General features: G+C 41.1%; 12 protein-coding genes, 1 long non-coding RNA gene and 1 pseudogene across 15 annotated transcripts; 7 read left to right on the top strand and 7 right to left on the bottom strand.

Moving 5' to 3' along the window:
- The first annotated feature begins 6,197 nt into the window (after positions 1–6,197).
- On the top strand, positions 6,198–9,666 carry LOC119736564 (lactadherin-like). Its single transcript, XM_038210578.1, has 5 exons — positions 6,198–6,207; positions 6,751–6,981; positions 8,089–8,214; positions 8,583–8,806; positions 9,461–9,666. The coding sequence occupies exons 1-5, from the start codon at positions 6,198–6,200 to the stop codon at positions 9,626–9,628; spliced, it is 759 nt and encodes a 252-aa protein (XP_038066506.1). The 3' UTR covers positions 9,629–9,666.
- Positions 9,667–17,360: 7,694 nt separating this feature from the next.
- Positions 17,361–21,515, top strand: LOC119736563 (lactadherin-like). The gene is made up of 5 exons (XM_038210577.1): positions 17,361–17,370; positions 18,754–18,984; positions 19,965–20,090; positions 20,465–20,694; positions 21,357–21,515. The coding sequence occupies exons 1-5, from the start codon at positions 17,361–17,363 to the stop codon at positions 21,513–21,515; spliced, it is 756 nt and encodes a 251-aa protein (XP_038066505.1).
- A 3,104-nt stretch (positions 21,516–24,619) lies between these two features.
- On the top strand, positions 24,620–48,201 carry LOC119738858 (RNA cytosine-C(5)-methyltransferase NSUN2-like). Its single transcript, XM_038213827.1, has 19 exons — positions 24,620–24,892; positions 27,264–27,329; positions 28,070–28,164; positions 28,934–29,041; positions 30,166–30,271; positions 31,093–31,249; positions 32,283–32,481; positions 33,509–33,583; positions 34,368–34,498; positions 35,313–35,386; positions 36,406–36,533; positions 37,724–37,839; positions 38,054–38,276; positions 38,661–38,762; positions 41,145–41,280; positions 42,935–43,012; positions 44,481–44,625; positions 45,322–45,361; positions 47,773–48,201. Exons 1-19 carry the CDS (start codon positions 24,746–24,748, stop codon positions 48,092–48,094), a joined length of 2,448 nt encoding a protein of 815 aa, XP_038069755.1. The 5' UTR covers positions 24,620–24,745; the 3' UTR covers positions 48,095–48,201.
- Positions 48,202–52,551: 4,350 nt separating this feature from the next.
- On the top strand, positions 52,552–57,097 carry LOC119738857 (ADP/ATP translocase 3-like). Its single transcript, XM_038213826.1, has 2 exons — positions 52,552–52,766; positions 54,897–57,097. The coding sequence occupies exons 1-2, from the start codon at positions 52,647–52,649 to the stop codon at positions 55,674–55,676; spliced, it is 900 nt and encodes a 299-aa protein (XP_038069754.1). The 5' UTR covers positions 52,552–52,646; the 3' UTR covers positions 55,677–57,097.
- Positions 57,098–59,162: 2,065 nt separating this feature from the next.
- LOC119737778 (ATP-dependent RNA helicase DDX1-like) lies at positions 59,163–88,203 on the bottom strand. Its single transcript, XM_038212374.1, has 31 exons — positions 88,038–88,203; positions 85,311–85,362; positions 83,854–83,947; positions 83,206–83,296; positions 82,402–82,449; positions 81,907–81,990; positions 81,096–81,179; positions 79,032–79,108; positions 76,083–76,155; positions 74,971–75,047; positions 74,663–74,716; positions 73,554–73,614; positions 71,993–72,054; positions 71,016–71,039; positions 70,757–70,809; positions 69,649–69,709; positions 68,988–69,059; positions 68,404–68,430; positions 67,829–67,918; positions 67,041–67,091; positions 66,415–66,489; positions 65,942–66,001; positions 65,161–65,212; positions 64,778–64,924; positions 64,284–64,378; positions 63,954–64,026; positions 63,185–63,257; positions 63,032–63,074; positions 62,708–62,803; positions 61,370–61,490; positions 59,163–60,173 (listed from the first exon to the last, which is right to left on the bottom strand). Exons 1-31 carry the CDS (start codon positions 88,051–88,053, stop codon positions 60,046–60,048), a joined length of 2,214 nt encoding a protein of 737 aa, XP_038068302.1. The 5' UTR covers positions 88,054–88,203; the 3' UTR covers positions 59,163–60,045.
- A 179-nt stretch (positions 88,204–88,382) lies between these two features.
- On the top strand, positions 88,383–99,193 carry LOC119737779 (dihydroorotate dehydrogenase (quinone), mitochondrial-like). Its single transcript, XM_038212375.1, has 9 exons — positions 88,383–88,512; positions 92,946–93,155; positions 94,138–94,337; positions 94,725–94,807; positions 95,548–95,738; positions 96,831–96,950; positions 97,644–97,797; positions 98,183–98,342; positions 98,801–99,193. The coding sequence occupies exons 1-9, from the start codon at positions 88,480–88,482 to the stop codon at positions 98,856–98,858; spliced, it is 1,209 nt and encodes a 402-aa protein (XP_038068303.1). The 5' UTR covers positions 88,383–88,479; the 3' UTR covers positions 98,859–99,193.
- Positions 99,194–102,502: 3,309 nt separating this feature from the next.
- LOC119738364 (proteasome subunit alpha type-7) lies at positions 102,503–109,642 on the bottom strand. The gene is made up of 6 exons (XM_038213234.1): positions 109,422–109,642; positions 106,994–107,120; positions 105,902–106,026; positions 104,548–104,670; positions 103,226–103,408; positions 102,503–102,967 (listed from the first exon to the last, which is right to left on the bottom strand). The coding sequence occupies exons 1-6, from the start codon at positions 109,518–109,520 to the stop codon at positions 102,860–102,862; spliced, it is 765 nt and encodes a 254-aa protein (XP_038069162.1). The 5' UTR covers positions 109,521–109,642; the 3' UTR covers positions 102,503–102,859.
- Positions 109,643–113,968: 4,326 nt separating this feature from the next.
- Positions 113,969–120,086, bottom strand: LOC119738649 (annotated as a pseudogene).
- A 2,759-nt stretch (positions 120,087–122,845) lies between these two features.
- Positions 122,846–127,214, bottom strand: LOC119737644 (UDP-glucuronosyltransferase 2C1-like). Its single transcript, XM_038212129.1, has 5 exons — positions 125,469–127,214; positions 124,558–125,122; positions 123,982–124,204; positions 123,581–123,809; positions 122,846–123,191 (listed from the first exon to the last, which is right to left on the bottom strand). The coding sequence occupies exons 1-5, from the start codon at positions 125,987–125,989 to the stop codon at positions 122,915–122,917; spliced, it is 1,815 nt and encodes a 604-aa protein (XP_038068057.1). The 5' UTR covers positions 125,990–127,214; the 3' UTR covers positions 122,846–122,914.
- Positions 127,215–129,052: 1,838 nt separating this feature from the next.
- Positions 129,053–133,809, bottom strand: LOC119737643 (UDP-glucuronosyltransferase 2C1-like). The gene is made up of 5 exons (XM_038212128.1): positions 133,094–133,809; positions 131,767–132,331; positions 130,486–130,708; positions 130,093–130,321; positions 129,053–129,700 (listed from the first exon to the last, which is right to left on the bottom strand). Exons 1-5 carry the CDS (start codon positions 133,612–133,614, stop codon positions 129,424–129,426), a joined length of 1,815 nt encoding a protein of 604 aa, XP_038068056.1. The 5' UTR covers positions 133,615–133,809; the 3' UTR covers positions 129,053–129,423.
- Positions 133,810–142,511: 8,702 nt separating this feature from the next.
- LOC119737845 lies at positions 142,512–195,484 on the bottom strand. 2 transcript variants are annotated; one of them, XM_038212470.1, is made up of 8 exons: positions 195,191–195,484; positions 161,761–161,900; positions 157,791–157,871; positions 148,069–149,120; positions 147,314–147,425; positions 145,085–145,147; positions 143,990–144,123; positions 142,512–142,921 (listed from the first exon to the last, which is right to left on the bottom strand). In XM_038212470.1, the coding sequence occupies exons 1-8, from the start codon at positions 195,444–195,446 to the stop codon at positions 142,819–142,821; spliced, it is 1,941 nt and encodes a 646-aa protein (XP_038068398.1). In that variant the 5' UTR covers positions 195,447–195,484; the 3' UTR covers positions 142,512–142,818. The 2 variants fall into 2 exon arrangements, with proteins under 2 accessions (XP_038068398.1, XP_038068399.1); XM_038212471.1 differs by lacking the exon at positions 195,191–195,484 and adding an exon at positions 162,486–162,957.
- On the bottom strand, positions 164,433–164,811 carry LOC119737846. The gene is made up of 2 exons (XR_005272411.1): positions 164,621–164,811; positions 164,433–164,483 (listed from the first exon to the last, which is right to left on the bottom strand). It is a non-coding gene; the product is annotated as an uncharacterized LOC119737846 (long non-coding RNA).
- A 4,350-nt stretch (positions 195,485–199,834) lies between the features above and the next one.
- On the top strand, positions 199,835–209,997 carry LOC119738255 (UDP-glucuronosyltransferase 2A1-like). Of its 2 annotated transcripts, none has more exons than XM_038213058.1 (6): positions 199,835–199,992; positions 200,911–201,072; positions 204,398–205,167; positions 206,580–206,802; positions 208,085–208,310; positions 208,999–209,997. In XM_038213058.1, the coding sequence occupies exons 2-6, from the start codon at positions 200,937–200,939 to the stop codon at positions 209,252–209,254; spliced, it is 1,611 nt and encodes a 536-aa protein (XP_038068986.1). In that variant the 5' UTR covers positions 199,835–199,992; positions 200,911–200,936; the 3' UTR covers positions 209,255–209,997. The 2 variants fall into 2 exon arrangements, with proteins under 2 accessions (XP_038068986.1, XP_038068988.1); XM_038213060.1 differs by lacking the exon at positions 199,835–199,992 and adding an exon at positions 200,012–200,121.
- Positions 209,998–231,291: 21,294 nt separating this feature from the next.
- Positions 231,292–233,791, top strand: LOC119736991. The gene is made up of 2 exons (XM_038211037.1): positions 231,292–231,981; positions 232,788–233,791. Exon 2 carries the CDS (start codon positions 232,920–232,922, stop codon positions 233,736–233,738), a length of 819 nt encoding a protein of 272 aa, XP_038066965.1. The 5' UTR covers positions 231,292–231,981; positions 232,788–232,919; the 3' UTR covers positions 233,739–233,791.
- Positions 233,792–249,029: the final 15,238 nt, after the last annotated feature.

The following is a 249,029-nucleotide window of genomic DNA, read 5'->3' as shown; positions in this document are numbered from 1 at the left end:
TGCAAATAAAGCTAACAAAGCAGCCTATTCAATTAGAAAAGAAATTGGCAATTAAATATTTTTTTAAAATTGTTGATACCTTATCAACACCCGTTTTAAGCTATGGCTCTGAAATCACGTGGAAGAAAGGTGATAATCAATCCAACGTTTTTCAAATGAACTGGTATAAATTTATTTTGAATGTAACTAGTTACTACAAATGACGCTGTTTTGGGTGAACTGGGACGCTTTCCTCCATACATAAAACAATGCCGAAATAAAATACTGGCTTAAGTTGTCTAAAAACCAACTCATTCTATATTGTATAATGCCTTTACAAAAGACATGGAGTTAGGAATTAGGAGGAGGTCATTAAGTTAAAAAAAAAACACCTTTGACTTGGTTAAATGGAATGCTCCTTTGAGTTTGTCTGGACATAATCAGCGTGTTCTTGGTGATAAATTTGTAGAAGAGTTATGTAATGAGTTTATTTGTAGCTGGTTTGGTATAGGGTAAATAACGATACTAAAGGGAGTGTACTGAGAACCTACGTTTAAAATAGAGCATGAAAATAAAATTGAAATACAACTTTTATGTTTTAAATAATCCTCAATTCAGACATTATTTGGCTAGATTTAGATGCTCAGCTCATAAACTGCTTGTAGAAATTGGAAGATATACTGGTTTAGAATTTAACCAACGTAATTGTCCACACTGTCTGGGAGAGGTAGAAACGGAAAAGCATTGTTTATGTTCCTGTCCCATGTGTAATTCTTTGAGAAAAAAACATGTATGATACTGTTTGTAAAAGTAATGCAGAGTTCACTATTTTATCTAAAAAAAGACAAATTTATTTTTCTCATGAAATCTAAGGATAGAACTTGTATGCATTGTTTAGCTAAGTTCATTTTTTGTAGGCTAAGTTAAAACGTGGCGTGTGTAGGCTAAGTTAAAATGAAAAAGCTCTTAGCTAACTCCTATATTTGAACTTTAATTGTATTATTGAAACCTTTTGATGTAACCCTCCCCAGGGTAACGGGGTACGTTCCTTTGTGGAATAAAACAAAAACAAAACAAAAATTATTTCCAGGCCGCTTAGAGGGACTGATATTTACATAGAACGCACTTGACCATAAAATTCATCTATTTCATTTTGGCATTCAACTACGAGGCGTGCGTTTGTCAGCGTAATACAAAGGGTCTAATCAAGCACACCAGTGCGGGCGGAAAAGCACTCGCCTGAAAGACGCCTGCCGCGCGAAGGATATAATTTGAGAAGGAGTAGTCTCAAAATGATGAAGGGGTATAATGCCATTAATTTTGTGACTCCATGTTTCAATTTTAATTGTAATGTCATTTATTATTGTGATAAGTACCCCTGTCTCTGATTAAGGGGTTTTCATCTGCAATGGAAACTTTCCACGATTAAGACCATTCTGTGCACGCTTGTGCCTGTACATTCAAGGAGGCCCCCTTTAATGAAGAGACAGCATTGTGCAAGCTATTGTTCAGATAATCCAACGTAGTTGCCTTGTATAGCCGGCACAGTTCTTTCGCCATTGAAGGGGGGCACCGTGAATGTACAGCGAAAGCTGGTTAATGTTATGGTTTGTAGATTGTTTGCACTGCAGCTGCATATCTCTTAGGTGTGTGCTTTTGTTCATCAATGATACGTACGAGTACACCTCTTGTGTATTCATTTTAAAAGAATAAACATATAAAACAGACCTCCAAGATGGCCGCTGAATGCAATCGATCTATAAAGACGAATTTCACATCTACGTAGACATCGAGGGCATGGGCGTAGCGAGGAGGGGGCAAGGGGGGCACTTGCCCCCCCCCCCCCCCCGGAAAAGCAAAAAAAAAAAAAAAAGGAGAAGAAGAAGAAAAAAAAAGAGAAAAAAAGAAAAGAAAAAGAGGCGCGAAGACAAAGTGATGTAAATTTAATGAGTTGGGGGGGGGGGGGCAACATGTCCCTGCCCCCCTCTAAAACTGATAAATCGAGAATATGTTGAGAAATGCAAGCATTTTTGGAAAAAAAAATGTTTTGCCCCCCTCTAGAAAAAATCCTGGCGACGCCCATGATCGCGGGCTAAGTGTTCCTTTTTTTACAGCATGACTTTAAAACACCATTTTTTTTAACCCACAGGCGTGATCTAAACACCGCCCTGAATTCAATCAATTTGACTTTGTTGAAATTGACACGGCGATAGCACTGCGTTTAGAACAATTCGGCTCGGCAAATTGAACTGGGCATGGCACCGCGCTGCCGCTCGACAGGGTCTGCCGTGGTATCGTCGCTCTGAACGGTAGTGGCAGGAGTAAGAATCTCGCCTTCGATGCTCATATTAGTTTCGTTCAAAAAAAAGCAATTAAAAGCTAAGGGTCCATTACAATGGATCATTCACGATTGATTGAAAGTTGCTCACGTCTCATTATACATTCTGCGCTGTATTTCTATGGTTTAAAGATTTCCATGGCAACCAAAGGCCTTCAGGCAATTTGCCGTCACAACAACAAAATGCCATCCGATATTAATATTGCGAGTCATCCGAAACTGCCTTGCGAAAATTCCTTGCTCTGTCTTACTGCGCTCTCATTCGATTGTTTTCGCCATGAATGTATGTTTTAGGGAACAAACTTGTGTGACAGTAAAGACTGCTTTGTTGCCATGGTAACTACTTAGTATCCATCAGTGTTTACTAGATGATTCAAAGTCTGCATTACATGCAGCAGTCTGTTGTGATAGCAAAACTAGTACTGAGGAGCTCAGTACTGTTTACGGTAAAAAAAATCCGAATATACGGCCCCATCTCAATTCAAACGCTTTGATGGAAATCATCGGACCTTGACACCGAGGGACGTCACTTTAGTTCATTTTACCAGCGAGGACTAGGCGGCGATATAGCGTCTACGGTCCTCTGTGTAGTCGGAAAAATGTGGCATGTGTTGGTCTTAGTCGGGCTTCATATAATCGGTAAGTCGTTGAAATTATACATAGCTTTCTGAAAATCATGTTTCTTTCATGTGTTTGTGACTTGCGAAGTCTTAAAAATGAGCATACCTAAAATTTAAAACAAAAATGGCCTTTTTGTTTTTAGTTTTTTTTTAAAGTGGGCACTCGTTCTCAAAATTTGTAGGGCTAATTTTTACAGCCGTATTGTTTGTTGATTTGTATTTTGGTTGTTTTGTATTTGCATTTGTTTTCTTCTCGAACAAAGAGGCCGTGCAATTATGGTTCTTTTTGGATTTAGCTTTCATGTTTAGACATCCATGTATATACTCATAGTATATAGTAAGGGAATAAAATGCTTGGGAGGGTTTAAACACTCGCAGTCTGTTTAAGACCGGTTAAAGTCTGGATGCTGATAAATACCCGAGCCTATTCATAAATACCTCTTTGGTCAAAAAATCTAAACTTCTCGGTCCAACAGTCAAAACAAGTCAAAAATTAAAAATTTCTAACGATTTTGTTCAACAATTTCGCTGTGTGTGGTACAGATTTTCTGCTGACTGACAAACTATCTATTCATAATCTATCCGAAACATCGGAGAATTGTATTTCATAAGGACTTAAGTAAGAAGGTCTTTTTCGAGGCAAGGTTTCCCTCAATGTGCGACGTTTTCATCAGATTATGAGATCATCACTGCGAAAACTGCACTAAAAACAACTTATCGTCTGAACTATTCATGTTATCGACGTCAAGGGGCCACCAACCGTGTTGATACACAAAACACACTCCTCATGGAAACACATTATAGACTGCAAATTTCTTTTTCATGAGCAATTTAAAGAATTCATGATTTCTCATCTTAGGCCCTAATGATATTTCATCTTAGCTCAACTTAAACAGTTACGAAACAAAGCTTTTCGTTTTCTTATTATTACATCTGAGCTTGATTACGTAAGATCCTTGCAGTTGCCTTGTATATGTAAATTTATAACCATCGTCAACGATATCACGACGTAACACCGGAGCGCCGACTTGAGTACGCGCTACGCATGCGTCTTTTACAGAATCGAGTGGTTTTCGTGTTCACGAAGCCTACACCCACCACTTTGCGCTCGCTCGCTACAATTTACACCCATCTCTATTTCACCGGTTTAAAGGCTTTTATTTAATTTTTCTGCAATCCCACGATAACACGGATTAATTTTATTCCTTTCAAACCTTTTTAAAACGTTTTTCAAAATAGTAGGCTATTTTCGTAACTTTGTGGAAACGAAAATCGTTCGCGCCAATGTCCGATTTGCGCGCACACAGTGACCCAAATGTGTCGTGTGGAGCGGTTTTCAGGGAGTAACATGTTAAAGTGGACCTGGGTGTTATTACTTCGGTGACGCCGTGCTATGCATCATGCCTTTTCATTTCTACTCAACTCGATAGTTCTTGGAAATAGTCTTTATACGCAATGGTTTAAAGGGAAGATGCAACATTTGCAAACATCAAAACCCGAAATGATCAAATTATAACGAAATATCGTACTGCATTGTTAGGGAATAACATTCCAAAGCACCCTGTAAAAACATGGATCCTGGTGTGCTGACATTTTCAAGAAAACGTTTGTTTTTTCAAAAACTGCTCCAAGTTTTTCCTAATTAGTTATTCCGCATTTTCTTTCTAATTGATTACTCACCTGTGAAGGGGTACAAGACTACTAGACTGATTCTCTGACCTTACAATTCCCCCAATCTATAAATTGCTCCAATTCATCCTAAGTGGGGTCAGGGAACCAGACTACAAGAACATGATTGGTTTTCTTGGTTTTTCCAGCATTTACAAACCCAAAACGTGAAACAAGTCATTTTAACAATATTTGATCCTATAACATACTGATCCTCCAAATTCATTTATTTCAGAAAATAGCAGCAAAAGCAAATGTTGTACATTCCCTTTAAGTCAGAGAAGAATACACTCGTATACGTAATCAAGCATGTAATCTGATACACTGTGCCCTCTGGAGACATGCACACAACTTGTAGGGAACAAAAGATGGTATACGTCTCCACAGGGCAATTTCTATAGATGAATACGTCTCCACAAGGTTATCAAGAAATAGACATTATGAACTTTACTGAAAAACTAGGAATTTCCAAGGTATGTTGATCCGTCACAAATGGAAGAGTTTTAGAAAAGGGATAGTAAGTCCGAATTTCAGCCAAGAAAATTAATTCTGGTTAAAATAAGAGCATTTTAAAACTAAACTTTCAAACTCGAAAAACTTTAGTACACGAAAACAAAGAAATGTCTCCACAAGGATACCAATTTCAGTATGTGTGGCGTGTTAAGCATGTATCGCCACACCCGTACAACCACGGTTCCTATAGACACCAGGATAATATAAATGACTGTTCTGAGCTCTAGTACAAAATGCACTGAGCGGACTTGCCTTAATTGGTTAGACGCGTGATAACGGGCATTAATACCCGTTGGCGCGTAATCGCGAATTTTCCAGATGTGCCATTGTGTTGGGTATTTGCATGACATCTAAAACGAAAATATTCATAAAACTGTAAGCAAAACTACTTCTAATTTAAGATATAATTGTTCCAAATTATTTAAGAAATAAATACTTCAGGATATAACAGATGGTATTGTGCAGTTTTTTGTCGTCATAGATGAAGTATTTACCCGGGAAATAAACGTCAAATTTCGAGGAGAACACCGTTTACCCAAATTTCGTTTTTAATGAGGCTTTTATTAAAAAGTTTTTAGAGAGATGTGATGCCGAACCAATGAAACAAAAGCGACATTTCATTGTTCATCTTAAAGCTAAAGATATTGTGCTCGGCATTCCCATGGTTATGTAGTTATCACTTATCAGAATTCAATAATAAAGACCAAAACCGTAGACTCATGAATATTCAAAATATATTTCGCTGGCTTGACAGACTTCGAGGCCAGATCGGGCGAAGAGCCTTGCAAATCTGAAAGCCACCGCGCGCAGTGGTCTTCGTTGAAAAGTTTCATGGTATTTGGTTCACCAGTACAGGCCGTTATCACGCGTCTAACCAGGAGTTGGTCCGAGTCGTTTATCCTGGTGTCTAGGATCCGTGGTACAACCAAGTCATTTTGTTGTCCGACATGTTCAAAGTGCTGGATTCGTAATTCCGAATCCGCACCTTACTAAAGATTCGTCGTTTCGAATCCACACTTTGTGACCAGTGTAACTGATTCGTAGTTCCGAATCCACACTTTTAACAATAGTGTGACGTCATGGCAATGGGTAATAATTTACGATCGAATTTACTCGGTGCTTAAATCACGAATCCACGAACACTAGTTCGATTTTTAAAATTATTCTTCTGGTTTATTAAAGCCACTATCGCAGCCCAAAGCTGAATTGAAATGGCATTACTGTACAATGAACAACTTTAAAACTAGTAAACATTCAATATAAAAAGCATTTTACAATTAGGAAGAAATAAAACATTTAAAAATCTTTAGATAAAATGTAAATCTTCTGAACGAAATTTAAACTAATGTAATGTCCTGCAATAAATAAATTTGCTTGTTTATTTTTTGGAGGCGCCCTGTAAAAGTGGTTTTAAATGGGTTCTCCAGTTCAGAAATTGCGCACGCTATTCAGAACGAATAAGGAGCGTCCCGCTCTTAATATGAAATTAATTAATTGATTACTTCTTGTCGTGGGCCCATTTTTTTCGTGAGATGTTCCGTTGGGAGCTCATAACTAATATAGGCCTAATGAAAGGCAATTATTACTTTAATTTAAATGACTCATTTTTGGTTCTTTTATCCGTCCAATAAGGTTTCATGTTCTGGACTGCCGCTGCGTGCCCGTGTTTCATTGGCCAAGAGTGGGATCCAGCGACCAATCGTCTGCGATGGGCGTTACCCTTCAAAGATCCCTGTCAGTGCACCACTGTTGAACTGGGCGGAGTCAACGTGATTCGTCCCCAAGGACCGTTTCGTACGTCGTACTTCGACGCACCACTTCAACTGCCTGAGATCAGGATGCGACTCAATTGCAGCGTTTACGGTACAGATTTAGTACTATAGACCCATGTCGAAATGTAGAGACCCTAGATATATCAAAAATAGATGGACACATTTGGATTTAAAACAATGTCCGTAAATTTACGGACTCCGTAAAGTGAAATATTCTGTATTTTCGCCGTAATTTTACGGAATTTCCGTAAATGCAAATATTAATTATGCAAATTAGCGTGATTACAATCAACCACATCGGCCCAAACACCTCCACATAATATAGTACATCCAAGTACATATTGTTATTTCACCCACAACCGTGTACACATGTCCAAACTCATGTTAAGGGTCTGTTTATTTTACGGAATGAAAAAACTTTTCCGGAAATTTTGCTGCCAGCCAAAAAATTCGCGTTCCGTATTCCTGCAGCAAAATTTCCGGAAAAGTGTTTTCATTCCGCAAAATAAACAAACCCTTAAACTGAGTTTGGACATGTGTACACGGTTGTGGGTGAAATAGCAATATGTACTTAGATGTACTATATTACGTGTAGGTGTTTGGGCAAATGTGGTTGATTGTAATCACGCTAATTAGCATAATTAATATTTGCATTTACAGATGTCCGTGAAAATACGTAATATTTCACTTTACGGAGTCCGTAAATTTACGGACATTTTTAACAGTGTAGCAAATACTGATATGCCCTCTCACTGTTGTCCTTATAAAGAGGTGCACATTAAAGACCCTCTTTCCAATGGTTCACCCATCTTTTCAGGAAAAGGGAAACATCGAAAGGAGCTTTTTCCCTTTTCTGTCAGTAAAACAAACCTTGAAATAATAATCTCTTTTTTATCCTCGTACTTTCCACATACATGTTGCATTTATGGCGCTTGGAAAGTGCGGAACACAAGATATTTCTGGTAAACTATGTTTTACTAAGAAAACATCCTACTTGCCTGGTTTTGCTTCAATTTGGATTAAAGATCGGAAGGTGGAAAAAAGGCACCTGTTGTACACTTTAAAAAAATCTGCATGAGAAAAACTCACTCAGCCATCTACATCTTATGCTTGTTAAACTCATATTAAACAAAGTCAATTGCCTGTATTCACCGCTATTTATAACTTGATCAAACTTCCTGGATCCTTCGCTTCATAGTTTGCTCTGATGAGGAACCTCTCGGCATGCAGGATGGGCGCATCAAAGACGAACAGATTACTGCTTCGTCTTATTATCAGAATCGGCTGAACTATGGACCTGCCAAGGCGCGCCTCAATACCAAGGGTACTATTGAATTTCCTGTGTCAAAAATAAAATGCACCAATACTCGTAAAGATCAAATAAGAGCACCGTTATGGAGTTATTTCTGTTCGTTCCTGGTGCGATTCTCTGAAGTCCAAGTATAATGCATAATGACAACAGTCATCATCACGGGCAGGGCAGGGGTGGGTTGGCAAAATGGACAGGGGCGTCACAAAACCAATTTGAAAGGGGCACAAATTTGGCGGCAGACCCACCGTGCTGTAAGGTGGTCCCTCCATCGTTTCCATTGCTTTCAAAATAATGTACAAACTGATTGGGAAAAAAAGACATTCGTTTTCAGGTGAATTAGCAGCCCAAACGACATTTCCTTTTATATTATTGTTGAACAGCCTATGCATCTGCGTGGTGCAACGACGAAAAAACTGACCCAGATCATCCCTGGATTCAGGTCAAGTTCGACTCCGAGGTCTACGTCACAGGCCTGGTCACCCAAGCCCGAGGTGATGACGGTCATAACAATTGTCAACAGCGAGTCACGCATTACAGAGTGACACACAGCTGTGACGGTCAGTCCTGGGATCACGTGACTGGTGCTGATTGCATGCCCGAGGAGGTATGGCTTTTTTTGGGGGGGGGAGCAAAACCAAGCATAAAATCCACTCGCGAAAAGAAAGGGTTTAGGAGAAAAATAACGACACGGTCGCGCAAAAACGGACTTTATGTTCTTCCAGTTAATCATGGTAACTCATATGGGGCTGTACGTTTCTTCGGATGGCACACCGCTGCCAGTGACAAAGTCTATACGAGGCCTGCTGGGTTTCAATTTGGCTAGGTTGCTGCTGAATTATTCGTACAATGCATTGACATGGATTATACCTATTATTATTTCTACCGGAAGAATTAGGTATGTGCATCCATGTGTGCTCAAACCAACTTGGTTGGCACTATTATGCCAAATACAGTCAGTGCGGTGCACAAGAAACAAACGCATTTCCAGTTCAATAAAGCATCAGGCAGCTATGAAAAATGAAGACATTAACACTGTGTGCGAGGTTTAAAGGTGATTCGTGACTCGAATTCGTGACTCGAATTCGTAGCTCGGACTCAACCTGCATGACTCGGGACTCGGGACTCGGACTCGAGAGAGTTGACTCAGACTCGGACTCGGGCTCGATGTTGGGTGATTCGTATACAGTCTGCCAATGTGGCGATTTCATTCAAATCGGAATTGGTGTTAAAATGAAAAGTCTGTTTGTTTCTTTTACAGTTCACTGGTAATAACGTCGACCAAAGCTACGATCATCATGTGACAGCTCGATTTGGAACGGTCCTGCGCACTCGATTCCTGCGCATCCTGCCAACCAACTGGAAGTGCCACTGCAGTATGCGCTTTGAAGTGTTGGGATGCTATGAAAATAAACCTCTCACTGCCTGAGATATTTCTGTGTCTTGTATTCAAAAGAGTGAAAGTTTAAGTCTCGAAACAAAAACTGCGTTGATGGCCAACAATTTAGTGACAGGTCAGAGAAGAATTCAGAGCACATAATTACTTGTTTGAGCACTGGAACTGTTATCCCTTGGAATTAAAATGAGCACGCTTTATGTTTGTCTTTACTGTAAAATAATTAAACACAAGACTTAAAAAAAAACAATTCGTCATAATGTCCGTTAAACAAACTGTACGGCGAGATGGTTTTTTTTTTGGTGCATATTTTTCGTTTGAAGCAACAGAATTGCCAAAGGGTGTGTTGGGGAATAGGTAGTCAGCACACAAATAGTTGATGAAAGTGTTGAAACCGCGACTTTATTTCACAACAATTTTTCAATTTGCACCAGTGTTAACAGGAAAAGATAACTGGAACGAATATTGAACTCTGCTGAGGAATTACTGAATATTGACTGCATGACTTTTCTGAATGAATGAATGAATGAATGAATGAATGACAGGCCTAGGAGGGAAAACTTTAGTTCTGAGGTGGGGGGGGGGGGGGCATTGATATGCGCATAACACCTTAAAACAATGATCTAGTAACTTCTGCTGTAATGAGAAACTTTCAATTATGTCAAATGACCAGTGAGTCTTGGGATGGGTTAACAATATGTGTGCCGGAAGGTCATATAATGCTCTGTAGAAAACAATTATTAATACAACACTATATTATATGTACAAGAAAAAGCTATGACCAATGGATTATTAGCGTGAAGCACGAATTGAATTATACAGGAACGACACATGTTAAAAACTTCAAAAATGACGTTGATAATTAAAGAGTTATAACTAACTAAATTTTATGACAAATTTAGAATTAACTGGTTATCTAAAAACGCTACAGGTGCATAACAAGTTCACCTGTTGACCTTTTGGCTCGGTGGCTACTGTACATTTTGAGAAAGTATTTCCATAAATGGTTAGAGAGTTGCGACATAAACACAAAAAAGAAAGCCAATCTCCAAAACCATTACAATGCGCCGTGAAAATCGGCATATATTTTCCAGTATGCATAGTAATGGTCAGTTTTGAAAAGCGCCCCCATTGGAAAGATGACTTTTTTATATACTTGGATTATTTTCATCATAAAATGTGATAAATAATATAAGAGTAGAAGGGATAATGTAATCGGTTTACAAATCGTTTAATTGGAAACTCAGTGAAAACTACAAGACCGAAAGCATTTGACTCCTTAAGGTGTGGCCCCTATATATAGTTTCAGTAGACGTTGGGACTGAATTATTAGTCAAATAGAGGGAATTTTCCCTCTTTAGAAATGAGCGATTCTTTGGAAACGAGCAAATTTGCATATTCATGAGCAAAAACAGTGATGTTTAAAGGTTGAAGTCCAGTAAATGGGCTCAAAATTGTCTACACCGGCCAAATCACGTTTTGCATGCCCTCATTTTTATTTGCTATTCGAGCATTTTGTGGGCCATGAACTTAGGGAGTTTGTAAAAAAAAAAAGGGCGAAAGCCATAATCAGGACTGCAAGCTCATATTTATGTGAAATTCGGATGAAATTGGGCCCTAACATTGCAATGGAGCGTAGGCATAATCTTTCCAAATGGCGATGGGCTCCAGGACCACTTTTAGGGGTGATCATTATTTTGTTTGGAATTTCCTCCCAATAGTTATTGATTAACCCCAAAAAATTTGAACAGAAAATAACAGATGATGAAATAAGTTTTAATTTGATGTGTGTCTTAAACATCTCGGAGAGTTGTGAGTATTTTTCACTGTGTGCGTATTTAACACTGGGGTCTATAGCAGTTGATTTACTAGCCTGCAACCATTGTCGCGGACTGTTTGAGCTGTTTCAGCATAACAAATTGACAGAATTTGTATAGGGGCTTTACTGTGTTCAATTCTCTCTCTTTTTTTTTTAGCATGCGACAGCAAGTCACCGAGTCTCCTGTGTACATGAAAGTTATAAATTCAATGAACTAATTTGCATAGAAAGAACCTAAACAGTTGAGCGTGTGAGAGTAAAGTTACAAAATAGTTTGCACTGTGTATTATTGGGGGAGATGCTGTTCCAAAATATTTAAATAAACAAGTATTTTCATTATTTCAATGCAGTTCCGAGCCATTAGGCCAAAAAAAGGCCATTATGTCTCAAAACCGCCAAACTCACTGGTTTGACTGGAATCGTGCTGCTGCACAATTTTAACGTGTTTTTAGATGGGATTATGATCGAGAATAAGCTTTATGTGACCTCTCTGGACTCCCATATATTTGCACTAAGTTTAGTCGGGCACCATTTGCAGTCATCAGCCGACATTTGAAGCAAAAAAGTCAGGTAAAGAAAAAAAAGCCGCGTCGCCGCACCACTTTTTGGGCAAGCTCCATACCAGAAACCGGAGACTTTTTTTGGCCTAATGGACCGTTAATTTTATTAAGCAATTTCATCAACGAGGCGTGCTTTTGTCAGTGTAATTCAAAAGGTCTATTAATATACACATCTCTGTAGGGCGAAAAGTACGCTCCTATAATAGAAGCCTGCCACGCGAAGGATAATTTGAGGAGAATCAGTCTCAAATAACGAAGGCGCGTTATATGTCATTCATTTTTGTGTCTCCATGTTTCAAACATTAATTGTAACGCCATAATTGTGTTATTGTGATAATTACCCATGTGACTCCGTGCTTAAAATGCAATATTGGTCATATCATTTATTATTACAATGTCATCAATCTCTGAAGGTGTTGTTAACTTATCTGCAGTGGAAACTGTCTGTGGTTAAGACCATTCAGAAGCAGCTAGTATCTGTACAGTCTCACGGAGGCACCCCTCATCAATGGCGAAAGCATTGTTCCAGCTATTGTTCAGAAAATCAGCCATGCTGCAGTTGCTTTGCAAAATAGCCGGCACAGTTCTTTCGCTATTGAAGGGGGGCACCGTGAATGCACAGTGAAAGCTTGCTTCGAATGGTTTGTAGATTGTTTGCACTGCAGCTGTGCATATCTCTGAGGTGTGTGCTTTTGTTCATCAATGATACGTACGAGTACACCTCTTGTGTATTCATTTTAAAAAGAATAAACATATAAAACAGACCTCCAAGATGGCCGCTGAATGCAATCGATCTACTCGAATTTCACATCTCCATAGACATCGAGGGCTAGGTGTTCCCTTTTTACAGCATGACTTTAAAACACCATTTTTTAACACACAAGGCGTGATCTAAACGCCCTGCTATGTTTTCGCCCTGAATTCAATCTATTTGACTTAGTTTTGAATTCGACATAGTACCAGTACTGCCTTTGGAACAATATTCGCCTCGGCAAATTGAATTGGGCACGTCACCGCGCTCCCGCTCGATAGAGTCTGCCGTGGTATCGTCGTTCCGAGAGGTGGTGGCACGAGTAATATTCTCGGCTTCGATGCTTATTTTAATTTCGTTTAAAAAAAAACCCATTGAAATCCAAACGGGGCCAATTACAATGGACCGTTGGAGTTGGAAGACACAATGTTCCATATTGAAAGCTGCTCACGCCTCATTGGACACTCTGCGCTGAATTTCCATGATAATTGAAGATTTCCATGGCAACTATAAAATGTAATACATGCCTTCCGAGACCGGGTCTAGCAATTAACCGTTTTTAATTTATCGCCACAAAAAACTGCCTTTCCATGCGACCCACTCTGGCCTTCATGTCCGTACAATTCCAATAGCGGCAGTTGCACATAGAACCCAGTTCGTGCAATTTGGACGAGAGGGCCGGGACTACATAGAGAATTATTGTCGAAATACATTTCGAGAATACCTTGCAAAAATTCCTTGCTCTGACTTACTGCACTCTCATTCGATTTTTCGCCATGAAGGTATAGTTTAGGGAAACAAACCCATGTTAATCTTGTGTGACATTAAAGACTGCTCTGTTACCAAGCTAACTACTTAGTATCCATGAGTGATGACTCCTAGTCTGCATTACATTCAACAGTCTGTAGAGATAGCGAAACTAGATGGACTAAATTAAGCTGAGGAACTCAGTGCTGTGTTAATTAATTCACACGTTCACGGTCAAAACATCCGAATACTGTACGGTCCCTTATCAATTCAAAGGCTTTGAAGGAAATCATCGGACCTTGGCGCTGAGGGACGTCACTAATTGAGTTCATTTAACCGGCGAGGACCAGGCGGCGATGTAAGGGCTACGCTCCCCTGTGTATTCGGGAAAATGTCTCATGTATTGGTCTTAGTCGGGCTTCAAGTAATCGGTAAGTCGTTGAAATTATACATAACATTCCGAAAACCATGTTTCTTCCATTTTTTTGTGACTTGCGAAGTCTTAAAAAAGGAAAATGGGCATACCAAAAATTTAAAGCAAAAATAGCCTTTTTGTTTTTAGTTTTTTTTTAAAGTGGGCACTCGTTCTCAAAATTTGTAGGGCTAATTTTTACAGCCGTATTGTTTGTTGATTTGTATTTTGGTTGTTTCTGTATTTGCATTTGTTTTCTTCTCGAACAAAGAGGCCGTGCAATTATGATTCTTTTTGGATTTAGCTTTCTTGTTTAGACATCCATGTATACTCATAGTATATAGTAAGGGAATAAAATGCTTGGGAGGGTTTAAACACTCGCAGTCTGTTTAAGACCGGTTAGAGTCTGGATGCTGATAATTACCCGAGCCCATTCATAAATATCTCTTTGGTCAAAAAATCAAAACTTCTCGGTCCAAAAGTCAAAACAAGTCAAAAATTAAAACTTTCCAACGATTTTGTTCAACAATTTCGCTGTGTGTGGTAAAGATTTTCTGCTGATTGGCAAACTATCTATTCATAACTATCCGAAACATCAGAGAATTGTATTTCATAAGTACTTTAGTAAGAAGGTCTTCTTCAAGTCAAGGTTTCCCTCAATAATATGCGACGTTTTCATCAGATTATGAGATCATCACTGCGAAAACTGCACTACGTAAAAACAACTGATCGTCCGAACTATTCATTGTTATCGACGTCAAGGGGCCACCAACCGTGTTGATACACAAAACACATTCCTCATGGAAACACCCCATAGACTGCAAATGATATTTCATCTTAGCTCAACTTAAACAATTACGAAACAAAGCTTTTCGTTTTCTTATTATTACTTCTGAGCTTGATTACGTAAGATCCTTGCAGTTGCCTTGTATATGTAAATTTATAACCATCGTCAACGATATCACGACGTAACACCGGAGCGGACTTGAGTACGCGCTACGCGTGCGTCTTTTACTGAACCGAGTGGTTTTCGTCTTCACGAAGCCTACACCCACCACTGCGCGCTCGCTCAGTACAAGTTACACCCATCTCTATTTCACCGGTTTAAAGGCTTTTATTAAACTTTTCTGCAATCCCACAATAACACGGATTAATTTTATTCCTTTCAAACCTTTTAAAAACGTTTTTAAAATAGTATTTTCGTAACTTTGTGGAAACGAAAATCGTTCGCGCCAATGTCCGATTTGCGCGCACACACAGTGACCCAAATGTGTCGTGTGGAGCGGGGTTTTCACGGGGTAACATGTTAAAGTGGACCTGGGTGTTACTTCGGTGACGCTGTGCTATGCATCATGCCTTTGCATTTCTTCTAAACTTTATAGTTCTTGGAAATAGTCTTTATACGTAATCAGTGGCGTACTAGCCAGGAATTTTTCAGTGGGGGGGGGGGGGGGGGGGGGGGGGCTGGGGGGGCGCTGGGGGGGGGGGGCGCTGGGGGGCGCTGGGGGGGGGGCTGGAACATTTCATGGGGGGGGGGCGTCATGTAGGGGCGTCAATCGCTTCTCAAAAGTGGGGGGGGGGGGACATACCTTGATCAGAACTGATGCGAGCGCGAAGCGCGAAGCGCGAAGCCCTTACGGCGTGGGGGTTCGGGGTTCTAGATGTTCTGTGGTGTGATCTGAAGCAATTTCTTACCACTTTCCTCCATGCTTTAACTAATATTTTCTTAGCAAAAGATAGTTATTTGAACATTGTTTTCGATGTTGGAGTCATTGAATCAGCTATCGGTATTCTGAGCTATAGGCGTGTGGTTCGGGGCCCGCTTAAGGGCCCCCAAAATTTTTGGATTCTAAAAGCTCTGTGGTGCAATCTGAGGCAATTTCTGACCACTTTAACCAATATTTTCTTCTTCTTTTTTTTTTTTTTGGGGGGGGACATTTGATATTATACGTAATCAGTGGCGTACTAGCCAGGAATTTTTCAGTGGGGGGGGGGGGGGGGGGTGGGGGGGCTGGGGGGGGGGCGCTTGGGGGGCGCTGGAACATTTCATGGGGGGGGGCGTCATGTAGGGGCGTCAATCGCTTCTCAAAAGTGGGGGGGGGGGACATACCTTGATCAGAACTGATGCGAGCGCGAAGCGCGAAGCGCGAAGCCCTTACGGCGTGGGGGTTCGGGGTTCTAGATGTTCTGTGGTGTGATCTGAAGCAATTTCTTACCACTTTCCTCCATGCTTTAACTAATATTTTCTTAGCAAAAGATAGTTATTTGAACATTGTTTTCGATGTTGGAGTCATTGAATCAGCTATCGGTATTCTGAGCTATAGGCGTGTGGTTCGGGGCCCGCTTAAGGGCCCCCAAAATTTTTGGATTCTAAAAGCTCTGTGGTGCAATCTGAGGCAATTTCTGACCACTTTAACCAATATTTTCTTCTTCTTTTTTTTGGGTGGGGGGGGACATTTGATATTATACGTAATCAGTGGCGTACTAGCCAGGAATTTTTCAGTGGGGGGGGGGGGGGGCTGGGGGGGGGCGCTTGGGGGGCGCTGGAACATTTCATGGGGGGGGGCGTCATGTAGGGGCGTCAATCGCTTCTCAAAAGTGGGGGGGGACCTACCTTGATCAGAACTGATGCGAGCGCGAAGCGCGAAGCGCGAAGCCCTTACGGCGTGGGGGTTCGGGGTTCTAGATGTTCTGTGGTGTAATCTGAAGCAATTTCTTACCACTTTCCTCCATGCTTTAACTAATATTTTCTTAGCAAAAGATAGTTATTTGAACATTGTTTTCGATGTTGGAGTCATTGAATCAGCTATCGGTATTCTGAGCTATAGGCGTGTGGTTCGGGGCCCGCTTAAGGGCCCCCAAAATTTTTGGATTCTAAAAGCTCTGTGGTGCAATCTGAGGCAATTTCTGACCACTTTAACCAATATTTTCTTCTTCTTTTTTTTTTGGGGGGGGGGACATTTGATATTGTGTCCCCCACCCTTCAAAAAGTGGGGGGGGGGGGGGGGACGACCAGTAGGGAATGCACACAATAGGGAACAAAAGATTGTATTCGTCTCCACAGGGCAATTTCAAAAGATGAATACGTCTCCATAAGGTTATCACGAAAAAGATATATGAACTTAACTCACAAACTAGGAATTTCCAAGGTATGTTGATCCGTCGCAAATGGAAGAGTTTTAGAAAAGGGATATTAAGTCCGAATTTCAGCCAAGAAAATAAATTCTGGTTAAAATAAGAGCATTTTAAAACTAAACTTTCAAACTCGAAAACTGTATTCCACGCGAACAAAGAAATGTCTCCGCAAGGATACACATTTCAGTATGTGTGGCGTGTTTAGCATGTATCGCCACACCCGTACAACCAAGTCATTTTGTTGTCCGACATGTTCAAATTGCCGGATTCGTAATTCCGAATCCACACCTTACTAAAGATTCGTCGTTTCGAATCCACACTTTTAACAATAGTGTGACGTCATGGCAATGGGTAATAATTTACGATCGAATTTACTCGGCGCTTAAATCACGAATCCACGAACATTTCGATTTTTTAAAATCATTCTTCTGGTTTATTAAAGCCACTATCGCAGCCCAAAAGCTGAATTGAAATGGCATTACTGTACAATGAACAACTTTTAAACTAGTAAACATTCAATACAAAAAAGCACTTTACAATTAGTAAGAAATAAAACATTTAAAAATCTTTAAATAAAATTTAAATCTTCTGAACGAAATTAAAAGGAATGTAATGTCCTGCAATAAATAAATTTGCTTGTTTATTTTTTGGAGGCGCCCTTTAAAAGTGGTTTTAAATGGCGCGCTCCAGTTCAGAAATTGCGCACGCTATTCAGAACGAATAAGGAGCGTCCCGTTCTTATAGGTTACTTCTTGTCGTGGGCCCATTTTTTTCGTGCGATGTTCCGTTGGAGAGCTCATAACTAATATAGGCCTAATGAAAGGCAATTATCAATTCAGTTTGAAAAACTATTTTGAACGTTGCCACACCCAAAAAGCACGTATACATCAACTTTAACTTAAATGACTCATTGTTTTGTTACTCTCTTCACCCGTTTTCACCCATTTACTATTGATTTGTAAATAAGGTTATTATCTTCAAACTGGTATAGAATTTGAGAGATTCTATACCAGTTCATTACCTCCACCAATTCACAGCTTGTGATTTTTGTCCGTGGACGTATAGTGGTTTATTATTCATTCATAAATACCTCAGACAGTTTAGCTATTCCTATTGGTCGAGAGCCCGTCACGTGGCCGGTATTAAACGGATGATAAAGACATGGCTAGCTGGTCTTAAACACTTTTCCAGTGTCACAATAAAATGTGGACTCCTAAAAATCCAGTGCCTCTTACCATTTCATTGGTTAAACGTTCACAATCCTCACGTAGGCATGCGCAACACTACAAGCGAGTCAGAATTTAATAGTTCTAAATTCAAAACGCAACGCCCCAGGTGCGTTCTGCGTGACATCGCGCAGAACATGTTACGCGCGCGTCAATCTCCATAAAAGGGTTGTTTACATCTTACTCGCCAGCTGAACACTCCATTATTTTGCTAGAGGGATGTTTCAAAAAGCATGAAGTGAACTTGTTGAACAAAATCGGGATTTTTTGAACGAATTATTTGGAATTTTTTTACGGATAAGGTATTTATGAATGGGAATAAATATGTGCTCGTTCGGTATTTATCACTCGTTTAATACCGCTTAGAGTCTGGGTGCTGATAATTACCCTCGCCTCCGGCTCGGGTAATTATCAGCACCCAGACTCTAAGCGGTATTAAACGAGTGATAAAAACCTCCGGAGCACACATTTATTCCCTTATTTTTGATTCTATTATCTGTCCAATAAGGTTTCATGTTCTGGACTGCCGCTGCGTGCCCGTGTTTCATTGGCCAAGAGTGGGATCCAGCGACCAATCGTCTGCGAGGGGCGTTACCCTTCAACGATCCCTGCCAGTGCACCTCTGTTGAACTGGGTGGAGTCAACGTGATTCGTCCCCAACGACCGTTTCGTGCGTCGTACTTCGACGCACCACTTCAACTGCCTGAGATCAGGATGCGACTCAATTGCAGCGTTTACGGTACAGATTTAGAACTATAGACCCATGTCGAAATGTAGAGACCCTAAATATATCAAAAATAGATGGACACATTTGGATTAAAAACAATGTCCGTAAATTTACGGACTCCGTAAAGTGAAATATTCCGTATTTTCGCCGTAATTTTACGGACTTTCCGTAAATGCAAATATTAATTATGCTAATTAGCGTGATTACAATCAACCACATCGGCCCAAACACCTACACATAATTCCGTATTCCTGCAGCAAAATTTCCGGAAAAGTTTTTTCATTCTGTAAAATAAACAGACCCTTAAACTGAGTTTGGACATGTGCACACGGTTTTGGTTGAAATAACAATATGTAGTATATTATGTGTAGGTGTTTGGGCAAATGTGGTTGATTGTAATCACGCTAATTAGCATAATTAATATTTGCATTTACGGATGTCCGTAAAATTACGGCGAAAATACGGAATATTTCACTTTACGGTGTCCGTAAATTTACGGACTTTTTAACAGTGTAGCAAATACTGATATGCCCTCTCACTGTTGTCCTTATAAGAGGTGCACATTAAGGACCCTCCTTCCAAAGGTTCACCCATCTTTTCAGAAAAAGGGCAACATCCAAAGGAGCTTTTTCCCTTTTCTGTCAGTAAAAGAAACCTTGAAATAATAACCTCTTTTTATCCTCGTTCCTTCCACATACATGTAGCATTTATGGCGCTTGGAAAGTGCGGAACACAAGATATTTCTGGTAAACTATGTTTTACTAAGAAAACATCTTACTTGCCTGGTGTTCCTTCAATTTGGATTAAAGATAGGAGGTGAAAAAAGGCACCTGTTGTACACTTTAAAACAAATCTGCATGAGAAAAACTCACTCAGCCATCAACATCTTATGCTTGTTAAACTCATATTTTACAAAGTCAATTGCCTGTATTCATGGCTATTCATAACTTGATCAAACCATGTATAAACTTCCTGAATCCTTCGCTTCATAGTTTGCTCTGATGAGGAACCTCTCGGCATGCAGGATGGGCGCATCAAAGACGAACAGATTACTGCTTCGTCTTATTATCAGAATAAGCTGAACCATGGACCTGCCAAGGCGCGCCTCGATACCCAGGGTACTATTGAATTTCCTGTGTCAAAAATAAAATGCACCAATATTCGTAAAGATCAAATAAAAGCACCGTCATGGAGTTATTTCTGTTCGTTCCTGGTGCGATTCTCTGAAGTCCAAGTATAATGCATAATGGCAACAGTCATCATCACGGGCAGGGCAGGGGTGGGTTGGCAAAATGGACAGGGGCGTCACAAAACCAATTTGAAAGGGAAGGGGGCACAAATTTGGCGGCAGACCCACCGTGCTGGGAGGTCGTCCCTCCATCGTTTCCATTGCTTTCAAAATAATGTACAAACTGATTGGGGAAAAAAGACATTCGTTTTCAGGTGAATTAGCAGCCCAAACGACATTTCATTTTATATTATTGTTGAACAGCCTATGCATCTGCGTGGTGCTATGACAGACACAGAGAAACTGACCCAGATCATCCCTGGATTCAGGTGGAGTTCAACTCAGAGGTCTACGTCACAGGACTGGTCACCCAAGCCCGAGGTGGTGACATTCATAACACTAATCACCAGCGAGTCACGCGTTACAGAGTGACACACAGCCGTGACGGTCAGTCATGGGATCACGTGACTGGTGCTGATAGCATGTCCGAGGAGGTATGGCTTTTTTTGGGGGGGGGGAGCAAAACCAAGCGTAAACGCCACTCGCGAAAAGAAAAGGGTTTAGGAGAAAAATAACCACACAGTCGCACAAAAACGGACTTTATGTTCTTCCAGCTAATCATGGTACACTCATAGGGCTGTGCTTTTCTCCGGATGGCATACCAGTGCCAGTGACAAAGTCTATACGAGGCCTGTTGGGTTTCAGTTTGGCTAGGTTGCTGCTGAATTATTCGTACAATGCATTGACATGGATTATACCTATTATTATTTCTACCGGCAGAATTAGGTATGTGCATCCATGTGTGCTCAAACCAACTTGGTTGGCACTATTATGCCAAATACTGTCAGTGCGGTGCACAAGAAACAAACGCATTTCCAGTTCAATAAAGCATCAGGCAGCTATGAAAAAATGAAGACATTAACACTGTGTGCGAGGTTTAAAGGTGATTCGTGACTCGAATTCGGACTTGGACTCACCTTTGTGACTCGTACCTCGGACTCGACCTGCATGACTCGGGACTCGGGACTCGGACTCGGGAGAGTTGACTAGGACTCGGGCTCGATGTTTGGTGATTCGTATACAAGTCTGCCAATGTGGCGATTTCATTCAAATCGGAATTGGTGTTGAAATGAAATTCTTTTTTTTTTTTTTACAGTTCACTGGTAATAGCATCGACCAAAGCTACGATCATCAGGTGACAGCTCGATTTGGAACGGTCCTGCGCACTCGATTCCTGCGCATCCTGCCAACCGACTGGAAGGGCCACTGCAGTATGCGCTTTGAAGTGTTGGGGTGCCAAAATCTCACTGTCTGAGATATTTCTGTGTCTTGTATTCAAGAGAGTGAAAGTTTAAATCTCGAAACAAAAACTGCGCTGATGGCCAACAATTTAGTGACAGGTCTGAGAAGAGTTCAGAGCACAAAATTACGTTTGTAAATGAAAATAAATCTTAAAATCAAAACTGTTTTTGTGAGCACCAGGAATGTTATCCCTTGCAATTAAAATTTGCACGATTTATGTTTCTCTTTAATCAAACTATCCGCCAAACTGTACATCGAGATGCTTTATATGCATTTCTTTCTTTTGAAGCAACGAAATTACCCAAAGGGTGCATAACAACCCAGGTGGACTGTTGAACGATTGGCTCAGTTGCCAACATGGGCGTCGCGAGGGGGAGGGGGCAAGGGGGGCACTTGCCCCCCCCCTGGAAAAGCCAAAAAAAAAAGGAAGAAAAAGAAAAAAAAAAAAAAAAGAGACGCGAAGACAAAGTGGTCTAAATTTAATGAGTGGGGGGGGGGCAAAATGTCCCTGCCCCCCTCTAAAACTGATAAATCGAGAATGTGTTGAGAAATACAAGCATTTTTTGGCCAACAAAAATTTGCCCCCCTCTAGAAAAAATCCTGGCGACGCCCATGGTTGCCAATACAGTTTGAGAAAACAGTGCAGCCTGCACGATTGTGGGGATGGGCAATACTCTTCACTATAGCCATTGGACTTGAAGCAAGGCATTTCTCGATAAATCAGTGGATATTGCAACATCTATCATACTATAATATGTTTTGGAACATTGAATTCATGTTTTTCATAAATTATTATCATTAAGCATAATTCCATTTTAAACGTCATGTTACTATACCCTCTTGAATTTATTTCTCATAAATTGACACAAATTTGTGCACGTGGAATTTTGTGGAATATGGTTCAACAGTATAGCATTAGATTTGTTTTGAATTAGAGTTGTTTTTATTCTTATCCGACTGTGTCTTGTTGATTTCTTGTCTGGCTATTCCGTAATTAATATTTTTATCATTGCTAAATATTAAACTTAGCTGTATGGTTTAAATATTTTGGTTTTTTTTTTCAATTGCTATAGGTATTCCCAGCTATTTTAAAAATCATATCAATTCACCAAATCTAAGGTTCAAATTCGTCCGAGAAGAGTTTCACACGCTTTTAGCAAAATCAATGTAGTCATCATCATTCAATATTAAAGCTTGGTTAACCTTTTCAAGTACTTGGTCAAGAATACTCGTCAATGCAGATTAAATTCGTCTCATCTATTGCCGAACAACAGCATTCGGAGAAATTCGTCTTAATTCAAACAATTTAATACTTGTATTTATGTCATATGGTATTAATTTGGAGCCGGATCGGGAATTTCCCCGTGTTTTTTTTTCCAAAAAGGGTTTTTGTGGTGTTTTCGCCCATCCCGTGATCAGTATTTCATTATACAGTTGAAATTTAAAGTGTGTACAATGTACAATGTGTATAGCTTTATTTCTTTAATAATTCTGAGACATATGAACTTGTCTTTGTAAATATTAATGTTCGTCGTATGTTTCATCAAACTACTTTTCCTTATGAGTTTAACTTTACATAACATTATTTAATAATTTGTAATGTATGCAGGGCCCCAATGGAAACTAGTTTTTAACCGTTTAGGCATACACTGGTTAAAGAAATGGAATAAATACATAATAAATAGATTAGTCTGGTGTGTGCTTAAGCATTTTCCGGCACAATCCGGCACATTAATCGTCGGCATGATGTCAGATGTCAGACCAAAAAGGTGTATTGAACTCGGAAAACAATTACCCAAAGAAAAATGTAAAGATCACCAAGAACAACAAATTAAACATATAAATTTCAATTAACAAGCGAAAAGAATAAGACAAAGTGTTAAAAAAATCTCAAAAACTACGATAACCCTTAATTTCCCCGTGTAATACTAATTTTATGTGTGCCCAAAACTGAGTCTAAGAAACAAGGGCATTATATATTTTCAAAAAGAGGAAAATTATTCCTATACTGACTTATAGGCCTATGCCTCTATCCTCAACTTTTCCCGCGATACACTTGCAAAAAAGGAAATTCCCGACCCGAGCTTTTCTGACTTTTTAGCCTCGAGTCTTGCGCATCTGTGGATACCAAAAACATAAAATTCCGACCATGGTTTGCCGCGCAGCGATTTTTTTCTTATTTCCCCCACTATGTACGCAAAGCAGAATTACCCTTGCTGCATATGAATAATTAAATCGCCATCCAGAAACCCTTTAACCTATAAAGTCATGAAATGTCTTGGGTATGTTTATAGTAAGTTGTTCTATGCATGCACCGAGTAATTTTTCGTCACCTTTTATGATGGCCGATATCGGGGGGGGGGGGGGGGGAGGCGGAATTCGCCCTATCCCCGGCTGTGAGATGGTCAAAAGTCCTAAGCTAACAATATAGCATTTAGAAAAAACTGTAGCGTAACTGTGGTCCCATTTTTTTAGGTGTTTTTTTTCTTTATTTTTTCTTATTTAGGTACTTCATTTCTTGAAACTATGGGCCTATATTTTCTGGGGTAGGCCTATAGTGTCGTTTTCAAACCATACAAAGCTATATTTTTATAAAAGGCCAAGCAGATTCCCCAGTCTTTTTGTGTTCTTTGTAAATCAATGTTTTCGGACGTTTTTTACACTACTTGAATTTCACAAAACACAAAGTATAGCCCTACTGCACAAAATGTCAAATTGTCCACACTATGGTAGCAATCTATATATATATATTTTTCTTTTACCGTGTTTAGGTAAACATATTCATTCAAGGGCGAAAACCTTGATTGTTAATGATATTGATTGCAAAGAGCTTAAACATTAATTATGGCACTCATTAGCCTTCCACTAATTAAGGTATTTCACAGCGTACCGAATTTGATGTATTTTAATTGCATTTCCCGGAGCAGTACTACAAGATGGCTCCATAAGCTCGCCATTTTGGGGTTAAAGATTGTTTTTTTTTGTTAAATAAAAAAAAGTCGGTGGTACAAGAAAGGTCATTGCATTATTAGTCAAAACAATAATTTGTTTTAAGGATAAAAAATGCCGTAAAATCCTTCAAATGTAGTAGCGCCCTCTTGCGATAATAATTGTCAAGTTAATATGGCCGCCTCCTTGTGCACGTGAAACCGTACACAACACAAGTGACACACTTTGAAGCTCGATCGAGCAGCTGATTTGACGGTTTGTTGCCTGCCAAAGAATCCAATTTAAACTGATTTCATGGCAAGACGTTTTCGCCGGAAAGGGAAGAACCCAAAGGGCCAGCATGGCCAGGGCCAAGGACAACATGGGCAAGAACGGCGAAAGAAATCGGGAGGCGAACAAGGAGACACGTCTCAAGGACAGCAGCATGGAGAAGAAAATGATGTAGGCCCCCTACCCTAGCCAGGCCAGGCCTAGTGTTCGGCGATTGTGTATTGTGGGCACCTCTTTAGTTTTGTTCAAATGAGATCGAGAGTCAAGGGTGTTTTTTTATAATTCCACTAGTATGACTTTTTCAACCTAAACTAAGCAGACTTCTCTTTAATTAGGGAGGCTAATTAGGTATATGTTTTTCGAATAGGCCTATATCATGTATATAGGCCCCTAGTCTAGTATTAATTACTCCCTACTGACCCTAGGCCTATTTTCTACATTTGTTTTTGATTGTGGTTTTGTAGAAAAAAAACTGAAAGAAACATTTTTGATATAAGAATAGATAGTGGATATTTTGCCGGAGGTAATGACGGCAAACTAACGATTACTAAAGGTTTGCCGGCGGCAATCCATATCAACAGAGGGCGCTGTACTCTTTAAAATAGGGCTGAATTATAAGATGTATTAAATTCCCACCAAAAGTTGTGAAGCACGTTTGGTGTAATGGTTAAGCAAAGGCTCTAGTAAGCGGGATGACTCGCGTTCGATTCCGACCGCACCACATTTTGAAGTTTTTTTTCTCATCCCCAAATAAATAAGAATATTCTTCTTTTATTATTTTAATATGTCTCAAACATTTTATTGCAGAGTAGGCCTTATTACTTTTTCTTTTTCAGATTTGTGGCTCTGGAGGATTTTGTTTAAAGGGAAATAAAGTCCGAAATTATAAAATGGTCTGATTCCCATCTTGTTAATACAAAAATACAACGATAATATTGGCATGGAGCCAGACTAAAATTTGTCACCGGAAAATGTTGAAGTACAAAAAAACAGTAACTGCGCATGTTCAGTGCATATCCGGCAAACTAACGTTTACTGAAGGTTTGCCGTCTCCGGCAAAATATCCACTGCCATAAGAATAATATAAGATAATGAGAATGAAGGTTTTATTTTTAGATTTGTGCCTCTGCTCTTACCTCCCCGTGCGCGCAGCAGCCTGCAGCTGCACAAAAATTTCATTATTTTGCAAAACTTTCATTTAAAAAATACTTACTATTTTCCTAATTACAAATGACACCCCAAACAATTAGTTAAGTCGCATAAAATTAAATACTGAGGCATATTATGGTCACCGTTATGGTGTATTTTCTCTTTTTAAAACTAAGAATTTTTTGAGACACTGAAATGTGTACGTTTAATACAGAGTAAAGTGTGATTATTTAACATACACAAAAGGAGTGCAGAAATATTGATTGAAATGCCAAAAACTTCCATTTTTTCAAAATATTTGTCTTAATTCATGTTTAGGTCAATAAATATATGGCAGACGGCAATCACGATTTCAAAAATTCTGATGTTTCAATTTAAATAGAACAGTATGAATGTGCAAAAAGAAAATCACAATTTTAATCACAATTGTCTATTCAGAAAATGAACAGCGCCCTCACACATACGGTTATCTTAATTCTAATGATATCATTTTTTGTAATTTTGAACAGTTTCTTGTGTTATTTTCACTCGGGAGGTAACACACTGAGTATACAGTGTTAAAAAAACGTCGGGCAAGGCATGGTGGGAGCCATAGTCATGGTGACTGACTCACTTGAAGTTATTGACACATTTAACCCTAACCGAGCTCAACCCATCACAGTTCAACAGTAGGTTTTGTTTTAATCTGTTGGGATAGGTACAGCACCCCTAAACTGATGGTCTTTTACATCAATGGTTTGGCATACCTCCAGAAACTAAGTCCAACAGTGTGTGTGTACGATTTCCCATGTGGGTGTTGGAATTTGCCTGAATGGGTACGGTTCCTAGTAAATTAGGCTGGGGAATTGGGGTTAAAAAGGCAAAACCAATTTTGTGTGCAGACTGGGAAATGAGCCACTTCAATGAAAATGGCATAACTCCTCACCACAGCCACTAATTTCAAAAATTCAAAATTTCTGTGGAAGACAATGTAATTGTAATAACCATTCATATGAAACACTCAGTTTTTTTTCTCAATTTCACCAATTTGCCACAAAATAAAATGGTGAACTTGGGTTTAGAAACTCCAGATCACTCTGACTCACCCTGTAAAGTGTAATCAGTTTGTCTACATGTAGCACTACCTAATGCTACTACTACTAGTAAACTGTTGTATAAAATACTTCAGCATATAACTTGTGCACAACACTAATAGTATTCTGTAGTGCTCAGTTCTTTATCCCAAAGTAATGGCTAGGATGTTGGGGCAGTCCTCACTCCAACAGAATCAAACAAAATGTACAGTTGGAATTTGAAGGGTTGGCAGATGGCTTGGGTTATTGTGAGGAGTGGGCCTTGCATGTATGATACTCCAACGTGAGATTCAATTCATTCTTATAATTTTTTTTAACAGGTGTATCACAGGTACTCCTATGGGCCCATAGAGAAGAAAAATGAAGCCTTTGAGAAGTACTACAAGGTATGTACATGTGCATGAAAATTATGAGTGTCTCAACCTTAGAAACAGTCCCAAGACTACAAGATTGGATATTGCTGATGTACCCTAACGTGGTGCAGCCCCTAACGTGTCACAATTTGATTTTTTGCCTGTAGTGCCTAGATAGAGCAAAATGTTTAACTTCATCAAGTTCTAAACACTCCCGTTCATGAATCCCAAGTTTATCTACATAAATCCCGAATTTATTTTGGCGTGATTTTCCGATTTTATTTTGAAGTGCAAAGTGAACCTTTGAAATTTCCCGAAAAATAAGAAAATAATTTTCTGACAAACTTTTGGTTGGGTATGTAAGTAGAGAAATAATGGTTTATCAGAATGTATTAACGGCACAGAAATTCTTTATTGTTAATTTGGAATTTTCCGAGATTTATTTAAGTGCGCCACGTTAGGAAACACTCGGCCAATTTTCTGCCCAATTTCCGGATGCGACCGTTTTGAATTTTGGATGAAATTAAATGACACCGAAATTGTTCACAGAGGTTAAATAGCGAGCATTAATAAGGCAAAAGTACCAGTATTTCACTGCATGAATTTGAGGTTTGTCAACACAGAGGTTTGGCAACACTACACGAGGAAAGTTGGGTAAACATCGAAGTGCGCCACTATACTCTCTTTCATTTCCTTTTCAGACAAAACACAGTTTATAGTAGTATTTAGAATGTATTACCACTTTTCTTTTCTGTAATCTAATTTTTTTTCAGAATCAGGGTATTGTACCAGCAGAGGACTGGGACAAGTTCATGACTGCTCTACAAGATGATCTGCCTTTGACGTTTCGCATTACAGGTTACAGAAGGTAAAGTCGCGTACATTATTTCATTTTCTGTACAACGCCCGAGAAAGAAAGGAGGGATCTTGATGTGATATTGACCCTTAAAGGGAATGTACATCATTGGCTTTTGCTGTTTTTTTTTTCAGAAATGAACTATTTGAGGGGTTAGTATAATAGTTCAAATATTGTTACACTGACATGTTTGAAGTTTTGTGTTCGAAAATGCTGGAAAACCAAGAAAAACTAAAATGTTCAAGCAGTCTGGTTCCCTGACTCCACTAAAGATGAAATAGATCAATATTTATAGATGCCGGAAAATTGTAAAGTGAGGGAACCAGTCTAGCCTGCCCGCACCCGTTCATGAACATAAAACCAGTTAGCAAACAAAATTGGACTGAAAAAAAATTGTAAATTTGGAGCAGTAGTTGAAAAATACTTAGGTTTTTCCAACGGTGGTCAGCCGACCACCGTTGGCAATGTATACAAAAATACAATTTTCTTGAAAATGACTTGACACCAGGTGCCATAATTTTAAAGGATGCTTTAGGCTGGCATTTACCAACATCCTAGTAAAGTATTTTGTAAAAACTTGGTCGTTTTATTTTTCGATGTTTGCAAATGTTGTACATGTATATTCCCTTTAACAGTACAGTTGTGTTCTGGCTTGAGTATCTGTGGACGATTGTGACACCTTGGCCGTATCTGTACGGTCCGTTTAGTGACGTTCAATACTGAAAGTCCATAGTTTGGAGACAATTTTAAAGACTTGACTTTAAATTGTTCTGTTATTCAGTCATGCCCAGCACATGTTGAGCTACTTAAAGGGGCACTACATTAATGCGTTGCTGGCTGACAAGACTGCAGATGGTGAGGCACTGGAACGTCCCAAACCAATGTCTTGGTAAGTCATGAATTTCCTAGGTTTGCAATAATTATTGCTAGCATCCTGACGTAAGCATGATCAAGGGCGAATCCAGAACACAATTTTTTGGGGGGCCCAAAAAAGTTTGGTCTCCCAAAAAAGTGGGTCCAAAAAAATTACGGCGAGGGGTTTGGGGCCCACTTAAGGGCACCGAAAAATGTTTGGTTTCTAGATGCTCTGTAGTGCGATCTGATGCAATATCTGACCTCTCTAACCAAATTGTTTTGAGGAAAAGATGGTGGTGTATGCAGTGCCTGCCTTTATTGCGACGTCACTTTGAAAAAAATAGAAAATGGTTTCGGTTTTTTTAGGGGGGGGGGGGCAATGCCCCCGTTGCCACACCCCCCCCCCCCCCCCCAATCTGTCTTTGAGACATGATCCCTGGCTACATGGCACATACAGGTTTATGGTTTCTGACTAGCGCCCCTTGAACAAAGACATTGGCAAAACTGGGGAACTGCCAACATAGGGCTGGATAGCTCAGTTGGTAGAGAATCGGAACGGCAATCCGGAGGTTGCAGGATCACACCCTGTCCAGTGAATGTCTTTGTTCAAGTTTCATTTGTTTTTAATTTAACCCTAACCCTGCCAGGGTGGAAAAGTCTGTGGGACCTTGCTGCATTGAGCCATCAGCGCGCCGCGCCAGTGCATGAACGGCCAATTCTGAAACAATGAGAGCTAGTCCCATTGAACAATGCCACAGTTGTAGCCTGCTGCATTCGGTGACCACAGACTCTGAGGCAGTTTGGCCTTGAGACTTTTGGCCTGATGGATCTCGCAACACTTAGCAGGCTTGCCATTTTGACAAGTGCTGCATGTTGCTGTGTTCAGCAGGGTTTCTAGCCAAACTACCCAGGTTAGTGTTTGTGTGATGAACAACAGTAGTTGTGCTACAGGTGATGGTGGTTGAAAAAGTGGTGAATTTGAAGGTCGTGGTGGTGAGGGTGGAGATGACGACGGTGGTGATTTTGACAATGTTTTGATTGTGGTGGTGCAGGAAATGATTACGGTGATTTAGTCATTGCCGTTTCCTGTTTTCTTATGGCCCAATGTCATCTTTGTGATTTGGAGCATTTGTTGAAATCCAACCATTCACCCGTCAGGTATCCGGATGAACTAGCTTGGCAGTTTGGTGTGACTAGGAAGAGTATTCGCAAGATGCCCGTGTACAAGAAACTCCACGACTTCCTGGTCACTGAAACAGAGAGCGTAAGTTCTAAACTTTTCTTAGCCCTACTCTTGTACATTTAGAGAGTGGAGACTATGCATTTAAGCTTTAGTTTGCGAAATCATATGCAAGATATAGCTCATAATTTTTAAGTTCTTCAACTGTTTGTAAAGGTAGGTGTAGGGCCAAGGATACGGTGGTACTCCACTAAATTGACTTAGCTGGTTACTGAGAATAATTAATCCACTAAAGCACGACTGGTGAGTTTAAGAACTGCAGCACAGGGTTATGGTTTCCTTGTATTGACAGTACATGTAGCTGACGCTTTGTAACTATTCACAGGGTTAGACCAACAAAAATAATATTTCAGCTTCTGGTTACCCTACCTACCCTATTTTGACGGCCCCTTCCAACATTTTTGGAGTTTTGGGGGGAAATGAGGGAAAAGCCCTGAAAATCATGACTTACTACCTTTTACCCTTGACTACACACAGACACCTCCATGTGATCGTACACAAATAAAAAATGCCCACAAAAAAGTTTCCCCTACCTACCTACCCTATTATCATATGCCATGCAAGCGGAAGTAGAAGTATTTTTTTGGGCCTTACCAGTGAGAGGGACGTACCATGTTTGTCTACTTGATCGCGCCTGTGTGGTGTGAAGTACGCACAATTTGTCTTATTCTGAATATGCAAAAATGCATAGCGTCTTTTCATTCAAGAGTCAGTTCCGGTGGTTTCTTCCAACGGGGATACTTGTGCCCAGAGTCCATATTCATCGCAACATGAAATCAGCCATACATACTTCCCATTCAAGGACTTTTTTTTTTCATTTGTTTTTCCTGATTTTGCATCAACAGGGTAACATCAGTCGGCAAGAGGCTGTAAGCATGATCCCACCGCTGCTACTAGATGTGAAACCACACCACAGAGTGCTGGACATGTGTGCAGCCCCAGGCTCCAAGACAGCACAACTCATTGAACTGGTTCACGCTGAGCAAGTCTATGGATGGCCTGGTTAGCCAACAATTTGACTTCTTGTTCTTGTCGAAACCATTGAGGCTTATGAAATTATCAGAGCACTATTCATTGTGCAGAGTAGATTCCATGTTCTGATGTTAGTGCAAAATCTATGGAAAAAGCGCAACTTGGTTATGATTATTTGCATATACCTGCATTTGTATTCCATAGTGGTGCCTTTTTAAAGCTAATGGGTCAAGAACTCATTACTATCTGGTAAATTCTGATAATTTGATTTTTTATTTGTTATGTCTCAAACACATTTCTGTTTCAGTACATTTATTGCATGTGGTTCTTGTCTTGGACAAGCACAACTTGTTCCTGACCGATTGTCTCACTGACTTACTGACTGACACGTGTGAATTAGAATGGTAACCTATCTCACGGACTGGCTGTCACTTTTGACTTACATTGGACCAGCTTGAACAGGCTTGCCTATTCATGTATGTAATGAAGCATCTAAACCACATATGCAATATTCTGGAACCAGACTTATGTTCTTTCATAAGAACATAAGGGTGGCATGGGTGGCTTGTGCGTAAAGCGCTCGCCTCTCACCAAGGTGACCACGGTTCGAATCCTGGCCTTGGATCACATGTGAGTAGAGTTGTGCGTTGGTTCTCTCCTGTGCCACGAGGGTTTTTCTCCGGGCCCTCCGGTTTTCCTCCCTCCGGAAATATCAAACACTTTCGATCTCAGGCTGTGCTCCGTGGTCACATATGGGCGATGTGGCCGGCAGCCATAGGCGCCTTTACGTGCCAGCGGCCCGACCACGTTGTAGCCGCGTCCTTCCCAAGTCAGCATACCAGCTGCGAGTAAGGATGATTAGCCTCCCAAATTATTATTATTATATAATGCAGTAAGTTCAGTCTCCATACAAACGGTTAAAGTGGATTTTTCATTTCCATTACTATAGCTTATTCTACGAACTTTTCAGCTATTCCGAATCAATGGAATAGAAATTTGTGTGCTCTGGGGCGAGCTTCACTAGGCCTGCCGTGACTTGTTATTGCTTTGTTTTACTCGCCAGAGGGTTTTGTGGTAGCGAACGACGCCGACAACAAGCGTTGCTACATCATGGTGCATCAAGCCAAGCGGCTCAACAGCCCCTGCTGTATGATCGTCAATCACGATGCTACTGTCTTCCCGACGATCCGAGTGCCGCAGAAAGAAGGCACGAAGATGACCAGTATGAAATATGACCGGATTCTGTGCGATGTGCCTTGCAGGTGAGAGATGCTATACAGGTAGTCTGGTTCCCAGACTAAATTATTCTGACATACACAGGGTGGTCAAAAAAATTACACTTTTTCAGAGGCAGATTCCCTAGAATTGAAGAGACATGTTGAAGTTCTAAGATATTCCTAAACTACAAGAGCTGGGTCGTATATGGTGAAAACGGCATTGAAAATGAAGCTCGTGTTAAGAAATAATGACCATTTACAGAAGAATGGTCAAAAACTAGTTTGTCTATGTCTATGGCAGTCATGTAGACTTAATTGTAATGATTGCACTTCTTTGTACGTGCAGTGCTATTGTGGTGACCATATCTTACAGAGTTGCATGTGGACAAACTAGTTTTGACCATCTTTCTTTAAACCATCGCCAATTCTTAATTTTGGCTTTATTTTCATCGCCGTTTTCACCATATATCACGAAGATGCTGTAATTAAGGAATATCTTAAAACAATTTTGACAAGTGTCCCCAATTCCAAGAAATCTACCATATATCACGAAGATGCTGTAGTTAAGGAATATCTTAAAACAATTTTGACAAGTGTCCCCAATTCCAAGAAATCTCCGTCTAAAAAAAATGTAAACGTTACCAGGAACAAAGGGTAACAATAGGGACAATGGTGCCTCATAAGTCGATCTTGAGAAATCTCAGAACCCCAGAAGTGCAACGCTGTGTAATTTGAGATTTCAATAGAAACAAAGAACAATAGTAGGGAAGTAAAGGTGGACAGTAGTGGTACCCCATATCTACCCATATGTATGGGTGCGTGGGGGTGTTCACAAGCTTATTATTCACTAGTTGATCACCACGAAGTGGGCGATCGTCCACATAGTGGGCGATCGTCCACAAAGTGGGCGATCGTCCACAAAGTGGGCGACCCACCCGTGAAGGCGAAGCTGCCTCCCTGTGAAGCAGATGAGGCAAAGCGAAGTAGCAAAACGGACCCACCTATTGTAAATTCAAAACATGTTTCCTTCAATGTTTCATCAACTCAGAATAGTTTGTGGTATTTTTTGCAGTGGTGACGGGACTTTGAGGAAGAATTTCTTGATATGGAAGAAGTGGACGCCTAATAGTGGTTTGAATCTTCACATGTGAGTCGACTGTCCCCAAAACGTTGTTGTTTAAAGGAGTCTGTGGTTCTAATTCAATTAGAATTGTGTTATATTCTGTCAAAAACGGACTCTTCTAGGAAACTAGAAAATACGAATTGTTGTGAGGGTTATGCATTTCTGGAACTGATGCACCTCTGCAAAATGAATAATGTTTGTAAGCAAAAGAATTGTCTAAAACTGTTATAGCATTTTAAGGGACATTCTAGATTACAGACTTGAAAAAAAAACCTGAAGTCTAGAAAAAAGAAAAATTTTAAGTGGTCTGGTTCCCTGACTCCACTAAAGATGAAATGGATCAATTTACAGATGCCAGAAAATTCTAAGGTAAGGGAACCAGTCTAGCTGGTCTGCACCCGTTCATGAACATGTAACAAATAGCAAACCAAATTTGGACTGAAAAAAGGGTAAATTTGGAGCAGCAGTTGAAAATAATTAGGTTTTTCCAACGGTGGTCAGCCGACCACCATTGGAAATTTATACAAAAATACCACTTTTCTTGAAAATGACTTCACACCAGGTGCCATAATTTTACAGGATGCTTTAGACTGTCATTTACCAACATCCTAGTAAGGAATCTCGTAAAAATTTGTAGTTTTGTTTTTCCATGTTTGCAAATGTTGTTTATTCCCTTTAACAGGTTTTGACTAATCGAGATTTCACTGTATGTCCATATATGGGAATTCTTTTTGGTTTTTTTCCAAATGGATAATTATTATGATGAAGGAAGTTTTTGTCAAACTAGTATAGTTTCGTCTCTGTTCAGTGTGCAGTACCGGGTCTTGCTGCGCGGTGCTGAGCTGCTGGAGGTCGGAGGTCGTATGGTTTACTCCACCTGCTCGTTCAACCCGATTGAGAACGAAGCCGTGGTCGCTAGCGTCTTGCAAAAAGCCCAAGGTCAGTCAGAACAGTGCACATTACCTTTGCAACATTTTATGCAAATTGTTCCAACTGAAATTGTTTAGATTTCGTGGAGCACCTAAGGGGGGATTGCTCAACAATTTTTTTTGGTGCTTAAGCAAAATAAACCAAGACGCAGTCACAAGTCAATAAAGCGTACACAAATTTGTTCAAGTTTTGGAGAACCAAGAACATTTACAGTGCATGATTAATATGTAATCACCATTGATTTCCATTATTTGAGATAACATGATTATTTCATCTTTGCTTTTTACAGAGAGGTTTATCTAAATGGCTCATTTCAATTCATTCATGTCCTTTCAAAATTTGTTAAAGTTGAACGAAGGAATTGACTGGAGCGGGGTGTGAACCTTCGACCTCCAGATTACACTTCTGGCATTGTAACAACTGAGCTATCCAGCCCTACGTTGGCCCCATTTTGTCAGCGACATTGACACAAAATGAGGATCTGCCAACATAGTGCCGGAGAGCTCGGTTGGTAGAGTGCCGGAACGACAATCCAGAGGTCGTAGGTTCAAACCCGGCGGAAGTTTTATCATGGCAATTTGATTTCAGCCTGAGGAACTTGGTTTATTCAGCCATGTTATGAGCGTTCAAAGCTGAGTTGCTACATTACTCATTTGGTGTTCATGCACCAACATAGTTCCCTAATTACATATTGCAACACCGGCTCCAGTCAATTTCTTTGTTCAACTAAACAATTATGATACACCTAGTCATTTACTTTTTCGGTTTATTTTAAAAAAAATTTAAAGAAGTATCTATAATATTTGTAATTATTTTTGTTTAGGTGCCCTTGAACTGGTTGATGTATCTAATGAGCTGCCTGGCTTGCAAAGGTCGCCTGGATTGACCTCATGGAAGGTAAAAACCTCAACTTGTACAGATAACCAAAAGATTTGTAATACCTCTCTTAGGATCCACAGAATCTCTGCACAATCCCTACTTCGCTGCAGTTTTGCTCTGGCAAAGTTACTTTTTGAAAACCCTTTTATATTGAACAGTAAATGCTGCTTTTTGACTGCTTACGAGAGTGACACGCTGTATGCACAATTCAAGTGCAGTGGTTCACGCTCGTGAATAAAATCGTTATTCAATGTACACAAATCTGTAACGTCTTCACATGAGCGGTAGACTGATGGCGCCAATGCGTACACATTTCTCTGCCATTGTGATGCCAGAGGTCCCTCCCAACTGTCTTTTGGCAACCGTTGAGGGGGAACTTTCGCTTGTACAAGCTTTATTTTAAGCTTCTTGTGTTTGTTCTACGTATTGCCATACTTTAGAACTCCATTCTTGATAGCCCTAAGACATAACAAAGTCATATTTCATTTGCATGTGCACATTCTTATGGGAGCTAGGTGGGAGCGAGAGCCATCAAGCTCTCTTAGAAAAGCACACATGCAAACAATGGTTGACGGCTTTGTGTCTCAGGTCTATTCAAGGCAGTCAGTTTCAGGGCAATACTTAACCCTAACTCCCTAGGAACTGGACCAAGTCTATCAAAATCCATCAATCACTGTGCTTCCAGTACAACACTGTACACGATACATGGACTTGCTACACATGGCTTTTATCACAATAGCAGTACAGGAAGCTAGGCAAAATCAATCGGATACCCCTAGCACTGCTTCAGGCCATTAGGCCCAAGTCCATCGTACTCCATCAATATTTAGTCACGCCAGGCCTTCTGGACCAAGTCCCCAGAAATCCACCAAAATGGGGGATGGATTTTGATGGAGTAGGGGTGGTTAATACACCTTTCCTGCACCGCTGTGGCTCAGGTTTAAATCCCACCAGGGCAATATGCCTTTGTTTCAGTCTATCAAATTTTTGTTGTGGTTACATGGTATCATCTTAATATGCATGATTTTGTGCTGCAGGTGATCAGCGAAACTGGGGAAGTGTTTGCAAGCCCGGAAGACATTCCAGAGGACAAGAAACAAAAATACAAAGCAACTGTCTGGCCGCCTTCAGAAGAAGAAGCAGAGAGTTTACATCTGACCAGATGGTAGGAACTCAGTTTGATATGTATAGTGTGTGTACTGGGACATATCTGCATTTTAGGTCCCTAAAATAATAAATAATATTATGTAGACTACATTGCTGTTGGTTATCGTCGCTTCTGTTTGTTTTGTTTTTTCCTCTGCTCTGCTGTGTGAGGTCTAGGTGGGATATCACTATTGTTGATGTACCCTAACGTGGCGCGGCCCCTAACGTGGCGCACTTTAATTTTTCGCCTGTAGCGCCTAGCTAGAGCAAAAGTTTTAACTGAAATTTCACAGAAAGTGAAATTTCATCAAGTTCTTAACACTCCCGTTCATAAATCGCGAGTTCATTTACCCGCTACAAAGTTAAAAGAAAAAGTTATTTTTGCGTGATTTTCCGATTTTATTTTCAAGTGCAAAGTGAACCCTTTGAAAATGCCCCGAAAAATAAGAAAATAATTTTCTGACAAACATCTGGCTGGGTATGTGAGTAGAGATAATAATGATTTATCAGAATTGATCAAGTTTACAGAAATTCTTAAATGATAATTTGGAATTTTCCGAGATTTATTTAAGTGCGCCACGTTAGGGAACACTCCGCCAATTTGTGCCCACCGTTTTTTTTATTTTCGGCTTAAATTTTATGAAACCGACATTGTTCACAGAGGTTAAATAGCAAGCATTAATAAGGTAAAAGTACCAGTATTTCACTGCATGAATTTGAGGTTTGTCAACAAAGAGGTTTGGCAACACTACACGAGGAAAGTTGGGTAAGCTTCGAAGTGCGCCACGTTAGGGAACACGACTATATGCCACTGACTCTAATTCTCCTGGCGCTTTTGCCAAGCACCTAGCTGCCTGAATCCCTCCCAAATCCACCGCTCTTCAGAAGCCCTATTGCCCACTTTCTATGCTTGGCAATTTTCATCAGGCAACAAAATCTTTCAAAATGTCCCGGTGGATTGTGAAGGAACTGGGTGGTTGCGAATGCAGCTGGAAAGCAAATTTGACATTGTGAAACATTTGGTGGGTGAAATTCAGCAGAGTTGAAATTTGTTCTGCTATTGCGAATCTGCTGTGCAAATTCTTCCCATGACACGAGAAATTTCATAGTGGTGTTCACTTTTGCGCCAACCTGCCTGTAATGTTCCAGTATAGTGTCTATTTGAAGTGTGATACAGTTTCATCTGTAATAATTGTAACTGTCTTACAGCGTGCGAATCTTGCCCCAATACCAAAACACCGGAGGTTTCTTTGTAGCTGTCTTGAGGAAAGTGGCGCATCTTCCTTGGATGAAGCAAAGTCGTGCCGGAGAGGAACACGTCCAAGGTATGTGAATGGAGTATTTGTAATATTAAAACTCATCAATGTCCAGAGCGTATGAAAAATTTCTGAGTGGACACCGTTCAGAGTATTAGAACCAAATCAGTCGGTCCATTGGAGGATCATGGGACTTTGTATCAATCAAAAAACTACTTTAAAAAGCCCCTTCACATCATCCCTTGCCCTCACAATTGAATGGGCTGTACTCATTTGCATACAGCCAACATTGGAGCAGAGGCTAGTGCGGATGCCTCCATTGCAGTCACGGGGGAGCCTTCTGAGACCAGGGAGGAACTCGTGGATGAGGAACCGGGAAAAGAGGAACCTTTAGATGCAGACTCCACGAATGCAGAATTTTCCGAGGAACCTTCAGAGACACCAGAAAATGAGAAATCGTCCGAGAATAAACCAGACGAGAATGATGCAAATGCGGATAATGAGGAGTAAGTAATGGGTATTCCATGGCATGATGGAGATTTTTATTTTCCCTGGACAATGCTGGATGGGATGCCAGTCCATCATAGGTTATTCCCAGGCACACCTTTTATACCTCTGAGTGGATAGAGGCAAAGTGGGTAAAAAGCCGTGCCCATGGCCATAAGACCAGCAGCTGGATTCAAATGTCTAAGTTAGTATCCCTATAACATCTATTGTCACAACCCCCTACACCGAAAAGGAAATCAATAAGATTTGTTTCTGCCTTTGAAGAAGATTTTGTTAAGATCGCAACGTCAGGCCGTCTGAAATGTTTTGACTCGTATGTTTCAGGTCAGAAAGCAGATTGCAGCAGTTTTGGTCATTTTCATGTTTTTGGTTGTCATCTTTAGGGGACCGTCGCCCCCAAAGAAGAGGAAGATGTACCAGGGTTACAAAGAGGATCCTTATGTTTTCTTCAAGGAGGATGACGAGCAGATTTGGCCTCAGATTAAGTAAGTGGTCAGAGTCTGATTTCATGGAGCTATTAAGCACAAAATATAGCTTAACAAAGTATTTTGCTCAGCTAAAAATCAGCTGGTGAACCAGTCTCAAGTAGCACACTTGGCATGGCATTTTGGCTGGTACCCTGTTGTTGCTAAGCAAGAAATGTTCTGTGCTTAGCAGCTCCCTGTAGTTGGCTCCTGCTGTAAAGGAAAAATATCGGCAAATCCTGAGCCTTGACTTTGACAGTTTTGTGCAACCCCTGTCTTTTTGCCCGCTTTAGGTGCCTGTCAATTGATATTCATTTTTTATTCAACACATTTTTCAGTCATCATTTGTGACAAATGTTTGGAGATGTTTAACAATTCAATCCACCAACTTATCAATTGCGTACAATTTCCACTTGCATACTCTTTATTTTGGCAACTTTTCAAACTGCATCATTTTTCATGAACCGTTGTCAATCTTGGATGGTTTATAGTCTGTGGTAGCAAACGAGGTATCAAAATGTAGCTAACAAACTTCTCCAAAGGTCTATGTACATTGTAAATGACTTCATCATGAGACAATCAGATTCAATAGTATGACCCCTCCAATGAGAATGGACTTTCTTTTTTGTGGCGTTTCTGATTGCTGCTAAAGATTTAAACTCCAGTCTTTCATGTCAAAAGTGAAGACAGTGAAACGTGGGCAATTTAACTTGAGATCGCTGTTGGGCACGATCTGTGGATCTACGCTGGATTGGGTGATTGGTGCTGCATGCGATCCACATTTCGGGTTGCAGATTGGTTCCCTTCGGAAGCTTAGAAAAACGTAGACTCCTAAATGGCGGATTATGCATCAGTGCACATATATAATTCGCACACAATAGTCGCACGTTGCACTGTACACGTAATGAACGGCCATTATGGTTCAACAGTCTGAAGTTGTCGCAACTCTCTCTATATACGGCTCTGGGAAAAACAGCATGCATTGCCAACGCCCAGGGATTCACTGGCGATCACTAGCGTCCAGTGTTTATTTATTTATTTATTTATTAGATAATTTCTCAGGCACGAGACAATTAAAATATTAAAATATAAGACAGTTCTAGTCGACTCCATCACAAAACTCTGCAAGTTCTCGCAAGTCCATCACAAGTCGCTCAGTTCCATCTCCTGTCACAAGTTACTCAAAGGACCTGCGACAAAGGCATTCCTTTGTTACTGTTTCATCCCCTGTTGCTTGTGACTCGACTTGTGAATGGCTTGAGATTGGACTTGTGATGGACATGTGAATGGACTTGTGATGGACTTGTGATGGACTTGTGATTTACTTGTGATGGACTTGAGATTGGACTTGTGATTGGACTTGTGATGGACTTGAGATTGGACTTGTGATGGACTTGTGATGGTCTTGTGATTTACGTGTGAATGAACAATGAGGGCAGCATAAAGGTAGCATTTGTTTTGTTTTCTGCTCAAGCTATTGATTGTCGGGGAAAATGGATCTTTTTGTGAAAGGATTGGGAATAAAGCTGTCAACTTCTGATGCATCGAGTGTGGTTTAGGGTGGAAGACTGTGTCTAATTCGGGCGATTCAAAATGCAGGGTGCCACCAAGAGTTTGCCCGGAGAGTTCGTTTTTCAAGGTCACGGTCGACAAAACATGGCCCATTTGAACGAGTGTCAGTAGAAAACTTGAGCTAATTTGTTGTAGATTGGGGCAAAGCGTTCTGCCGCCTTACAAAAAACTCTCTATATACGGCTCTGGGAAAAACAGCACGCATTGCCAATGCGCAGGGATTCACTGGCGATCACTAGCGTCCAGTGTTTATTTATTTATTTATTTATTAGATAATTTCTCAGGCACAAGACAATTAAAATATAAAAATATAAGACAGTTCTAGTCGACTCCATCACAAAAACTCTGCAAGTTCTCACAATTCCATCACAAGTCGCTCAGTTCCATCTCCTGTCACAAGTTACTCAAAGGACCTGCGACAAAGGCATTCCTTTGTTACTGTTTCATCCCCTGTTGCTTGTGACTCGACTTGTGAATGGCTTGTGATTTACTTGAGACTGGACTTGTGAATAGACTTGTGATTTACTTGTGACTGGACTTGAGATTGGACTTGTGATGGACTTGAGATTGGACTTGTGATGGACTTGTGATGGACTTGTGATGGACTTGTGATGGACTTGTGATGGACTTGTGACTGGACTTGTGATGGACTTGTGATTTACGTGTGAATGGACTTGTGAATGGACTTGTGATGGACTTAAGATTGGACTCGTGATGAACTTGTGTTGGACTCAAACTACAAGACTTTTAGTAGCTTAAGCCAATACTGTTCACAAACAAGCGTCAAGAAATCTGTGTGTGTGACATAAACTTCTTCATTTGTCCATGTAGTGAATTCTATGAAGTGGACGACAAGTTCCCGCTCACCCAGCTGCTGACGCGCTGTCACGGCGGAAAGAAACGCAACCTCTACCTCGTCAATAACGGCATCAAGTCAATGCTTGAGAACAATGAGGGCAGCATAAAGGTAGCGGGTTTCTGCTCAAGCTATTGATTGTCGGGGGGGGGGGGGAATGGATGTTTTTGTGAGAGGGTTGGGAATAAAGGTGTAAACTTCTGATGCATCGAGTGTAGTAATAGAAACATTTATTCCAATGTTGCCATTTCCACATAATAAAATGTTACAATGCCGTGTAAACATATTATACAGAGCAAAATGCAATGAATTATGTAATTGTGTATAATAATGTACATGGATCAATACTAAAACAATTTACGACAACATTTAGGTATAAGGTGAAGCGTCATGCTTTTGTACCCTAACCTATCAACAGACAAGTGGACATGACCGAGAAAAACAGAGACAGTGAGAAAGGACAAAATGGACAACAGTGAGACACACAAAGACACAACCTAGAAAAATAGTAACTGGTATGAGACGAGGGCATAATCATCTAGATTCATAAATTATAACTAGTTATTCGAACAAACGTAGAAAAAAAACCCACAAACTGGTATGATACGAGAGCATAATCATCTAGATTCATAAATTATAACTAGTTGTTCGAGTAAGAATTGAGTAGATGTGATCTTAGGTTTTTAACAGAGAAGGAGGGTAATGATTTTAAGAAGTCATCTAGACTATTCCAGTGTGGTTTGGGGTGGAAGGCTGTGTCTAATTGGTTAAGAAATGAAGTAGCTCAGTTTTACAGCTTCAGTACCATTGTCAGTCCTCCCAAAAGAAGCGGAATAAAACCCAAATCTTGTGACTCATAACTTACCACCAATCTTATAAATCCTTTCACGTTGGGCAACATATAAAGCTTTGACCAAATCTGTCATATTTGTCCATGATTACAGAGAAACAAACAGAGCGTAGAAAAAGAAGCATTCAGATATGGTTTAAGTCTTGCAGATAAAAGTCCCTACCCCTAATCTCCAACCCCACCCTGACCTCTATCCCAAACCCCTATCCCCAAACCTCCACCACACCCCACCCCACCCTCCTCCCCCCCCCCAGAAAAAAAGGAAAGTTGTTCAAACCCCTCAATGAGACATTTTCTCTAGTCTTATTTAGACTCCTAAAAACCCAAAGAAAGTGAAGGTGTTTATGCTCCTAAGTTCAGCAAAATCTGAGTATACAGTGTTTATAAAAATACGCCGATGAAGGGCAAAACTCAATATTGAATCAATCAATCAGGTGCCGTCTTCTCTGAAGGTTGGCTGCAATGGATTTCCATCTGTCTCTGTCCTGAGATGCCCTCGCACATTCCATGTAGCTAAGGCCAGTCCAGTCTCTCACATCATCAAACCACGATGTTCTTCTTCTTCCTCTTGGTCTTTTCCCCTCTATTTTGCCTTCCAAAAGAGTCTTCTGCAGCATTTGGTTTCTCATCATGTGTCCAAAGTAGTTTGTCTTCCTGTATTTTACTGTTTTTATGAGGGATTTCTTTGTCAGTGCTATTTGAAGGACTTGTTTGAATGTTTTCTCAAAATGTACCTAGCTATAAGTTCATCAGATTAGGTGTTATGCACCCTACACTGTGCTTCAGATTTTGAGCAATTTTGTTGCTTCGATTGAAATCAACATGCCCAAAGAGCAAATGATCATTGTACCTTGAATGACGTGCTTATGTTATCTGTTCATTGCAAACTTGGTTGTTTGGTTGTGTTTTTCTTAGGTTATCAACTGCGGAGTGAAAGTATGGAGCCGTAGTGATGCCAAGGACGTGCCATGTGACTTCAGATTAGCCCAGGAAGTAAGATATAGGAATGATTAAAATACAAACATAAATGGTAATAATTTAATCATCACAGATAACAGTTTGGAAGGTGTGCGGTAACACCCATGTGAATATATCAGGAGACTCTGATGACGAAAACAGAGCACATTGTTCGAAACGTCGAGTTAAAACAACTGGTTCTTCTCAGAACCACACAACTCAAAAGAGACAATATTCACATGGTGCCACTGCAAACCTTCCATGCTTTGTTCATGTCCACCATGCAAACCTACAAGTCTCAGATAACAGTTGACTGTACGTCGGGTTTCTAGGTTCTGTTTGTCATCCTGAAAATGCATTCATCCTAGCTATTCAGAAGGGCCAGTGATTTTTAGAAAATGGACCGAATATTTTTAATTTTATTTTTGATCTGTGTCTAGTCACGAGTAACAAGGAAATAACAATGACAAAGGAATGCCTGTGTCGTACTTCATTTAAATACTGCTGTACTTCACTTGGAACTGGAGGACTTGTGATGGACTTGTGATGGACTTGTGAGGACTTTTGGAGACTTGTGAGGGCACATACAGACTTGTGAGGACTTTTGGAGACTTCTGAGGGCGCATACAGACTTGCCAGGACTTTTGGAGACTTGTGCGGGCACATACAGACTTGTGAGGACTTTTGGAGACTTGTGAGGGCACATACGGACTTGTGAGGACTTTTAGAAACTTGTGAGGGCACATACAGACTTGTGAGGACTTTTGGAGACTTGTGAGGGCACATACAGACTTGTGAGGACTGTTGGAGACTTGTGAGGGCACATACAGACTTGTGAGGACTTTTGGAGACTTGTGAGGGCACATACGGACTTGCCAGGACTTTTGGAGACTTGTGAGGGCACATACAGACTTGCCAGGACTTTTGGAGACTTGTGAGGGCACATACAGACTTGTGAGGACTTTTGGAGACTTGTGAGGGCACAAACAGACTTGTGAGGACTTTTGGAGACTTGTGAGGGCACATACGGACTTGTGAGGACTTTTGGAGACTTGTGAGGGCACATACAAACTTGTGAGGATTTTTGGAGACTTGTGAAGGCACATACAGACTTGTGAGGACTTTTGGAGACCTGTGAGGGCACATACAGACTTGTGAGGACTTTTGGAGACTTGTGAGGGCACAAACAGACTTGTGAGGACTTTTGGAGACTTGTGAAGGCACATACAGACTTGCGAGGACTTTGGAGACTTGTGAGGGCACATACAGACTTGCCAGGACTTTGGGAGACTTGTGAGGGCACATACAGACTTGGGAGGACTTTTGGAGACTTGTGAGGGCACATACAGACTTGGGAGGACTTTTGGAGACTTGTGAGGGCACATACAGACTTGCCAGGACTTTTGGAGACTTGTGAGGGCACATACAGACTTGCCAGGACCTCTGAGGGACTCCATGACAACAATGATTTTTGACTATTGTAATGTTTTGCTTTATTCTACAGGGCATCCACAGTATATTCCCCTATCTATCTGCGGCTCGTAAGATCAACAACCTTACCAAGGATGACGTCCGAACACTACTCTCCCAGGAGAATCCTTTCTGCTCTAAGCTAGATCAAGAAGCGAGAGATGCAGCTAACAAGGCTTGTAAGAGAATAAAAATTGCCATTCTTATGTTGTAACTCAAGAGCAAGTTCGGATGAGAACCATTAGTCGGCTAGTGGTTCTGGCTCCCTGCTGTACAAGCATATCACAAGTCAATCACAAATCAATCACAAGTCAGTCGCCAGTCAAATCACAGGTCAGTCACAAGTCAATCACAAATCAGTCACAACTTTATCACAAGTCAGTCACAAGTCAATCACAAGTCAATCACAAGTCAATCACAAGTTCATCACAAGTCTATCACAAGTCCATCACAAGTCTATCACAAGTCCATCACAAGTCCATCACAAGTCCATCACAAGTTCATCACAAGTTCATCACAAGTTCATCACAAGTTCATCACAAGTCAGTCACAAGTCAATCACAAGTCAATCACAAGTCTATCACAAGTCCATCACAAGTCTATCGCAAGTCCATCACAAGTTCATCACAAGTTCATCACAAGTCCATCACAAGTTCATCACAAGTCAGTCACAAGTCAATCACAAGTCAATCACAAGTCTATCACAAGTTCATCACAAGTCCATCACAAGTCTGTCACAAGTTCATCACAAGGCCATCACAATTATGTCAATCACAAGTCAATCACATGGTCACAAGGGAAGATTCTCATTTCATATGTCAATTAATATTTTGCACTTAATCAGTTGTTTTGTTTTGTTGTCAATATTTTCACAGGCCAAGGCAGTTTGATGTTTGTCTATGATCCAAAACAGAGGTGAGTACCCGTTCCTTACCCCCCTCCCCCCCCCCCAAAAAAACAACCTGGAATTTCACAGGTTCAAGAATGGTAAGAATTTTTTTTTTTTTATGCAGTATCAGACATGCAATTCTTCAATTTCACTATTCTAATTTTTTTTAAATGAGAACTCTAACTTCCTTTGTGGAAAGTTTATACTGTGCCAAACCTCCACAAAAAGTGAACTGAAATGCAGTACATGCCGACAGTATTTGTAAAATAATTTTCACAATTTGATATTTGACCGCACGTCACCTCTTAAAGTATTTGTTGTCATTTCTGACTCTAGCTTAAAGGGAATGTACATCATTGGCTTTTGCTGTAATTTTCAGAAATGAACTATTTGAGCGGTTAGTATAATAGATCAAATATTGTTACACTGACATGTGTGAAGTTTTGTGTTCAAAAAATGCTGGAAAAACCAAGAAAAACACAAATGTTCAAGTAGTCTGGCTCCCTGACTCCACTAAAGATGAAATGGATCAATTTATAGATGCCGGAAAATTGTAAGGTAAGGGAACCAGTCTAGCTGGCCTGCACCCGTTCATGAACATGAAACCAATAGCGAACAAAATTTGGACTGAAAAATTGGTAAATTTTGAACAAAAGTTGGAAAGTAGTTAGGTTTTTCCAACGGTGGTCGGCCGACCACTGTTGGAAATTTATACAAAATACCACTTTTCTTGAAAATGACTTCACACCAGGTGCCATAATTTTACAGGAAGCTTTAGACTGTCATTTATCAACATCCTAGTAAGGTATTTTGTAAAAATGTGTTAGTTTTGTTTTTCGATGTTCGCAAATGTTGTATATTCCCTTTAAAAGCAGTCTAAACCCAACACATATTGTGTTCTGTTATCGTCGTAGCAGTATTTCTCATTCCATTGACAGTTGACCTTGTGCTCCCATTTGTTGATCACGTTTGTAGTGTGATAAGGAATGGATTGGGGTTCTAAGGTCATCTACAGTAGTAAATACACATTCTTTGATCCATTGTGATGACACCCTCTAAGTATGTGTGCTTGTCGTGTTTGATTATTCCCACATGTGAAGCACATGATAGCTAACCATTGTCTTTGTGTAGTAGGGCGATTTCAGTATTATGAAAGGAGGTGTTATCTATGGCACAGCCAATTAACCAGAATATCTAATAAATGATTCGGAGAAATGATCGAAAACTCTTAGTCCGTAATCTTTTTGACCATTACTAGATAATGGATGGATAGTATTTTGAAAAAGACATTTTCAGGTTTATTCACTGCCTCTTAAAAGTTCTGTCACAAGCATTACATAATGCTGGATGAATAGCCCACTACCTTGCCCATTGCTGTCAAATTTGTCTTCAGAACACATTTTGTGCAACTTTCTACTCTTAAATGTATGAAAACTATTTGACATACATTTTGGTTAATTTTATTGAAAAGTGCTTTGTCCCCGTGCACTTGTTTAAAATTGACGAAATGTCCATGCTTTCCGGACAACTGAGGGTGCTGTTGCTGTGATGTCATTTCAGGAAGACACTGTCCTGGAAAATATTGTTGAGAAAACTTTGCTCATTTCATTGGCCTACTGTCAGGTATTGAAGCAATATCGAATCACCAAAGAAAAGTAAATTTACGACGGCAAAATTTCAAAATCCTGGCAAAATTCGGTGCTGGAGCAGCAGTTACATTGGGGTCCTTGTCTAAAATGACATCACACTTGTGGTCATGAATATGCACATTTTCATGAGCGTAAAACCAAAAAAAGGCTTTAAAATGCCCTTAAAAGTGGTAAAATGGAAATTTAAAATGAGGTTAGATGGGACACAAAGGTGCATTTACAAGGATTGCATTAAGAAATGTACATTACATTTTTTTTAAACCTTTTTTATAAAGCATTTAGAGAGCAATGGGCTGTATCTTTGGATATGCATGATCAAATCTTGTGTGCATTAATTGTTACTTTATTGAAATAACAAAGAACACCATCAGGTACCTGCAACGCATAAGGTTAAATGATTTTCCCAGTTGAGGGTACAAGGGAAGGAGGGAGTTATAGTCAGTGTGAAAAGAAAATCATAATGAGTAATATCTGTTTATGTACTTTGATGGTGGTTTTCATTGGGCAGTTGGTTTAACCATCCTTGTCTATTTTTTATATACCTCCAGAAAAATCTCATATTTCCTTAAGGTTCCTGAAATAACATCACACAATATTTAAAATTTTGACTTCTGCCCAGTTCTGTCTTATTTGGCCAGAACGCCTCACATGATCACTTTACTGCTTTTGGCCTTTGGTCATTTTATTTGACCTCAGCTCCTCTGCCTTTGCTTTTCTTATCTTTCATCCTTTGCATTTTTATAAAACTGAATTTATCTCTATAATTTGGTTTCAATATTTTTTTTCAGAGATCCTGAATCCAACGATATGTCTTTGGTTCTCGTTGGCTGGCGTGGCAAGGCCTCAGTCCGGTCCTACATCCCCAAGGGAGAACGCCAACACATCCTGCGCATGTGTGACATCGAGATCCCTTCTGACAGTACCGCTACCCTAGGCAGGGACGATGACAAAAGTGACAGCAGAGAGGGTGGCACACGGACTGGTACAAACGGTGACAAACCGTGGCCCAGTGCCAGCGAGTTAAGACCTCCGGGTGTCGAAAGTAGCGACGCTGATGGCGACGCAGATGGTGGGCGAAACCAACCCGAAGAGGCGGCGAAAGCTGATTAGACAGACAGTGACAATAACCCAGCCAAACAGGGTGGGAATGGGGTGACACCTACAGTGATACCTACCTCGAGAGGAACTTGCCTCCAGAGGGTGCTATTGCAGATGGCAACTACATGTACTCTATTGCTACTCGGGGGACCACATTATAGGGTTGGTTCTGCAAATCGCAACAATCCTCAACGCATGCGGACGAAATACAGCATGGCAAAGATGGCAAGACACACTGTGACAGAAAGAGGAAAAAGAAATAGGGATGGTGACAGATACATAGGGACAGGCACGGTCACGGAAGTAATGATAGAGATTATGAAAGTGAACATAAATGAGACTTTTATATTTAATATTAGTAGTCAGAATTTGCAGGCATGCAATTTTTCCTCGCATCAGCTGTTTCCCTCGTTTTTCAATTTACACTGCATCGTGTCCGTGCAACAAGGTTGTATCTCAATTAAAATAACCCGAATGTACACACAAAGTCAATGAACGTCAAGATTCGACCTTGTTGCACGGAGAGTATTCGCGCGCAATACGACTTTGTTGCAGATTGGAGTTACGACCTTGTTGCACTGACGCGACGACTTATGCCATTAGAAATTGAAAAAAAAATGTATAAATTCTTGTAAAGTTTGGAATTTCCTTCTTTAATTTTTTTTTTTTTTTGGGGGGGGGGATTTCTTCCCAGTTGCATGCCTGACTTTGGGCCTGTGGCCTACCTTCTTAAACCAGACACTTTTTTAAATAGTGTTTTGTCATAACTGAACTGAAAAGGGTGACTTTTGAACTGAAAGCGATTAAAGTGTTTATTGGGTGGATGTAAAATATTATCAACAATGATTAGCTTTGTGCTTTCAACAAATGATAACTGATTTTTTTTTGCATTGGCTCTCAGAAGCACTGGGCTTTACAATGTTAATTATATCATTGTTGCAGGGTAAATCTTTGTATGAAATAGTTTTACAGCCATCTCCTAAGTGACCTCGACATGTCAAGTGACTTGGATAAGCTTGGATGTGTAAGTGGTGAATTATTAGAAGAGGCTCACTACATGATTGCACTTGTTTTACCAAAATCCCACTTTCCCTGTTCAAATATATTTCGTTTTTGAAAACCATATCTCACAATATACCCACATAAGTCTCAGTCATTCTTTTTTCCCTACGAATTGCAGATAAGATTGTTGATTTTTCAGTTATTTTTTTTTTTTTTTAGATTTCTAATGCAGAACCTTATCAGACCAGATACAAGTTTTATCCAATGGCCTCTCGCCACACAGCTTTTTCCGTGTAAGGTAATACATGGGGAATTGTATGGGTGTCTAGATCACTAGGAAAATAGTGTTGACACAAATTGCTTTAGTCTGCATCCGAGTTACTTGGCTATTTCTAAAGTGGCTAAATCATGTTACTCTATCTTAAGGCTAGCCATAGCCAGATAATTTTAGCAGATAAACTAAGGGTATATTCGAATCCAGGTGTAATGTTTTCACTGGACTTATGAACTGAACCTCCCCCCCCCCCAAAAAAAAAGTTTCACAAATTCAATCCCAAGGAACCTCATTGCCATTCTTCAATTAGTTTATTCATTAAAAAGTGGTCTCCTTGTCATTTATTGCTGTCATAAAATGTTATGTTGTTCCAAGATTTTATAAAAACCCTGTGCTCTAAGAATTCCAACGATAGAGGTTTTTTACCATTATTCTTGACCACTGGAAGAGCTGTCTTTTGATCCTAGATTTACACCAAGGTTAACTAAGGCCAAAAAAAAAGTGTCCGGTTTCTGGTATGGAGCTTGCCCAAAAAGTGGTGCGGCGACGCGGCTTTTTTTTCCCCCTGTTTTTTTTGCTTCAAATGTCGGCTGATGACTGCAAATGGTGCCGGACTAAACTTAGTGCAAATATATGGGAGTCCAGAGAGGCCACATAAAGCTTATTCTCGATCATAACTCCATCTAAAAACACGTTAAAATTGTGCAGCAGCAGGATTCCAGTCAAACCAGTGAGTTTGGCGGTTTTGAGACATCATCTTTTATTGAAAAAAAAAACTCTTTCATTTTGCCGACGCGCATGGCTACGGCGACGCGCGCGCATACCAGAAACCGGAGACTTTTTTGGGGGGCCTAATCAGTAATTAAAACAAACTTTAGTGGGTTTTCGTTATCTTTCTGTATTTATTTCATAATATTGAAACTTAAATTGATAGTTGACTGCTTAATTTTAAAACCAACGTTGACTACGGTTTATGAAAAATGATGGAGTTGGAAAAGTTGCACATTTCAAGAGTACGCGAGTGAAGTTGCTGCGTGACGTTGTTACACCGCCCGAAACGAAGTGCAGGGAATATCGATTGCACAGTGCTTATTGCATGCATGGGAGCACGCGAAATTGAATTACCCTCACTTTGTTCGAGCATTCTCTTCGCGTAATCTTTAAATTTGCAACTTTTCAAACTGCATAATTTTTTTTTCATAAACCGTTGTCAATCTTGGACTATTTACAGTGGTAGCAAACGGGGTACAGGTACCAAAATGTAGCTAACAATATTCCCCAAAGGTTTACACGTATATAAATGACGTCATCATAAGACGATCAGATTCAAAATTATTACCCCTACAATGAGTGTGACTTTTTGTTGTTGTTGCGGTGTTTATATAAAAGTTTACATGCAACCTCGATTGCAACGCCAGTAACTGCTTACGGTTCTCACTTATAATCGATCAACCCAAGAAGTTCACGAAAATAAAAATAAATCGGCAATAATAATTGATGACCTATTATTTAGATGAACATCATTTGAGGCTGATTGTCGGTAACAAGATGTGGCGATTATAACTTTGAAAAAGTTGTTTCCCCGCGCTCTTAATTTACAAATTCGACTAAAATTTTCTATTTGTACGTTTAAATTTAACACACAAAAAAGGAATATTTTTCCGGGCTTTTTTTTTTGGGGGGGGCCTTTGAGCCTCAACCGCACAAAAAGATCCTGCCGAATTATTATAAAATTTTATTTTTCGGGACTAAATTCGAGAATACAGTGCACGGGAGAGCATGGGACCGAGTTTCGCATCGGTAAATATAGCCCCCTTTTTAAATTGCTCCTTGGCCTTCTCAAGCACTGTGAAACAGCTATTTAGTTGTGACTTGAGGCATGGAACGAAAAATTAAGCGATGGTTGACGATTTTGTGTGCAAACCTCAACCAAAGCATTATACATTTTTTTGGGTCGTGGTCGCAAAAAGAAGTGTTTTTGCCACGCGAAAAGTAGACATAAAACAAGCTCTTTGGATGGAGAGAATGTGGAAATAGGGAAGATAGAAGATCACGGAGCGAGCTATCTTTAACCAATTAAGACGCTTCCATTGTATTCAAAACCGATCAGATCAGATTCCTCATCTATAGACGGACATACCGAATAAGATATGACTATACAATATATTACTACTATGGCACAGTTGTAAAGGTTTTAATTGATCCTTGTGAATGGACACCTCCCCCCCCTAGATCTTCATAAAACCATAATAAAACTATCACCATCAAATATACATGTAAAACGTTACCTTAAACCCCCGCCGTGTGCCATATCAAGTCCGCTTTGCCCCGTAAATTTGCAGAATGTTTTGACAAGGATCTGAAGGGGGGATTTATCCGTTTTTTGGGTTAAATTGTTGATAAATACCGCAGATGAGTATTTCAGTTTATCCTCTGTTACAGTAACCATGGAAACGCGATCAGCCTAGAGTCACTGGCTGTAGTTTTGGCGGGAGATGGGTTTAGGGTGGATCTGCAGACCATGGAGGAATGGAAATCCTCTTTTTGAAATTAGGAGCGGGCGCACTTGTTAAAACCCAATTAACCCCTTCACAATACTCAAAATGAGTAATTTCCGTGGCATGAATGAGAATATCACGAATATCCGTCATCCCTGCACGTGCCCGCAGGTTCACCTCCAAAAGATCCTGAACCTGCAGGATAATTGATTAATCGACTTCTTCATTTCCAAAAAAGGTGTGAATGTGTTACAATTTGAAAATGTAGAGGTAAGTTGAATTTCATGAAATTTATTTTTGATTCACAAATTCAATTGTTAGATTAATTGTTTTATTTCAAAGGTAAATTGGAAAAGAAAAATCATCTGTATAATTTTAATTCAATTTGATATCAAGTTGCCACCCCTATTTGAAAATAGGACGATCTTTGCGGAGGGAAATTCCTCTCCGATCAGAAAACGTCACAGTCACGTGACATCAAATTGCCCTTTCACCGAAAGAAAAGTTATTCATGAGCCAAGATTGTTATTGAATTTTATCCCAGTACAGATTAATTTTGTTCAAATTGTGAAATGATAAACAAATGTGCAATTTAAATCTTTATAAGAATATGATATAAGTGGGAAAACCTACGATACGAAATTTGATTCATTGAGTATTCGGAACTATTTGTTGCGGATGTTATCCGCCGAGTGTGTGTAATAAGGCTCGCCGGTGACGTCACGAGAAACTGCTGCCATTTTTACCGGCGAATTTCTCGGTACCGGTCTCTACGCGCACGCTAGCCATCATGAAGATCGACCGAGAAGTTGTCGTCTCCTTCGCTAAGGATCTTGCCGCCGGAGGAATCTCCGCCGCGATCTCCAAGACCGCCGTAGCGCCTATCGAGAGAGTCAAGTTGCTTTTGCAGGTGAGATTTCGCTCAGTGGTGGGGTAATTGTTGGGTTTTTGGGCGTCCAAATTTGGCTCAACATGCATCATGCCGGCTAAAAATCGATCACATGGCTGCGTGGGTCATCCGCGTGTACGCGTGCACAGTACGTACGTAGGCAGTGTAACGTGTAGTGTTCACGTCCGGGACATCAAACCACTGAATTCATTGAAATGTCCCTACCCAGTCTATCCTTCCCTAATCCGTAAAATTGCCATGTTCATAATTAATTTCCTAGACGTTTGAACTTAAGTTTTTTTGGGTGTTTCCCTGGCAGCCACTGGCAATGACTGGAGACGAGAGTGGAGAGGCGTCAAATGATGGAAGGTCATGAATGTTGCGTAATCACTTCTGTTCAGTGATTGCCGGCGGCGGCGTGGCTTCTTTATCGATTGTTAAGCCCTAATCCTTGTCTGGGAAAAAAATCCGTACTGGATCACCAGTTTTATTCAATTAATTTTCAAGCGCCAAAAGTCTTCACCTTACAATTTTCCTTCGCTTGTCATTTTCATTTGCTTGTCATTTTCATTTAATGCCTTGGCTTTAATATCATGCTTATTTGTAAATTGTAATTGTGAGCATGCTTAATTGATCAACAACTTCTGAAATTACACAGAAAACTTTATTTGTTTCGTGTTGGGTTTTGTGTGGGGCAAAGTTTGACAGCACCAGCAATTTAAGCTTCACGTTCACAAACATTTCAAAGTTACATTATGAATGGGAAGATCAGTGAAGATAATACATGTCAAAAGGTTTTGGATGCCATTTTCTTTTACAGAATGGACATGTACTTCGTTTAAGCGAACGATGCACACAATGTACAGACTGTGCATTATGAAACAGTGTACACGTGTGATTAGTGTACACGTGCTGGCCGATGCATCAATCACGGGCCGTGCCATTGATAAACAGATGTCAGTTAGCAGTGTGTGGGACTTTTCACGGAAAGATTTCCATATACGAAGTTTACTCAACACCCTGTGTACAAACCCTATGAGATTGAACTGAAAAATTCTAAGTGTTTTCTAAGAAAATGCTTGTATTTTCTCACTGCTCAAATTGACTTTGATGACATGAAATTGCTATCTGGGGACTTGTTAGTCAATACAGAGGAAAATTAGTGAACTTCGCATATGGTAATCTTGCCCTTTTTGCTCAACACTTCTTGCAAACCGCAGAGCACGATGCCGACTTATACAGAGGAATTTGTGTGGTTTTGAGGAAATGGGACTGAAAGTAACACGCCGACATAGGCAAAATGGTGGCTTACAAATGCCGACTTAGAAATGAAAATGTCAATGGAAATGCATTAGAGACAATCGGGACTTTCGTCACACAGCCGATTTAAGCGATATGAAGGCTTATACGATGTCGGTTTAGCCGGAGTTTACTGTATAGGCGCGCTGAATCCTACGGCACCAACCGTAAACCGCTTACGAAAATCGTAATCTTTAATCTCTTGTCTTCCCTTTACCATTTCCCTTTGTTGGGCTGGTCCAACTATAGCTGTCAAGGAAACAGCGTAGTTTTCACAGAAGAATTCATAAACAATGCATCCATGTGCCATTCCACTATGTTGCAAAAACACAAAGAAAGAACTACACACAACTTTCCCTGCACTGTGTCCACATGGCATCATGCATTGTGCGTAAATGCAAGCCCTCTGTAATGTACCACATGGAAACATGGAGTAGTAATTTTTTACTCCCACTGTTGGGCCTGCCCAGCTGGAACGCTTTAGTTGAGATCGTCCCAAATTAAATTGGGACTGACAGTATAGTTGGGGTGTAGCAAATGCACAGAGGTTGTCGAAAAGGAAAAGCCAATAAGTAAGGTGCTATAAATTTGAACTGCACTGAAAGACGACCCTTTTTTTTTTTTCAAGAAGTTTTTGCTCTGATGAGCAGTGAACCCCAGGATCCTTATTACTGGGACTAGACCCCCACCCCCCAAAAATGATTTTTTTTTCATACTTAAAATGGTCACTTTTGAAATGGCAAAGTTATTGCCTGCAATGAGGCCCATGCAGTAAATGTTCTACACAAAGTAAAAAACCTCATGTCATTTGTTTAATCCCATTTTTTTTCTTTTACCGTTTTTTTGCCGCAGGTCCAAGCAGCATCCAGACAAATAGCTGTCAAAGACCAGTACACTGGTATCGTCAACTGCTTCTCTCGTGTCACCAAAGAGCAAGGCTTCTTCTCATTATGGCGTGGTAATCTGGCCAACGTCATCCGTTACTTCCCGACGCAGGCGCTCAACTTTGCCTTCAAGGATAAGTACAAGAGAGTTTTCCTGGATGGAGTCGACAAGAAGAAGCAATTCTTGAGATATTTTGCCGGCAACCTGGCGTCTGGTGGTGCCGCTGGTGCCACCTCCCTGTGCTTTGTCTACCCGTTGGACTTCGCCCGTACACGTCTGGCTGCCGACGTGGGCAAAGGTTTAGCCGAGCGTGAATTCAAAGGTCTGGGCAACTGTCTGTCCTCCATCTTCAAGTCTGATGGCATATTGGGTCTGTACCGTGGCTTCGCCGTCTCTGTTCAGGGCATCATCATCTACCGAGCTGCTTACTTTGGCTTCTACGACACGGCCAAGGGCATGCTGCCGACCAAATATCAGAGAAATATCATCATCTCTTGGATGGTTGCCCAGACGGTGACCACTTGCTCCGGTATCATCTCCTACCCCTTCGACACGGTCCGTCGACGTATGATGATGCAGTCTGGGCGTAAGGATATCATGTACAAGAACACCATCGACTGCTGGCGGAAGATTGCTCAGAATGAGGGTGGACGGGCCTTCTTCAAGGGGGCGTTCTCCAACGTCCTGCGTGGTACTGGCGGGGCTCTGGTGCTGGTGCTCTACGATGAGGTCAAGGCACTCTTGTGATCTAACGTCACCCTTCACACAAAGGGATGTTGAATAAGCCATTAATAAAATCACCATCTTTGGGGGAATCTTGAGAAGTTACACTTGCCAGAGTTTAAAAAGCTTCTTAAATTGTGGCACGGGTAACACTCTGTCTTTTGCAATATGAGCACAAAACACAAGCTACATTACAAATCTGTAATTACCTCTTGATCTCAAGATTCCTTTTGGCTCAGAGTTTTCCAAATGAAACAAAATAGAAAAAATAAAGCACATGTAGAATGTAATAGAATGAAGTGTTTTAAGGTTTTTTAACAGTTGGTAAATATTCCCCCTAACTTATACTAGGAATAAGTGGAGATATATGTTATCAAGTGTTCTAATCTGTACAGGTATAAATCTGTGTTGATACATGTAAAAAAACAAACAAACAAACAAAAACAACAATAGTAGCAAGTTGCTACTATTGTTTTTTTTTTTAGGAACAACCAGCAAAGAGCTTAAATGCATGTACATGTGTATTGCAGGAAGAGTTCATGCTTTTGCAAAACAACAGTCCCACAAGTTTGAAGTAGAACTTACAATGGTATTCGTTCATGTTTTAATGTTGCTCACCGAACATTGGCCTCATTTGCTACACTTTTCAAATGCCAATTGCTAAAGTGTACATGTAAGGCTAACGCTTTGATTCCATTGTTTTAGTTTGTCAGATAATGGCGCACTTCACCAGACTAAGTTGTTATACAATGATACTGCTGTACCTTGCTGTATTAACAATGCAACCCCTTGAATGTATTTTGTATAAAACTAGTATTTCATTCGGTTTATCAAACACGTTTGTAGCACTCTGGACTTACTTGGCATATAGCTCAACTACCAACTTAACTATTCACTGATGTTCGTTAAATACAAAATAGGAAAAGAATGGCATAATGTGGTATTACTAACAGACTCTGTGAATCTGTATTTATCCATATTCAGGATTATTTCTATACCAATCATGTTTTTAAGCGTGACGTAACTGGTTTGTTGTTCCAAGGCTTGGCCATACTTTATGCATCGGCTTTTCAACATCGCACACAAACTACAGGTTTAAATAGCAACAGTGGTCATTTTGTTTTTGGCTTGATGTGTCCCCTTCACAAAAGTTGCATCCACGTGAAGTATGAATTAGCCTGTAGGCTTATTATTTTTTTTCACCATTAAATAATTTGAACAGATTGGAACCTAGTTTATGTATTATTTAATTCTGTGTAACTAATCAAAGATTGTCGTTAAGGATTTGGGTAATTTGCTGTGCAAGAAAACCATGCGAGTGTATTTTATCCTTTTTCTAAAATGTCGAACCCGATTGAGTCAATTTGTAACTAGGATATTGAATGGGGTTTTTTTTGTGGAATGAGTGACTAGAGTGACATGATTCAATAAAAGATTTCAACTGATGTTTTTTTTGTCGTGTCTATTCTCAACTTCAATATTATTCCTCAATAGTAGAGATGCTGCTCATTAGGGTTTTTTCCTTATCATTTCCGTCTGTATTCAACAAATATGGATTGCATGTTTTGGTGATATAATATGGTGATGTCACAAGTTTGAAATGTTTTATTGCAAGTCCTGAAAAGACACCCCCCCCCCAAAAAAAAAAATGAAAAAAAAATCAGAAATGTAAAATAATTTGTTTCATTTACATCATTTCTGCAGAAAAAGTAATGTACTCAAGGACTTCTATATTAAGCACAGAAATCCCTGGTTTTATTACCTGAAGAAAGTCAACCAATTTGAAGCCCCTGGGCCCACATTCCAAATTCCCCCAGTTTTTATAGAGTGGAGTACATGTACAATGTATGTTACAAATCAGCCATGCGATAACAAAAGCAGAGGACAATAATAGAAACACAAATCATTTTTCAACATGTTATTTTTTATTTTAAGGCAAAGCAAATCCACGACTTTGTGGCAATGTACTTCATTTAATATTTTGTTAAACCTCCATGAAAATGAGTGCACATGTACTGCAGTACTGATCTATAATGAACTATGTGTTGGCGCTTGGCTACTCACAGAGTCTGGGATGTCTTCAGATTTAGCAAAGTTAAATTGGACCGGAAAACAACACTATACAGTCGACTCTCGTTAGTACAAACTCTGTTCATACAAAATTCTGGTTATAACAAACATAAGGCCTTGGTCCCGACTGTGCATTTATGTACACAATGAATGGGACTGAGGTTCCTCTTAATACAAAATTCCGATATAACAAACAATTTGGCTAGGTCCGAACGAGTTTGTATTAACGAGACTCGACTGTATTGTAATTTTAACGCATGCAATTGAGTACATGCACAAATGTATATGTATTGAAATACTTTACTAGGAGGCACAAGATGTAGAAGCAAAATCAGAATCATTATGATGCTCTTAACTTTAATTCATATTCTTTACAGTGCCATTTTAAGACTTCTTTTTCAATTCTTTTCATTGAAAGCTTTTAAATGCATGATTACAAAAGCGGACAAAAATTGCAAGTTGCCACCTTCAACCTGTTAGAGTTAGGCAAAAATAACTCTTTACAAATTTTTAAACTCTTGCAAACCATGCTACATAAAGGAAGGGCAGGCCGAGTTCCCATAAAACTACAAAATAGCAACTTCTTGGCAATTTCTTAGTTTTTGCTCTTCCTTTAAATCATATTCTCAATTTCTTTAATAGAGAGGATACTATTAGTTATCCCACAAGAGCGAGTGGAACGCGCAATAATGTAGTGTGTCTGTGTCCCACATGCTACGAGGCCGAAGGCCGAGTGGTATGTGGGCCGCAGACGCACTACATTTTTCGTGTTCCACGAGCGCGAGTGGGATAACAATTTTATCTTAAAGCAAACTTGACGCACAGTGAGATGGAATACGCACCGTGCGCTGTACAGCGGTTTTCCTATTACACGTACGTACAGCATGAATGGCGCGAGCATCTTTGAATAGCGCGATACGCGGAGTGCGGTATAGACCGTGCTACATGGGATAATGTAGCACAGTTTGTTGTCATGGATCCACCAATCAGCATCGAGGATTGAAGTTCGCTTGGAGATAAATACATATATTAGTCAGGTTGTCTATACTTGATATTGCTTCATATCACTTACACTCATACAATGGTTTAAAATTAGGTACTGTAGGTACACAAATGTATAGCCATGCATTTTGAGTACACTGGTTGCATATGTCTTAAAGCCATGACAAGCATAATGAACTCCGTGCGTCAACAAAAGAGGGCGCGCCCTTTTATCTAGCAACTCGTCCCATGGGCGGGACATTTAGCTGGTTGACGCGCACCGTTCCTTGTACTTTGTGTGTGACGCACGTACACCAGGGGATTTGTACTATGTACATGCAAGTGGTACGGCCGCGTGTTGCAGCAAAATTGCAGTCAGGCAAGATGGCGTCGTTAGGTCACCCCCAACTGTACTCTGTTTGCCGGTGAGGGGGTACTTGTGAACGGAGCGGAATCACAGACACAGTTTCTCCGACCTCAACTTTTGACAGTTGCAGACAAATGAGACTATGACAGTAAACTAAACTTATCAGAAGATCTGAGGCCCATTTCATGAGCCGCTAAGCATGGGAATCTGCTAAGCACACAATATATTTGCCTAAGCAAAACATGGCTTACCAGCCAAAATGTAGCTTGAAGCACATTACTTTTAACTGGTTCTCCGCATTCTGCGTGTATTTTTGCTTATTACATACAGTGTGTTGAACACTTCTTCAGCTTGGTGGCTCCATAACACTTGTGAAGCGCAATGGCAAAATGAGACGAAACTGGGCACAGGCCGCAGTGGAGAAAAATGCACAAAAAAAAAAAAAAAAATGGTGGTGATTTTGTTTTCAATTTTCAGATTTAGTCTTTGATATGTCTGCTTCACATTTTATTTGAAAGAAATACTATACAAATCATGGAATAAAAGTGTTTTGAGGAAAAACAATTGGTATCTTTCATATTCACGACTACAAAACAGTCGAAACTTTGAAGGCCTTTTTCTCAGTATTTTATTTTTTTGACATGTCGAAAAATGCGAAGTTTAAATAGCCATAACTTGTCAACGGAATATCCGATTAAAGTGCAACAAACAGCATTCTAAAGAGAATTTTGTTATCTTTCTTAAGACTCACAAACACTCATTTTGACGTCTGCCCAGTTGTGTGTCATTTTGCAAGAACGCTTCACATTTGGTTCTGGGATATGCTGGATGCAAGAATGAAGGTGTGCTAAGCGACCAAGGATTTCTTCAATAAAAGACTGTCTAGCTTCAACAAAAAACTATGAAGTAGGACTGACAACAGTGGTCCTTCCAGCATGCCGCCTCCTTCTTCCTGGACCTTTAGCCCCGCCCCCCTCATGCGGCAAACAACGTGTTTTGCACCCCTGAGAACCCCAGGAATGACGTCTGTGCCTGCTGTTCAAGCTGAGCCAGTTCCTTGACAGATGGAGCCAAGATAGCAACATGGCCTTTGTAGTTACTCCCTGTCAATTAACAAACAAACAAATCCTTTTCTCATTATCAATGAAAACAAGGCTAGGCTTGCCTAGTCGAATGTACTGGACCTGACAGCCTCCAGTTTAGGACATTATTTACACTCAATCAGTCGGTCAGCCAGTGACTCATATTGGCTTCTCCAGTCCAGCAAAAAATACTTTAGATCTAAGAATGGTTGTAGGAGGGAGACACAACATTGTAAAATCCCCGCCCTCACACACAAGATAACTTTTTTTTAAATATAAAGAAAAGATATTCTATGAACATTTTCAAAGCAAGCAGAGAATACATGTATATTATAAATACCAATTTAAAAAAAAATCAGGCTTCGGCTTCAGATTCATAATGATTTAGACCTGACAGACTCCAGATTAATGCTGGTCAATTTTCTGCTACACAGTATGTCCCCAAAAAGTGTCTGTCTGACTGTTTTTAAAATAACTACCAAACCATGAGGTCAATTTTGAAAATGTTCGGTTGTGCAGATACTCCTAGGCCTTGGCCTCAACCCTATAAGTTTCATTTAACTTCAGTCACACCTCACTGCACAATTGTCAATTGATCACAACAACATTTTTGGACACTGTGACCAGGTTCCTTGCCTTAATTAATTTCAGTGCTGTGTAATGTAAGCTGTGTGAAATCCTGCATGTTGTGAAAAAAAGGCTGACGTGGTTCAAGTTGGTATTGTAATAATTTTCCCTTGAGCATTTTGATGACTGATAGCCAGGCAAATGATTCCAATCCCAACTACAGCCCTTTTCACAGCACCAAGGATTTTACACAGCTTGCTTAACACAGCACTGAAATTAAATAAGGCAAGGAACTTGGTCACAGTGTCCAAAAAAATGTTGTTGTGATTAATTGATAATTGTGTAGTGATGCAAGACTGAAATTAAATGAAACTCATAGGGGTTGAGACCAATGCTTAGGAGTATCTGCACAACCAAACATTTTCAAAATTGACCTCATGGTTTTGTGGTTAGTGCAAAAAAAGGCAGACGGACACTTTTTTGGGACATACTGTAGAGACGCCAAATGCTGTCACACGAGGCCAATGGTTGATGTGTTTTTGGTTGGGTTTGATCAGAATCTTAGGATGAATATGAAGCCAATCTTAGGATGAAGATGAAGCCCGAGACGAAACCAGGAGTTTTGTATTAACCCCGTCCAAGAATTATACCTGTATTGATTTTCTTCTGTCCGTAGACTACTTTGCCGTCAAACTCATTGGCGGCCACTTTAATGTCGGGTTCAGCTTGGTCGATCACGACACCAAGATGCTCTTCAATGTCTGCCAAGTACTAGGATGAAAATCAGAGTCGGTGTTTACAGTTTGGTGATAGAAACTTAAGGAAGGGGATTTTGACACCTTCTAGACAGAGTTGAAGTCAGATCATTCACAGAGAAACCATGATCTGAATCACAAGCCAAATCACAAGTCAAATGACTATTCAAATCACAAGTCAAATCACAAATCACTCGCAAGTCAATTCACAAGTTAAATCACCAGTCAAATGACAAGTCAACTCACAATTTCAATCACAAGCCAAATTACAAGTCAATTGCAGGTCATTCACAATCCAAAAAACAAGTCAATCACAATTCGAATCACAAGCCAAATCAAATAGCACCTCGCAAGTCAATTCACAAGTTCAATCACAAGTCAATTCACAAGCCAAAATCGCAAATCAAAATCACAAGTCAATCACAAGCCAAATAACAAGTCAATTGCAGGTCACTCACAAGCCAAATCACAAGTCAATCACAAGTCGATCACAATTCAAATCACAAGCCAAATCTCAAGTCCCTCGCAAGGCAAATCACAAGATCAATCACAAGTCAATCACAAGTTCAGTCACAGGCCGAATCACAAGTCAATCACAAGACAAATCACAAGTCCCTCGCAAGGCAATTCACAAGATCAATCACAAGTCAATCACAAGACAAATCACAAGTCCCTCGCAAGGCAATTCACAAGATCAATCACAAGTCAATCACAAGTTCAGTCACGAGCCAAATCACAAGTCAATCACAAGACAAATCACAAGTCCCTCGCAAGGCAAATCACAATCACAAGATCAATCACAAGATCAATCACAAGTTCAGTCACAGGCCGAATCACAAGCTCAATCACAAGTCAATCACAAGACAAATCACAAGTCACTCAAGAGCTGAATAGGAAGTCAATCCCAGTTCAAATCACAAGTAACATGGTATGAACAATGACAGAGGAATTATGCCTTTCAAAAGATTTTCACTAGGTAGGAGACTGGATGACTTGTGATGGACTTGATGATTATGTGCATCAAACATGCTTCGGATTGCATGTAGAGTGTGACAAGCATGATGCAGCCGTGCCACATGTACCTACATCCCAGGCACTCACAATGAAAAACAACTCATCACACTCATGATCAACATGTTTATGGTAATTACTACTTTTGGGATACCCCCTGATAACAACAGGTACCCGCTTAAAAAATACCCGTAAATGCATGCACAGCCCTACAGGACTCACTTGCATTTCTTGGTACCATATACAGCATCCTCCATGTTCCTTGAGGTTGGTGTTGTAGCAGCCACGCCCACGACTAGGACACGAGTGGTACCACACCTGAGGTAATAGAAAGAAGTGAATTAATTCTAAAAATCACCAAAAGCATTGAATAACGAAGTCAATTACACTGTCTCACAAATTTATGATGATCTTCAGAAAGAAGTATCCAAGCAAGGTATCCTGCAGCCGATTTCAGGAAACAGTGCGTAACTTATTCAAGTTTGTTGCCTAGCTGCACGAAACTGTAAACAGAAATTTTAATTTTTGTAATATTTGTTGCTTTACCTTTTCAGGTACCGTTGACACAAAAGATATAGCAAGACCCATCCTGCAGAAAAAACATAAAAGTTGAATATGAATTTAAAAAGCGTGTTTTTTATGTACACTTTATGATAATTTTTGTACTACGAAATCTTGTTTATCTTGCATGGATAGTACCTTTCAGCTCTTCCCACGCGGCCGATCCGATGGACATAATTCTCCTTCTCATCCGGTAGAGTAACGTTCATAACTGTGTCACAAAGAAATAAATAAATGTAATTGTTTTTCATAACATCAAGTTACAGAGTAGTTTTTAAAGGCGAGAGAATGTATTGGGTCTGGGAGTGAAGAGTTGAGATATGAAAAAAAATATGGAATAAAAATATACCGCTATCCATTCTCGTATGATAAATATTTCCCTGCACCGACAACAGCATTCTCTGTGCCCATTCGCGGCTACCTTCCACACCTTTACATTATATTGAAAGAAAATTTGGACCCCCGGAAAAAAAATCTGTGGAGCTTTTACCCTTTGTTCTTGCAAACTGATCATGACTTCCCATATTTTAAAACTAAGTAAAATAAATTGTATTGCTTATATAGCACTCTCCATCGCACCAACAATCTCATAGCGCTTTACAATTCTTCCCCCTTTCATCGGGCCACGAGACCACGCGGCAGCCGATATCAGCGCACATTCAGTCCTCTACCCTCACAGGTACCCATTCATACTCCTGGGTGGAGAGAGGCAATTGTAGTTAATTGTCTTGCCCAAGGGCACAAACACCATGTTCCTGGCAGGATTCGAACCCACGTACCATCGTACATGAGTCAAACACCGTAACCATTCTACATGGCATTCACTCATACCAGTGAAAGCTCCTTATATAACTGTTGATTTATTTCTGGTATTATTCCATTGACCTTTCACTCAGCGTAGACTCACCATATGGGACTCCCCTGACGTCTATGCCTCTTGCGGCTACATCAGTGCAGATCAAGAAACGTACCTTACCATCCTGAGAGAACAATGGACATTGTGACAGCCTTATTCAACAAACCAACTTATGCTGAGGAGGTATAGAAGAAGTTCACTATGGTATCTGAGCACAAAAAGGAGATGACACTGGGTGACACTTGTATCTAACTACCAACACAGATGAGCTTTCACGCAAATACTAGAAATAAATCGTTGTGCCGAAAGTACATTATGTGGAGCTAGGCTACATGACAAACGTTCATGTCAATGAAAAAATCACTATTTTGCAAACGCTACCTTGAATTTCTGGAGGTTGTCACGGCGTTCTGGGGGCTTGCGATCACTATGGAGACAGACGCAGGAATACTGATGATTGGCAGTGGCATAGGGACCTGAAACATTCAGAGCAACGTGTTAGGCAACAAGGGATTTCATAGCAAAGCAATCATCTAGTCAATGACAAAGTACAAACAGATAAAAGTCGCTTTACTATACTTTGGGGCCAATTTTACCCATCCAAATTACATTTTATCCATCAAAATTGCAAAAACTTGTTGTCTCTTTAACTATCTGACAAAATTGAAAGTGTTTGAAAATTAGAAAAAAGAAGAGAAGTTTAAACGAAATGTTTGCAAAATTTGGGAAAATTCAGACTTTGTATTTTGATAAAATTTCGGGAAAATACTTGGGGGTGGGGGGGGGGGGCGAGTTGGGGAAGGGGTGTGCCTACATGGAGATAGAGGGTATACATTCCTTCCCCCACATGGTAAATAGAATAGACCTACACACACCTCCGCCTAGATGCTTCATGTACTTCTCAGCATTGTCGCAGTCGATCTTGGTACGGCAGAAGATGATCCCACGATCCATCTCGTGTTCGTTGATGGCCCTCAGCAGGTAGTCAATCTTCAAGATTTTGACTGCCTCCGAAAGAGTCTCTGAGCACACACAACATAAGCCATCATCAGTGCAAATAAATCAAGTAACCAATGCCGTTTCTTGTCATTTTTTTGTTGGGGGGGGGGGGGAGAGGGGTTTAAGTTTCTTTGTTTCAAGGGGCTTGGGCAAGCAAAGATAACCTTCCCATCCCTTAATTTTTGTTATGTAAATTATTTGGACAGGGACAGAGTTTGTTGAATTTCTTTTTAAATGCAACATAATAAGAAGTGCGTACCTCTGCTCTGACTGCCATACTGCATTTTGTCATTGCTGTGAACTCCATCGGTCTATTCATTAGAGAGAAAAAAACAGCGAAAGTTAGACTATAAAGCGGATTTATAGTTCATAAACAAAATCGATCTTCCATTGCCTGTTCAGTGTAATCTGAGTTCTTGCGATAAACATGAAAAATGTCCAAGCTTGCTTATATGTGTAGGTTTAGACCATAGAGCTATATTAAATTACTAGAGCGCTGACTCATGTACAAAGTGATGCCTGCTGGGCGCATCCATGTTTGTGCACAAACCTATGGAAAACTCAAAATTTTGTACGGCTTACTACGGCTATTTGCATATCTGCGTTTGTATTCTATACAGGTATTCTATACAGGATCAGCAAATGAGCATTTTATTTTGCTCTACGTAAACAGCGCAACGCCTGCGTGTATATCGGCTGCAGATGATTTTTTTTACTGTGACCTTTTTTTAACCTCCCTCCTCTAAAACTATAATTTCTTCTCATTGTCTTCTCTCTGTGGGTTTCTTCAGGCTTGCGAGCTACAGTGCCTAGGGCGCTTTTGAGGAATCCTTGGTTTCATTACCAGAAATAATTCATTCATTTGACTGTATCTTATTTGTTAAGAGGTGACATGCGACTGCTTGGAGTCAATGCGAGGGACGCGACGGACAGGGCCAAGTGGAGGAAAGCCATAGGGAGAAAGCAGGCCAACCCAGAACAGACTGGACAACCGCCTTAAAACCGACGATGATGATGATACTCCTTTCTCTGAGACATACCTGTACTTTGTTTCCTTTCCGTTGCCAGGAGGTGTCACTGATGGCGTCCACCTTGACAACCTGATGATGACAAAAACAGAAAAGTTGACCTCGTGAAAAAAATACATCAATCCAAATAGTTTTGGTTAGAATACTGTTCTTTTTATTGAATCCTTGTTGAGTGACTTACTTGTAACAAGCTTGCGTAAATGACTGATGGTAGATGAGACAAACATCTGATATTTGTCCATTTTCAAAATTCCCACATCGACTAGCTACATCTGCTAAAACGTCAATGTTCACTCTATAATTCCCTTTATTCACTGCATGGATGTTAGTATTTGGACAAAACTGATTACCAGCATATCTGGCTGACTTGCAAAAAAAATCAAAGAGCATGGGCTAGTTGACAAAATTTCGGCTCACTTGTGAAATTCCAGGTTTTGACCATACCATGGATAGGATCCTCAGAATTGAGCTGAGCAATAACTTACCACGTGGTGAACGGTCTCCGGTACGCTGTCCTGACCTTTGAGGTCAACCCAGGTCGGGAAATGCATCAACTTCTCCTGAAACATCAACATTGACAACATGGAATTTCAAAAGTAAACACAAAGATGTTCGTAAAAGGGCTGCTCGCAATGTACACAAAGTAATAGAAATCAAAATCTGCATTTGGTATTTGGGTCCGTGCAGGATGAAGAGTTGTAGGTAAACCCCACTCCAAACACTACAATAGCTGGCCCAGTTCGTCCACCACTGAGGGTTTTTTTCGTGAGTGCATAGTGATAGCGTGCTCAAAATGGCCTATCTAGACTTGTTCGGCAATTAGAAGCCATTTTTAAAGTGGAAACACTGTCGCATGCATGCCGAACACGTTCTTAAAGATGAGATGAACGTGCACTTTAATAACTCTATTGGTTTAAGGAGCCTAAAGTGCATAAGGACTACCTGAGCACAAGCCTGGTTTCGACTCAAAACTGTCTTCCAATTTTGTTCGCCGAATTCGTGCATACCTAGATATCAACCCAAAATGAACAATTGTGCCTTGTATGTATGTACTTAACCTACTTCTAATTTTGATACTTGGAATTTCATTAAATTCCGAACTATAACTTACAGCAAGCTTCTTCACTTCAAATGAATGCAGTGTCGCTGAGCAAACTATCATCTGTGAAACCAAGAAAAAAAATCCAGCATAAAGTCTTTGAGTAAGGAATTAATTGCTTCAAATAAACACAATTTCAAAAATTGTGCAACAAGATTAAAGCCACATCAACTTGCCTCCTCCAGCTGGCACCATTTTGAACCCAAACATCAACTTGTCTTATATGCAGGATGTTAAGCGCTTTAAGAATTTGATTGGTAACTTTGTGAAAGTCAGTTCATACTTCCAGCCATTTTGAAAGAAAAGCGAAAAATAATGGAAGCTGTGAAATCTGCTTGGCTTCCAGGCATGCAACTGAGAATTTAGGGGGAAAAAACGAGGACATTCCAAACCACACAAGACTTTGTACAGTGTTTTTCAATTTGTAATGGCATTCATGAGAAGTAAAAAAATGAGGAAATCAGCAGATCCCATGAAGAGTTGTATGTCTGGGCTTCACCGATGAATGCGCCCACAGACAAGCTGGCGTGTGAATGTGTACTGGACAAAACTACATGGAGAAAATATCTACCTACTATCCATGGCATCAAATGGCATACCGATGAAACTTACAAGAGATATGGTTAATTTTTTGTTGCAATTACCGAGTGCCAAAAACACGTGTGATGTATCCTTAAGTTGTCACTAAACGGTAAGTACATCGTGAGAAATGCCTACGCAACCTTTAGAGAATGGTGGAACGCTACTACAGTAACCACAAAAAGTGGGGAAAAACACAGTTTGGTCTACAATTATCTTACCTGTAGTCGTTTCCCGTCCATGGTAACCTTGGGAATCTGGTTGTGCATGCGTGCGATCTGTTGGCCATAGCCTGCTGACAGCAAACCATCCTGCACACAAATAAAAAACAATTTTTCAAATATTTTGTTTGGATTTTTTTGAAGTGAAATGCACATTTTCGTTGCGTTGAGTGTGTAATTCTTTAACAAAGAATGAAACAACAGTTGAATTGCAAAGTACTGTTAAGTTTAATACGGATCATTGATAATCATTCCAAAAGGATTTCCCCCCCCCCCCCTAAGATCTCTGCCATCGAGTGACGAAAATTTTTGAAACTCGGTACATGCATAGAGCAACTCATCATGAACATACCCAAGAAGCTATCGCGGAAAAAGTTGAGGGCCGGCCCTTTTAGGGTTAACATAGAGGAAAAAACACCTATGCTAAACAGCACTACACCACTGTCATTATCAGTACATAAATAATGAATGTTTATGAGTGCAATGGTAAGAATAGCCGTACTACACCAATACTATTATTAGTCACTTATAACAACCGGAAACATTCCATTACGAAGAAATCTTTAACTACTCACCGCTTCATCAAGAATGAAAAACTGAACCTGGAAGTCCAAAGGAAAAGGAAACTATTATTGATATCACATTTCAGTTAAAACTGAAGAAAGGAGCAGTTTCTGAGTCATATATACATGCCTTTTGAGAGTAAAGCACATCTATTTCAAGTGACTTTAGAGTTGAATTCTGACAACGTGTGCTGAAAGTGGTCTTTGGAAGCAACATTTTGGTACAGGTTTGTTTTAAGTGTTCTTGGGAGTTGAAATGCTATTTTATGCCCAAAGTTGAGGTGCCAGTATTTGAATCTCTACGTTTCTTTTTGCTCTAATGATGTCACATTAGTGGATCTGGGGCAATCAAAATTATTAACTTACGGTAGATGGTTGAAAAGTATCATATGAACAGAAAAATTAAACTTTCACATTTTTGGAATATGTAGGTGCATGATACTTATTCCAAATTTGAAACCACTTTAATACTTCCAACCTTAAAAGTAAAGTTGGAAATATTTCAACACAAAATTGGGGCCACCACGCTAAGGTGTTAGGCAGGGTCTCAGTCTTTACAATATGGCTCAGAGTTTAAAAGTAGTCAGTAAATTTACCTGATTCAGAGAGAGTTTGCCAGTGCTGATGAGGTCATCAATTCTACCAGGGGTCGCTACTACTATATCAACCTGGGCACAAGGATAAAAGAGGTGAAGAAAGTAACGAATGATATATGTGATGCGATCAAGCTAAATGAGTCGTTTGTCGTTTGTCGTTTGTCGTAAATGAGTCGTTTGGACATACAGGCTAAAATAGGGCCACTTCATCGCATCACTTCATCACATTGCTTAATGTTCTGACTTCCATAATTTTTCAACTAAAGATGGCATCAGCATGCGGTTTTCACAGCAGTAATGCTGAGGTTGTACTCTTTTCAAATCTGTAGTAAAAAAAAATGTTGACCAGGGTCGCCAAACAACTCACGTAGCTTGATCGCATCACATATGTCTTTATGATTGAGTTGATTTCTAGTGTAAGCCTTTGAAGAAGATGGATACTCCTACTCATTCTATTTTTCCCCTGAACTTTGATGTTGCAACCCAGACACAGTCTTGAAATTGACAGCGATGTGTACAAACAAGAGTGAAATATTGTAACAGTTCACATTAAGTTCACAATTGATAGGAGCATTACGGCTTCCATTCAGGTGCAGAATGGTTCATAAAACTTCTTAAATAAAGCGGAGAAATAGCTAAGTCACGACAAAATGAGACTCACCCCTTCCTGCAAAGCCTCAATCTGTTCCTTAGCTGGCATGCCTCCCATAATCAACAACTCCCTGTGCAAATTTCAGTCAAGGTCAAATAGCAGTTTGGGTAAAATAGCAACAGATTTCTTTTCTTTTTCAATTGGAATAACCTAACACATTTTTAACACATGGCACTGCCTTTTTGGAACACCTGGTGTTAGTATTTTGGAATAACTGGCATTGTTGTTTTGGAACATCTGGCATTGCCATTTTGGAACACCTGGCGTTGCCATTTTGGAACACCTGGCGTTGCCATTTTGGAACACCTGGCATTGCCATTTTGGAACACCTGGCGTTGCCATTTTGGAACACCTGGCGTTGCCATTTTGGAACACCTGGCGTTGCCATTTTGGAACACCTGGCATTGCCATTTTGGAACACCTGGCGTTGCCATTTTGGAACACCTGGCGTTGCCATTTTGGAACACCTGGCATGGCCATATTGGAACACCTGGCATTGCCATTTTGGAACACCTGGCATTGCCATTTTGGAACATCTGGTATTGCCATTTTGAAACACCTGGCATTGCCATATTGGAACACGTGGCTTTGCCATTTTGGAATGCCTGGCATTGCCATTTTGGAACACCTGGCATTGCCATATTGGAACACGTGGCTTTGCCATTTTGGAATGCCTGGCATTGCCATTTTGGAACACCTGGCATTGCCATATTGGAACACGTGGCTTTGCCATTTTGGAACACCTGGTATTGCCATTTTGGAACACCTGGCATTGTTGTTTTGGAACACATTGCATTGCCATTTTGGAACACCCGGCATTGCCATATGGGAACCCATGGCAATTTCTGGCTTCAACCAGATATAACAGCAAGGTGATAATTTCCATCGATTTGAACGATCTTTATTATTAGCATTCAAAATTCAGCAATGAAAATTCCAAGAATGTTCCCAGTGAGAACAGTGTGCATTCCAGATACAAATTTATAGTCCTGTTGATACTTGACACGTAATTTCCAATTGGAGACAGTCCAATGAAGAATAAGTTAAGAGAAGATAAGAAAGAAATAATTCGCTTCTATAGTTTAAGGAAAATGGAAGAACAAAAAGCTCAGTTTACCTGGGGCAATGCTCTTTCAGATGTTTCTTAAACAGCTGGATTTGATTCAGGGTCTATGAATTAATGATAAGGAGACGACTAAAGATAACTAGCGAGAAAATTCAATAACGTTAAATGTAAGTAAATCTTGTCAAAGCTCAATATCAAAATTAATTAATACGAATGCGTAAATTAAGACACTCTACAGCCAAACTGTGATTTTTTGCCAATTTTGTGGAAGCAATCTTTAGAATCAGCCGACGAAACATAATCTCCTTACCTGTTCAGCTAATTCTCTTGATGGCTGTTCAAAAATAACAGGAAAAAAGCATGATGATAGTAATACACAAAGAACGGGCATTATGACCAAGCAAAACTGGACCTACACAGAGACTTGTGGTTGGGTGTTCTATAAAAATCCAGGCACGTGATCACAGTATACGCACGGGGCCCCCTTCAATGGAGATACCATTGTGCAAGCTATTGTACAAAGCAACTGCCTTGTGATGGATTATCCGAACAATAGCTAGCTCAATGCTTTCGCCATTGAAGGGGGCCTTCGTGATAGAATTGGTCGTGTGCCCAAATTGGTCTACAGGCTAACGAATTCCCATGATGGCAAAGCAGATGGCACATCTACTGGTAGCACAACGCACACCACCATCAAACACTGAAGTCTTCCTAAGTTTAGGTTCTTCAATTTAAAAAAAATCCAGACAGGATTTTCCAAAAACAAGGATAACATTGTTACATTGTATTCCGGGTAGTCATTTCAAATTACAGAAGAAAAAGAAAAGAATTACAAAAGAAACAATCTAGTCCCTTACAGTACAATAGTGGGTATTTATAAAGCGCACGTATCCACCAGGACTGGTGATCAAAGCGCTACATCATTATTACCCCTGCTCATTGGGCCCGTGAAACATTCCTAACACCATCTCAGCTCCCTGGGGAGTATACAGCTCAATGCTGCCATTTCAGCACAAAGCAGCTAAATCAACCACAATAACCATCTATGCTCTCACAGGGACCCATTCACTCCTGGGTGGGGAGAAGCAATGAGTGACAAAGTGCCTTGCCCAAGGGCACAAGCACCACAGCCCCAGGCTGGACTCCAACCCGCAGCTTAACCCGCATGCAGACCATGAATCCAATGCCCTTAACCACAGCACTCCACACATGGAAACGTTCCATTTATGTTAACCGTTTTCCTAACGGTTCTTTTTTATTAAGGTTTGATACTTTTTGATGACCCACCTCTAGAATGATAGCCTTGGGTGCATTGGGCTGGGGCTTACCAGCTGTGGCCTGCTGGGCTCCTGCAAGATATTAGTGAAAACATGTATGAACTCATAACTCGCTGTTGAATCATATAGTTTACCTTCATTATAACCACTTAAAGATATAGTCCATCATTTGTAATTAGTGCATTTTGTTCGTTTGAAGCAACAATAGTGTTCAAAATCTAATGAAGGATACTGAACAACTTACTTGATGAAGTTTCAGCTCAGCTTCAGCTTCATATTCCGAGAAAAACAGCATTTTAGGATCTCAATTTCAAATCAAAAGTTGCTAAATCATGTTTTGAATTGTTTTGAATTGCAGCTATACGCGATGTCGCGCACTGATCCGACGAATTATAGCAACCGCGCGCGCCTGTGCGTCGTTCCAATGCTTGTGCGCGCTGCGCCGAATAACAAAACGAATAACTAATTTTAATTTTCCTACGGTGCTTCTTAAGAAGCACCGTTGGAAATGCCTTCTTTCGTTGATTTCTTCAAAATGAGAGCTTGCCAGAAAGGATAATTTCACAGGGAGTTTAGTCCCCTTACTATCTTTCAACCAGTATGTTTTTCAACAATAATTACGCCAGTTACTTTTTTGGATAGCTGCAAATGATGGACTCGGGCTTTAAGTAAGATTTGAGGCTTTGCATGGTGGAGATACTAAATAACGAAAGGTTTGCAGAAACACCATGTGCGAATAATTTCTCAACTAAGAGAATGGTTCTGAAAAGAACCAGACGTATAAACTCTAAACATAGAGTTAACTGAGTTTATAAACTCAGTTAACTCTATAAACTGAGTTTATGCAAACTCTAATTTCTCAACTAAGAGAATGGTTCTGAAAAGAACCAGAGATATATACTCTAAACATAGAGTTAACTGAGTTTATAAACTCAGTTAACTCTATAAACTGAGTTTATACCTCTGGTTCTTTTCAGAACCATTCTCTTAGTTGAGAAATTAGAGTTTGCATAAACTCAGTTAAAAGAACCAGAGGTATAAACTCTAAACATAGAGTTAACTGAGTTTATAAACTCAGTTAACTCTTTAAACTGAGTTTATACCTCTGGTTCTTATTCGTGCATACTTTGTGTCATACTACAAAACAGTCGAAACTATTTTACTTTTTCAGCATGCCGATAAATGCGAACTCTAAACAGCCATAACTTGTCAACAGAAAGTACGATTGAAATGGAACAAACAGTATTGTAAGAAGAATTTTATTCTCTTTCTTAACCCGCAAACCCTCATTTTGACATCTAGTTCTGTCTCCTTTTGCCAGAACGCTTCACATATTTAATGTTGACAATTATTCCTTTTGTTCTTAACGATTAAATATGAAAAAAATGTATATATTATTTTTAATTTTTTTTTTAACGTAGAAATAATTCAGATATTAGTGTCACACATTGTATAGAAGTACAGCATGCAACAGACTGGCCCTTGAGAAGAAATCATTTCAGGAAGATTATGAGCCTAAGATCATGCCGAAGCTGCAGACAAAGCCAGTGGGTTTAAATTACAATTCTTACCTGAACATGGCGATTTCATCACGCAGTCATCTGTAGCCTTGCATAGGGCCTTGTACCCTCCCTACAAAGACAACATTGGAAGGCACATTATTATCTGCACAAAGCCTTTTACGCTTTACTCTGCCACATTTCATAAAAATAATGTATTAGCATAATCAATCTGACAGAACGTTGTTGTTTTATGTTTAAAACTAAAAGGTATGATGGTTTACCAAAAGGTTGCAAAAGAAATACACAAAACCATCATTAGAAACAGCTCTGATTAAAAAAAACCCAAAATGCTTAGAGAAGGTACTAAAAGGCGAGTCAAAAAGGAAGTGACCCGAATTAATTATTTTTTTTCTTAAAAAGCAATCAAATTTGAAACACCAATGAAGTACGTCTTAAAAGAGCATGTTCTTCCACTCATCTCAAAAAAGAATTACTGAAATTGATCCATGATATCCGAAGTTATGCACATTTTACTAAAAAGAACCCATTCTTATAGCGGTACATGAAATGCCATTGGAAGCTATGAGCTGAGTGAGAATTCAAGATAACACGCTAGCATTCAAATACTAAAAAGATTTTAATCATTTAAATCAAGACTGAAATATTATTTTTACTGTCAAATCCTGTGTTTTAAATACAAGGAACAAGTCATCTATTTTTTTCTGAAATATCAACTGCGATTTTGGTATGTTTTCATTTGCAAGTTCTCTTCCATTCATCGAGGTAGAAAAATGTCCATGGTTTATTGTATTTAATGTGTATTCATCAGTTCGTAGAACAGTAAATGATCAGTGGTGGACAGCTGAATTTTGTGATTTTCATATTAAATTATGCGTAACTTGGATAAAGAGTATGCAAATTACGTGAAATTTGCACAGTTACTAAATTACATGTACTTTAGGACTATGTTTTCTTTTAAAAAATAAAATGGAGTGAGCCACATATTTCTAAAAATTTTCTTTCTTTTTGACTCACCCTGTATAATGAAAATTAAATTTTGTCCTAAGTTGAAATGTTGTCCTTTTTTTATGCATGAAGACATTTACTGTAAACAGCAATGGCAACAGGAGGCAATTTCTTTTTCGTCTGAGCATTACAGATATTAGTACTGGTGTTACCTCTAGTTTATACTTGAATTGTGTCGCTCCAAAGTTGAACTTCATTTCTGCATTCTGTGAAAAAAAAAATCATAATATACAAATGGAACTCAAAACAGCAGGGAAAAACGTTTACAAAGATTAAATGTTTTGGAATAGACACCGTTTCATGCAATTGATATGAACAAGACTAGCCAAGCCTAGTAAAGCCGGTGCCAGATCTCACAAAATTTTTTTCAATTGATTCAGGATGGCCAAAGATTTTGATGAATAAGTTGTAGTGGTAAGGTGATGACAAGTTGGTTCTTTGATGACAAGTTGGTTCTTACCTTCAGCACAACAGCAGCAAAGATCGGTTTTTTGAGAAGGTGCTGGGCGATATCAAATGCATGACCAAGGTACACGCCTACATGTATAAAAGGACCAAAAAGAAGAACTGTCTCAATTAGGCCAGTGACTGAGTAGTTGGTGTTTGCAACCCATGACAAGAGGGTCAGGGGTTCGAATCCCTCTTCCCCCTTTTATTCAACGAGGAGTATAAATGGGTACTGACACAACTTGTGATATGAGGGTCGTGGGCTCATTTCTGTGATTATGCAATTGTTCGTGTTTGCAACTTGTGATCAGAGGGTCAGGGGTTCGAATCCAGCTGTTACCCATGTGATGCAATGCTTGCTTAATGGCATATCATCCCCTACTTGCCTCTTTCCATTTACGGTACGAGTTTGTTCAGCAAGTCACAGTGCTTAGCGTTTGAGATTTGTCATCAAAAGATAGGGGTTCAAAAGCAGCTGCGGCAGTGTGTTTAAGTTGTGCCGTATCCAAGACAATTTTTACCAGTGATGGGTCGGTTAGACTAGCATCCCACCAGGGAAAACAGAAATACATGTTTCTTTCATGCCAAGGAAACCAGAGGCGAATACCGGCCTCGCAATGAAAGCTTCAGGCAATCTTCCGTACTCTTTTTATTCATTCCACAATTTCAACCATGCAAATTCTCTACTTAAAAGGCATATAAGATCATTTGCTTTTCGTGCATTTGGTTCATTTCCAACAATAACATCACTCAAAATATCAAGAAAAATGTTCAAAAGCTTTAACTTTCAGCTCTGTAGATATTACACTTTTCAAGATAAAAAACAGTGACAAACCATGCACAACTTTTTTTGATCCCGAAAAACGATTTCGTCAATAGCACTATTGATGTCCCCCAAATCAGTCAACTGACTGATCATTGGAAATCACCTACATTTCTTGATTTCTTCTAAATGACGGCAAGCCAGGCGGAATAATTTCATGGGGTGTTTAGTACCAGTACAATCTTAGAACCAAGTAAGCTTTCTGATAATACTTCGGTAGGTTACTTTTTGGGATGAATGCAAATGATCCTCTATGCATTTCAAGCTGCCCATGATGACACCAATCCCATAGTTCAACTTACCGTTTTTAGAAAATTCAATGGTGCCATTGTCCAAGTCTAAGTAGCAACCGATGACGTCATCTTTGCCAAATGGCTGCAGATATCCAAAAAAGACACTTAAATGACAAATTCTCAACTGATTAATAAAATAAAAAGTCTGAAACTAAAGCAATTTTTATCTGGTGGTTCCACTCTTGAATATTCTCTCTGAAAGAATATTCAAGCATTTAACGTATTTCCAAATTTACTTTTTTTCAGGGCAAAAAAACCCAGACTTTGCATCAATTGGTCAATTGGATTTCTACCTTTTGCGGTAGAATCGCGGTAGAATCGTGTCAACGCAGCTTGTGAAATATTGTCCAATTACATGATCTATATATATAAGAGAGAGTTTAACTCGGCCTCCGAGACGATGTTTGCTCATGAAAGGATCCGAGACCGCGGGCTCCCGCGGCGCCAAAATCGCTCCACGTCCATGGAAAAAATACGGAGGGTGTCTTCCGCCGGGTCGGACACTTCGGGTCGTCCTGATTTTCCCGTACGGACCGGCGATCCTTTTCGTCTATTTTTCGCGACTGCATTTTGCACAGGAATTTTCCGTCGTGTGCGCTTTCACGTTGACTGCCTGGCCGCCCCCTGTGCTGGCTTTTCTGCGAGTCTAGACTGTGCGAGGTCAGCGAGGTCAACGTAGGGGTTTCGTTTACGTGTTCTACTCAGCCGTTCTGCAAAAGCGTTCACTAAATTGTGGTATGGGGTGACCTTGGTAAAATATTTTTTCTCCATGGTGCGTGGCCACCGAGTGCCCCTATTCTTTCATATGCTTCGCTTGCCGCCCCTGCGCCGAGTGCAACAAATACTCAGAAGGACTACACATTAAATATGCCTTGCGCGGTCTGACCAATCGAAAGTGTACACTGCGTAGTATTTCCGGGCTATGCAAAACTGTCGATGGCAACGCGTACTGCAGCCTGCTCCACACCCTGGAAACGAGGTTGGGTCTACGGTGCTCGCTATTTGCATGATTTGAAGCACAAGCATGTGAGTGACGTGTATAGTGCTCTGTTGCTTCCATCGTGTGTTAATACAGCTCCATGCTTCCACCAAGGCTGAGCGTTGTGAGTTCGCTGCCCGCCACATGTGTTGCGTTATAATTTCGGGGGCCTGTCTGGGATCAACGAAGGATCGATGCATTGCTTCAAACATCGCGATCTTAAACGCAGTCACACAAAAAATCAACGAAAATGTGTCCGAACCGGCGGAAGACACCCTCCACATTTTTCCACGGACGTGGAGCGATTTTGGCGTCGCGAAAGACCGCGGTCTCAGATCGTTTCAGGAGCAAATATTTCTCGGAGGCTGAGTAAAATTTGCTCTTATAATGGTTGACCCAAGTTGAATAACAGTTGACTCGACAAGTTCCTCGCAGACAGTCTCGCAAATTGTAAGACGTTCACGTTTACGTTTGTTGAAGAGTCCAATATACTGAAACTTAATTATGACCTTCTTAATCAGCCTTCGCCTGTGTACTACGGCAAGCCTTTCAAGTACGTTTTCTCACAAATGCCACTGCCTCACAAAAGGCCAATTTAACAGACCAACGGGAACATTTACAGACTGTTGCCATGGTACATAATTATCATGGGCGTCAATCGGTGGGGGACGGGGAACCCCTCCCCCCCCCCCCCCCCCCCCTTTTCTTCCCCAAATAAAAATTGTAGCTACTACATGTATAATGATTCTATTACTCAGAATAGCTGATTCAATGACACCAAACTCGAAAATGATGTTTAAAAGATGATCTTTTGCTAAAAAAAATTGTTTTAGTGGTCAGAAATTGCCTCAGATCGCACCACAGAAATTGCTTTTCTATAACTGCATGTCTTCTCAACTAAATCCCCCAATTACATTCATCTCCCCACATTTTCATCCCCAACTCTACGCCCTACCCGATCTATGATCGGGTAAATCAACGAGGTATCGATGCATTGCTTCAAATATTGTGATCTTTGAACTATGTTGGGTTGGAATAACGAAGAGTGCATAAATAATAATATTGGCGGTTGTTGGCTGTTTGGCCTTGCTTATATTATGGTTGAACCATGCCAACTTGAATAAAATAGTTCAATCGACTTTTTCCCTCACAGGTCTCGCAAATTGTATGAAGTTCAAGTTTACGTTTGTTGAAGAGTCCAATACTGTACCTTCATAATGACCTTCCTCCATGATTCAGACTATGTAATTTTATGGTAACACACTCACCATTTCTATTGCAAATGCCACCTTCACGTTTTATTCCATTATGATTTATTGTCACATTAACAAACGCGACTGCCTCACAAAATGCAACAGACCAACGGGAAAATTTACAGACAGTTATACATGCCATGGTACATAATTATCATAGGCGCGGTGTCAATCGGTGGGGGACGGGGGACCCCCACCCCAACATTTAAAAGCGGGCACTGAATATCGTTTGGTTCCCTACCCCCACTTTTTCTTCCCCGAATAAAAATTGTAACCTACTATAATATTCTTTTGCTCAGAACAGCTGATTCAATGACTCCAAACTCGAAAATGATGTTTAAAAGATGATCTTTTGTTTTACTATATCATACGTGGTCAGAAATTGCCTCAGATCGCGTCACCGTAAATTGCTTTTCTATAGCTACATGTCTTCTCAACTAAATCCCCCATTTACAGTTAACTCCCCACACTTTCAACCCCAACACAAATACGCCCTACCCGATCTATGATCGGGTAAATCAGCTTGTATACAAATAGATGTGGAACGTGCAAAATCTGAGACAAACAAAACCTAGTGTACAAAAACTCCATAGGGTTGTCTAAGGGGCGTGGCTAACATGCAAATGGCAATAGGTCAATTACATAGTTTTTGTTTTCTTTTTTTAGTGTAAGTACGTAATTTCATCCTACATCTCCTCACAAAAATAACAACATATTTCCGCTCACCTCTCCATAGGTATCAAACTGTCGACCTAATGACTTCTTTCCTGTGCCTCCAAACCCAAAGCCGTTTTTATCAGTTCCTGCAACAAAAAGAACATCGTTGTGATATTCACTGCTGTCCAAATGGTAAATGCTGTAAACCCTAACCCTGCTATATGCAACAATATCCAACACAATTGAAATGAGAACCCTGCTAAATGCAACAAACTGCAACAGTGGATTCCGTTGCGTTCTGCAGTGAACCCAGTGTACACCAGCCTTGGCACCAAGCAGTTACCCTGCTAAAAGCAACAAAATGCAACAGTGGATTCCGTTGCATTGTGCAGTGAGCCCAGTATACACCAGCCTTGGCACCAAGCAGTTACCCTGCTAAAAGCAACAAACTACAACAATGGATTCCGTTGCATTGTGCTGTGAATCCAGTATCAGCCTTGGCACCAAGTAGTTACACTGCTGAATGCAACAAAATGCAACAGTGGATTCCGTTGCATTGTGCAGTGAGCCCAGTATACACCAGCCTTGGCACCAAGCAGTTACCCTGCTGAATGCAACAAAATGCAACAGTGGATTCCGTTGCATTGTGCAGTGAGCCCAGTATACACCAGCCTTGGCACCATCAGTTACCCTGCTAAATGCAACAAACTGCAACAATGGATTCTGCTAAATGCAACAATGGATTCCGTTGCATTGTGCTGTGAATCCAGTATCAGCCTTGGCACCAAGTAGTTACCCTGCTAAATGCAACAAACTGCAAACGTTGATTCTGTTGCATTGTGCTGTGAGCCCAGTATACACCAGCCTTGGCACCAAGCAGTTACCGTGCTAAATGCAACAAACTGCAACAATGGATTCTGCTAAATGCAACAAACTGCAACAGTGGATTTCGTTGCATTGTGCTGTGAGCCCAGTATCAGCCTTGGCACCAACCAGTTGCCCTGCTAAATGCAACCAAATGCAACAGTGGATTCTGTTGCATCCCCTTGGCACTATGAGCAGTTACCCTGCTTAATGCAACAAGAAAGCACAGGGACTTGGCTGCTAAATGCAACAGTATGCAACAACTTTTTACCTTTGTTGCTTTCTGTTGCATTTAGCAGGGTTAGAGGGAAAGATTATAAGTAGTTTTTTATTAACCTATCATTTCCTATACTGCCATGAAGTGTAATACCCTAGGCCTAATCCCTACGCCAACCACAAATTCACAATTCACAAGCCATTTCTGGTTTTATGGATTCATCATAAATACGGATTCATTTTATGGATTCATCATGGAAAGGTATGGGTTAAAAGACGAAGTTTGAATTTGTTGAAGAGCACGGGAATGCAACTTTAATACTGTGCAAAGTTACAATTTATGTATTCATATCAGGCAATTTAAACAGAAATTCATTAGTTCAGAACTTCACCAGTTAAAGGGAATATACAACATTTGCAAACATCAATAAAACGAAACTACCAAATCATTATGAAATACCTCACTGGGCTGTAAGTGAATGCCAGTCTAAAGCATCTGGTAAAATCATGGCACCTTGTGTGCTCCAATTTTTAAGAAAATTTGCATTTTTGTATCAATTTCCAATGCTGGTTGGCCGACAAGCGTTGGAAAAAAACTAGCTTTTTTAAAATACTGCCCCCAATTTACCATATTTAGTTAGTCCGCATTTTGTTTGCAATTGATCACACACCTGTGAACAGGTACAAGGCAGCTAGACTGGTTCCCTGACCTTACAATTCCCCAACGTCTACAAATTGCTCTGTTTCATCTTAAGTGGGGTCAGGGAACCAGACTACAAGAACATGACTCTTGGTTTTTCTTGGTTTATCCAGCATCAACGAACACAAACCTTCAAACAAGTCAGTGTAACAATATTTGCTACAAAATACTACCCCCCCCCCCCCCCCCAATCCATCCATTTCTGAAAATTACAGCAAAAGTAAATGTTGTATATTCCCTTTTATGAGCACAATGTGTCAAAAGAAAACCATGTTACCGGATTACTAACTGTAACATCTTGTGAAATCATTTGGCAATGTGATATTTTCTTGGGTCATTTTTTTGTAACCTACCGAGATCCAGGTTTGCATCGGACGTGGACCAGCCAACACGGCACAATCCCTCGTCAGTGACAGTTGCTTCGTAGTAGTATTTGCCTGGGAGAAAAGGAAAAAAAAGGACACAGATGAAATAAATGGAGCTGTGCTATGATATGGCCCTCTGCCTCTGCGTGTAATTCAGTGGAATCATTCAGTCCAAACTGCCAATATGAAAAGTACATGTGTACAAATGTCAACTAAATTAGCCCACAAATTTCCTTTATAGACCATGCAACCAGACTTGTTTTGGCTATAACTGTAACTTTAAGGATAATCCTATCGAGCCTGGAAGATGTCAGTTATTTATCAAAATAAAACAGGAATTCCCCCTCCCCCAACCCCCATAGTGCATTGGCATTCCATCTATCAACTACCAGACAATACTTGGTACTTGGTTGGTTCTTCTCCTAAATACTCCGCAGAGGAGTTTTAACAGGAGACCAGAAACACCGGGCAAAACCCCATCGCTTAGCAATAAGTGTTATTGTTGTTTTTTTTACGTGCATTGCATTACACAACACATGGGACTTACGGCTTTCCGTCCCATCCGAAGCACGAAGCAATAATGGTTAAGTGCCTTGCTTAAGGGCACAAGCGTCCAGACTTGGGTCGAACCCACATTCTGCTGCCTCTGAAACACCAGAGCACGAGTCCGGTGCGGTGCTCTTAACCGCTAGGCCATGACACTCCCAACACCAATGCTGGAGTGAGTTCGAGGGAGTGGGACGGAGACATAATTAATTTGTGTGCACAAAAGCAATGATCGTTCCTTCTGTCAACTAACCTCTATTAATAACTCCTCGGTTGGAGCGAGTACCGTGCCATGAAGCCTCTCTACTCTGGCACAAAAGACCGGTTGCATCAATGGCTGTGGACAAAAGGATAATTTGTAACATCGAGTTCATTTGATCAACTGTCAACTTCTTTAACCGTAAACCCCTTGAGTGATTTACTAGGGTACCTTCCTTACTCCTGCAAAATCCGACACCATATGGTACACTCTACATCCAAACTGTTGGTCTCTGATTATGGTGGTATGCCTTACCGCATGTAAAGCTTATAATTAATGGAAGGATTGGGGAGGTCAGGTTTAAGTTTTCTCCACATAGTCAAAAACACAGATTTTTTTTCCAACTTTGTAACCAAACTCCCTCTAAACTTTTAAGCAAAAGCTTTATGGAGCACATAAATGTTTAAAAGGTTTGGCACTACTTCTTCGTCTGTTCATCAGATTTCCCTCCTTAAACATGAATAAATGAATAAAAGGCTGTAACATTACCCATTGCCTCGCCTCTATCAAACACATTCATCTGCCATTTGGATGTGTCTGGAACAAAAAAAGTAAAGGGAGATAAATTTAGGGAGATACATAAAAATGGACGGATTCACAAACAGATTGGACTAGCTTAATAGATTTGTCATAGTGTCCACATTATAAAATGATAAATGACCAAATTTAGATTTACGTTTAACCTTCATACCGTATGTGTCCCTCAGATTTTTGTTTTATAAAACAATGTGAAAACTGGAGGACGCGCACATTAGTCTGTCATTTCAAAATGTTCAGAAATTCCCCTACAAGAAAAAACCACCACGCCAAAAGCCCAAAATTCAAAACCAAGAATGGCTCTTTCAACGACGCAAACTCACATGAAATAAGACCAAAATGTACAGAATATCAAATGCCTTAAAATGTATTCAGATAAAGCGCCCCAGGTTTTCCGGATCAACACACTGTCGACCAATGGTTTTAAAATCTGTCACTTTAGCCCTTTAGTTGCTGTACCATTTCAAACCCCCCTGCCTTCTACTCCCTGTAGTGCCTGAAACTGCCCGAGCACTCCGTCTTATGGTATCATAAAGTAAAATACAATGTACTACAATGTAGTTCAGGTGCTAACACGTTAGGTCCTGAAATTGCACAGTAAACATTTAAGGTAATAAGTTTAGTGTAAAGTTAAGAATTTTTGTTTTAAAAGAGGGTGCAACATCTTTATAAGCCTGGATCCCAGAAATGTTCATTTTCTAATGAAGCGTTTTTATATGTACGGTACTTGAAAAATGCCAACATTTATTTAGTTACCTGCTTTTGCCCTGATTTTTCCTTCCAGTTTGCCACTTGTGCCGTCTCGCAGTGTCTCATGGACAATCTGAATCACTGGTAGACAGAAGGCCTGTGGAAAGATATACAACAAAACGTTTCTACCAGTGACACACGCAGGATATTCCAGAAGGTAAAATAGACCCCAAACACTTTTTGGACAAAATGATTTTGCAAATTCAATGGATGGCCTGTCACATTTACCTTCAGTACTGATTTTTCTGAAGGACACAAATATTTGTTAGTTGGTAATGTCCTACGTCTGATCATAATTTCAATCTCTGCTATTTAAGTGTCAAGATGAGAAGAGGATGGTTGTGGTCTTAGTGATGTTACGCGCCAACCACAGCAACAGCTTTAACTATAGTTGGGACATTCCCAACTATAGCCAACTATATTTGGGATGATGCTACAGTTAGGGGGTAACAGTGATAACGATGATGAAAGAGATGTATAGACATTTAATTCTTTACACAGTGACAAACTTAATTCACTTCAATATTACTGCTGCTGGTCATGCCAACATAAAAGTTTACTTTCCGACACCTTGGCTTTGAAGACTGTGAGGCATACAGTTAAGTACTGGTCAAACGCATATCAAGCCCTTGGGACACCAAATGAGTTTCTCACCCCTGTCTTTCCGCTGCCTGTCTCTGCGGCCATCAAGACATCACCCCCTCCGAGGATTAATGGAACAGCCTCAGCCTGCACATCGGTAGGCAGCCTGTCGATAATCCCAATATACACATATGTAGTAAGTCAGTTCAAGGGTTGCCATTTGTAAGACAGAATAGGGGAAGCTTTCTCACGCAACAGCAAAGTTTTGAAAGTGGTAGAAGCCGAGGCTGTAATGGACTGTTTCGGCCATATAAGCCCCGCCCATCATTGGTTTGAGTACACCTTGTGACCAAGTTTGACCGAGCTCCCGTGGTCACCTGACCAAAAGTCATGATCTAATTGCTCAATGCACACTGTTTGATTGACAGGTAGGAAGGGTCTATACTGGCCAAGTTTGGCTAAGAGTTGTGTCTTAAAGGGGCACTATGGTCTGAAATCCCCGAAAATGTCATGTTTTGGATTGTTAACTTATACTTTTTAAAAGGTCTAGTTGAAAGGAAGCTATCCTAATGTCTTTATACCGTTCCCAAGAAAAGACGGAAAAAACCTGGGTTGTTTACATTGGACACGATGGAGTACGCACACGTTTTTCCTGTCATTTTCATTCAATCTACGATACACATGTGTGTCACATAAATTACACACAGCACCGATACACAAATTTCGTTTCTTACACGTCCGCAGGGGGCGACCCGTGGGGCTGGAATCACAACTGGCTCGATTTTTCGGGACAAAATTGTGACCCCCGAAATTCGTTCTCGCATGGTTCTCGAAAGAATAACACAAAAATGCCCAGTTTTCAAAGGATGGTTGTGTCAGCGTTTACATTCTATGTTTAAATGCTCTTTCTATTTAATACCATTTCGTTTAAAATGCATTTTGTAGCCCAATTGGGCGTATTCCAGGCCGTTATATCCCTTTAACTCAGGCATGGCAGGAAACACAAAAGTAAAGAAAAAGCAGCACAAAAATGGCATGGGATTTGACTCAAACTATTTCCTTTGTCCGACCGACGGCTTCTCAAGAGTTTTGTATGTGACATTTTGAATTTGCTACCAGGGTAGAGCCTCCAGCCCTGGTCCCAACCAGGGCTGGACTTTACCCATGTAGAGCGCTGGACCCATGTATAACATGCATAGGCCGTGTTGGATTCGTGCTGGTGTAAAAGAAGTTTCTGAAGGCTTCGGCATTGTACCGATGTAATCAACAGAAAAAAATAAGGAAAGATTTCCATATAAGAAGTTCACTCAACACCCTGTGTACAAACCCTATGAGAGTGGACTGAAAAATTCGAAGTGTTTTCTAAGAAAATGCTTGTATTTTCTCACTGCTCAAATTGACTTTGATGACATAACATTGCTATCTGGGGGCTTGTTAGTCAATACAGAGGAAAATTACTGAACTTCTTATATGGAAATCTTTCCAAAAATAAGATTAGAGAAGACGTTTATAAATTTCAAACCACTTACAGCCAGTCCATATCTTCAACAGCCTGCACAAGTGACTCGATGCACCCAAACTCTGTAAAAACACAAAATATATTTGATTCATATGATGAATATCAGGGTGATGTAAATCAATATTAGGATTTGCCCTTCACCGACATACAAAGACTGTATACTCAGTGTGTTGCCCGAGTATACCTGGACTGTCGGTACCCACTGCTACCTGTACATTAGCCCCACTTGTGTGGCCTCTGTATTGCTGCGCTGTACGTTAGGCCACACGTCTGGTTTCCCAATCCACTGAGGAGTTTAGTCCGAAACTTGCACATGAGGACTCCAGAAAGATATCTAACTTTCTCTAAAAATTTGAAAAAAGATTACCTAATCTACCCGGAGGGCAAAAGATGAGACATCATAGAATACAACCGTATGTCGTGGTATGTAAAAAAAAATGCCAAAAAAAGGAGCACCAGATTTAACTCCTCAGTATAGGTTGGAAAACCAGACGTGTGGCCAAACGTACAGCGCAGCAATACCGAGGCCACATAAGTGGGGCTAGCTGTACATCAGATTCGAACCAGTCAACCGATGCCTTAAACTCGGTGGTCGAGTGGTAAAATAAGACGTCTGAACTAGAAAGCAGGAGGTCGTGGGTTCGAGTCCCACCCCAAGTGATTTTTTTCAAACTTTCACTCGGGAGGTAACACTTTGAGTATACAGTGTTTATACCTCAAAATACATTTGATTTAATATCCCATATGAAATTTGCCCTCGAGTGCAAATTGTATTTCTTTTTAAAACTGTTTAGTCCTTTACGGTCCTTGCACTTTTGCAGAACACAGCAGATACAAATACTGCTTCACCAGGTGAATAATAGCAAAATTTTGACAGTAGTCGGTAGAAAGTGCTTTTAGAAAGATTACTATCTTTTAAAAAAAAAAGTGAATTGTCTTGATTTTGAGTTTTGTTCTCCTTTAGTTTCACCTTTGTCCCCTTAGAAATATCAAAACACATATCAAAACACATAGCATTAGGGCTATCAATATCAAAAGTATGGCTGTCGAGCGCAATTTGAGTCCCCTGCGCAAGTTTAAACCTGCGCGCACGCAAGTTTAAACTTGCGCACTACATAGATGTTCCCCATGCATGCAAAGCCGCTAATTTCTTTTCCGGGTAAACTCATGCAGATATGTAACATTATTTTCAAAGCAGATTTTTCTCCGATTAATAGCACCACTGTGCTTTGTGAGACAATGCTAAAAACTTAAGCCTTTCTTGAAACATTTTTTTAACAGCATTATGCAAATGAGGTTGACTATGTAGAGGGTTCAGAGATGTGAACAATTTATGCACTTTGCATCATGATGTTTATTATTGTTTATGGCTCATTAGGATTTTTGTCTAATAAACAACATATTTATTCATTAAGTCGAATTAATTAATTAAATTAATAAATTAAATTAATTAATTAATCATTAATAATTTTTTTTACTTTTTAAAATAATTACCATTTTATATGCATAGCGATTTTAAGTTAAAAAATGTAAACATTATGAATAATTGAGCCTGCAAATAAAATAATTGTTAAAGTAATAAATTAAATTAATTAATTAAATTAGCAATGTGTTCATCAATTTTTTTTCAAATTATGCATTTTTGAAGTGTACACATGTACACAGCACTCGAAATGTTATGCAAAGTATTTATAAAAACAATATGAATTATTGTACCGTCTAATTAATTAATTGCTAAATTAATTACATTAGTATTTTTTTAAGAATAAGTACTTTTTAATTGTACAGTACACGTAATGTAATTCAAAGCGTTTTAAAAATAATGAAAATGATTACTATAATGTCAAAACTTGAACAATTGAAGGGATCATAATCATTATTTTTACGTTAACAACGGGGGGTTTACAACTAGGAAAGTATGATTTATTTACATTTAAGAATAAAAAAAAAATGCTAATTAGATTTACAACTCAAATACAAGGCAAAAACTTGAAGCTGGTCTAAATTATTATTGAACAACTTCAGTAAATAAAAAACGTACACTTTCCAAGCAACCGCCGTTATAGTGTGCTTATTGATTGCTTGCCCGGTCCCCTCCCCTCCCCCGCCCCTAAAAACTTCTCTGATAGTGATAAGCACTGCTAAATCTCAATGTTTCTTTTCACTGTTGACGCTAATTGAATTCCCTTTAAATTTAGTTAATAAGTTATTTCTTTGTTCATTAATTTATTCCATTATTTATTAATTTATTTCTCCATCATGTCCAAGTACTCGTGTTTTGAAAATTTTTTTTTTCATCAATGAAAATCCCGCCGGCAAGGCAAGGTTCTCAAATTGCGATCGCCTTTGCGCAAGTTGTAACGTGGGCACGCAAATTAAAATGGCGCAGTGTAATTTGCGTGCTTCGGGAGTCCCTCGCGCAAGTTTAAACTTGCGCTCAACATGGCTATGGCTATGGGGTACTTCAATTTCTGAAGACACACTTGCGGGGTACCATTGTCCCTATTGTTGCCCTTTGTTCCAATTCCCGGTACCTATAACTTAAGTGCCAAGAGCACAGGCATTCACTTTTGTGTCGGATTTACAAGCCAATAGGTATTCTTTTGTACAGTTAATACGTGGCATTCACTCAGCGCCGCGTAACTCTCACACGATTAAAACATGCAAAAAATGAAAAAAATAAAAATGTCCAAGACCAGAAAAATTCCACAATGTAAGAAAAAAACATAACACAAACCAGCAAATGCCGTCATTGTGAGGTTTATTTTGAGGTTCTCAAGTCAAGTAAACCCCCTCGCTCGAAAAGCAGCTGATGAGCAGACGATGCGCGATGGTGACGCTGAGCGGCGGCAGAATCACAACCCAAAACTGTCACTTCTGATAATTTATGCGTACACGTGTCCGAAACGGGCTTAAAGAGCTACGGCTACGTCTATTGTCAGCGCGTCCCCGGCCCCGCGTATTTTTAATAGGCGCAGACCTAGACGTAGCTCTAGACAGCGGATTCGAATGCGGCTATGTCATGTATGATATTATTCATGACCCAAATTCCTTGCGCCCAGCTAGCGCACTTCCCTTATGCATTTGTGGAATGCATACTCCACAAACCAATGAATGATTTCGCGGGGTTTGCTAAAGTAAAAAAAGATTTTGAAAATTAAGTGATACATTTTCGATAAATGCAACTGAGTGAGAGAGCAATCAGCATGGCTGTGAGTGTTAATAAGTTCAATGTTTATATAGTTCATTCTTTAGTCTAGGCAGTAGTCAATCAAAACCGTTGTATTATGTGGAACTGTGTGGCGTTCTTGTACTTTTTTGTAGTCTGTCAGTGTCACACAGTACAGACTTGTTTTGTAATGTCGCTGACGCTGAACTGATTACGTAATCGAAATGCAATTGCAAATGCATGTAGGCCTGTTGTGCGCTTTCTTGCAAATCACGCAATCTTAAGAATGAGCGCGCATTCTTAAGAACGAGCGCGCATTCTTAAGAATGAGCACACAATCTGAAGAATGAGCGCTTATTCTTAAGATTGCGTGGGAATATCACGTTCGCAATTTATGAATTTTGCGCAATCTTAACAAACATTGCACGGCATAATTATGTTAAATGAAATTTATGTATAATGGTTAAACAGGAAATAATTTATATAACGAGGAAAGAAAATATTCTATGCTTCTGTACTCGTATAACTACGGTAAAATTTGAATCAAATTAAACCTGTTATTTTGAATCAAATTAAACCTGTTATTATTGCGCTTTTCTGCCCACTAATGGCTAGGGAAGTTTTGTAATAACGGAGGACTGGGAACTAGTCTGGGAATTGCTTTGTTTAGGCTAGACAAGTTACAAGTCCCTGTATGTATCATATGCATGTCACAAAAAAAAACGATGTCCAGAAGTTGCAAAAATTGCTCTTTTGACTACATACAATCCAGCTCTGCGGCGTAATGGTGGGGGTGTGAACAATAGCAATTTAAGTGGCAAATAGCATTAGCGCTATGGGATGTCACAGTATTCATTCTCATTCTTCACATTCTTCATTCTTACGCCCCCACCCTTTGTTATCCCAAAAATCAGAATCCTTTCCACTACACTATTATTATGTCTCTTATTTTTTCCCGGTCCCCCGAATACGTGTAACGTTCATATCCACTCTACTTTTCATCATTAAATCTTTTCCTAGGTAAGTGACCTTGCATTGCAACAGTATAAATCAGTGAACGAGGATGCAGCTAGACTTGCCGAGCGCAGCCGCTGCTCGGCAGCTACAAGACTGTTATCTTGTCGCGTATTCTTAAGAATGTGCGCTCAATCTGGAAGAGGGTTTTTTTGCGAACATTGCGCAAGGATCCGGTTGCGCAATCATAAGAATGCGCATGCTTATGATTGCGCAAATCACAAGAAAGCGCTCAACAGGCCTAATGCATTTTTCTGGTAAAGATTTACAAAGTTTAAAGGGAATGTACATCATTGGCGTTTGCTGTAATTCTCAGAAATGAATTATTTGAGGGGTTAGTATAATAGATCAAATACTGTTACACTGACATGTTTGAAGTTTTGTGTTCGAAAATGCTGGAAAAACCAAGAAAAACAAAAATTATCAAGCAGTCTGGTTCCCTGACTCCATTAAAGATGAAATGGATCAATTTATAGATGCTGGAAAATTGTAAGGTAAGGGAACCAGTCTAGCTTGCCTGCACCCGTTCATGAACATGTAACCAATGGCAAACAAAATTTGTACTTAAAAAAAATGGTAAATTTGGAGCAGAAGTTGAAAAATAGTTAGGTTTTTCCAATGGTGGTCGGTCGACCACCGTTGGAAATTTATACAAAAATACCACTTTTCTTGAAAATGACTTCACACCAGGTATCATAATTTTACGGGATGCTTTAGAGTTAGACTGTCATTTACCAACATCCTACTAAGGTATTTTGTACAAATTTGGTAGTTTTGTTTTTCAATGTTTGCAAATGTTGTATATTTCCTTTAAATAATGGGAAGCTGTTGAAAGAAAGAAACTAGTAACACCTTGTCTTTGTTAATGGAAAGAATGTACGTACGCCACTACTAGTTTTTCCCTGCAATGATGCCATCAGAACTAGAAAGCGGTAAACAAGTCCTAAAAGTGAAATCTAGCAGAGAAAATATTGAAGCAGTTTTAGTGAGAAACACTTAAAATTTTTCAGACCAGTACACAGGGTGTCAAGTGACGTGCGTATATAATTCTTTCCTTGTTAATCACAAAGAAATTGGTCTATTTTTAAGTAAAAGTGCACAATGGTCATCAATTTTAAAAATGTTTGTCCCTTATTATTATTACATTATTAGGGCCTAGTATAAGTATAATAATAAGGGACACACATTTCTGAAGTTGATGACCTTTGTCAGTTTGTGCACTTACTTTTTACTAAAAATTAGACCAAGACAAGGTATACTGTTACTTTCTTTCTTTCAACAGCTTTCCATTATTTAAACTTTGTAAATCTTTACCAGATAATAAACATCAAAAATGCATGCATTATGGGGGTGGTAGTGTCATTGACATGATTGACAGCAGCAGCATTGAACAAATTTCAACTTTTTTGCAAATCGTCTATAAAGTACGGAAGCTTGAATTGCCTTCCGCGATACCGCGTTACCGCGATAATTTATCACAGAAATCCGGAAATCAAAGATAAATCCTTCCGCGATACCGCGTTACTGCGATAATTTATCACAGAAATCCAGAAATCAAAGATAAATCATTCAACGATACCGCGTTACTGCGATAATTTATCACAGAAATCCAGAAATCAGAGATAATTCCTTCCGCGATACCGCGTTACTGTGATAATTTATCACAGAAATCCAGAAATCAGAGATACGTATTCCTCGATACCGCGTTACTGTGATAATTTATCACAGAAATCCGGAATTCAAAGATACGTATTCCTCGATACCGCGTTACTGCGATAATTTATCACAGAAATCCGGAATTCAAAGATACGTATTCCTCGATACCGCGTTACTGCGATAATTTATCACAGAAATCCGGAATTCAAAGATAATTCCTTCCGCGATACCGCGTTACTGTGATAATTTATCACGGTAACGCGGTATCGCTGAATGATTTATCTCTGAATTCCGGATTTCTGTGATAAATTGTCGGGGTAAGGCCAAAAAAAATAATAAGTCGGTCTCTGGTCAGCGCGCGCGTCGATTTTAATCATGCGCGTCGATCTTTTTTTTTCCAAAATGTTCCGCGGTAGCTCCAACAGCGCCCTCTATTTCCGCACCTCCTCAATTTTTTTTTCACCAAAGAGCACCAAGGAATGGGAAATTGCACCAAGGCAAATGATCGAAAGCACCAAGGCAAATTATGGAGGACACTAATGTACATGAGGACACCAAAAAAGCAATATAGTACCCACCTTGTCTGTACAATCCAAGCTTGAAGAAAAAAAAGAAAAAAAGCCAAAAAAAAAAAAAAAACGGGGGGCCGCGTCAATTCCGGAACTTTGGTCTGACCAGAGACCGAATTTTTTTTTTTTTGGCCTAACGCGGTATCGTTGAATGATTTATTTTTGAATTCTGGATTTCTGTGATAAATTAACACAGTAACGCGGTATCGAGGAAAAGGTATCTCTGATTTCTGGATTTCTGTGATAAATTATCACAGTAACGCGGTATCGCGGAAGGAATTATCTCTGATTTCTGGATTTCTGTGATAAATTATCACAGTAACACGGTATCGAGGAATATGTATCTTTGAATTCTGGATTTCTGTGATAAATTATCACAGTAACGCGGTATCGCGGAAGGAATTATCTCTGATTTCTGGATTTCTGTGATAAATTATCGCAGTAACGCGGTATCGTTGAATGATTTATCTTTGATTTCTGGATTTCTGTGATAAATTATCGCAGTAACGCGGTATCGCGGAAGGATTTATCTTTGATTTCCGGATTTCTGTGATAAATTATCGCGGTAACGCGGTATCGCGGAAGGATTTATCTTTGATTTCCGGATTTCTGTGATAAATTATCGCGGTAACGCGGTATCGCGGAAGGCAATTCAAGCTTCCGTAATAAAGTACCTTTTCCATCAGAAATGTAGAGGCTGAGAGCTCCAGACATCATGCCAGAGTTCTTTTGCTTGTTTACTTTTTTGGAAGGCCCCAAATATTTGACCATGTTGACTGTTTTGAGTGCACCAAAAATTATGGACTAAATCATACATACGGTATGTACTTGTATAAGTTAGGCCAATTAAAAAAATAATCCAGTTTTTCGTCCCCGCCCACTTCTTTTTATTCCAGCCTCATCTGTTTTTTTTTTAAAAATCATATATATGGAGGCCTTTTTTATGTAAGTCATTTGCAATTTAATCTTTTATGTGCTTCAAGTATGCAACTTTACAATCTTGTAGAAAGGGTGAGGGCTTGGACACAAGGTATCAGCAAAAGTGTTAAGAAAAATGGAAGAATCTTTCTGGAAATTCCATCCATTGGGGGAGGGGTGCAAAGGTCGCCTCCTCCCTTTTATTAAAAAAACCTGGATGAGAAACAGTTTTTTTCCAGTTGCACTTGGCCTTAAGGAATTCATTACAAAAGCCCAAATCCCCTTAAATCTTGTCATGTACTTTCTGCTTATTTCGCAGAGTAAATTTAAATCAGCCACCGTATTACTGAGTTGCGGCACAGCACTGTTTGGAGGCATGTGTCTCGGGTTTGGCAGCGAGAAGTTCTACCGGGAAGTGGCCATGCCTAGCATGAGGGTAGTCAGCGCTGAGTCAGCCCACGTCATTGCAGTGAAGACAGCTGCGTGGGGATTGGTACCATGGAACACTTACAAGGACCCTCCGTCATTAGTAAGTAGACCTGGGCCATTTGATTTTTCCTGGTTATTAACTACTGTAAGTAGCTTCGATAGTGATATCACAAAAATGAAACCGTCTTGATTTGAAATTCAAGAAACACTTTTTAGGAAATTTAGCGCGCAACATTTTGTGAATCAGGAAACGGAGGCTGTCCAGTATTTGAGACACATATCCTCGCGTCAGTGCAACAACGTCCTAAAGTTGTAAAGTAACGACCTTGTTGCAGAATGGAGTTCTCCATTCTGCAACAAAGTTGTATATCGCGCGAATATGCTCCGTGTAACAAGGTTGTATCTCGATGTCCATTGACTTTGTGTGTACATCCGGGTTATTTTAAGTGAGATACGATCTTTTGACATTCTGAAACTCGCATTTCACGTTCGGCCCATTTTAGGAGGTACAACCTTGTTGCACAGACACGACGATATATGGGGTTAGCGCAGAGTATGCATTTATAGCAATTATACTGAATGTGTTATGCAATGATCATGGCAAAAGTTATCCTCAATGCATTGCATTTCCTTACAAAATTTTGTGAAAGAGATTTAGGGGTCCGTACTTCCCTTAGGTAGGGAGATGGGTGCGGGCAAATGAATGGCCAACTTAAATCAAAATAAGGATGATTGTTCAAATATATTCATGTAGAATGTCTTGCTCAAGGACACAAGTTTTCGACTTGGTTGAAACCCATATTCGGACTTCCTTCAACTTTGAACCATATGCATGATAATGCTTGAAGTTTGTTTTCTCGAACCGCTCCAACCGTGCCAACCAGCCAACCCCGGCAAGCACAGTGGTTTGAGTGGTAAGAGGTCTGCACTGGTAAGCAGGAGGTCATGGGTTCGAGTCCCACCCAAGTAGTTTGTGAAGGTTTTCCCAAAAGCACTCGAACAACACTGAGTATAAACTGTTTATGAAATATGTCGGTGAAGAGCAAAACCCAGTATTGAATTTACAACACCTTATCTTTCAGGGAGTCACGGTATGGGGTCGTCAGTTTAGCAACCCCATAGGCCTAGCGGCCGGGTTTGACAAGCATGCCCAAGCCATGGACGGCATGCTCAGGATGGGCTTTGGCTTCGTAGAAGTCGGCAGCGTGACCCCTGAACCACAGGAAGGGAACCCCAAACCCAGGGTCTTTAGGTTGTCCGAAGATAGAGCCATCATCAACAGGTAAAACTGGGATGTTTTTTTTTTTTTATCTTTGAGACTGGTAAGATTGTCACTGTGTAAGTCACAGCGTTTATCAGGCATACAACTTTTCCTCTGATCAGCTGATTTCCTTTTTCATTCTCTTCACACTTGTGCCACTGGAAATTGAAAAACACTGTATAAAGTTTTGTAAAGCTTGGAATTTTCTCCTATTTTGTAACATAAAATCAACATGTACCATTTTCCACTACTGACTGGTCAACCAGCAGATTCCTTGGCCTTGGTTGGCATTTTCAAACCAGGTTTTGCAACTGGTAGCTCCTTGACCTAGCAATATCCTTTATTATAGGCCTACAATGTCTGAATAAAATCTGATTGCTCATTGACCTTATGACTTGGCCACTCTAGATATGGTTTCAACAGTGAAGGACATGAAGTGGTGCTAAAGAGGTTACAAGGCAGAGCTGAAGCTAAAGCACACTTACCGGCAGGTAAAAGAACCATCAGCTTCTTTGGTAAATCGAGACACCCCTCTCCTGCAATCATCAGGTTTTTGGCAAGAAAATGAATCTGCATCTCCAGACTAACACCTGCACCACCCCTCTCCCTTTAGGGTCACTTTTCTATTGCAAAATTTCAACAAAATTTAGTACAAGATTGCCAAGATATATTTTAAGATTGGACAAACAAATAACTTAGAGTGGGATTTGAACGTACGGATCCTGGAACACCATTCTGTATTTTAATAGGTCTCTCTCAAAGGACGTCACTTCCTATAGATTGCCACGTGCATCGGCATTTTGGGCGTCAAATTTTTGTGACGCTTATCAACTGCGCCGTATTTCAAAGAAATTTCGAGCAACACGCCCGCGTGTTTAGAACATTTTGCACACTGTGCATACACACACCTGATGGCGTTGAACACGCAGTTGTAATTGCCTACGAAGATGGCGTCCTGTGAGAGAGAGATATTGACCTGTCCTGCCCTAGAGCTGTCTTTGCTATGATTACTGTTGGTGGCTATTGACCATCGTTAGGACAAGCTTACTCGATGGGACTTGAACCCACAACCTCCTGCTTACTAGTGCAGTCGTCTTATCACTCGACCACCGAGCTTGCCAGGGTCGGCTGGCCAGTTCGAATCTGATACAGCAGCGGGTACCATAACCATTCACCAAATTCCAATGTTTAATTTTATTTGAACTCTATATTTTGGTTTGTATTGTTAAAGAAAAGAGAGGTATCGTAGGAATCAATTTTGGTAAGAACAAGACATCCCCTGATGCAGTCAATGACTACGTGAAGGGCATCGAGCGCCTCGGACGTCTGGGTGACTACTTGGTTATCAACGTCTCAAGTCCCAACACCCCAGGCCTGAGAAAGATGCAAGGCAGGGAACAACTTGCACACTTAATCGACAAGGTGAACAAAATTTAAATGTCATTCATGGGGAATTTTTTAAATGAAACTCGGGCTACATGGGAAAAAACATAGTTCACTTTTTATGACACTCACGAAAGCTGCAGTTTACACTGTAAAGCTTTAAAGCTCACTGTACATAGCTTGCTTTATTGATGCACCGATGTAGTAGTATTATCGTGGAGACCTTGATGAACAATCTTAACAGCAACTTCCGAGATATGAATTTTGGGGTTGGGTTTCTTTAACGGGTACCCAGGTTTTTTTCTTCAATCCTGTACCCGGTTCCCATACTACCCGTAAATGCACACCCCATCTACCTCTGCCCATCATTGGGCTGGCTGGTCAGGTAGTCAGGAACATGGTGTTTTTGCCCTTGGGCAAGACACTTAGCTACAATTGCCTTTCTCCACCCAGGAGTATAAGTGGGTACCTGTGAGGGTCAAAGACCGATTGAGTGCTGATATCGGCTGTCACGTGGTCCCATGGCCTGATGAACGGGGTAATAATTGTAAAGCGCTTTGAGATTGTTGATACAATGGAAAGCACTATATAACCACAATTATTATTATTATTTAGTCAGTAGGTCTGCATCATTTGACAATAAATATCTTGTGCGAGGTTTCTGTGGTTCTGAGAGAAAAACCTGTGTAAACTGAAATGTTTCAAATAATGTGCTTTCTTTATCGTCAAGGAAGGTATCAGCTTGCATAGTTGTCAGGTATAAATGGAAGCTCAGTTTAAGAGTGAGCACTTCAAATAAAATAAGAGCGGTTTATAAATGTTGTGATGAGTGGAACTTTTTAATGACACCACTTTGTGGTTCTGAGTAAAACCTGTGTAAATTCAATTTACTCAAATATTTTGAGAAGTCTGCTCGGTTCACTGCACATTTCCTAGTATCGCAAACTTGTAGGAAGGCGGGCAAATAGTTTGTTTGAAGAAAAAATAAGCTCAAAATTGTCTGCATGGGTTTTATTTTTTACTGAAATGGAGTTTGCTTTATTGAACACCAGCATTACTGAAATTGAGTTTGCTTTATTGAACACTAGCATATTAAAACACAAGCTGTGTTTTGTTTTTTTAACCTGATAGGTACTAGAAGCAAGAGACGCACTGCCTTGTACCCCAAGACCACCCCTACTTGTCAAGATTGCACCTGACCTAACACAACAAGATAAGGAGGACATTGCTGCTGTTGTCACCAGGAAAGAGGTAGGACCCAAAAAACACTACCTGGTTTTATCGAGAACGCCTGTCAGTCTAGAGCAAGTATGATCAAGGACCATTGATCTACTAGTGGTTAATTTGTGATGTATATTACTATCGTAAATAGTACCATTTTGGAGACACCTTTGCGTCAGAAGTTATACAAAATTGTGCATGGGAATGTCTATGGGAATGTCTCCCTAACGTTACCATTTTTGGTTAGTATTGTTATAATTATTTATTTCTGATAATGAGACCAAGGATTCCTCAAAAGCGCCCTAGGCAATGTAGCTCGCAAGCCTGAAGAAACCTGTAGAGAGAAGACAATGAGAAGCAATTACAGTTTTAGAGGTAGGAGGAAAACCCAAGCAGAATATTCTGGGGGAAACCCACGGAATCAGGTCCACATGTTGGCCCAGGTGGGATTGGAACCCGGGTCACAGCAGAGGAAGGCACCAAAATACCCTTGAAAATGGTAAAACAAAAATTGAAAATAAGACTCAATGAGACACAAAGGTGAATTTTCAAAGATATCACTAAAAAAAAAGTTACATTGCAAAGGGGCATTTAATATTTTGGCCTTCAGCACCCTTTTGACTTGTTTCAGCGAATCAGTTTAAGCTATGGATTTGTAATGTTCACTCATAGAGAGATGTCTGAAACAGGCATTTGAACACTGACTTTGTGATATTTTATCAGGGTAAAGTGGATGGGCTTATAGTCACCAACACCACCATCACACGGCCTGCTAGTCTACAGAGTCCCCACAAAGCTGAGGGTGGGGGGCTGAGTGGTCCTCCCCTCAGACACATGGCGACGGACACGGTCAGAGACATGTACAGACTTACACAAGGTGAGTTCAATAGATGAGATTCACAATGTGGAGCAATTCACAGTTTTCATTGTTTACCAATTGTGCCATATAAGAGCGGACGCTGCGCACTTCAAATAAGATCGGGAAATCGTGTCAAAATAAAATCTACGTAGTGTTAGGTGAAAAACTTTCGCTCGTCCTGCAAGAGGCCAGATGAAAACAAAATGGAATTCACACGACAGGAAGGGGCTGCACACCGATATCATGTGACTTCATAAAGATCTGTTCTGCTGCATCAAAAGGGACCGTTCATCCTTATTTAAACTTACATTTTCCTGTGGTTCCTCGACACAAATGGCATAATAGCTTGCGACAGTTTGAATTATTTATTAAACACATATTACCAACAATGACTCTGTTTCAGGTGAGCTGCCAATCATCGGAGTGGGCGGAGTCAGCTCGGGTCAAGACGCCTATGAGAAGATCAAGGCAGGGGCGTGTCTAGTTCAACTTTATACAGCATTAGCATACGAAGGACCGCCCCTAGTCAAGCGGATCAAGCGAGAGTTGGATGAATTATTGAGGTAAGGCTCATTTTCCAAAGTTTTCTTGCATACATGTATTTCTTTATGGATTGTATTGAGTTACAATGCAAAGATTGAAGAATTATTATTAGAAATGAAATAGGCATTTCTTAAGCTCTTTTTATTTACTGCAGCAGATAAATGTGATGGGATCAAGCTAAATGAGTCGTTTGTCGGGAACTTTCATTTGGAGATTCAGGTCAAAATAGGGCACTTCATCACATCACTTCATCACATCACTTCATCACATCTCTTGGTGTTCCATCTTCCATAATTTTTGAATTAAAGATGGTACCAGCATGCGGTTTTCACAGCAGTAATGCTAACATTGTGCTCTTCCAAATCTGTAAAAAAATTTTTTAAAAGACCAGGGTCGACAAACGACTCATTTAGCTTGATCGCATCACAAACGACAAGTGAGCTAAAATCCTGTGATGTTGTCGTTTATTTTTTTTCAGGGCGGATGGCTACAATACAGTCTCAGAAGCAATAGGTTCCGACCACCGACAGAAATGATAGTTCTCCAAAAAAGTATCACGCACTCAAAATGTTCTTGAGATGTTATCTCTCAGCACATAGAAGTATATCGCCCTTTTATGAACTTTTTAAGAAGCTTGCCCTCCAATTTTTCTATACTGGACCTACACTGCAGTATATTTAATTTAGAAAATCGTAAAAAACAGTGCAAAATGTTTGGTTCTGTTTTGTACTTATTTGGTAAAGATTGACTGCAACCTCCATGTTTTGAGCTTTACAGAATGCAAAATGCTTCATACTTCTTGTTTGTAAACTTTTAAAAGGCCATGATTTCATTGTACTGTACAGGGTGAGTCAGGATGATCTGGACCCAAATTGAAAAAAATATTAAAAATATGTATCAATTATCAAAACAAGTGCAAATGAGATATGTTATAGGCTGGTATTTTGGACATATTTGGTGAAGGTTTCGTGTATATCCATTGTACCATTTTGAAGAACAGCCCTGGCAAAGAACACACTCTAAAAAAACACTCTGACCATGGTTTAACAAATTTATTGAAATTGCGTACTGATGTGACTGCATTGTTTGAAATATGTTGCATGGACACTATTAGTTATGCCACGAGCGCAAGTGGAACACGGAATAATGTAGTGCGTCTTTGGCCTCGTGGTATGTGGGACGCAGACGCACTACATTTTCCGTGTTCCACGAGCGCGAGTGGGACAACTAATTTATCTTCAAGCAAACCTGACGCACAGTAAAGTCTTAGAATAACGCAACATGCAGAGTGCGGTATGGACCGTGTTAAAGTACAATATACATTGTGAACTATTGCCATGGAATTGCAAATATGTATAAAGGACACCAACAGTCTTATAACTTGGCTTGGGAATTTCCTGTTCTGACCTAGTGAGATTTTTGTATTATGTGAAATGAGGTATCCATTTGGAAAAAAAACAGAAAAATAAAAAAAAGGAATCTTGGGCCACTTCTTGATTGGTCAACCGAAAAAAATCCAGTGAGTGCCAATTTAAAATTGTTTTAGGAGGGAAAATCATGCCTTTCATTTGCCATCAACATTAAAAAAAAGCAATGGTATTCTTTGGGTGCTATTCCGAGGGAAACACAAAAATATCTTTTGTGATGGATGAATTTTTGAGAGTCAGTGAAGGTGATGAATCACTCATAACCATTATTTTCCTGTGGAAATTGTAAATAGTATTTTATTTTTCATATTCTAGGCCTCAGGAATCACGAGACAAAGATGATCAGTTTACAAAATAATGTAAAATAAAATCCATTTGTCAGAAATTAACAGAGTGTAACGTTCCCATTTATTTATGTGTCCTGTGGTTTGGGATTATTACAGAAGGTGAATTTGTTCAAACACCACCAATTTTCAGGTCCATTTTGAACATTAAAAATTGACAACATGAAATTATGGGGAGGCCTGTAGACAACTTTTCACACTGTGATAAAGAACAGACTAGTGGAACTTTCTCATTTATTTGGGGGAATAAAAGAAAAAAAACAAAGTAATACCGTGAAGTTGTCTGTGTTCCTGTTTAGTTACATGAAAAGAGTAGTTCATTTTAGATTGACAAAAGTTTTGCCTGTAAAACTACACTTTTACTTGCAGCATTATAGGTCGAGTAGATCATTTGCAGCTATCCAAAAAGTAACTGACAAACTTATTGTTGAAAAGCATACTTGGTTTAAAGATAGTAATGGCACTAAACTCCCTGTGAAAGTATTCTTTCTGGCATGCTGTCATTTTAAAGAAAACAATAAGAGGTCAATTCCAAATATGCGTCTAAAGACGCATTTTTGTAAATTTCCCTTAGGCCAAAAAAAAAAAATATTCGGTCTCTGGTCAGACCAAAGTTCCGGAATTGTCTGTGTTCCTGTTTAGTTACATGAAAAGAGTAGTTCATTTTAGATTGACAAAAGTTTTGCCTGTAAAACTACACTTTTACTTGCAGCATTATAGGTCGAGTAGATCATTTGCAGCTATCCAAAAAGTAACTGACAAACTTATTGTTGAAAAGCATACTTGGTTTAAAGATAGTAATGGCACTAAACTCCCTGTGAAAGTATTCTTTCTGGCATGCTGTCATTTTAAAGAAAACAATAAGAGGTCAATTCCAAATATGCGTCTAAAGACGCATTTTTGTAAATTTCCCTTAGGCCAAAAAAAAAAATATTCGGTCTCTGGTCAGACCAAAGTTCCGGAATTGACACGGCCACGCGGCTTTTTTTTTTTTTTTTGGCTTTTTTTTTTTTTTTTTCAAACTTGGAGTGTACAGACAAGGTGGGTACTATTTTGCTTTTTTGGTGTCCTCATGTACATTGGTGTCCTCCATAATTTGCCTTGGTGCTTTTGATCATTTGCCTTGGTGCAATTTCCCATTTCTTGGTGCTCTTTGGTAAAAAAAATTGAGGTGCGGAAATAGAGGGCGCTGTTGGAGCTACCGCGGAACATTTTGGGAAAAAAAAGATCGACGCGCATGCTTAAAATCGACGCGCGCACTGACCAGAGACCGATTTATTTTTTTTTTTGGCCTTAGTAGTTCATTTTAAAATCGGCGAAGCCGTGAACTGGTGCGCGCGAGCGTTGACCAGACGCACACGAGTGCGCGGTTGCGATTATTTGTCAGTTCAACATGCGACATCGCGTACATGTAGCTGCAATCAGCTGAATGAGAATGTGTCCCGGACGCTGATTTCGGGCTCAATTCTAAACATGCCTCTGCAACTGGTGAACTGAAATCAAGATCCTAGAATATTGTTCTTCTCGGAAAGTACAGCATTTACCGAGTTAAAATTTCATTGGGTTAGTTGTTAGCACCCTTCTTTAGATTTTGAGCACTTTTGTTGCTTCAAACGAAAAAAAAAAAAACAATACACAAATGCCAAATGATGTAGTAACTTTAAGCAGATGCTAACAAATGTTAATAGTTTTGTCTTCATTTCAACTTTCATAGATCATTGTAAATGTCCATATAAATTTGAAGTTGCATGAGAAAAATACAGTTTTAAGAAACAACTGGAGAAAAGTTGCACGATAATACCATGTACCAACTGTGCAATGCAAACACAAAGCAATTTTGTGAAATGTTGACCTGTAATCTGCTGGGGTTAAAGTGACCCAGTTACTGGGATGAACACGGCCGTGTTAAACTTCTTGAAATTTACCTCATGGCCTGGGTTTGCATGTTACCCATATCCATGGTCATACTTGCCCCATTATATGGGTTCAACAGACCCCATGACAGGGGATACACTTCAGAGACCACTATAGTATAAACTCAGCCCATACATGGACCATGCTGGTTTGCATTCAGCTCATAAATGAGGATGCATCTTCCTTATGCAGGGTTCGACTTCAACTTTTTTGTTCATTAGCCAGCCGGACTACTGAAACGGACTCTTAACTAGCCCGCGGGCATTTTCACTAGCCCGCATGTTTTTCTTTTATAGAGTGTCTCACAAACAACAATGTGCATACATGTAAAATGTGTATCCTGAGGCAATCTTGTCAGTGTTTTTAATAAACAGATCTAATAATTTAACCCTCAACAGTTAATAAAATTATACACAAATTGATACGTGTACAGGTTTGCTTTCTGAACTTAATGATTTATTTCTTCCTGTCCTTTCATCTTTGCCGAAGCCCAATAATTTTGGACTCGCCAGCCGGGCTACTTAAGGAATAGTTTGACTAGCCCGCCGCTGTTTTGACTAGCATTTGGCTAGCGGGCTACCGCCAAAGTCGAACCCTGCCTTATGAATGGGGATAAGTTTGATCCATGACTTGGGATTAATTTAACCCATTCACACCTGTACAACATTGTATTACATTATTCTGTAATGAATTCAAAACACAACACAATGATTGGACAGTTTGGAGTGGTACAGGGACTAATGTTTTAAACCCACGAATAGGTTCATACATGTACTTTTCCTACGGCTTCTATAAAATAAAAAAAACAACAGCAGGGAGTGAACAAACACTATAACACTAACAAAATGAAGATTATGACGACTGGCCGGTGGTTTTCTTCTGTTTCTTCTTCTCTGCTTCCTCTTCTTTCTCCTTCTCGATCTCGGCCACGTACTTCTCAACTTCTTCTGTTTCATAGATCTAAAAGAAGATTCGAAAAATAAATCGGCGTTAAGATTAGGATAAAGATTGATTTTTTTCGGCCAATGATTAACACAACAATCACAGGAATTTATGATGTTGGACTCGCATAAAAGTAGAAATGACTCAATTTAAAATACCATACAATTAAAACAATTAATAGCCAAAACATCCATGATACAAGCAGCCAGTGTTAAAGGGAATATACGCTTGAAGACTTTGGTATATTCAAGCGCTTTACAATAGTCTGGTACCCACCGTCAGTCTCTCCCCTTTCCTCATGACGGCCAGCTCGATATTCTTGGCGCCAGACTGCACCACCTCCAAGAGCGCCCTGACAGCCAGCTTGATCGTGTCGTGCTCTTTCTCAGCCAGTTCATCGGTCCAGTGCTTCTCAAGGAACTCTCGGACGGTTTTTGCGCTCCTGCCGATGGCATTTGCCTAGTTGTGAAAAGACAACATTAGTTGAGATGTGGCTTAGGTCGTTAAATATTCGATTTAAAAAGCAGCAAAGAAAATGTTGATTTATCCTGGATTCAAACCCGAGACAATTGGACTCAATTTGCAAGGAGTCCTTGTCATAAACTTGACTAGATTATTTGCAAAAGATGAACCTTAGGTTATAAAATACTGAATGTTAAACTGACATAAGAACATTTGATTTTAACCAGCAATCAAATCTAAGGCAGCTTGCCTGAACTTCTCAATTCTAAGAAAGTTTCAAGTTGTTATTTTTGATGCCCTTACGTTAGGCCAAGTAAAAAAAAACATGTTAAACTCCATGCCTTTTTGAAAAAAGGAAGGAGGCCCATTTTTCTCTTCCAAAATGGCCGCCCGACCCATTTTCAAAAATGACCGGCCGGGCTATTTTCAAGATGGCCGCCAGCTTTTTTTTTTAATGGCTGCCACTTGGACTCAGGAAATGACATACCAGCTTGATATGGGCTAGATGCAACGGACAAAGAGGCCAAAATGATGTCACTGTTTAAAATGTATCATTTTTTTTCAGGTTTTTTTACAATTAAAAAGCAGAAAAAGAGAAAAGGAGGCGGCCTTCAAAAAGGAAGCGGGCAGGGCCTTATTACATGTGTGTACTACAAACTGCAATCGCCATGAGACCTGTTTGAATTCTTTTAGTTGAGTGTGTTGAGGAACAAAGGGCTTGTTTCCAAAGCAAGGGTTTCTTCCATGCTTGCTTGTAACCACACAGCAGCACGATGGGAACTTACAACCCTAACCCTCCAGGGTATTTTGGCTAGAAACCCTGCCAAACGCAGCAACATGCAGTACGTGACTAAGTGACAAACCTGCCAAGTGTAGCAAGATCCATCAGGGGAAAAGTCTCGAGGCCACACCGCCTGAGAGTCCGTGGTCACCACATGCAGTAGGATACAACTCAGGCATTGTTCAATGGGAATTGTTTCAGACCTGGCCGTTCATGCACTTGTGTTGGTAGCTGGATGCATCAAAGTGCACCAGACTTTTCCACCCGATGCACTGTGCTGCGTCTGGCAGGGTTAGGTTTAAATTTAAATAATATATAATTATACTGATGTAATTCAGTAGTAAGTTCAACGTACCTTCCAGGAATGGTAAGTCCCAGCAGGGTCAGTCTGGTACAGCCGCGGTGTCTTGTCTAGATCAAATCCTACGATGAGTGCCGAGAGACCAAACGGCCGCCGCCCATTACTCTGTGTGTAACGCTACAGCAACAGGAACGAGAAGAGAAACAGGTTCACAATGTGCTAAACAAGAACATTTCAAAACTTAACACTGTTTGTCAAATAAACCATACATGGAAACTGACTAGGTGCATTATAATTTCAGTTGAACAAAGATGATTAACTGGAGCAGGGTTTGAACCTGCGACTTCCTGCTTGCCTTTCCGGTGCTCTACCAACTGAGCTTTCAGCTCTATGTTGGTGGTTCCAACAATTAGATATATTACTACACTGTTTTTCGCCCATGGGTAATGCTTACTAATGCAATACGTTTGCTTTCTGTGTTAACGTACTTCTCAGGCATGCAACTGGGAAGTCACAAACAAAATGGAAATTCAAATCTTTCCAGGATTTTGTACAGTGTGTTTCTATCTTTAATGGCACACTTAAGAAGTCAAAACAGAGAAAATAAGCTGATCCGAGAAAAAGTTGCATGCATGATCAGTGTTGTAGTCGAGTACTTTTTCAGAGTACCGAGTACTACCGAGTACTTAGGTTGCCGAGTACGAGTACTTGTACCTCCGAGTACAAGAACAGGTCTCCAAGTACGAGTACTTACGAGTACGAGTACAAGTACTGTACTTCCGAGTACGAGTACGAGTACAAGAACCGGTACTTGTATTTCCGAATACAGCCATACAGCAAATGGTTCATTGTGCGTAAGTGGCCCAGGCCCAGTCAGACCGATATACAGACCCACTCACGGCTAGCTGTTCAATGTGTTTGTCCGGACGTGCACAGAACAAAATCAGGAAACTTCGATTTCTCCACAAGCCAATCTACCATTCAAACTGAAAGCATCGATAAAATAAGGCCGTGGTATACAGTCAAGCTACACCATTCCCCCCCCCCCCCCCCCCCCCCGAGTACTGCTATTCGAGTACGAGTGCTTTGATGATCGAGTACAATTTTGACATGTCAAGTGTGAGTACTTTGCTGCCCAAATACAAGTACCGTCATTTCGAGTACAAGTACTTTGACATTTGAGTACGAGTACTCCAAAAAAGTACTCGAGTGGTACTCGAGTACGAATACGAGTACTACAACACTGTGCATGATTTCTGTGTAGATAGACCAATTCCTCAGAAACACTGTTTCTCTTTGTGTTACCCTTTTCAACAAATTTGCCTATTAACACATGATTCAAAAGAGAAGTCTGATGCAAATTATATAGATTCAAAAGCCCAGGTATTGACTACACATTGCTACTCACCTGTTTGAGCTGCGCAATGAATCGTGTGATGTATTCAACAGTCACTGGGTCTTCTACAGTCAACCGATGGCTCTGGCACTCAATGCGGGCTCTGTTGATAATGATGCGGGCATCTGCGGTCAAGCCTGAGGATGATCAATCAAAAGTTATGTTCAGACTCAAAAGAATTTTATTATCAAGGCAAAAACAAGGGTCTTCATTGCAGGCCTGACAGAAAAAGCACTTTTAATGATTTTGACCCCAAGCACGAGGGTACACCATTGGCTCAGGAAGCTTACACGTAATTAAAGTCTTACTTTAAAGGTAGAGTACATCATTGATAATTTGTGCATTATGTTCGTTTGAAGCAACAACAGTGCTCAAAATCTAAAGAAAGGTGCCTGATGAAGTTTTAGCTCAGTGAATGCTGTCTATTCCGAGAAAAACAATATTCTAGGATCTCGATTTCAAATCAAAAGTTGGCGAGTCATGTTTTGAATTGCGCCCTAATTCAGTGACTGGGACAGGTTCTCATTCAGCCGATTGCAGCTACGCGATGTCATGCACTGGACCGACGAATAATAGCAACCGCGCACCCGTGTGCGTCGTGTCAACACTTGAGCGCACTTCGCCAAATTAAAAACAAACTACTAATGGAAATGGCCTTCTTTCATTGTTTTCTTCAAAATGACAGCTTGCCAGAAAGAATAATTTCACAGGGAGTTTAGTCATCACTACTATCTTTCGGAAAGATTTCCATATACGAAGTTCACTAATTTTCCTCTGTATTGACTAACAAGCCCCCAGATAGCAATTTCATGTCATCAAAGTCAATTTGAGCAGTGAGAAAATACAAGCATTTTCTTAGAAAGCACTTTGAATTTTTCAGTCCAATCTCATAGGGTTTGTACACAGAGTGTTGAGTGAACTTCGTATATATGGAAATCTTTCCCTATCTTACAACCAAGTATGCTTTTCAACAATAATTTCGTCAGTTACTTTTTTGGCTGGCTGCAAATGATGGACTGTAAACTTGAAGTCAATTTTTTTTTTAACTTTTATTTTTTTTTTAATTCAATGGTGAATGGCCTTATGCTCAGTAGATGGTCCTACCTGCAAAAGCCATGCACACATGATCATCAAGGACACATATCTTCCTGACTGTCCTCTCCTCCTGCAGTTTGGCCACTGATTTCTTCTCCACGCCAAGGACCACTATGTCTTTGCCACGAACCCCAACCTACAGATGACACCAACAGTTACTGAGAGTTAAACAAAAACTTATGAAACCTTCTGTTGTTCATTCCACTTACATTCTTTGCTGATTGCAAGATTGCCTTCATGTGTTGGTGCATCCCCCGATCTGCACGCGGAGTTTGTTTATCGACGCAGGTCACGGTTTGTATGTACATGTACATCCATAGAAAATGTGTTGGTACAAAAATGTAGATCACAGCCACTCACATTATTGAATGAATAGATGTACGATGTCTGTGCTATAGTTGTTGAATTTCACGACTTTGCAACCCAAAAAATAATCGCGAGTATCATTGAAGCCCCATTACTTCGTCTTTGCCATGTGGAGAAGCCAGTGGTAGGTGCTTTCAAAGGTATTTTTGTCAAGTATTTTGCGTGATTTTTGGCAACTTTTGTGGTGAACTCTGGTGAAAATTCTAAAATTGAGATTGCGCTTGTAGTGGGGTGCTAGTACGACAAACCAAAATCCCAAATGTCAAAAAAGGAGTTCTAACGCCCCAGTTAGTGTGTCTAATAAAACTGTACAAAAAAATGTACATGCCTAAAAAATACAAATTAAACGGCCATTCCAAAGCCCCACTTCCGACCAGTACCACTGTCACCGAGTTGTGCAAAATCTAGCCCCATAAATGTGGCCTATTTACTGGACTACCTCTGTAAATTAAGGCCACACTTGGAAGACTTCCTAAAAACGTTAGCACTTGGTATCAAATTTATATACATGAACTGCATATAGTCGTGTTCCCTAACGTGGCGCACTTTGAAGCTTACCCGACTTTCCTTGTGTAGTGTTGCCAAACCTCTTTGTTGACAAACTTCAAATTCATGCAGTAAAAACCTAGTACTTTTACCTTATTAATGCTTGCTATTTAACCTCTGTGAACAATTTCGGTTTCATAAAATTTTATTCGAAATTCAAAAACGGTGGCGTCTGGAAATTGGGCACAAATTGGCGGGGTGTTCCCTAACGTGGCGCACTTGAATAAATCTCAAAAAATTCCAAATTAACATTTAAGAATTTCTGTAAACTTGATAAATTCTGATAAATAATTATTATCTCTACTTACGTACCCAGCCAGATGTTTGTCAGAAAATTATTTTCTTATTTTTCGGGGCATTTTCGAAGGGTTCACTTTGCACTTGAATATAAAATCGGAGAATCACGCCAAAATAGTTTTATCTTCTAACTTTGTTACGGGTAAATATACTCGAGATTTATGAACAGGAGTGTTTAGAACTCAATGAAATTGCACTTTCTGTGAAATTTCAGTTAAAATTTTTGCTCTAGGTAGGCGCTACAGGCAGAGTTGTAATGACTCGAGTCAGTGACACAATTTTTGGTGACTCGAGTCGAGTCCCTAAGGGTAAATGACTCGACTCGAGTCACTGCGAGCAAATGACTAGACTCGAGTCCCTCATCAGAAGACTCAACTCGACTCGAGAGAAGGCTAATAAGACTCGAGTCCCAAAAATAAAAGCAAAACTTTGCGAAAAGTATTTGCAATGACTTACGGTGCAAAATTTATGCTCACTTCACTTTGCGAATAGCAGTCTTGTACAAATTACGTGTCACAGACTCCCACCTCATGGTTCTACAACGCACAAAATACTATCCAGAACCAGATTTTTAAACACATTTTCTAATTTGCTGTTTCATCATTGGTTTAGGGCGATTTAGCTCTTGGATTCGAACCCTTTTTTTAGGTAAAGTGTTCAAATATTCGTGACTCGAATTGACTTGAGCTAAATATTTGACTCGACTCGACTCGACCTTTTGACCTAATGACTCGACTCGAGTCACTTCTTTAAAATGACTCAACTCGACTCGAGTCACTTCTTTAATAAAAATGACTTGACTCGACTCGATTCACAAAAATCAGTGACTCGTTACAACTCTGGCTATAGCCTAGGCGAAAAATCAAAGTGCACCACGTTGGGGGCCATAAGGGTACATCAACAATACACGCGACAGTCTAAATGTCTTCCAACATTTTTTTGTCCAAGTGTGGCCTTAATAGTTAATTTACGGAGGTAGGCCTAGTCCAGTAAACATGGTAATAGGCCTCATTTATGGGGCTATGCAAAATCAACATGCATTTGAATACTCTCAAGTGAGTCTCATCATGGTCTCATTGAAATTATATGTCAATTATCACTGCACACACACTGTCACCAACTTGGCACTTGCTGCAAATGAGTGCAATAGCTCCATGCTGCGCAAGTGAGTGAGTGACTGTCACTGCATCGCATTTGCAGCAAGTGCCGAGTTGGTAACGTTTCTTACAGCCGTAGAGCCCTTTTTAACAGCCTCTTGCGCATATTCTACTTGAAACAGATGGCCATCTGGTGAGAAAACAGTGATAGCTCTATCGTAGCGCGACATTTTCGGTTGATTTAGTGGACAATTCACTATAGGTACGGCTGCAAAGAACACGACTCCAGCGTGTGACAATGCAAATTTGAGCGTGTGTATCCCCAATGGCGGCTTCTAAATTCTAATCTTGGAGGGCGCCCTCAAGTGGGCTTGATAAGACGGCCATAAATAAAACCAATGAAGTTCCAAGCCAAAAAACCTGCAATAAAATCCCCATAGACACTAGTGCCAAATGCCCATATTTCAAAATTCTTTTAAAAATACTCAGAACTCTCAAAGGTATTTAAGCTGCACAGAAAAATGATGATCAACATGTCATCTTCATTTTCTTTTTATTTTTTGGTGGGTTGACCATTGACTTTTTGAGGAATTCTCACTCAAAGAAGATGACCCTTTCCCAAAGCGGAAAAGTAGCCATTTTGAAAAACGATCCCTCCACAACAAAATCATGCCAATTTTGAGCCCAATTGCATCCAAAATGCTCAGAATTAAAAGCCCCAAGTCCGGGCCAAAGGTTCATTGCCATATCTCTTCAATTCCCCAATTGTATGGACAACCAAAACATATCGAATTCCCACCAGCAGAAATAATAATGTCACGGTGGAACGTATTGCATATCATTTTACAGGAGATCTATTTTGTTTTTGAGGAGGGGGGGGGGGGGCGAGGGGCGTCCACTCAGGTTTCCTTGCTTGTTTTTTTTTACTGTCTCTGGCTGGCCCAGTTTATTTTATTTATTTATTTTACAATGCATTTATTTTTCATGTATGCTCTGTTTTCACTACACTCCTTATTTTATTGCTTCTAGGTGGCCTGCTTACTTTATTTTGCCTGGTTATATTTTTCTCTGGCTCCCATGTATTTCATCTGACATAGTTTCTGCTATTTCTGTACTTTTAGTCATTGTATCATATCTATTTTTTTTGTGTAAAGCGCCTGGGAGCATTTTGTTTTAATGGATTTGGCGCTATATATATATGTGGCCCGCTCTGCAAAAAAAAGTCTGTTGTGGCAAAGCTGAAATTTTGAGTTAACTACATTATTAAAATGGGAATTAAATAAGCTTTCATTTGGAGTATATCATGGACCTCTCTAGGACATTTTGGTTGCATTGTTGTGCTTGTTTAATTCTGTCACGTTTTTGCAAAGCTAGAAACGTCTCAGCGGAGAAAAGAAGGGTTTGAAAATGACAAATTCACTGTAACTAACCAAGAAAAGCACAAAAAAGTCCTAATTTTGTTAGACTTTTTCTTACAATATTTAAAGTTCTGTGTATTTGAACTAAAACTATATCAAACAACCAAAATAAAACAAAAACAAAAAATCCAAATGTTGATCAAATTATCACTGTTTCCATTTAAAAATGGCAAAAGCTTAAATTCAAATTATGCGACATCGGACTCATTTCTGCAGAGCGGGTCACATATATGTATTTCATTATTATTGTTGCAGAAATCTCGAGTCCTTGTGCTGTGGATAGTTTGAGATCCCCTGTTCCTGGCATATCTGAATCTGAACATTCACGCGAGACGTACGTGACGAAGCCTAGCCCCCAAAAAAGAAGCTCTGTCCAAATTTCTTTTTATCAGAGGAATTCATCAAAAATAATGCGAACCCCCCCCCCCGCTCCCCCGCCCCTCCCAAAAAAAACACACACAATTATACTGGTAATAATGTCCGCCTGTGAAAAAATACGGACTGAACCGGCTTGGTTGGGGGGGGGGGGGTAAATGGGGTTACTAATCGTCGGATTTGAACAGCGCCCCATTGAAAGTAGGGTATAAGCCCCCCCCCCCCCCCCCCCTATTGATTTTACGAGGCCAAGTGCCCGGACAAAAAAAACATTTTGTCAGAGAAATTTATCAAAAATAATGCGACCCCCCCCCCCCCCCCCCCCAACCCCCAACCCCCAATCATACTGGTAATAATGTCAGCCTGTGAAAAAAATACGGACAGAGCCAGCTTGGTAAGGGGGTTATATAGGGTTAATAATCGTCGGATTTGAACAGCGCCCCATTAAAAGTAGGGTATTAACGCCCCCCCCCCCCTATTGATTTTACGAGGCCAAGTGCCCGGACAAAAAAAACTGTCTACATTTTAGCACTGATTTGGTGATGAAAAACCTCCCCTGCAAAAATTCCTAGATCCGCCCCTGCCTAGGGCCTTCATATCGCAAATAACTCCGCAAATACTTGATGTAAAATGTAGGGGCGTATATACGGGGGGCACCCCCCCCCCCGACGTCCATGCCCCCTCCCCCCCCCCCCTCCAGGTGCGCCCCTCCCCGTTTCTTGAATTGAACAAAATATATTTGCCTTCATGTAAATAATAAGCATTGGTCAGTGGGGGGGGGGGGGGGTAGCTATAGAAGGACGTTTTTCGCTCATTTTCATTTTATAAATTGTGAAATTGAGAAATTAAAAAAAATAAGATTAAAACATCTACATCTAGTGATCGGTAACATCAAACAAAAGTAGCTCATTGTCTACTGCGAGACCAATATAAAAAATCTTGTCCTTGATCAAAATCTATAACTGAATTCCAGAAAGAAATAACACAATGGCAATTACAAAATAGGTGAATAAGGGTTTCTTCTTCGTCCTTAGAGAAAGTACAAACATTGGAACTCAACTTGTTAACTTTAAATAAAAACGAATTAAGTGCCCCAATATTCTGTGGATTAAACGATACTGAAACATTTTAGGCTTGAAATCAACCGTACAAGCAAAGGGTACATTAAAGACCCGAGACCAATTTACCAAAATCGAAATTGGTTTGTAGTTTCCCTTTTCAGTTTGTCCACGCACTTTCTAACAACTTGTATAGTCTAGATAAAAAATATCGTAAAATTTGCGAGAACCCTTTTCATCGCTTAAAATGACATACAAATTGAAGGGAACAAATGGGAAATGAGCGTTGTTGTTATTCACCAAAATATATATATATATATATATATAATAAAAGCGACCTTAATTGCTAAGACTACAGCACCATATTCAGTGAAAATGGTCCACACTTATTACCGAACTTAATCAGGTCATTGCACCAAATTAAAGAGTAGGTTTTTTGTTAAAGTCACCGTTATGAGTAGCGAGTATACATGTATATATATATATATATAACCCAAAATTGATTACAATAAAACCAAATATTACGAGCAAAGAGTAAACCAATTGAGCCTCCTTTCCATTTGAACTAAACGATCAATGCCAAGTATTCTATGACACAGGTGTGCCCAACCAGAACCTTCTGAACAATAAATCGACGCAGCCAGGTCATTTTAAGTCCACATAGGCCCTAACGTCGTAAACCACCGAAGTTATATAGTGGCGCGCGCACCCAGTGTTTGGCTTTGGGTGGGGCTCACAATAATTTTGTTCTAAATTTTCTAAAAGTTTACAAGTTTACATTTTTTGGCCAAAAATGTTTGGCCGCAGATTTTTTTTCCCGGGGGGGGCCTTTTGACGTTGGTGGCGCTACTACACCCCTATTATACTACTCGAAAATAGGCCACATACATATCACCTAGGTCAAATCGTGGTACTTAAAATAACAATTTATCCCCCCCCCCCAAATGACAAACTCGGGGGGGGGGAGCCCTCCGAGACCTCCCCCCCCCCCGAAGTATAATTACGAATCATCTGGTTTCGGATAACTCGATCATTACCTTTCCAGATAATATTAAATATCATAACATTAACATCATTAACAATATTGCACGGAGGATAGTTAGAATAAAATAGGTAAGCTTTGACATTAGGAGTGATTTCACTACAGTCACTCTTCCCAAAACCATACAAGACCACTGTGCAATAGTCAACATTATCTCGCATAGCCCTGACATGCTGGCAAATCGGTTAAGAATGGCAAATTGCATTGTACGTGGGCCTCTCAGCACTCTGTCATCAGCAAATTGTGACATTCGGAGTTCCATATCGCCTACGTGAATACCCTGAACATTCTTGTGATTTACAAACATCACAGACAAAGCCTCAGCACATAAAAGCAACAAATACAGACTTTTGCCATCACCTAGCCCACACCCTTGCTCAATAACAAAGGATTCTGAAAGAAATCCATTAACCATGCATGACTATTTTGAATCCATCTTGTGATTTGATGGTCCAAAGTTAAAATTCTCTAAAACCCTATAAATAACATCAGGTGAAACGGAATCGAAAGCCTTTTCCAAATCGACAGAAAGCAACATACCTGGCATTATTAACCTACGGGGGCTCGACCTATTTTGACGCTAGTGGCCGCTCTTTTTTCTTATCAATTTATTCACATTTCAAAAAGTCGTAAAAGGTTAAGTTAGGTCACAAATAATCATCCAGATCGATTTCTCAAAAAAAAAAAAAATTTAAAACACCACTTCCTTGACAAGGGAATTTCCGGATTTTGTGTGTGTGGGGTTGGGGGAGGCACCGGGGGGGGGGGGGGGGCAACGAAAATTGTATTATATGACCAAAACAAATGCATCCAAATGGACCAATCAACAGTTTAGTCCGCATTTTCTGAACGAAATGACGTCAAAGTTTCTAAAGTCGACTACGATTGGCCAGCGCTGGGTAGCATACAATTTCACGCTTCGATATATGAGACGTTCGTATCGTGGCTCTGCACACGTGAATGTCTAAACCTCATACTACAATTTGATTTAGGCGTTAACTAGTATGATTTATAAATTGCAATAATTAAAGAACACGATTAGAATTTTTTTCAGATTCTTTTCATTAGAATTTGTGATTGAGCCTAAGTAACTATGATTAGGCTCTTATCCCTGCTTTTGTCTAAGACAACAACAACAGCATAATTTATTCAAGGCCCATAGAACAGCTCCGATCGCCGCTACGTAAATACACGCGACATCGAGTAGGATGTGCTGGTACCAGGCGAGGCTGTCCTGTTTCGTCTGTAGATGCGCCGTACCGTGTTCCATGGCGTACTCGATCCAGCGGGCGGTCCGTGCTAAGGGCAAGCCCTCCGTCACGCCTTGCTCGCTCTGTGAGTCCCGTAACTTGCCCGACGCTTGCTTGGCATTCTCTCGGTATCTGTCGATGTAAAAAACGAGACGAAAGGGGAAAAAATGCTTACTTACTTACATATGTGTATCAGTGTCTGCATCAATTGGGATGGGTTATTTCCTCCTGGACATGCAAGACATGATTTGGTCTTACCTACCTATAAGGGATGAAGAAACACCCAATATACTGGCATTAGACCGAGGATTAAGAGAACTGTTCCCGGGTAATAAAAAAAAGGCTGGTATTTTCCAAAAAGAAACAGTCATCCATACAGACACTCTATAAAACTACAGGGTCAGATTCAACACTGAATCCTGGTCAGATTAAACCTGATACTTCACCGGGTCCACAAATAGCCAGGAAAAGTGACTCAGATAAGTGTCATTTTAACCAGAAAAAAAATGCAACTGATCAAATCTGACCCGGGTCAGGGTCAAAGCTGACTCGGGTAGGAGTTGAATCTGACTTTGGCCCGGGTTGAATCTAATCCGGGTCCGGGTTGAATCTAATCCGGGTCCGGGTTGAATCTAATCTGGGTCCAGATTGAATCTGACCCGGGTCCAGGTTGAATCTGACCCGGGTCCGAGTCGAATCTGACCGGGGTCCAGGTTGAATCTGACCTGAGTGTGGGTCGAATCTGACCAGGGTCCAGACCAGGGTCGAGTCTGACCCGGGTCCGGGTCAAATATGACCCAGGTCCGGGTCGAAAATGAGCAGCTTCTGGGTCGAATATGACCTGGGTCCGGGTCCCGGTCGAATCTGACCTGAGTCCGAGTTGTATCTGACCCAGGTCCAGGTTGAATCTGACCCAGGTCGGGGTCGAGTATGACCCGGGTCCGATTCGAACTGACCTGAGACTTTTAAGAGTGACATTTTGCAAAAGATGTAGATCCATCCAAATCAATCAAGAAAAAATGAAGCAGAACGATGTACATTCAAAACTTTAATTCGCCAAAAGCTTTGCTCGATTTACTAATGTCTGAGAGAGATAAAACCTGAAAACAAAAATCAGATTTGGCCACTATAGACTTGGCTCTGATGTCGTGACCAGTGGCGCAACCAGGGGGGGGGGGGGGGGGGGGGGAGGGGGGCTTGATTTATTCCCACGATTTGACCTGGTGATATGTATGTGGCTAGGGGTGTAAGTGGCGCAACCAACGTCAAAATATTTTTTTCTGTGGCTAAAAAAATTGGACAACTTTGTTAAAAAAATTAGTGAGCCCCCCCCCCCCCCCCCAGCCAAATCCTGGGTGCGCCACTGGTCATGACTTACGATGGGTCATCCAAGACTCTTCTGATCCCCTGGTAAAGCTGCTCCGACGTCAGACCTCGTACCCCCTTGGGGAAGTAGTCGGCCATGCCCACGTGATACTTGAGCCGGACCATGTCGTCCACCTGATCCGTGAACAGGGGAATCCCCAAAATGGGCACGCCGTAGTACATGGCCTCGTAGCCTCCGTTCAAGCCGCCGTGGTAGATCAATAGACGGGTCTTCTCGTGCGCTGAGTCAAGGCAAACAAAATAACGATAAGCATTAACATAATCAGTTAAAATCAGGATGGGCGACAATTGCCTTGTAAGATGATCACTCCTGAAGTCCCCCCGAAACCCACTGCTGTTATGTAAAGATGTTCCCTCAGCCACCATTGGCCTCCTATGGCCATGTACACTCACCCATCAAGTCCTTCTGCGAGATCCACGGCACGATCATGGTGTTGTTACCGAGTGCTCCGGGCCTCTCCTCGCCGAGGTACTTCCAGATGACCCGCTGGGGCAGTTTGGCCAGGGCCGCTGCGATCATTTCCGCCATATCCATGTCCATGACGTGTAGCAGTGTGCTCACGGAGAAAATGACCACCCCGTACTCGCCTGAACCCTGGATGAAATCTTCGAAAACCTAGGAAGAGGAAGAACATGCGGACAAAATTCACAGCTAAACACAGATGCAATTACTCTTATTTAGGAACTTGTTAGGAATACATTGGGATGAAGTTAGGGACTGGAAATCAAGGGCTGATCCAAAACACAATTTTTTGAGGGGCCAACAAAAATTGTGGTCCCCCAAGGCAAAAAGTAGCCCAAAATATTACGGTGTGGGGTACGCGGCCCACTCAAGGGCCCTGAATATTAATTTTTTTTCTTATTCTGGATGCTCTGTGGTGCGATCTGAAGCAATTTCTGACCACTTTAACCATTTTTTTTTAAGGAAAAGAATGTAGTCTACGTAGTGCCTGCTTTTATTGCTACGTCACTTAAGAAAATTGGGTTCTTTACGATGTGCAAAGGGTCAGGAAGGTTGTTGACTGTACCTGCGGCAATGGTTTTGGAGGACCAATTGTCAGCCCACCTATCAGAATCGTATTGGGAGAAATCGGTCTGGGAAACTCGATGTGAAAATCCCAGTTGAGAATGAAGAGTTCGGAGCGGGCCACGATCTCTCTGGTGCCAATCCGGGTGTCCAGACCGGCCTCGGCCCGGGCCCGGTCCACGCCGGCAAACAGAACGTAGTCGTAGATGAGCAGCGTGGCGGCCGATATCAGGTAATTCTTGACTCGCTGGGGGAACGACATGATGTCCGTGTACCCGGTGACGAACTCGGGGACGTAGGCTAAAGGGCTGGGCTGCTTGGCCAGCGGCTGTACCGTGTGCCCAGAAAGCCGCCGTTAACGGTGTTGATGAACGGCACCTTAAGGATGTCGTGGGCCACCGAGCTACACGCCGGAAACATGACTTCGCAAAGGACCAGATCAAAGTTGGCTGCACGGAGCTCATCGAAATCCGTTGATTGGAATAACATTCTCATAAGGCTAGCCACTCCGTCGAAAATGTGTTGGACTTGGTCGTCCGGCCTTCCTAGCCACATCTTCGCATACCTGATGACAAGTTGGTAAAAAGAAGTAAGGCTCAGGCTTGTCAGATGGAAAGATTTCTCTGAAAATCTTCTGATGTAGAATGAGAAGATCCTGATACTAATTTTATAAACCATTTATTTACATTTTATATTTACAGCAGGTAGGTTTTAAGCATTGTTATGGAAGTAAATGTCCAGATGAACCAGAACAACTGAAACGGAACTAGAACTCAAGACCTTTGGAATACCATGCCGGTGTGGCAGGTAATTCTGTCCCCCCTGGTAAATGTTTCCCCCCAGACAGATCTATTGGGTCGTGACCCGGTAAATCTGTCCGGGGGGGGGGCACTTTTACCTAGGTAAACCTGTCCCCCTCTAGGTAAATCTGTCCCCCTGCATGACGTTAAATGTGTCCCCCCTGGTAAATGTGTCCCCTTGCAACGTCACAAGTCTAGCACCCAGACTGTATATTAGTGAAGTTATTAACTGTTTTTGCGCGGCGCCTTGCTAAATTCGGGAATGGTGCTTACGTCAAAGCACAACTCCCGTTTGGATGACGACTTCGGGAGCGAACGATTTGCATGGTGGGCGTGCGCGCGAGTGTACCGCACCTACGGGCCGCGCCAGGGCCGCGGCCGGGGCCGGGGACGGGGACAACAGTGCACCAGCAGCAGGCCTGCGGCGCGGCAACCTCGTCCCCAGGGTGTTGAGCAGTACGCGCCCACCACTACCTGCTCTCTCACCCTGGTATTGGATCATTTGCACGTGCAAGATTTTTGCACACGTATGCAAATGAGGAACAGTCTGGTGCCTGGATATGCGTTACACATTAGCGTTTGTTTTTGTATGCGGTGTCTGGGGTAAAAACAGAGTCAATTCGTAGCAGCGTGAGCACGGCGTGAGTGACGAAAACACGATTTTTGAAATCAAACTGTTACGATCTTTATCGAGACAACATGCAGTATCATATTTCATATTAATATGAGCAAATTGGAAAGGAAATTAGTATTTTCGAGAAGGCGTGGACGAATGATCGCGATGAAACACGTACTGCACGTTGTGAATATATAGCACCAAGTACACGATAAAAATCCATTACCAGCCAATTGCGGTATCCAATCAGGATACAGGAAGAAAGTTTCCTATCCAGGGTTTACTATTGGAAACGCGGTTGGAAATAAAGTAAGCACTGGGGACGAGGTTGGCGGCGCGGTGACCCGTGTCGCGTATAATTTTGCCAATTCTCCTCATTGAAGTCCGCCATGACCGTCACACGCGTATCGGCGGCTGATGCGCGTGCGCGCGCTAGCGATAGGTTGAGTATTACTACGCGTGCCTTCTTGCAGAAATATAGGTCGGTTGATTAACATCTAAACGTTAATTTCATTTTGATAATTATTGATGAAGGGTGGAAAAATCTAAAAATGTATACCTGTGCGCTGAATTTATTATAATACATCTATATAACAACTTATGCGTGCCAAGGGCGGATCCAGAACACAATTTTGGGGGGCCAAAACAATTTTGGTCCTCCAAAAAAGTGGGTCCAAAAATTACGGCGTGAGGTTCGGGGCCCGCTTAAGGGCCCCGAAAAAATTTTGGATTCTAGATGCTCTGTGGTGCGATCTGAGGCAATTTCTGACCACTTTAACCAATGTTTTTTTGAGGAAAAGATGGTGGTGTACTCATTGCCTGCCTTTTTTGCGATGTCACATATAAAAAAAAAATTGGTTTCCTTTTTGGGGGGGGCCATGGCCCCCTTTGGCCCCCCCCCCTGGATCCGCCCTTGATGCGTGCAAAACCAGGGGGGACAGAATTAACTGGAGGGGACAGAATTACCTGGAGGGGGACAGAATTAACGGGACAGGGGTGGGGGGGGGGACACTTTTACCTAGGTAATTCTGTCCCCCGGACACTTTTACCGGGGGACAGAATTACCGTCCACACCGGCGCCCTAACAACTGAGTTTATTTGTTCAGTCCCACTGGCGATCCTCCACTACGTCTAGTAGTACAGGATGATTACATAGGTATTACTACAACAAATATACTTAAAATGCGTATTTACCAAGAAAAAGACGACAGTTCCCCGCTAAGACTCTTACGCGTCCAGTAATCCAGGCTTCTTTGCGTATTCTCGAAATAGGCCATGGGCGAATCGAGCAACCTGAAATTGATCAGCTTTTTGTCTTCTTCCGTGGGCCAGTAGAGAAGCTCCTTTGTCGTCAGCCAGGTGACATTGTGGCCCCTGGAGGCCAGTTCCCTGGCCATGGTCCGCTGGATGTGCGTGTGACTCCCGTCCATCATACAGTCCACGATCAGGATCCGTTTAGAGGTGCCCTTGGCCGCGGACAACGACGGGCCTCCGCTCGCTAGGCCCGGCGCATCGGAGGCGGACGAGGCCCGATCGCGCAGCCCGGAGACTTCACTTTCGAACCGGGCGGCAGTGACCAGGTCCAGTTTGCCATTTACGCGGCGTGTTGGTCCGTTGTTTCCGCTAGCCTCGGTTGAATCGCCACATGTGCTTTGTCCATTGGCCGTAAGAAGCCACATAGCGACAAGAAAAAACACTACTTTTTGTTTTCCCATGACTGATAAAAACAAAATTTGGATTAAGAGCGTATTTTTAATGTCGGGTTTTGCTCTATAACTTCATAATCACTGCATACTCAAGAGCCTACCGAAGTAAAAAATAACGCGAAATCACTACACGCCATTAAATAACCATGTATACTATAAAGTGAGGATAACATAAAGTAGTGCGGGACTTCATGTGCAGGTTCAAGGCTTCGTTTCAGATTAAACTAACCGGCATATTTTGTGGCTGTATTTGAACATCGACGGGTACTTTCAAGGTCTGAAGACCGATTTTTTTTATTGCAAGTATACTGCCTTTACATGGGAAAGGCTGCAGTGTTTCAAAATATGACTGGAATATCCTTCCTTGGAAGGATTAATATATTTAATATATAAAATAATCTTGTAATAAGGAACTGACACGGTGCCGAGGGCCTAGAGGGGTCTTCCTTTTTGCAGTGGGGTGCGACCGGGCCGTGGGTTGGGAAGAATAATTCAATGACACGTGATCAACCAACCGCCAATAAGATGAAAGGGGTTTATTCAGGTGATATTTGACATAATGTGTACATGATTTTGTCCGTGTTTGCAGACGGCAAAATATGGAGGCACCTTCTTTTTTTAACCAAACAAGATGTGGGTGGTTCGTTTGCTGAATCATTGACGGATCCTGGATTTACAAAGCAGGCGGAGGGGTGGATGTTGACATGATTCCCTGGTCCCTCTGTTGTCCTTACGACGTAAAATGTTTGTAAATTATATGCAGGACTAGTAAGATACACCCATAATGCAACTGGGTTGCCGCACTGTAAACATGGCGGCCACTATGTGTGGTGAGATGTACAAGTATAATTACGAAGAATCGTTTAGATTTTCGCTCAATTCTAAAGTGTCTCTGGCAACTATCAATATGAAGAGAGTGGCACTGCTTTTCAGTATTTGAAACCTATGCAGTTGAAATGCTTGAAAGTTGCCTTCGTGGAGACACGTACTATGGCGATTTTGCCTACTGATTAGGGTAAGAGTAGGTTTTTAAGCTCTGGCAGGAGCTTCTTCATGTCGCTTGGTTATCGGTCTGTCGGTCTGGCTGTCTGTCTGTCCTCGAAAATTGACCAAAAACATTTGACAAAAAAAATGAGCAAGTGCCATATGCCGTCGTCAGTAATTGCACTCTTGGCGAAAGTTTTCGGAAGGCGGAATTTTGTATCGGTCGATGCGCATGCGCGTCTATTTTGCATATGTCTGTCCCCGGAAAATAATTGACCAAAAACGAGCCACCTAAGTTTCCCATGAAATATAACTACCACATTTTTATTCTAAAAAACACAAAGAACAATTCATATAGTTGTTTATGAAACTTTGTAAATGGAGCCTAAATATGTGCAGTAATGTGATAGTCACGTGGTATTACGGTAGTTGGACATTATCCAGAAGGAGAAAATGAAAATTGACCAAACGACGGTGATCCATTATTATGTGCCATCGGCGTCGCATCATCGCCAATTCGCTTGTATCCCCGCCCTGCCAACAGGACGCTGGTATACTCTCATGAGCTTCACAGAATCTTGTGAAGGAAGTGGCCTATGACCTATGTATAAACATGGAGTTAGAATCTAATTCTACCTCCATGGTATAAAGCATCTGGCTCCACTCCCTAGCTGTTCAAGACCGCAGCTAAACAATGTGCGCAAATCAGTGCAATCCGAAAACTTCATATAGAAATGCACACGTTCCATAGCGGATGTGCCTGCCAGTGCGTTACATTTGAGTTTGTTTTTGTATGCGGTATCTGGGATAAAAACAGAATCAATTCATCGCAGCGCGAGCATGGCGTGAGTTAAAACACCATTGTATTTCAATTAAACTGTTACGATCTTAACGAGACAACATGCAGTATCATATTTCATATTAATATGAACAAATTGGAAAGAAATTAATATTTTCGAGAAGGCATGGACGAATGATCGCGAAAACACGTAATGCACGTTGTGAATAACACCACCAAGTACACGATATAAATCCATTTCTAGTCAATTGCGGTATCGAATCGGGATACAGGAGGAAAGTTTCCTATCCAGGGTTTACTACTGAAAACGTGTTGGAAATAAAGTAAGCACTCGGGACGAGGTTGAATCCATATGCATAGAGAGAGTCTACTCTTACGCCATTTAAGTTAAAGGGTTCATGCGATGCCTTTTTTAGGGTCATTACGTTTAAATAGTGATATTCTTTGAACAGATTGAGCAATTTCAATATTTTTTTCATCTAAAAGTAGTTTCTGAACTTTGCAGATTTTTCTCATCAGTGATTGAGAAGCGAGAAGGCTAATACAATCAGGTATAATGGCACATGACACATGGCTGACTGATTTACCGCTGGTTCAGTTATTATTCTCTCATTCCCGTACCAGCCAAGCAAGGGCGGCGGAACCGGGGGGGGGGGGGCTGGGGGGGGGGGCATTTGCCCCCCCCCCCCAGATTTTCTCAAGTGCCCCTTTTGCGGCCATAAATGTGCCCCCTCTAACAGTAAAGTGCCCCCTCAAGATACAACAAAAGTGCCCTTAAGTATCGTACTATTTCTCAGAAGTAACCATATCCCAATAATGGTATAGATATTTTTGATATAAACGAGGAATATGAAAACCAAGTCCCAAAACCCATACAATACGGCCTGAAAAAGGGCACATAATGCATATTTAGCATATAATCGTTGGTTTTGAAGAGCGCCCCCTATGTTTGAAGATGGTACCAGCACCCCCCCCCCCCCCCCCCCCCCCCCCCCCCCCCCCCCCCCCCCCTACTATTTGATATTACGGAGACCAAGTGTCAGGTGAAAAAAACGTGTCGACATTTCAGCACGGGTTTGCAAGTGCCCCTTTTGGGTGATGCCCCCCCCCCCAGTTTCAAACCCGTTCCGCCGCCGCTGCAGCCAAGTACGACGATTAAGCTCTTATCCCTGCTTTTGTCTACGACAACAACAACAGCATAATTTATTCAAGGCCCATAAAACAGCTCCGATCGCCGCTACGTAAATACACGCGACATCGAGTAGGATGTGCTGGTACCAGGCGAGGCTGTCCTGTTTCGTCTGTAGATGCGCCGTACCGTGTTCCATGGCGTACTCGATCCAGCGGGCGGTCCGTGCTAAGGGCAAGCCCTCCGTCACGCCTTGCTCGCTCTGTGAGTCCCGTAACTTGCCCGACGCTCGCGTGGCATTCTCTCGGTATCTGTCGATGTACAAACAAGACGAAAGGGAAAATGCTTACTTACTTATTACAGATGTGTATCAGTGTCAGCATAAATCGGGATGGGTTATCTCCTCTTGGACATACACAGACATGATTAGGTCTTACCTACGGAAGAGTAAGATATGTCGGCTTTGACCCGAAAAAGTATAACTGATAAAAGTTTTGCAAAGATCTATAGATCCATCCCAATGAATAAAGAAAAGTGAAGAGGAACGATAATCTATCAAAACTGTAATTCGCAAAGAACTCTTCTACTTCTAGATTTTTTTTACGCTCAATACAATGTAGATGACGTCTGGATTATGCTAGAAAAAGGTGAATTTTGGTAATCTTTAAACTTTAGACTTGACTCTTGGATCATGACTTACGACGGGTCATCCAAGACTCTTCTGATCCCCTGGTAGAGCTGCTCCGACGTCAGACCTCGCACCCCCTTGGGGAAGTAGTCAGCCATGCCCACGTGATACTTGAGCCGGACCATGTCGTCCACCTGATCCGTGAACAGGGGAATCCCCAAAATGGGCACGCCGTAGTACATGGCCTCGTAGCCTCCGTTCAAGCCACCGTGGTAGATCAATAGACGGGTCTTCTCGTGCGCTGAGACAAGGCAAACAAAATAACGATAAGCATTAAAACAATCAGTGAAAATCAGGATGGGCGACAATTGCCTTGGAAGATGATCACTCCTGAAGTCCCCCCGAAACCCACTGCTGTTATGTAAAGATGCTCCCTCAGCCACCATTGGCCTCCTATGGCAATGCCCACTCACCCATCAAGTCCTTCTGCGAGATCCACGGCACGATCATGGTGTTGTTACCGAGTGCTCCGGGCCTCTCCTCGCCGAGGTACTTCCAGATGACCCGCTGGGGCAGTTTGGCCAGGGCCGCTGCGATCATTTCCGCCATATCCATGTCCATGACGTGTAGCAGTGTGCTCACGGAGAAAATGACCACCCCGTGCTCGCCTGAACCCTGGATGAAATCTTCGAAAACCTAGGAAGAGGAAGAACATGCGGACAAAATACACAGTTAAACACAGATGCAAGTTACTCTTATTTAGGAACTTGTTAGGAATACATTGGGATGAAGTTAGGGACTGGAAATCAAGGGCTGATCCAAAACACAATTTTTTGAGGGGCCAACAAAAATTGTGGTCCCCCATGGAGGAATAAAAACACCTCCATGGGTCCCCCAATGCAAAAAGTGGCCCAAAATATTACGGTGTGGGGTTCGCGGCCCACTCAAGGGCCCTGAATTATTTTTTTTTTGATTCTGGATGCTCTGTGGTGCGAAAATTGGGTTCTTTGCGATGTGCAAAGGGTCAGGAAGATGGTTGTTGACTGTACCTGCGGCAATGGTTTTGGAGGACCAATTGTCAGCCCACCTATCAGAATCGTATTTGGAGAAATCGGTCTTGGAAACTCGATGTGAAAATCCCAGTTGAGGATGAAGAGTTCGGAGCGGGCCACGATCTCTCTGGTGCCCATCCGGGTGTCCAGGCCGGCCTCGGCCCGGGCCCGGTCCACACCGGCAAACAGGACGTAGTCGTAGATGAGCAGCGTGGCGGCCGATATCAGGTAATTCTTGACTCGCTGGGGGAACGACATGATGTCTGTGTACCCGGTGACGAACTCGGGGACGTAGGCTAAAGGGCTGGGCTGCTTGGCCCAGCGGCTGTACCGTGTGCCCAGAAAGCCGCCGTTAACGGTGTTGATGAACGGCACCTTAAGGATGTCGTGGGCCACCGAGCTACACGCCGGAAACATGACTTCGCAAAGGACCAGATCAAAGTTGGCTGCACGGAGCTCATCGAAATCCGTTGACTGGAATAACATTCTCATCAGGCTAGCCACTCCGTCGAAAATGTGTTGGACTTGGTCGTCCGGCCTTCCTAGCCACATCTTCGCATACCTGATGACAAGTTGGTAAAAAGAAGTAAGGCTCAGGCTTGTCAGATGGAAAAATTTCTCTGAAAATCTTCTGATGTAGAATTAGAAGATTATGATACTAATTTCATTTACATTTTATATTTACAGCAGGTAGGTTTTAAGCATTGTTATGGAAGTAAATGTCCAGATGAACCAGAATGACTGAAACGGAACTAGAACTCAAGACCTTTGGAATACCATGCCGGCGCCCTAACAACTGAGTTTATTTGTTCAGTCCCACTGGCGATCCCCCACTACGTCAATGTCTAGTAGTACAGGATGATTACGTAGGTATTACTACAACAAATATACTTAAAATGCGTATTTACCAAGAAAAAGACGACAGTTCCCCGCTTAGACTCTTACGCGTCCAGTAATCCAGGTTTCTTTGCTTATTCTCGAAATAGGCCATGGGCGAACCGAGCAACCTGAAATTGATCAGCTTTTTGTCTTCTTCCGTGGGCCAGTAGAGAAGCTCCTTTGTCGTCAGCCAGGTGACATTGTGGCCCCTGGAGGCCAGCTCCCTGGCCATGGTCCGCTGGATGTGCGTGTGACTCCCGTCCAGCAAACAGTCCACGATCAGGATCCGTTTAGAGGTGCCCTTGGCCGCGGACAACGACGGGCCTCCGCTCGCTAGGCCCGGCGCATCGGAGGCGGACGAGGCCCGATCGCGCAGCCCGGAGACTTCACTTTCGAACCGGGCGGCAGTGACCAGGTCCAGTTTGCCATTTACGCGGCGTGTTGGTCCGTTGTTTCCGCTAGCCTCGGTTGAATCGCCACCCGTGCTTTGTCCATTGGCCGTAAGAAGCCACATAGCGACAAGAAAAAACACTACTTTTTGTTTTCCCATGACTGAAAAAACAAAATTTGTATCAAGAGCGTATTTTTAATGTCGGGTTTTGCTCTATAACTTCATAATCACTGCATACTCAAGAGCCTACCGAATAAAAATAACGCAAAATCACTACACGCCATTAAATAACCATGTATACTATAAAGCGAGGATAACATATTAAATGAAGTAGTGCGGGACTTCAAATGCAGGTCAAGGCTTCGTTTCAGATTAAATTAACCGGCATATTTTGTGGCTGTATTTGAACATCGACGGGTGCTTTCAAGGTCGGAATACCGATTTTTTTTATTGCAAGTATACTGCCTTTACATGAGAAAGGCAGTGTTTCAAAATATGACTGGAATATCCTTGCTTGGAAGAGTTAATATATTAAATATATAAAATAATCTTGTAATGAGGAACTGACACGTTGCCGAGGGCCTAGAGTGGTCTTCCTTTTTGCAGTGGGGTGCGACCGGGCCGTGGGTTGGGAAGAATAATTCAATGACACGTGATCAACCAACCGCCAATAAGATGAAAGGGATTTATTCAGGTGATATTTGACATAATGTGTACATGATTTTGTCCGTGTTTGCAGACGGCAAAATATGGAGGCACCTTCTTTTTTTAACCAAACAAGATGTGGGTGGTTCGTTTGCTGAATCATTGACGGATCCTGGATTTACAAAGCAGGCGGAGGGGTGGATGTTGACATGATTCCCTGGTCCCTCTGTTGTCCTTACGACTTCAAATGTTTGCAAATTATATGCAGGACTAGTAAGATACACCCATAATGCAACTGGGTTGCCGCACTGTAAACATGGCGGCCACCATGTGTGGTGATGTACAAGTACGTGTAATTACGAAGAATCGTTTAGATTTTCGCTCAATTCTAAAGCGTCTTTGGCAACTATCAATATGAAGAGAGTGGCACTGCTTATGCAGTTGAAATGCTTGAAAGTTGTCTTTGTGGAGACACTATGGCGATTTTGCCTACTTATTAGGGTATAAGAGTAGGGTTTTAAGCTTTGGCAGGAGCTTCTTCATGTCGCTTGGTTATCGGTCTGTCGGTCTGGCTGTCTGTCTGTCCTCGAAAATTGACCAAAAATATTTGAAAAAAAAATGAGCAAGTGCCATATGCTGTCGTCAGTAATTGCACTCTTCGCGAAAGTTTTCGGAAGGCGGTTTTTGTATCGGTCGATGCGCATGCGCGTCTATTTTGCATATGTCTGTCCCCGGAAAATAATTGACCAAAAACGAGCCACCTAAGTTTCCCATAAAATATAACTACCAAATGTTAATTAAAAAAAAACACAACGAACAATTCATACAGTTGTTTATTAAACTTTTGTAAATGGAGGCTAAATATGTGCAGTAATGTGATAGTCACGTGGTATTACGGTAGTTGGAAGTTATCCAGAAGGAGAAAATGAAATTGACCAAACGACGGTGCTCCGTGCCGTCGGCGTCGCATCATCGCCAGAGCTTCTTGTGCACTCGCACTTATTTTATAGTCATGTGTTTAGCTGTCATCATTGCGCAAAGCTGTAAACATTTTTAAAAATACGAAATCATACTGCGCACGCGCTCAGGTAATCCGATCAATGGCTTTAATTCGCTCGTACCCCCTGCCCTGCAAACAGGGGCCAATTTCATGGCGCTGCTAAGCACAAACTTATTTTGCTTAGCACAAAAAAAGTCTGGTTTATAAAAGTAGGTTACCAGCCGAAACTCCATGTGATTTTCATGCTAAGCAAACAACAGCTGAATACTGATCACGAGCAATATACATCACGTGGAGTTTTGGCTGGTTACCTGCTTTTATAAGCCAGACTATTTTTGTGCTAAGCACATTTTTGTGCTAAGCAGCGCCGTGAAATTGGGCCCAGGACGCTGGGATACTCTGATGAATTCGCGCTCTGATTGGTTGGATTTTGCGTGACCAGTGACATGCGCGTCATCAAGGTCGTGACTCTGCAAGGTTTAAAACGGCCGTTAAGACTGATTCATTACTCTTTTATTCCAGTTTAGAGATGTTTTTTCTCGTTAAAAAGCGTAATAATGTAGGAAATTCTGTAAAACTTATCTGTGTTGTAAATTTACAATTCCCGTCACTCGCTCAGACTTCGTTTCGAATCACGAACGGTCGGATTGCATTATGCGACGCTAAAAATTTTGTCCACATGGTCCGCAATGAAACAGAAATCACATCCGGTATGGAATTCGGCAATTCTATGGGAAGTTTTCGGATAGCATTTGTGCACATTGTCTAACTGCGGTCTCGAACAGCTGCAGCAAGATGCTTTATACATAGGTCATAGGCCATTTCCTTCACAAGATTCTGTGAAGCTCATCAGAGTATCCCAGCGTCCTGTTTGCAGGGCGGGGGGTACGAGCGAATGGCTTTAAATGGTAACTAGCTACCGGTCCCCATATTATGGGAGCGGGAACCAGACTATAAAATGAAATCCATATCAACTTCGTCCCCAGGGTGTTGAGCAGTACACGCCCGCCACTACCTGCTCTCTCACCCTTGTATTGGATCATTTACATGTGCAAGAATTGTGAACACGTATGAAAATGAGAAGTAGTCTGGTGCCTGCCAGTGCGTTACATTTGCGTTTGTTTTTGTATGCGGTGTCTGGGGTAAAAACAGAATCAATTCGTCGCAGCGGGAGTATGGCTTCGCTCGTACCCCCCCCCCCCCCCCCCTGCAAACAGGACGCTGGGATACTCTGATAAATTCAGCTCTGATTGGTTGGATTTTGCGTGACCAGTCACCTGCGCATCATCAAGGTCATGACTCTGCAAGGTTTGAAACGGCCGTTAAGACTGATTCATTACTCTGAGTTAAAACACCATTTTATTTCAATTAAACTGTTAAGATCTTAACGAGACAACATGCAGTATCTTATTTCATATTAATATTAACAAATTGGAAAGAAATTAATATTTTCGAGAAGGCATGGACGAATGATCGCGAAAACACGTAATGCACGTTGTGAAAAACACCACCAAGTACACGATATAAATCCATTTCTAGCCAATTGCGGTATCGAATCGGGATACAGGAGGAAAGTTTCCTATCCAGGTTTTACTACTGGAAACGTGGTTGGAAATAAAGTAAGCACTGGGGACGAGGTTGAATCCATATGCATAGAGAGAGTCTATACTCTTACGCCATTTAAGTTAAATTTGGTTCATCCGACGACTTTTTTAGGGTCATTACGTTTAAATAGTGATATTCTTTGAACAGATTGAGCAATTTCAGTAATTTTTTCATCTAAACGTAGTGTCTGAACTTTGCAGATTTTTCTCATCAGTGATTGAGAAGCGAGATCGAAGGCTAATAGTAATACAATCAGGTATAATGGCACATGACTGACTGATTTACTGCTGGATCAGTTATAATTCACACATTCCCGTACCAGCCAAGTACGACGATTCAACTCTTATCCCTGCTTTTGTCTACGACAACAACAACAGCATAATTTATTCAAGGCCCATAGAACAGCTCCGATCGCCGCTACGTAAATACACGTGACATCGAGTAGGATGTGCTGGTACCAGGCGAGGCTGTCCTGTTTCGTCTGTAGATGCGCCGTACCGTGTTCCATGGCGTACTCGATCCAGCGGGCGGTCCGTGCTAAGGGCAAGCCCTCCGTCACGCCTCGCTCGCTCTGTGAGTCCCGTAACTTGCCCGACGCTCGCGTGGCATTCTCTTGGTATCTGTCAATGTACAAACAAGACGAAAGGGAAAATGCTTACTTACTTACTTACAGATGTGTATCAGTGTCTGCATCAATCGGGGTGGGTTATCTCCTCCTGAACATACACAGACATGATTAGGTCTTACCTACGGAAGAGTAAGATATGTCGTTTTTGACCCGAAAAAGCATAACTGATCAAAGTTTTGCAAAGATCTAAAGATCCATCCAAATAAATCAAGAAAAGTGAAGTCGAACGATAATCTATCAAAACTGTAATTCGCCAAGAACTCTTCTACTTCTAGATTTTTTTTACGCTTCTAATACAACGTAGATGACGTCTGGATTATGCTAGAAAAAGGTGAATTTTGGTAATCTTTAATCTTAAAACTTGACTCTGTGATCATGACTTACGACGGGTCATCCAAGACTCTTCTGATCCCCTGGTAGAGCTGCTCCGACGTCAGACCTCGCACCCCCTTGGGGAAGTAGTCAGCCATGCCCACGTGATACTTGAGCCGAACCAGATCGTCCACCTGATCCGTGAACAGGGGAATCCCCAAAATGGGCACGCCGTAGTACATGGCCTCGTAGCCTCCGTTCAAGCCGCCGTGGTAGATCAATAGACGGGTCTTCTCGTGCGCTGAGTCAAGGCAAACAAAATAACGATAAGCATTAAAATAATCAGTTAAAATCAGGATGGGCGACAATTGCCTTGGAAGATGATCACTCCTGAAGTTCCCCCGAAACTCAGTGCTGTTATTTATAGATGTTCCCTCAGCCCCTATATTGGCCATGCACACTCACCCATCAAGTCCTTCTGCGAGATCCACGGCACGATCATGGTGTTGTTACCGAGTGCTCCGGGCCTCTCCTCGCCGAGGTACTTCCAGATGACCCGCTGGGGCAGTTTGGCCAGGGCCGCTGCGATCATTTCCGCCATGTCCATGTCCATGACGTGTAGGAGTGTGCTCACGGAGAAAATGACCACCCCGTGCTCGCCTGAACCCTGGATGAAATCTTCGAAAACCTAGGAAGAGCATACGGAAAAAATAGACGGTCGAAACAGAAGCAAGCAGGGGCGGATCCAGCATTTCTTTGCGGGGGGGGGGGGGGTCATCCGCAAAACAATTCTCAAATGTGGACAGTTTTTTTTTCTGTGGACACTTGGCTTCCGTAAAATCAATAGGGGGGGGGGGGGAGAGGCTCGTACTTTCGATGGGGGCGCTATTCAAACCCAATGATCATCAACACTATATTACAGAATAGTGTACAAATATCCCCCTAACCCAGTCAGAGCAGGGGGGGGGGGTTCACATTATTTGTCAGATATTTCTATGAAAAAAAACAGAGATTGGGGGGGGGGGGGAGTTGACCCCCAAATATCCCCTCTGGATCCGCGCCTGGCAAGTTTATACTTTTATTTAGGAGCTTGTTTAAAACATTAAATAACCTGAACATTTTAAACATGATTGTGTTGCACGCCTAAGACTGGGCTCTTAATGGTTTTCATAAAAATAGGCTGAGCCAAAACTTAGATATAAAATACGGTTATGGGTTGGGATTCAGTGGCGCACCCAGGATTTGGCTTTTTGGGGGGGCCTCACAATTTTTTTTTCAATTTTTTTAGAAGTTATTATTTTTTACAAAACATTTTGCCCAAAATTTTTGGCCGCAGAAAAAAAAGAAGGGTTTTTTTTTTTTTTTTTGGGGGGGGGGCGGACTTTTTTGACGTTGGTAGCGCCACTTACACCCCTATTATACTACCCGAAATTAGGCCACATACATATCACCAACATTATATATACATAGGCCTATCACCAAGATTAAATCGTGGGAGTACAAAAAAAATTAAGCACAAAAGAATTAACAAAAATTGACAAAGATTGACCCCCCCCTTTGGTGCGCCACTCTTTGGATTCGAACCTAGAACAGGATTCTCACTCCACCGATGCATGCGAACTAGCTATAAAACCCAACCACTTGCCATCATGTGTTTTAAAGTGTCATCAGAATTTACGTAGAAAAATATGCAATTTAAGCTGTAATTGTGTGCAAAGAAAGACGGGTGTTGCTGACTGACTGTACCTGCGGCAATGGTTTGGGCGGACCAATTGTCAGCCCACCGATCAGAATCGTGTTGGGAGAAATTGGTCTGGGAAACTCGATGTGAAAATCCCAGTTGAGGATGAAGAGTTCGGAGCGGGCCACGATCTCTCTGGTGCCCATCCGGGTGTCCAGGCCGGCCTCGGCCCGGGCCCGGTCCACGCCGGCAAACAGAACGTAGTCGTAGATGAGCAGCGTGGCGGCCGATATCAGGTAATTCTTGACTCGCTGGGGGAACGACATGATGTCTGTGTACCCGGTGACGAACTCGGGGACGTAGGCTAAAGGGCTGGGCTGCTTGGCCCAGCGGCTGTACCGTGTGCCCAGAAAGCCACCGTTAACGGTGTTGATGAACGGCACCTTAAGGATGTCGTGGGCCACCGAGCTACACGCCGGAAACATGACTTCGCAAAGGACCAGATCAAAGTTGGCTGCACGGAGCTCATCGTAATCCGTTTCTTGGAAAACAATTCTCATAAGGCCTTCCACTGCTTCAAAAATGCGTTTGACTTCGTCGTCCGGCCTTCCTAGCCACATCTTCGCATACCTGATGGAAAAGAAGTAAGGCCGTTTTCAGGTGGAAAGATTTATGTGAAAATCTTCTGATGCAGAATTAGAAGTTTCTGATGCTTATTTTATAAACCATTCCTTTACATTTATTTACAGCAGGTATGCCTAAAGCATTGTAATGAAAGTTGTTACAGTAAACCATTCATTTCGTAAATTTCCAGATGAACCAAAACTACTTAACCCTAAAAGGGTTGAGGGGGGCGGACCTCAACATTTTCCGCGATTGCCTTTAAAAAAAAATTATTCTTGACCCGAGCTGTTATGACTTTTTAGCCTCCAGCTTGGCGCATCTTTTGATACCAAGAACATGAAAACTGAATTTTCCCATAAACGTCGTGTACACAGAGCAGAATTGCCATTGGTACATATGAATAATTAATTACCCATAATTCCAAAACCCTTTGACCTATAGTCATGAAATTTCTTGGGTATGTTTAGGAAGAGTTGCTCTATGCATGTACTGAGTTTCAAAATTTTTCGTCACTCGATGGCCGAGATCCCCTCCCCGGCTGAGAGATGGTCAAAATAACCCGGCCCTTTTAGGGTTAAACGAAACTAGAACTCAAGACTTTTGGAATACCATGCGGGCGCCCTATACCAACTGAGTTTATCCATTCAGTCCCACTGGCGATCCCTCAATATGCCAATGTCTATACTTCGGAGGATTATTAATTGAATAACGTAGGTATTACTACAACAACAAAACTCAAGCAGCAGACTACTTAAACTCAATACTTACCAAGAAAAAGTCGACATTTCCCCGCTTAGACTCTTACGCGTCCAGTAATCCAGGATTTTTTGCTTATTCTCGAAATAGGCCATGGGCGAATTGAACAACCTGAAATTAATCAGCTTTTTGTCTTCTTCCGTGGGCCAGTAGAGAAGCTCCTTTGTCGTCAGCCAGGTGACATTGTGGCCCCTGGAGGCCAGTTCCCTGGCCGTGATCCGCTGGATGTGCGTGTGACTCCCGTCCATCATACAGTCCACGATCAGGATCCGTTTAGAGGTGCCGTTGGCCGCGGACAACGACGGGCCTCCGCCCGCTAGGCCCGGCGCATCGGAGGCGAACGAGGCCCGATCGCGCAGCCCGGAGACTTCACTTTCGAACCGGGCGGCAATGACCCGGTCCAGTTTGCCTTGTACGCGGCTTGTTGGTCCGTTGTTTCCGCTGGCCTCGGTTGAATCGCCACCCGTGCTTTGTCCATTGGCCGCAAGAAGCCACATAGCCACAAGCAAAAATACAACTTTTTGTTTCCCCATGGTTGAAAAAAAAATCGGTATCACCAGCTTTTGCTGGTTTTTCTCTTCACCGATGCAACTTCAAAATCACTATCCTTTTTTAATGCAACTATGCACGACGTCCACATCCTCTTGAACCATCCTCTTGAACACGCCAATACCCCTATTGTCCATGGGCCATGCAGACCAGATGCTGGTACCCGTACCACCGGAGGTGGTAAACCTTTAATGGTGTTAATTTCTTTGTTACATCACTGTGAGTAAAAAAAGGAGATTACTTTTCGTAATCAGTAGTTAAATATATTTTAGATGCAGGTAACCGTTTTAACGTTAACACTGCGTAGTATCAGGGATTGCCCCCGCCCCCACAATGAAGCTTATTATAATTACTCCTGAACGCTTTGGCTGATCGGTATGAAATTCGGTGATCCCTCTTATAAACTTCTACCTGAGGTCAATATGGTGTGTATTAAACCATGAATATATGTTCCATTTGATGATAGGGGGCGTCATTTTTTTTCATTTCGGGGAATGTTACACCCTGCCTGCCCCCCCCTTTTGTGCCTCTTTAATATACCATGTCAACTGCGGTATTAAGCCTTCCCGATGATTGATCGCTTTCGATCATCATTGGATCCTGTTATTTCCAGAGACAGTAGACTGCAGAACTTATAATTTTTTAATGTTTACCCATTATACACTAATTTGGTACCTGTCAAGAGTGCCCCCCAGTGGAAAAAGTGGAGAGGGGGTGGCGGGGGGCTGAGAATGACCCCATGCCCCCCCCCCCCCCGGTTCCGCCGTCAGTGTGTGCATTTTTGGATAGAAAACAATATTTTCTTTGCCCATACCTATCATGCATGTATACTTACTTGATACTAAAACGTATGGCCACCCAACTAACTACAATGCATGCTGGGAATTCAATATGGCCGATTGATAGGAATGGTGGCTTCTATCCCATCCAGAGACGCTTCGCTTATAGATTGACTTGAATATAATATGTGAAATATCCTATTCAAAATAATGGGTCATGTACAGTTTTATTTCCAGTAGTCAAGGCAGAATGGGCCTGGCTAAATGGTGGACATTGGGTCTGTGCCAATTTGTGCCAATTTGCCTGAGCTTATGGGTTGGCTGGGCGGGTTTACACCTTAGGGAAATAGCGGGAATGCATTTTCGTCCATTCTGTGGACTCATCAGCGGCCTGCTGCATTAATTGGTATTAGGTTGTGAGTTTACTTGGAACTCACGGGTGGGAAAATAAACCCTTTCTCTTAAATCATTATGATAATAGTTTGGTTTACAACCTCCGTTGGATGGGAGCTGTTCATCTAGGAGTGAAACAAGCATATCGAGTGTGTTGTCCGAGTTCTGATCAGTGGGATGATGTTTACCCCTCATTGATTTCTTCTTGGTGTTGTCGGCTTTCTTATGGGGTTTTGGGGAAAACGTCCCTCAATGTTGGGTTGCTTAAAATAAGATGCCAGTGTTTGAGAAGTGTTCTTCGGATATACAACAGTATTGTGACCGAGTACTTGAATGTGATATTTCACATGATTGTATTCAAGTCAATCTATAAGAGAAGCGTCTCTGGATGGGATACGGGGCCGCCACTCCTCTCACTTGGCCATATTGGATTCTCAGCATGCATGGGTGGCCATGAATTTTAGTCTCTATTAAGAACATGATAGGCCTGGGTTCCATCCAAAAATTAGCATAATATGGTTTAACTAAAAAAGGCAAATTATAACTGAACTGGCATCGTTGGCATCCTACGGATTTTGTTTTTGCCATATTAAAGTTAATAGAGATCACCGAATTTCATACCAATTACTTATAAGTTTCATTGAGGGGGGGGGGGGGTCGTGGTCCCGCTCCCTGATACCCATAGGGTTAACGTTCAAAGGGGTATGGACATTCAGGGGGGGGGGGGGGGGGGATAACCAATAATAAGTTACCACAATGAGAAAGGCTATCATATCAAAATATAAAAACTAGAGATGTATAGCTATCAAAAATAGCAACTAGAATTTGCCGCCTCGGATCAATTGGTGAATTTTGGGGTCCCATCCCATGGACTAATACTCTAAAGTGCAACATATGAAATGAAGACTAGTACGGTGCTGGACTTGGCGTGCAGTTCTTCGTTTCAGCCTACACGTCACAGTAACCAGCATATTTTGTGGCTGTTTGTACATTGACGGGTAGTTTCAGGGTGACCTAGTCTCTAAACGGAAGACTGAGTTTTTTATTGAATAGTACACTGGCTTTAAATAAAGAAGGCGGCCTTCCAAAAAAAAATGACTTAAATATCCTTCCTTGGAAGGGTTAATTGAAATTACATAAAAGAATCTTGTAATGAGAAACTGACACGGTACCGAGGAAGAAATATATAGGCCTTGTCAAAATGAGTCAAAACTTTGGGACCAATGGAATACAGGCCGAAATTGCTGCTATTTTTTTCCTGCAATTATGTGGTCACTTACTGTAATACGCATTCCTGAAATAGCACGTGATCGAAATTATAGGTCAGGTGACTGAAGACGACTTTACAATGTATTTCGAGCATGCAGTGGTTGAAGTCAGTTAATTGTGGTAAAGGATACAGGTTCGTATCTAATTTACCTCTGGCCACTCCCCGTAAAATATTGAAATATTTTTCTTTATAATCGTGTCTAAATAAAGTTGTACTTTTAAAGTTGAACAAAGAAACCGACGGGAGCGGAGATTGAGCCTGCGACCTGGTTTATATTTTAAGATCGTAAATTTACCAGTTTCACGGATTCACTTTGAGTATATCATATCACCCGTTATCCACGGAGCCCAGTCTCCTGTCTAACGTCTGATATATCTAAGCATGCAGATTTATGCGATCCCGCGCCTCATAGCTCAGCCAATCGGAGTCGACTTTACTAAATCGTGACGTCATTTCATTCCCAAATCAGGACTAAATGTTTGATTAGTCAACTCGAATACAGTGTTTTGTAATACAACAACGTCCGGGCATACATCTATACAACCCAGGCTTGGCGCGAATCGCGTAACATAATACAGAGCGCGTGACCACAGCCTTTGTTTGCTGTGTCTATTTTCTTTGTTGCATCAATGTCTATGACGCGACAACGGGTGAATGACCGAAGACCCGATATAGAAAGCGCCCGCTGATTAGTCAAAATCTAGAGGTCAAGAGGCGGTTGTCTTGCATAATTCAGCGAATCTGTTCAGATATCATAGACCATGGCTCTTCGCCATGGTCTATTACATAGACTACGATTCACTTGCGTTCCAACTAGAAACTTAAAATAGTTTTTTTTTCTAATGAAAAAAAAATGCTGAATAACTTTCCTAATATTTGATGAGATGGTGTAATATTTATAGTGTCCAAAATTTGGGAAGATTTTTTTTTTAGCGGATGCCAGCAATAGCCTATGTTTGGCGGATGCCAGCAATAGCCTATGTTTGTTTGTCATTTTTTTTCTTCATACCGATCCGGAAAACTACACATAACAAGATGGTTCTCGAACCATCCCGCCTGCTTCCGCGATTATCTGTAAAGAGTGACCTTTGACCTTGGTGTGTGACCTTTGACATCATTATCATTTGAAGGTTGCCATGTTGCATCTATGACCCAAGTTTGGTTCCAATTGGACTTCAACTTTTGAAATGAGACCAATTTTACATGTTCAGCCTATTTTACAGCCTGATTTCAGATGACCTTTGACCTTGGTATGTGACCTTTGACATCAGTATTATGAAGGGTGCCATGTTGCATCTATGACCTGAGTTTGGTTCCAATGGGACTTCAACTTTTGAAATGAGACCAATTTTACGAAACTTTAACCAAAATACCACAGACATACATAACTATACATACATACTACATAGTACATACGGACAGACACAGTGAGTGCATAGTCTCTTTCCTGAACAAAGTTCAGGCGAGACAAAAATTAATAAGGGAATAAATGTGTGTTCGGGAGGTATTATAACACTCTGTTTAAGACCGGTGGGAGTCTGGATGGGTGATAATCACCCGAGGCGAAGCCGAGGGTAATTATCACCCATCCAGACTCCCACCGGTCTTAAACAGAGTGTTTAATTATAATACCTACCGAACACATATTTATTCCCATCATAAATACCTTTTCGGTCAAAACCCCCCAAATCTTTTCGGTCCAAAAATCAAAACAAGTTAAAAAAAATAACAGCGTTGCTGTTGAAACCCCTCAGCCAGAGTCAGGTTATCATCCGGGAACCATTAACATTTAACTCACCACGGTGACCTTGACCTTTGACCTTTTGACCCCAAAACCAATCCCAACTTGCCTACTCCCAAGGGCAACACCCTACCAAAGTTAGACATAAAAATCTTATTTCTAACTCAAGTTATCATCCGGAAACCATTTACCTTGAATTCACCATGTTGACCTTGACCTTTGACCTTGTGACCCCAAAACCAATCCCAACTTGCCTACTCCCAAGAGTAACCCTCTACAAAAGTTAGACCCCAAAATCTCATTTCTAACTCAATTATCATCCTGTAACCATTTATCTTTAACTCACCATGGTGACCTTGACCTTTGACCTTTTGACCCCAAAACCAATCCCAACTTGCCTAACACCAAGGGCAACCCTCTACCAAAGTTAGACACCAAAATCTCATTTCTAACTCAAGTTATCATCAGGAAACCATTTACCTTTAACTCACCACGGTGACCTTGACCTTTGACCTTTTGACCTCAAAACCAATCCCAACTTGCCTACTCCCAAGGGTAACCCTCTACCAAAGTTAGACACCAAAATCTCATTTCTAACTCAAGTTATCATCCGGAAACCATTTACCTTTAACTCACCATGGTGACCTTGACCTTTGACCTTTTGACCCCAAAACCAATCCCAACTTGCCTACTCCCAAGGGCAACCCTCTACCAAAGTTAGACACCAAAATATCATTTCTAACTCAAGTTATCATCCGGAAACCATTTACCTTTAACTCACCACGGTGACCTTGACCTTTGACCTTTTGACCTCAAAACCAATCCCAACTTGCCTACTCCCAAGGGCAACCCCCTACCGAAGTTACAACCCCAAACGACATTTTAAACTCAAGTTATCATCCGGAAACCAAGCTACCCGGACGGACGGACGGACGGACGGACCTACATCCGGACGGACGGACGCCCTAGGCGATGACAATACCCCTCGAGCCTCTCGGCTGAGGGGTAACTAGACGTTGCCAACCATTTTGTTCAACAATTTTACTTCATGTTTTACGAAACACCCCTCTGACTATAATATGGAATGACCCCCCACAACTCGTTACCTTATAAGGACATTGGCGTGCGCGTCGCGCGTACTGCGCGATGTCGCGCAAAACGCAGCTGGGCTGGTGTAGTGTGAATTTCGGACCATGAAATACTGATTTACTGGTAGAATTGCGCATGCATGCGTGAGGAATGTGAACGTTCAACCAATGAAACGTTAAAAGGCACCGGATTTCATGGAGTCCAAATTTCATGCGACACTGGAAAAGTGTTTAAGACCAACCAACCATGTCTTTATCATCCGTTTAAGACCGGCCACGTGACGGGCTCTCGACCAATAGGAATGCGTAAATTGTCTTAGGTATTTATAAATAACTTATAAATGAAAACAGGAAGAAATGGAATTGTTATCAAAATTATCGACATCAAAGACAGTGATCAGTCCAAGTTTCCTCAAGCAGTTGTTTGATTTATTTACAGGTATCTCATCAAGGGTAAAATGAAAGAGTCGTAATTTCAAGACGGAAAGAACTGTAACATTAAAAATACTTTTTTTCCTAATTTTTTTTTTTTTTAGAAAGTCGCTTATTCGGTTGCGTTCGTCATAACATTAATGCATTGGACTTATCCATTAATTTAAACAATGTAGTTCATGTCAAAAAATGAAACATATGTACAGATTGCACCTTTTTTCAAAAAATCTAAATTAAAAACAAGTCTTAGGTTTTTCAGTTCAGACATGCAAAGGCATTTGGGTAACGTGAATCCATGTACAACAAAAATCAGTAGAATCCCAACAGTGCAGCTTTTCACTGGGTCTAACCGAAGTTTCCAATACCGATGTTCCCCCAAAATCCTTAGGGTTGGGGGTTAGGGTTAGATGGTTAGCGTTAGGGTTGGGGTACATATGTATGCACCCGCTTTTATTTTCACACTATCTTTACGTCATGCACTATATAGGGTGAGTAAAAAAACCGAAACCCAAATGTTGGGACCATTGTTTTAGTGAAGTTCTGCATGTAGCACTTTCAAAATTTAGGATATGATAAGCCCAATTCAAAAGCTTTCTTTTAGTACAAGAATCATTCAAATCACTCATGTACTTTTAAAGTTACGGAGTTTGAAACACGACCACCGTTTTAAAGTTCTGTCCACGGATCACAAAAAAGGTGTGCGTTCTTTCAGCAAAACGAAAACAATTCACACACATCCTTATGTGATTTGTTTTCGTTTTGCTGAAAGAACACTGAACTTTTTGTGATCCGTGGACACAACCTTAAAACGGCGGTTGTGTTTAAAACTCTGTAACTTGAAAACACTTTGTACAGTGTTTTTCTATTAGTAATGGCATTCACGAGAAGACGAGGAAATCCGTGGATCTTAGGAAAAGTTGCACGCCTGGCGCGTACTGTTCGTGCCAGAGTCCATAAGAAGATGACATCGATAACAAAGAACGGAAAACCACGGCCCATCAAACACTACATGACTGTTCCCCAAAGGCAGAACCCCTGCACTTGGGACGAAGTAGTCATGACATATGTCACTTCTAAAGTTGGTCCCTAATACCAAAAAAAATAAATGATTATTCATAAATTGGTTTTATAAAAGAGTGTTTGATTTGAAAGATTATGTTCATTATTCCTGTTAATGTACTTTTAAGGCGACATTTTTCGTCATATGTTATACCTGAAACACCGGACATTAAGGAGACACAACTCATGTTAAGAAGGCAAAGTTTTACCATCGCAAAAGGCTAGATCAATTGCTCATAGGCTAGATCGATTGCTCATGGTCCAAAATGTAAATTACCAGAATTCGCGGGGGTAGGATAAAGGAAATTGGGGTTAGGGGTAATTAAACTTGGAACATTTTTGTGCACAACCCTATGGGAATGTCCCCTGAGGTACCATTCCCCGTAATTATTATAAGTATCAGGCCCAATTGAAAAAGATTGCATAATTAGTGTTTCACTTTACAGGTTATGGACGCCATTGGCAAAACATGTGTTTTGCCGATTTGGGAACAATACAATAAATTTGAAGCAGCTTTTTAAAAAACACTAACCTGTCCAAAGTTCAGCTCAGTAGGTATCCTTTGTTTTAGATAACTGGACAAATGCATTTTTTTAAAATTTGTTTACGCAAACCATTGGTTTCCATTGAAAGAGCGGTGGTTGGTCCTTACCATTGTGAGGAAAAGATGGCAATTCCTCTTCTCGAAGATGACAGGATACCAGGCGAAATGATTTCACTAGTGGGGCAGATAGGGGAAATATTTGGGGGACTTGTGCCTTTGATGATACAACCATGGCATTTGGCACGCAGTCAGAGTATGTCTTAAGAAAGATATTTGGCTGTAGGGCAATCGCAGATTTGTCCTTTGAAAAAAATATCGGTAGAATAACAAGCAATGGCAACCATTTTGAAAATTGTGAAAATTGCTTGTTATTCTACCTACAGCTTTTTCTGAAAGGACAAATCTGAGATGGCCCTATGGGCTCCGTGCGTGAACAACGACGTCCCATAGGCCGGACATGTAGCTGGTTGACGCGCACCGTTCCTTGTGAGTGCCGCACGTACACAAGGGGATTTGTACTACATGCAGTGGTACAGCCGCGCGTCGCGGCAATATCACAGTCAGGCAAGATGGCGTCGGTCGGTCACCCCCAACTGTACTTTCTTTGCCGGTGAGGGGGTATTTGTGAACGGAGCGGATAGCCAAATATCTTTCTTAAGACAGACTGTGTGCCAAATGCCATGCTTGTATCCTCAAAGACACAATCCCATCACCTATCTGCCGTACTACACAGGATGCTTTATCCTATGACGTACTTGCAACCAAGTAGAATATTCCATGATATTTTGACAACTTTATTTTTTACGGTCTGCAATTGGCGTCCATTACCTTTTAAGCAGGAATTGCTACCCTTTAATGCCTGCACTTTTTGCACATTCAACTAAAATAATACCTGAGAGTAAAATAAAATTCAATGAAATATTTATAATATTCCTGAAAGAATAAACAAAATTAAAATTGAAATAGATATATATATATATATGTAAGTGGTTCAATACATACATGATGTAAACTCAACATCCAATGTAACAAAGGATTTCAGTAATAAAGTGACCAATGAGAAAAACATAAACATTTTGTGACCTTTTTACATTTCATTACAAAATAATTAGCTGTGCATGAGCAATACCTTTACGCGCTTAATGTGCACGATGTCCAGTTTCCATCACAGATTCACTTTCAAAAGACGCAAGAAAAAAAGGGGGAACTATAGCAAAAATGCTGCTGGGTTTCATAGATTTCGCATTTGAAATCGTCATTGTTACAGAAAATAATTGAGATTCTAACATTACTCCACTCTTTTTGACATGTTCCATTTGTTAACCCTCCTATGCAAATATACATTCTGTGCCAAGTTGTCCTTTCAGTCAAGCGACTGTTTTCAACAGTTAAGAGTTCCCAGCCTACATAAAGCAGGCTTTACTGGCTGTGACTGTTTATGTAACTTGAAACAGCTATGCTTTGACTGTAGGTGATTGATAAGCCAGCTGTGCTTACCACTTGTCTGCTTTTGTCTGCTGACTGAATTTGACTAGTCACAGTGCTTGCCAGAAATATGATCGGACTGTTGGTGACTAGCCTGTGTAAAAGGCACGGCAGGGGAAGAGGATTGATTTTTGACCGTCTGTGATTTTTTGACTGTTCAGATTGTTCAGAAAGCAGAAGGGTTAATACAAAAATGTTGATAATTATATCCCTAAAATACAAAGAAACAATTTCAAAAATATTATTTGGAAAAATACTTCTTTTCAGTGTAAATGGCTTTAAATTACAATACAATACAATAATTACTGTTAGCTTTATATTAATATATACCTACTTTGTGCTATTTTGCGTAATCTTTAGAACGTTTGCTAATACTTTTGAATGGCTGTGCTAGACCTCATAAGGCAGTGCCGAATGATTTGGGCACTTCCGAGATGCGGTCAATGCAGGCAAGTGTCTCAGCCAGGAGCTTTAAGGCTTCTACTCCGGTCGCCATTTGCCTAGAAGAAAAGAGAGAGAGAAAAAAAAACCCAAAAAGACTAAAATAAGAGACAAGCATAAAGCCAGAATTTCTGAGTCAAAATGCTACTCTACGTAAATCTTATTCCTACCTCCCTTATAATATCAGAGCATTGCAGGATTTCATTGAGGTCCATCAATTTTAACTCATAGGATTTCACTTCAGCTCCTCCCTTGAGATATTGGAACTTGTGTCCATGGGAAAGCCACTTTACAATAATTACTCATCTAAGAGTGCATGTCTCTCATTACAAAAATTCTAAGAGTACATGTCACCCTTTTGGCATGGTGAATTCATGGCAACACGCCCATTTAAAACAAAGTTGGTTTCCCTAAAAAGCATGAATACCAGTATCGGATCTAGAGGGGGTTGGGGGGGGGGGGGTTCGCAACCACCTCCCCCTTCAGTCGCTTACTAATGTTATGAAACTAGTGAGTCAGGGCCAAAAATACTACGTGGAATTTAAAGTTCCTAAATTGGATGGAATACGGGAGTTTTTTCTCCAAAACATTACAAAGACGGAATTCGAGCTATAGCCAGCAATAGCATCCCTGCCTATTATTGCCTAGCATCTATTACCTTAGGCCTCAGGTGTATTTATAAAGCGCATGTATTCACCAGTATTGGTGCTCAAGGCGCTACATCATTATTACCCTGCTCAATGGGCCAATGACACATTCCAAAGACAATCTCAGCTCCCTGGGGAGTATACAGCTCGATGCTGCCATTTCAGACCAATGCAGCAAATATCGACCACAATAACCATCCTTGCCCTCACAAGTACCCATTTACTCCTGGGTGGAGAGAAGCAATGACTGATAAAGTGCTTGCCCAAGGGCATACGCACCGTAACCCCACGCTGGAATCGAACCCACAACCTGCAGAATTACCCGCAGACCACGAATTCAATGCTCCAGACCACAAGGCCCAGCATTCCACTTGTGACTGATCTGGACTAGCGATGGACTACACAACAGTTTTGTTAATTAGCAAGGTGGCATTACACAAGCCCAATCAAAGTGTAACCCACATGCATCTCACAACTTACTTGATGGACGCATCTGCTTCTTTGGCGGCTGTGGCTAGCTTGACAGAAGCTGCATGGGATTTCTCCTTCAGCTCTTGCAGTTCCGTCCCTTCTTCCAGTTTCTTGTTCTTCGTGGACAGGGCAGTGATCTCGCCCTACGCCACAAGTAACAACCAAAAGAAGTTTGACAAAGTAAACTAATATAACATGGTTTGAGGGTGGGTAGTCAATTTTTAGCTCGCCTCGGTACTGGAAGTTGACAAACTAGTTCACTCAGCTTCATCTTGAGGGTCTATAGACTAATTCAACGACAGCCATTTTTTTTGTGGTGGCACTAGGCTCGCGCGAGTTGCGTAAGGGACGCACTCCCTGCTCCTTCGACCAATAGGGTTACCAAAATGTGCGCGCCTTGTCTTTAAAGAACATGTGTGGCGTGCGCGCAGGCGTGGCACCACCATGAAAATGGCTTCTAATTTTGTTTGGCGAATAATATTACACTACAGAGTTTTTGCAAACCTATGTCAGGATGTGTGTCCAATCACATGCTGCGTACCTTAGAACGTAGGCTCCTACTACACCTATGTAACCTGTCACCATAAAATGAGAATAAAGACGGAAACTGCTAGTTCGCAGTAAGGTAGGGTCAACATTTTTGTAAAGTCACAATTTTAAGGGATGGTCGATATTTTTTGTTTTCAGGTGAACCTCAATCTGTAAGTCCCGTTCTACCTTTGCCCATATTTTTTGCTCTGTCAAATTTGTTTAAAACCTACTTTCAGTTAATTACTTGACAGTTCATTATAACAGCAGAATTTTTAAATGCCATGGCATTTTCTAAAGAAAGTTACTTTTTGAAGTTCAATCTGGTTGGCGGCCTTTATTTCGGTGACAGAACTTAAATGTAGATACCTTTATAAAGCTCTTGTTTTGCAGAATCAAGGAATAAAAGCAAGTCAATTCTTACAAAGTCTGACTTTATGCTCATGTTATGGTGACGGGTTACATAGATCGCCTTGATGCATGTTGTTCAGGATATTTGTGAACCAAGAAAGGGACAGGCTTACAACACAACTTTGATATGCCGTTGTAACAAAAGAAAGACCCTAATTACTATACCTTAAGTGTTTTGATTTCTCCTTTCAATTTGGTGATGGTGGTTTCTGCTGTGACAGCTCTCTCCTGCATCAGAAAAAAAAAAGACCACTGTCATAAAAATGATGAAAAAGTTACATTGATGCATTACAACATTAAAAAATCGCAGAGGATGTGAAATCATTTGCTTGGACCTCGAGCATTTACCGACTATTTGCCATGTTTGTCCAAACAATTGACCGCCAGTGCTAGCGTCCTTAAATTATGGTGATGGGTGTGAACGTAGCTGTATTCAAAAAGTTAATGTGACCGCTAGAATTGAAATTGTTGAAACTTTTGAATAATTATGGACAGGAATAGATGGCGCTACCTGTCTAGAAGGACACAATGCATGCAGGCCCCAGCGGCATTGCCAAGTGTGGGGGGGGGGGGGGGATTTGCCATAAAAAAAAATCATCGCCCCCCAGTCGACCCCCACTGGAAATTTGTTAGTCCTATAAGTGACAATGGTTAACAGGTTTAACAGATATTGCCCCCCCCCCCCCCACTGTAACATATTCCCCCCCCCCCCCCACATGGGGTGCTGTGGTCCAATGGTTACGGTGTTCGTGGTACATGGGTTCTAATCCTGACCGTGGGAACATGGTGCTTGTGCTCTTGAGCAAGGCACTTTACCATTATTGCTTCGTCCTTCGGATGGGACGTAAAGCCTTAGGTCCCGTGTGTTGTGTAATGCACGTTAAAGAACCCAGTAACACTTATCGCTAAGAGAAGGGGTTTGCCCCGATGTTTCTGGCAGTGTCTTCTTAATGCGCCGCAGCACCTTATAAACCATTATCAGGTGCTACATACATGTAATGGTTCTTATATTTCTCATGTACTTCATTTACCTGTCTCTAATAATAGACATACTTTCCAGCGCCTTGAGTACCTAATTGTTGTAGCTATAATTGCGCTATTTAAGACTTCGGTAACATCCTGGCCCCCCCCCCCCCCCAACTCGGCACCCCTATGATGAGAACCCTGGCTACGCCGCTGGCAAGCACAGATTCACCTGCACATGATGCAGAGTGCTCATGACCCGTATGGATACTGTGCATGGACAGCAGATTGTACATGAACATGTCCTGCATAACCACCGATGAGAGCAGAACGGAGGGAACACACTGAATGCGTGCGTATGGTGCAAAGTACGCACAATACAAAGAAGTTGACTGGAGCGGGGTTTGAACCTCTAACCTCCGGAATGCCATACAGGCACTTCACCAACTGAACCATCCAGCCCTAAGCTGGCAGTGCCCCAGTTTTGCCAATGTCTTTGTTCAAGGGAAGCTAGTCAGAAACCATACACCTGTACATATGCCATGTAGTCAGGGATCACGCTCAAAGTCACAACGCTAGCAACATACGTAATTGTGCAAACCTGGGATATAGCACTAGCGCCGCTTGAACAAAGACATTGACAAAGCCAGGAACCACCAATATAGGGTTGGAGAGCACAGTTAGTAGAGCTAGAGTTAGTGTTCCTGAGGCCGCAGGTTCAAATCCAGTCCCAAGCAATTTCAGTGATCAATTATAATTTTAAGCTTAATGTGCACAAACCGTCATCACCTTCATGTCCGTGCCTGGCAAACTGCAGCAATGCATCCCTCCCAATTCACTCTTTGTAACCAAATGCAGGGGTATTAATGCAGGGTTCGCCCTTAACTTTTTTCAGCCAGCTCAGTGGACTAGCGAAACCGACTCTTATCTAGTCTGCGGGCCTTTTCACTAGTCTTCAATATTTGCACCAGAATGTCATAAACAACAATGTTACTTTACAATAATTTTGACTTGCCAGGCGGACTACTTGGGGAATGGTTTTGACTAGTCTGCCGCTGCTTTTACCTGCATTTGGTGAGCGGACTACTGATAAGGTGGAACCCTGTGAATGCAGTGTTAATGGACTCACTGCACAAGTACCCCCTAAGGGAGAGTTGGTGGAGACCACTAGGAGGGACACTTGAATGTATTGCCATTGACGTCTGACACTCACACGAAGATGCTCTAGCTTGTGCACATTCAGGATAAAATCAGTCGTGTGTACTTGTGCCAAACGCGTGCGAACCAGTACGCGCATGTGGTGTGTCCTTCCCACTGGGACTTTCGAAAGTGGTCGCAAAACACCATCTACACTGTCCATGCACAGAGTCACATGCATGAGCACCGGGCACAGAGTTGCTGTACAGAGTTTAGACTTTGAGATAAGCTCACCGTGGTTCTGGTGAGGTTGGCCTCCACGTGATGCACCATCGTCTCCAAGGTCTTGGCATCTTCGGCCTCTCGGTCTCGCAACCTTCGCATCTCCACCTCCATCCCCTCAATCCTAGATCAAAAACCAGTGACAGGCAACACACCAGTCAAGTAATCTTGTAATTAAAAATAAAAATCAAGAACTACCCCCAAAATGGCCAGTGAAGCTGCACAATACGCAAGCTCAGAACTTCAGAAGATAATCTCAAATAAGGATATGCAATTTTTTTTTTCACTACAGAACTGGCACTCTACTATAATTTATTGCTGCTGAGTTAAAAAAAAATCCTTGTATTGATTGTTTTGAAAAAAAAAGGTGTGCCAGATTTTAAAGAATATTTTAGAAAATCAAAAGATATCTATGTCATTTACAAGTGCAAAATGACCATCTGACATCTGTTTCAGACCAGCATTCCGAATTGCACTGGATGAAATTCTATTTGGAGCAACTCAAGTTGACCCAAATATAGAATATGGTTCCAGACAGACAAATATTGGGCACTAAATTTTGATTTAATAGCTTTTGGAGTCATTCCCAATGAATGCAACAGTCAATCATTTTTTGCCTACATGTAGCTGCTTCTGTCCAAATTTCTAACTTTTCATTCACTCAATTCAAATCTTCACAACATCGGTTCACGCGACTCTGGAATACCAGTCTGAAACAGGTGTATAAAGCTCAACAAATTCAGTAAAACTGTTTGGATTTGCTTTACTTTTTGGCATCTTTTTCCACAGCCTTCTTGGCATCGGCTAGTTCTTGCCTCAGATGTCTGTTGCTGCTTCTTAGTCTGGTAACCTCAGTTGTCAATTCCTCCACGTTTTCTGGCATGGGCTGGCTAGTGTAGATCTCATTCTCTGTCTTGGCCTCGCCGTTCTCCTTTACCAGGATATCTGCGGACTTGTTTGACGTGGCTCCGGCTCCGAATACGTTGGCCCGGGGCCGGGGCCGGGGACTCTGATAGATGTTGTGGCCATTTTCCGCGGCCACTGCATGGACAATCTCGGGGACCGACTGTGTGGTTTCTTTCTTGGCTGGGGGTTCGGGGGCCTTCTTGGGCAGTTTCTTGCGGTGGCCATGCGACTGCGCCCGGGCACGCTCCCTGCCTGGCTTTGGTACCAACGAAGACTCGTCCACTTCGGTGCCGTTGTTCACTGAGAGGTTAGGTACTGATGTCAGAGAGGTGGACAGCGAGGAAGGCGACAGTAGATCCTGGGCATTGACGGTGGCATCCATGTAGTCAACCACCACCTGGCTCTTGGTGTTGCCTGCTTTGTTGGTGGCAGCAGCGGCTGTTTTGAGTTTCCTGGGACCGTGGCCATGGGTGTGGGCCCTTGCCCGTTCCCTGCCTTGCTTACGGTCGGCAGGCTTGGGCGGGCCGTTGCTCATGTTGGTCCCCGTGTTGCTGCGCGTGGTTCTCTCCGGTGCCTCCTGGTCGTCATCCTTAGTGGCGTAGTCATAAATAAAGTCCACAAACTCCGCTCCTCGGGCTGCCTTATCCACATCAGTAGCCGTGATAGGGGTGGCTTTGATTGGATTTGCAGGCGACCCTGGCGGAGCGTGGGATTGGAAGTCGACGTTGGCGTTGTGACCATGGGGAGGGATCGGAGGGACTGGGTTGATAGCGCTCTGAGCAGACCGATGTGCCTTGCCTCTGGAGCGGCTGGGCACACCACTGCTTGTTGCTCGTCTCTGTGATGCCTTTCCATCGGGGGAACTGCTCCCATTCGGGCCCTGACTTGCCTGGTTACCCATATCCAGGAACTGCTGTAAAAAGTAACAAAAAGAAACCAAAACCCATAATGAAAACTAAACATGACGAACACGGCCCTCTTAAGAAAGTGGCTAGCTTCACACACCATTTTGGACCTCTGTTGGGAGCCCCTGGGAAGCCCTTAAGTAAACAAAACTCCCCTCCCTGCTGGACAGTCCCAGCGAGATAATGACTTGTGGTTAAATGATACCACCTGTTGGCCACACTGCTTTCTGGAACAATACTTTCTGGTGATTGTGGTTTATGCTATAGCATAGCAGTAAAAGATCATTCTCGGCCATTTATTCACTGATTTTCACAGTTCACCATATAAAACAAGTCAACATTTCAGGTACATCATCATGATAATACTTCTGGATTGAATTTAGCAACGAAATAACATGCTTGAAATCTCTCAGGCAGAGTGACCTTAGCTCCTTTATGGAACCAATTATAGGATAAGTGCGGTTAAGAGTCTTAATCCCCCAGGGCAAACTCTCCAAAATGGTGTGTCCCAACCCGAGTGGCCCATATGGTTGGTCGGGTTGGTCTTAAGAGGAGTGTTCACCTCATGAGTTACAGCAAAGACACACTCGTGCCTCAAATAGGACCCTCTTCTGGTCACTCACAAGTCCCTTGGGATGCATAGACATGCACTAGTGACCTCACTGCTAGTCTATTTGTATTTAATAGGGACCCTTTTTCAGTGCAAGCAACACATGCTAACAAAAAACAAGCATGATGATACTTCACTGAGTGCAATTTTCACTTTTATGGCACAAATGAATAACATACGGTAACAGGGCTTGCAAACATACTGAATCCATGCATGATTATGGCACTTAACGAAGCGCACAAACTTTCCATGCGTGGGACACACTTTTTATGAATTCTTGTTTGCACATGTATTGCGCTAAGATTGCTATTTAGGTTTAATCCCAATGTGACAAAAACCTGTATGGTTTTTGCATGGGTACCAGGTGTTTGATGAAAACAGTGAATTCAAAGAGTAATATGATTTCTTTTTTTTTCACCACTGAGGGTGTGTTTGTGCAGTGAAGTAACCAGAACCAATTAGCCAGGGGGCTATGATAGTGGCCAGCTGCTTTCGGTCTTTGTTCCTTAAACTTCGGTGGATGTTTTTTGAGGTCACCATAACATCCATAGTTTGCTTTCTTTGTTTTTTTATTTGCCCGAACTCTGTCTAGTCGACGATGGTTGACTACGCTAGTCAACTATTTGGAACCAACGTACTGGGGCTGGTTGCATCGCTAGTAACCAATAACCGCACGCATTCATAATGTATAGCAGGGAGCCAGGATCCATAAGTTTTGCGATGACATTTTGACTGAGCGTTTGATGAGAGATGTTCGCACGTTGCTATTAGTGCGCAGGCGTAAGGTACGTCACAAATCAACCACTAGTCAACTAATGGTCCTTGCCCGAACTTGGCCCTGAAGTTATATGGTTGCTAGAGAACCATGCTTACCTGCAAACCTAGTCAAGAGTGATACCCAAAGGTGTGAAGAAGTGTGTAAACTGTCTTGCTGAAGGACACCTGCACTGTGTCCCATACCAGAGTGCAAAAGAAGCACTTGTTAATGAATAAAACCTGAGTGACAGAAACACTTGAATAAAATATTCCACTGACCTGTGGGTCTGTTTGACCGGAGTGATCAACGTCTATTCCAATAAAGTTTTCTCCTGGTTGACTGGCAGACAATCATTCAAGATATCTGCTAAATTCCTATGGGGAGCACTTTATGATGTTCCTCTCAACAAACAACACTGCCCTCACCGACACCGGCACACTCCTCCTAATAATCACCCAATCACAGTAAAACGTACAGCAAAGGGACACAAACATTACACAGCAAACGATGCCAACAATGTAGCTGCTAGACCAGGCCAGTACGCAGTGTCCATGCTATAAACTTCCCTTTAAGGTGCAGGCCATATTCACCAAGGATTGAAATGTTCTGGACTCCCTGAAGAATAACTATATTAACTCGTTGCCGATCGAGCGAAGGAGTATATCCTACAGCAGTCCCTTCTATACATGAGTCAGCCAGTCGCACGCCGGTGACACAGAGCCCCCTGACGAAGAGTTGAGGTCGCCGAAACTGACCAAGAGACAAGCAGACAGACAGGGACTTGGGAGGGAACACAGCAGGTTTAGATTGACACCAAGCACCACGGCCACAGTCGCGTCATTAGCTCACTGCCTGACTCATTTCCTCCACTTACAACCCTTCTTCTACAAACTTTCTTGACTTACAAAGTTTCACTCTATTGAAATCCTGGAGGCCAGGCATAACACCCAATTATCTTTCTAAGGGTTTAATTCACCAAAAGACAAAATGGCAAGTTGTGTTGTAATTGGACAACAATCCCCCGGATTGATTGCGTTTGCGAGAAGAAAAGGCGGTGCTCGCTCTGAGTGAAAGCCTAGCTGAGATACTGATGACGTCAACAGGAAGTTTCCTGTACCAGTGTATATCACACTCCACATTTCTGTACATGTATATATTGTGCTGTGTTGCTAGTAAAATTCACTAGTCAGGTAGTTGTGTGATAAAAAGTCACAACTAGCGTTGTTATTAGGAAATATCAACAATCAATGAAGCGCTACATCGATACAGCTGGGTCTGTCTATGCTAAGAAAGCATTTTGGACAGTGTTGCACTCATCCACTTTCTTGACGGTGAAGTTTTATTCTAGGTTTTACAGAGTATTTTTGATTGTTGAAATGCCCATTGAAATGATCATTTCATAAATTCCAAAGGAAACAACATTTGCTTTGTTTTTCCAACAAACCTTCATCGTCAATGTCCCATCCAACTGGTCCCAAGAACTAGTTGCTGTGCAATGACTACATGTAGTAAAGGCACAACAATTAGTTGTAGCATTACAACTAGTCAAGGTACCAATGCTATTAAAAAAAAAAAATTTGAAAAATAGTTACCTGTAATGACTATAGTCGACTAGTCGCACTTGTCATACAAAGCTATTTCTGTAGTCTGTAAAACACAAGTTTGTGTTTATGAAAAGACATTTGGCAATGTGCTTCCAAAACTACGTTCACCTACACATGTTCCGCAACTTTGTTTTCTTTCATGCCTTTATTTCTCACTTTCACTACCCTCAACAAAAGCAGCTCCCATTTATGGACATGTTAAGCTCAGAAGACCAAATAAGCTCTCGTATGATTTTGTGATTGGCAAAATAGACTTTTTTCCTTTTCACTTAATCAAATGTGCCTGTCAAAAAAGGAATGTCAGTTCAAGGATTATTAAAGGTTATGCATGCAAGCACCAATATGGTGGACAGGACGAGGTTGTAAGTACTACAGGATGGGTGGCATGGGTGGTTATTGCATAAAGAGCTCGCCTCTCACCACTGTGGCCCAGGTTCGATTCCTGGCTTGGACCATACGCGAGTAGATTCGTTCGTTGATTCTCTCCTGAGCCACGTGGGTTGTTCTCTGAGCTCTTCGGTTTTCCTTTCTCCACAAATATCAATTTTTTTGGTCTCTGGCTGTGCTCTGTGGTCAGACATATGGGTCGCATGGTGGCTGCCTACATGTAAGGCACATTTACCATGTTTACATGCCTTCAGTTCAACCATGCTGTAGCCGCGTCCTTCACAAGTTAGGTTTTCAGCTTCGAGTAAGGATGATTACTCCCCCCCCCCTCCCAATTTTTTAAAATTATTTTTACAATGTATTATTATTACAGGAATGCTTAACAAAATTGGGTTTTCTTTTTCCAATTCTGTGGGGATCAGTGTGCCCAAGCAGTTAGGGTTCGTGACTCATGATCAGAGGGTCAGGGGTTCAAATCCAGCCGCTGGCCATACGTTGTGTCCTTGGGCAAGCATCTTCATCCCCACTTGCCTCTCTCGTACCAGGAGTATATGGGTACCGGCATTAGCTGGGGAGTAACCTGTCATGGACTGGCATCCCATCCAGGGGGAATAGAAATATTCTCAGTCGTCTCATGCCACTGAAACCGGAGATAAACGCCGGCCTGATGGGCCATGTTGGCTTGGGACAGACTTGTTATACTTTTTTTTCGAATTCTGTCTAATCGTTTTGTTTTGCTACCTGTATCAAATTTGAATCCTCCCTGAGACACCTTATGGATTGTGTTTTCAATAGTCTCCACATGATCACTCAACTTTCTAAAAATGTGTTTGAATCCTTTCAGAGATAGTTAAACGATGGACTTTTAAAATTAACATCCGATTTGCAGGTTGGTTGGAACCTGGTTTGAATCCCTCCTGGGACACTTTGTGAAATAGGTTTTCATGAGCTCTCACCAGATTATTTGTCATTATTGGACATGGAAGTTTACAAAGAGTGAAAACAGAGCAAGATATTGATAAATTACTATGAAAGTAAAACGAGCGGCAGTTCGGTAGACTGTTTTCATAATGAAACTTACATGTATGACAGTGTTGTAGTCAAGACCTTACAAGTCCTCACAAGCCCATCAGAAATCATCAAATCCCAAGTCAAGCCAACAACTTATTCAAATTAACTAAGACAGAGCATCCCATTGTTGTTGTTCATCTACCATTACTTGAGACAGCTCTCGTGAAAGGATTCAAAGGAATTGTGATTTTTCTCCCGACAAGACTTGTGATGGACTTGACTATAACAGTGCTAAATGACACGAAGCATTACTGCCTCACCTAGGTGCAATTTTTTTTCACCCGGCTCAAAAAACGCTCAAACAGACAACCATGCACAGACAACCAAGAGGCATCCTCCAATCCCAAGAAAACATCAAATTATCTCTTTAATTTCAAAAGCTAAAATCCATATTATGCATAAAGAAACATTCAAAAACCTAAAGAGCATTGTCTCTGTCAGTCCTTTGCCAAAGAAAACAAACAGAAACATCTTAATGAAATTTGGACAGAAATACAGAAAACTTTCAATTCCATGGAGAGGAATGTTCAAAAATAGACCGCTCCGATATAGCCATTTAATCATCCAAGCTGACTTCCGAATTTCAAAGTTCATGTCCTAAGTGACTCGAGTTGGACATGGCACCAACCAGTACGGTCTTAATGCGGCTTCCCGTTGCTCATTAACATTTCATCGGAAAGTTGCTGGCATTTCGCCCGAAACCCCACCGAAACAAAATCATGCATTACACATGTACAATTCAAACGGCAGAAGTGAGGGTATGTTTGATTCACACGTGACTAAAAACCTATACAATTCAGGTTCTGTTAACAGTTTGAAGTGTTGATGTGTAATGTATGTTTGCTGGTATTATAACTTGATGGTATAAGACTTTACAAACTGAAGTAAAGCACTCCAGGTATACAACATGTTTTCAGGCAAAATACTGCAAAAATGCTGGTACTGAGGTGTTATGTGCACTTTGCATAGGGAAGTAGTCAACCCAAATTGAGAGAATACTGCTTTCCTAGACTTGAAACCAAGCTAGTAATTGGCCGGGTTTAGTCTGCCTGCGCCGCCGCGTATCTTACCGAATCATCGGCACTGGCATTGACACTGTACTATATAATACACACAGTACCATCCAGGGGTTACGTATAGCGTGCGGTATAATAACATACGGGTAGGTTCAGTGCAACCTCGGCCCCAATATGCGTGTGCTTTGATTCCAATTCGGATTGCGGAATGTTGAACGGCAGGTATAGTTTTAACATAATGGTGCAGCGCTGGTTCATATCGGTGGCACCAGCGGACAAACACAGCTGTCTAACGACTTGACTTCAAGTCGACTGCTTTCCCCAAATTAACCATGTTGTACATGTACATGTGTTTTGTGTTGTCACATTTGCTCCATTATAAAAGTCATAAAAAAGATGGCAATATTTGGAAAAATACATGTATCTCAAGTGGTGGTGTGCATTAACAGACACTCTTATCAAAACTGAAGACGACCAAAAAAACGCAACCTGGTAAATTCCCTCTATTGACCTATCGCCGTTTGCGAGTTAGCCACGCCCCTTAGACAACCCTGTGGAATTTTGAACGTTAAGTTTGTTTGTCTTAGATTTTGCGCGTTCCGCGTCCATTTGTATATCATGTCATTGGACAATACTTCATAAGCTGCGTTGGCGCGATTCTACCGCAATATGCCAATTGTCAGCAACTCTAGTCCTTAACAATGTGAATATTGGCGGTGTCTGAAGGGCTTTTTAGCTTTAGGGTGTATACTTCAACTTTCATGAGCGTCATATGTCTTGCTTTAAAATGCACATCAACAAGAAATCTGTTTTTGGTTTTTCATGTAACCTGGTTTCCCCACAATTGGCATTCAAAACCACTCTTTTTCATTGGCTGAGGAGTTACTAAGTAATTTGTGAAGTTGGTTACGGGTACCGGATCCCATAATCTGGAACCAGTTACTGATATCAGCAGTCAGGTTCTCAGGTGCCTGGGTCAGATACACAGCCCTAATTCTCAAGTCGAGTTAAATTTAATCAATCCATGTGTCAGACAGTGTTGTAGTCGAGACCGGATAGTCCGAGACCGAGACCAAGACCGAGACCTGAAGATTCGAGACCGAGACCGAGACCGAGACCAGCCCCTTCAAGGCGGACCGAGACCGAGACCAATATGGTCCGAGACCGAGACCGAGACCGAGACCGCTGATAATAAATAACAATAGTCGAAATAAAAAAAACAAGACACGTTATTATAGTTGAAAAATGTAACCTTTCTATTCACAAAGAATAGACCAATATTTTGACCAGTGGCAATGTTGACAAATTGATACATGACACCTTACTTGAGCAAAAAGTAGTTACACTTAAGAAATATGGGCTTTGACATGTTGTCTGCACCCAATCGCGACAAAAGTAAAAAGTTAAAGGTAGATGTTTCATCTGTTATAGGAACTCGGATCCTAAACTCCACAGTCACCCCTTGGTTTCAGCTATGACTTCTAACGGATATTTAAAGATGTAATTTTAAGTTTACATTGCCCTTTTTTTCCTAAAATAAATTTAGGACTTAACTTCTAACAAGACTTGTATACTTGATTTTAAAAAATGGGAGCTAGAAAATGTTGAATTAATTTTTAAATTTTTGTCATAGAATGTGGACTTGTACATGTAGACCCACAGGTTGCGAGGTGGTAGCCAGAATGTGCCAGATATGGATCTTTAATTTTTTTCTGAACGGGATTTTTAATTTTTGAGGAATAATGGGGTACTTTAAAATGAGCAGCCAGAAAATGGGGTCTCATCATACACTCTCATGGCAACAGTGAGTGGTAACTGGTAAGAGTGTGTGAGTTCAAAGCTGGAAAATCAGGTAGAAAAAATTACTTTTTCTTCAAAATACTGTCCCAAATTAAAGAACATTGTGTGGGGTCGAAAATATAACTAATTTGAAGCACCTCATTTATTATCAGAAAACAAAATGCAAGTGATTACGCCCACAGGGGTGGGCTAAACTACACAATCCCCGAAAATGGTTGACCCTTATTGCATAAATTGTTACAAGTTTATACTTTGCTTTATGTGGCCGACTCAACAGATAAATGCCGAACTTGTTCCAAATCGTTCAGTGACTGGTACTGCTGCAGTTTTACATGTATTGTACTTTGGGGACTTTCCAACGTGCAGTCGAGTCCAAACCGACCGCGATATATATAACAAGCTTGATCTACGGGCTAGCAAATGTTTAAATAACAACGGTACTGAACGAAGTGAACACAAAGTAATCGATCAAGCTGTAAAAGCTACATATTGCCGATCTCGACCCGAGACCAGCCAAAATATCGAGACCAAAGGGGACCGAGACCGAGACCAAGACCGAGACCACAGCTTCCGAGACCGAGACCGAGACCGAGACCAGCAAAAAGTGGTCTCGAGACCGGTCTCGAGACCGAGACCGGTCTCGAGACCTACAACACTGGTGTCAGATTCCCAAAGAATGTGCAAATTACACACGGTCAAGTGTTATTTGCTTGTTTGTGAAGAGTTGGTATGGTATCACGAACAACTGTGGTGAGCATTTGGAACGTTGCAGCTCAAACAAAAGACATACATTGTACAGAATCTGTAAAAAAATCACCACACTGTGTGACAGCAGGGATGCGTTCCAGTCACACAAATGTGTTCGCGTTCTAGGCCCTGCAAATGCGTTGGCGCATTTGCAGGGCCTAGAACACGAACACATTTGTGTGACTGGAATGTTTATGTCACAGGAAAACTGTTGTCAAAATGGAAGCACCCTGTACATGTATGTCGATCAAACAAGTGTCACTGTTTGGATATGGCAGCTTGTAAAAATCCACAAAATATTAGTTGTGATTGTAAGTAAAATGTTGCCAGTAATATATAAAGTTACTGGGACCACAAAAAATGGATAATATCAGCCTCTACATGATTAACACCTTCACTGTGCGAGTGTTGGCAATATTGGAAAACAACAAACAACTCAGGAAGACCGTTCGCCTTTGTTGCTAATGTTCCCAAATGGTGGTGGTAAACAGTCCCACGTGCTCCAATGTTGACAACGTTGGCAAACGTTAGCATTTTTGGCATTTGTGGAACGCACCCCAGATGCAAGTTTAATACCTCCAAATTTGGTGTGGTCCACTTCTCTGGAGTGTTCAATTTTGTCTTTTACTAGATGTACTACGCTATAAATGTCTACTTGTATGAGAGACAGATTTATCTTTACTTACAATTCCTTCCCCATTGTCATCTTCATCATTGAAAATATCAAGCAGTTCCTTAGCTGGCTCCTTGAGATTTCTGTCTTCATGCTTCAAGAATACATGCAGCATGCAAAAACAAAACAAGAATGGGAATTTATAGTTAGAATACATGTCTACCAACAAAAGGCAGTAATTATAAAGGTGCGCTACAATGTACTTTCTTGGAAGAAAGTTGAAGCTCAAATTTACTTGAATGTTCATAATGTAAGAAGAGCCTGTAATGTGTATCCTATTTTGCATCTCAGAGGGGTGATTGATAAGTTCATGGCCAAAGGTTTTGAAGTTTTAACTGATACAGTGTGCAGTTCAACTTGTTGAATGGTTTACACAGAAAGGTTGAAGTTGTTACCTTTTCTTGTTTTTCTGTTACAGATAATTAAACATTGACAGTCACCGGTTCCTGAGATCCTGAATCAAAAAATTGAGGCAGGGGAAGCTGACAAGGGGGTGCTCTTCATCTTCGGGAAGAGGTAGTAGTCAGAGGGTGCCAAATCAGGAGAATAGGGTGGGTGTTCGACCAGTTGGAATCCACATTGCTGGATGGCAGCCATGGCCACTGTGGACGTGTGGACTGAGGCATTGTCCTGGTGGAAGAACACCCCCTTGTCAACTTCACCCGCCACATTTGTCGATTCAGGATCTCAGGAACCGGTGACAGTCAAAGTTTAAAGATATAGTCCATCATTTGTAATTTGTGCATTTTGTTCGGTTGAAGCAACAACAGTGTTCAAAATCTAATGAAGGATACTGAACAACTAACCTAATGAAGTTTCAGCTCAGCTTCAGCTGTATATTCCGAGAAAAACAAAAGTTGCTGAATCATGTTTTGAATTGTTTTGAATTGCAGCTATACGCGATGTCGATCGCGCACTGATCCGACGAATTATAGCAACCGCGCGCGCCTGTGCGTCGTGCCAATGCTTGCGCGCGCTGTGCCGACTAACAAAACGAACTACTAATTTAAATTTCCCTACGGTGCGTCTTAAGACGCACCGTTGGAAAGGCCTTCTATCGTTGATTACTTCAAAATGATAGCTTGACAGAAAGATTAATTTCACAGGGAGTTTAGTCCACTTACTATCTTTCAACCAAGTATGTTTTTCAACAATAATACGCCGGTTACTTTTTGAATGGCTGCAAATGATGGACTATAGCTTTAATTATCTGTAACAGAAAAACTAGAACAGACAATGACTTCAAGATTTCTGAAAGTTACTCAATTTTGCAAATGTTGTATATTGCCTTTAACTCAAAGGAGGATCAGGTGAGCAGAGGTACCTGTTTTTATAATTCGGGATTCATTTAAACGTTTTGAAAAATTCTGAAAACTGATTTTACCTCTCTCTCTTTTTTTTTTTGCATTTAAATGTGTAAATGTCACATCCGAAAGACAAATTTACGGCAGACATCTCAATGGCTGAACTGCTTGCATTTGTATGAAACAAAGGCCTTTTTAGGGTATGTGTATGAAAAAAGGCTTTAATACCCACGATTAGAGAGTTAATAGCAATAGAACGTCCAAGGCCCAAATCTCCAAATGTACACCCCTGGGCAGACCCATCATAATTAAATTAGACCTTGCGGACCTTCCGCCAACCATGAATAATCAAGTTGGACAACATACCCATGATATGCTCCTGGGTGAGATAAAGGACCTTACGGGATGTTGTTGCATAATTCTTGCACACAGCATCACTTTCCTTAGGTGAATCACATGATTGACTGCGCAGCTGCTGTGTCAATTCCCGTGACATTTTTTAAAGGCCATTTTAAAGGTTTCATTGAAATATGAGTTGAGGATTTTCATGACGAAGAGTTCAACTTGTGGTTCATCATGTGAAGTGATGAACCTGATTAACCCTCCAGCTGTTTGAACAGTCACAGGCAGTCAAAAAGTCCATCCACCTCCCCTGCTATGCCTTTTACACAGGCTTGTCGCCAACAGTAAGCACTCTGACTAGTCATATTCAGTTAACAGACAAAAGCAGGCAATTGGTAGGCACAGCTGGCTTATCAATCACCTACAGTCAAAGCATAGCTGTATCAAGTTACATAAACAGTCACAGCCAGTCAATCCTGCTTCATGTAGGCTGGGAGCTCTTAACTGTTGAAAACAGTCGCTTGATTGATTTTGAATGCAAGGACAGCTTGGCACAGAATGTTTGTTTGCATAGGAGGGTTAAAGAAGAAGTATATTGGTTCTGCAAACGAACTAGAGTTATGGAATCAACGTTTCAGTCAGTATGCTTTCACCATCATCAGAGGAATGAGGATTAACTGACTGAATGGTACATGTACAGGGTATTTTGGGTTAATGTACCTTAGTTCTTCTCTGACCATACCTTTCTTTTAGTCACTTCACACACGGAATTATCCACAAACTTCGGCAAAACTTCTCCGTGATTCCCCCTTTCCAAACTCTAACACAATTCTTGAATTTTTTTCTCAAATAGGGGGGCCTACTATCCCCAGTCCCTTGTCTTAAATTGTTTATATGCCAACAGCCATATCAGAGGGTTCTGGAAACAGGTTCAGCTTTTAGCAGACAATCCCTTAACGGGAGGAAAAAAACAATCGGCTTGGGTGAGTCATTATGGGTCGGTCTCTGGCTAAGGATCATGCTCAGATCGCACTGTGCTGGGCTGTACCAGGGACCTGTATCATAATCAGCATGACTTACATGTACATACATCGCCCATTATACATGTACGGATGTACATATGCATGACTGCATGTATGCCTTTATATGTACGTGCAATGCGCTATGCCTGTACATACATGTACTACAAGTACTGCACATATAATATATGTGCTTGAAGTTTTTGTGTTAACTATTATGTGGCTAAAGTTTTGGCACGGGTAGCTTTGTATGACCGTGCAAAAATATAGACTTGTTTCAATATCTGTTTTGCATTTTGGGGAGAAGTTTACAGGAGACCATGTAAAGTGACTGTCTCGAAAAAGAAAGCGGGTACATGTAGCTTTGGAAAAAACTACATGTAGAGATGTTAACTTGAGGATTCCGTCAGTATTGGTTACAGCTAGTACACACAACGTGTAGTACACAGTTATGTCAATTTACCATTCCCATGCCGTTACAAACAAGAATGTAAATAGTACATACATGTATGTAAGTACGATGACATACATTGTATTGTCAGTTTCCATGCTGTAAAAGTTAAGAACAGGGTCAACTTCTGAAGAAAGTCACAAACCTGACCGTCTTGATATCCATGCACCATGCAATCGTCCATGGGTTGGGGATAAAAGTGTAGGCACTGACTGTCTGTATTGCCCAACCCATTGAGGGCACTTTCCTATGGAACTGTGGGAGATACTCGCGTATTTTCTGTTGCCACCAGCTTGAAGATATTGTTCCAAACATGTATCTAAAGTTTCAGAGTCGCGCTGAACCAAAAGCATATGGTCGATTCAAACAGACTTTGGTTTCAGACATGTATGCAAGCTTTATGCATGAATTTTCCATTGGCTAGAGCGACATTCAAAATCAAGCTGCTCTTCAGTCATTCAAAAAACTGCAGCGAACATTCTTTCAAGAAAATTTGCTCCCAACTCTTTCAAATGCCAAACTTTATTCCAATCTTTAAGTCAAATATAAAAGTTAAAGGGCCTAAGGTCTTGATCCAAGCAGGACTTTTGCCTGTGACAAAGGTCCAGCTAGGATTGGAAATTTAGGCTCTCTGTTTTGAAATGTTATATTTCCCGTCAATCCGGTCAGTAAGCTTTTTCCATCAGATTTATTCAATGTGACTCCAGAACACAAGTCTAAAACACGTGTAAAACTTACTTTCCAAAAATGCATTTTCCCAAGTTTAACATGTTAAAGTCCCCTTATCAGTAAAAAGAAATCAAATTGGCTAGGGAAAAAAAAACATGCAATGAAAAGTGAGAGGGGCCATGCCAGTTATGTTATTACCCCTTCGCTATCGCTGAGATTGACACCGTCGATGTCCTCTTCCTTGGAGTTGTAGTAGACGGCCTTCCGCTTGTCTTTCCTTACAAACTCCTTAAAGGAAAAAGGATTGTTGGGGTCTTCGTCTTTATCCTCAGCTTGATCTGCAAAAGTTTAGAAAAAAAAGGACCAGATAGATCGTGACACATCACTTATTTGTTGTCATTATTTGCAACCCCCCTGTAGAAACAGAAAGCAATGGTCTAAAAACTTTTGAACATTCACCAGCCACTTTATATGCTCAAATAATTGAGGCGAAGCCACCAATTTCAAGGCAAAACAAACAATAACAGAAAAAAAAACAAATGAACAACCTAATCCTAAGTATCATACAATCTTAAGTAAAGTATCTTACCAGACATTTCCTACATAAAGACCACAGATGCTTAGACATACATGTACTGTTTTTTTTTCTGTGCACTGTCCAAAATTTGTCTTGGGCCTTACGTCACCTCACACTTTACTACAGAGAAGTTGCACTGACATCACCTTACTTAAAACTAATTAATACTAACCAGCTAACATACCATCTCTTTCCTGCCTTAGAAACAGATGTTAAAGCTTGATGATACATGCATTCGCACTTCACTGGTTCTGTAGACGATGACCGACCTTAGCAACTCAATATGCAAATTTTCATGCACATCCCTAAAAAAACCACAAAATCCTTAACTTTTGCCTGTACTGACCTCTGTTGTGACTGCCTTCTCTGACCGATTTGCTCTGGGTTTTGGGCTTTTTTCTAATCCTGAACTTGTAGAGCGAAGTCATGTCGGCACCACGCACGACAGCAGGTTAAATCCACGGAGCAGCTTAGAGGGTGTATGGTACTGCTGATTGATCTGGCATTGTTCATAGTGACGGCACACGCAAGACTACTGGAGATCGAGCCCAGGCAGGAGTGAGTTCAGCGAGTCGTCCCGCCGGCTTTCGGGGGACTTTATTTTTTAAAGCGCCTGGCGAATCCCACTAGGCATTGCTGACACTCACTGCCTAGTCATCAGCCTGTGTGCGTGTCTTGCAAAGCCAGACAGAGAGAGACACACAAGAGGGTTGAAAGGGGAGAGGGGGGGGGGGGTCGAGTTGGCCAGGAGCAAGGGAAAGGAAGCCAAAATGTGAGTCGGCCTGCCTAATTATGCGGCAACTCTCAGGATATTGATGGACAAAGCGGATGCAGGAAGCTGCTGCATTGGGAATTAGCGAGCCTAGATTGAGCCGAGAAGTGCATGTCAATGCCTTTAAGAGGGTATGGTGATTGGTGGGGCAGGGGGGGGGGGGGGGGAGGTGTGGGGCGAGGGAGGGGGGGGGGGGAGAGGTGGTGATCAAGGATGTTGATAATTGATCTACGTGTAGAGCTACAAATCTCTATAGCTCCGTAGCCATTGGTCACATTTTGAGGACTACTGCTAGGAGAGTAGAGGTTTGAAGTTATGGCGGTAAAATTAACATTTCCTGCTGACATTTGCGAGACCAACTTGACTCACCGAACACAAGGTAGGCCTACAATAAAGTCATTTTTTGGAAATGGCAATTGTTATGGCAGTAGTCATGGTAGTAATGCATTCAACACTGGCTACTGTACGGTGTAAAGTCACAGCGAGGCAACCAGACATCGCACAACAATACATCATGGGCGTAGCCAGGATTTTTTTAGGGGGGGGGGAGGGGCAAAACACAATTGTTCCCCCAAATCCTTGTACTTTCTCTAGCATATTCTCACTTTATCATTTTTTCGATGGTGGGCGGGGAGACATTTGCCCCCCCCCACCCAAATTGACACCCCTGTAGATGCCCATTTTGTTAAATGTATATTAAATTAATATCAAAGTATGACTTCAGACCTCTTTTTCTTATCTTTTTTTTCCTCCCCCCTCTCGACGCCCATGCAATACATGTATCTCAAATTAACATACTGTTCAAAATGGTTTTACCGCTCACTAGATTACAAATTGCATGACTACAATTGTACCGCTGAGTACTAGTGGCTTGAGTTCAACTTCAAGTCTCCTTCAACTATCTTTTTGTTTTTTTGGTTTCTCCCAATTGATGTGAATGTGCTTTGATTGGTCACCTGACCAATCACAGGGCACTTTGATTGGTCATCAATCAAAGTGCCCTGTGATTGGTCTGTCTGATGCTTGCCTGGAAACAGTCTAGCCAGAGCCATGCACAAGTCTACTTTTCTTGAATTAAAAATGGCAGCCTCAAACAAGGCGTTTGTGACAAGGATGTTTCCCTTTGTTTGTGACAAAGGTGAAATTTCTCTTTTTTTCCCAAAGGTATGTAAACCTTACCACCACTATTTGTATTTCCAATTCCCACTGAAGCCTACAGAGGCGCGCATAAGGCAGTTTGAAGACTGTTTTGGGGGTGGAATCTGAAGATTTTGATTGGGGGTACGAGCATGACGAGTGAAAATGGTAAAAAAAAATATTAGTAACGCAATACGGCTACTACTAACTATCGCCCGACCATGTCCAAATGTTAAAAAAGGCGATTCGTAGAGTCCTAGTTAATCAGAGAGGGATAACAATTAACATGTCCTAAAAAGTGAAATTTAGCAGGGAAAATATTGAGGCGATCGTGTAGTGTAGGGCCCGGTTCTACTATAAGGGAACAAATCCACTTTAAAATTAGGGTGTGGGTATTTTGCGGAACTTGCAGAACGTGCAGAACTCTGCGGAACTCTGCAAAATTGTTAATAAAACACTAAATTAAGATGAAATACTGGCTTTAAAAGTACAACAAGCGACAAATCTCATTATTAAGTCTCAAAATCGTCACATTCTACCCTTAAATAAATTGAAAATAAAAGATTTCCCACCTGTTTGTGCCGTCGTATAATAATTGTGTGTAGTATTTGCAGAACAGTGCAGAACACATGCTGTACAGGGATACATGCCGTTTACAAACCAAGGGTGCAGCTTTGACTCAGTGCTCTGTGAAGCACGTGTTTTAAACAGTTGATAGGGGGATAATGTACCGCTGCAGAACGAATTCTGCAGAAGTAACATTATGGAATAATCGTAATGTTTTATTTGCAATGTCAACAATTGTCTTATATCCTGCACAAGTTTATGGGAAGGCCTTCTGTATCAATAGTTCCATGTTTTACCCAGGCAACGCAATCAATGGGTATGGGCCTCCGAGAGTTTCGCGTTTTACACAGGCAGAATCAAAATTAAAAATCATCACAATGTTTTAATTTTAATCTGGATAAGTGTAAGGGTTATTTGTCCAAATAGGCCTATTGCAGGGTATGTGCAGTATACGCGTACTGGCTCCGATACAGTAGGAGGGGGCATCTTTAGCGCTGCAGAACCAACATTAAAAATCGTCACAATCTTTTAATTTTAATCTTGATGAATGTATTATATTCTCAACAACTCCTCTGATTTTTTTCTTTCGGAAATTCACCCGGGAAGACCTTTGAAAATGAGAGTTCCGCGTTTTACCCACCTAGGTTTTTTTTTGTCCAAACAGGCCTATTGCACGGTATATGCAGTATACGCGTACTGGCTCCGATGCCGTAGGAGGGGGCATATTTATCGCTGCAGAACCAACATTAAAAATCGTCACAATGTTCTAATTTTAATCTGGATAAATGTATTATATTCTCAACAACTCCTGTGATTTTTTTCTTTCCGAAATTCACCAGGGAAGATTTTTTAAAATGAGAGTTCCGCGTTTTACCCACCTAGGTTTTTTTTTTGCAAATAGGCCTATGCACGTTATGTGCAGTATACGCGTACTGGCTCCGGTGCCGTAGGAGGGGGCATCTTTAGCGCTGCAGAACCAACATTAAAAATCGTCACAATCTTTTAATTTTAATCTGGATAAATGTATTATATTCTCAACAACTCCTCTGATTTTTTTCTTTCCGAAATTCACCCGGGAAGATCTTTTAAAATGAGAGTTCCGCGTTTTACCCACCTAGTTTTTTTGTGCAAATAGGTCTATGCACGGTATATGCAGTATACGCGATACTGGTTCCGATGCCGTAGGAGGGGGCATCTTTAGCGCTGCAGAACCAACATTAAAAATCGTCACAATATTTTAAATTTAATCTGGATAAGTGTATTATATTCTCAACAACTCCTCTGATTTTTTTCTTTCGGAAATTCACCCGGGAAGACCTTTTAAAATGAGAGTTCCGCGTTTTACCCACCTAGGTTTTTTTGTCCAAGTAGGCCTATGCACGGTATGTGCATTATACGCGTACGTACTCTGATGCTGTGGGAGGGGGCATCTTTAGCGCTGCAGAACCAACATTAAAAATCGTCACAATCTTTTAATTTTAATCTGGATAAATGTATTATATTCTCAACAACTCCTGTGATTTTTTTCTTTCCGAAATTCACCCGGGAAGACCTTTTAAAATGAGAGTTCCGCGTTTTACCCACCTAGGTTTTTTTGTCCAAGTAGGCCTATGCACGTTATGTGCAGTGTACACGTACTGGCTCCGATGCCGTAGGAGGGGGCATCTTTATCGCTGCAGAACCAACATTAAAAATCGTCACAATCTTTTAATTTTAATCTGGATAAATGTATTATATTCTCAACAACTCCTCTGATTTTTTTCTTTCCGAAATTCACCCGGGAAGACCTTTTAAAATGAGAGTTCCGCGTTTTACCCACCTAGGTTTTTTTGTCCAAGTAGGCCTATGCACGTTATGTGCAGTGTACACGTACTGGCTCCGATGCCGTAGGAGGGGGCATCTGTATCGCTGCAGAACCAACATTAAAAATCGTCACAATCTTTTAATTTTAATCTGGATAAATGTATTATATTCTCAACAACTCCTCTGATTTTTTTTCTTTCCGAAATTCACCCGGGAAGACCTTTTAAAATGAGAGTTCCGCGTTTTACCCACCTAGGTTTTTTTTGTCCAAGTAGGCCTATGCACGTTATGTGCAGTGTACACGTACTGGCTCCGATGCCGTAGGAGGGGGCATCTTTAGCGCTGCAGAACCAACATTAAAAATCGTCACAATCTTTTAAATTTAATCTGGATAAGTGTATTATATTCTCAACAACTCCTGTGATTTTTTTCTTTCGGAAATTCACCCGGGAAGACCTTTTAAAATGAGAGTTCCGCGTTTTACCCACCTAGGTTTTTTTGTCCAAGGAGGCCTATGCACGTTATGTGCAGTGTACACGTACAGGCTCCGATGCCGTAGGAGGGGGCATCTTTAGCGCTGCAGAACCAACATTAAAAATCGTCACAATCTTTTAAATTTAATCTGGATAAGTGTATTATATTCTCAACAACTCCTGTGATTTTTTTCTTTCCGAAATTCACCCGGGAAGACCTTTTAAAATGAGAGTTCCGCGTTTTACCCACCTAGGTTTTTTTGTCCAAGGAGGCCTATGCACGTTATGGGCAGTGTACACGTACTGGCTCCGATGCCGTAGGAGGGGGCATCTTTAGCGCTGCAGAACCAACATTAAAAATCGTCACAATCTTTTAATTTTAATCTGGATAAATGTATTATATTCTCAACAACTCCTCTGATTTTTTTCTTTCAGAAATTCACCCGGGAAGATCTTTTAAAATGAGAGTTCCGCGTTTTACCCACCTAGGTTTTTTTGTCCAAGTAGGCCTATGCACGTTATGTGCAGTGTACACGTACTGGCTCCGATGCCGTAGGAGGGGGCATCTTTAGCGCTGCAGAACCAACATTAAAAATCGTCACAATCTTTTAATTTTAATCTGGATAAATGTATTATATTCTCAACAACTCCTCTGATTTTTTTCTTTCGGAAATTCACCCGGGAAGACCTTTTAAAATGAGAGTTCCGCGTTTTACCCACCTAGGTTTTTTGTGCAAATAGGCCTATGCACGGTATGTGCAGTATACGCGTACTGGCTCCGATGCCGTAGGAGGGGGCATCTTTAGCGCTGCAGAACCAACATTAGAAATCGTCACAATCTTTTAATTTTAATCTGGATAAATGTATTATATTCTCAACAACTCCTCTGATTTTTTTCTTTCCGAAATTCACCCGGGAAGACCTTTTAAAATGAGAGTTCCGCGTTTTACCCAACTAGGTTTTTTTTGTCCAAGTAGGCCTATGCACGTTATGTGCAGTGTACACGTACTGGCTCCGATGCCGTAGGAGGGGGCATCTTTAGCGCTGCAGAACCAACATTAAAAATCGTCACAATCTTTTAATTTTAATCTGGCTAAGTGTATTATATTCTCAACAACTCCTCTGATTTTTTTCTTTTGGAAATTCACCCGGGAAGACCTTTTAAAATGAGAGTTCCGCGTTTTACCCACCTAGGTTTTTTGTGCAAATAGGCCTATGCACGGTATGTGCATTATACGCGTACGTACTCTGATGCTGTGGGAGGGGGCATGTTTATCGCTGCAGAACCAACATTAAAAATCGTCACAATGTTTTAATTTTAATCTGGATAAATGTATTATATTCTCAACAACTCCTGTGATTTTTTTCTTTTGGAAATTCACCCGGGAAGACCTTTTAAAATGAGAGTTCCGCGTTTTACCCACCTAGGTTTTTTTGGTCCAAGTAGGCCTATGCACGTTATGTGCAGTGTACACGTACTGGCTCCGATGCCGTAGGAGGGGGCATCTTTAGCGCTGCAGAACCAACATTAAAAATCGTCACAATCTTTTAAATTTAATCTGGATAAGTGTATTATATTCTCAACAACTCCTGTGATTTTTTTCTTTCCGAAATTCACCCGGGAAGACCTTTTAAAATGAGAGTTCCGCGTTTTACCCACCTAGGTTTTTTTGTCCAAGGAGGCCTATGCACGTTATGGGCAGTGTACACGTACTGGCTCCGATGCCGTAGGAGGGGGCATCTTTAGCGCTGCAGAACCAACATTAAAAATCGTCACAATCTTTTAATTTTCATCTGGATAAATGTATTATATTCTCAACAACTCCTCTGATTTTTTTCTTTCAGAAATTCACCAGGGAAGATCTTTTAAAATGAGAGTTCCGCGTTTTACCCACCTAGGTTTTTTTGTCCAAGTAGGCCTATGCACGTTATGTGCAGTGTACACGTACTGGCTCCGATGCCGTAGGAGGGGGCATCTTTAGCGCTGCAGAACCAACATTAAAAATCGTCACAATCTTTTAATTTTAATCTGGATAAATGTATTATATTCTCAACAACTCCTCTGATTTTTTTCTTTCGGAAATTCACCCGGGAAGACCTTTTAAAATGAGAGTTCCGCGTTTTACCCACCTAGGTTTTTTTGTCCAAGTAGGCCTATGCACGTTATGTGCAGTGTACACGTACTGGCTCCGATGCCGTAGGAGGGGGCATCTTTATCGCTGCAGAACCAACATTAAAAATCGTCACAATCTTTTAATTTTAATCTGGATAAATGTATTATATTCTCAACAACTCCTCTGATTTTTCTCTTTCAGAAATTCACCCGGGAAGACCTTTTAAAATGAGAGTTCCGCGTTTTACCCACCTAGGTTTTTTTTGTCCAAGTAGGCCTATGCACGTTATGTGCAGTGTACACGTACTGGCTCCGATGCAGTAGGAGGGGGCATCTTTAGCGCTGCAGAACCAACATTAAAAATCGTCACAATCTTTTAAATTTAATCTGGATAAGTGTATTATATTCTCAACAACTCCTGTGATTTTTTTCTTTCGGAAATTCACCCGGGAAGACCTTTTAAAATGAGAGTTCCGCGTTTTACCCACCTAGGTTTTTTTGTCCAAGGAGGCCTATGCACGTTATGGGCAGTGTACACGTACTGGCTCCGATGCCGTAGGAGGGGGCATCTTTAGCGCTGCAGAACCAACATTAAAAATCGTCACAATCTTTTAATTTTAATCTGGATAAATGTATTATATTCTCAACAACTCCTGTGATTTTTTTCTTTCCGAAATTCACCCGGGAAGACCTTTTAAAATGAGAGTTCCGCGTTTTACCCACCTAGGTTTTTTTGGTCCAAGTAGGCCTATGCACGTTATGTGCAGTGTACACGTACTGGCTCCGATGCCGTAGGAGGGGGCATCTTTAGCGCTGCAGAACCAACATTAAAAATCGTCACAATCTTTTAAATTTAATCTGTATAAGTGTATTATATTCTCAACAACTCCTGTGATTTTTTTCTTTCCGAAATTCACCCGGGAAGACCTTTTAAAATGAGAGTTCCGCGTTTTACCCACCTAGGTTTTTTTGTCCAAGGAGGCCTATGCACGTTATGGGCAGTGTACACGTACTGGCTCCGATGCCGTAGGAGGGGGCATCTTTAGCGCTGCAGAACCAACATTAAAAATCGTCACAATCTTTTAATTTTAATCTGGATAAATGTATTATATTCTCAACAACTCCTCTGATTTTTTTCTTTCAGAAATTCACCCGGGAAGATCTTTTAAAATGAGAGTTCCGCGTTTTACCCACCTAGGTTTTTTTGTCCAAGTAGGCCTATGCACGTTATGTGCAGTGTACACGTACTGGCTCCGATGCCGTAGGAGGGGGCATCTTTAGCGCTGCAGAACCAACATTAAAAATCGTCACAATCTTTTAATTTTAATCTGGATAATGTATTATATTCTCAACAACTCCTGTGATTTTTTTCTTTCCGAAATTCACCCGGGAAGACCTTTTAAAATGAGAGTTCCGCGTTTTACCCACCTAGGTTTTTTTTGTCCAAGGAGGCCTATGCACGTTATGGGCAGTGTACACGTACTGGCTCCGATGCCGTAGGAGGGGGCATCTTTAGCGCTGCAGAACCAACATTAAAAATCGTCACAATCTTTTAATTTTAATCTGGATAAATGTATTATATTCTCAACAACTCCTCTGATTTTTTTCTTTCAGAAATTCACCCGGGAAGATCTTTTAAAATGAGAGTTCCGCGTTTTACCCACCTAGGTTTTTTTGTCCAAGTAGGCCTATGCACGTTATGTGCAGTGTACACGTACTGGCTCCGATGCCGTAGGAGGGGGCATCTTTAGCGCTGCAGAACCAACATTAAAAATCGTCACAATCTTTTAATTTTAATCTGGATAAATGTATTATATTCTCAACAACTCCTCTGATTTTTTTCTTTCGGAAATTCACCCGGGAAGACCTTTTAAAATGAGAGTTCCGCGTTTTACCCACCTAGGTTTTTTTGTCCAAGTAGGCCTATGCACGTTATGTGCAGTGTACACGTACTGGCTCCGATGCCGTAGGAGGGGGCATCTTTATCGCTGCAGAACCAACATTAAAAATCGTCACAATCTTTTAATTTTAATCTGGATAAATGTATTATATTCTCAACAACTCCTCTGATTTTTTTCTTTCAGAAATTCACCCGGGAAGACCTTTTAAAATGAGAGTTCCGCGTTTTACCCACCTAGGTTTTTTGTGCAAATAGGCCTATGCACGGTATGTGCATATACGCGTACGTACTCCGATGCTGTGGGAGGGGGCATCTTTATCGCTGCAGAACCAACATTAAAAATCGTCACAATGTTTTAATTTTACTCTGGATAAATGTATTATATTCTCAACAACTCCTGTGATTTTTTTCTTTTGGAAATTCACCCGGGAAGACCTTTTAAAATGAGAGTTCCGCGTTTTACCCACCTAGGTTTTTTGTGCAAATAGGCCTATGCACGGTATGTGCAGTATTCACGTACTGGCTCCGATGCCGTAGGAGGGGGCATCTTTAGCGCTGCAGAACCAACATTAAAAATCGTCACAATCTTTTAATTTTAATCTGGATAAGTGTATTATATTCTCAACAACTCCTGTGATTTTTTTCTTTCGGAAATTCACCCGGGAAGACCTTTTAAAATGAGAGTTCCGCGTTTTACCCACCTAGGTTTTTTGTGCAAATAGGCCTATGCACGGTATGTGCAGTATACGCGTACGTACTCCGATGCTGTAGGAGGGGGCATGTTTATCGCTGCAGAACCAACATTAAAATCGTCACAATCTTTTAATTTTAATCTGGATAAGTGTATTATATTCTCAACAACTCCTCTGATTTTTTTCTTTCCGAAATTCACCCGGGAAGACCTTTTAAAATGAGAGTTCCGCGTTTTACCCACCTAGGTTTTTTGTGCAAATAGGCCTATGCACGGTATGTGCAGTATACGCGTACTGGCTCCGATGCCGTAGGAGGGGGCATCTTTAGCGCTGCAGAACCAACATTAAAAATCGTCACAATCTTTTAATTTTAATCTGGATAAATGTATTATATTCTCAACAACTCCTCTGATTTTTTTCTTTCCGAAATTCACCCGGGAAGACCTTTTAAAATGAGAGTTCCGCGTTTTACCCACCTAGGTTTTTTTTGTCCAAGTAGGCCTATGCACGTTATGTGCAGTGTACACGTACTGGCTCCGATGCCGTAGGAGGGGGCATCTTTAGCGCTGCAGAACCAACATTAAAAATCGTCACAATCTTTTAATTTTAATCTGGATAAGTGTATTATATTCTCAACAACTCCTCTGATTTTTTTCTTTTGGAAATTCACCCGGGAAGACCTTTTAAAATGAGAGTTCCGCGTTTTACCCACCTAGGTTTTTTGTGCAAATAGGCCTATGCACGGTATGTGCAGTATACGCGTACTGGCTCCGATGCCGTAGGAGGGGGCATCTTTATCGCTGCAGAACCAACATTAAAAATCGTCACAATCTTTTAATTTTAATCTGGATAAGTGTATTATATTCTCAACAACTCCTCTGATTTTTTTCTTTTGGAAATTCACCCGGGAAGACCTTTTAAAATGAGAGTTCCGCGTTTTACCCACCTAGGTTTTTTGTGCAAATAGGCCTATGCACGGTATGTGCAGTATACGCGTACTGGCTCCGATGCCGTAGGAGGGGGCATCTTTAGCGCTGCAGAACCAACATTAAAAATCGTCACAATCTTTTAATTTTAATCTGGATAAATGTATTATATTCTCAACAACTCCTCTGATTTTTTTCTTTCCGAAATTCACCCGGGAAGACCTTTTAAAATGAGAGTTCCGCGTTTTACCCACCTAGGTTTTTTTGTCCAAGTAGGCCTATGCACGTTATGTGCAGTGTACACGTACTGGCTCCGATGCCGTAGGAGGGGGCATCTTTAGCGCTGCAGAACCAACATTAAAAATCGTCACAATCTTTTAATTTTAATCTGGATAAATGTATTATATTCTCAACAACTCCTCTGATTTTTTTCTTTTGGAAATTCACCCGGGAAGACCTTTTAAAATGAGAGTTCCGCGTTTTACCCACCTAGGTTTTTTGTGCAAATAGGCCTATGCACGGTATGTGCAGTATACGCGTACTGGCTCCGATGCCGTAGGAGGGGGCATCTTTAGCGCTGCAGAACCAACATTAAAAATCGTCACAATGTTTTAATTTTAATCTGGATAAATGTATTATATTCTCAACAACTCCTGTGATTTTTTTCTTTCCGAAATTCACCCGGGAAGACCTTTTAAAATGAGAGTTCCGCGTTTTACCCACCTAGGTTTTTTTGGTCCAAGTAGGCCTATGCACGTTATGTGCAGTGTACACGTACTGGCTCCGATGCCGTAGGAGGGGGCATCTTTAGCGCTGCAGAACCAACATTAAAAATCGTCACAATCTTTTAATTTTAATCTGGATAAATGTATTATATTCTCAACAACTCCTGTGATTTTTTTCTTTCCGAAATTCACCCGGGAAGACCTTTTAAAATGAGAGTTCCGCGTTTTACCCACCTAGGTTTTTTTGTCCAAGTAGGCCTATGCACGTTATGGGCAGTGTACACGTACTGGCTCCGATGCCGTAGGAGGGGGCATCTTTAGCGCTGCAGAACCAACATTAAAAATCGTCACAATCTTTTAATTTTAATCTGGATAAATGTATTATATTCTCAACAACTCCTCTGATTTTTTTCTTTCCGAAATTCACCCGGGAAGACCTTTTAAAATGAGAGTTCCGCGTTTTACCCACCTAGGTTTTTTTGTCCAAGTAGGCCTATGCACGTTATGTGCAGTGTACACGTACTGGCTCCGATGCCGTAGGAGGGGGCATCTTTAGCGCTGCAGAACCAACATTAAAAATCGTCACAATCTTTTAATTTTAATCTGGATAAATGTATTATATTCTCAACAACTCCTCTGATTTTTTTCTTTCCGAAATTCACCCGGGAAGACCTTTTAAAATGAGAGTTCCGCGTTTTACCCACCTAGGTTTTTTTTGTCCAAGTAGGCCTATGCACGTTATGTGCAGTGTACACGTACTGGCTCCGATGCCGTAGGAGGGGGCATCTTTAGCGCTGCAGAACCAACATTAAAAATCGTCACAATCTTTTAATTTTAATCTGGATAAATGTATTATATTCTCAACAACTCCTCTGATTTTTTTCTTTCCGAAATTCACCCGGGAAGACCTTTTAAAATGAGAGTTCCGCGTTTTACCCACCTAGGTTTTTTTGTCCAAGGAGGCCTATGCACGTTATGTGCAGTGTACACGTACTGGCTCCGATGCCGTAGGAGGGGGCATCTTTAGCGCTGCAGAACCAACATTAAAAATCGTCACAATGTTTTAATTTTAATCTGGATAAATGTATTATATTCTCAACAACTCCTGTGATTTTTTTCTTTCCGAAATTCACCCGGGAAGACCTTTTAAAATGAGAGTTCCGCGTTTTACCCACCTAGGTTTTTTGTGCAAATAGGCCTATGCACGGTATGTGCAGTATACGCGTACTGGCTCCGATGCCGTAGGAGGGGGCATCTTTATCGCTGCAGAACCAACATTAAAAATCGTCACAATCTTTTAATTTTAATCTGGATAAATGTATTATATTCTCAACAACTCCTGTGATTTTTTTCTTTTGAAATTCACCCGGGAAGACCTTTTAAAATGAGAGTTCCGCGTTTTACCCACCTAGGTTTTTTGTGCAAATAGGCCTATGCACGGTATGTGCAGTATACGCGTACTGGCTCCGATGCCGTAGGAGGGGGCATCTTTAGCGCTGCAGAACCAACATTAAAAATCGTCACAATCTTTTAATTTTAATCTGGATAAATGTATTATATTCTCAACAACTCCTCTGATTTTTTTCTTTCCGAAATTCACCCGGGAAGACCTTTTAAAATGAGAGTTCCGCGTTTTACCCACCTAGGTTTTTTTTGTCCAAGTAGGCCTATGCACGTTATGTGCAGTGTACACGTACTGGCTCCGATGCCGTAGGAGGGGGCATCTTTAGCGCTGCAGAACCAACATTAAAAATCGTCACAATCTTTTAATTTTAATCTGGATAAGTGTATTATATTCTCAACAACTCCTCTGATTTTTTTCTTTTGAAATTCACCCGGGAAGACCTTTTAAAATGAGAGTTCCGCGTTTTACCCACCTAGGTTTTTTGTGCAAATAGGCCTATGCACGGTATGTGCAGTATACGCGTACGTACTCCGATGCCGTAGGAGGGGGCATCTTTATCGCTGCAGAACCAACATTAAAAATCGTCACAATCTTTTAATTTTAATCTGGATAAATGTATTATATTCTCAACAACTCCTGTGATTTTTTTCTTTTGGAAATTCACCCGGGAAGACCTTTTAAAATGAGAGTTCCGCGTTTTACCCACCTAGGTTTTTTGTGCAAATAGGCCTATGCACGGTATGTGCAGTATACACGTACTGGCTCCGATGCCGTAGGAGGGGGCATCTTTAGCGCTGCAGAACCAACATTAAAAATCGTCACAATCTTTTAATTTTAATCTGGATAAATGTATTATATTCTCAACAACTCCTCTGATTTTTTTCTTTTGGAAATTCACCCGGGAAGACCTTTTAAAATGAGAGTTCCGCGTTTTACCCACCTAGGTTTTTTGTCCAAATAGGCCTATGCACGTTATGTGCAGTATACACGTACTGGCTCCGATGCCGTAGGAGGGGGCATCTTTAGCGCTGCAGAACCAACATTAAAAATCGTCACAATCTTTTAATTTTAATCTGGATAAATGTATTATATTCTCAACAACTCCTCTGATTTTTTTCTTTCCGAAATTCACCCGGGAAGACCTTTTAAAATGAGAGTTCCGCGTTTTACCCACCTAGGTTTTTTGTGCAAATAGGCCTATGCACGGTATGTGCAGTATACACGTACTGGCTCCGATGCCGTAGGAGGGGGCATCTTTAGCGCTGCAGAACCAACATTAAAAATCGTCACAATCTTTTAATTTTAATCTGGATAAGTGTATTATATTCTCAACAACTCCTGTGATTTTTTTCTTTTGGAAATTCACCCGGGAAGACCTTTTAAAATGAGAGTTCCGCGTTTTACCCACCTAGGTTTTTTGTGCAAATAGGCCTATGCACGGTATGTGCAGTATTCACGTACTGGCTCCGATGCCGTAGGAGGGGGCATCTTTAGCGCTGCAGAACCAACATTAAAAATCGTCACAATCTTTTAATTTTAATCTGGATAAGTGTATTATATTCTCAACAACTCCTGTGATTTTTTTCTTTCGGAAATTCACCCGGGAAGACCTTTTAAAATGAGAGTTCCGCGTTTTACCCACCTAGGTTTTTTGTGCAATTAGGCCTATGCACGGTATGTGCAGTATACACGTACTGGCTCCGATGCCGTAGGAGGGGGCATCTTTAGCGCTGCAGAACCAACATTAAAAATCGTCACAATCTTTTAATTTTAATCTGGATAAGTGTATTATATTCTCAACAACTCCTGTGATTTTTTTCTTTGGAAATTCACCCGGGAAGACCTTTTAAAATGAGAGTTCCGCGTTTTACCCACCTAGGTTTTTTGTGCAAATAGGCCTATGCACGGTATGTGCAGTATACGCGTACTACTCCGATGCCGTAGGAGGGGGCATGTTTATCGCTGCAGAACCAACATTAAAAATCGTCACAATGTTTTAATTTTAATCTGGATAAATGTATTATATTCTCAACAACTCCTGTGATTTTTTTCTTTGGAAATTCACCCGGGAAGACCTTTTAAAATGAGAGTTCCGCGTTTTACCCACCTAGGTTTTTTGTGCAAATTGGCCTATGCACGGTATGTGCAGTATTCACGTACTGGCTCCGATGCCGTAGGAGGGGGCATCTTTAGCGCTGCAGAACCAACATTAAAAATCGTCACAATCTTTTAATTTTAATCTGGATAAATGTATTATAATCTCAACAACTCCTGTGATTTTTTTCTTTCGGAAATTCACCCGGGAAGACCTTTTAAAATGAGAGTTCCGCGTTTTACCCACCTAGGTTTTTTTGTCCAAACAGGCCTATTGCACGGTATGTGCAGTATACGCGTACTGGCTCCGATGCCGTAGGAGGGGGCATCTTTATCGCTGCAGAACCAACATTAAAAATCGTCAAAATGTTTAATTTTAATCTGGATAAATGTATTATATTCTCAACAACTCCTGTGATTTTTTTCTTTCCGAAATTCACCCGGGAAGACCTTTTAAAATGAGAGTTCCGCGTTTTACCCACCTAGGTTTTTTGTGCAAATAGGCCTATGCACGGTATGTGCAGTATACGCGTACTGGCTCCGATGCCGTAGGAGGGGGCATCTTTATCGCTGCAGAACCAACATTAAAAATCGTCACAATGTTTTAATTTTAATCTGGATAAGTGTATTATATTTTCAACAACTCCTGTGATTTTTTTCTTTCGGAAATTCACCCGGGAAGACCTTTGAAGATGAGAGTTCCGCGTTTTACCCACCCAGGTTTTTTTGTGCAAATAGGCCTGTTGCACGGTATGCGCAGTATACGCGTACTGGCTCCGATGCTGTAGGAGGAGGGGCATCTTTCATTTTCGTTCATTTTCCCGAGGCGAAAATAGAATGTCCATGGATCACCTGTAAAATAGCTGTTTACTATGTGTGTAAATATGTAAATTCTAAATTCATAAATTTGATTTTTAGCCAATATCTCGGTCAATATTGCAGCTAATGTTGACAGAAGGGTTTTTGATAAGCAGTAATGATCAAAGTTTATTTTATGCCATCATGTTCAAAATAAACTGTAATTTTGGCTGAAATTGAATATAATATTGGCTGAAAATCAAATTTTTGATAAACCGGCAATTTAGAATTTACATATTTTCATGCCAAAGACACACATGGTTACTTCGTGAATGGTCTTCTTATGATATCTGACCCTCAAAACACGGGTTTAGACACCTTACTTGTGTAGTTAAGTGCAATATTGGCCGAGATATTGGCTAAAAATCAAATATCTGATAAACCAACACTTTATAATTGACATATTTTCATGCCAAAGACACACATTATTACTTCGTGAATGGTCTTCTAATGATACTTGACCCTCAAAACATGGGTTTAGACATGTGCTATGTTTGCCGAGATATGCCAAAAACATGACTTTCCGGTATTAGCGGCTCTAATTTGCATTTTCCTATGCCACAGACATATGTGGTCACTTCCAGAATAGTTTTATTGTGATCTCTGACCTTGAAAACATGGGTTTAGACACCTAGTTCGTTCAGTTATCTGCAATATTGGCTGAGATATAATTAAAATAGATTTTTCGGTAATGGCGGCACTAATTTGCATTAAAACAATACGTGGGACATTTTTTGAATTTTTTTAACTTAGCAAATCGTTTTCTACGCATTTTTTCTGATCTAGAAACGTTGATTAAAAATTGATTTCTGAGGGTGCACGATACCCCCCTTTTCCGACTAAACTAATGTCTACATTTTCAACATTGATTTTCTGAGGACCCCCCCCCCCCCAAAAAAAAACCCGACCTCAATTCGCCCCTGCGGGCATGTACATAAAATTATCGGTTCCGTACCGTTGTGAGTGACGTGTTTACCGCTGTAGAAGTAACCTTTACAGCGATCGCAAAGTTTTGTAACTGTACACTAATGTTGATAATTGTCTCATATTTGTCAGTATCATAATTATCTATGTCTATTTTCAGCGCGTCACCGCGTATTTTTAATGGGCGCAGCCCTAGAAAAATCTGTAGACTGATGCAGCCCAACATGTACATTAGTGCAAAGGTCATCGCTACTTTGTCAGTTTCCGACCTGACTTTTCCGCAAAAGATTCGAATAGAAAAAGCGCCTTTTTTTTGGAGGGTTACAGACGCCCAAAATATCACAAACAACGTCGACAGCTGCTTATCTGCAGCCAATGTGCTCACAACGTCAGGGGGCAACTCGCATATTCTTGTGGAAATGTATGTTCTTCTTTTTATCGCACCCATTATGACAAGTCGCTAAGCAAACAAATGCTAACCTTCATGCCGTTTGGGGGTTTCAGCTGCATTTTCATTATTAAAACGCTAATGTCAGATCTCTCTCTAACGTTTATATTAAGTGTTTTACCTGAAAGACAAAATCGCTCACTTTTAGGATTAATTGAAGGGGACCTGAAATTACGATTCTAGTCAACTGTCTTTACTTTCTTGGGGTCATTTTGCACGCTGTAGCAATTACATCGTTTGCTACTTTTGTGGTGTGCATGTCATTTCATGCGGGTAAGCTTCGCACTGTTATCTTAAACAGACCATGGACGTACCTTTAGCTCCATATTGGACAGACTAAGGAGTGACTGTGCAGGGTCAAACCTGACAATAAAGCGCGTAATCGGACTTGTGTAACTTAATTATTAAGCTTGTCAGTTTGGAATAGTTGGATGACCATAAAACGGGGACAGAATGTCTGTGGCACTGCCTATAATTGGTCATTAAAGACAATGGAAAGAACGGTTTACATGCAGGAACTCATGTCAACCTGGGGGTGATTTATAACCCAGCTTGTTACAAGTGTCCATGATTGTTTATTAACATGCATGCGATCAGACAGCGTTCCATGCTCCAGGGTCCGTTGATGTTGGTTGTGTGTGTCTTCACAGATTAACCCTCAATCTTCTTTTTCTTTAGAAACGAGTTCCTATTATCTACAATTTTTTGGAAATGAGATTTCGCCTAAATGCTTATGTAAAGAATGGTTTTCATCCACATGTCTGGCATAGGGGACACCAAGATTGTAAAGTGGTCGGTAAAGACGGTGATGGTAAAGGGTCATGAGGGAAAATGTTCGTTTAGATCGCGCAAGGCATGATGGGAAACAACATGGCGCAGCCCTTAGACAACCCTATTGAAATTGTGTACACTAAGGTTTGTTTGTGTCTGATTCTGCGCGTTCGGCATACACTTATTCTCATCTTTTTGGGGGCTAATATTTCACAACCTGCGTTGGCGCGATTTTACCGCGATAGGTCAATTCTGAGTGCCGTAGATAGTTGGGACGGGAGTGAAGTCTTTTCTTTTCTATATCTTTGGAGATAATTGACATATCGCGATAGAATCGCGATAGAATTGCGTGAACGCAGCTTGTGAAATATTGTCCAAGTACATAATATATATAAATGGACGCGGAACGCGCAAAATATGTGATCAACAAAAATCAAATAAGTGTTCAAAAACACCCTTAGGTTGAGTCTTAAGTGGCGTGGCTAACTCGCAAACGGTGATAGCTAAATTCAATATAGCTCTATAGGTGCAGGCCATTAAATCGGTCCGAAATTGCCAACGCCGGCCAAATCACGATTCGCATGCCCTCATTGAGCATATTGTGGGCCATGAACTTGAGCGTTTGTTGGTGGAAGCCGTGCAGAGGACTGCGAGCTTGTATTTTTGTAAAATGTGGATGATGATTATGCACTAAAATGGCTCTATTTTTCACTGGAGCGTAGGCGACCATTTTAAAAAAGGGCAATGGGCTTCAGCACTGCTTTTAGGGGTCATCAGCTTTGGATGGAATTTTCTCCCAAAAGTCATTGTTCCCCCCCCCCCCCCCAAACTTAACCGAAAATGAGAGATGATGAAATAAGCTTTCATTTGAGGTACGTGTTGAACACCTCATACACTTAAGAGTATTTTTTATGAATTTCTGAAGTAGGGTAATTTATCATTGGGGTCCATGAAAACTTATTTACTGGTGTGCAACCCTATGAACATGACGCAAGTACACATTTTGGTCACGTGGTCAGTGTGGCAACTGCTTGGGATGTTTAGGGCAATACCTGGCGATCTTTTGATTTGTAATCAAAGTGTCACATAGATCTTCGGATTTTTTTTGTAGATTTTTGTTAACCACAAGCACTATTTCATACTTTGTAAATTTAACCCTAAAGGGGCCGGGTTATTTTAACCATCTCTCAGCCGGGGGATTCCGCCCCCCCCCCCCCCCCCCCCAGATCTCGGCTATCGAGTGACGAACAGTTTTGAAACTCGGTTCATGCATACAGCAATTCTTCATGAACATACCCAAGAAATTTCATGACCAAATGTCAAAGTGTTTTGAAATCCTGGCTAATTACTTATTCATATGTATGAATGGTAATTCTGGTCTGTGTACACGAAGGGTATATGGGAAAATTCAGGGTTTTTTTCTTATTTAAGGATCGAAATTGTCAGTTGTTTGTTGAAGATCTTGAGAGGAAATTACTTTTTTTGAGAAGTATATTATTTTGTTTACTTGGTTCCTTTTCTTCTATGTACCAGCTTAAAAACTAAATCGCGACTTTATCATTTTGAACCGGGAGATTTGTAGTGAGCCATTTCTCGCCGTTACATTGATAGTTTTCATTGGTGCTGCTTGCGTTTAGTCTGTTCGAAGCAGTGTTGAGTTTGCCTTTGTCAAATGTTTTCCTCTTTCATGTATTATGTGAAATAATTTATTGAAAATGAAATCTATAGTTTCAGTTCTTTTGAATTTTTGGTTTTTAATGTGAATTTTTTGTCGTCTATAGTTTTGCAACATTTTGCTTTAACTTTCTTATTTTTTTCTCTTGCTTTGCTATAGACACATTTTTTGTGCTTGTTTGGATCATGGTTCACCTTATCCCGCTTTTGATGAGCAATTTTTAGTGTTGTTTTAATGTAATTCTCTCTCTTTGATTGAATTCTTTTGAGAAGTTTCTTAGTCGTTTTCAACCTTGGTGTTGTGCAAGGATATACATTTGTTTGGCCTTGTTTTCTTAAGAAACAAGGTTGAAAGCTCATTTCAATGCTAGATTTGTAACGCTTTTTCTTGTACATTTTCATAGGTGTTAACTTTTCCTTAATTATTTTACCTTGTGCTCCCATTTTTTTGGTTTCACACCGCTCAATGGCCTATGGCCTAGTGCAAATAGTTGGGAGCCTGTTCAGTTATTTTATGATGTGCTAATCCAAGAGTTGGGGGATTGTCTCCCACTTCGTTTTTATCTTCGAAGTCGTTTATTGTCCCTGATAATTCATTACCTTTTTTTCTAATATGTTTTCTCTTTTGTAACTTTACAGACTTCATTATATGTAAAGACTAAAAAAAGGTACAACCTTAAGCCAGAAACACAAACTAAAAGCAAAGGCCAAAAAAATTAATTAAGAATGGTGCTTTTGATTAAAGAGTTTATTCTTTGGAGTTGGTTAATTGTCTTTGATTTTACGTTTATTGTATTATTATCAATTCTTTTTGTTCCTCTTTGTTGAAATATTTTTGTCGGTTTGGTCTCCTATCTCCATTAATTAAGTGTCCTCGAGACTTTTCCCTTCCAAGATCCTGAGTTTAGTTAAATTTGGGTAGTTAATCCCCATAGAGTCTGTTTAGTGCGAGTTCGCAATACTGTGTCAGTTTGACAGGTTACAAGTGCTAAATGCGACCGGAAAACGGCTGCTACCCCCATTCCGCCTTAAAGTAAAAAGAATACACATCATGCATGCATTACACAAAATAGTTTTGAAGGACATTTTGGTCAGTCGTCCTTCAAACATCTCACATGAATGGAACAAGTTTTAAAATATTATAGGAAAATGCGTGTTATACTACTTTGAGATGACTTCGAAAAAAATAAACTTGGGGCTTGACTTGACTTTTTGAAAAAATGACTGGAGACTTTACTTGACTTGTAAAACAAATGAATTGAGACTTGATTTGACTTGCTAAAATTTGTATTGGGACTCGACTCGACTTGGACAGAAATGATTTGGTTAAAACTCTGTAATTATTGAAACAAAGGCTATCTACGATCGAATTTAAAAACAATACAACGTAATCTTTAATACCCGTAATATTTTTTTAATTAATGGAGAGACGCTGCAATCTGTCAGCAGACTACAAACATGGGTGAATGCACTTTCGTTCTCTTAATATGAAACGTTTCTTGTACACGTGATTGTGATTTCCCGTCTTCATAATTACCAAACCTTGTTAGCAAACTGGTTGAACACGAAGCATTTACAACGGCGCAAGTGATCTGTAATCAAACTAATCCATTGTCCTGTCAACTTCAGTCCATCTTGAAATAGTTTATAGAAAACAGAGGCAGCCGTAATCTGAAAAGAAAACAGAGAGTGACCACCTGCAGATAATCCATGACAAGCTACATCAAAAAGTGCGCATGCGCATGTTGCTGTATGGAATTGCACGCACTAGACTTTAAGAAGTTTTTTTAATCTATATTACCATCATCATTGTGTATCGTGCCCTCATCTAGAGTTCATCGGCTCCTACAAATGTCCTTTTTCTGCAAGTTTACATGTCTAAAATTTGCACCTTGACCAATCTGACAGGATTTCGGGTATGTTTTGTGCAGGAGTAATCACCTCCCCTGAGCCTATTTCTACTGTTTTTAGACATTACAGTGTCTGTTCCTTCATGGTTGCTTGCTATATGACCATGGTATGACTGAGTGGATCGATAAGTGACGAACTTCTTCTGTGCGGTGTGTTCCTCCATGCTCCATCCATCATTGTGCATGTTCCATCATGCCCATGTTCTCAAAGTACGTTTCGCCATATTCTCTCGGTAAGTACCGTTTCAGGCACAATTGCAGAATACCCCGCCACTCGATCTATCCACCTCGTAGCCGGGAGTTTCACATTCAACATACATTGATGACTTTTTGTTTTTCTCCCATCCCCCCCCCCACCGAGTTTTTATCCCGAATAGTTCAACACCACCTTTCTTTTTTAGCTTGAAGTTTGCAGTCGTTGATCGGTCAATGAGATTGTGTTAACACATTCGATCGTATTGTGTTGCCTGTGTGTGATTTGAGGCATGTCAGGCAGTACATAAATAATGCATTTTCTGAAGTTATCTTATTTCATATTTTATGTTGCAGGGTTTGTAGCGCGTATTGATTTGTCAGGGTATATAATACGCATATAGTAAATATATGAAAAAGGTAATTGAATCGATTTCACAAGAAGGATGCGTATGTGATCATGATGTGATCAAGTTTCTTTTTGGCCATTGCTTTGTTATGGTTTGCATTTTTCATGTATTTCGTTATTAAATAACCCTGGAAAATGCATATTGTATGCGAAGACGGGCGTTAAAAAGTGAAGTCCACTAGAACTACAAACTGGGAACCAGTTTGTATTCGGCGGTTGCTTGCTCATTGTTGAAAACATTTTTTTTTCTTGTGTATTCAATATCGGAATCTAAATCTTAAACTTCATTCACGCTTGCTTTCAATCTTCCCTGAAAAATATCGTGTCCACTATTAACCACAAAGTTGGACACGGATTATTCCATTCTGCCATAATTTTTTTGGTTGGTAATACGTTGAATGGTATACCCTGAACGGGGGTCAGACCAGTCGACCGTGCAATAGGCCAATTTGCAAAAAAAACCTAGATGGGTAAAACGCGGAACTCTCATTTTAAAAGGTCTTCCCGGGTGAATTTCCAAAAGAAAAAAATCACAGGAGTTGTTGAGAATATAATACATTTATTCAGATTAAAATTAAAACATTGTGACGATTTTTAATGTTGGTTCTGCAGCGCTAAAGATGCCCCCTCCTACGGCATCGGAGCCAGTACGTGAATACTGCACATACCGTGCATAGGCCTATTTGCACAAAAAACCAAGGTGGGTAAAACGCGGAACTCTCATTTTAAAAGGTCTTCCCGGGTGAACTTCCAAAAGAAAAAAATCACAGGAGTTGTTGAGAATATAATACATTTATCCAGATTAAAATTAAAAGATTGTGACGATTTTTAATGTTGGTTCTGCAGCGCTAAAGATGCCCCCTCCTACGGCATCGGAGCCAGTACGTGTATACTGCACATACCGTGCAATAGGCCTATTTGCACAAAAAACCAAGGTGGGTAAAACGCGGAACTCTCATTTTAAAAGGTCTTCCCGGGTGAATTTCCAAAAGAAAAAAATCACAGGAGTTGTTGAGAATATAATACATTTATCCAGATTAAAATTAAAAGATTGTGACGATTTTTAATGTTGGTTCTGCAGCGCTAAAGATGCCCCCTCCTACGGCATCGGAGCCAGTACGTGTATACTGCACATACCGTGCAATAGGCCAATTAGCACAAAAAACCTAGGTGGGTAAAACGCGGAACTCTCATTTTAAAAGGTCTTCCCGTGTGAATTTCCAAAAGAAAAAATCACAGGGGTTGTTGAGAATATAATACATTTATCCAGATTAAAATTAAAAGATTGTGACGATTTTTAATGTTGGTTCTGCAGCGCTAAAGATGCCCCCTTCTACGGCATCGGAGCCAGTACGCGTATACTGCATATACCGTGCAATAGGCCTGTTTGGACACAAAAAACCTAGGTGGGTAAAACGCGGAACTCTCATTTTAAAAGGTCTTCCCGGGTGAATTTCGGAAAGAAAAAAATCACAGGAGTTGTTGAGAATATAATACACTTATCCAGATTAAAATTAAAAGATTGTGACGATTTTTAATGTTGTTTCTGCAGCGATAAAGATGCCCCCTCCTACGGCATCGGAGCCAGTACGTGTACACTGCACATAACGTGCATAGGCCTACTTGGACAAAAAAACCTAGGTGGGTAAAACGCGGAACTCTCATTTTAAAAGGTCTTCCCGGGTGAATTTCGGAAAGAAAAAAATCAGAGGAGTTGTTGAGAATATAATACATTTGTCCAGATTAAAATTAAAAGATTGTGACGATTTTTAATGTTGGTTCTGCAGCGCTAAAGATGCCCCCTTCTACGGCATCGGAGCCAGTACGCGTATACTGCATATACCGTGCAATAGGCCTGTTTGGACACAAAAAACCTAGGTGGGTAAAACGCGGAACTCTCATTTTAAAAGGTCTTCCCGGGTGAATTTCGGAAAGAAAAAAATCAGAGGAGTTGTTGAGAATATAATACACTTATCCAGATTAAAATTAAAAGATTGTGACGATTTTTAATGTTGGTTCTGCAGCGCTAAAGATGCCCCCTCCTACGGCATCGGAGCCAGTACGTGTACACTGCACATACCGTGCATAGGCCTACTTGGACAAAAAAAACCTAGGTGGGTAAAACGCGGAACTCTCATTTTAAAAGGTCTTCCCGGGTGAATTTCGGAAAGAAAAAAATCACAGGAGTTGATGAGAATATAATACATTTATCCAGATTAAAATTAAAAGATTGTGACGATTTTTAATGTTGGTTCTGCAGCGCTAAAGATGCCCCCTCCTACGGCATCGGAGCCAGTACGCGTATACTGCACATACCGTGCAATAGGCCTATTTGGACAAAAAAAACCTAGGTGGGTAAAACGCGGAACTCTCATTTTAAAAGGTCTTCCCGGGTGAATATCGGAAAGAAAAAAATCACAGGAGTTGTTGAGAATATAATACATTTATCCAGATTAAAATTAAAAGATTGTGACGATTTTTAATGTTGGTTCTGCAGCGATAAACATGCCCCCTCCTACGGCATCGGAGCCAGTACGTGTACACTGCACATAACGTGCATAGGCCTACTTGGACAAAAAAAACCTAGGTGGGTAAAACGCGGAACTCTCATTTTAAAAGGTCTTCCCGGGTGAATTTCGGAAAGAAAAAAATCACAGGAGTTGTTGAGAATATAATACATTTATCCAGATTAAAATTAAAAGATTGTGACGATTTTTAATGTTGGTTCTGCAGCGATAAACATGCCCCCTCCTACGGCATCGGAGCCAGTACGTGTATACTGCACATAACGTGCATAGGCCTGTTTGGACAAAAAAACCTAGGTGGGTAAAACGCGGAACTCTCATTTTAAAAGGTCTTCCCGGGTGAATTTCCGAAAGAAAAAAATCAGAGGAGTTGTTGAGAATATAATACATTCATCCAGATTAAAATTAAAATATTGTGACGATTTTTAATGTTGGTTCTGCAGCGCTAAATATGCCCCCTCCTACGGCATCGGAGCCAGTACGCGTATACTGCACATACCGTGCAATAGGCCTATTTGGACAAAAAAACCTAGGTGGGTAAAACGCGGAACTCTCATTTTAAAAGGTCTTCCCGGGTGAATTTCGGAAAGAAAAAAATCACAGGAGTTGATGAGAATATAATACATTTATCCAGATTAAAATTAGAACATTGTGACAATTTTTAATGTTGGTTCTGCAGCGCTAAATATGCCCCCTCCTATGGCATCGGAGCCAGTACGCGTATACTGCATATACCGTGCAATAGGCCTGTTTGGACACAAAAAACCTAGGTGGGTAAAACGCGGAACTCTCATTTTAAAAGGTCTTCCCGGGTGAATTTCCGAAAGAAAAAAATCAGAGGAGTTGTTGAGAATATAATACATTCATCCAGATTAAAATTAAAATATTGTGACGATTTTTAATGTTGGTTCTGCAGCGCTAAATATGCCCCCTCCTACGGCATCGGAGCCAGTACGCGTATACTGCACATACCGTGCAATAGGCCTATTTGGACAAAAAAAACCTAGGTGGGTAAAACGCGGAACTCTCATTTTAAAAGGTCTTCCCGGGTGAATTTCGGAAAGAAAAAAATCACAGGAGTTGATGAGAATATAATACATTTATCCAGATTAAAATTAGAACATTGTGACAATTTTTAATGTTGGTTCTGCAGCGCTAAAGATGCCCCCTCCTACGGCATCGGAGCCAGTACGCGTATACTGCATATACCGTGCAATAGGCCTGTTTGGACACAAAAAACCTAGGTGGGTAAAACGCGGAACTCTCATTTTAAAAGGTCTTCCCGGGTGAATTTCCGAAAGAAAAAAATCACAGGAGTTGTTGAGAATATAATACATTCATCCAGATTAAAATTAAAAGATTGTGACGATTTTTAATGTTGGTTCTGCAGCGCTAAAAATGCCCCCTCCTACGGCATCGGAGCCAGTACGCGTATACTGCACATAACGTGCATAGGCCTACTTGGACAAAAAAAACCTAGGTGGGTAAAACGCGGAACTCTCATTTTAAAAGGTCTTCCCGGGTGAATTTCGGACAGAAAAAAATCAGAGGAGTTGTTGAGAATATAATACATTTATCCAGATTAAAATTAGAACATTGTGACGATTTTTAATGTTGGTTCTGCAGCGATAAATATGCCCCCTCCTACGGCATCGGAGCCAGTACGCGTATACTGCATATACCGTACAATAGGCCTATTTGGACAAAAAAAACCTAGGTGGGTAAAACGCGGAACTCTCATTTTAAAAGGTCTTCCCGGGTGAATTTCGGAAAGAAAAAAATCACAGGAGTAGATGAGAATATAATACATTTATCCAGATTAAAATTAGAACATTGTGACAATTTTTAATGTTGGTTCTGCAGCGATAAATATGCCCCCTCCTACGGCATCGGAGCCAGTACGCGTATACTGCATATACCGTGCAATAGGCCTGTTTGGACACAAAAAACCTAGGTGGGTAAAACGCGGAACTCTCATTTTAAAAGGTCTTCCCGGGTGAATTTCCGAAAGAAAAAAATCAGAGGAGTTGTTGAGAATATAATACATTCATCCAGATTAAAATTAAAATATTGTGACGATTTTTAATGTTGGTTCTGCAGCGCTAAATATGCCCCCTCCTACGGCATCGGAGCCAGTACGCGTATACTGCACATACCGTGCAATAGGCCTATTTGGACAAAAAAAAACCTAGGTGGGTAAAACGCGGAACTCTCATTTTAAAAGGTCTTCCCGGGTGAATTTCGGAAAGAAAAAAATCACAGGAGTTGATGAGAATATAATACATTTATCCAGATTAAAATTAGAACATTGTGACAATTTTTAATGTTGGTTCTGCAGCGCTAAAGATGCCCCCTCCTACGGCATCGGAGCCAGTACGCGTATACTGCATATACCGTGCAATAGGCCTGTTTGGACACAAAAAACCTAGGTGGGTAAAACGCGGAACTCTCATTTTAAAAGGTCTTCCCGGGTGAATTTCCGAAAGAAAAAAATCACAGGAGTTGTTGAGAATATAATACATTCATCCAGATGAAAATTAAAAGATTGTGACGATTTTTAATGTTGGTTCTGCAGCGCTAAAGATGCCCCCTCCTACGGCATCGGAGCCAGTACGCGTATACTGCACATAACGTGCATAGGCCTACTTGGACAAAAAAAACCTAGGTGGGTAAAACGCGGAACTCTCATTTTAAAAGGTCTTCCCGGGTGAATTTCGGACAGAAAAAAATCAGAGGAGTTGTTGAGAATATAATACATTTATCCAGATTAAAATTAAAAGATTGTGACGATTTTTAATGTTGGTTCTGCAGCGCTAAAGATGCCCCCTCCTACGGCATCGGAGCCAGTACGTGTACACTGCACATAACGTGCATAGGCCTACTTGGACAAAAAAACCTAGGTGGGTAAAACGCGGAACTCTCATTTTAAAAGGTCTTCCCGGGTGAATTTCGGAAAGAAAAAAATCAGAGGAGTTGTTGAGAATATAATACATTTATCCAGATTAAAATTAAAAGATTGTGACGATTTTTAATGTTGGTTCTGCAGCGCTAAAGATGCCCCCTCCTACGGCATCGGAGCCAGTATCGCGTATACTGCATATACCGTGCATAGACCTATTTGCACAAAAAAACCTAGGTGGGTAAAACGCGGAACTCTCATTTTAAAAGATCTTTCCGGGTGAATTTCGGAAAGAAAAAAATCAGAGGAGTTGTTGAGAATATAATACATTTGTGCAGATTAAAATTAAAACATTGTGACGATTTTTAATGTTGGTTCTGCAGCGATAAAGATGCCCCCTCCTACGGCACCGGAGCCAGTACGTGTACACTGCACATAACGTGCATAGGCCTACTTGGACAAAAAAACCTAGGTGGGTAAAACGCGGAACTCTCATTTTAAAAGGTCTTCCCGGGTGAATTTCGGAAAGAAAAAAACCACAGGAGTTGTTGAGAATATAATACACTTATCCAGATTAAAATTAAAATATTGTGACGATTTTTAATGTTGGTTCTGCAGCGCTAAAGATGCCCCCTCCTACGGCATCGGAGCCAGTACGCGTATACTGCACATACCGTGCAACAGGCCTATTTGGACAAAAAAAACCTAGGTGGGTAAAACGCGGAACTCTCATTTTAAAAGGTCTTCCCGGGTGAATTTCCGAAAGAAAAAAATCACAGGAGTTGTTGAGAATATAATACATTTATCCAGATTAAAATTAGAACATTGTGACGATTTTTAATGTTGGTTCTGCAGCGATAAATATGCCCCCTCCTACGGCATCGGAGCCAGTACGCGTATACTGCATATACCGTGCAATAGGCCTGTTTGGACACAAAAAACCTAGGTGGGTAAAACGCGGAACTCTCATTTTAAAAGGTCTTCCCGGGTGAATTTCCGAAAGAAAAAAATCAGAGGAGTTGTTGAGAATATAATACATTCATCCAGATTAAAATTAAAATATTGTGACGATTTTTAATGTTGGTTCTGCAGCGCTAAATATGCCCCCTCCTACGGCATCGGAGCCAGTACGCGTATACTGCACATACCGTGCAATAGGCCTATTTGGACAAAAAAAACCTAGGTGGGTAAAACGCGGAACTCTCATTTTAAAAGGTCTTCCCGGGTGAATTTCGGAAAGAAAAAAATCACAGGAGTTGATGAGAATATAATACATTTATCCAGATTAAAATTAGAACATTGTGACAATTTTTAATGTTGGTTCTGCAGCGATAAATATGCCCCCTCCTACGGCATCGGAGCCAGTACGCGTATACTGCATATACCGTGCAATAGGCCTGTTTGGACACAAAAAACCTAGGTGGGTAAAACGCGGAACTCTCATTTTAAAAGGTCTTCCCGGGTGAATTTCCGAAAGAAAAAAATCACAGGAGTTGTTGAGAATATAATACATTCATCCAGATTAAAATTAAAAGATTGTGACGATTTTTAATGTTGGTTCTGCAGCGCTAAAGATGCCCCCTCCTACTGTATCGGAGCCAGTACGCGTATACTGCACATACCGTGCAATAGGCCTATTTGGACAAAAAAAACCTAGGTGGGTAAAACGCGGAACTCTCATTTTAAAAGGTCTTCCCGGGTGAATTTCGGAAAGAAAAAAATCAGAGGAGTTGTTGAGAATATAATACATTTATCCAGATTAAAATTAAAAGATTGTGACGATTTTTAATGTTGGTTCTGCTGCGCTAAAGATGCCCCCTCCTACGGCATCGGAGCCACTATCGCGTATACTGCATATACCGTGCATAGACCAATTTGCAAAAAAAACCTAGGTGGGTAAAACGCGGAACTCTCATTTTAAAAGATCTTCCCGGGTGAATTTCGGAAAGAAAAAAATCAGAGGAGTTTTTGAGAATATAATACATTTATCCAGATTAAAATTAAAAGATTGTGACGATTTTTAATGTTGGTTCTGCAGCGCTAAAGATGCCCCCTCCTACGGCATCGGAGCCAGTACGTGTACACTGCACATAACGTGCATAGGCCTACTTGGACAAAAAAACCTAGGTGGGTAAAACGCGGAACTCTCATTTTAAAAGATCTTCCCGGGTGAATTTCGGAAAGAAAAAAATCAGAGGAGTTGTTGAGAATATAATACATTTATCCAGATTAAAATTAAAAGATTGTGACGATTTTTAATGTTGGTTCTGCAGCGCTAAAGATGCCCCCTCCTACGGCACCGGAGCCAGTACGTGTACACTGCACATAACGTGCATAGGCCTACTTGGACAAAAAAACCTAGGTGGGTAAAACGCGGAACTCTCATTTTAAAAGGTCTTCCCGGGTGAATTTCGGAAAGAAAAAAACCACAGGAGTTGTTGGGAATATAATACACTTACCCAGATTAAAATTAAAATATTGTGACGATTTTTAATGTTGGTTCTGCAGCGCTAAAGATGCCCCCTCCTACGGCATCGGAGCCAGTACGTGTACACTGCACATAACGTGCATAGGCCTACTTGGACAAAAAAACCTAGGTGGGTAAAACGCGGAACTCTCATTTTCAAAGGTCTTCCCGGGTGAATTTCGGAAAGAAAAAAATCACAGGAGTTGTTGAGAATATAATACATTTATCCAGATTAAAATTAAAAGATTGTGACGATTTTTAATGTTGGTTCTGCAGCGATAAACATGCCCCCTTCTACGGCATCGGAGCCAGTACGTGTACACTGCACATAACGTGCATAGGCCTACTTGGACAAAAAAACCTAGGTGGGTAAAACGCGGAACTCTCATTTTAAAAGGTCTTCCCGGGTGAATTTCTGAAAGAACAAATTCAGAGGAGTTGTTGAGAATATAATACATTTATTCACATTAAAATTAAAACATTGTGACGATTTTTAATGTTGGTTCTGCAGCGCTAAAGATGCCCCCTCCTACGGCATCGGAGCCAGTATCGCGTATACTGCATATACCGTGCAATTGGGCCTATTTGCACAAAAATCCTAGGTGGGTAAAACGCGGAACTCTCATTTTAAAAGGTCTTCCCGGGTGAATTTCTGAAAGAAAAAAATCACAGGAGTTGTTGAGAATATAATACATTTATCCATATTAAAATTAAAACATTGTGACGATTTTTAATGTTGGTTCTGCAGCGCTAAAGATACCCCCTCCTACGGCATCGGAGCCAGTACGCGTATACTGCACATACCGTGCATAGGCCTATTTGCACAAAAAACCTAGGTGGGTAAAACGCGGAACTCTCATTTTAAAAGATCTTCCCGGGTGAATTTCGGAAAGAAAAAAATCAGGGGAGTTGTTGAGAATATAATACATTTATCCAGATTAAAATTAAAAGATTGTGACGATTTTTAATGTTGGTTCTGCAGCGCTAAAGATGCCCCCTCCTACGGCATCGGAGCCAGTACGCGTATACTGCACATACCGTGCATAGGCCTATTTGCACAAAAAACCTAGGTGGGTAAAACGCGGAACTCTCATTTTAAAAGGTCTTCCCGGGTGAATTTCGGAAAGAAAAAATTCAGAGGAGTTGTTGAGAATATAATACATTTATCCAGATTAAATTTAAAAGATTGTGACGATTTGTAATGTTGGTTCTGCAGCGCTAAAGATGCCCCCTCCTACGGCATCGGAGCCAGTACGCGTATACTGCACATACCGTGCATAGGCCTATTTGCACAAAAAACCGAGGTGGGTAAAACGCGGAACTCTCATTTTAAAAGGTCTTCCCGGGTGAATTTCGGAAAGAAAAAAATCACAGGAGTTGTTGAGAATATAATACATTTATCCAGATTAAAATTAAAAGATTGTGACGATTTTTAATGTTGGTTCTGCAGCGCTAAAGATACCCCCTCCTACGGCATCGGAGCCAGTACGCGTATACTGCACATACCGTGCATAGGCCTATTTGCACAAAAAACCTAGGTGGGTAAAACGCGGAACTCTCATTTTAAAAGATCTTCCCGGGTGAATTTCGGAAAGAAAAAAATCAGGGGAGTTGTTGAGAATATAATACATTTATCCAGATTAAAATTAAAAGATTGTGACGATTTTTAATGTTGGTTCTGCAGCGCTAAAGATGCCCCCTCCTACGGCATCGGAGCCAGTACGCGTATACTGCACATACCGTGCATAGGCCTATTTGCACAAAAAACCTAGGTGGGTAAAACGCGGAACTCTCATTTTAAAAGGTCTTCCCGGGTGAATTTCGGAAAGAAAAAATTCAGAGGAGTTGTTGAGAATATAATACATTTATCCAGATTAAATTTAAAAGATTGTGACGATTTGTAATGTTGGTTCTGCAGCGCTAAAGATGCCCCCTCCTACGGCATCGGAGCCAGTACGCGTATACTGCACATACCGTGCATAGGCCTATTTGCACAAAAAACCGAGGTGGGTAAAACGCGGAACTCTCATTTTAAAAGGTCTTCCCGGGTGAATTTCGGAAAGAAAAAAATCACAGGAGTTGTTGAGAATATAATACATTTATCCAGATTAAAATTAAAAGATTGTGACGATTTTTAATGTTGGTTCTGCAGCGCTAAAGATGCCCCCTCCTACGGCATCGGAGCACGTACGCGTATACTGCATATACCGTGCAATTGGGCCTATTTGCACAAAAATCCTAGGTGGGTAAAACGCGGAACTCTCAATTTAAAAGGTCTTCCCGGGTGAATTTCCGAAAGAAAAAAAATCAGAGGAGTTGTTGAGAATATAATACACTTATCCAGATTAAAATTAAAACATTGTGATGATTTTTAATTTTGATTCTGCCTGTGTCAAACGCGAAACTCTTGGAGGCCCGCACCCATTGATCGCGTTGCCTGGGTAAAACATGGAACTATTAAATACAGAGGGCCTTCCCATGAACATGTGGAGGATATAAGACACTTGTCGACATTGCAAATAAAACATTACGATCATTCCATAATGTTACTTCGGCAGAATTCGTTCTGCAGCGGTACATTATCCCCCTATCAACTGTTTAAAACACGTGCTTCACAGAGCACTGAGTCAAAGCTGCACCCTTGGTTTGTAAACGGCATGTATCCCTGTACAGCATGTGTTCTGCACTGTTCTGCAAATACTGCACACAATTATTATACGACGGCACAAACAGGTGGGAAATCTTTTATTTTCAATTCATTTAAGGACAGATTATGGCGATTTTGGGACTTTTTAATGAGATTTGGCCCTTGCTGTACTTTGAAAGCCAGTATTTCATCTTAATTTAGTGTTTTATTAACAATTTTGCAGAGTTCCGCAGAGTTCTGCACGTTCTGCGAGTTCCGCAAAATACCAACTGCCTAAAATTATTGGACCTTTCAAACTATTTGGTGACATTCTCAATAAACAGGTAGGGCCTATGTCATAGATAGAGGGCAGGGTTTTGATTTTTTGAGGGAAATTTGGGGGAAAATGACGATGACAGTGCAGCGACAACACGCGACCCGAAAATAAAGATGGCAATCACCGTGCGATGTACCGTTATGACCGTGAGCACGCATGGCACGCTGAATCGCAAGGCACAAACCGCACAGAAAAATCGTGATTTCTACCCCAAGAATCTGTTCAAAATTGCAAAACAGGTGTCATTAGAATTGAGAAATGTCTGCTTTTGATTGTAAAGGTGATTTTTGAGCAATAAAAAACATTTTTGACTCTAATTTGATCAAAACTGTGAAACAAAACAGGGGCCCTACACTTCACAATCGCCAGGATTACCGTTAGTCGTTACCCTTAACTTTGCCAACCTTCAAATTCATCGCAGATCCTGTCATGCCTGTCGTCATTTCCGCTCGCCGATACGGAAATCTCAGACTCTCCTTTCCCTTTCTTCATGTTCTTCGTCGACAGCTCTCCCGAAACGGCTGCACCCTTTCCTGTCTTCGACTGCTCCTTCACATCCTTCTCTCCAAAGGATGGTGTTTTCTTCTTCAAGAAAGCGTCAAAGGAAAATGGGTTGGATTCAGACTCTGTACTGTCGGTGTCATCAGTGGAGGCTGCCATCTTGTTTACATGCACTTGGCTGTGCGCGGCTAAGGTCAAAGGGTATTCAATGTAAAATTTGCATGTTGCGCACTCTGGGTGCGTTCGAGTAGCGTACCCGGATTGATTCGGGTGAAGGCAGACGGGCTAAAACTACGCGAACGCTCAAGGCGTAGCCACCGTCGTAGCATTAAAGCGCCCGTTTCGGAGTGGGTCTTAGTTTGAGATGAACTGCTAATTTCAGTCAATCACAAAACTCCAAAAAGTTGGGCTGAAAATTTAGCCTCATAAAGTCTCATCTCAATGAACTCAATAAACCTTTACCTTGGCTTTAGACTTCAAATAAAGTTGATTATTTGGTCCACTTGAGATTTACGCTGTCCGTCCGGCGCCATATTTGCCGGTTTCTTGGAATGAGTAACACACGCTTACGAGGCTCTGCTCCACAAACAGGGTCTGTGGCGCAGAGCCTCGTGATGAGCCCCGAAAATAAATTAAACAACACGGGGCTGACACGGGGCTAACCCGAGTCGATCCGGCTGAGCTACTCGAACGCACCCTTACGCTTTTTCGCCCCTTGAGCTTATGAGGCAGATGGTTCCCCGTATACCCCGCTTTTTACGTTTGTTCGCCACTTTCAAGGGGGGCGGGGGGGGGGGCAATGAATTTGCCGACAGAGCTAATCAGGCCTGGATTTGCTTCCCCGATCACTCGGCTTCCGTAAAATAAAAAAGCGGGGGGGGGGGGGGGGGGGGGGCTCTAGCGACGTCCGTGCTATATTGCAATGGCAAACTGAAATTATACGACTCGTGACTGAAATCCGCAGACAAAAAAAAAAACCAGCCCAACGAAACATTAAACCAATCAACATTATTGTCCTTATGTCCCTATAAGTAGAAAGACACAAATGTTAACTTTCAATATCATAATGATCTGGTATATATACGAGCATGTATGGTTCGATGTTTCGGACACATTTCGGTTTACGCTTCCAATATTGTTTATGTAAAACAAGTTTGCAAACAAACTTCAGTTGCAAACAAACTTCAGTTCAAGTGCCGTTTATTCATAGGCGTGGCCGGGGGGGTGGTGGTAAGGGGGGGGGGGGGGGTGGTGGTAAGGGGGGGGGTATCCCCCCCCAATTTTGGAAAGGCTGCCCTTTTCCGTTCAAATGCCCTTTCTCACCAGCGCTACCCCCCCCCCCCACCCACCCATATTTTGTAAAGAGTTCCTTTTTTTAACATGTGCCCTTTTTTTCTGAACAAGTGCCCTTTTTAAAAAGAAGTCGTGCCCTTTTTTGTCCCATCGGCCGTTTTGGGTGCCTTTTTTTAAATTTCGCGTGTGTATCGCCCTGAAAGCACCATATTGTCCATTAGTGTGCACAATCGTCCGTTTTGAACAGCGCCCCATCAAAAGATGGTTCCCCCCCCCCCCCACACACACACACACACACACTATTTGATTTTACGGAGGGCAAGTGTCCGGAGAAAAAAAAGTGTCTACATCTCAGCACGGATGTCCAAGTGCCCTTTTCACGATTTTTTACCCCCCCCCCCCCAATAAAAATGACCGTGCTGGCTACGCCACTGTTATAACGGGTGTTTCACCCCCACCCCCGTGGAACCGGTGGGGGCGGGGGGGGGGGGGGTGGCCATTGCTTCCCCAACCCACTTTTCCCACCGGGGGGGCATGGTCCCCCACTCTTGGTATAGGTCCCACAATAGCGTACACTTGGAAAAGGGCGCCCCTATTGCAATGTTGTAGTACTCGTACTCGAGTACTACTCGAGTACCTTTTTGGAGTACTCGTACTCGAATGTCAAAGTACTCGTACTCGAAAAGACGGTACTCGTACTCGGGCAGCAAGTACTCGTACTCGACATGTCGAAATTGTACTCGATCATCAAAGTACTCGTACTCGAATAGCAGTACTCGGGGGGGAAATGGTAACTATGGCCTTATTTTATCGATACTTTCAGTTTGAAATGGTTGATTGGCTTGTGGAGAAATCAAAGATTCCTGATTTTCCTATGTGCACGTCCGGACAAACACAGTTAACAGCTAGCCGTGAGTGGGTCTGCATATCGGTCTGACTGGGCCTGGGCCAATTACGCACAATGAACCATTTGCCGTATGGTCGTATTCGGAAATACAAGTACTCGTACTTGTGCTCGTACTGGAAGTACAGTACTCGTACTCGTACTCGTACTCGTACTCGGAAGTAAAAGTACTCGTACTCGGAGACCTGTTCTTGTACTCGAAGGTACAAGTACTCGTACTCGTACTCGGCAACCTAAGTATTCGGCAGTACTCGGTACTCGGAAAAAAGTACTCGACTACAAGGGCCTATTGATAATTGTGGTTTACCCCCAGCCCCCCCCCCCTCCCTTTTTTGGTGGTAATTCCTTTGGTTGATAGAAGGTCCTTTAACGAGCTGGGGTTTCCCTCCCCTTTTGCTTTTCGCGTTCTCCACGGTCGGCCATCGCGGCCAGAAAATGTACAGACATTTCACTTGGTAGGCCTAATTTGTTTTTGACAAATCACAAGCTTTTCTTTTTCACAATTTCAAACGTAAGCTCCGATTGGCTGATGCATAGCTGGTTGCATAACATAATACTATACATGGTTGATATAATTATGCATGGGAGTCGTAAAAATTATGCATGGTTGATATCTTGCAGAGTGACTTTCTTCGTGGAGCTCGCTCGCGTCAAAATTTTTATGGTGCGGGTATAATATTCAACGCCAACCAATCGGTTTTGAGTTTTTGACTTTATTTCAAGATGACGTCATTTCGATCAGAAATCTGGGCTACTGTCCATTGGTCAATTTGGGCTGACATGCTTTTGTAATAGGGGTTACGGCCGGTGTAGCATGAATTTAGGTTTTATGAAATGCGGACTCATTGGTGGTATTGCGCAAGCTCATGCATAGATAATTAGGGGTCCGGTCACGTGAGAGGGTTTAACCAATAAAAGGGAAATTTTCGAGTCCGATTTTCATACGGGTCCGATTTTCTTATGATACCGGCAGAGATTCTGAATGGTCAGAATCTGGAAGTCAATACGCCATTTTGTTTTGCATATTAATAAATCACTGGATACAAACGGATATTCCACAGACTATAGGATACGTACGTGTGCTGATGATATGATCGGGGGAAACAAGTTCACCATTTTGAGTGGTTATTTGACCTTGTTAGTTTAAATCTGGGTGTCCCGCGTGTGCTTCAACAAATTCGATTTTGATAGAAATAACTTTTCTATTTGTATGAATTGTTTTATTCCAACCCAATTTTACCCCCCTTTTGGGGCGTCTTCAAACCTCTGCAATAAAACGCTTTTTTGTTTTAGACACAATAAGCAGATCCGCTTTTCGACTGGCTCCCGGTACGTACATTATCGATGCCGATTGTGCGGCGGGAACCAGCCTAGTACCCCGCGAGAACGGATTCTGGCAGCCAATAATTGGAAATTGTAATGTAATAATTCGATATACTAAACATGGGCTGACTTTTTTTCGGTTGATGTCTCATTCAAAAGTGAATGACTTTTGTACTGCTAGAAAAATAGCAATTTGGAAAAGGATTTTTTTCTTTCGGGATGAAACTCGAAAAAGCGCGGGGAATGCATCTTTAAAAAGGCAATACTCAACATTCGCAATCATAAAAAAAAAACGGAAAAAACTACCAAATTATTAGAAATGCCTAACTGGACAATGTTGGTGAATGACAGTCTAAAACATCCTGTAAAATCGTGGCACCCGTTGTGCTGGCATTTTCAACAAAGGTGGAAGTTTTGTATCAAAATGGTCAGCCGACCATCGTTGAAAAAACTGGCTTTTCCCCCCAAATTTACCACATTTAGTTGGTCCACATTTTGTTTGCAATCGGTAACTTATCTGTGACCGGGTATTAAGCCAGCTACACTGGTTCCCTGACTTTACAATAATTACCAGACGTCTATAAATGGCTCCATCTATAAACGGGTCAGGGAACCAGACTACAAGAACAAGATTTTTGTTCTTGGTTTTTCAGCATCAACGAACACAAAACCTGAAACATGTCGTAGTGTATTATTGGCTATTAATTAAAATTACAGCAAAAGCAAATGTTGTATAAATTCCCTCATATGATGGGAAATGCAAATTGTCCACAGTGTTAATGGTGATGCATAATACACCTTTTCCCCGAGCCTTATAATATCCCATATGACCGGCACATATCAATTTCTAATGGTTCTAGCCCAGGTGGACTCCCTTTCCTCCCTACGTTACGGAATACAATGAAGACTTCGTCCAACCTGGGCTATAACGGTTCTTATTTATTACCGTCAGACTACCCGCACGTCCTAATCCCTATGAAAAAATTCTTTGTACGGTATTTTTTGAAAACACAGCAAATGTGCGGGTATAAATCCGGGATATGTGAAATTTAATGGTCCGTGCTTTGACTTCCGTGTATCGTAACTACTAGGAAGAGGTCCCGGTCACGGCAAGGCAAATTTAGTGGCCTTAAACAACCTTACATTTGTAGCGAACATAAAGACCAAGTCAATGTACAACAGCGGGTAAGTTCCATTAAATTCTCTGTTGTCTCTCGAATTCTGTGATCATATAAATAGTTTACTCAAATTGTGTAATGACATGTATACTATGTTATATTATTAGACATCTCTACGAAGGAGAATTCAAAGATGGTCAGTCCTTGCTCTTCAAAAACAAAAACAAATTCCTTTCTATTTTGCCGTTTGCAACGCTCTACAATGCTTTAAATTTCGGTTATACCTTTGCGCACAAACAGACCAAAATAAATGCAAACAAAATATAACGAAATGCCAGACGCAGAATATGTAACCAACATTAATAATATAGGTATGGTTTGAAAGATATGCCTTTCCACTTTGAAATGGGACATCAAACGTCCAAATCGGATACTTTGTGACAGGGCTATGACTAATTTTTGAAGAGAGGTCAAATGACCATGGGACAAAGTTTTCAATTTTAGGCACTGGGACAAAGGCAGCCTATAATTGCCTCTGTGTGGATAATTGCCTTTTAAAAAAAATGTTTTAGCGAGTTAACACCATTCCAAACACTTTCTTGCTATCACCTCATGCTAAAAATGTTCAGCATGTAAACATGTTTGCAAACTGATAGCAAGAAAGTGTTTAGAACTGTGTTAACTAGCTAAACACAGAGACAATTAGCCTACCTTTGTCCCAATGCCTAAAATTGAAAATTTGGTCCCATGGTCAATTTGACCTCTCTTGGAAAATTACTCATAACGCTGTCAAAAGTTATCAGATTTCTTTGATTTCTCAAAATACACACCAGCCACTAAGCTAAAGTTTCCACGGGTTGTAGTTGTTAAACACCCTGCTTAAGATTTTGAGCAATGTGTTGCTTCAAACGGGCAAAAATGCACAAAGCAACAACTGACATCTTACGAACTTAGAAATATTCCCACTTTACTTTCACTGTGGCAGCTGTATGTGATACGTGACAACTGACAATGCATCGTTCATCAGCGGCAGCCTGGCTGCTGGTCTTAGTGATCTGCTCACGGCAGTCAACGACAGAAAGCAAGAACATCTTGATCGTAGATTCAATTGTCGGAGGAAGCCACTTCCAGCTACTTAGTCTTTTAGGTGAGTCTGTTTCATGGGCGTCGCCAGGGAGGGGGGCAAAACACTTATATAGCCGAAGCAAAGGGAGAAATCACCGGCTGTGGAAAAATCAACGACCATGTTGTTATAATAATATACATTAAATTAATAGTAATATGATACGCCCCTCGCTTCTTTTTTCATTTTCATTTTCGTTTTTGTTTCTCCTTTGTTGGTGTGCTTTTCGGGGGGGGGGGGGAGTCTGTTACTCGGTCATTTCTAAAAATCACTCCAATTTTACGTAAAATCAAACAACTTTTTGAGAGAGAAATACTATAATTGAAACTCGATGAAACTGGATCTGTCACTGAATGGATTTCACTCTAAAACACATTGCCCACACAGTTTCAGTCGAAAGGGTGAATCTTCACCCGAAATAAGAGAGTAGGACACAACAGCAGGGTTTGGCAGTAGATTTGTTCCTCAGCTTTTGGGAGTATAGGCTACTAGTGAATGGAACAATCCTGATATTTTTGTGCAGGTTTACGACTTTGGAAAGTCGAAGGGAGATTGACACAATCTGACATTATATAGGGACGCGTTATACAGGGTGAGTCTGAATGATCTGGACCCAAATTAAAGAAAATGTTAAAAATATGTAGAAATTATCTAAACAAGTGCAAATGAGATTTGTTATAGGCAGGTATTCTGGACATATTTGGTGAAAGATTCATGTATACCAATCAGTACCATTTTGAAGAAAAGCGCTAGCAAAGAACACAAAAAGTTTCACAGCGACTTCATTGCAAACTATATTTTCACGGCTCCCCTCCCCCCTTTGGGGGGGGGGGGGTAGGGGTTTGCAGCGGACAGGGTGATCATTTTGCTAATCGCCTGGTCATAAAGGTATCGGGTGTATAGAGGATACCTTTAGAGGATACCTGAGGACTGGACAAGCACCCGCCTACCCGCCCCCGCTACCAGGCCTACCCGCCCCCGTTTCAACCCAACTGGGCCCCAGGACATAATTTCTTGTCCCTTACAACAACTTATCTGTGACAGACAGCACCCAGGCCTGAACCCTCCCAATATAAACCCACGACTGGGAACTAGGCCTTCTAAGTCCTGTCCCACTGGACAAACTGTCACCCTTGGAGAAGCACCCAGGCTCGAATTCAAGAAAAAGTGGTGAAATCAAGAAAAAGTGAAGGACTCCCGCGCAAAGACCCCAAATGCGCGCGCTACGCGCACTATTCTCCACTGTGATTGGATGCTCACAAGCGCATCCCACTAATTGACTGTTATTGGCATAACCATACTCCCTCCTCCCGGAGCCAAAGTGCGTTTTCCGGAGACAAGCACCGGAAAACTGTATTGTAGCAGAGAGAAGATGATATTTGCTTTAAAATTGCAGGTAGGTCTAACCAGCAAAAATCCCAGCTACCGAATTGATTGTCAATAGAGCCTGAACGTACGCCATTTTGTCTTTGAGCTTCCAGACCCCTCCGCGACCCTTCTATGGGCATTTTACACGGGGTTGCTCTTTTTCTTGCTGTAATTTTTGACAAAATGATTTCCAACCGTAATCACCCCAAGAAACATTCACGTTTGAAGTTTATCTTGATGAGGAAATCAGTTGGAGATGGGTAAAAACGAATTATACTTACGACCTAACACATCCGGAATTTCGTGCCTAAAGGTCTCCTTGTTCGATCACGTTTGTTTTCACATCGCGTACTTGCATGAGAACGAAAAATGATAAGGACGCGAAGCTTTACCTACCTATACGTACGATGGATTAAAGATTTAGTCGGGCTTGCTTGAATACAGTTCTTATCAACTGTCATTTTATATTTGTTTGTAAATGAGAATTAGTCCTTCAAGTTTATTTTAAAAATGTGTTTGCCAAAAGACATTTTAGTCTCCCATTTAAGTTTCAATTTTTACCTAATGACCGCCACAAAATTATTTCATAAATTTGCATCTTTGTACGTGTGCTCCGAGTTCCATAAGTCCACATGTATTTTAGATTTTCGGAAGTGAGAGGTCAATTTTGGCACAATATTTCTCTTTCACGTCATGCGATTTTTCAGTTTCCATAAATTGAGATGCTAGTAACAATTTTACAAAGGCCTTTTCCGAGGGAGATTTTCTTAAGAAATCAATGCACCAAAAATAATTTTAAAAACTCCGACTTTTACAAGCTAATTTTCCTATTCGAAGGGGCAGGAAGCGCACCACCAGGGGTCAACTTTCAGGCTTGTACATACGTCCTCTGGACCGAATAGACTTCAATACGCGTTGCAGGTCTACAAAAGCATTTATATAAGCTTTTGTTAGCTTTTTTTGTGTTATCCTAGCTTGACAATACGTCGGATATACATTGTATTTCTGTGATCGTAGCCTGTTTTAATTTAATTGGTGATTTTGAGTTGATTGCATTGATATCCGTGTCAAACAAATACAAACAAACAAACAGAGGTACCTTAGGCCAAAAAAAAAAGTCTCTGGTTTCTGGTATGGAGCTTGTCCAAAAAGTGGTGCGGCGACGCGGCTTTTTTTTGTTGTTACCTGACTTTTTTGCTTCAAATGTCGGCTGATGACTGCAAATGGTGCCCGACTAATTTTAGTGCAAATATATGGGAGTCCAGAGAGGCCACATAAAGCTTATTCTCGATCATAACCCCATCTAAAAACACGTTAAAATTGTGCAGCAGCAGGATTCCAGTCAAACCAGTGAGTTTGGCGGTTTTGAGACATCATCTTTCATTGAAAAAAAAACCTTTTTCATTTTGCCGACGCGCATGGCTACGGCGACGCGCGCGCATACCAGAAACCGGAGACTTTTTTTTTTTTGCCTTAAAGCATGTTTTTTTTCTCGGTATTTTAACAACAAATAATGTACAAAATGTTTACTCATGCAGATCTCAGCGACACAAAGCCTTGCCCTCATATCATAGATTACCAGCCAACCAACACTGTCCTGCCAAATTTTAGGAAAATCGACCGTCGCACATGAAAATATTGATGGGGTGCCCCCACCCCATCCTCCGTGCCCGAGAGACCCCAAAAATAGCCCAGTCCTGAAAGGGTTAATTAATTGAGGATATCTGGACTTAACAGTGTGTCCTAAATTTAAGCAACTTTTTTTCCCATAAGGAAGGACTAAATGTGGTAGGCATGTTACGGGAGGCCTCCAACAACTTGAGAGGATTAAAATGCATCCCTGAGTTAAACTTGAAGGTGCGAACTTAATGAAAGTAGAGATCCGTACCATTGGACAGGGCGGTATGTATACCGAAACGCGAACAGTCCATACTTAAAAAAAATATGCAATTCTTTTCTCAATAAAAATTTTTTTTTTTAGGTAATGAACTCGTTAAGCGGGGCCACAATGTAACGTTTCGGATTGCTGAGTGTGTGTGGCACATAAGGGACAGGGCCAATCTGGATGCAGCTATCAACTGTCAACCGTTCCGCTGCAATGCTCCTGAGGAACTTGTGGCAAAAATGTTGGACTTCTTCTCCCGAAAGACTCTTTCAGGGGAGATGTCTTCCATCGTCTGGTTTGCCAAGCTGTGGCTGGGACTCCTGGACGATCCAGAGGCGAAGGAGTTGATGAACACTATGCAGGATTTTAACGAGGTCTTACTCGGAGATGGGGATTTCCACGCCTCGCTGATAGCAGCGAATTACGACCTCGCGATATGCGACCTGATGCTGCCGGCGTGTTCCGTCATAGCGCACGATGTTCTCGATATCCCGTACGTGAACGTTGCCAATGGCGGGCCTCTGGGCACGCGATACAGCCGTTGGATTGACACGCCTTCCCCTCTCAGTTATGTCCCGGAGTACCTCACGCACTACACCGATTCCATGACGTTTCCGCAGCGCATCAAGAACTCCCTGGCGCACGCCTTCTCTGTTTTCATCTACGATTTCAGCAGCACCTCCGGGCTAGAAGCTGTCAGAGAGAAGTTGGGACTTCGGAGAGGGACGTCGATGATGGAGATTTGGAGAAAATCTTCCCTCTTTATCTTCAACTGGGACTTCGTTTTGGAGTATCCTCGCCCCACGCAGCCCAACGTGATCATGGCAGGTGGGGTGTCCGTGCGACCCCCGCAACCGTTATCTCCGGTAAGTCTCAAAATCAGAAAATTCCAGAGGAAAATGCCTAGATGTGGCATTTATGAACAAACAATCTTGCTTTGCCCCCCCCCCCCCCAATAAGGGGGCTAATGGTTCACCTAATGTGCGATGTCGAAAGTCCAATCGAATGCGCACTCCCAGTGTAATGTATGCTTTTAGGCGCCCATTTTTGGAAATCTTGAGGTGGCCACAAGAACGGTCGAAAAATATCGCGCATTCGACGCTTGTGGTGGACGATTGCGCGATGACCACTGCTCCTCGATGGTCCGAATCGGATGTGGGTGCCACTGTTCCCCTCTAGAAAAAAAGATCTTGGCGACGCCGATGATACGTAGGCCAAACTCTCATATCCAGCGGGGGCAGAGGGGGGGGGGGGGGCACTTTGCCTCCCCTGGCGTATTTTTTTTACAATTTTTTTGTAAGCAATGATTGAAATAAATGTTTATAGAGTTCTTCTGATATCAATCCAGCCAAAGAAAACCCGCTCAACAACCATTACAACGTGCCGTTATAATGTCCATATAAAAATATGTAGTATGCATAATAATGGTCAGTTTTGAAGACCGCCCCCCCCCCCGCGTTTTGATTTTACGGAGGGCAAGTGTCCGGAGAAAACAACATGTCTACATTTCGGCGCCGATGTGCGGTGCCCCCCCCCCCCCGATGCCGATGTGCGATTGCCCAAAAAGTGGTGCGGCGACGCGGCTTTTTTTTTTTTACCTTATTTTTTTCCTTCAAATGTCGGCTGATGACTGCAAATGGTGCCCGACTAAACTAAGTGCAAATATATGGGAGTCCAGAGAGGCCACATAAAGCTTATTCTCGACCATAACCCAATCTAAAAACACGTTAAAATTGTGCAGCAGCAGGATTCCAGTCAAACCAGTGAGTTTGGCGGTTTTGAGACATCATCTTTCATCGAAAAAAAACCTTTTTCATTTTGTCGACGCGCATGGCTACGTCGACGCGCGCGCATACCAGAAACCGGAGACTTTTCTTTTTGGCCTAACATCCTGCTAATCATTATATCGGGGATGTACATGTAATGACCTCTCTCTCTCTGTGTTTACACGCGTGCTTTTTATGGTTGTGAACGAGGCCAGGGGAGTTGGATTCCAGACCTATACCTGATTGAAAGCGAGACGTATCTGAACAGGGACGGATCCAGGAATTTTTACGGGGGGGGGGGGGGGGGAGTCCCGTCAGATTTTTTTATGTCCGATTGTTGCGTACAGGCGGACATAATAATGCAGCTTATACTGATACACTTTTTGTTATTTGTTGGTGTGTGTCGGAGCGGGGGGAGGGGGATGGATCCACGCCTGCTGAGGTCTGTATTAACTCAACTGCTACACAATTCTTTCATTCACTTTCACCTATAATTTCTTTTTTTGGTCAAGGATTTCGAAGAGTTTGTCCAAGGTTCTGGCGACCGCGGTGTCTTGGTCTTTTCCGTCAGCACGCTGACGAATATCATGGATGACGCCATGGCTGACATGATCGCCGCGGCCCTGGCCAGGCTGCCGCTCCGCGTCGTCTGGAAGTTCGTCGGGGACCGGCGACCGGCCACGCTGGGCAACAACACGCTGCTGGCCAGCTGGCTGCCACAGGGAGATCTGTTAGGTATGGCCCGTGGGCAATTACTTTTTTCCTGCAACCAAGCAAAGTCAGTGACCATAATACGCATGCGTCAGTTGGTAACGAAATGGTTCTTACGTCCCTCCATGAAAGTAAATCCTCCAGAGCCATGAATCAGAAAATGTTAAAATATAAATAAAAAATATCAGTAGGACTGGATTAAACACAATAATTAAGAAAGAAAAATCACTCCTTTTTTTGGGGGGGGGGGGGGACGAAAACATAATCTTGTATATTGATAGGCATCAGCTTACCCTAGCACGCCACAATGGTGCTCCGATCTTCATTGCAAATCGAATCCGTTTTAAGTTATTTCATATCACGTGATATATATTTATTTAATCCCGTGATATTTCACGCATGCGTATCATGTAAGGTGGATTACTCTACTGTACCGTCGCGAACTCTTATCTTTTCCGCCCTTGAAGAACAGAATGTACTTGTGAGAGGGAGAGATGGAGGTTGAAAATATCGAGTCCAGAGGCACGACCTCCAGTGGCGTAATAAAGGTCCGCTACATGGCACTTGAGGATCCTTTTATTTTGTGAAGGGGGAACTTAATAATGGCAATCGATGTACTTTTTTCATCTCCAAATTCTGAGCATTAAGCACAAATGGGAGATGAAGGTATAGAGCCCCCCCCCTAATTCCCCGCTGGAGGGGGTTTCCCTGTGCCCCTTCTAGTGACCTGTTATTGGCTGTACATGTAATTGCACAATTTATTACAAGAAGAAATAGGAAATTTGAACCAGGGTGAAGCTGGAAGGATATATCTCTAAATAAAAACGAAACAGTTCAGCCAAACAACCTGAAACGAAATTTTTAAATGGGTAACGAAATTTCTACATATGTGGATAACATTTTATATGAAGCCAAAAACTTACTCTCGGCATTGTTACACCGCATCTCAATTCTCAATTGTCATGCATTGGGCTGGGTTTCAATGAAATATTTCAAACAGAAAGAACTACCTTTTGAGATTTTAAAAAAATCTGTCAAATCACCATTGTTTTAATCATCACTGTCATTTGAAGGCATGTGGCACAAAACACGATTTACACATTACAATCGTCATCATTACTGTACTAATAAGATTGAATTTTGCGTCGAGGTGATATAAATCAAATTAGGTTTTGCCCTTCACCGACGTTTAAACACTGTATACTCAGTATGTTACCTCCCGAGTGAAAGTTGGAAACTTATGACTGTAACTATGTTAATATAAATTGTTATTTGTTTCAAAGTATCTTCTTCTTTTTTGTTGCAGGGCATAATAAAACCAAGCTGTTTATATTCCACGGCGGAATCAACGGTGCGTATGAATCGATATACCACGGGGTACCAGTGGTCGGGATACCACTCTTTGCTGACCAGATCGACAATCTTCTGCGGCTGCGCAGCCTCGGTATGGCAGAGTACGTGGAGGGCGGAATACGTGAGGTTACCAGCGACACACTGTACCAGCTTATCATGAAAGTGGCCTCTAATCCGAGGTAATATTTTAAACTTATGCATGCAACTCGAAATCTGTTTCCATATTGAAGACCAACATTATTGATAGACCAGTAGAGGACACAATCATATTAATACTGCAATACAAAATATTAACATCGCCCTAACAACTCAACAAGGGAAAACAACATAATCTGCATTTTCATGATTCCAATAAGGAAAACTCTATTTCATGGCCAACGGTTGGTATATTGCATTTGACAATTGTACAATTGTTTCACGATTTAAAGGCAATATGATCATTTGCATTTATCCCAAATATAATGTACCGAATTATTATCAAAAGCGTACTTGGATTAGGCCTACAATACTAAGCACCCCTTGAAATTATTCCATCTTGCTTGCTGTCATTTAGAAGAAATAAAGAAATAAAGGTGATTTCCAACGATACGTCAATTGACAGATATTTGGAAATAAAGAGTGCTATCGACGAAATCGTGTTTCGTGATCATATAGTGCATGGTTTTTTTTTTTTACTGTTTTCTCGAAAAGTGTAACATCCACTGAGCTGAAACTTCGACAGGTTAGGTTTTGAACATTTTTCGTTGGATTATGAATGGTGTTATTATTGGAAACGAACAAATTGCATGGAAAGCTAATTAACTTGTGTGCCTTTAAACGCTGTACTGTGACAATACAAATGGTGTTTTGATTGATGTTTGAACGCAGCTATAAACAACACGCGGTGGAGGCATCGGGGAAGTTCAAGGCACAGCCGCAACAACCTCTGAAACAAGCCGTTTTCTGGATCGACCACGTCTTGCATTACGGCGCGGATCACCTGAGGTCAAAGGTCGGCGAACTGTCCTGGATACAGTACCACATGTTGGACGTAGCGGGCGTCCTAGCGGCATTCTCTATACTGTTGATTTGGAGCTTGCGTTACTGTTTCTCCGCATTGTGCTGCCGTGCCAAAGTTGCATGATATAGCCACAGTTTTCACTCGCGTACTTTTTAAATTTGCAACTTTTCAAACTGCATGGCATATTTCAAAAACCGTCGTCAATGTTGGACGATTTACAGTCTTTTGTAGCAAATGGGGTATCAACATGTAGCTAACAACATTTCCCAAAGGTCCATATAAATAACGTTATCATAAGACGAAATTATGACCCCTCCAATGAGTGTGGACTTTTTTTTGCTGTGTTTATTACACATCAAACTATTTGCACTTGTAAATTTTACATTACACCTACATTTACATTATTATTATCAAGCATTTGCAATTTATGTAAAAATGGTTCATATAAATATCAAAGTAAACCTGGTCCACTTCTCACGTGTCTCATGTTTATTTTAGTTTGACATGAGTTGTTAGATTATTGCTTGCCGAATCTTAGCATTGGCAGAACGCGCAGTCGCACTCACCGTATACAGCTAGGCCTACCTATAGCTCTTCAAAAGCATTGACACCATACCCTTGCTTGCCATACAGGGAGAAAGTCCTGCGATTAGGTCAAGTATAAATTTCATGTTATTTTCCTAATCCAATAAAATGCTTGCCTAAGCATATCTAGTGTTATAGTCAAATTGGGTACTTTACAGTCATGTCCTTTTTAACAGTTGTGCAGAAGCAGAGACGATGCAGTCCGATGCTCAATCCTGACTGACATCTACAGCAAATAAATCGTTGCAATGAATACTGTTGCAATTAATACTGCAGCTTCATTCATCAGAGTGTCAAGGTGTCCATTCTTAAGAAAATAGACACCACTTCCAAACGGTAGCTTGACTTCCATCAACAAAAATTGTTTTCTTTTGGTGCTCAGAAATGTCACCGAGTTTACTCCTCGCCCTAAGTAACGGCTAACACAGCAACTCTCTCGGGCATCGACAGAATATTGTGGTTGAAAAGCAAATTATTTTGGTAGCTCATAAGCTGCATGATCTGTATGCACCCGATCGATCGTCCTCGGGTAATTACAAACTCTATCCATGATGCTCGGAGATAAGCAATCAACACAGTTCTTAAATTGGGTTGCGGCTGTACCTATCTTTAGACGACAGAGGGCGACCTTTCTTCAAGACGGTATTATATTGTGAAGGTTTAGAAACATCTGGACCGAAGAGGGCGTCTTAACGGTATCTTTCCTTCGGGATCCGCACCTGGGCACTACTCACCAATTTTATTTCGTCCTTGTATGTCTCAATAAAAAAATAAAATAAAACAAAGCTGTCTCAATTTAAATTAAGCATATAGAGGAAATGGCCTGACGCACGCTAATCACGAAATGGAAAAAATGCTGATCTGCCGGATGCTCTCATTAAACTGAAGGAATCGGCGATGTTATTTGCATGAGGAGACTACCTCATCCCCGGCCGGCCAGACCGTATACACCCAACACGCAAGGGTTTACGCATACGCCGCGGAACTTACGGGCAAGATTTGTGAACATGAACGGGCAGGAGTTTGTGAAACAGGCGTTATAGCCCGCTAGATTGTGATAGCGCCCTCACGCGTCTAGTTTCCCCGTGCGGACTGCTGGATTAATGCAGATGACATAATTTCTGGGTGTTACCAAAACAACCCCTCAGTATTTTCCACGGAATGAAAGGAAGTAATTATTAAGGCCCTGGAAGAATTACTGAAAAGGCTTCCTGAGCAATTTTTTTTTATCGTGAATGCTCCGCCACCAATCTCATATTTTCCTCCCGTCTTTTCCTCCTGCAAGATGATAATTTGTTTAAAAGGTGTTCTCAGTTACTGAGACACAAATAGAACATTGAGGTTTATACTAATGGATCATCACCTCCGATCTTTGTAGTTGATTTTCCCCTTAACTTGCAATCTTAGTTCTAGTAGTGATGAACAGTTCAATGCAAAGTTGCAGTCTTGGTACACTGTGCATGAATCAATTCGGGCGATTCACAATGCAGTGCGCCACCAAGAGTTTGCCACAGAGAGTTAATTTTTCCCAGTGCATTGTGGGAGATGGTCGACAATTTCGCAGTGCGGGACATTTGAAATTGTTAGTTTTTTCCGGTCAGTAGTTTCCGAAAAAGCGTAAGATTCGAGTATCTGTTTGCCCTTTTCTCTTCTGTTTATAAAAAATCATGTATTTTGTAAGGCGGCAGAACGCTATGCCCCAATCCATAACAAATTAGCTCAAGTTGTCTACTGACACTCATTCAAATGGGCCGTATTTTGTCGACCGTAAACTTTAAAAATGGACTCTCCATGGCAAACTCTCGGTGCCGCACTGCATTGTGAATCGCCCGAATTGCACATGAGTGAATTTACTCGCATACAATGTGATAACCACTATATGTAGCCCGTTGGCAATTGGTTTTTGTATCTAAAGCATGTTTACAATCAAAACGGAACGTGTTTTAATAGTTGAACACCAATTACAATTTGCGGAAAGAGGACTGCAATTAGTACTCATGTCGAGGCAAGTTACATTTAAATTTTGGATGCCTAAACTTAAAACTATTACAATCACGTGACATGTCCTTCCAACACTTACAAATAATTGCCTCTCATAACGACCTGATGGGATTTCCTCCATATTCTAAAGACTTTATTGTGTTATCGTCACTTATCGTCACTCGTTTATTAAGCTCTGTGAAATCTATGTGTCCTGAAACCTCCACAAAAGAAATAAGAGCCAACTTCATTAGATGTTGTGTGCGGATGCGATTCTCCTAACTAAACTCTCTCACAATTGCCAGATCTCGCAAACATTCAACTTTCATCAATAGTGTGATGTTTCACTAGACCTTAGTTTTCACCCTGTTAAATGAAAATGTTCTTGTTTTGAAGGCGCCTGACCTCGATATTTTTTTTTAATGAAAGTTCACAAAAAAATTAAGCGATAACAAATATTCCTGGAGACCAAGCAGAGTTAGATTAAACCATGCATCAAAGTCAAGGCCGTCCTATGGGTCTTTACGTGATGCCCATAAGTGGATTCATTTACTAGTCCATTTATTTAGACATGTAGCATTCGGCCTCTTTGAAGTGGCCACGCCTGGCCTTGCCAAGCTGACCACTGCGCGCCTCTAACTTGATTTTCACGGCAACCTTCGTCAGTTTGTCTGTGATGAATGGCGCCATATATGCAGTTACCGTTTTTGAGACTGATGGTGATGGGGCATCTAATTGGGCCAAGGGATCAATTAAATTCCCGACTTAAGTCACTTAGACTAATTAAATCAAAGTGTCAATTTATACTAATCTCCATTCGTGTCAGCACTGTGCAATATTTTGCTGTGGCAATTGCATGACGTTGGTCGTACGTGGTTTGATTATAAATAAAGTGGCACTAACTGCCGTACACCCTGAGGCGAAAACCACAACTGCAGCTGAGATGGCACGTTCTATTTCACATCTTTCTTTTTGACGTATAGCCCTCAGGCATTGGCACCTTTTTAGGGGACCACGCAGCCCCCACGTAGTACTGTACTTTACTTTGGACGAAAACCATCCAATTAAACATCTTTGTTACTTGGTGTGTGGGATGTGAATGCCCTTTGACCTCTACTGACGTCATTTGGTGTATGGCGGTGAACATAGCGCACTGACTTGCCGCGAATACCAACAAATCAAAACCTTTGTTACTTGATGTGTGGGATGTGAATGGCCTTTGACCTCTAGTGACGTCATTTGGCACAGCAATGAATGGTGATACATGTATTTGGGTAGTATTCGCCGATTCAAGGATGGTAGCAGATGACACGATCCGAATAGACTTTGGAGACCAGGCCCTATAAATCTTTAGATGACTTTGCATTCAGATCGTGCAGGCCGAGTATCAGGTGACTTTTCACGGAGAGAAAAAGAAAGATGAAACCCAATATTCGTCGGGAAAATATATTTTTCGGGAAATGGTCGCTCTATTCATCCGTGCATGGTTTGACATCAATAGACCTCGACGCGAAATGAAAGGCTGTTTCTACCTGTCCGAAATCGAAGATGAAAAGAATTGTTATCTTACGACAAAAAAAATAGTCTCAGAGATATCGATGAGCGGTCCAGAAATGAATGACAGTAAAATTCGATATTTTAGCTCGACTACATACAAAGCCGATGTGCCGAAATTGGGGCACGCGATGTACCCAAAAGGCATACTGTTAACTGCATGCTCACACACGGTTGTCAAATGTCAACGAAAATCGACTTTCAAAAAAAGAGAGGAAAACACCGGTACGAATAAGGACTTCATCGAACATGACTTCATCCTTGGCCCAATTCCGATTTTCAAATCGCCCGACATGTTCGATTCATACGTCGCCATGGGCCAGAGAGAGCTTCTTATACGAATGCAGCTCACGGCCTAAAAATCCACATTTCAAATCGGCGAACAGCTCCCGAATACAAGAGGACATTAAGTCGATGAGTTGAGTCTCCTCTGAATAAAAGCTCTTGAGGTTGGCATATTAAAGTGACCTAGAAACAAGCCTGTGAACAAGTTCGTCACTTTGTTTGACATCTGGTTCAATCTTGGGGTTTCGTTTTGATTAAGTCTCATCCCAAGTTGGAGGCTGAGAAACAAATAGGTTTTGACTTGTTGCTTGAAAAATTAACGCAGGACCAGTTTACCATCCTGGTATAATAAATGCAGGAGAGCATACTCTGCCTTGCATTGAATAAACTATAGGGACAGACACCTACACCCACAAATTCGATGACCAGCACAAATTTACTGCTTGCTGCCCCCGGCCACTTCTCTTTAATTTCACATCGCGAGTACGATTTAGAGTGGCTCGAGACACTCCGTAAAGAAACACAAAATGTTGCGTCCATTAACCCTCCTCGCTTTGAGAATCGCACTGAGCTTATTGAGAACACCAACCAAATCTCATGCCTATGTAGACGGGACAGGATTTGGTTAGAAATCCCCCGTGCAAACATTAACAACGCGGAAGAACTCATTTCATCATATCAGGAACGGGGAACGGTTTTCTCCACGGTGTATATCCCCATTCCCTCCGATTGAAATAGCTCCCCTGCTTAAGAAGATTGCCAGTGTGGTAGCCAACCACTCAGCTTTTATCCGTTAGAAATCACTTTCCCTTGCATCATGCCCGATTCTGTAATTGTTTGGCCGCAATCTTCACCGATCCGTCGGCGCAGACTTGTTCCACTCTGAGATATACTCCCCGAGGGCTTATGGACACTAAATTGAATCACTAGCGCTCCGCTGTTGTGTTTTTGATCCAGTCAAACCCTCTCAATCCGTCAAGGAACGTGTTCGGCGTGAATTTCCGTTATCGCACTCCTAGCCTGACCTTAAAGCTAAGACATCATTTTTTAGATAACATCCTCTTTGTTTTCTGCATGATGTCTTGGATTTCTAAAATTATTTCTGATTATTTCTTGAACCTTGAAGAAAAACCTCACACGGGGAAAATACGATAAAGTACAGCGTTATAGAGGTGAAAGCCAGGGGGAAATAGTTCAAGTAATTGTGACTGACCCAACCGAACCTTCACCGTATATAACATAAGACAAGGTAAGCCTATATTCAAAAATGGTTCAAAATGGCTACTTTCTAGAATTCTTTTTGTTATGCATGTGGCTATACAATGGGTAGGATTCAGCCCATCCATTGGCGTTACGGGGTAATCATCGTGATTTCAAACTTCAGGCCAATGTGAGAGTTATGCAAGCCTGATTCACAAGAGTGACAATTAGTGAGTCCCTGAGGCTGCATCCGAATCAGTTGTCTAGAGCTAGGTCTAGGTCCATGCCAATTGAAAATACGCAGGGACGGGCTGACAATAGACGTAGCCGTAGCTCTGGAAGCCCGTTTCGGACACGGCCTGACTCACTAATTGTAGGTCACGTACAAAGAAGATACATGTAATAGGCTGGCCCCTCTACAGGGTGACCTCAAAATATGCAACCCGGAAATATTTGCCCTTTTTTCAAAAACGTGATCTGTGAATTTGTGTGTTTGGGATATCAGATTGAAGCTGAGAGCGTTTTCTTTCAAATACTGAAGAAAAAACCATGAAACAGCACATGGGATTGTGAAAAAAAATGCCAATTATGTAAAAGAAGTGATTTTTCATCCTTTCCAAAGGTGAACATGTTACTGTAAGTCCACTGTGCAAATGTCTTTTGTGCAATTTCTTTTATATTTTGACATAATTTGTATGGTGCTGAAAAGGTTTAAAATAGAACTAAAAAGGATAAGATACCTGTTTAGGTAGAAAATAAAAGGTATTTCCATCAAATTTATTTTTACTCATGTCATATTATGTGCCGTGTTGTTTGTTTAAGGATTAGGACATGATGCGCCACGTGCATGCACAAATAGCTACAGTGGTATGCCATTGGAATTGGAAAAATGAGTTGTGTTACATAATTGGCCATTTCTCAGCAACCCAATGTGCTGTTTTAATGATTTTTTCAATATTTGAAAGAATGAGCTTTCAGCTTTAATCTGATATCCTGATAACATTAAAATTCACAGATCACGTTTTTGAAGAAAGGCAAATGTTTCAGGGTTGCATTTTTTGGTAGCCTCTTTCACGGATACTTTCGGCACGTGTTCTTATTGCGGCAGTCAAATATCAGTCGCCGGGGACAAAAATGAAGAAGCGGTACTTGTTTCAATTGGTCATACCTCAATAAACATTTACCCGATTGGAAAGATTTTTTTCCATTGTTGAAAAGCTGATGAACTATACTCTCCAAATTTGTATCGATGTTTGCGATATATTTTATAAAAGCTGTGAAAAAGAGGGCGCTTTGAGGGTTCGGTTTTTGGCGGACACCCTGTATACTCTTCGTATGAATGGCCTGATGTACAAGTCTATGCATCATCTGACAGCATCATTCCAAGGGCGCTCTTCCGAACCAGCGTTAATGTACGTTATATCTATTGCATTCAAACATCGAGCACCATTTTGAATATGAGCCATCTTTAAATTCATGCATACATTTCAAACGCTGTTGGCGGCAAACTTTTGCCCAACTTGTACATTTCACACCCCCAGTATCTTCATTTTAGTTTTTGGTATGCTGATGTATTTCAAGCGTTTGTTGTGTTATTTACAACTATTTGTGATTTCATATCCATTTCATTTTTTGCCATGATGGCCATCAATTGTTTGCCAACCATTGGACTACCGGTTCAAAGCTCCCCCCCCCAAAAAAAAGAAATCAAAACAAAAATACCTATCCAAGTTCCCGATGATTTTTTAAAAACGTCCCCGATCTGTCATACAGACATAACTACAAGGTGTTATACCAAGCATACCGTCCACGTTGTTTGTTCAGGCCGACTGCTGGCTGCCACAACATAAACCTGTTCCCGTCCTAATTGTTTACCCATCGTCCTAGAAATGGTGTTCCTTCCTCAGTTGAAACATCATTTCCCCAACGGAGGCCTTCGGGCGAGAGGTTGCCGACAGAGGGAGGATTAAAGGGAGGCAAAAATGTCTAGATTCAGATATTTGTGACACATCGGCCAAGTTGACTAAAGCACCAAAGCCAGACTAAAACACAACACAGCAATGGTGGCGGCCATACTTATAGCGTACGGGACTAGGAGCACCTTTGTGGAAGGGGCGTCAACGTTTGAAGCTTTCCATTTTTGGAAATATTCGGATTTCTAACCGGGATTAAAGTGCCGAATTTCATATTATCGAAACATATTCAATTTGCCTTTTCAACAACTAGACGGTTTGGTGGGTGTAGCACCAAGATGTAATTACTGAAACGTTTTTGTTAATAACATTTTTTTTAAAATTACTGATAGTATTTTTAAACCCGTTTTTTTGTCAAGGCCCTTTAAATTTCCCTTGCGAGGGATACTAAAGTTTAATCTAATCTAATCTAATCTAATCTAATCTAATCTAATCTAATCTAATCTAATCTAATCTAATCTAATCTAATCTAATCTAATCTAATCTAATCTAATCTAATCTAATCTAATCTAATCTAATCTAATCTGTTCAAATACTGAATTTTGCAAAAAAAATTATTTGATCTTAACCTCCGAAGTCTGCAATGTAAACAAAAATTTAAGCGAACAGTTGGTATAAAAAAAATACCTGATTGCCAGTTGATTCGGGTAAATATTAACCTCGACGTAAAACAACACGTATATCATGTGACCTGTGACGTCATGACCATCGGTTGCCGACAGACAAAAACAGCGTTTCTCACTCCCCCCCCCCGGCCCAATGTATATACACTGGTATGTAAACATCCCATATTTCATAACATAGACAACAGAGTGGTTTGCATCATCCTAACAAAATAAGACTGTCACGTCACGACAACATACATTTTCTACACCCCTGGTAAAGATGTGAGGGCCACGCCAACTGTTTCCGTACGGGATACAGGAAGCTCCCACGTTTTATAACATCACAACAACTCCTTAAGTTTTTTTCCCCCGCCGTTGATACAGCTGTGTTTTCCGTCGGTTTTCCTGACACGTCCAGCTGTCTCACGCGAGCGCGTAGCGGCCGACCAGCCTCCCCGGATGTTCTTCCCCTGTATCCTGACAGATAGATACGGTATTCTTAATTCAATCCCCCCTCACGCATACACCCCCACCGTCTCCCCCCTCCCTCCCCCCCCCCCCCCTCCACCGTCTCGCATCCACATGTCGTCTGATCTGATATTACACGGCCTTGGGTGGCTGTATTTCCTCCTATCTAATAACGCAAGTCTGTGCAAAGCTGCATCGATCCTGCATATTAATTGGATGTCCACCTGTATGGTAACATACATAGACAGTACATTAAATAGGTTTACCACCCTGAGACGTCTAATTATTATAATTACATAATAAAAAGGATTGTTTTGAGAGGAACCTGCATTTAGGACTACACTTGTGTTCCCATATTAACATTGCACTAGGCCTATTCATCCTGTTCATGTAACTTAAATTTCCTTTTATTTATAAATTAAGAATTGTTTAACAGATTGTCATTATTTTACTTTATCCGTCCCTGAAAATATAAACAAAATTCGCAAAATATGCTCATTTCTCTTATAGATAGAACCAAGCCCGACTTTTAAAAATATTTATTTAAACTACGAATATATAATAGGACAGCAATATCACCATTCCTTATTAGATTTTTTTAATATTGATTTCCCGAAGTGGATCCAGGGCTAGAAAAAACAGTTGAATAATTTTCTTTTTCCTGAAGGAAATGATTTGCAGGAAGTCACACAGAGCCATGAAAAGAAAAATATGTACCTCTTTCTTAACGAGGAGTTTGCTCGTCAAAGTATGCAGTGCCGACCTTTTTAAGGCATCGAACACCACATCATAATTTCGACAAACTCAAAACCATGTTATGCTCGTATTACAATTGATGTCATTGTGGTAGGCCTACTATCTTTGTACACAGCAAATTTAGCGAAACATTATGCCAAACAGGGCTAGCAGCATATGCTCTCTCAAATCACAATGATTATTATAGAAAAAAAAAACGCTCAAAGTCGAACTCTGCATACCTTCCATTTTAATACGCTTCAGGTTTTACCTCAAGAGCCAACCAAGAAATGAGCAAATGAGAAATGTGTAACTTTTCGGCATGACAAGCGGCTTTGATTTGAACGGTTGTGGTACATTAATGCTCTGTTCCAGTGAAAGCCTTGTGAACTATGCATTTACCCGAATCTCTCGCAATAAAATATATTTATATACCCTCAAAAATCGCAACAGTAAATATCTTGTGATGTACTTATGTGCATATACCACCCTCCACCCTTTCTTTCTGTGTGCCACGCCCATTTATCCGTTCAGTTCTGATACCTCCTTCTAATCCCCATGTCCTACAACCTAAAAGGTCCATGACATGAATTTTCCTTGGGAACATATTTTTTTTTTTTACAACTTCTACTCCTCTGAAATGCATGAAAAGTATTTGACATCTCTTTTTGGTTAATATTATTGAAAAGTGCGCTTCTTTAAACATTAAAAATATCCCATGCTTTTCCTGAAAAATGAGGGCGCTGTTGCTGTGATGTCATTTCAGGAAGATACTGTTTAGTTTAGAGGTTTTCTGTTAAAACTTTAAATCCAACATTTGCTCATTGAAACAATTTGTAAGAAAACTTTGCTCATTGGCCTATAATACTGTTATGTAGTGAAACAACAACAAATCACCATAGAAAATAAATTTTACGCCACATATCCAAAATTCTGGCTGATATAGCTGTAACATTGAGGTTCCTGCCTGAAATGACATCACACTTTTGCTTATGAATATGCAAAAATCATTAGCATAAAACCAAAAAGGCCAAAAAAAAATGGGCCCTTTAATCAGTATTATCCTTTTATCGTACATGTTATACTTTTGGCCGTATTTTATAATTGAAAGTTATTCATATGCCATGTTTTATCATGTGCGTGACGTCAATTAAGATTATAACTATAAGGTACGATTTGGTACTCAGGATATAACACAACCAAGAGCAGATTAAGCGCTTCCTGCATGCGAAAAAAACCCTCAATATTTGTCATTTCGTGGGATCCGTTCACATATATGAGGTTTGATCACACCATCATGCCGATATATTAGTCTTATTCACAGCAGGTATTCCTTAATTAACCCCACGTGGAGCATTGCTGTATACAGCTCTAGACCCACGCGCAACATTCTCCAGCAAATTCTATTAGTACGGAAAGGGCAAATGGCAGGATTGAAGACGACATGAACTCGAGCGGGCTTTCAGACGGATCTTATCTGCACCGCTGCATGCAACCAACGTGCGGCGAAAAGAGACCTACAATCATAGGAGGTATAGGGGCATGTGGTGAGGTCTGAATAGATCCACAGCGTTGGGCTAATAAAAAAAAAGCAACCGGACATGGACTGATTTCACTCGCTTTCAGTAAGAGATATTTTTCTGGGGAGAATTCTTTTGAACAACCGTTGGGTTGATCTATATAAATCGACTTCTGTACCACCGCGCGCGCCGACACGGCACGTGCCGTCAATTTGAGAGCAGATCCCCCACTGTCCTCATTCAACGTGACACGGTATTGGAACTGACAGGCGTACTTCGCTGGGAACAGGAATAATGCGCAGGTTAGCGTTATTGCCGGGGAATTCAATCAGTGCAGAGCAATAAGGGACCCGACTGGTATAAATGGTACGAGGGCTTATTGGCACAACATTGGTAACCTAAAAAAATAAATGTATGTGATTGAAATACGATTTGAGAGTGTGCACTCGAATAGGTTATGCTATCGTTTTACAGTATGCACTTTCTGAAATAACGTCAACATGAATGGCATAAATTGAGTTTGATATTTTTATGGATTGATTTGAAATTATCACAGTGCCAGAATTACAAGAATGACCTCGAACTTAAAGCTGAAACGCATTCAGTTCATTTCAACACGATATACCAGTTTTTTTCTTCAAACTTTCACATGATTTTTCGGTTGAGGCGTCTTGATGTGACTGACAGTCAGTCAGTTCAATTCCTTTTTGTCCTGGTACATACTGTAGTTTAGCGTAACGATACGTCCGTTCAGGTGCGGTTCTAGAGCCAATATTTTTGGGGAGCTAGCAGGGTGGATCCAGAATTTTTTTCAGGGAGGCGTGCTGAAATGTAGACCGGTTATTTTCTCCGGATACTTAGGACTCTGAAAATCAAAGGGGGAGGGGGGGGGGGGGGGGCTTGTGCCGTATTTTCAATGGGGAGCGCTGATAAAATCCTACAACCAGGCACATTATATTATTAACTACACGTTTACAAATGCACCCTTTCTCACGACTATTTATTTAGGGGGAGACCGTTCCCATGTACGTCACACTCTTACATTTTACCAGTGCAATTTTTTAATGCATTTTTTTTGGGGGGGGGGGGCTAGGCTAAAGCCCCCCCCCCCTAGCCCCCACCCCCCGTCGAACTGCCACTGCGTCTGTTCAGCACACAGCAAACAAGAGACTGCACTATACAATATCCAGACAAGTTAGACCCGTGGGCTCATTTTTCTTCAAAATTTACTTTCTATTTCTTCAGTTGAGCACAGCTGCACACTACAGGGTGACCCCCCAAAAAATACAACTCTAAAACATTTGGCTTTTAAATAAAACAGGATCTTGGATTGTTATGTTTTGGGTGTCAGATTCAAGCAGAGAGCTTTTCCTTTCAAATACTGAAAAAATCATGAAAATAACACTTTGGATTGATGAGAAAATGCCACTAATATGTAAAAGTAGTCATTTTCCATCCTGTACACAAGTACTTTAAACAGTGAAACATTTTACTGTAAGCCTACTGTGCAATTATCCTTCATTTGTGCAATTGCTTTAGTATTTTGACATATTTATGATGCTGAAAGGGTTTAAAATAAGACTAAAAAGGATGAGATGCCTGTTTAGGTGGAAAGTCAAAGGTTTTTCTATCAAATTCATTTGTACTCTTGTCATAATGCCGTGTTGTTTGTAAGGATTATAGGACATGCACAAATACATACAGTGAAAATCCCTTACTGTTGTTATTTTGTGTGTGTACAGGATGGAAAATGACTACTTTTGTATGATTGGCATTTTCTCAGCAACCCAAAGTGCTATTTTCATGATTTTCTTTTCAGTATTTGAAAGGAAAAGCTTTCAGCTTTAATCGGAAACCCAAAACATAAAAATCCACCTATCCCTTTTTTTAAAGGGAGTGTTTGAGGAGAAATAGGTTTGAGGAGAACTAAGGCAGCAGAATGGCCGAGTGGAAGGTTCGTTGTCCACAAATCCTGTGGCCAGGGTTCCAATCCCCCGATAAATTTTTGGGTTTTGTTTCAACAAACGCGTTCAGTCACTTGGTGACTTATTTTAATGTCGTAAAATACCAATGGTAACTAAGACTGATCGGTAAGTTCGACAGTTGGGACTGTTCGCCAAGTCCAGGTTAGCATCTTCGTAAAAGGTACGGGGCTCGTTTGGTTGATCTCGGCAACCAAGGGTTAGCTAGGTTGCCGCGTCGTGTCCTCCCTGTTATGCCACGGTGCTTGGTCTTCGGGTAATATGGAGGGGTGGGGAAGGAGGAGTAGTGGCCCGGGAAACGGGAGATCACAGAAGAGTCCAACCTGGTAGTCGGTAATGGATTCATGATCGGGTTGAATTTCTAAGCCCGACTCGTGAACGCTTGGTTAACACCACATAACTTTTTTTATCCCCCATTTTTTCCTCTTGGCAAGAGAATGGTATTATTAATGACGAAAAGATCATCTACATAAATCGATTTAAATATTTTATATGACGACTAATGAATTAAAACATATGGTTAATTTCAGCCGATTTTGCAGTGGCATAGCCAAGGGAAGGAAGGGGCGGGGGGGGGGGCACCGTCTGGAAAAAAATCATTCGAAAACTTCCCCAAAATATTGTATGTATTTATCCCAATTTCTAGGAATTTATCCCAGTTGTTATTTCACGAGTAGTTGAACACTTATATCATCTAAGTATAGTCCGATTCTCAGCTTACTATGTTGTTGCGGACGCTAGTGTTACAACGTGAACCATCTCCATGGAAAATTTCGAAGAGGATCAAAAAATTATTTGCCGACCCAACCCATGTGCATTGTTCAGCAAGCGCCGTAGGCGCTACGGCTGACCGATTTCGGCCCAGCACACAATGATGACGGGCTTATTAGCATATTCATTAGCGTCACTCGGCGTGACATGGCGTGGGTCTCGGTATCGACCAATGGAAGCCGGCAAAGAGGGTTATATTTGTTAATAAACAACTCGTGAATGAGGCTTTTATCCAATTGTTTACTGCACACCGTAATGGATAGGAACCTCATTAATATTTGTCAGGCTTGAAAAGATTGACATATATTGCAAACGCCAGTGTTCCAACTTTCAAAAATGCGCGTAGCCAGGCCTATTTTTCCAATTTCAACGCAAAGTAATGAGCATATCACAACGATTTTTAGCACATACTTGGATCATTATAAGGGAAATAAATCCTGAATGCTGCATGAAGATACGGTCTTCCAAACTGGAGAAATACATTTCAGAGATTTCACCCGCCAACGTGAACATGTGTGTGTAAAGGTAGTTTCATCAAAATAAAGTGTTACGTAACCTTTAGAAATCGCCCTTCGCAACCACATGACTGAAACCGGGGAGTGTAAGTTGTGAATTAAACCAATTTAAACCATGAGAACCAGAAAGCATGTGTTTCCCCGAGAATAAAGGATTTTGTCATAATACCTGCGCTGTGACAAAATCTCATATTACAGGAGATAAAATATACATGCAGTCTGTACAGCATTGTACATTTTGCTGAAGTTGGCATCCCGTTGCCACAACATTTAAGTTTAATGTGGTCTATACGTGGCAGTTAGAGCATATTCTAGATATTGCAACAGAAAGTCGTGCTGTGAACGGCTGTTGCATGTTTAGTTTCTTTTTAAATAGCGTTGCATAAATTGTGCAGTGCCACGAAGCACACATTCGGTATTAAGAGTCCGGCTGCCATTTTTGAACATACGTTCCTTGCTGTATGCCATGGCGTGTTCCAATGCGGTGATAATATTGCGATCAAAATAATTATATCATTAGATTTGGTACCCGTCCGTTATTTCCTGGAATTTAATACAAGGAAACTGCGCGGTATTTATATTCGTATTATTATTCTTTGCAACTAGCTGAACTTTGGTTTTATTTCGGTTTTTTGTGTGCATGTGGAAATATTTTTGTGGAAGTGTTTTACACCAACTAAGCTTATTGACTACATTCAGTGCAAAACCAATTTGTGAAGTGTAACCATCAAACAGCCGTCTGCAATCCGACGAAACAAATGTTTACAAGGTTGGATTTTTCCGCCTAATAATGAGGTTGCTGAGAATATTGCAAGGCTTCACAAAAGCAAATATGTTGAATATCTTTGACAAATCGTGCACATTCCAGTGACTTTTTACAACTGATGAAAGAAGAAGAGACAAAAACGCAACTCATTCTTGGTCCATTCCAACGGCATTACCACAGTTAAAGGGTTTACTCTGTACCTACACGACACATCATATGACAAGGGTATAAATGAATTTGATGAAGATACCTTTTATTTTCCACCTGAACAGGCGTCTTATCCTTTTTAGAGCTATGTTTAAGCTTTTCAGCATCATGTCAGAATATTAAAACAATTGTACAAACGAAAGCTGTTTGAAGAACCACTGGAAAGGGTGAAAATTACGACGCCTCATAATTCCGAAATTTCGGACTGATGAGGCGTCGGACTTATGATACGGCCCCAAGAAGTCATATTCTGGTCCATCTGTGACCAACAAAGGCAATTTCAAGGCAGAATTTCAGTTCCCCGTGTCCCCAGTGGTTACTGTTTCTTCACAGTACGATGCACTCGTCACATCGTATACCGGATCCGATCATGGCACGGTGCATGGACGGGGCATGCGTGCAGGAATGGCTGCCGGCTTAAATGCTTGTACGATAAGGGTAAAATAACAACATTTTGCACGAGATACCTGAGCGACCGAGCCGTGAGAGCATAGAGAGAGAGGATGCTTACAGCCCAGCGCTGGCACGCATTTCCCCGCTAGCTCCAAGTCCTTCCTGTTTTTTGGACATTTCTCGAGACTGGAAACAAGCGGGGGTTTTGCCTGGAGGCGAGGTTTAAGGTGCTCTGAACATAATTGTATTATTACTTTCTTGTCTACAGACCTAATCCGCATCATGTTGCTCCTGCCTTGCGTGATTACCAAGTCGAGGTCAAGAGCTTTCTGTTTCCTTTGGAGACTTCATGTACCTTAGTCATCCGACGCAAGAGATCGCATTAAGTTGGTATTAACAAATTATAGGAACAAAAAAGTTCTACAAGTCAAGGCCATTGAGAAAATGTGCATGACTCTTAATTAAAGTACATGTATACAATTTCAAGAATTATTCGATTTTCTTACTATTAAGTTACAAGACGACCTACCTTGCAAGTTGTTCTGGTTGATGACTCATGATCAGATGGTCAGAGGGTTCGATTCCAGCTGCCGACTGTCATGTTGTGGCCCTGGGCAAGCTGCTTTACCCCTTTATCTCTCTCTCAACCGGGAATATAAATAGGTGCCGGGATTAGATTGGAGACACCTGCAATGGTTTGGCATCCCGATGAATTCGTCGATTTATGTCAAAGTAACTCAAGGTAAGCTGCGCTAATCTGATCAACCATAACTCGAAAGACAAATTTCACTTTTTACTTGGTCATGGTCAACACCATTATTATTAATCTTCATTAAAAAAGTCTCTTTAGAAGATGAATAAAATACCCCCCAACCCCCGAATTGTTCAACCAAGAAAATAGTTATCTTTGGTGCCTTCATTTGAAACACCTGTCCATCAACAATGCGAGCCCCTTAAAGATAATCATTTTTTTTCATTGAGAAAGCTTGCATTTATAATTCTTGCAGATTTTCCCTTGGGAAATCAACGGGCATGGATCGTGACCCTCTTGCATTTTTTCTCCACTATAAATGTGAATAGTTTTTTCCTGGCTGTCTTATATTGATCCGTCGATTTTTTTTTTTAGAACATTCGGTGATGATGTATGAAGCTGACGGAGAGCCATTGAGATTACTTTCATTTCACGGTCGATTAGTTTCATTCATACGTCACTGGGCACTGAGAGGGAAGACATCGTAGATCATTAAGGAAATCGATTGAGACGGATCGCCGTCGTTTCGTGCAAATTGCAGTGTTTTATTTATGGCTTGTCGTAATTGCAAAATGTTCGCCAACTTGATTACATTTAGCTTTTTTCCACCTTTATATTTTAAACTACTGTTTTACTCTTTAAACTTCTATTATTTTGAACAGGGCTTTATGCCAATAGAGCAGTCTGTCATCAGGCAAGTTTCATAACATTTTTCAGTAGAAATATCATCAGAAGAACAAGCAGGCCCAGATTATCCAATAGGCACAATAAGAACTATGCCTAAAGCCTACGAAACATTCAGGGGGGTCTAGGAAAAAAAATGTGAGGGCCTATACGAAAATACAGATAATTTCATCACTGTCGGCCGCTACGCATTAGCCCTTTTGAAGTTTGGCGAACACAGCGCCTCAGTACACGGTACTCAATGTCGGCACTTTTCAACACGGCAAATTTTCGCCGCTGCGAGCATTTCATGACGTCAAGTTTGCTTCGCATTCCCATTTTTTATTAATTCGAAGTACCAAAATTTCCTGCCAACAACAGGAGTAAATGACACTGATTTTCAGTCCAAAACAAGATGAAGCATCCGTCGGCCTTACATTAATGTCGAGTAATTACAACGTGCATTACATTAAACTTAGCTGCTTAATGAAGTCCTTGATTCAGCCGACTAAAGCACATTACAATTAGCACAGAGAGACTCAACCATGTGACTCATTCCTTTAGTACGAAGGCTGCACGCTGCTGCCCGCCCGGAAGATTTAATTTGAACATGATCCATGATAAACAGAACATGCTTTTGCTTCTAGTCAAGTGTGACTGATGGGATTACAATGTGCCCGCCCCATCACGGATTAAGGAAGAATGCAGTTTGAATTAACCATAATTAACGCCACTTCTATCGCAATATCGTCCAACTGCAGCGACAGAGTTAAAGAGAGTGAGCCCGTGGAATCTGCAGTCAGTTTGAGGCATGGGCGTCCTTTGAAAATGGTGGTCCTCCGTTGTTATTGCCAAAATACTTTAAGCAATGGACTTCAGAGTTTCTGGCTTCACGCCGCTTGTCGGTTTGAAGTAATAAACAGAATATGTGTTGTGGAAGTTAGGGTAAACAACCAACTAACATATCAAGAGATGCGTGCACTGTTGCGAGAACTGTTTCTCCAGTTTGATTCACGAGATACTCTAAAATGCAAATTGACCTGTAGGCCTGTTGTTTTTGATCTGGTTTGGTTTTGTGTACAGCGAAAAGTAACAATCTAAAACTATAAGAAAGACAAAAATAAAGGATTACGGGCAAAATACGCATTACACAATAAGCCTGACATCAATAAGACTTATTACCAAAAGATGAGTATTAAAATATGTATGAGATTTTGAGACCCGTTTCATCTTTCTTTTGATTCAGGAAAAAAAATAAACAGCCCAGGAAATGCAGATTAACCTAATACAGCTTCTATCTGGTTTATAGCTTTATTTATTTAGCGAATCCAAGAATCTAAATGCATATAAAAAGTACCCTGAATTAGTAAAGATTAAAGGCATTGTAAGGAGGATCCCGAAATAAGAACGGTTTGATGATAAGTATTTAAATATGTATGAGATTTTGAGAGTTGTTTTATCATCGGAGTCAGGAAAACAAAAATCAGGTAATGCAGACTGGTCTGTACTGGTTTCATGCGGTTTGGTTTGGTTAATTTAGAGCAATCAAACAATCTAATTTTTTATGGAGAAGCTCATCAAATTTAATCAGAATTTGCGGCGAGTACAAGAATGACACGAAATAGCTTGTGGCGGATCTACAGGGCCGTACAAAATAAGAACATCTTGCAGAAAAGCGTCGCACATGCCTGCTAGCCCTCCCCCTCTCCCTGTAACAGCTACCCCCCCCCCCCAGCCAAAGCTGGAACTGCCATTAGTTATAGCCTAAAATAAAGAATGCTGAAAACTAATGTAGCCCTTTAGTTATATGTTGATAAAGAAACATATATAAATATTACCCCGGATTGGACATTTTGGGAGACATCCCCATAGACTTGTGCACAAAATTTTTACAAACTTAAATGTGCCCTAACCCAAATTCCCTTGTCCTTTTTCCACGAATTTCGATATGTTTACTAATTAGACCACGAGCAACAAATGTAATCTTATTGCGACAGTACAATGTTGCCTCTAAAGGGGGCTGTGACTTTAGGGAGACATGAAAAATTTTCCCTAATGACCGATGTCTCCCATCGTGCGAAGAAATAACGATAACGTGTCTCCTTAATGGTACCATTACACGTATAAGCTGAACGCTCCCATTTTAAATCTTATTCCCCAAACACAAGTGATGAAAACATACGGCCAGGATGATCAGTCATATTCAACGGACCGTCATCGAGTCGGACAAGGATCATTTCGTCTTTCGAGGCATCTCGGTTTATTCTGTCAGTGTCTAAAGCTAATAAACAGAGTGCATACCTTGCTAGCAGATGGTTATACACATGATAATTGATAGAGTCATTAATTTATCGTGGTTTGAAAGGTGACAAATTGCAAGGTCATTTTTTTTTTCAGAGCAAAATCTCTGTTTTAGATATCACTTTTACTCAACCCCAACTAAAATAAAACCCACCCCCCAAAATTGACGTCTAATTTAGAAAAGTAATTTATCATTATTGTTTTCAGTCACGTACGTGCAATTTTATATTTCACACATTCAGGTTTTTTTTGTATGGAATCAAACCCATCGCCCTGCGGCGGTAACAGGAATTGGACTTTAAATTGGCGGCAAATTGAGGCGGCAACTGAGGCCAACAAAAGAAAAGAAACAGAAAGGGTTTTCGAAATCAAGAGCAAGGAGGATAATGTCAACAAAGAGAATGGCGAGAAATGGCAAATGGTTCGGTGAGCGAGTCACGTCCAAAAAAGTAACCTGCGGCAAATATACGTCACTACATGATGACTGGAGTGGACCTTTGTATATGACAGCTTTTTGCTCGGAGTCGCCTGTGAATCAAAAATAGAAAATACAAATATAGTATAATAAAATTACGTTTCTAAAATGCTTGAACAGAGCAATACATTTCTCCCTTGTTAGTTAACTAAAATCAAATTGGGCTGGTTTCTAAATAAAGAAACCAATCAAAAATCTAAGAAATGAGAAAAACAGGGTTTTAATTAATTTGATTAGCTACATTTTATTGCGGGCAAAAAGAAATTGGTATGGCTCCCAGTTCATGCGGAAACGCTGCCCGCATGCATATTTCTTTTCCGTAGGTGGTGTAGCCATTTTATGAGCAATTCAGCAGTTTTGATGGAATCACTGAATGCAAGACTCTAAGGTTCTCGGGCTCTTTTTCCCCTTGAATAAAAATTACCCCAACAATAAATTTGGAGAAGATAAATAGTCGATGAAAAATGGGCATATGTGGATTTGAACTAGGGATCTTTCGACCCACAGTACATCTCACTATCCACTAGTATAGGCTACATAAAATGCTTTAATGTAACTACATGTAGTTGACTTAATAATAACATTGGTGTGTGATGTCATTGTTATGTTTCATGAATAAACATAATTTTCCCATCGAAACTACTGAATTCTTAATACGCCTACGAAAAAAAAGGCGCCGACCGCACCACTGTTAAGAGGTATAGCGCCCTCTAGCGGAACACTCAATATCTCGACAGTTCAGGGGTGCAAGTCCACGTATTTACGTTAAAACTGTTTCCATTTACGTTCCAATGAAATGGTTTCTAAATTCCTTTCGTATTATTGACTCTCATCTCTAGAGTGACAGGCTTAGCCTGACACAGTTTCAAAATAAACATCCGTTTAGCAAGCATCAGTTATGTGATATATCATTTTCTATTGACAGTTATTTGAGGTAGGCCTAATTCAAAATGACACGGTGAAATGTGGCTATCGGTGGTGCACGCTAGTTTGGACGCAAAGTGCATTGGTGACGAACCCTGCGGCTGTTGGGTGAATGTCCTTTCCCTACGGTCCAATGGAGAAAAAGCCCCGAAACAGTAAAAAAAAACAGCATGGTATTGAAACTGCCAGACAAAATAATACGCTGTCGTGTCAGGAAACCAAGGATTTAAGGTTCATGTCACATTTCATTAGCGACAACATAAGATAAACAAAACAAGGTCTAAGAACTTACCTGAAAATGAAACTGATACCACACTTTAAACAAATCTGAGTTCACTTCGTGTCGTCTTAGTAAACTTGTTGTCATCAATGCACTTCTTGCTCAATTCGTGGCAATAATTGCTTCGGCAATGTTTCGAAGTGTGAAACTTCTTTCCTCTAGTTTGAAGCTCCAATGCCTTTGAATAGGGCGAAGAGTACGGGCAAACATTCCTAGCTAGTTTCCATCGCTCTCTTTTTTGTTCATATAAACTACGAAGCTTTGAAGTGATTGCGTTTTCCACGTGTACTGTAAGGGCAATAGCGTCATGTAAAATAATCAGACTATGGAAGACTTTGCCATGCTTACTTATCAACGAATTATTTTGTTTTTTATTTTTTTGGAATTCCAAAAATGGCCTTGGGAAATACTTTATTTTTTTTTTAAACCGCTTAAATATTATTTCCTCCGAAAAAACAACGATCGATTGTGTTGGTTAATAATTTTAATTTGTTTTACTATTAAACTCCAATTACTGTTGTGACGTCCATTTAACAGTTTTTACCTTTCAAACAGCCCCCGTCCCCCCGCCCCCTAAATCCGCCGGTGATTCTCAGACCTCTTTGGCCTTGTCGATCACATAACGCGAGTTTGTTGGTTGAAATTAGTACTGTACAAGCCGATGCCCCTGTCAAAGAACGCAGGCTAAAAACGCTTTCGCGAAATATTGTTAAAGGAAACGCAAAGCATTATGGGTAAATTGCGCTATGATTCATCCACGCTAAAGTAATTTCCCCCGGTCTCGACTTTAAAATCTATCAAATCAGAGCTCACAGAAATTTGTCTTTTCCAATGCCTGGATAGGGCGGTAGGTACGAGCAAACATTCCTTGCTTGTTTCGATATCTCTCTCTTTTTTTTCCATATGAACTACATAGCCAGATATCAAGTGTCAAATGTCGGTAAACATATTGATATAAATGCAATCCCTCCTTGATAAATTGCTCCAACTGGGTGATTCCATCCAGGGGTTGCATGGATGAAACTTCCAATATATCCCCTGCATCCCATTCATTCCCACTATCAGTGCAACGTATACTGCGTAAGACAATCCCGTTCCCCGTTTTGCAAACCCCCCTCTCGTCGTCCCTAATGGTTCATCCCAATGTGACAATCGCGCGACAACTTCTTCAACGCATTGGTTTGTGTGTTGTTCACGCGCACATAGCCCCGTTGGTGGTGACTGATGATTATGGTTTCCGGCGAAAGTGCGGGCACGTGTGTGCACGGGGAACTGAGCTCATCACTCGGCTTGCTATCCACTACATACGATAGCATGAACTGTCACCACACACACGCGAATGCAATACTGTGCCGTGAATCTGTGCGAGGGGCTGCGCACCGTACACTGGACTAAAAGCTATCTATGTACAACTGATGGTGGATTGCAATTCAAGTTTGCGATCGCTCTTTCAATGCAAGCGCGGCTGTTCCTAAAGGCCCGTATATAGAGCTCGGCGTACGGTGCGGGGCGGAACTCAATCGTTGGAGGCAGTGCAACGGTCGATCCACCTGCAAGATATAGGCGTGTGGAGGTCTGCTCGGAGAAGAAGACACCTGATCTGGGTAGGAGAAATACCAAGTGCGGTCGAGTCTCTGTCAATTGTCGTTGTAAGGCGGATGGAACAACACCAAGTGACACAACAATCAATACGAGCTGGTGATAGATTGCGGCGAAATCGGCTTTCTGGCTTAATTATCGGAGGAACGACAACTCATCTCAAGTGAACTGTCCGAATTTTTTCTTATCTCGATGGACGGCATTTTTTCAGTGTTAATGTGGACTAAGTGGTGTTAACATCAAACAGTCAATCACTGGATGAAGGATATTAATTTGTTAGAAGGTGGCGATTGAAGGCGGACGACAACGAAGGACCAGGTACTTTACGTCTTTTCACCCTTTAAAATGTTCATTGAAATGCTGAATTGGTTACTAAATTAAGTACAAACATTTTTGTTTTCGAAAAACAAGTGTCCGAGTTTCCTTTTAAAATATTTAAGGTAAAGTGATTCTTTAGGAATATCATAAGCGCGAAGCAAAAGAAGATGTGGGGATGAAGGACTACCAAAGAACGCCACAGTTACTGATTATATCGAATTCACATTTCCATTTATGTGAATTCACAGAAATCAACCGCCTTTCAGATATAAATTAATCAAACCAGTTGACGTTTGTCTAATCTTTTTCATTTTTCAAACCGTTTGCGTCCGCAAACACAATTTGTTTCACCAATTTCCACAAACCTGTAGTGTCCACAGAATACTGAGGACCGAATGCCGTCCCAGGATTTCCATTTTGCCTGAGATGTTTGCGCAGGTTTGATTAATGTCTGTGTGGTTTGTCGTGGATGATTGCACGCACAGATCTGGTTACCGCACGATCTTGCATAAACGTCAAATCTTGCATATCGGTTATGTCTAACTGTTTTTTTTGTCTTGGATAGGGTCTGTGAAACATTGTTCAATCGAATAATGTTTCTTTCAATATTATTGTGAGAGGTAGATGAACTGTGGCGTCCACGGATCATTTTAAAATGCAAAATCGTCTACATTTTTCGTTCCCAAACGTTTCGATGATTTCGGATGCATGGACAGTGACGTAAACATGCAGCCAAACGTGTGTTTGTGGTGAAATCTCGGGAGTGGTGTGTTAATAACCACAGTTCGTATTTTCCTTTATTTCAGAGCACCACCTGGGATTGTTAATGGTTTTCAGCGAGTGATCTCATATGTTGCTAATACTAGAGGATCTGCTTTACGCGGTCTAAAACACATCTGTCTGACGTCTACTTGACCGTCGTAACACACAGGATAACTATGGCCTTACGTGAGGTGGAGCCAAAGTCGGTCATCAAAGCGGTCCTCGTTTCACTGATTTTCTCGTTCGTCTTCCTGCCCTCTTGCCTCCAAGCCAACAACAGTACGGAGCTTCCTACCACGCCCACGACCACACCCACGCGGGTACCTACCAGAGCTACTACGCAGGCCGGGGGACTGCAGGGCAGCCGGCAGCAACCCACCGAGGAAGGCTCCGGGTACGTGCAGGTGGCAACCAAGAAAACCACGGTGGATGCTCGGCGTGAGCCGGTGCAGGCGGGGCCCAGGAAAATGATCGAACCCTCCAGCCAGCCTAACGATATCGTCTCCAAGTTCCTCACCTACCTGGCCTACATCGAGGACAACCGGAACGACTGCGAGGCGGGGACCTGGGCGGTGGTGCTGGACAAAGGAGCCACCAGCTACGGCCCCAACAGGTACATGCGACAGGCCATGAGGACAGTCGAGACAGCCAACTTCTTCACCAGGATATGGCGCAGCAAAGCCCTCTCGGGAGTCCAGCACAACGAGGAGTTCTTCTTCAACGTGGTAGCCTCCAACGTGGAGAACGACGACGATATATTTGCCTTTGGGAATTGTTACGACGCCCACGAGTTCTTGGATTATAGTATCTTCTGTCCCTACGCGTACCGGCTGCCGGATGGCGGGATACGGGTCAAGGATCTCTCCCTGGCCTACCCATACCTCACTAACGATTCCGAGTGGTTCTTTGAGGCTCGCCGGAACGTGGAGAGGTTACTTACCCAAAATAGAGTCGTCATAAACAGTGAGTATACACACGTTCATTCGTTCACATAATACACCAATGGCGGATCTAACGGGAGTTAGGGACCCCTCCGCTCCCTTGGGCCGCAAAATAAAGCACAATAACAGGGAAAATAGCACATGCTTCCGAAACCCCCTCTGCTAAATCCCCTTTTGAGCCAACCCTGGATCCGCCCTGTTATAGTGGTTCTGGGGAGATGTTCTAATCGAATCTGAGTTTTCTGAGGTTCAGTTTATGAAGGCATTATAAACACTGTAGTGTCAGTGAAGAAGTTGACCTCCTTTTTACGACACGTTTGTTATATAACCTTGATAAGAATACGGGTACTTCAGCAGCACTTATAGCTAGTCAAAGCACTTCACACACGTTACAGTGATTTAGTGCGGGTTGTTAAAAAGCGCTTGGAACAAAATCCAATGGTTTAACAAAGAAAACGCTAAACCAGAAATTATAGTTATAGAGAAAATTCAACATAGAGATCAAAACCTTGGCCTGGAAGTTGGGACGTGAACATTATTAAGGCACATGCGACATAAGGGGCAATACGAATTACGCGCCCAGAAAATTGCAGAAACTGACAGGGTTTTTTTCTATTAGATCAGTTCATTGACCCCACTGTCCTCAAATTTAAAGGGTCATACTCAATCTCACAGCGGATACCTGCCCGGATTATAGCTGCCGTTATTGAAGCCACTGTAATAAGTTCCCTTCCAAGTGGTCGTTGTTGTATTTTTGGAGGGACTCGTTCTTAATTACAGCTCTGACATCTTTCAGAATCTCGCACTGAACTTTGGGCCACCACACAAAAAAAATGTTCTTGATTTTTAGCTGCGAGATAGCAGCTCAACAAATCATCATGTCTCTCCGTTAGTTAGTTAGTAACAAACGCTCAAAGTGTCTATTGCTCCTGCATATTTTGACCGATTTCAACCAAACTTTGTCAAAAGTATCAGTAGTCCAGCCCCAACATGTCACATGACCAAACTGGGATCAAAGGTCATCATGGGGTCAATGGGTCAAAAACGTGATTTTTTTTAAACTCTGAACACTACTCCTTCCAAAAATTACATGGCACAATCACATGACTGATGCATGAACACGAATTCGTTGGCATGGCCCGCAGCTCCCACGATATGTCCGATCGAGCTTGTTAATTTTGAAGAGAAGCAGTTGAAGCAAAGGTAAAGTCTTAAATCGTTAGTACCACAGAGAAATGTTAATGACAGGTTGATAAAGATAAAGGACGACAGAGCTTGACAGGTGAGGCACCACGTTAATCAGAGATGTACCATGGGGTCCGTCATTTGAGAGCACTACGGCCGCTTAACGCCGACCAACCCTGGCTTGTGTTTCACCGCACAAAACCACTAAAAACCCTTGGAGTACCGCCGGCGAAATTCCCGTAAGCCTTGAAGATGTATAAATGTTATCTTAAGAAGGAGCAGGGGGCAGGGACTGTGGCAATTACCATTGCAAATGACAGCGGTGGCTTTAGTGAGATTGTTAAAGGTTGGTTGTCTGGATGGAAATGGACGTTGAGGGGGCCACTCAGTTCAACCCATCGTGATGGTATGACCGTGACGGGGAAGCAAATAATAAGAAGACGTCAGCAAAAGCCCTCCTCGAAGGAATTTGTTTGTCCGGGTTTTTGATTTGAGTTGACCGCTAAGTGTTTGCATTTGTTGCTTTTCCTGGCCGTTCTTGACAAAAAAAAAGATCAGAGTTATTTCCAGGCTCAACACGCTTTGTGGAAAGGGTTGTGTGAATGTGTTTTAATCATAACATGTTTTTATTCGTCGAAGTTCTCTTGATGAAATATATTGAAACGGAACCGATCGTTGACTTTTGAAGTTTTTGCCTTAATTTTTTTGAGGTTGCAAATATTGATCATTTAAAAAAACAAACAACCAAGGCTTCCTTCTAAAAAAAGAAGCTGGATATTCAAATCTAATGGAATGCCATCATAACAAAGCCATTTCAAACGACTATTGGGCTGTAAACGAACACCCATCGCGCTGATGTACAGAATGATTATGATTAATATCACATGGCTAAATAAGTAGTGCAAATCACTACTGTGTGAGTTTGCATTTTCCCTGCAGCATTGAACACGGGGGGAAAAGATCATTATTATTTAGGCCTGGATAGTAGGACGGACACGCAAAATTCGAAACACAGACCGTTAGAAATAATGCGAGTGTACGGGTACCGATAGTAACTCGTCATTATTTTCTGTTGAGATCCACCGTGCCGACGAATATGTATCTGGTGAAGCAATCATCCAATTTTAGTTTTCTGCTCTATAGGGTTTGGCATCAGGAAAGCAAGGATCAAAATCCCTCGTTTGAAGGTTTTCCAAAAGGTCGAATCAGGAAAACTTTACAAAAGTCGATAGATTCACTTGCCTCGCGATAAAACCGAAAGACGATAGACATCTCTACGGGCCAGCCTCGGCAAGGCTAACGCCGTCAAAATTTATCTTACTGTCAGCGCATTTCAGGAACAAAAAACTTGAAAACCGAGGTTTCAAAACACGGCACGCTATCGGGACCTGTCACAAGACTGTAGGAGAACATTACTCACGGTGAGCGATTTCAAATTCGCTATAGAGCCTCCCAACTATATCTTAAAGAACAAAATAAGACCTCAAGGTCTGTCTGGCAGATAAAAGGAAAATTGAAGTTGGATCGGTTTCGTTGGGGGCTCCTTTTTTGCTGCTATTTTAACACGTCCTTGTATGTTTTCTCAATAATGTCACGTTCGTCTCGTACAGACCATAAATTTGCGAGAATATGCATTCGATATTTTATTGTATTAAGCATGCACACATTTGTGGATAGTGTTCCAGTCGAATGGATAGGCAGAATTATAGCTCCATCAAAAAGCAATTGCCAGAAGCAAATTGGGAAAAGCCTAATTGTCCCAAACCTTTGATGAAACCCAATACTATTCTCTATATCCGCGTGTCCCCTGTTCTTATGGCTAAGGGAAAGATTCCAATCTATGACGATTTACAATTTCATTGCTTATTGACCATGGGTTGTGGTGAAACGCACGGGAATGGTTGGAGATCTTCGAACAGAAAAAAATCATTCAATGTCCAAGCCTTTCCAAAGGAGAGCGCAGTGACGTAGCATACCCAATAAACCATGATAAGTATCGTGGCTAGAAGCGCGCCAAAAGCGTCCAGCATTTTACGGGTTCCCGGTAATCAAATTGTCGAATTACACCTGTTTATTTTTACGTCTTGAAGACTACGGCAGCAAGTTCAAGAACGCTAGTTAACCATCCTTTTATATAAGTGACTTGAAAAGCTTTTAGGACGACCTACAAATTATACAATTTAGTATTGTAGAAATTTAACTGACAGCGATAATTGCGCCTTGGCTTTTTTGTGGTAGTTTTTTTATTTTTAGCACAACACAGACGTCTTGTTAGGGATCAAATTGACATTAAACAGGCACTATTTTTTGTGCTGATGAGAATTTACGAGGTTAATTGAGATTTTTTGTATACCTATGGCCTTGAGTTTTAATGTAGGCTAATCGTGAATCCGTAAAAAACAATTCTATTCATGCTGAATGAAAATGCGCCACAAGCGGTTTTAATAATTGCTGTCATAGATGAATTTCTGAATTGGCACTGAACCCGAGGGCCCCAGTGCTCTCTTTTGTTGAGAGGATTAAAAAAAAAAAAAAAAAAAAAAGGTCCTCAATTCATACAATGGTTTAGCACTGAGAATATCGGTTTCAATGGTAATATGAAATTCGTGCATTCCTTATGGGTGTCCTTTAAGCTTTCAAACAAGAAATAAGGTCATTACTTCAAATCTCTTTGGCGCACACGGCACAAAAGATAAAATGCTCCACGGAAAAAAAAAACCTTTCCTTTTTACGACCCGGTTTCCTGACATCCGGGCCGTTCGGCCGTGTAATCAAGTTGGTCGGAAAGGGAATCAATTATTTAATGGAATCTGCCTGTTCAATTTGTAGGTTAATTCGAATTCTCAACCCGTTTCGTGATCTTTCTCGGGAGTATATGTTGGATGGGTTGAAGCGGGTTTTGTATACTAGACCGTATTAGAAAATATTAAGTATACAGGGTGAGTAAAAAAAAACAAGGAAACCCAAATAGCAGGACCATTTTAGTAATGAAGTTCTGCATGTAGCACTTCTAAAATCTAGGATATGAAAGCCCAATGAATAAGCTTTCGTTTAGTTCATGATTCATTTCATTTTCAAGTTGCGGAATTTTAAAAACAAACACCGTTTTAAAGTTCTGTCCACGGATCACAAAAAGGTAAGTGCTCTTTCAGTAAAATGAAAACAATTCACGAACATCATCATGTGAATTGTTTTCGTTTTGCTGAAAGAACACTTTAAGACTGTTGTTGTGTTTAAAATACCGTAACTTGATAAGTAAATGAGTAATTTGAACGATTCCTAGATCCTGTACTAAAAGGAGGCTTATGATTTGCGCTTTCATATCCTTGATTTTGAAAGTGCTACATGCAGAACATCATTTAAAAATAAAATGGTCCCGACATTTTTAGTTTCCTTTTTTGTGTACTCACCCTGTATAAGTTTGATGCATTGCTAACCTTCCTAAATTAATATTTCCAGTGTTTATTCCATCAGTGCGTTTCAAAGTTATCTGGCATAATACTGATAGGTAAACACATTTCAGAAGATATAATGTGCTTATACCATCGGCTGTTTTGAAAAACGTATGTTAGAGACAATCAATATTGTTTACTGTGCGACAGTACTGGCCGTGAGCCGTCGCATCTTCTGGAATACCGTATGCGTCTCGGAGGTTGTGCTATCAGCAGGAGCATTTTTTTGTTGGCCATGAGAATGGCTAAGTGGCCCTCGATAAGATCTATTTGATAACATAACTGCGCGGTGTATATAAGAGCTACGCACTGACCTTAATAAAAGAACATGTATTTTATCTCGGTACAATCTCAATACGGCGTGTGTCCATGGCTAGGCTTCAGATAATGGACAATGTCGTCGTTTGAGCATGAAAAGTGCCTGATTGTATCATTGCTGCGTCATGCTCCTCGTATATAGATCTTAATAAAAGTGATATTTTATTCAGAACTCTCGGAACGAAGCTACTTATAGCCGTTTGTTTTTATATAATCTGCATCGTGTATTCAATGCATTTAGCTTGACAATTCACAGTGTGTTCCACTTTTCCTTGCAAATTCTTAATCACTTTTTGTCAAAAGGTAAGATTTGTCCTAGAATGTTCTTGTTCTTGATGATCTTCTTGTTCTTTTCATTTGGTTTTATTCGATGTATCTCTATTTTCAAGCTGTATATTTGGCTACATGAGACGAAAAAAAATACGAAAAAAACAAATACCCAGTTATTGCCCAGTGGATTGTAAAAGAAAGGAAATCCGTTAAAGGAAATGTAAAACATTTGCTTTTGCTGCAATTTTCAGAAACAAATGGATTTGGAGGATTAGTATGTTATAGCAAATATTGTTAAACCGACTTGTTCACGTTTTGGGCTTGTAGATGCTCGAAAATCCAAGAAAACCAACCATGTTTTTGTAGTCTGGTTCCCTGGCCCCACTTAAGATGAAACGGAGCAATTTATAAATGTAATAATAATAATAATCATAAATTAAAGTTTATTTTGCGCGGTCTACATAAAAAAATGATCGAACGCGCATTACATAAAATACCACGGGAATTACATGTCGGGGAATTGTAAGGTAGAGAATCAGTCTAGCAGACTTGTACCTCTTCACAGGTGTGTAATCAATTGCAAAGAACATGCGGAATAACTAAATCTGAAAAATTAGGAGCAGTTTTTGAAAAAAGCCAGTTTCCTTCAACACTGATCGGCCGACCAGCGTTGGAAAAATACAAGTTTTCTTGCAAATGTCAGCACACCAGGAGCCACGATTTTACAGGATGCTATATATGGACTGCCATTCCCTAACAATCCAGCAAGATGTTTCGTGATAATTTGATCTTTTCGTTTTTTGATGTTTGCAAAGTTTTATCTTCCCTTTAAAAAGGACCATAAATTACTACTAAATCCATTATTTTAAACCAGAACCGTTACAAAAATCATGCTCTCTCTCTGGGAAAGGTTTTTTTTGGTCGTGTGTGTGTGTGTGTTTTAATTTTCCCATCACACCGTATATTTGAAATCTGTTTTCTTCGCACGTAGGAAATCAATTTTGTCGTCATTTTGATGGGAAGATCTGTCCGGAGGGAGGGTAGTAAATAAAAAAAAATCCCGAAAAGCAAAGGGAATCAAATCACAGTCGTGACGTCTCCTCCATTTTAAAAGTCCGGCAGATAATTGCATTTTGTTCTGGCAGGGCAGACAAAAAAAGAGGGGTGGATGTGTTTATTGAGTTGGTTGGTGCGCTTGTTAGATGCGAGACGAAGAACGGAGTGAAAAAAGAAAGATATCCCCGGGTAGCTCTAGGCTAGCGATGCTGGTGTGTTGCTCATCGATCAGCCCCCATCTCCTGCCTTCACCAGCAGTACACCCGGGGCATCCCTAACCACGGAATGTATTCACACAAGAAAGTGCGCACATTCTTCGATTGTCATGTTCACAATCATTCGGCTTATGCTTCAGTCCAGTTCGGATGCACGGCCCTGCTTGCATACAATGTGATCCTCTGACATTTTGTGACCCGAAATTCTTCCGACGGAAGACATGTGTCATCGTGTTGATTTCTTCAAGAATTCACGATGTGTCTGGAAATAGTCAGTTCTGTGTATAGGCTTAGTGGTTAGATTCTACATAGAATGATGGAATCGGTGGTATGGAATTGTTACCGAACCCCTGTTTCTGTCAAGAATATTTGCTTAAAAACTAAACTCTTAGTTACCCCGAATGTTACACTGTTTGTTAGGGCACATCGAGAAGTTCCATGAAGCAAAAGAATCATTTCTGTGTGGGATCTGTATTTTTGGTAAATGTTTTGAAATAGGCATATAGATATTTAATTATTTGGTCAGGATACCTAGCCTACATTGTCGCGTGAGAAATATTCTATGGGTATGCATACTGTGGTATCATGTAAGAATACCTCATCAGGCGATCCATTCTCTCTAATTGGTGCCAAAATAGAGCTGTGTTTCCAGGCCTGTTCTTCAGCAGAGATGAATCTTCGGCATTTTTTCCCTTCTTTTCCCCCTCGATTTCCACACTTGTCATGCGCCCGCTTGATTGCCAAACGCACTGGTTACTAATTAACAAACGTTCGGTCCACAAAGGCTGGTAATTACTCACCAGACGTCTGTCATGTTACAAAAATTAGTCATTATTGATATGCTAATGACCTAATTTGCATAGCGGGCGTCGCCCGGTGACGGGGGCCAATGACCTTTGCCAAGGACACCTCCCCGTGCACGATGTGTTTTAGCCGGGTCACATGACCCACGCACAGATGGAGTGCAGATAATGGAGCTGCCGTGGGCTCGACACGTTCTGTTCTACCACTCAGGGCCAGTGCTCCCATCTAAACGTAAGGAGAGAAGAAAAAAAACAGTCGAATGCGAACCTCCATTATCGGACATGATGAAATTACACATTATTACCAGCCCGACCATGCCTCCTGAAAAAACCCTGATAAGACAAAATGGCCGCCGTTGGCAAGCGGCATTTCTTTTCATTACTGTATAGTGAGATAAGTTCAGCGTCACCCCGGCGAGTGGGAAAGTACTTGTTCATGTTCACGTCAGTACTTCAGGCTGAACTATTCTAATCACTAGCAAATAATACATTCGCAGTAAAAGCAATCAACTTGAAAATAGTTTACAGAAACGCCATACAAAAAAAAACCACTGTAAAAGGGTAAGTTTAATGAGAAGAGTTACTGAATGATATGGATTATAGAACCTTTGGCTAGGAAATGTAGCAAATTGCAATGGTGATATGCAGAGAGTTATACAAAAAAAAATTCAGGAAGGCAGCTTGATACATTGTCAGACACACTGGTTACTTTTTTTACGCAAAAGTAATAAATGCAAATACATGGAACCATTTGAACTATAATTATCATACAATTGAAGTTATGACCGATTTAATTTCAAAGATTCCCAAATTCTCCATTTTACAGGCTAAACGTGCACATATGACAAATGAGATAATATACAGCGCGTCCCAAAATGCCCGCAACCTTTTTGTTTGCGAGGCTCTATCGTCGGAAACACGTACCGCCATTATTTATATACCATTTTAAAGCTTGGAATCTGAACTTCATCTCTGGCGAGTATTGGTTTGATATTTAAAAGACTTTTAAAATTATTCGCGTTTAAAATAATAAAGGCATGTCGAAAACAAACTCAACCGATTTCAAGGAAACTCGATGATGCGATACATCAGATGCAAAATGGAGTCACACTTTCGGCGCGCTTTTTGAATAGGTAGATACTTGCACGTGAATATTAAAACACATTGAACTTGAAACGACGAACAATAATATTGTGAATTTATTTAAGGTGTAGTCTACGTTGATCGAAAAGAATAGGAAATCAACACAGAAAAGAAAAGACAACGAGATCGTCACATCGTGAACATAAATCAATTCCACATTAGACAAAAATCGCATGATTTATTTTCCTTGAAATCGGTTCGGTTTGTTTTTGACATGCCTTTATTTGCACACGAATTTTTTCAACCCCCAAATCGGAAATCAAACCAGTTCTTACCAGGGCCAAAGTTAAGAGTCCAGGCTTTAAAGCTACAGTCCATCATTTGTAATTTGTGCATTTTGTTCGTTTGAAGCAACAAAAGAGTTCAAAATCTAATGAAGGATACTGAGCAACTTACCTGATGAAGTTTCAGCTAAGCTTCAGCTGTACATTCCGAGAAAAACAGCATTCTAAGATCTCTATTTCAAATCCAAAGTTACTGAATCATGTTTTGAATTGTTTTGAATTGCAGCTATACGCGACGTCGCGCACTGATCCGACGAATTATAACAACCGCGCGCGCGTGTGCGTCGTTCCAATACTTGTGCGCGCTGCGCTGAATAACAAAACGAACTACTAATTTAAATTTTCCTACGGTGCTTCTTAAGAATCACCGTTGGAAATGCCTTCTTTCGTTGATTACTTCAAAATGACAGCTTCCCAGAAAGAATAATTTCACAGGGAGTTTAGTCCCCTTACTATCTTTCAACCAAGTTTGTTTTTCAACAATAATTACGTCAGTTACTTTTCGGATGGCTGCAAATGATGGACTATACCTTTAAAATGATACAAAAATAATGGCGGACTAAACGTGTTTTCGCGGCGACGCTAGAGCCTCGCAAAAAAAAATGTTGCGGGTATTTTGGAACGCGCTGTAGTCGAGGATCAAATCATTATTTGCTGTTTTGGCAAGGTAGGCGCAATGGCACTGCCCTGATAACTTCCATCTTTCTGGCCCAGGTTCGCGTCCTACTCAGGCCAAATCTGGATATTTGTTTTTAAGTTCTTGCGTGATTCCGAGGTTTCCTGTGACATATCGTGTTGGGTTTTTCGTCCAAAATCTAAAAGTGTCCAATTTCTCGTTGCCTCCGCTCCCTTTTAAGTTTCTCAAGGCTGTGAACTTTTGAGGAACCCATAGTTTCAGTAACAGAACTACTGTCAAGTTATTGATCCAAATTCCACAGATTTCAAGAGGTTCATTTTCCTGTGTGGACTTGTCATGCTTTGGTTCAAACTATATCAGATTGAATACACGTATAGGCTATCATCCGTCTTAGTGCATAGTATGGTTTTGTATTTAGTCACATTATAACCCAATGTACTTTTTTTCATGCATCTCATGCTCATCCATAGTCAATCTCTTTCGATCCTATTTTGCCCACACTGCTAAAATTCCAATATCGTATACCCAAAAACTACTGCAGGTACACTTGACATTTTCGCAAGCCTTTCTTTCTTTCTTTCGTTCTTTCTTATCTCAATAAACTTCCCGGCTGAGGATTTTTCCCTTACGCACGCATGAGTAGCCTCGGCGTGAAAAAAAAAACCGCGTGAGATTGTAATTCGCCGTGCACTCTTCATCCGCCTTCCGATAAACGCGCTGTCAGTCCGTTTTGTTGTCCGTTGCATAATAAGGCTTTGTCCGAATGACTTGGCTACGGCTTTAAATTACACACGAGTCTATGAGAAGTGGCTGCAGCCGCTGCCATAGACGCGTGTGTAATTAAGTCGTAGCCAAGTAATTTGAGCACGGCCTAAGACTCGGAGTGAGATAGGCCTAACTTCGTAACGGACACAAAACACACTGAAATTGCGTTTATGGCATACACGCGCGTTTTCAGTTCCGTGACACGTCCGTTACGTATTTCAAAGGGTCTATGCGAAAGATTTTTTTCTGAGGACACATTCGTAGGAACTTCCTACTCCTTTAAATGTATGAAAACTATTTGACATCCCTTCTTGGTTAATTTTATTGAAAAGCGCACTTCTTTAAACATTTGAAATTGTTCATGTCTTTCCAGACAACTGAGGGCGCTGTTGCTGTGATGTCATTTCAGGAAGACACTGTTGTTCTGTTCAGGGTTTTTTGTTTAAATTATGAACCCAACATTTGCTCATTGAAAACATTCGTGAAAAAAGGTTTGCTCATTGGCTCGAATCACCAAAGAAAAGAAAATTTACGACGGCAAAATACCCAAAATGAGGAACTTTTTGTAATGAAATAGCTGTAACATTGAGGTTTCTGCTTGGAATGACATCACAGTTTGCCGTAAATATGGAAATTCGTATTAGCATAAAAACAAAAAAGGCCACGAAAATACCATTGAAAATGGCAAACGACAATTGAAAATAAGGTTAAACAGGACACAAAGGTGCATTTTCAAGGATTCAATTAAAAAGTACATTGTATGTGCCCTTTCAAAACGCATTAAAACTATTAGCCTATATAATTAAGAATAGTATAAGAGGCTGAAAACGTGGTTATGCAAAAACGGTTCTGCTGTTTAGTTTCCTGTTATGAACAGTGTTGCATGAAACTCCGTCTACTGCCAAAAAAAGGAGAAATTTCAGTGTGCACGCAAATTTATTATTTTAGGTAAGTACAGAGTGAGTCAAAAAAAGCGAAACCCAAATGTCGGGACAAATTTTTTTACACACATCCCCTATGTTAATTGTTTTCGTTTTGCTGAAAGAACACTTACCTTTTTGTGATCCGTGGACAGAACTTTAAAACGGTGGTTGTTTTTAAAAGTCTGTAACTTAAAAAGTACATGAGTGATGTGAATGATTCTTGTTCTAAAAGAAAGCTTATGAATTGGGCTTTCATATCCTAGATTTTGGAAGTGCTACACGCAGAACTTCACCAAAACAATAGTCCTGAAATTTGGGTTTCGCTTTTTTGGACTCACCCTGTAGAAAAAAAACGGTAAGGTCATTTCCGTTAATGATAGGTAGGATTAGAACTAGGCGTAATTAACCATTCCATAGGCCAATCTTATGGCAATAGTCGTGTACAATGCACCACCGAGGCATTTGTTATGCAAAAAAAAGAGCAGACTTACTCAAAACAAATTGCCAACAATTACATGTTTGCATTCCAAGAACAAGGGTGCCATTTCGATATTTTACAGACATCTGCTATTGCAACTTGGGCGTGAAGTGAACCGCAGTTTAATGTGGGGCTGCCGCCTACACTCTCCGTGACCAAACAATTCGTTTCCAGCCTCATTCAATCCAAGTTATCGTAAGGGCCGCTTCACTTTGGCGCCGAGGATTTGTCACATCCAATAAATGAAAATCAAAGCATCCACCATCTTCCTTGCTTCGTGAGCAGCATTCCGATCCAATTTCGCAGTGAAAATCCGCAGTAAAATCAGTGAGACATTTTAGTCATCGATGTGGTAAATTTTCAAGAAAGTTCCACAGTCATGTGTGGACTGCTTTTCTTAAATTGCTTTTTGCACCAAAATTGTGTCGCGGCAAAATAATTCATGAAGCCCCCCCCCCCCCGTGCAGAACAGGGCAAGCAGGGATTCGTCTCGTCAGCTTCATTGGGCGCAATCAACTTGAGTGTCTGTGGACTAATTCGATGTGATGGGGGCAATTTGAACGAAACCATTCGGTCGTGCCATCCCTTGTGTCAACAATATTCCCCCGCGACAATTTTCTTTAATGGCCTTCCATTCAAAGTCCGCTTCGGAAATCGGAATGAACCGAGGCGTTATTTGTTTTTTGGGTTTTTTTTCGGGGAAGAATACATTTCGTATCCCGGAAAATAGCACTATGGATGACCTTTTGGAAGAAAATATCAATTTAATGTAATTAAATTCTGCGCACGTTCAGCATTTAGTATACAAATCGCGTATTATTATGGACTAATCGACTTCCATGCCTCAGGCATCGTGTGGTGGAGCGGAGCTGGCGCAGTATGCGAATCCATTATCTTCTCTATTGGTCGTAATAAGATCAGACAATCAAATCTGAAGGTGTTTTTTTCCCTTTCAAGTAAAGTACTCCGTTTAGTTAGTACCGAACGTGAAAGGGAAGTGCTGTAGGAGTGCCAGATTTAAAACTAAAAACGTATTTAGTTAGATTTAAAGAGTAGATACGAAACAGGAATTTTCCTTTTTTTTTGAGTAAACCTCAATTTTCAAAGGACACAAAGCAAACTATTGAATTTCGAATTTTTCCTAATTGGATTTTAAATTGAATTTTAATTGATTAGTTAAAAACAAACAAAATCAAATGGAATGATCCTAGGTTTTCATTCACCCTAATTCTTCATTTGTTGCAATTACTGTTGATCGAAAACAAATAGAAAGCTTGCAGTTAGCTTGTGATCTTTCAATGATAGCTCGAGCATGAGTAAAACCTCTCCTCCACAAAATCACTTTCATCTGACATTCAAACTCACTCAGCATTCATCCGACTCACGAATCAACCTTTCTATACCGAACCTTCCACAAAGACACTCTTCATTTCACTGATGGTTTCCTGTTGAAATCCCCGCCCATCAAAGACACCCGAAGAGGGGACGACTTCAATAAGACGATCCTGACGAAAGTGCACCGTCGCAGCGGTCTTAAACCAATCAAGACAAAAAAAGGAGGAACAGAAAAAAGAGGATAATCTAGAGTTGAGATCTTACCAACCTCATCAACCCCCTCTCTCTTTTTAAGCGACGGAAGAACCAATAGCTCAAGGGAAGAGAAATCAACGGCCGCGTCTGTGACGGAATCCCATAGGGGTCGCCAGGCAATCAAGGAGGGACGGCATTGATTAAATTGCTAGTTGGGAGATTTTTTTAACAAGGGGAATATCAATTGGTTGGCTGGGCGGTATGGACGCTGCTTGCTTGCTGCTATATATAGATTGCGGACGCGAAGGCAGTGCCGCCTTTTTTTTTTCTTGTTCAGGATTTTGCTCGTGTTTTCTGTCCTCTGTTGTATAGGTTTTGGCGAGACAGTGTTGGTGTACCCGGGAAGACAGTTGGCTTGGACATTTCCCCCAAATCGATATGAATGTTTTACTTTTTTTAAATTGCTCAGTTGCACCTATTCTGATATTTTCAGATGAATACACTTTCCTTAGATATCAGCCCAAAATGATTTCTATTTGAAAATGACAACTGGTGTTACTTAAAGGGCTCTTGTTTTCAGGGATGATGATACAATTTGGGGGATTTCCAAATTTTGTATATTGCAAATCGTTCTTAAATCTGTACATTTTTGTGTTACCACAGCCTCACAATATCACCATGCATGTGCCTTTTCCTCCTCAAGAAGAACGCAGTTAATTTAAAAAAATTGGTTCATTTTTTGGAACAAAGAGAAAAGTCGGTAATTAAAGTAAGGAAGCAATGTTTTTTTTTGTCTCAATATCACCACGCCAAATACAAACATATTTCACACGATTGTAATTTCACGCGGTTAGAAGACTCTCCCCCCATGTTTGCATAATTGCAGTATAATTATACATGATCGGATAGCCATCGTGCGTGTTTCATTGCACGAGCTGGCCGACAGTGTATCTTTCTTTTTCAATCAAGTTTGCTGGTTTAAAGGTTCCTGTTTCTTTGTTCAGCGGTCGACGTCCGTGTCAACATTGCGGGGATCTCGTGTGATCAAAAGCCCCCCGGGGGACCCGAGTGGAAGGTGTGTTGTACTTTTTTTCTCTATCTCCTCACCGAGATGTTCCTCACCTTGGGTAGGTGTAAGAGGACAGCGGGAGGCTGAGAGATGAAATTATCTCCCCCTTTGCTTGGTTCTACGATGCACTTCGCTTGAACCGTGAGTGGTCTAAGTCTTTGACCGTCCCCATAATTCAATGGCCTGTGAATTCATCGGCCGAATCAATAGACATCTTCCTTCCCAGTCTACAGCTTGAGGACCCCGTGCACAGTATTAGGCCTACGCGACTGTGAGGTGGTATAAGAAGCAGTCAGGTCGGCAAGCAAGACACAGGATGTTGCGGTCGGAAGCAAGATGGTTGCCCGTCCATTCCGAGCACGCGCCGTGCACTTGACCGTGCGTTATAATACGGAGTCTCCAAAGAAAGGAGCCCGCCTCCCTGTCCTAGTTCGATTTCTCTCTTCGGGGTTTCGCGTGGGTCTTGCAAGCTCTGCCGCCCAAGTCATGCAGATTTAGAAAACATACGTTCAGTATTGTTGTCTCGACCGCTGTTTGCCGTTATACCATTGGTTAAAGGGATTTGAAAAGTGATGCACTGTAGTGATGTACTGTAGAACGAAATAAAAAAAAACATCGCAATCCAAACTTGACTACCATGTTCAGGCGTTTCGAAATGTTCACACACAAAACTTACGTACCTAGAATATGCTAAGCCTGCAAATGGAGTGCATTTTTTAATTCACAAATTCTACTTCAAAATGGGAAACCCTTTTTTAAAGTTGCATCATTTGGTATAAAATGGACAGTGTGGAACGTTTTTAAAAACCTTTACTTTTGCGCGGGTATAAGTTCAGCTGCCCTTCTTGGCGTAGTGTGAACACCGTACAAAGTGCACGGGGAGTCCTATAATCCTCACCAAGACTGATCAGGATGGGGGAGAGAAATCTTGCCACTTGATTTTTTTCTTGGTACCTTTCTTGATAGGCGATGACATAAGCTTCCCCGTCGACAGTGCGGCGCGTCCGCACCGTGTCAGCCAGCAAGGCGTGTCATGCCGCCTCGTCATGCCGTGCGGAGCCCCCTATCGATCGGTGGGCCTACTCATGCGGACACGCTGCGATGTTGTCTTGATTGCTTTTGCCTCGCTAAATCTGGAAAACAGAGAGCGGTGTGGGAAAAGAGAATCGAACATAAGGGGGGGGGGGAATCAAGCTCTGCGTGAAAGATGAAAACAT

Source organism: Patiria miniata, unplaced genomic scaffold, assembly GCF_015706575.1.
Source record: "Patiria miniata isolate m_02_andy unplaced genomic scaffold, ASM1570657v1 HiC_scaffold_3, whole genome shotgun sequence".
Lineage (NCBI taxonomy): Eukaryota > Metazoa > Echinodermata > Asteroidea > Valvatida > Asterinidae > Patiria > Patiria miniata.
Note: the sequence above shows the minus strand (reverse complement) of the source record. Positions and strands in the feature narration are given on the sequence as shown.

Coding starts and splice junctions, on each gene's coding strand:
- LOC119737643 (XM_038212128.1), bottom strand. CDS start 133,614: ATGGGGAAACAAAAAGTTGTATTTTTGCTTGTGGCTATGTGGCTTCTT. Junction 130,322..130,485: donor CTCGCAGAAGGACTTGATGG/GTGAGTGTGCAT, acceptor GCCTTGACTCAG/CGCACGAGAAGACCCGTCTA. Junction 129,701..130,092: donor AGAGTCTTGGATGACCCGTC/GTAAGTCATGAT, acceptor GTACATTGACAG/ATACCAAGAGAATGCCACGC.
- LOC119736563 (XM_038210577.1), top strand. Junction 20,091..20,464: donor GGCGCGCCTCGATACCCAGG/GTACTATTGAAT, acceptor ATTGTTGAACAG/CCTATGCATCTGCGTGGTGC. Junction 20,695..21,356: donor CTGATAGCATGTCCGAGGAG/GTATGGCTTTTT, acceptor TTTTTTTTACAG/TTCACTGGTAATAGCATCGA.
- LOC119737778 (XM_038212374.1), bottom strand. Junction 83,948..85,310: donor GTTGAAGATATGGACTGGCT/GTAAGTGGTTTG, acceptor GATTATCGACAG/GCTGCCTACCGATGTGCAGG. Junction 70,810..71,015: donor CAAGAGAATTAGCTGAACAG/GTAAGGAGATTA, acceptor ATTAATTCATAG/ACCCTGAATCAAATCCAGCT.
- LOC119736991 (XM_038211037.1), top strand. CDS start 232,920: ATGGCCTTACGTGAGGTGGAGCCAAAGTCGGTCATCAAAGCGGTCCTC.
- LOC119738857 (XM_038213826.1), top strand. CDS start 52,647: ATGAAGATCGACCGAGAAGTTGTCGTCTCCTTCGCTAAGGATCTTGCC. Junction 52,767..54,896: donor GAGTCAAGTTGCTTTTGCAG/GTGAGATTTCGC, acceptor TTTTTGCCGCAG/GTCCAAGCAGCATCCAGACA.
- LOC119737644 (XM_038212129.1), bottom strand. CDS start 125,989: ATGGGAAAACAAAAAGTAGTGTTTTTTCTTGTCGCTATGTGGCTTCTT. Junction 125,123..125,468: donor GAACTGTCGTCTTTTTCTTG/GTAAATACGCAT, acceptor ACTTGTCATCAG/GTATGCGAAGATGTGGCTAG. Junction 123,810..123,981: donor CTCGCAGAAGGACTTGATGG/GTGAGTGGGCAT, acceptor GCCTTGTCTCAG/CGCACGAGAAGACCCGTCTA.
- LOC119736564 (XM_038210578.1), top strand. Junction 6,982..8,088: donor ACTCAATTGCAGCGTTTACG/GTACAGATTTAG, acceptor TTCGCTTCATAG/TTTGCTCTGATGAGGAACCT. Junction 8,807..9,460: donor CTGATTGCATGCCCGAGGAG/GTATGGCTTTTT, acceptor TTTCTTTTACAG/TTCACTGGTAATAACGTCGA.
- LOC119737845 (XM_038212470.1), bottom strand. CDS start 195,446: ATGGCAGCCTCCACTGATGACACCGACAGTACAGAGTCTGAATCCAAC. Junction 147,426..148,068: donor GTGGAAAAAGATGCCAAAAA/GTAAAGCAAATC, acceptor TTTTTGATCTAG/GATTGAGGGGATGGAGGTGG. Junction 144,124..145,084: donor GAGAAATCAAAACACTTAAG/GTATAGTAATTA, acceptor CTTGTGGCGTAG/GGCGAGATCACTGCCCTGTC.
- LOC119738364 (XM_038213234.1), bottom strand. CDS start 109,520: ATGTCGCGCTACGATAGAGCTATCACTGTTTTCTCACCAGATGGCCAT. Junction 106,027..106,993: donor TGTGTGCATGGCTTTTGCAG/GTAGGACCATCT, acceptor GATCATCCTCAG/GCTTGACCGCAGATGCCCGC. Junction 102,968..103,225: donor GGAAAGGGGAGAGACTGACG/GTGGGTACCAGA, acceptor ATCTTCTTTTAG/ATCTATGAAACAGAAGAAGT.
- LOC119737779 (XM_038212375.1), top strand. CDS start 88,480: ATGCAACTGAGTGAGAGAGCAATCAGCATGGCT. Junction 95,739..96,830: donor TTGCACACTTAATCGACAAG/GTGAACAAAATT, acceptor TTAACCTGATAG/GTACTAGAAGCAAGAGACGC. Junction 97,798..98,182: donor CATGTACAGACTTACACAAG/GTGAGTTCAATA, acceptor ACTCTGTTTCAG/GTGAGCTGCCAATCATCGGA.
- LOC119738255 (XM_038213058.1), top strand. CDS start 200,937: ATGCATCGTTCATCAGCGGCAGCCTGGCTGCTGGTCTTAGTGATCTGC. Junction 205,168..206,579: donor CCCCGCAACCGTTATCTCCG/GTAAGTCTCAAA, acceptor TTTTTGGTCAAG/GATTTCGAAGAGTTTGTCCA. Junction 206,803..208,084: donor GCCACAGGGAGATCTGTTAG/GTATGGCCCGTG, acceptor TTTTTGTTGCAG/GGCATAATAAAACCAAGCTG.
- LOC119738858 (XM_038213827.1), top strand. CDS start 24,746: ATGGCAAGACGTTTTCGCCGGAAAGGGAAGAACCCAAAGGGCCAGCAT. Junction 30,272..31,092: donor TGGTCACTGAAACAGAGAGC/GTAAGTTCTAAA, acceptor TTGCATCAACAG/GGTAACATCAGTCGGCAAGA. Junction 41,281..42,934: donor ACAATGAGGGCAGCATAAAG/GTAGCGGGTTTC, acceptor TGTTTTTCTTAG/GTTATCAACTGCGGAGTGAA.